The 259,548-nt window shown below is 37.5% G+C and overlaps 1 protein-coding gene and 1 long non-coding RNA gene across 3 annotated transcripts in view; one reads left to right on the forward strand and one right to left on the reverse strand.

Moving 5' to 3' along the window:
- Positions 1 to 15,412, reverse strand: part of SLC2A1 (solute carrier family 2 member 1) — a 34,271-nt gene extending 18,859 nt beyond the window's left edge. Inside the window, exon 1 of the mRNA XM_053690192.1 lies at positions 15,114 to 15,412. Coding sequence (XP_053546167.1) covers positions 15,114 to 15,131 — 18 coding nt within the window. The 5' untranslated portion in view covers positions 15,132 to 15,412. The remainder of the gene's footprint in view (positions 1 to 15,113) is intronic.
- A 59,700-nt stretch (positions 15,413 to 75,112) lies between these two features.
- LOC128637959 (uncharacterized) lies at positions 75,113 to 242,552 on the forward strand. 2 transcript variants are annotated; one of them, XR_008399020.1, is made up of 5 exons: positions 191,598 to 191,643; positions 198,386 to 198,464; positions 210,668 to 210,876; positions 218,467 to 218,554; positions 241,932 to 242,552. It is a non-coding gene; the product is annotated as an uncharacterized LOC128637959 (long non-coding RNA). The 2 variants fall into 2 exon arrangements; XR_008399021.1 differs by lacking the exons at positions 191,598 to 191,643; positions 198,386 to 198,464; positions 218,467 to 218,554 and adding an exon at positions 75,113 to 75,145.
- Positions 242,553 to 259,548: the final 16,996 nt, after the last annotated feature.

Below are 259,548 nucleotides of genomic sequence, written 5' to 3' on the forward strand. Positions count from 1 at the left end.
CTCTACGGATTTAGGTTTCTGACAATATATCAAAGAATTAAAGATTGTTTTCAACAATAGCAGATCATCCCATATTTATCATTAATGTTTATCCGTCCTGTACTTGAACTCATCATTTTTTTGTGCTTACTGTTTAAAATTTTATTTTAATTGTATCTAGATTTCTTTTTGCTAATTTAATCAAAAGCATTTCCTGGATTCTGGTCCTTACCACCCCTAATTTTTTGTTATTAAAATATTTTAGGTAATTTGTGTTTTCTGTACTAATTGCTCCAGGAAGGGTGATGATTTAATGTGTAGATATCCTTAAAGGGACATTATACACTCATTTTTTCTTTGCATAAATGTTTTGTAGATGATCTATTTATAAAGCCCATAAAGTTTGGTTTTTTTAAAATGTATAATTTTGCTTATTTTTAAATAACATTGCTCTGATTTTCAGACTCCTAACCAAGCCCCAAAGTTTTATTTGAATACCGTCAGCTACCTACTCCAGCTTGCTCCTGTTTGTGTAAAGGGTCTTTTCATATGCAAAAGAAGGGGGAGGGGGAGTGTCTTATTTGCCACTTGCAGTGGGCTTTCCAGCTGCCTTTTCAACAGAGCTAAACTGAAAGCTTCTAAGTACGTTTTTAAACAGTTTTATACTGGATTTTTATATCAGTATCTGTGCATCTTATTCTTTATAGTAGTGTCTATTACATGCAGTTATATGAAAATGAGTGTATACTGTCCCTTTAATAATGTAATATTTCCTTTGCATCTGTGACAATTTGCTTGAATCACTGTGTAACAATGCAGTCCAACAACTTACAACTATTTCCTTGTCCTAAATTTTGTTTCAAAAGATAGATATTCCCTTTATTACCCATTCCCCAGTTTTGCGTAACCAACACTGTTATATTAATACACTTATTACTAGTTCTACAAAAACAACATAAAGAAACATTATTTAAATAAAAGGTAGAGGAAGAAAACCACACAATATCAATCATTAGTCGCCACTGAGCTTAATGCGCTCAGTATAATTCCACAAACAATTACATAAAGGAAGATAAACTATGTGCTGTCATACTGAACAGTGACAGGAGTGGCTGATCTCAGTTCATTAAAGCAACATGAAACTCAAAATTAAAACGTACACTATTCAGACAGTGCATGAAATAAAAAAAAAAATACTATAGACTTCTGTTATTAAATGTACTTCATTCTCTTTGTCTCCTTTGTTGAAAACGATACCAAGCTGGAGGCTGAGGAGCATTCACGAGTCTGGAGCACTATACGGCAGCAGTTCTGCATCAACCTTTCTTTGCAATGAGTTTACAGTTTCATCACACCTAATATAGAGCTAGATTCCATTGAGGTGGTAAAGTCTGGAAACTGGAGGTAAAAACATTTATCTCCATTAAAGTCTATGGAGACTTTTTATGTTATTATGAGTTTCCAAAGTTTACCATCTCAATGGAAACTAGGCCATAACTGAAAGCTGTTTGTTTCTGAGGCCCCAGCTCTTACTTAGCATATGCAAGAATTCCCAGCATATATAGGTTTTTGAGTCTGTGATTGGCTACTGACTATCACATGATATGGGGACAGGGAACTGCTAATTTGAAATTCAAAGTAAAGTTTATTGCATTGTCTTTTATTATTCATTTTGTTAATTATTATTCTACTGTATGTAATGCTCATTTAAAAGGAAATTAAACTCAAAGTATTTCTATCATGAATATTAAGTGACTATCTTTTTAGATTTATTAAATCCCTTTATATAATTGAAGGTAAGGTACCATATTTCCTTAGCCCTGAAAATGTCCCAGGGTCCAACCAAAGTTTAAATGTATTCAATTTATTGCAAACCAATCATCCCTGATTGTCTAGTGATGGGGGGGGGGGGGCACATGACCCTTCTATGTGTTGCTGGTTTCTGGTTGTGAGGTACATTTGAGGACGAGGGAGCAGCAGATTTCTAAGTGCCTAGAGAAGCACAGAAACTAATTCACACAATTCCTGGGGTGACAATATCCATGAGACAAATACTTCTAAATTCATCACAACACCAGAAGTCTTAAAGGGACAGTATACAACAATTTTCACTTAACTGCATGTAATAGACATTGCTATAAAGAATAATATGCACAGATACTGATATAAAAATCCAGTTTAAAAACTTACTTAGAAGCTCCCAGTTTAGCGCTGTTGAAAAGGTTAACTGGAACACCCACTGCAAGTGGTTCTATAGCAGACACCCCCCTCCCCCTTCCTCTGCATATGAAAAGACTCTTTACACAAACAGGAGCAAGCTGGAGTAGGTATACATCCGTATTCATCTAAAACTTTGGGGCTTGGTTAGGAGTCTGAAAATCAGCGCAATGTTATTTAAAAATAAGCAAAACTATACATTAAAAAAAAAAAAAAAAAAAAAAGCTGTATGGGCTATATAAATGGATCATCTACAAAACATTTATGCAAAGAAAAATCTAATGTATAATGTCCCTTTAAAGGGACACTCAAGTCAAAATTAAACTTTTATGATTCAGATAGAGCAGCAATTTTAAACAACTTTCTAATTCTTTTTAGATTTACACATTTGGAGTCACCAGTTCCTACTGAGCATGTGCAAGAATTCACAGATTATACGTATATGCATTTCTGATTGGCTGATGGCTGTCACATGATACAAGAGGAGTGGACGTAAACATAACTTTGAAATTTGTCAGAAAAAAAATCTACTACTTATTTGAAGTTCAGACTAAGGGACCAATTTAACAAAGTGCGAGCGGAGATCGATAAATGCCGACAGCATACGCTGTCGGCATTTATCATTGCACAAGCAGCTCTGGTGAACTGCTTGTGCAATGCCACCCCCTGCAGATTTGCAGCCAATAGGCCGCTAGCAGGGGGTGTCAATCCACCCGGACGTATGTGATTGGGCGAATTGATGTCTGCCGCCTCAGTGGAGGCGTACGAGTTAAGGAGCAGTGGTCTTAAGATTAGGGTTGCCACCTCAGCCATGTTTTCCTGGACGCTTATGAGTTACACATGCTGCAGGGTGTGCAGAGGGCAACATGTATTACGCCTCGGGACAGCACACAAATAGTGACCCTGGACAGCACCATTCATGTGCCTCCCTGCACACCCTGCAGAATGTGTAACTCATAGCTGACCAGGAAAACATAGCCGAGGTGGCAACCCTACTTAAGACCGCTGCTTCTTAACTCCTGTTTCCGGTTACATTCAGGGCCATTCGACCCTTGTTAAATCGGTCCCTAAGTTCTATTGCATTGTCTTGTTATCATGCATTTGTTGATTATGGGAATCTACAGTATTTACTGGTCCTTTAAAATGTCAGTTGTCACTGAGCTTACTTTACACAAAGCAACTTTTACCTTCTTAGTATCAGTCAATGTTTTTTAAAAAAAAATGTTGTCTGTAAAAATATTTATAAAGATAGATACATTAAAGGCATTATTAATGTATGTGTATTCTGTATAATTGTGCACTGTTAATTATCTGTATACAAAAACAATTTAGCTGGGTTGCTTTTCAGTTAAGGGACCTTAATCAACCAATCAATTTGGAGAATGTTGTAAGGTCAGATTTCTGATTACAGAAAAAGCAGACAAAATGAATCATGAAAGGTACATTTCATTTTTATTTTTTTACTAAACATAAACATTTTTTAGGGAATTAAAATCTGTGTTGAAACTAAGTCATTTATGCAAACTCACTGGGAGGGAGGATGTTAAAAAAAAAAAAACTGCCCCAGTTCCTTCTGCTTATAATGATGATTGTGCTCAGATCCTGGTTAATGTGTCGTACACTCCCACTGTGTTAACAAAGCCAAACGTGCACTAAACTTTACTGCTAATCCTCAATAGGCAATAGCTATAGCATTACACAATAAGACAACTTCTGAGACTCACACAGTAAGTGGTTGTAAAAGGAAATATTTGTCCAGTACAGGGAAATGATAAAATAGTGATGCAAGACAATATTAACCCTTGCTTTCACTGCTTGACTAGAAACACATTGCTTCATAGTACATTTCAGTTTGTACTGGCAGAGAAATAGTTCAATTCTGTGATTTGTCTTTTAGGAAAGAAGTTGCACTGAATCCAAAAGAATCTACTGATAACAAATCCATTTATCTTGTACCTGAAATGTGTTTACTTCACATAAATAGCATCAGTGCAGTTATACAAAATGAAGTAGAGCATACAGTAGGATTTCCAGAGTAGGAGAGCATGTGTGTGACGATGGGTATGCGTCAGCCCCCCATCCCCCAGCGTATTACTGCTTGCGTGTTTTACAATCATTCTGAGATGAGTCATATCTGGAAGGCTCGCCCTCACAGCCAATAGGAAGCCAGAAAAACTGACACACCCACACACCCCTTAACACACACCATTCACCTCTCACCTACATAGTCCTCATGGCCAACACCCCCCCCCCCCCATCCACCCTCACCCCACCTTTCTAAAATAAATTAAATTCACTCTAGAAATTGTCTCAAGTAGATGGGAGGGAAATGTATACAAAGTGTGCACAAGCAAACACACCATCTTATTGCATTCCTCTGTGCACTCTTAAAGCACCACTCACTGACTGGTCACTCACTCTCCCTGTCTAATTACTGACCCTCACAATCACTGCTGACCACTGATCCTCACACTCACTGACTGACCACTAACTCTCCCTCTCACTGTCCGATCACTGACTGACCACTGACCCTCACTGACTGTTCACTCACTCTCATTGTCTAATTATTGACCCTCACACTCACTGACTGGTAACTCACTCTCACTGACTGACCACTGACCCTCACACTCACTGACTGGTCACTCACTCTCACTGTCTAATTATTGACCCTCACACTCACTGACTGACCCTCACACTCACTGACTGACCACTGACCCTCACACTCATTGACTGACCCTCACACTCACTGACTGATCACTAACTCTCCCTCTCACTGTGTGATCACTGACTGACCACTGACCCTCACACTCACAGACTGGTCACTCACTCTCACTGTCTAATTATTGACCCTCACACTCACTGACTGACCACTGACCCTCACACTCATTGACTGATCACTCACTCTCACTGTCTAATTATTGACCCTCACACTCACTGACTGACCCTCACTGACTGACCACTGACCCTCACACTCACTGACTGATCACTAACTCTCCCTCTCACTGTGTGACCACTGACCCTCACACTCACAGACTGGTCACTCACTCTCACTGTCTAATTATTGACCCTCACACTCACTAACTGAACACTGACCCTCACACTCACTGACTGTTCACTGACCCTCACTGACTGGTCACTCACTCTCACTGTCTAATTATTGACCCTCACACTCACTGACTGACCACTGACCTTCACACTCACTGACTGATCACTCACTCTCACTGTCTAATTATTGACCCTCACACTCACTGACTGACCACTGACCCTCACACTCACTGACTGATCACTAACTCAGGGAGAGTTAGTGATCAGTCAGTGAGTGTGAGGGTCAGTGGTCAGTCACTGTGTGACCACTGACCCTCACACTCACAGACTGGTCACTCACTCTCACTGTCTAATTATTGACCCTCACACTCACTAACTGAACACTGACCCTCACACTCACTGACTGTTCACTGACCCTCACTGACTGGTCACTCACTCTCACTGTCTAATTATTGACCCTCACACTCACTGACTGACCACTGACCTTCACACTCACTGACTGATCACTCACTCTCACTGTCTAATTATTGACCCTCACACTCACTGACTGACCACTGACCCTCACACTCACTGACTGATCACTAACTCTCCCTCTAACTGTCCGATCACTGACTGACCACTGACCCTCACAGACTGGTCACTCACTCTCACAGTCTAATTACTGACCCTCACACTCACTGTCAGATCACCATCAGTATTGTCACTCTGTCTCTAACTATTCTTAGTCTGTTACTGCGTGACCTCTCTCAGTGTGTCTCTCAGTGTGTCTCTTACCCTCCCTGCCTGTGCCAATCTCCCCTCTTCGCTTTCATGGTATGTTAGAATTAATTAGCATCACACAAGATAAAAGAAAAAAATGATCAAAGGAGGTGATAAAAGCATATGTTCCCAGCAGGGTAAGCAGGTGTGTGTGCATGTGGGGGATGCAGCCCCCTCAATCTAGCAAAGGGTTAATGTGCTTAGAAGCTGCAGGGAGCCAGGATGTGACCCTGAAATGTACTGTACATATTCAAGGTCTGACACCTCTTCCCCAGTTTCCTTATAATAATACTCAATTTATGGCTCCTGGAATTTCCTACTGTTTCAGAGTTTGAGTACAAATATCAATTAAAGTGACCACAGATTTTCTTTTGTGATTCAGACAGCTTTAAAAAGTTTCCAATTTACTTCTATTATCAAATGTGCTTCATTCCTATTGTATTCTTTGTTGAAGAGATGCCTAGGTAGAGGTCTAAAGCACTACATGGCTATCTAGTGCTCTTGCAAATGGATAACTTTCTTGCAAAACTACTGCCATATAATGCTCCGAACACTTGCACGCTCCTGAGCTTATATCAACAAATGATACCAAGAGGACAAAAATAATTTAATAATATAATTAAAATTATAAATTTGCATGCTCTATCTGAATACTGAAAGGATTTTTTTGGGTTTCATGTAACGAACTATGATACAAATGTCTTGTAATTGTCAATCACATAAATCACTTATTTATAGAAAATGGTAGTTGATTCCTGGAAAACACTTACAGTAGAGGTGGTAAGGACAAAATACTGTACAGTAATTTGTGGTTTATGCACAATGTAATTCTATGCCTAATGCCTTAAAGGGACATGGTAGTGTAACATTTTCTCCCCTTTCATGTGTTCCCAGTGATCTATTTTACAGGCTTGCATGTACTTAATTGTTTACCTGTTATTTTAAGTATCTGATTTTGCCTGTTGAAACCACCATCTATACTGATAATATCAATAATGCAATATTCCCTATACAAGAGTTATGTAAACACGAAACAGCAGCAGAATTCAGTCTCCATGTGAAGGGTGGAAAAGAGAGATCATGTTTTTGGAATAAAATTCCCATTTTCATATCAGATATTAAAATATTATATTCCCCTCACTATACAGTGATCAGTATCACGTTCATGTTGGTACAAATAGTTCTAGTGTCTCTTTAAATCCAAATAATTCAATAGGAAAGCAATGAAGTCTGATGTACTTTTAACAAGAATTTATGAAGGGAAGGTTTTCTCTACTGCACCAATAAGGGGATGCGTCTACAATACTTCTTACATTTGTCTTGTAATCAGAACTGAATTGCAGCCATTAAAGGGATAGTCTAGTCAAAATTAAACTTTCATGATTCAGATAGAGCATGCAATTTTAAGCAAATTTCTAATTTACTCCTATTATCAATTTGTCTTTGTTCTCTTGGTATCTTTATTTGAATAGAAGGTTAGGAGCCGGACCACTTTTGGTTCAGCGCCTGGGTAGCGCTTGCTGATTGGTGGCTACATTTAGACACCAATCAGAAAGTGCTACCCATGTGCTGAACCAAAAATGGGATGGCTCCTAAGCTTACATTCCTGCTTTCAGAAATAAAGATACCAAGAAAACAAAGAACATTTTATAATAGGAGTAAATTAGAAAGTTGCTTAAAATTGCTGCTGTATCCGAATCATGAAAAGTTTAAATTTTAAGTAGACAACATAAAGAGCGGGAGAATCCCCAATTTCAAACTGTTAAGGCACAAAAAGATAAATAACTAACTATCCAGGCATTAACCCTACCCAACCTATTAACATCTCATTTATATTGGAATATTAAAACAATACTATTTACCAAAACTTGTTTTTTGTTTGGTGTTTTTTTTATCTTCTTCTGTTGATTTCCATTCTAGATTTGACGCTGTGGCCAACTTATCATTTATTCACTCATTCAATTTACTCCCCATTTATCCGGGCTTGGGACCGGCGTGTAGCTATTGCCAACTACACAGCTGTGTTAACTCACATATATCTGTCCATAATTACACACAGCAAAGTAAATACCATATATATATATATATATATATACACACACACAAGAGGGTTTTCAATGGGTATATACCTGTACTGCAAAAAAGCAATGCAAATTATAATGACAAAACTACAGCATGAAATGCTTTTAAGACATTTATTTTTACATTGATATGTTTTTAAATACAGTGTTTAACCTGTTGATATATACTGCATGAATAAAACTGTCTACTGGATTAAATAATAACATAATTCATTTAATTACTCAGAATGTTATATTTCATCTAAGAGTTGCTATACATACTGTCTTATTGTTTCTCTCACTTTTCCTCCCAAAAAATTTAGTTTTATCCTTGGGAAAACTGAGCCCTTTAGGACAGAGTCATACATCACAGACTGTCAGTCAGTCCCTAGAGACTTTAACAAAATCATTCTGGTGTCATCTATTGGTCCCTGGGAATAAACATCTTAGTCCAAACTTGAAACAACAGGGAGAGATGATCAGTTTACCAGGAAAAGATGCCTCCGAACTAACATCAGAGAAACTTAAACCCATAGTGAGTGCCACTCACCCATAAACCTTTGTATAGGTACAGCATTGTTTACATTGCACAAAAGCAGAGACTCCATGACAGCTAATAATTCATACATCAGTAACTAACCTTCTGCTAGACTGGACCACACTATACCCCCCAACTAGAGCCACACAACTAAAACAGATGCCATCAAATCCTAAAAAAGGACCACACAACTGAAACAGTGGTTAACAAACACTAAATCAAAGGTCTCCCAATGTCAGCAAATGCCCACATCTTAATCAGGGGCTACTGAATGCCAGCAATTGGCACATAACTGAATCAGAGGTTACTAACTGCCAACAAGTGGCACATAACTGAATCAGGGCTTACTGACTGCCAGCAAGTGGCACATAACTGAATCAGAGGTTACTGACTGACAGTAAATGGCACATAACTGAATCCGAGGTTACTGACTGACAGTAAATGGCACACATCTGAATCAGGGGTTATCCAAAGCTACATTTTGAACACAATTAAAGCAGGGGACAATGAATGCCAGCAAGGAGCATACAACTGAATCAGGGGGCATATAATTGAATCTAGGGATACCAAGTAATTTCACTGTTGACTGACAGATGACCTTAGCTTGCACATTTTACATCCGGCCATCTGTGTCCCAGCATGCAATAAAATGTGTCACAAAGCCCTCTGGGATGGGGTGATGGGAGCAGGCAATAAGAGAAACTCCCAGGACCAATGTGTTCTCGCCATATCCTGTTTGAAGATTTCAGGAGAGTCTCCAACCTAGGAAATCCAGTGTTATGACTCCCTCCCCCTACACAAACACACACACACACACAGACATAAATACATACACACACAGATATAAATACACACATAGACATAAATACACACACACAAATACATACATACACAGACATAAATACATACACACACATATATATAAAAATACACACACATATATATATATATATATATATATATATATATATATATATATATATATATATATATATATATATAAATATAAATACACACACAGACATAAATACACACACAGACATAAATACATACACACACAGATATAAATACACACATAGTGATGTACACACACACACAGACATAAATACATACACACACAGATATAAATACACACATAGACATAAATACACACACACAAATACATACATACACAGACATAAATACATACACACACATATATATAAAAATACACACATATATATATATATATATATATATATATATATATATATATATATATATATATATATATATATATATATATATATATATACACACACAGACATAAATACACACACAGACATAAATACATACACACACAGATATAAATACACACATAGTGATGTACACACACACACAGACATAAATACATACACACACAGATATAAATACATAAATAGTCATGTACACACACACACACAAATACATACATACACACAAACACACAGACAAATACACACACAGACATGTACACACACAAACACACAGACAAATACAGGCACATACACACAGACATAAATACATACACACACAGATATAAATACACACACAGACATGTACACACACACACAAATACATACATACACACAAACACACAGACAAATACATGCATATACACACAGACATAAATACATACACAGACATACATGTGCACACAGACCGGCTCAACGCAAGCAGCACTTTTACCTGAGTAATAGTAATGTGCAATTCTGTAGGTCCTTGTAACCCAGCACTATATTGCTCACATGAATGACCCAGTAACAGCATCTTGGTCACACACTGTACAAGACATTATTATCTCTGTAAATTGGGTAAATAAGGCCGTTTAGTCTTTATAAAACATGTCTGTTTCATCTTCCTAAACTGACTCTGGGACCACAATTCACTACACTTTATCTTGCACCAATACAATGATTAGAACTACCAGATTTACTAGCACCAAACTACACTGAACCCCAACACCCCAAAACTGTGCCCTATTTAGTGACATCCCAAAATTACCCCAAAATAAAAAACGTGTATTTCTTCACATTAAAAGGAAAGTATAACCACAACACAGCAACAACTAACAACAAACTATATGGCATACAGTAGATTCATCCCCCAGCTGTGTACCCATCCTAGGACATTCCATTCAGGACACAACCAGTGTCGTCACTAAACTGAGCATGAGATCACGGGACAGGAGAGTCAGCAGAATGGGTGCAGGTCACTGGTGTAATGTGAGAAATGGCTTGTGTTTGGCATTTTCATGCCTACTCTGTATACACACAATATATATATGCACACACACACACATTTATATTCTAATATATACAATTATATAAAGGAACATTTTATATACCCCCTATCACATAGAGTGCCTTATGTACAGAATAGATAGGCAGAGATAGATGATAGATAATTAATAGAAATAATTATACAAACGTGGTACATGCAGACATGTGATGTAGACACTGATGCACAAGCTAAATATTTCCCTGTTTATATAAAAAGGCAACAATACAGACATCCTTACAGCTACTATAGCCTTTAGCTGTTCTATATACTGTATATAGTATATCTGTGCATTATAAGCACTACTATAGCCTTTAGCTGTACCATATACTATATATAGTATATCTGTGCATTATAAACACCAATATAGCCTTTAGCTGTTCTATATACTGTATATAGTATATATGTGCATTATAAACACTAATATAGCCTTTAGCTGTACTATATACTATATATAGTATATCTGTGCATTATAAACACCAATATAGCCTTTAGCTGTACTATATACTGTATATAGTATATCTGTGCATTATAAACACTACTATACACTTTAGCTGTTCTATATACTGTATATAGTATATCTGTGCATTATAAACACTACTATACACTTTAGCTGTTCTATATACTGTATATAGTATATATGTGCATTATAAACACTACTATAGCCTTTAGCTTTTATATATACTGTATATAGTATATCTGTGCATTATAAACAATAATATAGCTTTTAACTGTACTATATACTGTATATAGTATATCTGTGCATTATAAACACTACTATAGCCTTTAGACGTTCTGTATATAGTATATATGTGCATTATAAACACTACTATAGCCTTTAGCTGTTCTGTATACTGTATATAGTATATCTGTGCATTATAAACACTACTATAGCCTTTAACTGTACTATATACTGTATATAGTATATATGTGCATTAGAAACACAACTATAGCCTGTATCTGTACTATATACTGTATATAGCATATCTGTGCATTATAAACACTACTATAGCCTTTATCTGTACTGTATACTGTATATAGCATATCTGTGCATTATAAACACTACTATACACTTAAGCTGTACTATATACTGTATATAGCATATCTGTGCTTTATAAACACTACTATAGCCTTTAGCTGTACTGTATACTGTATATAGTATTAATGTGCATTATAAACACTACTATAGCCTTTAGCTGTTCTGTATACTGTATATAGTATATCTGTGCATTATAAACACTACTATAGCCTTTAACTGTACTATATACTGTATATAGTATATATGTGCATTAGAAACACAACTATAGCCTGTATCTGTACTATATACTGCATATAGTATATCTGTGCATTATAAACACTACTATAGCCTTTAGATGTACTATATACTGTATATAGTATTAATGTGCATTATAAACACTACTATAGCCTTTAGCTGTACTATATACTGTATATAGTATATCTGTGCATTATAAACACCACTATACACTTTAGCTGTACTATATACTGTATATAGCATATCTGTGCTTTATAAACACTACTATACACTTTAGCTGTACTATATATAGTATATCTGTGCATTATAAACACTACTATACACTTTAACTGTACTGTATATAGTATATCTGTGCATTATAAACACTACTATAGCCTTTAGCTGTACTATATACTGTATATAGTATATCTGTGCATTATAATCACTACTATACACTTTAGCTGTACTATATACTGTATATAGTATATATGTGCATTATAAACACTACTATACACTTTAGCTGTACTATATACTGTATATAGTATATCTGTGCATTATAAACACTACTATACACTTTAGCTGTACTGTATATAGTATTAATGTGCATTATAAACACTACTATAGCCTTTAGCTGTACTATATACTGTATATAGCATATCTGTGGATTATAATCACTACTATAGCCTTTAGCTGTACTGTATACTGTATATAGTATTAATGTGCATTATAAACACTACTATACCCTTTAGCTGTACTGTATACTGTATATAGTATTAATGTGCATTATAAACACTATTATAGCCTTTAGCTGTTATGTATATAGTATATCTGTGCATTATAAACACTACTATAGCCTTTAGCTGTTATGTATATAGTATATCTGTGCATTATAAACACTACTATAGCCTTTAGCTGTTCTGTATATAGTATATCTGTGCATTATAAACACTACTATAGCCTTTATCTGTACTATATACTGTATAAAGTATATCTGTGCATTATAAACACTACTATACACTTTAGCTGTACTGTATACTGTATTAGCATATCTGTGCATTATAAACACTACTATACACTTTAGCCGTACTGTATACTGTATATAGTATCAATGTGCATTATAAACACTACTATGCACTTTAGCTGTACTATATATAGTATAGCTGTGCATTATAAACACTACTATACCCTTTAGCTGTACTATATATAGTATAGCTGTGCATTATAAACACTACTATACCCTTTAGCTGTACTATATACTGTATATAGCATATCTGTGCATTATAAACACATAGCTGTGAAGTATCTGGTGCCCTGCACTGAGCCAGTCCCTGCATGTTGGGAGGTGTTTGATACCTGGATATTCTGTGTGTATCTCTGGGGCTAAGTGACAGGTAGGGAAGGGTTGGCTCTGATGATCACTGCAGTAATATCGGTCCCTGTAACCGGGGGGTTGGGGGACCATTATATTGGGGGCATCCTATACCTTTTGGGCATTGTAAGTTTGATGTCATCTGTATTTCGGGGACCCAACAGTCTGGGGTGTCCTGGATCTGTCATTTGGGGACTCCCTATATTTTTAAAGGATTCAAGTGTTTTGAAAAAACCTATTTGCTGCTATTTGTTCATCTAATACCCTTATTATTGGGGAGTCTTTTCATCTAGCAATACAAACTGCTATTTGTTCATCTAATACCCTTATTATTGGGGAGTCTTTTCATCTAGCAATACAAACTGCTATTTGTTCATCTAATACCCTTATTATTGGGGAGTCTTTTCATCTAGCAATACAAACTGCTATTTGTTCATCTAATACCCTTATTATTGGGGAGTCTTTTCATCTAGCAATACAAACTGCTATTTGTTCATCTAATACCCTTATTATTGGGGAGTCTTTTCATCTAGCAATACAAACTGCTATTTGTTCATCTAATACCCTTATTATTGGGGAGTCTTTTCATCTAGCAATACAAACTGCTATTTGTTCATCTAATACCCTTATTATTGGGGAGTCTTTTCATCTAGCAATACAAACTGCTATTTGTTCATCTAATACCCTTATTATTGGGGAGTCTTTTCATCTAGCAATACAAACTGCTATTTGTTCATCTAATACCCTTATTATTGGGGAGTCTTTTCATCTAGCAATACAAACTGCTATTTGTTCATCTAATACCCTTATTATTGGGGAGTCTTTTCATCTAGCAATACAAACTGCTATTTGTTCATCTAATACCCTTATTATTGGGGAGTCTTTTCATCTAGCAATACAAACTGCTATTTGTGACCAGCAGGCCCATTTATCAAGCTCCGTATGGAGCTTGAAGGGCCGTGTTTCTGGCGAGTCTTCAGACTCGCCAGAAACACAAGTTATGAAGCAGCGGTCTAAAGACCGCTGCTTCATAACCCTGTCCGCCTGCTCTGAGCAGGCGGACAGGAACCGCCGGAAATCAACCCGATCGAATACGATCGGGTTGATTGACAGCTCCCTGCTGGCGGCCGATTGGCCGCGAGTCAGCAGGGGGCGGCGTTGCACCAGCAGCTCTTGTGAGCTGCTGGTGCAATGTTAAATGTGGAGAGCGTATTGCTCTCCGCATTTAGCGAGGTCTTGCGGACCTGATCCGCAGTGTCGGATCAGGTCCGCAAGCCCTTTGATAAATGGGCCCCCTAGGTCTACACTGGGAATGTTCTGAGTATAAAGAAACCTTTTATTTGATGAATTTCCTATTTTTTGTGGGACCCCTGTACCTTTAGGTTTCAGCATATTTGGGTATCCTTGTTATTTTACAGGACCTTAGATGATTTATTATTAGTAGTATTAATAATAATCTGTATTAGTGAGGACCTTGTGTTTATATAATTATTAGTACCAGTAATATCATTACAGATAAAGTTAGAAAACTAAATGTATTGTGTATACTAAATATATTGGGGGGTTCCTGGTTTTAGGGTGACTTTGGCTCCTCACCTTGCCTCCGGACTCCATGCTGCCCTTGTCCCGGTTTCCCAGTCTCTGCGCAGAATTTCAGGCCCTCTTGTTTCAGCCGCTTGGTGTGTAAATTCCTCGTCCTGGTATCAGTGGAGTTATTGTATAGGTCAGAATGTATCCCTGTGTATCACGATCTGTCCCGGTGTATGGCTAAGTATCACGATTTGCCCCGGTGTATGGGTAAGTATCACGATCTGCCCCGGTGTATGGCTAAGTATCGCGATCTGTCCCAGTGTACAGTAAATATCCAACTCTGATTCTGCAGCTTCCAGGATTCACACAGTTTTTATTAACATCCTAGACGGGGTGGGTGTGTCCATTTTTGCTTTGTGATTGGATGGCTGTGTCTTACATTGGATGGGATGTAAGCAAGAGGGGCGGGGCACAGCTTCCCCCGTATTCACTGGAAACAAAGCGTTCACTGGGGATGTCTAGTAACTATAATTACTGTAAATGAGCATTAATAGTTTTGTACACACTAAAGGCCATTCACAGCATTAACTTCATGCATTACTTATTTCTGTCATGATTACAAAAGAGCACACGTTTTTAAATAACTTTCAATTTACTTCTGTTATCAATTGAGCTTCATTCTCTTGGTATCCTTTATTGAAGGAGCAGCAAGGCATTACTGGGAGCTAGCTGAACACATCAGTAAGCCAATGACAAGAGGCGTATGTGTGCAGCCACCAATCAGCAGCTAGCTCCCAACTCCTGAGTATTATTTTTAACAAATTGTATCAAGAGAACTAAGAAATTTAGATAATAGATGGACATTGGAACATTGTTTAAAATGGTATGTTCTATTTAAATTATGTAAGAAAAAAATGTTTCATGTCCCTTTAATGAATATCACTGGGGTGGTATATGGTCTGTACACCATGTTTTAATCCTGGTACTGCTTGTCTATCCATAGTATATTAATAAGTCCAGTATACTGTGGTCTAAAACCCAGTTTATTATGGTCTACCGTCTAATTGAGTATTCCTTAGCCCACTATAAATAGGTTCTATGGTGATTACATTGTGTTTCTAAGCCCGGTATATACTTGTAAACGTTGTATAGTGTGGTCCTATGCCCAGTATGGGATGAACTTAACCATAACATTAAAGGGAGATGAAACCAAACAATATACTTGTGTGACTCAGACAGAGCATACACATTTCAAAAAGTTTCCAATTTACTTCTATTATCAAATTTGCTTTGTTTTCATGTTATTCTTTGTTGAAGAGATACTTAGGTAGGCATCTGGAACACTAGATGGCAGGAAATGTACTAAAACAGTTATTAGTAGAGGTAATGGTAAATTGAGAGTATATCATCGATCTGAAAAGGGAGGTAGGAGATGAATCTCTACGACCGATAACAGAGAACCCATGAAATAGACCCCCGTTAGGGAAATCATCTTATTCAATAAGTGATACTCCCTTCACGTCCCTCTGACATTCGCTGTACTCTGAGAGGAATCGGGCTTCAACAATGCTGAGAAGCGCATATCAACGTAGAAATCTTAGCACAAACTTACTTCACCACCTCCATAGGAGGCAAAGTTTGTAAAACTGAATTGTGGGTGTGATGGGGGGTGTATTTATAGGCATTTTGAGGTTTGGGAAACTTTACCCCTCCTGGTAGGATTGTATATCCCATATGTCACTAGCTCATGGACTCTTGCCAATTACATGAAAGAAATATATAAAACAAGTAAATTAGAAAGTTATTTAAAATTGCTGCTCTATCTGAATCATGAAAGAAAAATGTTGGGTTTCATATCCCTTTAATCTCATTCTCTTAACACTAAAAATACCAAAATGGAGCAAAAATGTGCAGCTTTTATACATAACCCCAATATTTTATATGTAGTGAAGCAGCCAATTAAACCAAATCTGACATCTGGGAATTATTTTTACTCAGATCCAGTTCAATTCATACATCTGACAAAAGTCACTATACAAACAGATGACCTATTTTATTACATATCTTAACCACATTCTGGCAGCAACAATTTACATTTTATACATTGTCCCCATAGACGTTTTTTGGGGGGAATGAAACTTTTTAATAATGCACCCAAAATATAACCTGGTTGTACAAAATAATTGATGAAAGATGCATAATATAACCTTCATTTGTTTTAAAATACTGTATAACCTTAATATGTGATGAGATTGAGAACATTTCTTTAAAAGATTACTTGAATGTTTTATCATAAATATTCATTTTTAAAACTACAATATATCAATGCAATTTTTATTGGTAGAAAGTTAAGACACCAAAATTGATGCTGCTGTGGAATTATTATGTGATGTAAACACATCAGGTGGAACACTGTACCCATGGATGTGCTTACAGATGGGTCAGCTTTCCACTGTAATAAATATCCACACATAGAATCTGCTGCCTTCACATACAGCTTGCTGGCTATTCATGGAATTGAGCAAGGGTTTTACGCACAAACACTAGACCTAAAAATAAAGCAGTCACATGCAGACACTTAATGATTCTCCCCCATGCAGGGCCGGAATGGGAATAAAAAGCAGCCCTGTAAAAATATGAAGACCAGTACTATTTTACGTTGAGTAGGTAGAATGCACATACCCCATTTTTTCTCAAAGGGGATTACAGGCATACTTCTTCCCCAAAATCTTTTCAGAATGAAATTATATTACTTTGCTTTAAATTAAAGTGCCAGATTATTGTTATATAGGCACCCTACAACCCAATTGCATCCATTAATCACCCATTTAAATGCAGCTTTCCAGCCCTAGCTGCTGCAGCCCACCGGGAAATCTCCTGGTATCCTGGTAGGCCAATCCGGCCCTGCCCCCATGACATCAGCTACACACAGCTTGTTACCTGGAATTTCAGATTTCTAGCAAACAAAATAGTCTGTAAATCAGGGACTGACCAGGCTGGACAACAGACAGCAGAATTTGTAATTAGCTAGCATTATAGGGTAAACCCTTCCTTTGTAAGATACAAATTATTTTCTGTAACAGTTACACACAGCCAGTTATACTCAGGGCATAGAGAATTGGTGGTGCCCAACATCTGGTTTACCAACATACTTCTTGATTTCACTGGCTTCAGTTGAAGTGCTTACTAAGTTATTTTTATAAACCAATGCAATATATATATACTTTTTCAACTCCTACTATACAACCATATTTAAACATATTTAAAAAAAAAAAAAATACCTGTTTTGTTTTTTTAGGTTCCCCCATTATATCCTGTGACACAATTCTATGTATACATTTGGATAAAACCTTTTCTTGACAAAATATAATTTATTTTCTTTAAGTATTTATTCAAAATAAGCCATGGGGGTAATATAAAGTCCTGTAAAGTGCAAACAGATGTTGTGTTTTCCCTAGTTCATTTCATACACACAGAACAGCCTTTCATAAGCTTACACCAGTCCAGGACTGAGGGATAATTGACACAGGAGGTTGAATATTGCAGTGCTCTGGCAGACAAAGGGTTAACAGGCATAACATTCTCCACAAATGAAACAATGAGGTTAGAGCTGTATTGGCTAACAGAGCATGAAGATAACGTTTCACTCACAGAGCTTCTATCCAGGCTTCAGATAGCACCACATCTCTTTGTTTTATTTTTTTCACAAAAGAATATGTGCTGTCATAACATCCACTGGCTAACATGGTATCATTTGTTTGTTTTGTATAGAAAGCATCAGTTAAAGAGGTGTGTTTATGGCTCTGTAGCAGGAGGCTGTGAGCATCTCTAAACCAAGGCCTGTGCTGCTGCTGTGTATGTGACTGCAGGCAGGTAGCAGCATTATGATTAATGCAGGATGCTGGGCTAAGGGATGTGACTCATACTCATAGTGCTATGTCTGAGCTGTCTATCTATCTATCTATTCTATCTATTGGGTACTTGTCATGCATTTTCAGCACCAATACATTTCAATGCACAGAATTTCTGTTTTATTAAGGAAAGAAAGTTGTATCACCTGTGAAATAACATTGAGCAATTCAGTAGTTTATTCATTTCCTAAGAATTTCACTAGCTATTTGCAAATAGATTAATAGTTGTACACTAACTCAGAGACAAGCAGATAGATAGATTAGATAGATGATTAGATAGATAGATAGATAGATAGATAGATAGATAGATAGATAGATAGATAGATAGATAGCTAGATAGATAGATAGATAGATACATGATAGATAGATAGCTAGATAGATAGATACACAATATATAGATAGATAGATAGATAGATAGATAGACAGATGGATAAATAGATAGATATATATATGATATATAGATATATAGATAGATAGATGGATAAATAGATAGATAGAAAGACTGACAGACAGACAAATAGATGATATATAGATAATAGATAGAGATAGATAGATGGATAAATAGATAGATAGAAAGACTGACAGACAGACAGATAGATGATAGATAATAGATATAGATAGATAGATAGATGGATAAATAGATAGATAGAAAGACTGACAGACAGACAGATAGATGATAGATAGATAATAGATATACTGTAGATAGATAGATAGATAGATAGTGTCACGGATACCAGGCTGCTAAAGCTACCTCCTCCCCATATTGTGGATTACTGTGTCCCCCACCAGCTTCTCTTGTATTGTTACCCTAATTGCACTTTGTCACGGAAAGAGCTGATCTCTGCCGCTTGGCCCCTTCCTGCCTTACCGGGCTTATGGAAATACTCGCCGGTTGGGCTTGCTAGCGGTCCCCGTTGAACTTTACCCTAGGTCGCACCAGAGGCCCTTTGCCCCAGAACTCCGCTCTTTTGGGGATTTTCTAGGCCTTTGGTGGACAGGGGTTGGGGTGAGTGCTGAGTGGGAAGCTCACCCGGGAACACCTCCACCTTAGGCTGTTCCTGAGTACCTTTGCTAGGCTGTCATGTCACTTTTTGGACTGTAGCATCTGGGGACCAGGAACTTTCCAACGACACCCTGGAAGGGCCACCACTCCCCAGGGATCACTCTGAAACCACAACCTAGATACTATGGGGGTCTCTATGTGACTATGGCTGCTATGAAAGCGCCAGCCTGTCTGGAGGGGCGGGAAGCATGGGATCAGATAAGGCTCTTATCAAGATGAGAATGAGTATATAAGCTGTGTGGTTTTCCCAATAAAGTCTGTTCGTGTTTTGGTCTTGTCTGGTTATTAGGGTGGGCTCTGCTAAAATCGCTTTCTCTGCTCTACAGCTACAGGTTCCAGGTACAGGAAGGACCCTTCTGGCACAGCTACCCAGTCAGAGAAGCTGGAGTCCGTCACAGATAGATATAGATAGATAGATAGATAGAGATAGATAGATAGATAGATAGAGATAGATATAGATAGATGATAGATAGACAGATATAGATTGATAGAAAGACAAACAGAGAGATGATAGATCGATAGAAAAAGATAATAGATAAATATTTAGATAGAGATAGAAAGACAGATAGAGATAGATAAAAATTATAAATTAGATAGATACTACTAATATAGAAAGACAGATAACTTAATATATACTGTAGATACAGACACATTAACAGACATATACAATACAAAGACATACATATACAGTAGATATACACACACAAATACAAACAGATATACCCAAAACACTCATACAAGGATACATACACACACACATGCATACAATGACACACACACACACATGCATACAATGACACACACATACACACACACACACAGGAAGGCCTACAATGACACACACGCACACACACACACACACACACATATACAATGACATGCACACACACACACATATACAATGACACACACACACACACACATGCATACAATGACACGCACACACACATACAATGACACACACACACACACACACATGCATACAATGACACGCACACACACATACAATGAATGCACACACACACACACATGCATACAATGACACACACGCACACACACATACAATGAATGCACACACACACACATGCATACAATGACACACACGCACACACACACATACAATGAATGCACACACACACACATGCATACAATGACACACACGCACACACACATACAATGAATGCACACACACACACATGCATACAATGACACACACAAATAATGACCAATACATGCATAAAAAATATGCACAGGCGCATATAATATACCCACACAGTGATACTCACAGATGCACAGATATATATACAGTATATATATATATACAGTATATATATAAAATATACACACACACCATATTTTTCTGCTTGCAACTGAACGAGCTAATAACATCTCAAGTGCCTCTGTCAAAAGAGAAGTGCACAGCCATCTGTGCCAAATCATCCTCCGCAGCACAGATAAAATGTATGAAAAAAATCATATGCAAATATGTTTCATTCAAATTATTTTATAGTCTGAAACAGAGAAGAGGAAATAAAACCTCTTTCATTTCTAAATTCCTGTTTAAGATGAAATATTATCCAAAATGTACCAAATAAAGCTGAATATATGTACAGTATATATATATATATATATATATATATATATATACACACTCACACTGCTTTTGTTTTATTCCCTTTTTACTCTATAAATCTCATATTAATTTGGAAAAGCTGAGTAAACTAGTATCTATTTATTAGTAACTATATATAAATATATATATATAAAATTCATTAAAATTATGGGGGGAGATAAAAAACTGAAATTAAAATCCTCCATGTCTCAAAATTAAATCATTGTAAATATTTGTATAGGAAATTAGTACATCTAGGCAAGTATCCCTGCTTGCTTTTCCCCAGAAATTCTCAATATACAATGTTTCCAATGCACAAGAGAATTGTGGGTAAGATATGCAAATTCTCATTTTTTTTGCTTCAAAAATACTGTTTTGACACAGAGATCCTTTTAAACAGGATTATGACAGCAAACCAGAAATCACTCACTAGACAAGCCTGTTTCGTTCTTTTTGGAACTCATCAGTAGGAGATAGATTTCTGGTTGCTGCATTGGAAAAGCTATTTTCATGGTTAAACCAAAATTCATTAAAATTATGGGTGGAGATAAAAAACTGAAATTAAAATCCTCCATGTCTCTTGTGCATTGGAAACATTGTATATTAAGAATTTCTGGGGAAAAGCAAGCGGGGATACTTGCCTAGATGTACTAATTTTCTATGCAAATATTTACATTGATTTAATTTTGAGACATGGAGGATTTTAATTTCAGTTTTTTATCTCCCCCCATAATTTTAATGAATTTTGGTTTAACCATGAAAATAGCTTTTCCAATGCAGCAACCAGAAATCTATCTCCTACTGATGAGTTCCAAAAAGAACGAAACAGGCTTGTCTAGTGAGTGATTTCTGGTTTGCTGTCATAATCCTGTTTAAAAGGATTGCTGTGTCAAAAAAGTATTTTTGAAGCAAAAAAACTGAGAATTTGCATATCTAATTTGCATATCTTACCCACAATTCTCTTGTGCATTGGAAACATTGTATTTTAAGAATTTCTGGGGAAAAGCAAGCGGGGATACTTGCCTAGATGTGCTAATTTCCTATGCAAATATTTACATTGATTTATATATATATATATATATATATATATATATATATATATATATATATAGTCAAAACAAATATTTAAAGCAATAGGTGCCAAATGCGGTTAAAAAATGAATTTTATTTGTGTAGTCACACAATTAAAACATGGGGGTAGTACAAAAAGCAAACAAATTAGGCAACAAAACTGAGCACATAGTTGGTTGCTGACATGTTTCGGCTATTTAGAGCTTACCTGATTAATAGGAGACAACCTGTGAACGCCAGTTATACCTTTTTTTGGGACTGTTCATCCATTTATACATTTGTGTTTGTGGATTTTTTGGAAGTGCTTGGGCGATCGCTACCAGGGGTTTTATATAATAAGACTATTATTTGAACGCTTATATAGTTATTTTTGAGACACAAAATTTCCCCTTTTGCTTATATATATTTATTTATTTGTTTAAAATTCTAACTTTTATTGCAAGAAATCCAGCTTCACTGGCAGACCATACAATTTGACCAAATATTGGTTATGGTCAGCCAATCAGATGGTGCATTAGCTGAAGCTGGCACAGTTTGTTTACATTTGGTAGAATTGTAAGGGGCGGGTTTGTAATTTGCCCCAATAATTGCATTCATGCTCTAAAACAGGGGTTTCCAAACTTTCTGTATGCAGGGGATTGGCTGGGGGACATATAACATTATATTTGATAATTCCATTTACAAAATGTGGAACTGTATTTTGGCAACAAATTGAGGAGCCAAAACATCTCCTTAGGGACCCAAAACCTAAAGCCAGAATCTTGCATGGTCCTCTTTATAGTCAAATGAAGCAAGCATCCTCTTTTCAATAAATTTATATTTTTTCCTGTATCTTCCAGTCAAAAAGGAGTCTAGTTTGATAACTAGTGATCTATAGGGTTCTTTTTTAAGGTAAATAAAACCCAACATTTTTCTTTCATGATTCAGATAGAGCATTCCATTTAAAAAAAAAAAAAACTTTCCAAATTACTTCTATTATCACATTTTCTTCATTCTCTTGTTATCCTTTGTTGAAAAGCAGGAAGTTAAGCTCAGGAGGGTCATGGGTCTGTAGCACTATATGACCATGGTTTTGCATGAATGCCTTACATGAGCACTAGATGACAGCGCTTTTTCCTGCCCTGTAGTGCTCCAGACGTGCACTCTACCTATCTAGATATCTAGCTATCTCTTCAACAAGGAATAACAGGAGAATAAAGCAAATGTAATAGTAAAAGTAAAGTAGAAACTTTAAAATTGTATTCTCTATCTGAATAATGAAAGGAAAATGTGATGTCCCTTTAACTGATCTGAAGTGATAGCTCTGACATCAATTCTTGTGGCTATTATAACCCAACAGCCTATTTTATGTATTGTTTGTCAGTATTTTTATTCATTGAATACACAAATATTTGGCACCTGCATTTGTTAGTCAGATTTTTTGGGATATGGAAGTCAAAATGAAACTCTCCGGATTCAGATAGAGCGTCCAATTAATTTTACATTTACTTCTGCTATAAAATGAACCTCTTTCTCTTGGTATCCATTGTTGACACTTAGCTCCTTTCCATGCAAACATACTAAGGTAGCCATAAGAGTGTGCACCTGTATTGAGCACTCATATGTATAACATTGTTAAAAAATATTGTTGAAAACCATGCTGCCATATAGTGCTCATTACAGGTGCACACTCCTGAGCCTACCTCATTCTCTTGTGGAAAGCAGCTACGTTTAAATCAAGGATACCAACTGAAAGAGGTAAATTTGATTTTTTAAGTAAGTTGGAACTTTTTTTGTACTAGTTGAATCATGATGAGGTCTTCAAACATTTCCAGGACTGGTCTGATTTCCCAGTCCGGTCCTGTTGGATTCAAAACTGTAATTTCCAATGGGAAGAACAAATTTACAACTAATTCTAATTCAAAATCTTACATTCAAACAATTAAAAGAACTTTCAATGGCAGCAGAACATATAGGGAATGATTACAGTCCTTTAGAAGAGTTTAGTTAATGATTTTTCTACATAATTTAATTTCACTATTTAATTCTATTGGCATTTTTGTAGGTAAATAATTTGATAAGCTTTTCTAAAAGATTGTGATTGACTCTATAACTTGCTGATTTGTTGCAGCCTTACTTAATCTCTCTTGATCTCCTGACTTTGTGATTTTGCTTTTGCCCTTTTTATTCAAATCTATTGAACATGGCTAAGTGTCCCCTAGTCTCCTACCTCCCTATGATATGTTAAGACTTGATTGGACAAGCCTGTATGACTAAATTCCTTTCTTGCCCTTTCTTCGCATTTTTTGGCAGTAAACAGCAAAAAACAAACAAACAATTTGATTTGGTCAAACTATTGCTTATTTATCATCTGTTTCGTCCTATAATGAATTAAGTAGCTCATAAATTGGAAGAATCCGCACATTGGCATCATTTTTGACAAATGTATTTTCTCCAAAGCCAAATGCACATCTCATCTAATAAATATTGCCTGAGAATAACCCTGGCAGAAAAAGTCAGACAATGTCTTAAACCCTATATGATAATATAACTCCATATTGATGCAACTGATGCTGTCTGAAATCTGGTGGAATATTCAATGCACAGGCAACCTTACTGGGGTGTTTATTTTTTGTAAGGATGAAGATAAAGCATGGATAAAACGGCATGAAATATTTATGACAAACCACATACACGTACAACATGATGTTACAACAATCTCTAACAGCTATGATAAAGGCTAGATTTCTCATTAGGCACTACAGACAGTTGCCTAGGGAACCTTTCTGTTTGATTAAGTGATAAAACTTTGCAGACACCTATTATTCTGTCTTTAATTGCACAGTGCAGCAAACCAGAAACCATTCTATAAGGAAATGTTTAATGTCCTTATTCAAAGCCTAGCACTGTGCACATGTTAATGGTGAATTCACTGGCCACATGACAACTGAAAGCCCGATAAGCAGTGATGTTTACAGAAACCCTGGAATGGAGGGCAGATACTCCTGTGGAAGTGGGTGATATTGGGCATTCCAAGGGCACGGTTAAGGTGGGTTTAGGTGAAGTTGTAGGTGTTCCTGGGGTTGAGCCAGGCTGTCTGGGGAATGGCAGTCTTGGTGCATGGATTGTCTAAAAGCACAGTGGGAGGGAGAGGTAATTTTACCCTCTCTCAGCTCAATGGGGTGCAAAATGAAAGATTGGGGATACTTTTGCACCCCCCTGCCCTCCAGTAGAACTGCCATTGCAGACAGGGTTTAATGCCTATGGTATCAGTGATGTAAATCCAGCTCTGTATGGTGTTAAAGGGATATTATTGTGCAGAAATTGCATGCTCGTATCTGTTATATAGTTTTTGCATTAATGTCCCATGCTTACTGTGTAATCCCTACAAAGGGGTCAAACATATCTTTAGTCCCCCATTGCAGCTCCTGAGCAGTGATTGGAGGCTACATGGGTATGCTGCTGCTAAGGCTCACGGCATGTCCTACTCTAGTACTACATTGTGTTGTGGCTTGCAAGGCAGTAACACTAATGCAAAAGTAAAATGCTCTTATGAATTAGTGATAACATTTTTTGCATTAGAATATCTATTTAAATTAGAGCTAGTGGTCTTATTTGCTAAATAGCATTACCTTTAAACTTGCCCCAGCAGCTTTCTATAAAGCCTGAGAGGTAATACATAAAATAAGAGTCTTATTATTGGATAAAATATGATGCAGATATCATGATTTAGCTTGAATAAAAACATTCAAACAAGTCACCAGGGGTTAGCGTTTAGCCCTGTAGCTAATATAAAGCCATTTACCTGTTAATCTCTGAGTGTCTGTAATAGAACAATTCAGAGTTACATCCACAACGCAATGCAAGACTGGGCACGCTGGCTCTATTAACTTTTTAACAAAGCTCTAGCAGGTTCAGCATCTTTTCCAATCTATTTCTTTGGCACACTATGTCAATTTCCCTAATAAGATTGCTGTTTTTTTATGCAGATTTCTTGAATTTTATTTTTTCTCACTGTTCCAACTGTGAGGAATTTTTAATCTATATTTTAGGTGCTTTCAAACCTATTTTCATTCAAAGTACATGAAACCCACATTTTTTTCAGCTTCCCAATTTACTTCTATTTTCTAATTTGCTTAATTCTCTTGGTATCCTTTGTTGAAGGAGCAGTAATGTACTACTGAGAGCTAGCTGAAATCCAATGACAAGAGACATATATGTGCAGCCACCAATCATCAGCTTCTGAGCCAACCTAGGTATACTTTTCAACAAAGTATACAAAACAACAGAGAACAAAACAATTTTGATAATAGACATAAATTAGAAAGCTATATAAAATTGTATGCTCTACCTGAAAAAAAACTGGGTTTCATGTTTCTTTAAGGGATTTTTTAAGGTGCTATTGCTATATTAAAGGGAGATTGTACACTAGATGTTTCTTTGCATTAATGTTTTGTAGATGGTCCATTTATATAGCTCATACAGTGTAATTTGTTTTGTAAAAATGTATTGTTTTGCTTATTTTTAAATAACATTGCACAGATTTTAAGACTCCTAACCAAGCCCTAACGTTTTAGAAGTATACTGTTGTCTACCTACTCCAGCTTGCTCCTGTTTGTGTAAAGGGTCTTTTCATATGCAGGGGAGGGGGGAGGGGTGCTTCTCTTTTTGCTTCCCAACCCATTTCAGTGGGTGTCCCAGCCTAACCTTTTCAATAGTGCTAAACTGGGAGCTTCTAAGTAAGTTTTTAAAGGTTTTATACTGGATGTTTAGATCAGTACCTGTGCATATTATTCTTTTTAGTAGTGTCTATTACATGCAGTTAAATGACAATTGGTGTATGCTGTCCCTTTAATTGATCTGCTAGCTCTTAGGAATAAACAGTTGACACCTTTTTTTTAAAAGGACGTAAAAGTCAAGCTTAAACTTTGATGGTTCAGATGCAGCATGCAATTTTAAGATACCTTTCAATTTACTTATATTATGAAAATGACTTCCTTCTCTTGGTAGTCTTTGTTAGAATTTTTTAAAAAGATCATTAAAAAAATTGTACACACGGGCGGAGCCGGCTGCTGCCATGAGTGCAGCGTAAATCCGGAGCTCCGTGTTGTCAGCCCTAAAAAACTCTAAAAATCCCATAGTTATAACCGCACTATCGAAGATATATGCAGCCACAACAACTACCGATGTGACAGAGATGCCGGCTATGTCAAAATAAACAGATGTGAGGCAGAGACATAGCAGAACCCCCATCACGCATACAACACTATGTCCGGTCAGGAGCGGTAAATTTTAAAAGGTTGTACGCTACCTAAGATCTGAGGATAAAGCTTCCCTGCGGACTACAGGATCATACCTGCTGCCGAGAGCCGAGTTTCTATTCCCTCTACAACACGGCCGCCATACAGATCTCACAGACTGCACCGGAAGAGACGCGGCCGCCATTGCTGTCACCCGCACAACCAATGTAAGTGCCGTGAGAGCCGCAAGCCCCGTAACTAAGATATGAGCTGGGGCATTTTCTACCCAACACTTACCTACCTCCCCCGATAATGAACTATACCTATCTACCCGGGGAAATCCAAAGGGGTGGAGGAGAGCCTTAACCCAGACTTACCGCTCTGTAATACGTCTTCCCGGAACCACGCCAGCCACCATATTAGCCCTCAATCCCTAAAGCACTATACTGAATAAGAGATAAGGGTCATAGATGTGAAGCAAGCTTAAAAAACTGTTGATAAGACCAGGGGAGAGAGACTTTTGATTAAGGGGACAACAAACAACAAAACATCCACTTACTGCCCCTGAGCACGCCAAGAAATAACCACATAAAAAATCCTTAGTGAACTGTCACTGTAGGTATATAATTAGCAATTGGAAGGTGCTGCAGAAGTAAAGACACAGCTATCCCTGCTTTATCACATCAATTAGGGAAGAGAACAGCTCACTGAACCACTAAGTTGCTCTTACATCCAGCATCTCTGTAAGGCACTCTGAGAAATAATCTGATACCAGAGTCAGCATTATAACACCTCTCCCTGATTGACCACATAACACCCTACTAGGTGATTTCACTGAGCACCTGTGACAAAAGACAATACTCTGAGATCACCCTTGGAGCAGCTCTGCAGGACCAGTCCTCCCCTGAGACCAACCATAATGACATCCAGAAGACCCAAGCAAGATAAACCCCTAAAACCGTCAGCAATTAAAACGGCCACTATTGCTTCTTACATGCAAAACACTGACATTACAGAGGCAAAAGAAAAGAGACTTTCTACAGAACGTCAACCATCTCATCAAACTATCTCACAAGATGAAGATGCAACCCACGCTTCCAATATCCTCCAAAGCCTACCATCCAAGCAAGATATTGCGGATATTGTCCGCATGTGCATCAGAGAGGAATTGGCAGGTATGAAACAAGACATCCATACCATAGGACTACAAGTAGATTCTCTAGAAACCAACCAAGATGAGATAAAAGAGGACGTCCAGACTCTCACAGACCAAGTAGCCGCACACCAAGAAACTATCTCTTCGCTCCAGGAAAAACTGGAAGACTTGGAGAATAGAAGCCGTCGGAAAAACATAAGAATCAGAGGCGTTCCTGAAAGTGTTCTCCCCCGAGACTTCCCAGTATATCTTCAGTCTTTATTCCAACAAATAAAAGACTCTGCATGTACTACCGAAATCCAATGGGTGCGAGCCCACAGATCCCTCAGACCAAAGCCCCCGGATACTGCGCCCCCAAGGGACATTATTATTCGCTTTGAAAACTTTCTTGAAAAAGAAATGCTCCTGAATCAATCAAGAAAACTACAACCAATCAGATTCAGGGGCAATGTCCTTCAATTCTACCAAGACCTGGCTTCACAAACTCTACAGCGCAGAAAGGAGTTCAGCCCCTTAACAACACTCTTACGTAACAAGAAGATCCCATACAGATGGGGCTTTCCAACTCAGGTCTGGGTGCTTAGAAACAACACCAGATTGACATGCAGATCTCCCGAAGAAACAGACTCCTTCTGCAAATCACTTGGGATAGACCCCCCATCCGACTCCACTGTCCAACACAAGCCTGGACCCTCAACTTCAAGAAATAACAGAGACAGATCTATATCGGAACAGATGGATGCTATTAAACGAAACCAGGGCCATAATCAAGCCCAATTTTCCCACCTGCATCCAGACTCACCACCCATTTCATCACAACATCACGAGGCTTACAAGGACTCAACTCATTGAACTTGAGAGTGATTCCATTTTTTCTAAACCTAAGGTTAAGATAAGTATGCCTCAGCTTCAGTGAGTGTTTACTACATTGATAGACTTTATGTTCTAGTTGGTCTTAGCTGGTCCCATGAGGTGTGTCTGTGATTGGCGGTGGCAGCCATGTAGCGCATGAAATTCGTGAGGGCGCTATTGACCTTCACACTCTATGAAAACCATAGATATGGGCGTGCGCATGGCGGTCGCTGCTAGAAACATATGCATATCATACTTCTGGCAAATAGAAAATGCACCCCCTTGATAGGCATAAAGCTTATGCATAGAGCAGAGTCAGGTTAAATATAATGTCCTGCCCAAATGTTCTAACTGCCACTAAAGGGCACATGTCAGACATTGATAGTAAATTTTATACTGTGTAAGTCAAGCCGGGCAACACCAAGTTTAAGTGTGCTCCGCCAAAGGTAATATTACTTATCTCTCCGAGCTGCTAATGGCTTTGGACACCCCCAATCTAAGGGATAATAGCTTTTTTTCTTTAAACACATCCAAAGGGCTAGTCAACAGTTTTCCCCTTCATAAGCGCTCTCAGAAATGACCTATGTTAGGCAGAGAGCCTTTTTCCTGTTTATTCTGTTTGAAATGTTTTTTCTGTGTGTTTTGTTTGATGTGACATATTGTTACTTGATGTGCACCCAGTTTAATGTAATCCTATCACTTGTTGCAATACTCAAAAACAACAGTCTTATTCTCGAGCCTTGTACCAATACATGCCTTAACACTCAATTAATCCACAGCAATATACAATCCCCCACTACCATTAATGACCTCTAACACACCGCCTCAATTGACCCTACTGACTCAAAACGTCAAAGGCTTTAATTCACCAATAAAAAGATCGAAGGCCATGTCTGACTTATCAAAAAGACATATAGATATCCTCTTCCTCCAAGAAACGCATTTTAAATCACACCACATACCACAATACTTTGGGAAACACTTCACCACACACTTCCATAGCACAGGCCCGCAAAAGAAAAATGGAGTGAGCATCCTGATACATAAATCTGTCCCGTTTACCATGATCCAAAAGACAGCAGACAAAGAAGGTCGTTACCTGGGCCTGACAGGTCTATTGTATGGAAGACCTATAACACTCATAAATATATATGCCCCCAATACCCATCAACTACCCTTCTTCCGCAATTTGTTCACTAGGATAGTTGATCTGGCAAAAGGCCCGATCTTCTTATCAGGGGACTTCAACGTGCCGCTGCAACCCACTATTGATAGCACCAATGTGAACATACAAATTCCCAAAAAACTTTCCAAATTCATTTGGCAGGGAATGAGAGACATAAAACTCTACGACACTTGGAGATTCTTACACAAAGAGAAAAGAGACTACACCTTCTTCTCCCACCCCAACAAATCCTATAGCAGGCTAGATTACATCCTTACTAACCAAAGCGGTCTTTCCCACATAAACAAGTGCGAAATACTACCAACATTCTGGTCAGACCACTCGTCTCTCCAGCTCAAATTCACCTGGCCCAACACCCCCCATACCTCATACCAATGGAAACTAGACGATAGCCTTTTGGACCACCCAGATTTGGCTCCTAAGCTCGCCAAGTCTATAACAGAATATTTTACCATCAACTCTCGGTCGATAAAAAATAACTTTGCAATTTGGGAGGCACATAAATGTGTACTCCGTGGAGAGTTGATCAAGATAAAGGCCCACCACACAAAGACCCATCGCAAACTTTATCAAGACCTAACAACAAGATATGCACAGTTAGAGCACGCACATAAAAGATCTCCAGAAAACACCAATATTCTAACTGAGCTTCAGTCTATTCGAACAGAATTAGACAATTTTCTAGATCTAGAATACCAGCTCCAACGCAAAAAATCTAATAGTTTGTTTTATTTCGAAAACAATAGATCAGGTAAACTTTTAGCCAGAGCGTTAAAGAAAAAGAGACTCAAATCACACATTTATGAAATACAAAATCCCAAAGGAAACCCATTTCAGACAACCCCTGACATCTTACAGGCCTTCCACGCATACTATACATCGTTATACAATCTCCAAAGTGACAGTCATACAACAGATCATTTTACTAAACTTAAAGAATATATCGCACAATTCCCGACACCCACACTGACAGAAGACCAAAAAAATCTACTTGACAACCCAATTACCCCTCAAGAAGTCCAAACAGCTATCAAGTCCCTTAAAAATGGGAAAAGCCCAGGGCCTGATGGTTTCACAGCCAAATACTACAAAACCTTTTCAGATACATTGATACCTCACCTCACTACGATATTCAATGAAGTAACAGACAATAACCCCTTCCCATCTACAATGCTAGAGGCTCAGGTCGTGGTGCTTCCGAAACCAGGTAAACCTCCAAACACACCTATGAATTTCCGTCCCATTTCCCTCCTGAATTTTGATGTAAAATTGTTTGCAAAAATTATAGCTACCAGAATAAATTTTATCCTACCCTCAATCATACATATTAACCAAGCAGGCTTCACGCCCTCTAGAGAGGCCAGGGATAACACCACCAAAATACTAAACCTTATGGAATATGCCACCACCCAAAAGATACCATCAGCATTCTTGGCCATGGATGCAGAAAAGGCCTTTGATAGGCTAGATTGGTCTTTCCTAAAACAAACTTTGCACACATTTGGCTTCCCTCAACAAATTATTGGAAAAATATTTGCACTTTATAATAACCCTCGGGCTAAAATTAAACTTAACGATTCTATTTCTCCCCCTTTTAACATTAAAAATGGAACACGTCAGGGCTGCCCGCTCTCTCCACTTTTATTTATACTGGCGATGGAAGTACTTGCTTCCCACATCAGACACAATACTAACATCCTTGGCATGGAGATCGGACCTAACACATATAAAATAACCCTTTATGCCGATGATATTTTTTTAACGCTGAAGGACCCTGAAACATCACTGCCCCCATTATTACGAACGCTACAAACGTACGGATCGTACTCCAACTTCAAAATAAATATCTCAAAATCCGAACTATTGACCATAAACCTACACCCTAATATAACAGAGAAAATACAACAAACTTACCACTTTCGCATACAACCTAAGGCAATAAAATACTTAGGGGTATTTATCTCACCGTCTATAGAAACCATAGTCTCCCTAAACTATAAAACCCTTATTTCAACAACCCAAACAATCCTCAACTCATGGAAATGTAAACCCCTCTCCTGGCTAGGGAAAATCAATGCGATCAAAATGATTATCCTGCCCAAAATCTTGTATTATTTACAAACTCTCCCAGTTCCCCTCCCTGATCGCCTATTGTTCTCCCTACAGAAACAAATAAACAGTTTTATATGGTCCCACAAAAGGCCTCGCATCGCTACTTCCACTCTATACCGCCCGAAGGAGTTAGGGGGGATTGGAACCCCAAATTTATTGCGCTACAGACAGGCAGTTTTCCTAACGCGAATAGTTGACTGGTGTAAACATAACATGAATAAGGAATGGGTACAGCTAGAGCAATCACTTTCGGACTGTCATTACTTGTGCGGGAACTGCTGGATCCCTAACGCCCAACGTAAACTATTTCATACAACCCCTAGACTAGTACACGAAACCTTTAAACAATGGGACAAAATACTTCGGAAATACCCCACAGTCTCCACCACATATTCCCCTTTGACCCCGACAAGCAAGAACACACCTTTTCCATTCTTGAAAAAAAACCCGGACCTAACCCAAACCACCCCTTTTTTACAAAGCTCTATCCCACATCATCTTCTATATAACAAAGAGGAAATTCAATCGCAACAGACCTTATGCGACATCCTCGGGGCCAACTTCCAAAACTGGTACACTTTCACACAACTGAAACACTACTTAACAACACACGCTTCCAGACTTCAATTTAAGAGGCAACTCTCTCAATTCGAGGCCATATGCTTTCATTCTCACCCACAGAAAGGAATCTTATCTTTAACATACCAAATATTATCACGAGTATCCCACTCGACACCCCCTACATATGTAGCTAAATGGGAAAAGGACTTGGAGGTAGCCCTGGACCCATCAGATTGGAATATAATCTTTCACCAGATGACAAAAGCTTCATCATCCATTTCGATACTAGAAATGAATATCAAACTGCTAAGCAGATGGTACTACACACCAGTCCGTTTACACCACCTATTCCCCAACACGACCTCCATGTGTTGGAGGAACTGCGGAGAGCCAGCCACTTTTGCACATATCTGGTGGACATGCCCGACAGCATCATCCTTCTGGTACTCCCTCAGACCAGAGATTGAAAAAGCTATGGGTGCACCACTTCCGTTAACCCCGTGGGTTTTTCTTTTCAATAAATTTCCCAAAATTTCATGCAAACTAAAAAGATCCCTCCTTACAATTCTGGTCAATTCTGCTAAGAGACTAATCCCTCTTAATTGGAAAAGACCTGACCTGCCATCCCCCGCGGTCTGGAGGTCCAAGGTGACACACTATCTCCAACTGGAGAAATATCATTACACCAGCACTAGACGGGTAGAAGAATTCCATAACATATCATTTCTATGGGAAGAATACATCAACAGCCAACAGCAACCCATCCACTTGCCCAATCCTATTAATTAGTACACTATGAAACTAAAATCTAGCATAAAACATCCCTACGTTTAGAGCCGAAACATACTTACAACACAGAGCTACTTCATGACAGTCAGAACAGGGTCACGTACATTCCCACAAAGGTCACTTCCACCATAAACATATCTATTGTATAATATCACTCTTGAGTGTCGGCCAATTGGTACTGGTTGTCCAACCCATCAAAAATGCCCAACCTCGAGTCCTACTGATTATAAAGTTAATTGCCTAATTGTAACAAACAATCATCCATTGTAACAATTGATGTTAATGTAACAGTTTTTCTATTTGTTTTTTTTTTTCTTTTTTTTTTTTTGTTTTTTCCTTTTCTTGTCTTTTTTCCAAATGCTTTTCTATGTATATTTTGGAATTATCTCAATAAAAATTTAAAAAAAAAAAAAAAAAAAATTGTACACACAGTCACACAAATGTTTCATACCCATGTCCTAAGATCTCCATTAATACTATAACAGATATAAATACATTATTGTTAACTAAGAAATATATATATATACACACACACACACACAAAACACAAATGTAATAGGGTGTGTTCAGCGCTGACAAATTGCTTAAAGGGGCACTCAGGTCAAATTAAATTTTAATGATTCAGATAGTGCAGCAATTATAAACAATTTTGCAATTTACATCCATTAAAAGAATGTGCACATTCTTTTTATATTTACATTTTTTTAAATCACCAGCTGCTACTGAGCATGTGCAAGAATTCACAGAATATACATGTATGAATCTGTGACTGACTGATTGCTGTCACATGGTACAGGGGAGTGGAAATGTACATAACTTTAAAATGTGTTAAAAAGCAGGAGAGATAGCGGGCACCCTTGTCTCGTACCTTTATTTAATTGAAAGTTACCTGTAGTTAGTCCATTAACCAACAAAGCCAAAAAGAGTTTATCGTACAGCAGAGTTATAAATTTCAAAAAATGCCCCTTCAATCCAAATTGTTCTAAAACACTAAAGAGATGCTCCTAATCAATTGCATCAAAGGCTTTTTAGGCATCAATGGCAACAATTGCCTTATCCTTATCTATGCACTTAATGTCGTTCTTCTGTGCACTGTAATAATCTACAGTTAAAAGCAGCTTCTTTAAATTGGAAAATGAAGATCTCCCTTTAATAAATCTCGTTTGATCCGGGTGGATTAACTTTGGTAACAACTTCTGGAGCCTTGCCGCAACTATTGAAATTAGTATTTTGTAGTCTGAGTTAAGCAGTGAGATGGGACGATATGCATCTAAGGCTTTGGGGTGTTTACTTTTTTTAGGGATTAAGGTAATAATGGATTTCGTAAATTCACGAGCGAGGCTTGACCCTTCCACATAGTAATAGTTGAATAAATCAGCAAGGCTTTGTACTATATTATTCTGCAAAATTTTATAATACTCATTCGGTAATGTGTCCGGCCCTGGGGCATTATTACAAGCTAAATGTTTAATGGCCATCACAATTTCGTCCTCCGATATTGGTCTATTTAGATCTAGTAGCTCAGTGGGTGACAAATGTGGTAATTCACAAGTTTCCCAGAATTTCCTTTTGTTGTCCTCATTGGTTTCTGAGGGGGAAAAGATCTGCTTATAATAGTTTAGAAATTCCAAACTGATTTCACTAGTTTGTTTTGATCTTTTCTTACTCCCTTTTATCGCCAGAATAGTTTTAGGACCATTAATTTGTTTTACCAGTCCGGACAAACATTTACCCATTTTGCCCCCATGCCTATAAAATTTAGAGTTTATTTTTAGGATTTCAACAGCATCGTTCTGCTGTAAGAAAATCTCCCTCTCCTTTTTGGCCTGTAGGTATGCACTCCACCTCTCATTCGTCAGTTCTCTTAGGTAAGTGTTATACGCATTGGCCAGTTGGTTGGTAAGTTGGGAACTACGTTCATTTTATTTTTTTTCAGTTTACACAAATACGCTTTCACTTCTCCCCTTAAAACTGCTTTTGAAGCCTCCCAAAATATCTCAGGATTCCGTACTGAGTCCTTATTATAATAGTAATATTCATTCCATTTTTAACTTGAGTATTGAGCCGCTGGCAGTGGTTTTGAGAGATAGTATCTTAGGTATAAAAGTTGGCTCCAGAGAACTAAAAATATCTCTGCATGCCAACGATCTTTTGGTATTCATAAGCAACACCAGAATTTTTTTTCCAAAACTTATGAAGACACTTGAAATTTTTAGTACTTTCTCAGGTTACAAGGTTAACTCTCAAAAATCCGAAATGTTATGGATTCAAAAGAATGAATACTCAAGAGGAGATACTCCATTTAAGGAAGTTAAGAGCCTAAAGTATTTAGGCATTAATGTAAATCTAGCCCCAGAAAAGTGGTATGAAGAAAATTTGTCTGGCTTAATTGACAAGGTGCAGAAGGATCTTCAGAGATGGTCAATTTTCCCACTCTCTTTTGCAGGGAAAATTAATTTGATTAAAATGATCATAATCCCTAAGCTCTTATATATTTTGCAGAACATGCCTCTGCTCCTCAAATCTATCGACTTACAAAAAATGAATAAAGCTTTCAAACACTTTTTATGGGGGGAAAAAAACAATTTGTCCCTACTTAGACTATCCAAAGAGAAAGAATTTGCAGGTTATAATTTTCCCTGTATCCAAAAATATAATTGGGCCTGCTTAATAAAAATTATTCCAGATTGGTTGTTGGAGGTTGGACATTTCCATTTGAAGGATCTTAAGCAGGAACTTTTTGCACCACTGTCTCTTAAAACCGCAATCCACTTAGAGCTTTCCACCTTGCCATAGCTAATGAAGAAAATGGTTACCTTTAAGAATCCTATCCTAGCTTGGCAAAGAGTCTGTAAAGTATTACAGGTTGATTTCCGGTATTCTAAATATTTATTTATTACAGGTAACCCTTTGTTTTCAGAGGGAACCAGTTGTAAAGTGTTCAGAAATTGGAAATCGAAAGGATTAGAATATTTTCATCAATGTATAGACCTAACTACCCATAATGTTTGCTCGTTTGATGATATTAAAGCCCAATTTAAGGTGATTATTAAAGGATTACTTTCTGTTATAATTTTTAAGCTAAACAACTAACATATTAAAGTTAATAAACATTAATTAAAACCTACTGACCTATATTTTCTCCAAAACGAAGTTTCAAAACATTCTAAAAGTTCTATATTTTATTTGCCGATGATGTCACGTTATCCTGCCCACTATTTTCAGCACTGCATGTTCAAAATACTTAAACCAATAACTTTGTGTTTAAAGCGCCATTTTGAAACCTAGGTATTGTAAACGGATTGGTACAGAGCAAAGGATACCCACGGAGTGGGTTTGGAAAACAATTAAATTTGCAGACAAGATTTCTGATATACGGTAGAGATATGTTAATGAAATGCTATTGATAAAAAGCGTATTTGGGGTAGTTAGTTAGTAACAGGCATAGAAAATATTTACTTACAGTGGCCCTTTAAAGATTTTTTTTGGCTATTTGCAGGTTAGACATTTTTTAAATACAAGGACTTATCTTTCGGAAAAACCTGGGATGGCTTAGTGTCAGGGATCTCCCTCTTCCAGGCCGGTGTGCACTCCATTTCTTATTGGTACAGGTTATTGCTGTTAAGTGAGGGGGAATCTATTCTTGACTCCTTGGTGCGTAAATGGGCGATAGATATTCCAGGGATCAATAACAATGCCATAAGGCAGAGTATTGCGAGTGCTTGGCGTGCTACTCCTTTGCTTTCCTGGAGAGAAGCGCAACTACAACTGATTAATCGTACATATATAACACCATATGTGTTAAGCTTGTGGAACAAAAATAAAAGTTTCTCTTGTCATAGATGTAATTTCCCCAGAGCAAATCTCGGTCACTGCATTTGGATTTGCCCTAAGGTGTTCAGTTTTTGGGCCAAAATCTCTTTCTGGCTCTCAAAAATAATTGGATATCAGTTGACCTTAAAAAAAGAGGATATTATTTTGCTCTATAAAAACATACAACCACCATTAAACTCTAAGCTTATTTCTATAAGCTTTACGATACTATGCGCAAGGAATATTATCTTCTCTTCATGGAAATCAAAGAAAGCACCAAATTTCTCGCAATTTGTTAATAATATGCACACAAAACTGGTATTGGAACACTATGATACATCTATCGATTCAGAACATGAGATACAGGATTTTTTAAAAATGGGGAAACTTCATTCAAAGTTTGCCATTTAATGTACAGAAACAGTATATTTATCCATTTCAGAATTTTATTTATGTGCAGGAAGCCTATCTTAGAGGCGAATTCTCTGCTTAGAATACGGAACTTTAGCCTAGGGAGGTGAGCGGGGGGGGGGGGGGAGTGGGGGAGTGAGGACCGCAGGCGTCCCTTTGTTTTGTTTGTAATATTAGTATTATTTTTTCTTCTCCCTCTAATCTTGTTTTGTTTTTGTTTAACCGGTTTCAAGTCTGTTTGTTTTTGATTTTTAAAAAAAGTAGGAAAATAGTTGTAATAGAGGAAAAATACAACACTTAGCGTTACAGAATGTCTTGTTATGTGGTCAGCGGTACTGCTGATCTAGCTGATGACATCTTTATTCAATAAGTGGCTGACACTGTATCATTGATTATTTTTAATCTTGGTTTACTTGTTGGAAACTATTGTGCTATTGTTGTAGGTATTCACCTAAATGCTTTAACTTGGTGTTTTACAGATGTTCCTCTGTTTCAATGATAAATAAAGATTTAAAAAAAAAAAAAACTTTAAAATGTGTTAGCAAAAATCTAACACTTATTTGAAGTTCAGACTAAGGGGCCAATTTATCATCAGTCTGTCTGACATGATCCGCTCAGCAGATCATGTCCGACAGACATCGATGAATGCTGACATCATACACTGTTGGCATTTATCAATGTGTCAATCAGCCGGATTGTATAGGATCGGGCAGATTGATGTCCGCAGCCTCAAAGCAGGCAGACCAGTTATGAAGCAGCGGTCTTAAGACCGCTGCTTCATAACTGCTGTTTTTAAGCACCATTCGGAGCTTGATAATTCGGCCCCAAAGTGCATTTGTTAATTTAGCAAATCTGCTGTATTGTTTCAATAATCAATTCATTGTTGTTATTTTCCTCTTTTCAGTTTCCTATTTAGTATTTCCTTAAAACTAGCATCTTCTTCAGTATTTTTCACTACCACTCGTGAGATAGGAGTAAATGGTTCTTTTTGTGTTGCTGGTTGTATAGCGCTCCATTTTATGGAAGAAAAGGGACAACTGAAGAGACAATATAATGCACATAACTGAACTAACAAATATTAAACAAATCTCCTCACCTTCATACACCTCATCGTTATGAGATATTTAACTAACCCAGAGGGGATCCTAATGCCAATGGGCAAGATTACAAGTTGCGCAGCAAATCTGTTTTTCGCAGTTGCGAAAACACTGCGCGCCTTATGGCTTTTTCACATCTGGGGTTGTGCAGGTATTACAAGTTGCAAAATAACTTATTTAGCATGCGAGTTAAGCCTCGCAATCCAAAAAGCCAAATCGCGTGCACATTCACGTATTCCCCATAGAAGTCAATGGAGAAGACAAATAGAGAAAAAAAAAGCACAAAAACCCTAATCTATTACGCAAATCCTAAGTCATATTCTCCTTGAAAAGTGTACATGAAAATGTGAATATTTCATATCGGACTTCTATTTATTTCTGAATAAATATTTCTCTATATATTTGATGATATTTGGACTGATATATCTTTTTATAGTGAGATATGTATATGAATATATATATGTCTAGATATCTCAAGATCTATATGCGAATATTGCATTTATGTAGCAGCGGTCTTTAGACAGAGCTTGATAAATTGACCCCTTTGTGCTATTGCATTGTCTTTTAAATATGCATTTGTTGTTTATGCAAATCTACTGTATTTACTGGTTCTTTAAAATTTTGGGTTTCATGTCCCTTTAATTTGCAGAGACAGAAGAAAGGCACAATTTCAATATACAGAAAAAGGAAAAGCAACATTGTATGTAAGGAATAAGAAAAGTATATATTTTATTTATATAATACTAAATTGTCTGGTGTTGTTACCAGTAAAAATGTAACATAAAATAAACTTATGTTTCTTTATTCTAATAGAGCCTACTAGGTTTGCTCTTTTATTTTTTTTCTACTGAAATAGCGTGTTTATGTGTTAAAATGTTTAAAAAATCTCAGTTTCTAAATAAAAAGGGCACAACGCCAGTTTTTACACGATTTTGGTATCACATATACAGCACCGCATATAAATGCGGCACGTATATATTTTTCCCCTCGGCCGCAATTTTTACTTCTATAAGCAAACATAGAACCGCGTCGCAAATCGGTATCACATATTCAGTGCAATGACTTCATTTTACTCCATTTTCACCTTGCCACTAATAGGGAGGCGCAGCAAGCCTTGCGCTGAGTATGTGAGCACTGTAACTCCTGTAAATGCCTGAAAATATTAACTAACACCTAATGCATGCGCAATATCTATCTACCTGTCAACCGCAATCACCCACCGCAATAACTAATAAAGTATATGAACCCCAATCCGCCATTAACCCACATCACAATAAACCTAATAAAGTATATTAACCCCTTATCTGCCATTAACCCACATCGCAACAAACCTAATTAAACTATTAACCCCTAATCCGCCAAACCCACACAATGCAAATAACTAATTAAATTACTAAGCCCCCTAACCTAACACCCCCTAAATTAATCCCAATTACCTACATTAAAAAATACTAAGTTACAATTAAAATAAAAAAGCTAACATTGCTTAAAAATAATAAACCAAATTATCAACAAAAAAAAAAAACAAAACCTAATGCCTATGAAAATAAAATAGCCCCCCCAAAATAAAAACACCCCTAATCTAATGCTAAACTACCAATAGCCCTTAAAAGGGCCTTTTGTAGGGCATTGCCCTAAGTTAAACAGCTCTTTTCCTTATAAAAAATACTAAGTCCCCCCTCTAACAGTAAAACCCCCCCACCCACCAAACCCCCCAAAATGAAAAACCTAACACTTAAAAATCCTAAACTACCTATTGCCCCTAAAGTGGCATTTGTATGGGCATTGCCCTTAAAAGGGCATTCAGCTCTTTTAAGAGTGCCCAGAAATCCCTAATGTAAAAAAAAACAAACCCCCAAAAAATAAAAAAAGCCTAAGTCTAACCCCCCAAAAAAAGTGCTCACTGTTCCTGAAGTCCAGCGGAGAAGGTCCTGTTCCAGACGGTGAAGTCTTCTTCCAAGCGGGGACTTCTTCCTTCTTTATCCAGGACCAAGCCGGCGCGGAGCGGAGATGAGCGCGGAGCAGGAACCGGCGACCACGGAGCCATGGAGCATGGAGGAGCCACTTTGTATGATCGCCGCCGTACACTGAATAGTGAATTCAAGGTACGCATTTAAAACTAGCGTCCCTTGCATTCCTATTGGCTGATTTGATTCTTCAAATTTAAATCAGCCAATAGGATGAGAGCTATTGGCTAGATTAGGGGTTAATAGATATATTAGGATTATTGCATTGTGTAGGTTTGGCGGAATAGGTGTTAATAGTTTTATTAGGTTTGTTGCAATGTGGGTTAATGGCGGATTAGGGGTTAATATACTTTATTAGGTTTAATGCGATGTGGGTGAATTGCGTATTAGGGGTTAATAGTTTAATTAGACTTATTGCGTTGTGGGGGGTTGTCGGTTTAGGGGTTTATTACTTTTATTATGTTGGATATAGGGGTTTTATGTGTCGGGTTTATTTTTGGGAGGCGGGTTAGACTTCTACGGGAGATTTGACTTTTTTTTTTATTTTCTTAGGCGCCGGCAGTTTCTAAAGTGCTGTAAGTCACTGGCGACTCTAGAAATTTGTATTTACGCTCATTTCTGGACAACAGTTTATTAGTTTATCCGACTTGCGGTAATTTATGAACTGCCGGCGGGGTTTATGTAATACCTCGATGTGCTAGGTGAAATTACGGGTGGTGCAGGTTTCAGCAGTTGCGCTGAAGCTTGCGCCATATATGTAATCTCGCCCGTAAATATATTTGATGTTAAGTGTTCCTGAAAGGTAGGATGGATATCCCCTATATAGACCAGACAGTAATCCGGTAAATCATTATTATTTGGTAGTGTTGTAGCGTCTTCTGCTTCTAACGTGGTAAGCAGGACTGGAAGCGACATCACTATTTTATTCCTGTGGTCCTGGCGAGTTTTGTGAGACCTGTGCTCACTTCTTCAGACAGTATTGCTCTATGTGGGTCACACACAAAAACATTTAAAGTTTAAACAAAGTTTAAGCTCAAAGGAGGATACCATGAGCAATTATGGATTTTTCTTCCTAAAACCTAATCCTGTATGACACCATCATCTAAAATGAGTAGCTTAGACAGAAAAAGACAGATAAATGGATACAAAGCAGCAAAAAGAGTTCAGATAATTAGAGAGTTAGGGCCTGATTATCAAAATTCAAAGGCAAACAAACTCTTTGGGGGCTTTTTTTTTAGCATTATATCATAATGTAGTGTCTATTCTTCACATCCAGAACTTTCCATAGAGAGATAAACAGATAAACAGTACTGACAAGATTTCTTAGAAAATCTCTCCAGAGCTAGGAGCTTTAGGTCATCTGGGAGCCGAGTAACTAAACTTTGCTGGTTTGGATGTGGTTTTTCACGCCGTCCCTCGCAGGGGCTGCCCTGGTGGAATTATATAATAAACCAAGGGGCGCTACAAAGCATAGTTTTGCAATTAAGTCAAAGAAAACATTTCCAATAGGAATCAACTCACACTTTCTCTTGGCCCCTATAGGCAAAAGGTGCAAATGCGCAGGCTGGCACCAATAGTCGCCAGCTAACTGAAACTCCCAGGGTAGTGCTTCCTCAATGTTGGTCTTTACTTCAGGCTGTGGACATGGCAGTAGTGGAAACTTGCATAATGTATACACTTACACCTCGGGAATCACTCCACACTGACACATTTACATATGAGCACACAAACCGGCAACTCTGGGTAAAAAATGCTTTATTCAACTACGCGTTTCTCAGCCGGCTGACCATTTCCTCAGCCTGATATAAAGAATACAGTGTTTTGCGCATATTTATGCAAATAATGAGCTACATTTGTGTATATTCATTATGTCCTCGGTCTGCTGCTAGGCGCTCAATAATATGTCACTGATATTTGGACCAATAGAATAATATGTGGAAAAAACACCTTGTCTTGGTTGTTATAGCAACAGAACTATATGCAACAGCAAGACCAAAGTTTGTATATAATAAATTCTAGTGGCTTACATAAAATTATTGTCTGTATCAATATACAGTTGATTTATATGAATAAAACTTATTTAGTAAAACTGTAAAAAATATTAGTAGGCATAGTTGCATCAGATCAATTGTCAGAGAAGAGAAAGAGCACAAATTAACTTAGTATATTACTCTGTCTCCATGGCGACCAGTCACATGTACAAGTATGGCCAATTAAAAACAAACTAGAAAATGTAGACAAACCACGTAACTTAATGCCTTTTGAAGTTCGAAAAATTAATCAAAGCATGTATGGTAAGCTGTTCTGTATACAGAAAAAATTCTAGGTCTGCAACAACTAATCGGTAAAATTGATCATAAAATTAGTTGCCAACGAATCTCATTATCAATTAGGTGGTCTGCGATTAGTTGGTCAATTGCACGGCACCAGCTGCTTCACTTCAATGAACTCCTGCACATGGTATTGTGTAAAAAGGTGTTTTAAATATATATCAACTGTATATAGACACAAATAAGCATTTCAGGTAAACCGCTAGTATTTATTGTATTAAAACTTTGGTCTTGTTGTTGCATATAGTACAGTTGCTATAACAACCAGTCTATATATGTCCTATATATGTCCTTGAAAAAGATGTTTTTTTCCACATATTATTCTATTCGTCCGAATATCAGTGACATATTATTGAGCGTCTAGCAGCAGACCGAATATGTAATGAATAAACACATATGTAGCTCTTTATTGGTTTAACGATATGTATACATATGCACAATATTCTTTATATCATCCTGAAACGCGTAGTTAAATAAAGCATTTTTTTATCCAGAGATGCCGGTTTGTGTGGTCATTTGGAGGTGTCGGTGGAGTGATTCCTGATACACTGAGGTGTGAGTGTATACATTCTGCAGTTTTCCACTACTGCCACGTCACCAGCCTGAAGTCAGGACCAGCGTCGAGGAAGCAGTTCCCTGGATGTTTCAGTTATCTGGTGACTGTGGGTGCCAGCCTGCGCATTTGCCTATAGGGGCCAATACAAAGTGGGAGTTGATTCATATTTGAAATTATCTTTTTTTTTTACTTATTTGCAATACTTCATTATGTGGAGCCCCACTGTTTATCTTCTAGAGTTGGATGATCGTTACCTACACGACCTGAAGTGCAGCTGCCCGAGCGGACTATACTCATTCTTATATACATTTTTTATGGACTTGATATTTTATCAGATGTATGTTTTGGTTTTAACTATTTTAATGTTTTTTTAGTTTTTAAGATATTTAATTTTTATGTACTGTAATTATTTTTCCCTGACGTCCCCTACCAGATATCTCTTGTAGATATTATTTCATATGGTTTCCTGGTGGAATTATCTTTAAAAATGGGCAGTTCCTTAAAGTTTTTAAATGTCTCCTATGCAAAGCAAAGGAGCTCACTGAAAAGGGAAACTTATAGTATAGGGTGAAGCTAGCAGTGAGCAGGGGGGCGCACATTAAAAATTAAATTCTGCATCAAAAAATAAACACATTGCACTGCTTTCTGCGTATGAATATGAATCAACCTATATTTTCATATGCATGTTTTTTTCTATTATGGTCTTAAGTATTTTGCGTATTTTGTCATAACCTCTCCATCTATAGTTTGCAAGAAAAAACAGAGGGTTCAGTAGGGGGAAATGTTTAGATAATTACGCTGGGATTTGAGAGGGAATTTCATACACGCCCGTGGAGCGCCCATGTTCAGACCATTTTGCAAAAAAATAACAATTATGCTTTGTATTTTGTAATTATAAGAACAAATTTCTTTGTGTTTTTGCACATGTAGTGTAGTTAAATTACGATTTACGCTGTGCATATTTAATACGATTTATTCCTGTGTAATTTATATACAAATTTTACATTTTTTATAAAATACAATTTTTGGTGAAGAGTTTTGTTACAATGTTTGATGCACTTTAACAATACAATTTTTACCTGTATATTTTTGTGCAAATGGTTCAATTATTAATTTTGTTTTATTTTAAATTTACCATTTTAATTGTGCACTTTTGTAATGTCTGCATCTTCCTATACGAACTGGCAGTATACGCCCCTTAGTGAGACGCCCTGTTTTCAGGGTAAAAAGTGGCTTTAGATAATTCCACCACGGAAATAGAAGTTCTAGCAACTTTAGTTTCTGAGTTTGCTTATAATTATTTAGGTACATTTATGCTAAATAGCATTTTGTTGTTGATTAAAGGTCAGACAACTTAGAGCACATGGGTACTAAGTAGCACATGACTGAGAAGTAAGGTCACTGGAAGTTTGGTTCTACACAAACTTAGCCAGAGTTGCATTTGGGTTTTGGGCTCCATATACAGTTATTTCATTACATGAGCTGGCTAAATAGGCAACATAACAAGACGTACTGTGCAGTATGGAGGATTTGAGTTGTTTTGATTCATCATGTGTTGTTCTTAGAAAGCCATTAACCAAATAATCTCTTTAGATCAAAGTTAAAAGCTCGGCAACTGAACTGGCCAATCACGTTGTCACAACTGACCTCTCAGCCAAAGCAGATGAAAGCCACTGAGGGGACAAAAGATCTATATTTGTAATTAGTGTATTTCTCAGGTAAGCACTGGGATTTTACCCAGGGAGGTGGCTTTATGTGCTTACTGGGTCACACATCCACACAGTCACATATCACATGGGCCTGTCTGATACCTGCAGGCAACACTCCCACAGCAACATGTCAACTGGTTATTTAACGAAAGTATTGATATCAAATAATTATATATGAAAATCATTTTGCAATTTACTTTGTTAATTGTTTTGTCCACCTTTCCTGTAATTTAAAATTACATTGTATTATAGATTTCTCTCACCTTTAACATATTCTCATTGGCCTATGTTGCATACTGGAGTGTATTAAATTTCTTACAAATAGCTCCAACATCTTTATTTCTTTATTTTACAATGTGAGCTGCTTTTGTGTAAGAAAGAGGCATCAGCAGAAAGCAACCACCTAATTGGAGTGGAAAAGAGAGAGCCTATTTGAAATGATTTTCCTTCAGCAACTTTAAATACAATTAGTTCTTTATAGCTGGTTGCCTGAATATATTATCCCTGTAACTTTGGAAACTGCTTCTTCATTTCCCCTAGAATGTCTGTAGTGCCTCTTGAAGAATTCATTACTCTTACCCAGCAACATTTTACACAGTGATTGCTTGATCAGTGCTAGTACTCATTTCATATCTAATTGGCCATAGACATAGTTAAATACCTTCAAATGCAAATTGTGTTAATGTGACAATTTGAAATGTATTTAAAACATTTACCTTGTATACAAATCTTGTGTATTGCAGTAATGATTGATACATACTAGGCATACTGTATGTATTAAAAATTACCTAAATGGTTTCTCTGTTTGCTTTTCATATTGGGGAAGTCTTACGGTTAAAGAGGTTATAACTTATTCAGAAATGTATGGTTAACACGGGGACTTCAAAATTCTAAGAAAAAAAGCAGAAACTGATCATTTCCTTTCACAGAATTGTGTATGCTACAGAATCCACGCACTCTACATATAAATCAACCCACACTTAAGGGATAGTCTAGTCATAATTAAACTTTCATGAATCAGATAGGGCATGTCATTTTAAACAACTTTTCAATTTACTTTTAGCATCAAATTTGCTTTGTTCTCTTGGTATTCTTAGTTGAAAGCTACGTCTAGGTAGACTCCTTTTCTAATTTCTACGCCCTGGAAGGCTGCCTCTCATCTGAATGCATTTGACAGTGTTTCACAGCTAGAGGGTGTTAGTTCATGTGTGCCATATATATAACATTGTGCTCACGCCCGTGGGGTTACTTATGAGAGGGTACTGATTGGCTGAAATGCAAGTCTACTAAAATAACTGAAATAAGGGAGCAATCTGCAGAGGCTTAAATACAAGGTAATCACAGAGGAGAGTATTAAGATAACCATTTTGGTTATGCAAAACTGGGGAATGGGTAATAAAGGGAATATCTATCTTTTTAAATAATACAAATTTGAAGTAGACTGTCCCTTTAACAAAGTGTGTACTTTTTTTCCATCTACTCTAGACTTGTACCCTAGTATTTACCACTGGCTTTCAATCATGTAGAGGCCCCAAAAAACAATTTTGAGACTAGCCCATGGTGAAAACAATTGCAAAGACATTCACAACAAGTAAGATTTGCAGATTTTATATCTTTGGTCTTCAAGCACAGATAATGATCTAACAATTTAAAACATTCCTCAGAACAACTAAGATTTCTAAGCTTACCTTTTGTAAGCAAAGATAAAGCGCTAGATTCAGAGATTATGTTTGAAATTTTTCTAGTGGTTAACCCTTCCATTAACATATATAGATTTGTTAAGCAACCCAATACATGATATCTTGCACATCAAATGGGAACCACTATCAAAGCATAAAAGCAATTATTATTTTATTTGTATTATTATTATTATAAGTATTATCAGCGCCAGAAGATTCCGCAGTGATGTAAACATTTTTATAATATGCAAATTTATAAAAAGCAAATGGGTAGTGGGCCCTGCCAAGAGTTTCACTGTTATATATCACCTTATACTACAGACAATGGGAGAGGGAGGGAGGGGTCCTTATACTACAGAAAAATAAAAACAAAATGTAATCGCTTAGAGGGGAGGTGGGGAGTTGGATGGGGGGGATCCCTACACTACAGAAAAAAATGTAATAAATATATCATAATAAAAAATAATCCTACCCTGCAAACTGGCAGTAACAAGGATGGGGAAGAGGGAGGGTGAGGTTAGAGAGCTGTTGGAAGGATCCCTACAGTACAGAAAATAAAATAAAAAAGCGCTAAAACGCAGACTGGCTGCCAGTAAATGGGGGTGACCAGTGATGGGAGATGGAAGAGAGCTTTTTGGGAAGGATCAGAAAGGGATCAGGGAGGTGTCAGCTGAGAGGGTAATCCCTAAACTACAGCAAATGTTACCCTCAACAGCTAACTGATTAACCTCTTCACTGCTGAGAGTTTCAAAAGTGTGGTGTGCAGCTGCAATTAGTGCCTTATTTTATTTATTTTTAAATGGCAAACCCATGCATGTGTGCTATTTCTAAACAATGGGATCTCAGAGAAGCTTTTACAATCATTTGTCTTATAGCTGCACATATATTGTGCATAAATAATTTCAGTGAGAAACTTAAAGTTTGTGTAAATAAATAATGATATTTTTTTTTATATATGATCATATTTGATGGCCAAATATTGTCAGGGAATATACCAAATGGGCCCAAAACAATACCTTGGTTTGTCTACTTTATAAATATATATAGTTTGGGGGTACATTTTAAAAATGTGTGCAATTCTGCTACACAAAATGAGAATTATTCCATTGCATCATTTTAGACATAGCTGCAGATAAACACCTTAAAATGAACAAAAAGAATACAAAATATATAGATGCTATAAATTAGCTGAATCAGAGGATGACAATGAACATATTTCTTCTACAGTTAGAGAACAACAGTTGTTTTAGGAATTTGATCACATTCCAAAAAAAAACTCTAACTATAGAAAAACATCTCAAAAGGTGTTAAAGGGAAATGAAACCCAATTTTTTTTCTTTCGTGATTTAGAAAGAGCATGCCATTAAACCACTTTCTAATTTACTTCTATTATCTAATTTGCTTCATTTTCTTGATATCACTTGCTGAAAAGCATATCTAGATATGCTCAGTAGCTGCTGATTGGTTGCTGCACATAGAGGCCTTGTGTCATTGGCTCACACATGTGCATTGCTATTTCTTCAACCAAGGATATCTAAAGAATTGAGCAAATTAGATAATAGAAGTAAATTGGAAAGTTGTTTAAAATTGCATGTCCTATCTTAATCATGAAAATTTTATTTTGACTAGACTTTCCCTTTAATTGGCAGCCTCTGATTCATGTATATATTTTTTTGTATTTTTTAAAATGTTAAGTTCTTTATCTGCAGCTATGTCTAAAATGTTGCATATATATATATATATATATATATATATATATATATATATATATATATATATATATATATATATATATATATATATATATATATATATACATATATACAACTGAGGTGGCAACCCTACTCTAGAACCATACCTTGCAGTCTGCTTGTGTAGTGTTTGATCATTGCAGGGTGCAGTTACCTAATTAACTGCTTTACTGCTGGTCTTTTCCATTCCCTTTTTCATTAATTGGTTCATGTGTTTTTAAAGGGATACTAACCCCTCATTTTTTCTTTCATGATTCAGATAGAGCATGCAATTTTAAGCAACTTTCTAATTTACTCCTATTATCAATTTTTCTTTGTTCTCATGTTATCTTGATTTGAAAAAGCAGTAATAAAAGGTTAGGAGCCGGCCCATTTTTTAGTTCAGCACCTTGGTAGAGCTGCTGATTGGTTTGCTACATTTAGCCACAAATCAGCAAGTGCTACCCAGGTGCTGAACAAAAAATGGTCTGGCTCTAAAGCTTACAGTATTGCTTTTTCAAATCAAGATAGCATGAGAACAAAGACAAATTGATAATAGGAGTAAATTAGAAAGGTGCTTAAAATCTCATGCTCTATCTGAATCATGAAATAAAAAAATTGGGTTTAGTATCCCTTTAAGTATCATATGTAACAATTGTATTTTTATTGATGTTTTCCATAATTTAGTTATTGTGGCTATTAATAAATATTATTGTATCAGTTTACATTTTCTTTAACTTTGTTTCTAATTGTAAATTACTCTGAACTTGGTCCTACTTCTAGAGCTCCCAATTTTCTCAATGTTGGTATATACATTAGGAGCGAGATTACATATACGGCGCAGGCTTCAGCGCAACTACTGAAACCTGCGCCGCCCGTAATTTTCACCTCGCACATCAGGGTATCACATATACGGCACCGGCAGTTCAGAAAGTGCCTAAATACAAATTTCTGGAGTCGCCAGTGACTTACGGCACTTTAGAAACTGCCGGCGCCTAGGATAATTAAAAAAATATAAAATCTCCCGTAAAAAAGTCTAACCTGCCTCCCAAAAATAAACCCGAAACGTAAAACCCCTATATCCGCAATCCCCCCACATAGCAACTAATAATAAATGTATTAACCCCTAAACGGACAACCCCTCACAACGCAATATGCCTAACTAAACTATTAAACCCTAATCCGCCATTCACCCACATCACGATGCAAAATAATTAACCCCTAAATCCGCCAACCCCAACATTGCAAATTACCTAATAAATGTATTAACCCCTAATCCGCCATTGACCCACATTGCAAAGTACCTATTAAAACTATTAACCCCTAATCCGCCATAACCCCCATCGCAATAAACCTTTATAAATCTATTAACCCCTAATCCGCCAAACCCACACAACGTAATAATCCTAATAAAACTATTAAAAATATCAGACACGCCCCCTTCCTTTGCATATTTTGGATAATTTTGTTTATTATTTTCTGTAATGTTAGACTTTTTTATTTTTGGTAATTTTAGGTTCATTTATTTTAATTTAATCTTAGGTTTACTTTTCTAAGTACTGTTAGGATTTTTTATTTTAACTATAATTTAGTATTTTATTATTTTATGTAATTTGGGGTTAATTTAGTGGGTGTAAGGTTAGGGGGCTTAGTAATTAAATTAGTTATTTGCGTTGTGGGGGTTTGGTGGATTAGGGGTTAATAGGTTAATTAGGGTACTTGCATTGGGGGGGTTGGTGCTTGGTGGATTAGGGGTTAATAGATTTATAACAATTATTGTGTTGTGTGGGTTTGGTGGATTAGGGGTTAATATTTTTATTAGGTTTATTGTATTGTGGGTTATTGGCGGATTAGGGGTTAATAGCTTTATTAGGTTTATTGTGATGTTGGTTAATGGCGGATTAGGGGTTAATACATTTATTAGTTATTGCGGTGGGGGTTGGTGGTTGACAGGTAGCTAGATATTGCGCACGTGTTAGGTGTTAGTTAATATTTTCATGCAGTTACGGGAGTTACGGTGCTCACATTTTCAGTGTAAGGCTATGCCTATGTGTGGCGGCGTGAAAATGGAGTAAAATTTCTCCATTTTCGCCTCTTAAGTCCATGCGCTGAATATGTGATACCGGTTTGCGACGGGGTTCTATGTTAGCTTATGGTAGTAAAAATTGCGGGGGCGACAGGTCAAATATAAGCACAGCATTTATATGCGGCACTGTATATGTGATACCAAAACCGCGTAAAAACTGGTGTTGATGGCTTTTGCGGGCGACGCCACATATGTAATCTTTCTCTAGGTGCTTTAGGGGAAGCACCTGTTCATCTAGGGAGAGCTAGGACTACTTGGGCTAAGCGCTTGGGTTTTTGCTTACTTGAGTTGTTAACAGCTAGCAGATATTTCTGATTTTTAATGTAGCCGCGCTTACTATGGTCTTAAAAATAATTTAAAATATCAACAACAACGAAATCTTAAAATAATTGTAAATATCTATGAGATAACAACACCAATTGACAAGGCTGAAGTTTAAAAAAAGAAATAAAGTTTTGTTGCAAGGAAATCCCCTATCAGCAAAATCACCACCACTGCTGAATCACTTGTAAAGGATATTAAAGGGACATTAACCCTTCTGAAATTGCCAAGACAAGGACAAAAAAGTTACTAATCTGATAAGAATAAATTACCAGTGCACTCAGGATTAAATATAGTTTAAAGCCTTTTTTTTTTTTTTTAAATAATGTTAAAAGGGACAGTAAAGTCAAAATTAAACTTTCATGATTTAGACAGAGCATACAATTTTAAACAACTTTCCAATTTACTTCTATTATTAAAATTGCTTAATTCTCTTGGTATCCTTTATTGAAGGGTGAATTAAGGTAGGCTCATAAGAGCTCAGGACTGTGCATGTGTCTTTAGTAATCTATGGCAGCAGTGATTTGCAACACTATTTGTAACGTTATAATTTGTTGCGAACACTGTTGCTGTAGAGTAATGAAGACGCGTGCACAGTCCTGAGCCTACCTAAATTTACTCCTCAATAAATAATACCAAGAAAACTAAGCAAATTTGATAAATGAAGTAAATTAGAAAGTTGTTTAAAATTGTATGTTCTACCCAAATCAAGAAAGTTTAATTCTGACTTTACTGTCCTTTTAAAAAAAAAATAGGCTTTTACCTATATTTAATCCTGAGTGCACTGGTAATTTATTCTATCCAGATTAGTAACTTTGTGATAGTTATTCAGCCCTGAAAAAAAGCAAATGTTGAAAGTATTGTATCTCTTGTTCATAGGATATTTGTAGTGCCTGCATGACATCATCAGGATTCCCTTGTGACTGTTATGGTACCATGCTGGGAGCACTTACAAAGAGAGTGCATAAACACTCTACATACATACCAAGGGGATTTGAGCTGGTTGTACTTCATGGGGTTATTTCTATGCTCAGTCACAGTCACTGTGCGACCTCTCACCCTAAATAAACCAGAGGAACATAACTGGGATCACACGACAATGGCACTTGGTTCAGTGCAGTAATGTGAACCTCTTGGGAATCAGTTATATATATAACTCCCCCTCGGGAACTGAGTGCGCACAAACATACATAATATACATACATAGACACCAGATAGCCCGAAGCTAATGGGTCACCAAGTGCAAGACTCATGCCAGAGTCTATTTCTGTTTGTTTTGATCCTCTCTTTGAACAAGTGCACCATGTTAACATATAGCCGTCCTAAGCGCTTGAGAAGTTCAACACACAAATGTTCCTATAAATGTAACAAGGCATTGGATCACTTGACTAATTTTATCGAATCTTTAGATATGTAATGAGGAGCAATGGAACTTGGTAAGACACTTACGTAACAATTAGCGTCTGATATTCAAAAGCAACATGGAGAGAAATTATGCAAAATCTTTGGTATTATTTTTAGACCTTGTATTGTAATGTAGGTGTCTCTGCGTCACACCAAGAAACCTGCATAGTGAGATAAATTGCTTTCAAACTAAAATTTGTTTCTCTAACATTTTTTTGGGACCTCTCCATACTGACGAGATGCCTTAGATCGTCTCACTGAGCAGCAAGCTTTTGAATACCAGGCCACCAGTATGATGGCAACGTTTAAGGCTCAAACTACACTTAGGGAAAGCATTAAAGGGATATAAAGACTTTTCTTTCATGATTCAAACTTAATTATTTATTTATTTATTTTTAAAAAAAATGGTTTCCGATTTAAATCTATTATGAAATTTACTTTGTTCTCTCAATATCCTTTGTAGACAAGCAAATACGAACCTGGAGCAAAATAGTCTTTCGATGATGGATTGGATTCAGTAAGGGGCTGGCTATTCTCAAAACTCTTATTAATAATATTAATAATATTAATCCTTACAAAGGGATGGTTTGAAACACAGCTTATGACTATAATTATATTATACAGACTTGTGGATAAATTAATGGAGGAGCTACTTACATATTCATATTCAAAATGTTTCCTTAATGAAACATAATATAATTACTTTTATTAACCTTTTTTGTGACACACAGTGAAGGCGCTACCTTCCTTTCATTTGAAGCATTTTGATGTTTTGTAGCATTCAGAAGTGAAAAGGTTAGCTGTAAGTAAACCACTGGGCAGGCTTGTTGAGCCTTGACTCATTCTAATCAGTCTGATGAATAGAACAAGAATCCTGGATTAAGAAATCACAGATGCAGATCAAAGCTATATGGGGCAGTTGATCTGATCATTGTTGTGTATTGCAGCAATGGGACAAAATGCTGCAATAATTTATGTTCCGTCTAAGGAAATGTGTGTTGTTGATAAACTGCTTTTGCTAATATCTGCCCTGTTCTGCCTTTTCACTTGGCAGGTGCCAATATCCTGCTAAAGAAAAATAATTAAAGGTGTAAAATGTTACCCTCTCTCAGATGGGTGACTGCCCAGAGAGTGTTGTGTACCATTTGTATCTTCACTGGAAAAAAACACACCTGGTGTTACATATTACTTTAGGCTATAAACATCTTGCCAGTCACCAAAAATGTGGTTGTGCTCTAATGTAGAGAGGCTTCCTTTTGCAATAAATTAATTTTTATCCAGGAAGATAATTCTTTTAGAAACTCATTTTTAATCAATTCAATTTGTTGTGATCAAAATTGTTGTTATTTTTATTTAGCTTTTCCAGTTCCTATGTTAGTCTATGCAGCTGATTCAATAAAGCGCGCTCATTCTTTCTTCCTTGCGACACTGTAGAGCAAGGACAATACAAGAATTATTTGTATCAATTATATAGCCAGTGTTTTTGTTTTTATTAGGGGGATTATTTTATTATTTATTATTATTTTTTTTATAAAGTGACATGAAACCCAAATGTTTCTTTCATGGTTTAGATAGAGAATAGAATTTTAAACAACATTCCAATTTACTTCTATTATTTAATTTGCTTCGTTCTTCAGATATCTTTTGTGGAAGAAATAGCAATGTACTGTATATGGGTGAGCCAATCACACAAAGCATCTACGTGACACCACCAATCAGCAGCTACTTATTATTTTTATATATACTTTTCAACAAAGGATATCAAGAGAATGAAGCAAATTAGCTTAACGTTGCAAATTGGAAAGTTGTTTAAAATTGCATGCTCTTTTTAAATCATGGAAGAAAAATGTTTCATGTCCCTTTAAAAAAATAATGCAACTAATAAAAACAATAGTGTGATATCTTGTACTATAAGATTGCCTGTAATATCTGTAGCCCATTTAAAAAAAAAAAAAAATGGCACAGATGGAAACAGATCAGTGGCTGCAAGATCCGGTAAGTTTTATTTAAATAACATTTATATTTTGAAAGATTCCCTGCACTGATTTTCTTGTGAGAGGAATGTGAAGTGATTCATCATTCCAATATCCCTTTAACCCATTAAAATTCAAATGTTCATCTGTAAAATGTAAAATGTACAGAAAATGTAGCAAAAAGGCTTTGGCTGGTGTTTAGTATATCACCTCAGAACAGCAATCTGTGCAAACCCCATATATCTTAAGTAAATCTGTTGGGTAGTTTTTGAGATATTTATAATTATTTTTACCTTTATGTACACTTTGCATAATGTATTTAATTAATGAAGATGCCTATTTTTGGAAGCTGCCAAACTTGTTGGCATTCCTTTTGCATTCAAGTACTATAAGAACAACTGGGTCAATTAAATACATAAAAATAGAATAATTTGTTCGCTAAATTACAGAGCTGTTAAAGGGATAGTCTAGGCCCAAATAAACTTTCATGATTCAGATAGGGCATGTAATTTTAAACAATTTCCCAATTTACTTTTATCAACAATTTTGCTTTGTTCTCTTGGTATTCTTAGTTGAAAGCTTAACCTAAGAGGTTTATCTGCTAATTTCTTAGACCTTGAAGGCCACCTGTTTTCAGAATTCATTTTAACAGTTTTTCACCACTAGAGGGTGTTAGTTCATGTGTTTCATATAGATAACACTGTGCTTGTGCACGTGAAGTTATCTGGGAGCAGGCACTGATTGGCTAAACTGCAAGTCTGTCAAAAGAACTGAAATAAAGGGGCAGTTTGCAGAGGGTTAGATACAAGGTAATTAAAGAGGTAAAAAGTATATTAATATAACTGTGTTGGTTATGCAAAACTGGGGAATGGGTAATAAATGGATTATCTATCTTTTAAAAAAATAACAATTCTGGTGTAGACTGTCCCTTTAAGTCACACTATGAAACAATATGACACACCATTTGAGGTCTTTTCTTCAAATCACACTATGAATCAGTACACTTACATTATAAAATAAAGTAAAAAATCACATTGTAAGATGTTTTTCAAGTGTGACCATTATTCTTAGAAACCTGTAACGACTTTACATGGCTAATATCTTACACATACTATGGTTCATTAAACCACATTAAAAATGCTAAAATGTTATTAAAACAGTTAAATAATGTTACAAAATACACATTTCATACAAATGTATCCAGTTTCTATACACACACAAAAACAGAACCTGAAAATGCTAAATTATTTGTATCAAATGTCAATGTTAATATTGTCCTTGTGATATCTAATAAAACATCAACTACAATATATTTGCATTTTTATCTTGTTATTGTTTTTAAAGTATTACTAGTAAGAATACATTTATTAGTAAAAACTAAATAAATTATTCTACATAATTTTATTCTCAAAAACTACAGAGCAACAGGGTAATATGTTAAAGGGACAGTCTAGTCCAAAATAAACTTTCATGATTCAGATAGAGAATGTAATATTAAATAATTTTCCAATTTACTTTTATCTCCAATTTTGCTTTGTTCTCTTGGTATTCTTAGTTGAAAGCTAAACCTAGGATGTTCATATGCTAATTTCTAAGCCCTTGAAGGCCGCCTCTTCTCTCAGGGCATTTTGAGAGTTTTTCACCACTAGAGGGTGTTAGTTCATGTTTGTCATATAGATAACACTGTGCTCACGCACGTGGAGTTCCACTGAGCAAGCTCTGATTGGCTAAAATGGATGTCTGTCAAAAGAACTGAAATAAGGGAGCAGTTTGCAGAGGCTTAGATACAAGGTAATCACAGAGGTAAAAAGTGTATTAATATAACTGTGTTGGTTGTGCAAAACTAGGGAATGGGTAATCTATGCCTAGATTACGAGTTTTGCGGTAACAGGGGTGCGTTGCTAACGAGCCTTTTTTTTAACGCTCCCTTAAGACAACACTGGTATTACGGGGTTTTTTTAAACCTGGCGTTAGCCGCAAAAAGGTGAGTGTAGAGCAAAATTTAGCTCCACATCTCACCTCAATACCAGCGTTTCTTACGGCAGCGGTAAGCTGGCTAAACGTGCTTGTGCACAATTTCCCCATGGGATACAATGGGGCAGAGCCGGCTGAAAAAAACTTAACACCTGCAAAAAAGCAGCGTTCAGCTCCTAACGCAGCCCCATTGATTCCTATGGGGAAAGGAATTTTTATGTCTACACCTAACACCCTAACATGAACCCGAGTCTAAACACCCCTAATCTTACACTTATTAACCCCTAATCCGCCGTCCCCGACATCGTCGCCACCTACATTATAATTATTAACCCCTACTCTGCCGCTCCGGACACCGCTGCCACCTACATTATCTCTATGAACCCCTAATCTGCTGCCCCTAACATCGCCGAACCCTACATTATATTTATAACCCCTAATCTGCCCCCAAACGTCGCCGCAACCTAACTACACTTATTAACCCCTAATCTGCCGCCGCCAACGTCTCCGCCACTATAATAAAGTTATTAACCCCTAAACCTAAGTCTAACCCTAACACCCCCCTAATTTAAATATAATTTAAATAAATCTAAATAAAATAACTACAATTAAATAAATTATTCCTATTTAAAACTAAATACTTACCTATAAAATAAACCCTAAGATAACTACAATATAACTAATAATTACATTGTAGCCATTTTAGGATTTATTTTTATTTTACAGGCAACTTTGTATTTATTTTAACTAGGTACAATAGTTATTAAATAGTTATTAACTATTTAATAGCTACCTAGTTAAAATAAGTACACATTTACATGTAAAATAAATCCTAACCTAAATTACAATTACACCTAACACTGCACTATCATTAAATTAATTACATAAACTACCTACAATTAACTACAATTAAATTAAATAAACTAAAGTACAAAAAAAAAACCCACTAAATTACAAAAAATAGAAAAATAATTACACTTTTTTAAAACTAATTACACCTAATCTAATCCCCCTAATAAAAAAAGCCCCCCAAAATAATAAAATTCCCTACCCTATACTAAATTACAAATAGCCCTTAAAAGGGCCTTTTGCGGGGCATTGCCCCAAAGTAATCAGCTCTTTTACCTGTAAAAAAAAATACAATACCCCCTAACATTAAAACCCACCACCCACACACCCAACCCTACTCTAAAACCCCCCCAATCCCCCCTTAAAAAAAACCTAACACTACCCCCTTGAAGATCACCCTTCTTTGAGCCGTCTTCACCCAGCCGGGCACAAGTGGACCTCCAGAGGGGCAGAAGTCTTCATCCGATCCGGGCAGAAGAGGTCCTCCAAGCCGCAGAAATCTTCATCCAGATGGCATCTTCTTCCTTCATCCATCCGGAGCGTTGCGGGTCCATCTTCAATCCAGCCGAAGCGGAGCATCCTCTTCAAACGAAGTCCAAGCGAAGAATAAAAGTTCCTTTAAATGAAGTCATCCAAGATGGCGTCCCTTGAATTCCGATTGGCTGATAGAATTCTATCAGTCAATCGGGAATTAAGGTAGGAAAAATTCTATTGGCTGATCCAATCAGCCAATAGGATTGTAGTTCAATCCTATTGGCTGATCCAATCAGCCAATAGGATTGAGCTCGCATTCTATTGGCTGTTCCAATCGGCCAATAGAATGCGACCTCAATCCTATTGGCTGATTGGATCAGCCAATAGGATTTTTCCTACCTTAATTCCGATTGGCTGATAGAATCCTATCAGCCAATCGGAATTCAAGGGACGCCATCTTGGATGACGTCATTTAAAGGAACCTTCATTCTTCGCTTGGACTTCGTTTGAAGAGGATGCTCCGTGTCGGCTGGATTGAAGATGGACCCGCTCCGGATGGATGAAGATAGAAGATGCCGTCTTTAGTTTATTTAATTTAATTGTATTTAATTGTAGGTAATTTAGTAAATTAATTTAATGATAGTGTAGTGTTAGGTGTAATTGTAACTACAGGTAAATTTGTACTTATTTTAACTAGGTAGTTATTAAATAGTTAATAACTATTTAATAACTATTGTACCTAGTTAAAATAAATACAAAGTTGCCTGTAAAATAAAAATAAACCCTAAGATAAATACAAATGTAACAATTAGTTATATTGTAGCTATCTTAGGCCTAGATTTAGAGTTTGGCGGTAGCCGTGAAAACCAGCGTTAGAGGCTCCTAACGCTGGTTTTAGGCTACCGCCGGTATTTGGAGTCATTCAAAAAAGGGTCTAACGCTCACTTTTCAGCCGCGACTTTTCCATACCGCAGATCCCCTTACGTCAATTGCGTATCCTATCTTTTCAATGGGATCTTTCTAACTCCGGTATTTAGAGTCGTGTCTGAAGTGAGCGTTAGAAATCTAACGACCAAACTCCAGCCGCAGAAAAAAGTCAGTAGTTAAGAGCTTTCTGGGCTAACGCCGGTTCATAAAGCTCTTAACTACTGTACTCTAAAGTACACTAACACCCATAAACTACCTATGTACCCCTAAACCGAGGTCCCCCCACATCGCCGCCACTCGATTAAATTTTTTTAACCCCTAATCTGCCGACCGCCACCTACGTTATACTTATGTACCCCTAATCTGCTGCCCCTAACACCGCCGACCCCTATATTATATTTATTAACCCCTAATCTGCCCCCCACAACGTCGCCGCAAACTACTTACAATAATTAACCCCTAATCTGCCGACCGCAAAGCGCCGCTACTTAAGTTATCCTTATGTACCCCTAATCTGCTGCCCCTAACACCGCCGACCCCTATATTATATTTATTAACCCCTAATCTGCCCCCCTCAACGTCGCCTCCACCTGCCTACACTTATTAACCCCTAATCTGCCGAGCGGACCGCACCGCTACTATAATAAAGTTATTAACCCCTAAACCGCCTCACTAACCCTATAATAAATAGTATTAACCCCTAATCTGCCCTCCCTAACATCGCCGACACCTAACTTCAATTATTAACCCCTAATCTGCCGACCGGAGCTCACCGCTATTCTAATAAATGTATTAACCCCTAAAGCTAAGTCTAACCCTAACACTAACACCCCCCTAGGTTAAATATAATTTTAATCTAACGAAATTAATTAACTCTTATTAAATAAATTATTCCTATTTAAAGCTAAATACTTACCTGTTAAATAAATCCTAATATAGCTACAATATAAATTATAATTACATTGTAGCTATTTTAGGATTAATATTTATTTTACAGGCAACTTTGTAATTATTTTAACCAGGTACATTAGCTATTAAATAGTTAAGAACTATTTAATAGTTACCTAGTTAAAATAATAACAAAATTACCTGTAAAATAAATCCTAACCTAAGTTACAATTAAACCTAACACTACACTAACAATAAATTAATTAAATAAAATATCTACAATTACCTACAATGAAACCTAACACTACACTATCAATACATTAATTAAATACAATATCTAGAAATAACTACAATGAAATAAACTAACTAAAGTACAAAAAATAAAAAAGAACTAAGTTACAAAAAATAAAAAAATATTTACAAACATAAGAAAAATCTTACAACAATTTTAAACTAATTACACCTACTAATACCCTAATAAAATAACAAAGCCCCCCAAAATAAAAAAATGCCCTACCCTATTCTAAATGACTATAGTTCAAAAGCTCTTTTACCTTACCAGGGCCCTTTGCGGGGCATGCCCCAAGAAGTTCAGCTCTTTTGCCTGTAAAAAAAAACATACAATACCCCCCCCCCAACATTACAACCCACCACCCACATACCCCTAATCTAACCCAAACCCCCCTTAAATAAACCTAACACTAAGCCCCTGAAGATCTTCCTACCTTATCTTCACCATACCAGGTTCACCGATCGGTCCAGAAGAGCTCCTCCGATGTCCTGATCCAAGCCCAAGCGGGGGGCTGAAGATGTCCATGATCCGGTAGAAGTCTTCATCCAAGCGGGGCAGAAGAGGTCTTCCATCCGATTGAAGTCTTCATCCTAGCGGCATCTTCTATCGTCATCCATCCGGAGCGGAGCGGCAGCATTCTGAAGACCTCCGACGCGGAACATCCATCGTGGCCGACGACTGAACGACGAATGACGGTTCCTTTAAATGACGTCATCCAAGATGGCGTCCCTTGAATTCCGATTGGCTGATAGGATTCTATCAGCCAATCGGAATTAAGGTAGGAATATTCTGATTGGCTGATGGAATCACCCAATCAGAATCAAGTTCAATCCGATTGGGTAATCCAATCAGCCAATCAGATTGAGCTCGCATTCTATTGGCTGATCGGAACAGGGGTTAAAAATAATATGCAGGGGTCAGCGATAGCGGAGGCGGCAGAATAGGGGTTAATAAGTGTAAGGTTAGGGGTGTTTAGACTCGGGTACATGTTAGGGTGTTAGGTGCAGACGTAGGAAGTGTTTCCCCATAGCAAACAATGGGGCTGCGTTAGGAGCTGAACGCGGCTTTTTTGCAGGTGTTAGGTTTTTTTTCAGCTCAAACAGCCCCATTGTTTCCTATGGGGGAATCGTGCACGAGCGCGTTTTTGAGGCTGGCCGCGTCCGTAAGCAACTCTGGTATCGAGAGTTGCAGTTGCGTTAAAAATGCTCTACGCTCCTTTTTTTGGAGCCTAACGCAGCCTTTCTGTGGACTCTCAATACCAGAGTTATTTTAGAGGTGCGGCCAGAAAAAAGCCAGCGTTAGCTACGCGGGTCGTTACCGACAAAACTCTAAATCTAGCCGTTAGGGTTTATTTTATAGGTATTTAGTTTTAAATAGGATTAATTTATTTAATTGTAGTAATTTTATTTCATTTTATTTAAATTATATTTAAGTTAGGGGGGTTAGACTTAGGGTTTGACTTAGGTTTAGGGGTTAATAAATTTAATACAGTAGCAGCGACGTTGGGGGCGGCAAATTAGGGGTTAATAAATGTAGATAGGTGTTGGCGATGTTAGGGACAGCAGATTAGGGGTTAATAAAATTTAACTAGTGTTTGCGAGGCGGGAGTGCTGTGGTTTAGGTGTTAATATATTTATTACAGTGGCGGCGATGTCCGGTCGCCAGATTAGGGGTTAAAAACTTTATTTAAGTGTTTGCGATGTGGGGGGGGGGCTCGGTTTAGGGGTTAATAGGTAGTTTATGGGTGGTAGTGTACTTTGTAGCACTTTAGTTAAAGGGACACTGAACCCAAATTTTTTTCTTCTGTGATTCAGATAGAGCATGCAATTTTAAGCAACTTTCTAATTAACTCCTATTATCAAATTTTCTTTGTTCTCTTGCTATCTTTATTTGAAAAAGAAGGCATCTAAGTTTTTTTGGGTTCAGAACTCTGGACAGCAATTTTTTTATTGGTGGATGAATTTATCCACCAATCAGCAAGGACAACCCAGGTTGTTCACCAAAAATGGGCCGGCATCTAAACTTACATTCTTGCATTTCAAATAAAGATACCAAGAGAATGAAGAAAATTTGATAATAGGAGTAAATTAGAAAGTTGCTTAAAATGTCATGCTCTATCTGAATCATGAAAGAAAAAATTTGGGTTCAGTATCCCTTTAAGAGCTTTATGTTACGGCATTAGCCCATAAAACTCTTAACTACTGACTTTTAAATGCGGTAGGAGTCTTGATGGGAGAGGCTGTACCGCTCACTTCTTCCAAGACTCGTAATACAGGCGTTAGGCAAATCCCATGGAAAAGATAGGGGATTTGCAGTAAGCTCGAGTCGCGGAAGAAAAGTGAGCGGTACACCTGTACCTGCCAGACTCGTATACCAGCGGGCGCTAAAAAGCAGCGTTGGGACCTCTCAACGCTGCTTTTTAAGGCTAACGCAAGACTCGTAATCTAGCCGAAAGGGATTATCTATCTTTTCAAACAATACAAATTCTGGTGTAGACTATCCCTTTAAAAACAAGCTTCCCTATGAATTCATTAAATATAGATGAAAAGGTGGAGGAAAAGATTTGTATATAATACAAGACTTCCTTCTGTGTTTGGAAATCCTATGACAATACTGAATATGCAAATTGCTACACATTTAGATTTTTTAGACTTACATTGAGATGACTATATCTATAGAGAATATTCCCTCTACGGTTATACCCAATCACACTCAAGTTCTCCCTGATATCGCTGAGTTTTATTGAATCCTTAGTCAAATTTGGTATTGAACCCCCATACAGTGCAGTGAACATAACAGTTTTAAACCAAAAGTATCATGCAGCTACATTTACATAAGGTGTAAGTAGTAAAATACCTTATTAGTATAGTTGTAGTAAGATTACACAAAAATGCCAATAAAAAGGAATATACTTATATAATATGTAATATAAATAGAATAGTGTACGTGCGAAATGTGTCCTAAGCCCTTTGTCTGCAAGGCACAAGCCTATATTTTAAAATGTAATGTTCCCTTGCTATAGATTATCATTAAAGAAGCCTAATAAATGTAATTTGTGATTCAATTAAAAAAATAAAATAAATCAGTTTTCCTTCTATCATATTATTTGGTTCCTTCCCATGATATTCTGTGTTGAAGAGACACCTAGGTAGGCATCTTCATAGCAGGATATAGACCTGCCATCTAATGCTCTTGCAAAAGGATAGCATTCTTGCAAAACTGCTGCCATATAGTGGTCGCTCCTGCGTTTATCTGTCTGCTTTTAACAAAAGATACCAAAAGAACATAGAAACATTGGTAAAAGAAGAACATTAGAAAGTTGTTTAAAATCACATGCTCTGTCTCAATCATGAAAGAAAAACTTTGGGGTTCATGTCTCTACAATTTGTATTGAGTACACCATAATGCAAAGCAACTAGCTGGTATTAACCCATTTCATGCCAACCAGTGTTCTGCTACCTGTAGTGTATTTAGGTCTTTGGAAATTTGTTGGCTTCCAAGTCGCTACTACAACATGAAAAGTCATAGCTCTAATAGGCCTCAGATATGTCTCATGTCCTGAGCAAGAGTCACTTAAGGGGTCAAAACACCCCCACAAAAGAGGAATCACTGATTTATAATAAAATGAAAATATACAAACAATTGGAGAGTTTAGGAGTAGGCAGCATCCTGCTGTAGATTTATTCTTCAAAATGTATTGTGGACCTATAATAAGATACAATAACACTAAATACTAAAAGCCCAAGGTGAATTAGTGAGTACTTTATAAAATAATATTCTGCAGACCCAGCCATTGTCAGTTTTTTCTAACAGACTATAAAGATAGGGTAGTGACTTTCCTCTGTGACCTGTATACTATAGTTTATGTGTTTGTTTTGTAATGATTAACCCCCCCCCCCCCAGTACAATGTCACCTGGTGACACACACAACAGGGGGGTGTGGCACTATACGTCAGACTGATGTCATTCATGGATACACAAGCATGCAGCAGTTTATACTTTCACACCTACAAGTCATATGACAACTGATGAAATCTCTTTGTTGGTTAAAGGAAGCATTAGACACTTCTAGCTCTGCGGAGTGATGAAATGTGTAAGAAATTTATAAGCACAGAAGTGTTGTCACATGATTATCTGTCACACTCTCAGATGGTAACCCCTTGCCTGCCACAGAGGGCTAAACAATTATTCTGTTAAAGGGGTTAAACTGAAATTTATTATGCTGCAGATATAATATTGAGGTATATTCCATTATTCTCAATGGTACAGTGAGCAGTATTGAAATGTAAAGTCATCTCAATCCTTTAGAAAATATGTTTTTAAATGAGTGCTCTGTGTTAACTCATCAAACACTTATCACCTAAACCCCCCACAAACCCAATTCAAGATTAATGTTCTTCAGAAAACGTAATAAATATTTTTCAAGCCATTTAACCTGCTGAAAGACTTTAAAGGAACATACAACCCAAACATTTCATTTCACCATTCAGATAGAACAAACAATTTTAAACAACTTTCCATTTTACTTCAATTATCTAATTAGCTTCATTCTCTTGGTATACTTTGTTGATGGAGCTGCAATTCACTACTGAGAGCTATCTGGACACATCGGGCGAACCAATGACAAGAGGCGTATATGTGCAGCCACCAATAAGCAGCTAGCACCTAGTGCATTGCTTCTCCTGATTATGCTTTTCAACAAAGCATACCAAGAGAAAGAAGCAAATTAGATAAAGGATGCAAATTGGAAAGAAGTTTAAAACTGCATGCTCTAGCTGAATCATAAAAGAAAAAAGGGACAGTCAACATTACATGAAACTTTGCACTAATTGGCTGTAATAAAGCTGGAAAATCTGTTCAGCTCTTGGTTAGATAAAATTTACCTTTGAAATTGATCAGACTGTGCTCCTGGACACTGCTTTTTTTAATCTAAATTAGAAGTGAGCGGTTCAGCCAATCCGAAGGTGAACTCTCACCCCATGTCAATCTCAGTAATTTCCAGTTCACCTATCAGATCGCTTACATTAAACATTGGTTACATATGTTGTGCTTTGCCTTCTCATGCTCCCTAGACAGCCCAAAAAGCAAAATCTGTAACCTAAGTTTTAACAATTTTTTTCTCTCAAATGAGGAGTCCTTTGACCATATAGGTAGCATATGAAATATAAACTGTCTTTTCTTAAATTGATAAGAAACCCCAAATGTTTTTCTCATGATTCAGATTTAAAAAAAAACTTTCTAATTTACATCTATTAGCATTTGTCTTCATTCTTTTTGTATCTTTTGTTGAAAAGTAAAGCTCATGAGCCGGCTGGAGCCATATGGCAGCAGTTTTTCAAAAATATTGTCCATTTGCAAGAGCACTAGATGTGTGAATATATGTGTGTAAGTATGTGTGTAAGTATATGTGAATATATATATATATATATATATATATATATATATATATATATATATATATATATATATATATATATATATACATTTAAAAGAATAGGCACTCACATGAACTTATAGAGCAAAACAAATCTTATGTTGTATTTTTTCTATCCAAATAAAAATAAATGTAAGATATATATATTCACACATAATTTACATGATATTGTATTTTTGCTTTCCAAATTAAAATTGTATTTTTACCATTGAGTGACTGATGATTTTATATAAGGACTGAGTACATAGCACTGGATGGATGGATATGTATGTATGTATGTATGTATGTATGTATGTATGTATGTATATATATATATTCATTAAAATTATGGGGGGAGATAAAAAACTGAAATTAAAATCCTCCATGTCTCAAAATTAAATCAATGTAAATATTTGCATAGGAAATTAGTACATCTAGGCAAGTATCCCCGCTTGCTTTTCCCCAGAAATTCTTAATATACAATGTTACCAATGCACAAGAGAATTGTGGGTAAGATATGCAAATTAGATATGCAAACTGATAATTTGTATATCTTACCCACAATTCTCTTGTGCATTGGTAACATTGTATATTAAAGTGAATGTAAATTTTGATGTTTAAGTGCCCGGTTTTTAAAACTTTGATTAAAAACAGGGGCACTTTAATTCATCAAAATTTACATTTCACTCCTGTTGTGACAAAAAACTTACCTTTTAAACTTCACAGCAGCTGCTGCTTCCTCCGGTCTCACAAGCCATTTCTGATGTCAGAAATGATTGATAGGTCATCCTCCAATCACAGATTCCCCCCCGGGGGATTCAGTGTCTGATTCACTGCTGTGATTGGAGGAAGCCAGATACCTCATTTTAGACCCAGGAAGAGGCTTTGAAACAGGTGGAGGAAGCTGGAGCTGCTGTGAAGATTAAAAAGTAAGTTTATTTTCACAACAGGAGTGAAATGAAAATATTGATGAATTAAAGTGCCCCTGTTTTTAATCAAAGTTTTAAAAACCGGGCACTTTAGCATCAAAATTTACATTCACTTTAAGAATTTCTGGGGAAAAGCAAGCGGGATACTTGCCTAGATGTGCTAATTTCCTATACAAATATTTACATTGTTTTATATATATATATATATATATATATACACACATACAGAACAGGTATGTCCGCACCACCCATACAAAGGGCATCAGGAGTAAAACAAATTACTTGTAGAGTATGCACTTGCTTGGCATGTCCCCATCAGCAGAACTGTACACTTTGCTTTCAATACACCCTGCATATGCATTTAGGTTTAAATCTATCCAGCAGAGTGAATGCATGCCCTGGTGATCATCTACTTAGAAAGACAATTTTTTATTTTTATTTTTTAAATGGTAACCCTGACCAAAAAAATATTATGGCTAAAAAAGGCCTAAAACCTGGGGGGGGTGAGGGGGCAGCAGAATTTTGAGTGCCTAGGGCAGCACAAAACTTAAATACATCACTGACTAGATGGCAGCACTATTTCCTGCCATGTAGTACTTCAGATGCTACCTTGGTATCTCTTCAACACAGAATATCATGGGAACGAAGCAAATTTGATAAAAGAAGGATTTGGAAACTTTTTAAAAAATTATATATTCTGTCTCAATCACACACAAAAAAGTTTTGGGTTTCATATCCCTTTAAACCAGTATATTATTTTGCTGAAAAAAAATAAAATATGTACATGAAAGTGACCCCTATTATGAAAGAGAAGACCCCTCTCTAAAATTAAATTGGGGTATATTTAAGCAATTTCCTGCTTAAAGTTCAGAGAAAAAGATATCGCTGGCATAAAAAGACTACATATATATATATATATATATATATATATATATATATATATATATATATATATACATATAAATCAATGTAAATATTTGCATAGGAAATTTGCACATCCAGGCAAGTATCCCCACTTGCTTTTCCCCAGAAATTCTTAATATACAATGTTACCAATGCACAAGAGAATTGTGGGTAAGATATGCAAATTAGATATGCAAATTCTCCGTTTTTTTACTTCAAAATACTGTTTTGACACAGCGATCCTTTTAACAGGATTATAACAGCAAACCAGAAATCACTCACTAGACAGCCTGTTTCGTTCTTTTTGGAACTCATCAGTAGGAGATAGATTTCTGGCTGAGAATTTGCATATCTAATTTGCATATCTTACCCACAATTCTCTTGTGCATTGGTAACATTGTATATTAAGAATTTCTGGGGAAAAGCAAGCGGGGATACTTGCCTAGATGTGCTAATTTCCTATACAAATATTTACATTGATTTAATTTTGAGACATGGAGTATTTTAATTTCAGTTTTTTATCTCCCCCCATAATTTTAATGAATTATATATATATGTTGTTTTTTCAGTTATTATAAATTTATATAACTTTTTTATGTCCTCTCAAAAAATTCTGCAGACAATCATGATTAGAGACAGGTAAGTAAGTAAATCTGCCACTGATGCTGTATATTGTATGTTATTCCTACGAGATGTGTTACAGACCATTGGGCAGTCAAGGGTTAAGTGGTTCATAAATGATTTTGCCTGTTTGTAGACTTTAGTTATTTATTTAGCGATTTTGAGAGCAAATTGCTTCAAGATTGTAATGTCATATAATCATTAGATTTGCACAATGCAATAACACTAACTGAGTTATATAAATGTAATTAAATTACCGGAGCCTGATGGATCTGATACATAGTAATATGCTCTTGAACATGTAATTGTCATATTTATTAGATTTCCCAACGTGTTTCTTAGAGATGGGATTATTCTTTACAAAATGTTATTGGTTTATGTTTGAGTGCTGGCTAAAAGAAGCTCAGATTGGGATATAGTTACATTTTACAGGAAAACATTAATTTATACATAAATACTGGAGATTTTAGTCTTGAGCTATTTGTTTCACATCAAGGTACCCTGATTTCTTAATGGTTCCTTAAATTTGCTCTTAAACATTTGTTGAACCTAAATCAAAATCATTTAAAGGGCAAATAAAGTAATGCATTAATTAAAGGGACATTAAACACTTTGAGATGGTAATATAAAATGATAAATCGTATATAAATAAAGTCTGCAATATACTTTATTAATTATTAATTTTTTTGTCTCCTTTTTCCTTTAATTCCATTCTGAAATGGTGAGCTTTTCAGTTCCTGTTGAAAGTGCAGAACACTGTTATATTCTACACAGCCATTGGCTGCACACTCTAGTGACCTATTTATAACTGTCTCTAATTGGCCACAGCAGAGAAGGTAACCTAAGTTACAACATGGCAGCTCCCATTGTTTTATAGACACTAAAACTTTACAATTATTTTGTCACTATTTAAACAGGTAATCAAACTTTGAAAAAATACATCTACGTGTTATTCTCAGACTAATATTTTCTTTGAATGCATCATTATATCTAGCATTTATTTAGTGTTAAATGTCCCTTTAACTATAGGACTGTATTACAAGGAACCATTTAAAGGGATCGAAAAGTAAAAATAAAACTTGCATGAATCAGATAGAGCATGTCATTTTTAAAGAATACACACATCCTACACTAGTGGGAGCTAGCAGCTGATTGGTGCCTGCATACATTTGTCTCTTGTGATTTGCTAGCTAGATGGGGGATATTTATCAAAGCCTCAACTATGCTGCATTTGTCGGCACCAATACGCTCGCCTTACATCGCGGCCGCGGACCTGAATACGCTTTCCATATTTATAAAAAAAAAACGGCAAAAAGACGCGCACCAAGTATGGGGTGATAAGCATCGGACTGTTGTTAACTAGCAGTCATCAATCTCGCTGCTATTCGGCTTTTTCCCAACTTTATTTATATCCTGTCACTAAACGCCGCCACTATAATAAAATGTTTAACATCTATCCCACCGCTCCCGGACCCCATTGTAACTTAAATAAAGTTAATAACCCTTATCCCGCCACTCCCGGACCCTGCTGCAACTTTAATAAAGTTATTAACCCCTATCCTGCCGCTCCCGGACCCCGCCGCCACTAAATAAATGTATTAACCCCTATTCTGCCGCTCCCGGACCCCGCCGCCACCTAAATAATTCATATTAACCCCTAAACCTCTGGCCTCTTACATCACTACCATTAACTAAACCTATTAACCCCTAAACCGCCAACCCCCACATCGCCATAAACTAAAATAAGCTATTAACCCCTAAACCTAACAACCCGCTAACTTTTCATTAAAATTACAACATCCCTATCTTATAATAAATTAAAACTTACCTTTAGAATCAAAATAAACTATATTAAACTTTTAATTAACCTACCCTAACTATTATACTAAAATTACATTAAACTAGCAATTAAATTAACTATTTTACATATTAAAAAACCCTAACCCTAATCAAATTATTTAAATCTACTATTAAAAATGACTAAATTACTAAAAAAAAACACTGTTACAAAAACAAACAAGCACTAAGTTACAAAAACAAACAAACCCCAGTATCAAAAATAAAAATGAATTACACCTAATTTAAAAGCCCTATCAAAATAAAAAAGCCCCCCCAAAATAAAAAAACCCCCAGCCTACAATAAACTACAAATGGCCCTTAAAAGGGCCTTTTGTGGGGCATTGCCCCAAAGAAATCAGCTCTTTTACCTGTAAAAAAAAATACAACCCCCCAACAGTAAAACCCACCACCACCCCCCTAAATAAAAAGCCTATCTAAAAAAACCTAAGCTCCCCATTGCCCTGAAAAGGGCATTTGTATGGGCATTGCCCTTAAAAGGGCATTTAGCTCTTTTACATGACCCTATTCTAAAACTAAAACCCACCCAAAAAAACCTTAAATAAACCTAACACTTACCCCCCGACGATCCACTTACAGTTTTTGAAGTTTCGCTTGAAGGATCCATCCAGCCGGCAAGAAGTCTTCATTCGGGTGGCAAGAAGTCTTCATCCGGGCGGCCTCGTCTATATTCATCTATCCGGCGAAGTCTTCATCCATGCGGCCTCTTCTATCTTCATCCATGCGGCGCAAAGCGGGTCCATCCTGAAGACATCCTGCCCGGAGCTCCTCCGTAAACTGGAACTTGAATGCAAGTGACGTCATCCAAGATGACGTCCCTTGCATTCCTATTGGCTGAAAGGTTCCAATCAACCAATAGGATTAGAGCTGCTAAAATCATATTGGCTGTTCCAATTAGCCAATAGGATTTGAGCAACTATCATCCTATTGACTGTTCCAATCAATAGGCGGAATAGGGGTTAATAACTTTATTTAGTGGCGGCGGGATCGGGGAGCAGCTGGATAGGAGTTAATACATTAATTTAGTTGCGGTGGTGTCGAGGAGTGGTGGACTAGGAGTTAATAATTTTATTTAGGTTGCGGCGATGTGAGGCGGCAGATTAGGGGTGTTTAGACTCTGGGCTTATGTTAGGGTGTTAGGTGTAAACATAACTGGTTTTCTACCATAGAAATCAATGGGATATCTGGCAGCATCGAACATAAGCTTTCGCTGCTTTCAGGCTCCCATTGATTCCTATGGCATACGCGGCCTCCAGGGTGGCGGATTGAAAACCAGGTACGTTGGGCCGGAATAGCCGCGAGCGTACCCGTTAAATATTTGATAACTTTGAAAAAGTGTCAAATAGTGCCGAATGTGTATTCGGATTATCTGTAATGACGTAACCATCGATCTGTGTTGGATTGAGACCGGCGGATCGTATGTTACGTCACAAATTTCATATTTTGCCGGTCTGTAGGCTTTGATAACTAGGTCGAATCAAGCTCGCCACAATTACGCTGCGGAATTCCAGCGTATTTGCGGTTGACGGCTTGATAAATATCCCCCGATGTGTTCAGCTAGCTGCCAGTAGTGTAATGCTGTTCCTTCAGCAAATGATAACAAGAGAATGAAGCAAGTTTGATCATATAAGTAAACTGGAAAGTTGTTTAAAATTGTATGTTCTATCCAAATCATGAAATAAATGTTGGGGTTTCCTTTCCCATTAAACTATTTATGTTTGTTGATTCATATTTTATATGAAACTTACTTGCAACCTCCAGTCTGCTCCATTCATGTCCCTTTTATTTCAAAACAAAAGGGCATATTTTCCTATTCCCTGTGCGAGGACCATCATGAGAGAAGACTTAGGCGATTGGCTATTTGTCCTAATGGTAGAGCCGCCTCTGCTCATGGTAGAGAGACACAGTGCACTCTCTTCCTCAAGTTATCTGGAGTGTACCACCTTTGAAAATAATCACTGCACAAGCACTGAAGCCTCTGATTGGATGTAGTTCCCGCAGTCTAATTTGTAGTGTTATTTACTAGTGCCCACCTACATACTGCAGACTCAGTATTTTAGAAACAAATTAAGATAATTATCCTAACAATGAGTAAATAGGGTTAAATGGGAATAGGTAGGCTGTATAGGGCTAATCAGAAGAATATATAGCTTAGCAAGAGTATGTAGGGGTTTATATGACTATAACGGCTTACCATCAGTATACAGGACTCAGCATATATGGTTGTCAAGAGTATATAGGTCTGACCTTGCCTGGTCAGGTTTTACCAGGCGTATATAGGCCTTACTAAAAGTATATTTGTTTTTTCAGAATTATAAACCATTGACCATTAGAACATAGGGTTTAGCAGGAGTATATAGAACTGACGTTGAGTACCTAGGGTTTATCACAAGTATATAAGATTGGCCATGAGTATTTATGGTTTATCAGGAGTATATAAATAAATGCATATGAGTACATAGGGTTTTATTAGGAGTATATAGGAATACAGATGATTATATAGGGTTTATCAGAAGTATAAAGGACTGACGTTGAGTGCATATATATTTTACTATGAGTATAAAGGACTAACCATGAGTACATAGGGTTTATCAGAGTTTATATGATTGTTCATGAGTTCATAGATTTTATCAGGAATATATAAGATTGGCCATGAGTACAATAGGTTTTTGACGAGTATATAGGAATACAAATGAGTGCATAGGGATTATTAGGAGTATATAGGAATACAGATGATTATGGAGGGTTTATCAGGAGTATATAGGACTGACCTTAGGTGCATATAGTTTACTATGAGTATAAAGGACAAGCCATGGGTACATAGGGTTTTTCAGGAGAATATAGGACTGACCGTGAGTGCATATAATTTACCATAACCATAAAGAACTGACCATGAGTATATAGGGTTTATCAGGAGTATATATGATTGGCCATGAATACATAGATTTTATTAGGAATATATAAGATTGGCCATGAGTACAAAGGGTTTATAAAGAGTATATTGGAATGCAGATGAGTACATAGGGACTATTAGGAGTATATAGGAATCCACATAAGTACATTGGGTTTATCTGGGGCATATAGGACTGACCATACGTTCATATGGTTTAGGAGTATATAAAGCTATCTCAGCTTGTTTCCAAATATCATCTACCCATGTAATAAAGTTCTACAAATCTATGTTGCTTTCAAGCTCTCCAAATAAGTCAAGAGCACATGTCCTTTTTCAAGTGGTTTAGAGATTGGTGTGAATTCCAGAGCTATAAATATTATTATCTACATCTCATTGTAGTTGGGACGTCAAAACTCCAGCAGCACATCCATCAAATACATCACCAGTCATACGTGCTGATTCGCCTTGTGTGTGTAAACATTAAAAAGTTATTTTTGTGTGAATATTTATATGCCATGCACTATCTGCACCTTCATATAAGGTATGATTGCCTGGTTGTACCAAGAAGTTTGCATTTCTTTGTTTATAAATGGATGTTCAAGTGTAGATGGACATACATAATATTTTTTCTGGCATTGCAATAGGATATTTAAATATGTTTTATTTAAGAATAGGAAACTAGTTGAATTATATAATGTCCCTGCTAGAAAATAATGTAGATGTCATTTGATCTAGTAGGACAATGAGAGTACATGGTTAAAAAGGAGCCGTAAATACGAAACCCAGGAATAAGCAGTAGAAAAAGCGATAAGTATCACTGTCCTCAACCCTTGATGTATGAAACTGAGGAAGCTACTAAATTATTGTGAACCTTAACCTTATGATATTGAGTAGACTGTTGAAGTAATTAGAAATTGAGTAGGTGAGTACCAGAGATAGGGCTGTTGTCTTTGTCCTATTGCATTTCAAGAGGACTTTCATTAGACATAAAACATTGACAACCCGTAATATAATGACAAATTTAGGAGTCATGTTGCTAGGCAGCTTGTATAGAAAATTATGGGCTTGGGTTAGCTTATGGTGACCTACCTTGTCCATTGAAACTCATGTGACAAATGTAAATTAGTTACAGTTTCATTCACAAAATCATGAGCAACAAGTTATTGAGTGAACTGCTTTTAAGAGTACTCAGTGATAGTAAAGGCATAGAATAATGTAATGTAGAGATGAACAATGGGTTGCTGGGGCCAATTGGGAGATGCAAGTCAAAATGGGCAATAGTAATTAAGCCAGGATAGAACTGCCAACAGTTTGGTGCTAAGGATGGTTGAGTGGATGATGAGTGACAATAGGTTGGATGGTAAGTGAGTGTCAGTGAGAAGGAGGGGAATTAGCTATGCTGGGTAGCAGGGGCGTGATAATGGCCAGGAAGTTACTGAAAGAAGCTAGCAAGCAAGTTAGTGACAACAGGTGAGGAGGCTAAGGCTAAGTCAGGTTGAGTGGTCATTCAGTGACAATTGGCATTGAGTTACATAGGTGCTTTGGGTGACAGATCAATGACAGGTGACAGGGGGAAAGTGAGGCAGGTTAAGTGCGGGGCAAGTAAATGACAACAAGAAGGAGGTTATTTAGGTAGGTTGGGGGCAGGTGAGTGTTGACAAGCAGTGGGTGTTTTAAGTTTAGTGACTACGGCAGGTTGAGTGAAAATTCTCTGAGCTAAAATGAAGCGAGTTAGATGTTGAGTGAGTGACGACCATCAGGGGTTGATTGAGGTAGGTTAGGGGGCAAGTGACAATGAACAGGTGGAAGTGAGACAGTTAGAGCAACGGGTTTGTAAAAATAGGCATGGGTGAGTTTGGTTGGCAAGTGATAGGTTTAAAGGAGGCACCAAAACATTGCCAATTGAGGTGCACTTTTAAGATTCTGATGTTGGAAATGTGTTTTTTGCCTGCGAGAATTAGCATGTTCCAAACATTTTTGTGAGTGAGTTATGTTCCATAACATGGTGTGAAAGAACTGAAGGAGCTTGTAAAGTATTGCACAATAGGAAGATGTTTGTTTTACAGATGCATTGGATTTGTCAAAACTTGTTTAACAAATTATTTAAAAGAGAAGACTTTTAAATATAAAAACTTGGACATCAATTTATTTAGTTTTATTTATGTATGTATGTGTGTTATGTAAATACTTTCTACATGGAGTTTGTCTTCATTTTCTATCATATTGAATTTGAAATTGTTACACTTTATTTAGATTCATTTATGATTGTTTGTATATTATTGTACTGTATTGTAGGACTGCTGTAGGTCATTTTCCTTTTTTATGATTAATAGGTTGACTTACATAAATACTAAATATTTATTTGTTTATTTTATTGTTTTATATCAGCTCTGCAGACTTATTATTATTGAATTACTTATTAATTATGTATTTTAATTAAACATGTTTATATATTTGTTCCACTTATCTTATATTAATATTTTGATCATGCTGAGTTATTTTTTTTATTCTTTATTTGATTTTGGAAAAAATATTATTATTTATTGTGAAGTTCTCTGCTGGCAATTGCATAATAATTAGAAGCTTTAGGCAGATTAATGACAATGAGTAGAAATGGCTTGTTGGGTGACTGTAGGCAGGAGGTTACTGAGGGAGGCTGGTTGGCATGTAAGTGACAAAGGGCAGGGGTAATTAAGGTAGGTTGGGTTGCAAGTGAGTAATAGGGAGTACAGGGGGAATGTGAGGTGTTGAGTAGGTAAGGGACACTGTTCGGGTTGGTGACTGAAAGAGGTGCTTGACAGGTAAGAGGATTGGAATGGATGTCAAGATCTTTTCAGTTCAGGTGCACTTCCAGGATCAGGGTGTTGGGAGTTTGGCTGTTGCCTAGGATACTGTACTTATTATATACTGGGTATTTTTCAATGTTAGTTACCTTCAATAGCATGACATTACATGCTAGGTGACAGGTGAATGATGATGAAAAATAGAGTACTGAGTAAGGTTTAGAGTCAGATGAGTGACAATGGGTGGTTGGGTGACTGAGAGATCTTGTGTGGCAGATGGATGACTGTGGGCAGGGTGGTGACTGAGAAAGGCCTGGTTGCAGGGGAATGGGTGGTATGTGAGAGACAATGTGAAGGGGGTGACAAAGGTAGGTTGGGTGGTATGTGAGAGACAATGGGAAGGGGGTGACAAAGGTAGATTGGGTGATATGTGAGAGACAATGGGAAGGGGGTGACTGGGGTATGCTGTGTGGTATGTGAGAGACAATGGGCAGGGAGTGACTGGGGTAGGTTTTGTGGTATATGAGACAATAGGGAGGGGGTAACTCGGTAGGTTTGGTGGTATCTGAGAGACAATGGGCAGGGAGGGACTGGGGTAGGTTGGGTGGTATCTGAGAGGCAATGTGAAGGGGGTGACAAAGGTAGGTTGGGTGGTATGTCAGAGACAATGGGCAGGGAGTGACTGGGTTAGGTTGGGTGGTATGTGCGAGGCAATGGGCTGGGAATGACTGGGGTTGGTTGGGTGGTATGTGAGAGACAATGGGCAGGGAGTGACTGGGGTAGGTTGGGTGGTTTGTGAGAGACAATGGGAAGGGGGTGAAAAAGGTAGGTTGGGTGGTATGTGAGAGACAATGGGTAGGGAGTGACTGGGGTAGGTTGGGTGGTATGTGAGAGACAATGGGAAGGGGGTGACTGAGGTAGGTTAGGTGGTATGTGAGAGACAATGGGCAGGGAGTGATTGGGGTAGGTTGGGTGGTATGTGAGAGACAATGGGAAGGGGTGACAAAGATAGGTTGGGTGGTATGTGAGAGACAATGGAAAGGGGGTGACTGGGGTAGGTTGGGTGGTATGTGAGAGACAATGGGAAGGGGGTGACAGAGATAGGTTGGGTGGTATGTGAGATACAATGGGAAGGGGGTGACTGGGGTAGGTTGGGTGGTATGTGAGAGACAATGAGCAAGGAGTGACTGGGGTAGTTTGGGTAGTATGTGAGAGACAATGGGAAGGGGGTGACAGAGGTAGGTTGGGTGGTATGTGAGAGACAATGGGCAGGGAGTGACTGGGGTAAGTGAGTGGTATGTCAGAGACAATGGGAAGGGGGTGACTGGGGTAGGTTGGCTGGTATGTGAGAGACAATGGGAAGGCAGTGACTGGGGTAGGTTGAGTGGTATGTGAGAGACAATGGGCAGGGAGTGACTGGAGTAGGTTGGGTGGTATGTGAGAGACAATGGGAAGGGGTGACACAGGTAGGTTGGGTGGTATGTGAGAGACAATGGGCAGGGAGTGCCTGGGGTAGGTTGGGTGGTAAGTGAGAGACAATGGGCAGGGAGTGACTGGGGTAGGTTGGGTGGTATGTGAGAGATAATGGGAAGGTGACAGAGATAGGTTGGGTGGTATGTGAGAGACAATGGGAAGGGGTTTACAGAGTTGGTTGGTTGGTATGTGAGAGACAATGGCAAGGGGGTGACAGAGGTAGGTTGGGTGGTATGTGAGAGACAATAGGAAGGGGGTGATAGAGGTAGGTTGGGTGGTATGTGAGAAACAATGGGAAGGGGGTGACAGAGGTAGGTTGGGTGGAATGTAAGAGACAATGAGCAGGGAGTGACTGGGGTAGGTTCGGTGGTATGTGAGAGACAATAAGCAGGGAGTGACTGGGGTAAGTTGAGTGGTATGTGAGAGACAATGAGCAAGGGGTGACTGAAGTAGGTTGGGAGGCAACTGAGTGGCAATAGGGGGTTAGATGTTGGCTGAGGTAGGTTGGGTGGTAAGTGAGTGGCAATAAGCAAATGGTGAATGTGGGAAGTTTTGCAGGTAAAGGGTAGTGCCTGTTAGTAAGGCCATAAAGAGAGCCGGGCCGGTTATCATTGTATTTTCATTTACGTATTATATCCCGCAATCAGAATTCAACTAAGCCAAATGTTTCTGGACATATTTGTTATAAAGATCCCCCAGTGCTTTCCAAACTGTGTGTCGGGACACACTAGTGTGTGGGCAGCAGTGTGTAGGTGTGTCCCTGCTTCAGCACAATTTTTTTTAAATGTATTTATTTTTTTGGTTTCTGAATTTCGCCTGCCTGCTACGCATATCACATGGTTGACACATGATTGATACCTTGTGGGTCACAGATCATCTTAACCAATTGGCGCAGCTCAGTGGGAACTGAAACTATTCCCATTGGCGGCTTTGGCGGCACATTGGCTCCTGACTGCACGTGTAGTCTGCTTAATTGGCTCGTGACTGCATGTGTAGTCATTGAGTGGGACAGCAGTGTGTTTGCAGCGTGGGCAGTAATCAATCGGACTCACCGAGCTCTGAGGGCGGCAGCTTAAATGCTGAGCAGAAGTCAGTGGGGGGTTTTTGTGCAACTAGCTCCTAGTAGTGCATTGCTACTCCTGTTCTTGATATATGGATAGGAAGTGGAAGCTTAAGAAATGCTTGATGATGAAATGCGAGTGTCTTTATCTAATATTCCACCAAATATTCAGAAACTGTGTTCCTCCCATCAACCTCATACATCCCATTAAAATAGTAAGTAGCTATTGGTGTTATTAAACTTTTTTTTAATTCCTGCACATACATACTGTTACTTGTAAATATCATTATTATATAATTTATGTATGTGTCTCTCTCTTAAAACAAATTAGTTTAACCTCCTGTTTGCTAGTACAACTGAATTAATTACTGTGTCGCGAAATTATATAGGTCTAAATAGTGTGTCACCAACATGAAAAGTTTGGAAAGCTCTGCCCTGTCACAAGTTAGTAGAAAATTGTATTCCATCTGCACGTGCCTTTCGTGCTAATGTTTGCATAAAGGATCCTGTTTACTTAATACGAGTCCCCGGTCAGAATAGAAGATGCTAAATTTATCACCAACTGAGATTCTTCACATTTTTCTGGCTTGTGCAGACAAGAGAACACTCTATGGTGTATTACTAAATACATCACTCTTTTATTTCTGTGATCAACGTTCTACCTATTCTGTAGTAGAACTCATCTGGAGGTTTTAAAAAATCAACACAATGTGTAAAATTCCACTAAACTCAACTAAAGCAGCTTTAAAGTGACATCAAACTCATTCCACGTATCAGCAATAAATCTGTGTATTATAAAATATATCATATAAAATAAGTTAAAGGGACACTAAACCCATTATTTTTCTTTTATGATTCAGATAGAGCAGCAATTTTAAGCGACTTTCTAATTTTATTTTATAATCTCAAACTGTTTATTGTCCCTTTAACAGCTGCCAGGAAGTATTTTCCTATTGACAGGAAATGAAATGTTGCATTGTCCTCATTTAGGAAGCAATATTTGTGATATTTGCGCCCCACTTTGTAATACCAGCGCACGCAAATGTGCGCTGGTATTACAAGTTAGGTGCAATGCAAATGCAACCTTGCATTGCACGGAAGAATTGTGCTCCCATTGTATTGTGCAATGGGAGCCTTTTTCTGATGCCGTCATACATGGCACAGAAACTAAGCACAGCCGCAGCGAAAGGGGTAAGTTGCGCAGCAATGGGCAGCAAAGTGTAAATATATGTATATGCTTATATACATAAATATTTATGTGTTAATATGTGTATATTGACATATTAATTCACAAATATATATGTATATTAGCATATACATATATATTTACAGGGATAAGACAGTTCCCATAGACCACAATGTAAAGACAGTTTTCAGTGCCGTTTTTTTTCTATCACCACACACCCGCCAACTTGAACCCCTTAAAACTGCCTCCTGCTGTTTTTTTTAAAGGGACAGTCTACACCAGAATTTTTATTGTTTAAAAAGATAGATAATCCCTTTATTACTTATTCCTCAGTTTTGCATAACCAACACAGTTATATTAATATACTTTTAACCGCTGTGATTACCTTGTATCTAAGCCTCCATGTGCGTGAGCACAATTGTATCTATGTGACACACATGAACTAATGCCCTCTAGTAGTGAAAAACTGACAAAATGCATTCAGAGAAGAGGTGGCCTTCAAGTGCTAAGAAATTAGCATATGAGCCTACCTAGGTTTAGCTTTTAACTATGAATACCAAGAGAACAAAGCAAAATTGGTAATAAAAGTAAATTGGAACGTTGCTTAAAATGACATGTGCTATCTAAATCATGAAAGTTTATTTTGCACTAGACTGTCCCTTTAATAAAAAAATAAAAAAAGATGCTACATTTTTTTTTATTCTAAAGGGCACACTACACTACATTTTGTGGGAAATTGGAGCAAATTTAAAGCATAAACCAGAGTTCTGACCTTTGGTTAATTTTTTGAGTGCTAATTGCTACTTTGAGATGCAGTACCAATAACCAACCACTTGTAAAAATGGCTGGTGATTTATTGCGCCTCCGTAAATGGGCGAATTTGCCCGTTTGCAGGCGTGCAATAAATTAGTGCTCTGCTTGTAATCTGGCCCCTAACGTATAGGGATAGTTTTGGGCAATGAATGCATTTAACAAGTGATACATAAATGGCTTATTACAGGGTTATTAGGAAACTCCACACAATGCATTGGAATTCTTAAATGGGATGGGGCTTCATGTTATTTTGGGGTATTTTCTTCATTTAAAGGGACATAAAACCCAATTTTTTTCTTTCATGATTCAGATAGAACATATCATTTTAAACAACTTTTCAATTTACTTCTATTATTAATTTTGTTTTATTCGCTTGGTATCCTTTATTGAAGAAGCAGCAATGCGCTACTGGGAATAAACTGAACACATCAGTAAGCCAATGGAGAGGCTTATATGTACAGCCACCAATCGGCAACTAGCTCCCAGTTCTTGAGCCAACCTAAGTATATTTTTCAGCAAAAGATACCAAGAGTACAGAGCAAATTAGATAATAAAAATAATTGGATAGTTGGTTAAAATTGCATGTTCTATCTGAATAATAAAGGTTAATATTGTATGTTTCATATACGTTACAGGAAACACAGACTATTAATGGTCTACAAGTACAGTATGATATAAGCAGAATCACATTATTCATAGCTCCATAAACTGAAACGATGCTATTTAGCCATGGAAACGTCTGTTGTGCTACTTTTATCACTCTCAAGGCTACTGAGAAACATTACAAGAATTTCTGGAAAAGCCACAAAGTGCTAATGTTTGAGCCTCGTATCCTGTTTATTCTCTCCGTTAATGGCTAACGTCGCAGACGTTTGTTCAAAAGATGCTGTTTAGGAAGGAAGGTTGGGGTGGCTGCTGGTTTCAGAACAATTCAAGTAATAAAAATTGTCAGAATTCCAAAGAAAAGGCCCCAAACCACCAATACAACAGGGAAAAGGGGCGGTGCCCAGGTCACATGTGTCAATGACCACAATAATACCATTTTTTTTAATTCGTTTTTTTATTTTGCTCTGTCCAGGACATTGAAAGTGGGAAAAAATGGGGATTTAAACAAAAGAGAGTAAAAAAAAAAAAATTAAACAATATGCATTTAGTTCAATTTAGTTTTGGCAGCAAATTGTGTTAAATGGTGGATATTTATAAATCACGGAGCATATATCTGACACTTATTACCTTTTACATCTATAAATGATGTCAGTGCTAAAGTATGTTGAGTAAATACTATACAGATATTAATTAATAATCATATCCAGGGCTCCTGCAGTCACTCTCAACCTTTTACCCAACTCAAAAGTCTGACCTTGCAGCCCTCAGCCATATTACCCACATCAGATCACAATCCTGGCATTGCATCCACTTAGATTCCCACATTAGATCAGACTCCTGGCCCTGCATCCCCTATGTCAGTTACATTACACACATTAGATCAGATGCCTGGCCCTGCATCCCCTATGTCAGTTACATTACACGCATTAGATCAGACTCCTGGCCCTGCAGTCCTTATGTTAGTCCCATTCCACACATCAGATCAGACATCTGAGCCCTGCAGTCCTTATGTTAGTCCCATTCCGCACATCAGATCAGACACCTGAGCCCTGCAGTCCTTATGTTAGTCCCATTCCGCACATCAGATCAGACACCTGAGCCCTGCAGTCCTTATGTTAGTCCCATTCCACACATCAGATCAGACACCTGAGCCCTGCAGTCCTTATGTTAGTCCCATTGCACTCATCAGATCAGGCACCTGAGGCCTGCAGTCCTTGAAGCCCATTTATCAAGCTCCGAATGGCCACGAGTCTGCAGGGGGCGGCGTTGCACCAGCAGCTCACAAGAGCTGCTGGTGCAATGCTGAATACGGAGAGCGAATTGCTCTCCGCATTCAGTGATGTTTGTCGGACCTGATCCGCACTGTCAGATCAGGTCCGACAGATATTTCATAAATAGGCCTCCTTATGTTAGTCCCATTCCACTAATCATATCAGACGCTTGACCCCTGCAGTCCTTATGTTAGTCCCATTCCACACATCAGATCAGACGCCTGAGCCCTGCAGTCCATATGTTAGTCCCATTCCACTAATCAGATCAGATGCTTGAGCCCTGCAGTCCTTATGTTAGTCCCATTCCCCACATCAGATCAGACGCCAGAGCCCTGCAGTCCATATGTTAGTCCCATTCCACACATCAGATCAGACGCCTGAGCCCTGCAGTCCTTATGTTAGTCCCATTCCACACATCAGATCAGACACCTGAGCCCTGCAGTCCTTATGTTAGTCCCATTCCGCACATCAGATCAGACACCTGAGCCCTGCAGTCCTTATGTTAGTCCCATTCCACACATCAGATCAGACACCTGAGCCCTGCAGTCCTTATGTTAGTCCCATTGCACTCATCAGATCAGGCACCTGAGGCCTGCAGTCCTTGAAGCCCATTTATCAAGCTCCGAATGGCCACGAGTCTGCAGGGGGCGGCGTTGCACCAGCAGCTCACAAGAGCTGCTGGTGCAATGCTGAATACGGAGAGCGAATTGCTCTCCGCATTCAGTGATGTTTGTCGGACCTGATCCGCACTGTCAGATCAGGTCCGACAGATATTTCATAAATAGGCCTCCTTATGTTAGTCCCATTCCACTAATCAGATCAGACGCTTGACCCCTGCAGTCCTTATGTTAGTCCCATTCCACACATCAGATCAGACGCCTGAGCCCTGCAGTCCATATGTTAGTCCCATTCCACTAATCAGATCAGACGCTTGAGCCCTGCAGTCCTTATGTTAGTCCCATTCCCCACATCAGATCAGATGCCAGAGCCCTGCTGTCCATATGTTAGTCCCATTCCACACATCAGATCAGACGCCTGAGCCCTGCAGTCCTTATGTTAGTCCCATTCCACACATCAGATCAGACGCCTGAGCCCTGCAGTCCATATGTTAGTCCCATTCCACACATCAGATCAGACGCCTGAGCCCTGCAGTCCTTATGTTAGTCCCATTCCACACATCAGATCAGACGCCTGAGCCCTGCAGTCCATATCTTAGTCCCATTCCACACATCAGATCAGACGCCTGAGCCCTGCAGTCCATATCTTAGTCCCATTCCACACATCAGATCAGACGCCTGAGCCCTGCAGTCCATATGTTAGTCCCATTCCACACATCAGATCAGACGCCTGAGCCCTGCAGTCCATATCTTAGTCCCATTCCACACATCAGATCAGACGCCTGAGCTCTGCAGTCCCATTGTCAGCCATATTACCTACATCAGGTCACTATCCTGGCCTTGTAGTCTTTTTGACACCACATATCTACATAAAATTGGACCCCTGGCCTTTAATCAAATTACACCCTTAGCCCTGCATTCTATCTATCAGTCTCATTCCATTGCACTAATCACTAATATTTACAGGGAAAGAAACATTGAGGATCATTATTTGACAGTATTTAGTTATCTGGCCAGTAAATACTATAACAGTGCACTCAAATCGGAGATAAATCCTCCTGAAATTCTGTAAGGAAGCTAATTCCAAGGAAAATAGAAACCAAATAATTTAATAAAATTCATAAATTTGTGTAACCCTGTCTGACCCTGCTTTGTACCCTGAGGTTGTAGCAAAAATCCTGAGCCTTAGGGTTGAATCATAAAAGTATCCAGGACTGGAAATGAATCTCCACCAATGTTGCCCCCCCCCCCCCCTTGACATAAAGCCTAGAGCCTTCAACATTCTCAGTGTTCCTTACCTAGCCTGGGGAGGTATATACTGTAGGTGACAAAACTCTGAAGACACAAGTAACATTCTCAGTGTTCCTTACTTAGCCTGGGGAGGTATATACTGTAGGTGACAAAACTCTGAAGACACAAGTAACATTCTCAGTGTTCCTTACCTAGCCTGGGGAGGTACATACTGTAGGTGACAAAACTCTGAAGACACAAGGAACATTCTCAGTGTTCCTTACCTAGCCTGGGGAGGTATATCCTGTAGGTGACAAAACTCTGAAGACACAAGGAACATTCTCAGTGTTCCTTACCTAGCCTGGGGAGGTATATACTGTAGGTGACAAAACTCTGAAGACACAAGTAACATTCTCAGTGTTCCTTACCTAGCCTGGGGAGGTATATACTGTAGGTGACAAAACTCTGAAGACACAAGTAACATTCTCAGTGTTCCTTACCTAGCCTGGGGAGGTATATACTGTAGGTGACAAAACTCTGAAGACACAAGTAACATTCTCAGTGTTCCTTACCTAGCCTGGGGAGGTACATACTGTAGGTGACAAAACTCTGAAGACACAAGTAACATTCTCAGTGTTCCTTACCTAGCCTGGGGAGGTATATACTGTAGGTGACAAAACTCTGAAGACACAAGGAACATTCTCAGTGTTCCTTACCTAGCCTGGGGAGGTATATACTGTAGGTGACAAAACTCTGAAGACACAAGTAACATTCTCAGTGTTCCTTACCTAGCCTGGGGAGGTATATACTGTAGGTGACAAAACTCTGAAGACACAAGTAACATTCTCAGTGTTCCTTACCTAGCCTGGGGAGGTATATACTGTAGGTGACAAAACTCTGAAGACACAAGTAACATTCTCAGTGTTCCTTACCTAGCCTGGGGAGGTACATACTGTAGGTGACAAAACTCTGAAGACACAAGTAACATTCTCAGTGTTCCTTACCTAGCCTGGGGAGGTATATACTGTAGGTGACAAAACTCTGAAGACACAAGTAACATTCTCAGTGTTCCTTACCTAGCCTGGGGAGGTATATACTGTAGATGACAAAACTCTGAAGACACAAGTAACATTCTCAGTGTTCCTTACCTAGCCTGGGGAGGTATATGCTGTAGGTGACAAAACTCTGAAGACACAAGTAACATTCTCAGTGTTCCTTACCTAGCCTGGGGAGGTATATACTGTAGGTGACAAAACTCTGAAGACACAAGTAACATTCTCAGTGTTCCTTACCTAGCCTGGGGAGGTATATACTGTAGGTGACAAAACTCTGAAGACACAAGTAACATTCTCAGTGTTCCTTACCTAGCCTGGGGAGGTATATACTGTAGGTGACAAAACTCTGAAGACACAAGTAACATTCTCAGTGTTCCTTACCTAGCCTGGGGAGGTATATACTATAGGTAACAAAACTCTGAAGACACAAGGAACATTCTGAACAATACAGATCACTGTGATGTGCCCTAGGTCATGTCATTTATTAAAGTAAACACAAACAAGAAACTCTTTCAATAGCCGGAGGATGTCTGCACTATAATGTACTACACAAGTGGTCAGATCCTGTTTGCACACTGCTTGCTCCACATCTGCCTGCCCAAAAATGTTGGCCCCCGGGTTAAATATTCCTTTATGTTGTGTGTTTTAGGGACCTTGTGTTATACTGAATAATTTTATTATACAGTTTTACTCTGTCTGTGGGATGGTGTTACTATCTACAGGTTTTTGGTTTTGTTTGTGGTTAATAAGCATCTGTAGTTCTATATAATTAGGTTACTTGTCTACATTCACTAAGGCATTTCCTCCTAGGTATCTCTACTTTCTGTTATTTGTTACAAGGACATCAAGGTCAAGGGGCTGATTTATCAAAGTGCGAACAGACATGATCCGCTGTAGCGATCATGTCCGCCGCACATCAATAAATTCCAACAGCATACGCTGTCTGCATTTATCATTGCACAAGCATTTCTTGTGAAATGCTTGTGCAATGGCACCCCTGCACATTCGCGGCCAATCGGCAACTAGCAGGGGGTGTCAATCAACCTGATCGTATCCGATTGGGTGGATTGCTGTCCGCCACCTCAGAGGAGGCGGACGAGTTAAGGAACAGCGGTCTGAAGGCTTGCACGGAAATAGAAACATTGGGGTCAATACAGGGCTTAATAAATCAGCCCCCAAGACAGCACAGTCATGTTTTAGAAATAGCTTGCAAATTTACATTTTCCAATATCCTTTTATAATAATACTAGTGTTAAAGGACCAATAAACTTTTAAATTTGCTTATCTTTTTTATTTAATTGTGTTATAAACTTAATTTTTTTAAATGCATGTTATTATTTTATTTGTATACTTATGTTTTAATTTGGCTTTAAAATTTTTTTTTTTTTCCAAACCCCTTTTTTGCTTTGCAAGCAGTCCTATCGGTTCACACTATCCAGATAGGACTGCGGCTACGCGCGACTCGCAGTTGCGCACTTGTACTGTAAGTGAAGAACTGTGATTACACGTCACTTACTTGAAGCGGATTTGCGCACTTGTAGTTCCGTAATTGAAGATTAGATAGAAGCAGTTTTGCCGCTTTGCAGTCATTGCAAGAGATTTTGGTCATTGCAAGAGATTTTGCTTCTATTTATATATTTTTGCTATATTTGTTCCTGTTTTTTGTTTTTTCCCTGATTGTCACGCATCATTAGATTGGTTAGTTTTGGGCACTAAATTTAGCTTTGTCTCAATTTATTATAAAATTCAATGTTTTATTTTTAAAGTGTAATGAATGACTCCTCTACCACATTTATAATGCTGCATTTTATTATCCAAACTATTTTTTGAGGTGATCTCTTTATGCCTTTGTTAGCTTTCCATATTGCCTACAGATTTTCTCTAATTATTCATAAAGTGTAAGTTTGAAGGTGTTTCATAAACGTCTCCCAGCATGTTTGTTTTCTAAATCATTTACATTTTTTATCCCAGTAAGTGCATGTTCTTCACCCTCAAAATCATGCCCTACATTTTGATTTTTGAAGGGGCGGAGTTTACATGGAAAGACCGTGAAACAAAAACGGTAAAATAGGAGATTTTTTTTTAATAAATTATTGAAAAAAACAGTTTAGCTCAATATTCATGCATATTTTTAAAGATAGCAATAAAAAAAAAACAACTACATTTAGAAAAATTTACTGGTCCTTTAAAGCCAGTGTGCATGGGCCAAAAGGTCCCCCTCCAAGATACTCTCCCTAGCCTTTACTCCCCCCTCCGCTCTAGGATCCCCCTGTACCTCCTTCTCCCCCCTCCCCCCAACCTCCCTGCTGCTCTTAGCATACATTTTTTCTGTAGTGTAGCAGTCCCATCTGTTCCCGCCCCTCTCCCCCCCTCCAGCGATGGACCGCCCATTCTCTTGGTATCTTTATTTGAAAAAGCAGGAATATAAGCTGACGAGCTGGCCCATCTTTGGTTCAGAACTTGGGTACAGCTTGCTGATTGGTGGCTAAATGTACCCACCAATCATCAATCGCTATCCAAGATGCAGAACCAAAAATGGGCTTGTAAGCTTACATGCCTGCTTTTTCAAATAAAGATACCAAGAGAATAAAGAAAAATTTCTAATAGAAGTAAATTAGAGAGTAGCTTAAAAAGTACATCATGAAAGAAAAAATTTGGGTTCAGTATCCCTTTAAATTTGATCACAAATGCATAATTGCTGTTAGAAATTGCGTTTAATTAGATAAAATTACGGAATCTTAGAATTACGAAAATGCGAGTATGAAATAAAAACAAACATTTTGAGAGTACACATGTTTTCTTGCGTTTAATGCAAATCTTGTTTGCTGGACGAGATACAAAGTGTATGTATATTAAATACGTACACATATGTGAATGTCTGTCCTGCTCACTACAGATAGACTATACTATATTGATGAATATAGGTTTAATACATTTAGACCATATATATTATCATTATTATTATTATACTTTATTTATGAAGCGCCAACATATTCCGCAGCGCTGTCCATGGATACAATTCATTTAAATAAAACAATACAAGACTTGTAAAAGACAGGACAAAATTTACAAACACATACAGGAGGGATTGAAGGCCCTATTCTCGTGGGAATTTACAATCTAGAAGGGTAGGAGGTTGAGAAACAGGAGGTGAGGACTGCAAGATTTGGAAAGATGTTAATGCAGAGTTAGATTAGGGAAATGTTAGGTAAGTGAAATGAATTTATTACTGATTTGGGTGGTAGGCTTCCCTGAACAGAAAAGTCTTCAGGGGGCATTTAAAGGAAGAAAGATTAGGGCAAAGCCTGACAGCATGAGGGCGAGTCTTCCAGAGGGTAGGTGCTGCACGAGGGCGAGTGTTCCAGAGGGTAGGTGCTGCACGAGGGCGAGTGTTCCAGAGGGTAGGTGCTGCATGACAGAAGTCCTGCAGTCTAGCGTGAGAAGAGGTGATAGTTGCGGATGCAAGGAGCAGGTCATTGTTGGATCTTAGTGGGCGGGCTGGAGTATACTTGTTTATTAGAGAGGATAGGTAGAGGGGAGCGGCGTTGGTGAGAGCTTTGTATGTAAGGGTGAGAATTTTGAATTTAATTCTGCTGTAAATGGGGATCCAATGAAGGGACTCGCAGAGAGGTGCAGCAGATGCAGATCGATGGGAAAGGTGGATCAGCCTGGCGGAGGCATTTAGGATGGATTGAAGGGGGGAGAGGCAGGAAAGAGGAAGGCCAGCGAAAATGGATTGCACGTGCGTAAGAAAATATAAATATTCCAAATCGTCGTAGAATATTGGCAAATATATAGAAAAGGCCAGTTTTGTACTTCGTTGAATTTGATCCGCCCATTTTGTTGTGGAATTATACTAAATAACTTGTAGGGTAGATAATGATCGGAAACGTATGGTGTACAACTTTCCTGATATCTGCTTGGAACCAATCTAAACTTTTCCCAATATTGAAAATATGTTGCATTGTGACCAACTGATAAAAAGCATCAGAAAGATTACAACTGACCCCTCTGCAGATCACCTTCACAAGAGCTGACTACAGCAGTGCCCTCTACCCATTTGATCCCAATCATTGCCACCTTGTATACCGCCTATGTTAAGAGCGCTGCAGAATCTGTTGGCCCTCTATAAATAACTGATAATATTAATGTTTGTAACAATGTTATTCATACAGTGATTCAGGCACACTAGTGAGGCTACTTCAGTATTCTTATGAGGCTGCTTTCAACAAAGGATGCAAAGAAAAAAAGGTCAATTTGTTAATAAAAGCAAATAAGATTTTTTTTTTATTGCACTCTCTTTTTGAGTCGTGACAGCTTAATTTTGACATCCATGTTCTTTAAGAATAGAGAGATGAGTGAGCATTCATAACAAGTTTGAGGAAGAATGGGTCACCGAATGTGCCATGTATTTAAATCTGGTCTTTGTTAAAGGGACAGTCTACTCCAGAATTATTATTGTTTAAAAGATAGATAATCCCTTCGTTACCCATTCCCCAGTTTTGTGTAACCAACACAGTTATATTAATACACTTTTTACCTCTGTGATTATCCTTTATCTAAGCCTCTTTTGACAGCCCCTTTATTTCAGTGCTTTTGACAGACTTGCAATTTAGCCAATCAGTGCTGACTCATAAATAACTCCACATGAGTAAGTACAATGTTATATATATGACACACATGGACTAACACCCTATAGCTGTGAACAAATGTCAAAATGCACCGAGATTAGAGTTGGCCTTCAAGGGCTTAGAAATTAGCATATGAGCCTACCTAGGTTTAGCTTTCAACAAAGAGAGAGCAAAGCAAATTTGATGATAAAAGTAAATTGGAAAGTTGTTTAAACTTTCATGATTCAGATAGGGCATGCTATTTTAATTTTGATTAGAAGGATTGTCCCTTTAATAAAAAAAAAATAAAAAAAACTTAAAGGGACATTGTACTCATTTTTATTGTTTAATGAAAAATATGTTACATATAGTTATTTATGTAATTCATATCAGTCTAAGTGTGTATACTAGATTATTGGACAGGCATAAACATGAATATCCGCTGTATCACTCTGTATCTTATCTTTATGTTATTTTCTGAACACAATAAAGATAATTGAAGAAAAAAGAAAATGGATGTCCAACTAGTAATGTACTCTATTTATGTTTGTAATTGAAATCTTTTGTCTACTATGAACTTTTAAGGACTTCTGAGTAAGGAAGAGATGTCACTAGTGTAACAAAGGTGTGTAATGGAAGCTAAAGGAAATTCCTTTACTGGGTGAGACAGAGAATATTGCATTTCTCTTGTTGTATAAGCACTAGTATCCTCTTAAAGCGTCATTCTAATGTAAGAATTTATCTCTTTATTTCCTTAGACATTTTCGGCTAGATTACGAGTTTTTGTCGGTAAGGCTTGCGTTGCTAACGAGCCTTTTTTTCCCACCGCTCCCTTAAGACAACGCTGGTATTACAGGTTTTTTTAAAACTGGCGTTAGTCGCAAAAAGGTGAGCGTAGAGCAGAATTTAGCTACACATCTCATCTCAATACCAGCGTTGCTTAAGTCAGCGGTGAGCTGGCTAAACGTGCTCGTGCACGATTTCCCCATAGGAAACAATGGGGCTGAGCTGGCAGAAAAATAACCTAACACATGCAAAAAAGCAGCGTTCAGCTCCTAACGCAGCCCCATTGTTTCCTATGGGGAAATGAATTTTATGTCTGCACCTAACACCCTAACATGAACCCCCGAGTCTAAACACCCCTAATCTTACACTTATTAACCCCAAATCTGCCACCCCACTATCGCTGACACCTACATTATATTATTAACCACTAATCTGCCGCTCTGGACACCGTCGCCACCTACATTATACTTATGAACCCCTAATCTACTGCCCCCAACATCGCCGACACCTACATTATATTTATTAACCCCTAATCTGCCCCCACCCAACATCGCCGCAACTAAATTCAATTTATAAACCTCTAATCTGCTGCCGCCAACGTCGCCGCCACTATTATAAATTTATTAACCCCTAAACCTAAGTCTAACCCTAACCCTAACAACCTTCTAACTTAAATATAATTTAAATTAAACAAAATAAATTTACCATCATTAAATAAATTAATCCTATTTAAAACTACATACTTACCGATAAAATAAACCCTAAGCTAGCTACAATATAACTAATAGTTACATTGTAGCTAGCTTAGGGTTTATATTTATTTTACAGGCAACTTTGTATTTATTTTAACTAGGTAGAATAGCTATTAAATAGTTATTAACTATTTAATAACTTCCTAGTTAAAATAAAGAAAAATATACCTGTAAAATAAATCCTAACCTAAGTTACAATTACACCTAACACTACACTATAATTAAACTAATTACCTAAACTACCTACAATTAATTACAATTAAATTAAATAAACTAAATTACGAAAAAAAAAACACTAAATTACAGGGGGAAAAAAGAATTACAAGAATTTTAAACTAATTACACCTACTCTAATCCCCCTAATAAAATAAAAAAGCCCCCCAAAATAATAAAATTCCCTACCCTACACTAAATTACAAATAGCGCTTAAAAGGGCCTTTGCGGGGCATTGCCCCAAAGTAATCAGCTCTTTCACCTGTAAAAAAAATACCCCCCCCAACATTAAAACCCACCACCCACACACCCAACCCTACTCTAAAACCCACCCAATCCCCCCTTAAAAAAAACTAACACTACCCCCTGAAGATCACCCTACCTTGAGCCGTCTTCACCCAGTCAGGCACAAGTGGACCTCCAGAGGGGCAGAAGTCTTCATCCGATCCGGGCAGAAGAGGTCCTCCAAGCGGCAGAAGTCTTCATCCAGGCGGCATCTTCTATCTTCATCTATCCGGAGCGGAGTGGATCCATCTTCAATCCAGCCGTCGCGGAGCCATCCTCTTCCATCGACGTCCTAACGAAGAATGAAGGTTCCTTTAAATGACGTCATCCAAGATGGAGTCCCTTGAATTCCGATTGGCTGATAGGATTCTATCATCCAATCGGAATTAAGGTAGGAAAAATCCTATTGGCTGATCCAATCAGCCAATAGGATTGAAGTTCAATCCTATTGGCTGATTGGATCAGCCAATAGGATTGAGCTCGCATTCTATTGGCTGTTCCAATCAGTTTTTTAAGGGGGGATTGGGTGGGTTTTAGAGTAGGGTTGGGTGTGTGGGTGGTGGGTTTTAATGTTGGGGGGTATTGTATTTTTTTTACAGGTGAAAGAGCTGATTACTTTGGGGCAATGCCCGCAAAGGCCCTTTTAAGGGCTATTTGTAATTTAGTGTAGGGTAGGGAATTTTATTATTTTGGGGGCCTTTTTTATTTTATTAGGGGGATTAGAGTAGGTGTAATTAGTTTAAAATTCTTGTAATTCTTTTTTTTCCCTGTAATTTAGTGTTGTTTTTTTTTCGTAATTTAGTTTTATTTTATTTAATTGTAATTAATTGTAGGTAGTTTAGGTAATTAGTTTAATTACAGTGTAGTGTTAGGTGTAATTGTAACTTAGGTTAGGATTTATTTTACAGGTATATTTTTCTTTATTTTAACTATGAAGTTATTAAATAGTTAATAACTATTTAATAACTATTCTACCTAGTTAAAATAAATACAAAGTTGCCTGTAAAATAAATATAAACCCCAAGCTAGATACAATGTAACTATTAGTTATATTGTAGCTAGTTTAGGGTTTATTTTATATTTAAGTATTTAGTTTTAAATAGGATTAATTTATTTAATTGTAGAAATTTTATTTAGATTATTTTAAATTATATTTAAGTTAGGGGGGTTAGGTTTTGACTTAGGTTTAGGGGTTAATACTTTTAATATAGTAGCGGCGACGTTGGGGGTGGAAGATTAGGGGTTAATAAATGTAGGTAGGTGTCGGCGATGTTAGGGACGGCAGATTAGGGGTTAAGAAAATTTAACTAGTGTTTGCGAGGTGGGAGTGCGGCGGTTTAGGGGTTAATATATTTATTAAAGTGTTTCCGATGTGGGGGGGGCTCGGTTTAGGGGTTAATAGGTAGTTTATGGGTGTTAGTGTACTTTTTAGCACTTTAGTTAAGAGTTTAATGTTCCGGCGTTAGCCCATAAAACTCTTAACTACTGACTTTTAAATGCAGTAGAAGTCTTGCCAGGAGAGGGTCTACCGCTCACTTCTTCCAAGACTCGTAATACCGGCGTTAGGAAAATCCCATTCAAAAGATAGGATACGCAAATTATGTAAGGGGATTTGCGGTAAGCTCGAGTCGCGGAAGAAAAGTGAGCGGTACACCTGTACCTGTCAGACTCGTAATACCAGCGGGCGTTAAAAAGCAGCGTTGGGGCCTCTGCTTTTTAAGGCTAACGCAAGACTCGTAATCTAGGCATTTATTTGTAAACAAATTCCCTTGTAGTTCCATGTAAAACATAACTGATGATTGGTGAATACATGTGTATGCCGCTACTCATTGGCTCACCAGCAGTCTCCATTTTAAGAATAGCAATACATTGCAACTGAATGTGAAGCTTTTAAAGGGCCATGATAATGTTAAAATGATATGCTATAAACTGTTAAAGTACAGTATGTAATTCTAACACTAGTGAAGCTATAATGCTATGGGGCCTATCTATCAAGCTCCGAAAGGAGCTTGACGGCCCGTGTTTCTGGCGAGTCTTCAGACTCACCAGAAACAGCAGTTATGAAGCAGCGGTCTAAAGACCGCTGCTCCATAACCCTGTTCGCATGCTCTGAGCAGGCGGACAAAGATCGCCGCAATTCAACCCGATCGAGTACGATCGGGTTGATTGACACTTCCCTGCTGGTGGCCGATTGGCTGCGAGTCAGCAGGGGGCAGCGTTGAACCAGCAGCTCTTGTGAGCTGCTGGTGCAATGTTAAATGCGGAGAGCGTATTGCTCTCCGCATTTAGCGAGGTCTTGCGGACCTGATCCGCAGTGTCGGATCAGGTCCGCAAGACCTTTCTTAAATATGGGCCTATGTGTTTAACACCCAAAAATGGATTAATTCCATAGTTAAAGTACTGATGGGGACCTACACAGCACTGATTCTGAGTGGAACCTGCCACTGATCCAATCATAGCACTAGTCACACGACCCAACTGTGTAACTAACACTCCTGATTAGATCTGGATATCATTCCTGAATAAAAGTGACTATTGAGTAATTGCTGTGGACATATTGTTTGACAGATCAATGGCAGTATCCACTCAGTACCAGCAGTGCTCTGTGTGGTACTTTTACTGAGTGTTTAACCCCTTTGTGGGGCTTAAAAACATAGAGGCGCGTGCAAGGTCGCTGGCCCAATAACTTACAATCTCTATTGAATTAGAGCATGTCATTTTTTTAACTATTATGGCCCTTTAAGACACATGCAGGCTCCTGAGTCCACCTTAGTATGTGCTAACAACGTTTTTTCATCTTCACTTTAAAAAAAAAAAAGAAGCTAGATGTCATTGAAATGAAGGTTCTAAAAAGAAAATACACATTATCTTCAAGGTAAAGGGTGATTTTTTACTTTCTTATAAGCTTTGCCCTGGTCTCGGTGAACTCTTAACTTGTCATCTTATAGACCAGTTACAAGTTTAATTCAGCAGATGACACAACAGGACAGCCCATATCTTAACCCTTCCACCTCCAAACCATACACATATAATGATTCCGGTCACAGGATTTGCCTATGCAGATTACGGCTATTTTCAGATTTCACATCCCCTGCAGGACCTTATTTGGATGCAAAACTGGATGATAGCAAACAAGCCTTTGTTCTCTCTGAGTACGTTGTCATTTTAGCAAACTGATAATAACATTAATGTATTTTCTCCAAGAGATAAATTCATTCCTTCTATTATCAATTGTCAATTCATTACTTCTATTATCAATTGTGCTTCATTCTTCTGGTATATTTTATTGAAGAACATACATTATTAGTTAATTATTTTAAGATTTTTGAGATTAGGAAAATTGTATGTACTTATAAATCCCATTTTTACCAATGTTGTGTAATATATCACATATTTGTCTATTTGCCAACATGTGGGAGGAGTTAGCTCACTAAAGGTACAGTGTACCCTAATTTTTTTCTCCCCTTTCATTTATTCCCAATTTATTCCTTTTACTTGCTGGAGTGCTATAAATAAGTTACAAATAGCTAATTTATCTTTATGTTGTCATATGAAATGAATGGGTATCCCTGCCTGTACTGGAAGTTTCTATACTTCAGTATTGGCTATAGGAAAGATGTGTAAACATAGCCAGCAGAAGAAATTAGACTCCCGGTGGGGGTTAGGAGAGATACGTAATAAAATGTTAATCTTCAGTTGTTCTCAGTAAGTATAGGGCTTTGGTATACAGACAGAGATAATGTAAAGAAACGTGTATACAGAAAGTGATAAAATAAGGAGATCTGATTTACCTGCAAAATCAACCTGTTTTAATGGGTTGTGGTTTCAAAGAACAAAAATGCTATTTCATACAAACAAGTAAACATAAAATAAGCAATTTTTCATACATTTAATACTTTGCAGTTGGTATAACAAGTCAAACACATTAAGGGAAAAAATTATACAGTACACTATCCCTTTAATGCACAGCATACAGGGAATTTAGAATAGGAGCACAGACAATTCAGAGATAAAATGCATCGTTATTACATTGCACAATACCTGCTAGACACACGGAATTGTAATTCTTGCAGTGTTAGAATTAGTTACAAATCGCTTACAATAAAGCGACCCAAAGGTAGCCAGATCTGTTCAGACAAAACCTTTTTATCTGCTGTCAGATCTGTGTTTATACTGTTATGTTTTATTGAAAAGGATTTCACTTGTGACACTGTACAGAACTTTCACATTCTTGAGCTGCAGCAAATTCTTGCCCTTTTGTTTGTTTATTTGACTGTACTGAGCTTTATGTCTTGGCTGTTCTGCTACCAAAGAACAGCTGCCAGCACCACAAAAACAGTGAACTATCCAAGCACAATGCTGAATAATCACTGTGACTGTATCTGCTGGAGTTTTGTTGTAGTTACTGATCTTCCCATCTAGGCAGGGGGTATAAAGTGCCAGTGCCTAGGTGAGGTGCATGCAGAGGGCACATGGTTCTGTGATAGGGGCAGATGCAATAATTAGCCCCTCGGAGCAGAACCCCTCTTTGTTTGTCATTTTGTATTGTCAAGTCCAATATCCAGACTGGATACCCTCATGATCATGTACTCAGCTCTATGGAAAATGTTGAACTTTACAAATAAATACTGATAAAGGCTGTGACACACTGCATGCGATGCAGCGCGTGGTCCAAATATTTCAACTCTGAGCGCTCAGCTACGTGATCTGATGCGGCTGAGAGCGCACAACCGCATTATAACGCTGTGCGCCGTGCCCAGGGTACCAAGACTGACAATGGTCACAGCTAGTCAGGACCCAAAACCAGTCCGCCTGCTCTGAAGCGGCGGACAGACATCGCCGGAAATCAACCCGATTGAATACGATCGGGTTGATTGACACTCCCTGCTAGCGGCCATTTGGCCGCGAATCTGCAGGGGGCGGCATTGCACCAGCCATTTACAAGAACTGCTGGTGCAATGATAAATGCAGAGAGCGTATGCTGTCGGCATTTATCGATGTGCAGCGGACATGATCCACAATATCGGATCATGTCCGCTCGCACTATGATAATTAGGCCCCTAAATGTAAAACCCACAATTTTACACATAAGCGTAAACCTGGGGACTACAATGTGGCCCTCTGGTGCTTTTTTTCTACCTCCACTTCTGCATTAATTAAGGTTGGAAATCTTTACTTTAAAAGTGCATTAAACTCATCATTTTATTCTTTAAGGAAAGTAAGATGAGAATGCAATACAGATCTATTATTTATATTGCTATAAATGATAGACGTAATCATCTGTTTATAGTAAAGTTTAGCCCCAAAATAATACGTAGATGTATTTTTTTAAAATTGTATTAGTCGTTAAAAAACTGAAGAAATAAGTGAAACCTAGGTTTTTCTTTATTCATCTCTTCTGCTGAGGACAATTTGGGGAAGATTACAGCATGAAAACAATGATTGTGTGCCGTATGTAACTATGTAACAGGGTTTAAAGTCCCGTTAACATTGATATATTCCATACAGATGTTGTTGGCTCACTTTACCTGTCCCTAATCGTCCTCAGAAGAAGAGATTAGTTAAGATATGACGGTGCAATTTACTTTATTTAAAATACAAAAAAATGAACTAAAGTATATTACAATTATTTTTTCTACACATAATTAAACATTTTATATTTCAATCTGAAAGTGTTAAATGTCCCTTTAAATTAATGTAAAACCTTTGCTTATACCCCTGCTTTTCAACAAAGGATAACAATAAAACAAAGAAAATGTCATAATATAAGTACATTGGAAAGTCATTTAAAGTTGTATGTCCCTTAAACCCCGCTTCACCTTGCTGACACTTCCGGGGCTTTGTGATGTCCCCACAATGCTGAACCCTAGACCACCAGGGATTAGGTAAGATATATATATATGTGTGTGTGTATGTATATATATGTATATATATATATATATATATATATGTTTGTGTCTGTGTGTGTGTGTGTGTCTGTGTACTGTATATATAAAATGCCCCTTTAGTACACAGAGACATGTTTGGATTTGTGCTGTAGTCAGCAGACTGGCAGGGTATGGTGTATAAAGGTCACCACTTTTGTCTCTTTGCGTTGTAACTTCACCATTTAGCCCAGAGCGCCAGCAGCCTGGCGTAGTTAGCGCATCAGATGATGTGCGCCAGTTGTCTGATCCCTCCAATTTCAGGTGGATTAATAAAAACTTTTCTGGCTTTTTTTATAATTGAGATATAAAGATGTTTTGTGTGTTCAGGCATTTGCACGCAGGTACTCACTGCTAGCTCAAACAAGCTGAAATCTTTATTGCCCTCGGGATGTGGGTGGTCGGAAGATCTCTTTTCTGATCAGGCTCCCAGTGTGTAACAAAACTAACCTGAAACTGCAGTAACAAGTGAGATTACCAACATTTACAGCTGAAGAATGAATACAAAGCTAAATATCACAGGCCTGGCACCTTAAAGGGACATGAAACCCACATTTGTTTTTCATGATTTAGAAAGAGCATGCGATTTTAAACAGCTTTCTAATTTACTTCTATTATCTAGTTTGCTCCATTCTCTTGATATCCTTTGCTGAAAAGCATATATAGATAGGCTCACTAGCTGTTGATTGGTGGATGCACATAGATGCCTCGTGTGATTGCTATTTCTTCAACAAAGGATATCTAAAGAATGAAGCAAATTAGATAATATAAGTAAATTGGAATGTTGTTTAAAATTGTATTCTGTACCTGAATAATGAAAGAAAATGTTTGGGTTTAGTGTCCCTTTAACTCCTACCTACTGTACAGTATTAAATGAGGGTCACAGGACCCATCCCTATCAGTAAGCTGCACAGAGTGCATGCCCTTCCTACCATACTGTATGAGGGTAAATGGTTGCAAGGCCGGATTAGTCTACCAGTATACCAGGAGATTTCCCGGTGGGCTGCAGCAGCTGGGGCTGGAAGCTACAATTTAAAGGGGTGTTTTAATGGATGCATTTGGGTTGTAGGTGCCTATATAACAACAATCTTGCACTTTTTTAAATACAAACTAATATAATAAAAAAAATATTGGGGAAAGGAGTACCCCAATAATAACCTTTGAGCAAAATGAGGCACTTGCATTCTATTGACTCAACGTAAAATAGGGCTGGTCTCCAACTTTTCCAGGGCTGCTTTTTATTCCCAGTCCAGCCCTGAAGCAGCAGACCCTCCTTTGCTGTACACTGCAGAGTCCAGTGATGCCTCAGTGCTAGTTTTCCCACAGATGTGTGACTCTGAGCTAATTGATTACCAGGGCCATTAGCAACTGTTTGCTCCCTACACCAGCTGGACGTGTAACAGTCCCATGTGTCTAACTGAGGGCCAGATTACAAGTGGAGCGCTATCTTAACGTGCGCCAATAAAAGGGCAAATTTGCACATTTACAGGTGCATGCTAAATAACCAGCCATTACAAGCGGGTGGTTAAAGTGCGGTAGCACTTTGTGCTAGAAATCATTAACCAGATATCAGATTTCTGGTTAATGAAAAAAGGTTGCCCCAATGAAGCAGTTATAAAGGGTTTAAGTGAGGGGATGTGGAGGTCAATGGGGGACTGTGTTTTCACTATAAATGTATTTATATATGCTTGTATACATATATATTTAATTATTGCTGCCCAACGCTACACGATTTGCCCCCTGTGCCGCGCTAGGTGGTTTGCTGTCTGTGTCTATCGGCATCAGAACAAGGCTCCCATTGAAGCCAATGGAAGTGTGTTCTCGTGAGCGCAAGTCTTCTGGGCGCAGGTATTATGGAGTGCAGCACAAATCCACTAGTAATCTAGCCCTGAGTCTTTAGTGAATACTTCTTTAGTGAACCTTTAGGCCTACACACACTACTTTCACCAACAATTAATCTTCTTGCCTCTGTCAGCAATTGATTATTTATTAACACTTTCACAATAGATTGAAAACTGTGTGCAACTGAACCCCTGACCCTTAGTCCTAAAATGGAGGACAATAACCATAAGGCACAGCTAGTCTGCCTGTTGTCCTACACAATGGGGTCAGTTTATCAAAGCCTTCCGCAGCATTCGACCCCCTACGACTGCAGGTTCTCACAAGAGAACCTGCAGTCCGTATTTAACAAGCAGCGGTCATTAGACCGCTGCTTCCCTAACCTTTCGCCACCTCTTAGGTGGGGAATTTCAATCTCCCCAGTCTCGTGATTGGCTGTGAGCGGGCAGGATTACACGCAAGTGCAAAAACAGCTTGTGTGCAAAGCTGAATTCCAGCAGCAAAATTAAGCCCGCCAGAGGCGAGCTGCGGCGGACAGAGGCGTGTATGTGTGCCCCTGTCCGCAGCAGCTTGATAAATCGACCCCAATATGTAGGCCTAATTAAAGGGGCTTGTAAGGAAAATTTCATGACTCAGACAGAGTGTACAATTAACAAACTAAAAAAAGCTAAGTTTCAACAAAGGAGACTAAGAGAACAAAGTAAATTTAATAAAAGATTAAAATGGGAAGGTTTTTTATTTTTATTGCCCACTCTGGATCTTTACTCTTACTGGTATTATCATACAGAAGATGGATAAAGGCACCACGAATGCTGAAAATCTGGGGCAGTGATTTTCAACCGGATACTTCAGTGTTACAGACTCAATTAGATGATGTTACAGACCTATGTGAGGCTGGCACAGGGGACTATGGCTGCAATTAATATGTTCTGGGTAAATTTAAATATAGAAACACAAATATTGAAAACAGAGAAGTTCCGAAAGTCTGCCAATTTATCCTGATGTAGTGTAAGGATAATTAGTTCTTAGGAAGTCTGTTCAATGCATCTCTTAACTTTTCTGTAAAACAGGGTTTTTACAAATTACTCATGAACCAGCTAATTTGGGGGCCTGACAATTTTTATCCAGAGGGGAAGGGGGGCAGTAAAACAAAATGCTTCAAATAAACTAATATCAGTGGCAAATAGGGATGGGCGAATGTTTCTAAACATTCTAAATTTAAAACAAATTTTTATACATTTGTTCATTCGAATCGAATTTCGAATGTTTACATAACATTCTAACATTCGATTTTCGAATGTTCATTTTCGAATTTTTTTATTACGTTCGAAAATATTCGTTCTAATAATAGAATGGTTGGCTTTGTATTATATTGAATATTCAAATTCGATATCTATATTTCATATTCGATTTCGAAATGTAATATTCAAATTCAATTCAATATATCACATTCAATTTCGAAATGTAATATTCTAATTCGATTCCAATATATCAAATTTGATTTTGTTATGTAATATTCAAATTCGATTTTAATTTCAAAATAGTATTTCTAAGCTACAATTTTCTTTTGTAATGTAATATTCAAATTCAAATTATTTTTTATAATTCAGATATCTTATAAATATTAGAATTATTTAACATTCAAATTTAAATATTCAAATCAACTAATTCCCTCCCATATGTAAATGTTATAGTTGTAGTTGTTAAAATTTAATTTGACAGGTTTAGAAGACTCATTTTTTAATCTTCATCTTCAATCAATTTCATATATTTTTCGAGAGGTAATATGCGGTCTATTATTTTTTTATAGGCACAAATTCAGGTGATAGGTGGCTACCTGCTTTTACTTTGTGCATTTATTTAGTTGTTATTTTTCTAAGAATTTAATTTGAAAAATGATTAATCTTTATATTCATTGTAATTTTTTAAGTCTATTCTACATTAGTGTTTCTTAACTTTTCATGATGTCTTAACTAGAGCACTGGTAAAATAATCAGTACCTATGGTGAAAGCCAGGTTAGTTACCATGGTTACTGATTATTTTACCTGTGCTCCAGTTAAAGGAACGCTAAACCCAAAAAATTTCTTTCATGATTCAAGTAGAGAATACAATTTTAAACATCATTCCAATTTACTTATTTTATCTAATTTGCTTCATGTTTTAGATATCTTTTGTTTAAGAAATAGCAATACACATGGGAGAGCCAATCACACAAGGCATCTATGTGCAGCTACCAATCAGCAGCTTCTGAGCCTATCTAGATATGCTTTTCAGCAAAAGATATCAAGAGAATGAAGCAAAATAGATAATTGAAGTAAATTAGAAAGTTGTTTAAAATCACATGCTCTTTCTAAATCATGAGACAGAAAAATTGGGTTTCATGTCCCTTTAAGACATTCTGAAAATATTGCCTACTAGCCTAGGTTTACTAGAGGACTGTGGTTGAGAAGTACTGATGTTCATAATAGAGATGTTGTACTTGTAATGTAGTGCGGGTTGTGTTTTATTGTGCTAGTCCTGCCTTGTATCTGGGTACTATTGAATGGGCATTGGCAGCCAGTGATGCTGACTGACTAGGGTCTAATTTATATTTGTAGACTAGATTTTCTTTTAGATTTGTGAAGTATGATATGTTAAAAAGATACATTTTGATACATTTCGAATATTCGATTTCAATCGAATGTTTTCGAATGTTATATTCGATTTTCAGAATCATATTCGAAATAATGCAAACCATTCTGATTTCGAATGTTCATAAAAAATCAAATATATACATTTGAATTTCGAATGTGTGTATTCAATCTTTTATGTACATTCGAAATCAAAAGTGACATTCGAAATCGAATATACACATTCAAAATAATAAGCGACATTCGAAAACTGTAAATAACATTCGAAAATAGAATTTTTAAGAATATTCGTTCTTATCAACATTTGAATTTGTAATTTGAATTTCGGTAATAACATTCGGTCTTACATTCAAATTAGAAAATGTACACATTCGCCCATCCCTAGTGGCAAAGTGTGTGCTGGAGAGAGTTGCTTGCTGTCTCATGGATATAGAATAGTGAGTGTTCATGTGAGGCGCGATGTGAGACCCTCTTGTTCCTCCCTATGGAAGCCTATAAAAGATGCCTCCAACTTGAAATTATAACCTCTAGTTCTTGTTATAAATGCTTTACGCCCCAGCTTTATTAAATTCATAAATGCGCTTAACGGTAACTTATATATAACCTTTCTCCCGACTCTCCTCTAAAATACTCACATGAAGTTTTTGTTGGTAAGTTTATAGATAACAGCCCACAAGGGAGGCTTTATGTGGTACACCTGGGTTTGCATGAACTGACCTACACAGTTATTACTGAGCAAAACATCTGTCATAGAGACCACATTGTCCGCAGTATATATGTTTTAAACATGCACCCAACCTTGAAAGGTTTTAAGTGATAATTTTTAGAGATTCAGTGATAGTCTACGCATTTCTCCATTGCCCATATTTGGGCTAGATTACAAAGGCAGCGCTATTTTAACTGGCACCGTAATGGGACAAATTTGCCTGTTGACAGGAGCACATTAAATAACCAGATATTACACGTGGCTGATTAATTCACCTGTGAGCTCGCGGAAGCACTTTGTGCTTAGCGCAATTTACCAGAAGTCAGACCTCTGGTTAATTAAAACAATGTCACCACAATTGCGTGCCCGGGTATTACTGAGTGGAGGGCAAATATCGCACTCACGAAAGCGCAATTTTGAGCTCTACTCGTAATCTAGGCCATTATAGGTGTGTTGAGTCATTTTACTTCCATTCCTTGGGGCACAGCAGCCAGACACAAGACAAATCAGGTTCATCATGAATATTAAATGTATACTAGTGGTCAAATTGTATGCAGTGCTGTAGATTAAGTGGGAATTATTTTAGAACAAGAAGGGGTTTAACATTTGGGAGGGGGAATGCTTTATACAAGCTTATTTGATTGAGAAAGGTAGGTTGTTGAACCAATAGAAGTTAAACGGGATCTGATAGAAATCATTAGAGGACAGATTATTATTATTGCCTAATGAATTCTAACTTTATGTCAGGTGGTAAGTTTGGAAATGTACTTTATTTGGATGTTAGATGCCAACTAAGAACACCAATAAGTTAGATAAGACTGAGAAATATGGGCGCAGAAGTAAAGGGAATTTCCTATGATTTATCTATTTTTTGTTCCTTTTAAGGCCAGTTTTGTGATTGGGCCAGCAGTGAAACAGTTAATTAGAGCAATTAGCAAACACTACACAATGCAGACTGCAAGGTGTGGTTCCTTTATTTACTGTTTCACTGCTAGGCCGCTCACAAAACTGGCCTTAGAGGGAACACTGCTCTAGAACTATGTGTTGGAAAAAGCTGGTGATTGGTGGCTACATACATATGCTGTCCCTGATTGGCTTACTTACCATGTTCTGCCCCAGAGCTGAAATACTTGTGGATTCTGAGCAGAAAACATTACCAATGTGTTTAACCCTTGGAGTGTGTAAGTATGTGGATTGGCTCTGCGGGTCCCAGGCAGTAGTTCTACTATGTGTTTAACCCATTTGTTAGAGTTCAACACATAGCATTAAAGGGTCCCAATGAATTAGAGAGCATGTAATATTTTGACTATAATGTACATTTAAAATGGAGATGAGCCCTGACACAGGTTAGCAAGATGAGATACTGATATAGTATAGTATATAATGTAGCAGTCAGGCGCTATTACTTCAGAACTAATATTCCATCAGCCCCACAAACATCGCACTGGTTAAAGCTGTTCAATGCCTACATCCCTGGAGGACACATGTGCATTAGAATTCAAGGTAATGTATCTTTAACAGTATGTTAATGTTTTACATCACAGAAGAATGAGTGCAAAGGGTCACAAAAACATACAGACCTTGAAAATGCAAGAAATGTAATGTGCGGATGTATCATCAGGGGTTAAATAGCCAACACAGAAATATTAGCACAAAGTATTGCTACAAATAATGCACATACAAATAGCTGCTGTTCAATATTACTTACCCCTTTACCCTCATGTAAATTATAATGTTTATATGTGTGTGTGTATGTATATATATATATATATATATATATATATATATGTATATACACATACATACAAATATGCATTTATCTATCTATGTATCTATCTATAATCTATCTATAAATCTATCTATTTTTCATCTATCTATATACCTGTATCTATCAATCTATCTATCATCTATCTATATATTTATCATCTATCTATTTATCATCTATCTATATACATGTATCTATCTATCTATCTATCTATCTATGTATCATCTATCTATATATTTATCATCTATCTATCTATCATCTATATATATATATATATATATCATGTACACAAGAGAGAGACGTACCTGGAATATAATCCTGGTACCAAAAAGACAGGGTTTCAGCACTCTTTTTTAGAAAAACTCACAAATCACTTAAATGTAATTCAATAACTTTAATCGTGGCAGTTAAATCCCACACATCATGGGAATAGATCCATGCAAATATTAAAACACATAAGCATACAAGTTCGGCTCATGAATGACAGCTCAAAAGAACCTGACCGGTCAGGGGTACACGACAAAGCACATTTGTGGCAAAATATAGATAGCAATAATTTTGCTTAAACACAGGGTTGTATAATAGACCACTACACCCAACTGCCACAGAACCCCCCACACAAATTACTTGGAAGGTATATCCTGGGCAGATATAAGGACCGGGATCTAAGTGGTAGACATAGCAAAACCTGTGTTAGGCACCTTGTAAAGAATGGTTACACTGTTTGGAATGTGCACAAGTACTGTAATGAACAAAGTATCGTTTGTTATATCAAGTGAGACCTCCTCTGGCTTAGCTACACCCAGCTGCTTACAGCACCCCTACAAGTAAGGGGCTAATTGCTGTGCAGGTTACAAACGGGATCTAAGCAAGCCAGAAGGTGAACCCCATGAATATGTACATAAATAAACAAGTGGGTACCAGTTGTAGAAGTAATGCAATATATGCAGTGTTGATTAAATTCACATTATGTAAATACACACACAGTTCCACAGAAAAAGTCTGCAAGGCAAGATGCAAAGATGTTAGCATAAAGATGTCGCAAGTAGATTAGTATTTCCACATATAGGCAAGTGAGAGTCAAGTTGTGTATTATAAAACACAGTCTAGGCAAGAAATGTATGACTCCAAGCGAAGACAGATATCAAGATATTAGTCTTGGTATAAGACAAGGCAGCGCCTTTTCCAACTTAACATAGTGCCGTTAGTTTCTTCAACATGGTCACCTATTCCATATCAATATTTTTCAGGTGTCAACATGTTATACTTATACGACCTTGCTTTCAGATGTTTTTGTGCCAGGTATCCACAATGGTGTGTACTATCCCCACTTGTTAGCATTCCATGCCGGTAGCGATCTCCATCGCCAACACCAAACACGCCCTGACGAAGCCCGGTCTGAATTCCAGTTGAGCGGATGAAACGCGCGTCGGCATTGGTGGAGCCGACCAGGTCACGTGATACACGTGGAGCACCGATGTGTTTGGTATTGGCGATGGAGATCGCTACCGGCATGGAATGCTAACAAGTGGGGATAGTACACACCATTGTGGATACCTGGCACAAAAACATCTGAAAGCAAGGTCGTATAAGTATAACATGTTGACATCTGAAAAATATTGATATGGAATAGGTGACCATGTTGAAGAAACTAACGACACTATGTTAAGTTGGAAAACTTGTCTTATACCAAGACTAATATCTTGATATCTGTCTTCGCTTGGAGTCATACATTTCTTGCCTAGACTGTGTTTTATAATACACAACTTGACTCTCACTTGCCTATATGTGGAAATACTAATCTACTTGCGACATCTTTATGCTAACATCTTTGCATCTTGCCTTGCAGACTTTTTCTGTGGAACTGTGTGTGTATATACAGAATGTGAATTTAAACAAATTCTAGAAATATGGAATAAAAAGCGCAGAGTAAAAACACCAAACTCCTGATATACCTAAAAAGTCCCTGATATAGGCATGTACAAAACAGATAAAAATATATTTAAACAGGAGCGCTGTAGCTAAAGGTGAATGTGAAGCAAATTAAAACAGGTGATAGATTCCCAAAAATACGTGTTAAAACATCAATGCTGATAAATTAAAAACAAGTGGTGAATTCCAAACAATACGTTTCAAAACATCAATGTTGGTAAGTATTAAATAGTGACAAATACTTAGTGCAAAAATCATTCGTGCATATTATGAATAATCAAAAAAGGGCTTAGTGCAGCAAAATAAACTAAAATGAATTAAACAGTGACAAGTTGAGTGTGGTTTGCAAGGCTCTGCCTAAAAATATTTAATGTAACATATAAAAATACAGAATAAAACACATATACTAAAAACGGACGTCTCCGTATCAAACAAATTATGCCAATACACCGATTTTTTCAAAATGTGTCTCCTTATGGCCAGAAATGGGATAAAGCAGTCCCGGTAACAGTTATTATGTGGATAGATGATGCAGGCTTACCCCCAAACAGTTGCGGCTTTTTGATGAAGCAAACGATGAAATTACCGCCGTGGCGGAAGTGACGTCACTTAAGGGGGCGCTGGCCCGACTAAGCACTCCGATTGGTTTCTATTACGGTCGCTCTCAGGTTGCAGCTGCTTAGTTCACAGTGGCAAGGTATCCGCTCTTTATGTGCTCAAATGCACGCAGGATACTGACAACGGTAGTTTTGTGCTGAATGCGACTGTATAGAGTAGATGCAAAAGTTCCATTTATAACCTTCAATAAGGCTTAATAATGTTGGTACACAAGCAAGTACCAGGAGGATGCCAAATTCTTTTAAAAGTTCCACAGATGACAAGCTGTATCAATCTGTAACAGCAACTGATAGCTGTGAGATGCTTCTCAAAATCAGAAGTGGGCAACAAACATCAACGCGTTTCTCCCTCTGCAGGGCTTTCTCAAGATGAGGTGTTGCAGCAGGTGCACCTTTTTAAAGGTGTACCTCAGTCTCTTATTGGTTACAATTTTCTTAGTCATAGATGAAGGGGTGTGTATCATTAATTAAAGGTAGTATTGGCAAATCTACATCTGTTCAGAGCAATGATATATCAGCTTCATTATTAAAACAGATACAAAATTTCATATAATCTTCTAAAATGATCAATTAAAAAAAAAAATATATAGTGATAGTGATATTAAAATAAGTATACAGAAATGAATTGGATTATTTTAAAAAACCAATAAGGTAGAATGAGAATATAAATGAAAATATAAATGGGGCCCTATGAACTATATAGTAACATAATGTAAAAAACTATATGGTAAATGAGGTTATATCTATACCTTCATTCTAAAAAACTTTAAAAGTGAATTATCCGCGCTGTTAAAAAGATTAATAAAATACACTGGTATTAAAAAGTACATTTATATTGAAAGTATATCTATATTAAAAGAGGCACAAGTATACGTTAGGGGATAAAATTGATCTATAAAATTTAATTTGATCTAGTGGAAATTAGTCTAATAAGAATGGGGAAATATCTAACTCTGAGTTCAGGCCGGTGGGAAATAGGGTATCGTATTTATATATCAGTTCTGCCTCTTTGAGTTTTAAGATTTTTTCTATGTTCCCACCCCTCCAATTTTGTTTAAAATGTGCTATTCCCCAATACTTTAGATCAGAAGTTCTGCCATTATGCACTAATTTAAAATGTTTATACAGATTAGTGTCTTCCATTCCCTTTTCAATACAAAGGAGATGTTCCCTTATCCTATCTTTTATCATTCTTTTTGTTTCCCCAAAATATATCAAATCACAAGTGCATTTTAAAATATAGATGACCCCTTTAGTGGTACATCTAATACACTCTTTAATACTAAATTCTTCCCCAGATTTCTGAACTTTAACTGTACTTCTTTTGTCGCTGTATTTTACCATTAGAAATAGCGTCCACCAAAAGAGCTACAATTAAACAAGATAATTTTATCCATACCAATTTAAAATCCAAATCCAAATTTAATCCTATCTCTGCAAAAGGCAGTCATTTAGAGACCTTCGAAAAAATGACCCTAAGAGATCTAAAAAAGATGCAGCCATCTAGATTTACAAAAAATAATATGACAAAAAAGGACAGTCTGGTTTTAGAGAACCTAAAAAAGAACAACAAAGTGACCATCAAGCCCGCCGACAAGGGCGGGGGGATTGTAGTAATGGACACTAGCTATTACGAATCTGAAGCAAATAGACTGTTAAGTGATACCAAAACTTATAAAAAATTAGACTTAAACCCTACAAATAAATTTGCAGCATTACTTAAAAAGCTTTTAAAAGAAGGAAGGGACTTGGGAATACTAAATGAAAAGGAGGTGGAATACTTGGACCCGAAACATCCGAGGGTCCCGGTGTTCTATTTCCTCCCAAAGATCCATAAGAATGTAGAACAACCACCGGGTAGACCAATTATCTCCGGAATTGGGGCATTATCCTCAAACTTATCACAATATGTGGACATCTTTCTACAGAAATTTGTAAAAAATTTGAACTCATATCTTAAGGACTCAACTGCGGTCCTAAACATTTTGGAAAATTTAGCTTGGGAGGATAATTATATTATAGCCACCGGAGATATAACATCATTATATACAGTAATAGACCATGAGAAAGGGGTTGCAGCTATTGATCAATTTTTAAGCACTGATCCAGATATGAAGATCGAACAGAAGCAATTCCTATTAAAAAGTATAGCTTTTATTTTAAAAAATAATTATTTCATGCACGATAACAAATTTTTTCTACAGATAGAGGGTACGGCTATGGGCACGAGGTTTGCACCTAGCTATGCCAACCTGTTTGTTGGCAATTGGGAAGAATCTTTCTTCCAGGAGGGCAGCTATGGTGCAAGCCTCGTGCTCTATAGACGCTACATCGATGATGTCCTGTTAATATGGAGGGGGTCTGAAGTAGAGCTACTAAAGATGTTTGATAATATGAATGCTAATGATAGGGGCCTAAAATTTACCTTTTACTATAGTAGGGAAACTGTCATCTTCTTAGATTTGGAAATCATGGTGGTAAATAATGTAGTGGAAACAAAAACCCACTTTAAAGAAGTTGACTCTAACAGTTTCATACATGCCAATAGTTGTCATCTCCAGCAATGGAAAGATAACATCCCGTTCGGCCAAAGTCTGAGGATCAAGAAAAATTGCTCTAAACCCCAAGACTTTGAAAATCAGATTGGGATTTTAATGGAAAAATTCCTAGATAGAGGATACAATAAAGAAACTGTAAACAAGGCCGTATCACGGGCTAGGGAGACTGATAGAAAAACCCTACTTTCATATAAACAAAAGACAAATATAGAAAATACAGAGGCTATCAATGTCCCATTCATTACTGAGTATAGTGCAGATCATGGTCTTATGAGAAAGATCTTAAATAAAAATTGGGGTATACTTAAAGCAGACCCTATTATAGGAGATTCTTTACCACCGAAACCAAAAATGATCTTTAGAAAATCTAAAAACTTCAAATCTATCCTGGCACCGAGTGCATATCACACTAAAACTATGGTACCCATACAAAAAAACCTACAAGGAGGGAAAATAGTAGGTTTTTATCCTTGCTATTCTTGTAAGGCCTGTAAATACAGCGACAAAAGAAGTACAGTTAAAGTTCAGAAATCTGGGGAAGAATTTAGTATTAAAGAGTGTATTAGATGTACCACTAAAGGGGTCATCTATATTTTAAAATGCACTTGTGATTTGATATATTTTGGGGAAACAAAAAGAATGATAAAAGATAGGATAAGGGAACATCTCCTTTGTATTGAAAAGGGAATGGAAGACACTAATCTGTATAAACATTTTAAATTAGTGCATAATGGCAGAACTTCTGATCTAAAGTATTGGGGAATAGCACATTTTAAACAAAATTGGAAAGGTGGGAACATAGAAAAAATCTTAAAACTCAAAGAGGCAGAACTGATATATAAATACGATACCCTATTTCCCACCGGCCTGAACTCAGAGTTAGATATTTCCCCATTCTTATTAGACTAATTTCCACTAGATCAAATTAAATTTTATAGATCAATTTTATCCCCTAACGTATACTTGTGCCTCTTTTAATATAGATATACTTTCAATATAAATGTACTTTTTAATACCAGTGTATTTTATTAATCTTTTTAACAGCGCGGATAATTCACTTTTAAAGTTTTTTAGAATGAAGGTATAGATATAACCTCATTTACCATATAGTTTTTTACATTATGTTACTATATAGTTCATAGGGCCCCATTTATATTTTCATTTATATTCTCATTCTACCTTATTGGTTTTTTAAAATAATCCAATTCATTTCTGTATACTTATTTTAATATCACTATCACTATATATTTTTTTTTTAATTGATCATTTTAGAAGATTATATGAAATGTTGTATCTGTTTTAATAATGAAGCTGATATATCATTGCTCTGAACAGATGTAGATTTGCCAATACTACCTTTAATTAATGATACACACCCCTTCATCTATGACTAAGAAAATTGTAACCAATAAGAGACTGAGGTACACCTTTAAAAAGGTGCACCTGCTGCAACACCTCATCTTGAGAAAGCCCTGCAGAGGGAGAAACGCGTTGATGTTTGTTGCCCACTTCTGATTTTGAGAAGCATCTCACAGCTATCAGTTGCTGTTACAGATTGATACAGCTTGTCATCTGTGGAACTTTTAAAAGAATTTGGCATCCTCCTGGTACTTGCTTGTGTACCAACATTATTAAGCCTTATTGAAGGTTATAAATGGAACTTTTGCATCTACTCTAAACAGTCGCATTCAGCACAAAACTACCGTTGTCAGTATCCTGCGTGCATTTGAGCACATAAAGAGCGGATACCTTGCCACTGTGAACTAAGCAGCTGCAACCTGAGAGCGACCGTAATAGAAACCAATCGGAGTGCTCAGTCGGGCCAGCGCCCCCTTAAGTGACGTCACTTCCGCCACGGCGGTAATTTCATCGTTTGCTTCATCAAAAAGCCGCAACTGTTTGGGGGTAAGCCTGCATCATCTATCCACATAATAACTGTTACCGGGACTGCTTTATCCCATTTCTGGCCATAAGGAGACACATTTTGAAAAAATCGGTGTATTGGCATAATTTGTTTGATACGGAGACGTCCGTTTTTAGTATATGTGTTTTATTCTGTATTTTTATATGTTACATTAAATATTTTTAGGCAGAGCCTTGCAAACCACACTCAACTTGTCACTGTTTAATTCATTTTAGTTTATTTTGCTGCACTAAGCCCTTTTTTGATTATTCATAATATGCACGAATGATTTTTGCACTAAGTATTTGTCACTATTTAATACTTACCAACATTGATGTTTTGAAACGTATTGTTTGGAATTCACCACTTGTTTTTAATTTATCAGCATTGATGTTTTAACACGTATTTTTGGGAATCTATCACCTGTTTTAATTTGCTTCACATTCACCTTTAGCTACAGCGCTCCTGTTTAAATATATTTTTATGTGAATTTAAACAACATTGCATAAATTGCACTACTTCTACAACCGGTACCCACTTGTTTATTTATGTACATATTCATGGGGTTCACCTGCTGGCTTGCTTAGATCCCGTTTGTAACCTGCGCAGCAATTAGCCCCTTACTTGTAGGGGTGCTGTACTTTGTTCATTACAGTACTTGTGTACATTCCAAACAGTGTAACCATTCTTTACAAGGTGCCTAACACAGGTTTTGCTATGTCTACCACTTAGATCCCGGTCCTTATATCTGCCCAGGATATACCTTCCAAGTCATTTGTGTGGGGGGTTCTGTGGCAGTTGGGTGTAGTGGTCTATTATACAACCCTGTGTTTAAGCAAAAGTATTGCTATCTATATTTTGCCACAAATGTGCTTTGTTGTGTACCCCTGACCGGTCAGGTTCTTTTGAGCTGTCATTCATGAGCCGAACTTGTATGCTTATGTGTTTTAATATTTGCATTGATCTATTCCCATGATGTGTGGGATTTGACAGCCACGATTAAAGTTATTGAATTACATTTAAGTGATTTGTGAGTTTTTCTAAAAAAGAGTGCTGAAACCCTGTCTTTTTGGTACCAGGATTATATTCCAGGTACGTCTCTCTCTTGTGTACATGATACATTTAAATTAAGGGTCTGCACCATATTTATTTTGAGTTGCTTGGACATTAAAGCCCAGTTGCAACTAATTAAACTCAACTAGCAACTGCGTCCTTTCCTAGTTGTTCTTGATTATATATATATATATATATATATATATATATATATATATATATCATCTATCTATATATCCATCTATCTCTCTATCAATCATCTATCATCTAATTATCCATCTATCTCTATCAATCTATCTATTGGTCGCTGTTTGTCTCACTGTCTTTAAATAAATTCACAAGATACAAAAATATCAGTACAAAAATGTCTTCCAGTGTTTTTTACATTGTGGTGCAATATCTCTGATTAACCATATAGAAGTGTGTCTTCACATTTGGACAGTAAGCATTATAATATTTTCCTGGCATACAAAGCACAGATATTATATACTGAGAGGTGACAATTGCGTGTAAAATTTGGAGTGAAAAACATGTGCAAAGCTAAATATATGAGTGCAGGGGCCTGGGGGTACTAATAAGAAGCCTCATCTTCTACTAATTATTGCTATCTTTGTAGCTCGTCTCACTTTACGTACAGCACTGTGCATGTAAAACAGGTGCTACCTGCGTATTTAGAGCAGCAGGCGCCTCTGAGGTCAGGGGATGGTACGGAAATCAATAGGATGCATAGAAGCCCCCAGCCCACATTAACTAAGCACATAATGTCTTACGGGGCAAAATAGACAATTCTGCTTTATAATCTTCTCTCTCCTGTGGTTGTTATGTGAATAAGCCCACTCCAGGTCTCCTGAGATCTCTATTGTATTCTTTATCTTGTCCTCCATTGCTCCCAATTTGTCTCTGAATCTGTAGATACGTTACCATGGCGATCAGTAACATGACATAACCCCAGGGTGCAAGTTTATGACCGCTATAGCTTTCTAACAAAACCATCTGTCTTTTTTTGGCTACAAAAGATTTTTAATTATCTTTGTGGTTTATCATATAGAACAAAAGCCATTTGTCAATATGTCCATTCCCACAATTGATTATTCCCAATAATTAAACCTAATTTATCGCTTGGAGGTGATAACGTCAAGGCCTCCAATCATGTCCTGATATATGGAAATCAGGAAATCTCCAACAAAAAACATTAATGAATCTTATGGTCTTAACCAAGTTATGGTCATCATGTTGGAGATCATTTTGTGTGTATATATATATATATATATATATATATATATATATATATATATATATATATATATATATCAACCTTATCAAGCTAACTGGTTGGAAAACCACAGTCTAAAGGTTACCACCTAAACATCCACTGTTAGACCATAACCTACATTTTTATTATATTTATTTATCTTTATTTACATTTTTTTTTTCTTTAATGTCTAGTAAATACAACTTCACAGTCAATTAGAGATCAATATTTGATAAACAACCCCAACATAATACAAATAATACAAATTGTAATATTCCTGTCAGTTACTGAGTCTAAAAAGCACCACATGACCAGAAATCAGTATTATATGGCCTTGGACTTCTACCATGATAAACAGGTTCCTACAACTAAATAAAAAATCAAGATTCAGGAGTGTAATTTGTCATAAGAAATCTATACCCATGCCTAGGGCAGCGTATATTTGAAGGCAGTACAATCCTGTGCTCTGCAAATGTTCTATTTATTAGTTTTGTAACAAGGCAATGATCCCTGGTTGTCTAGTGGGGGCACAATGACTCCTCCCTGGCTTTTGTTTGTGAACATTTTTTTTAAGGCGGATATGAGATGAAATTGTTGTAGGTAGGGGGTTTGTGGGGTCATCAGATTTCCAAATTACTAAAAATGTTGTGAGATAAACCCATATCTCCCAACATTTTCTGTAGACCATCTGGGAAGGGAAGATCTTTGGTTAGAATACAGTGATGTGACATCACATAAAGGGAAGAGTTCAATAGGAAGGGAATAGACAGATAGGGAGCATTATTCTTATCAAACCAGGACTTTTAAAGGTCCTAGAAATGACAGCAGGCGGAGTTCCCAAACAGTGACGGTTCTGCTAAATGCAGGACAATTGGGAGCTGTAAATAAGAGGTTGCATTTAAATTAGACTCAATACTGAAGATTTTTCATGGAAGCCGCATTTTGGAGATGGTTTGTAGCAGATATAATAACACAGCAATAATGGATTCAGCCATTTTCCAGCTGACCAAGGCTGATATTTTTATCTTGTGTTTAATCTCCTATCTAGCGTTCTGTTGTAGAGCGGGTGATCAGAACTCTTTGACAATCCGCACAATGTCAGCTACAGGTACATTGTGTCCAGCATAGGGGTGGCAATTTATTACTAGATGGTGACAGAGCTATGTCTAAGAAATGTACGTCCACAGAACAAAACCAATTAACACATTCATTGCACACACTTCACAGAAAGGATTTTCAAGGCCACCTGTCTGTATGGACACCAAAAGGACAAATTTAAAAAAATCTGATTTTTGCTAATCAATATGTGGAATAAACAAGCAGTGAAACAAGATGATGCCCTTTTAGTTATCTATGAGCTTTTGCAAAGAGGCTTAAGCCAATATCTGTCCCCTTGGGGCAGTCTCTTGCGTCATATTTAATGAAACCCTTTCTCCATTAGTGTTAATTCAAAGACACATATACACACATTATCCATCAAACAAAGCTGCCTCCCTCTTCCTATGTTAGACACAATTCATTCACATGATTTTGGAAAGGTTTTCTAAAGATTTCTTAAAATAAAAAAAGCTCTGCACCCCCCTCCCCCCCCCCCAGCAGTACTGCTCTCCTGAAATAATGTGAGTGCTGTTACCATGGTTACACAATTTAAAGGGTCATCATTTGCTCCTGTTTAAAAATTGTGCCATAATCTCTGGAGAGGCCAAAAAGCAATTTCAGTTACCTGAGTTTTCTTTAAAAATGCTGCAAAATGTTTAAACCACCGATGTGATTGCTTAGAGCACTGGCAACACTACTTTAAAGCCCTCCTTGAATATATAACAAATATTACTTTAATATCCGTTTAAGAGTTAACAGAGCGTACTGCTATTTGCATGGATCTCCCACTATGCATCTCTTAAGTGCATGAAATGCTGTGTTTTTTTAGACGTGCAAACAAGCATGTCAGTGTCGTTCTTTTTACTGTGTTTGTACAACGGCAGACTTAGCTTACTCCTGCTGACTAAACTGGCTGCCGCCACACCGCATGTCACCAAAATGCTGTAAAAACAAAGTCTGTCACCAAACTGTCTGGCACAAAGCTCTGTGTCCATTTCATGCTCTAGTAAAATATCATATGTAGGCGCTAAATGATTAGAAAATGACTGCATACATTGTACTATCCGGCACATCAATATGTTTATTTGTACAACTGGCCTACTGGTTTTTCAAGGGACAGTAAAAATCCAGAGATTTTAAAGGGCTAAAGTAGTTGAAAGATTAAATTCTCTAATTCTTTAGAACATGTAAGACTAGCAACCTTCAATTTATCAAGCCCTTCTCTCCCCTGCGACCCCAGGGACAGACTAGCAAACCTGCAGTCAGCATTTATCAAGCAGAGGTCATCAGACCGTTGCTTCCCTGCCCTATTCTCCTCCTCTTAGGTGGAGGATTTCAATTTCCCTGGTCTCTTCCAACCACATCGTTCCTATGCGCTCGTGTGCAAGCCCTCCCCCTGCCCGTGCACAGCCAATCACTCGTGTGCAATGATAAGTGCAGGCAGCGGATTGCTGCCGGCCAGAGGAGAAGCCGGGCGCCCAGATGTGAATATGTACCCCCCTGTCTACCTGTGGTTGATAAATCTAGCCCTATGTGTTTAACCCCTGGAAAGGGGTTAGACTCACGGTAGAAGAACCACTCAGGACCCACAGAGAACTGATTGTCCCAAGAGGAAACTGCCACTGATACAATCAGCAGCACTAGTCACATGACTCAGCTCTGGAAATTGTGGAATTTTTAACCATCAGATCTGGAAATGCCCCTGCTGACTTATCAAGGCTAACCCTGCTACATATATTTACCTTATTGGGTTTAACAGGTGACAACAGAAAAACAATGCATTTTATACTAAGATAATGATAGTCACTAGCCTTATCAACTGCAGCCACAAGCTTGGATTGGCTAATCCAATTAAGTATGGCTATTGCAACAAACAAGATGTTAAGTTGTTTTACAAATGTTTAGACTTGGCTGTTATGTTAATCTATAGGAAGGCAAAAGAAATATCCTTTAATTACAAAGTGTTTACTGCCCTTTAATTAATGTGTAATCCAGGCACTAGAATTTAATTGGTTATATGTAAAATACATTAAAAAGAAAAAATGAAGTATCTGCATTTGTTTTAATTTGGACACTTCCAGTTCATCAGTGATTATACAGTAGATGATAAGATACTTCATTCTTGGTACGGTCACATATGGTGCAGATGGCTTAGTTTATGTACAATGCTCTACCTTAGAGATTGCACCAGATAAGTGTGTTCTGTGTGTGTCCCGAGGTCAGTGACATCATATTATGTTGTCATAGTTAGGGAGTTTATTTCTCTCTCTATTTTTAAAGGGACAGTCTAGTCAAAATTCATGATTCAGATAGCGCAGCAATTTTAAGCAACTTTCTAATTTAAGCCTATTGTCAATTTTTCTTTGTTCTCTTGGTATCTTTATTTGAATGTAATCTTAGGAGCCGGCCCATTTTTGGTTCAGCACCTGAGTAGCACTACCCATGTGCTTAACCAAAAATGGGTCGACTCCTAAGCTTACATTCCTGCTTTTTCAAATAAAGATACAAATAAAAATAAGAAGTAAATTAGAAAGTTGCTTAATATTGCTGCTCTATCTGAGTCATGAAAGTTTAATGTTGACTAGACTGTCCCTTTAACAAACCATTTATACATGTGTAGTTTTCTTTCTGCCATAAGAAATAAAGAGTCTTCCTAAGCTAAATTTACTCGTGAACCTACGCTGCCCTGTTCTAGGCTTCTACTGATGTGCCGCTCTAGGGTAGAATGACACTAAATAAATAATTACGAGTTGTCATAACAAAAGCTATCACATGATTCAAACAATCACCTAAACACGTTCTAACCAGACAAATCTACCTGTAGCTGCTCCACCCAGCACACTGTCAGATGGTTTGGCATGACAATGAGCAGGATGAAATGAAAGCCTGTTTGCCCGGCATGATGCAACTAAACAGTGAGGTCCCTCCTTTCCCTGACATATGGAGCATGCGTGCGTCTTAAAGAGACATGAACCCAAAAGTTTCACATTAATCACACTATTTTAAACAACTTTCCAATTTACTCCAAATGTACTCTATTCTCTTGGTATTCTTTGTTGAAGGAACAGAAATGCATTAGCGGTAGCTAGCTGAACATATCAGCTGAGCCAATGACAAGAAACAAATATGTTATGTGCAGCCACAATTCAGCTGCTAGCTCCCACTAGTGCATTACTGCTCCTAAACCTACCTAGGCATGCTTTTCAAACAAATAAAGGATACCAAGAGAATAAAGCAAACTTAATAATAGAAGTAAACTGGAAAGTTTTTTTTGCTTTATCTGAATTTTGAAAGTTTACTTTTGACTTTACTGTCCCTTTAAGAACTACATCAGCAGTGCTGCAAGAATGTTTGTAAGAATTTCATATATATAGTGCTTAAAGGGACATTATACACTAGATTTCCCTTTGCATAAAATGTTTTGTAGATGGTCCATTTATTTAGCCCATACAGTTGTTGTTGGTTTTTTTTAAAAAAAAGTAACGTTTTGCTTATTTTTAAATAACATTGCACTGATTTTCAGACTCCTAACCAAGCCCCAAAGTTTTAGGAGAATACTGACGTATACCTTCTGCAGCTTGCTCCTGTTTGTTTAAAGAGTGTTTTCATATGCAGAGGAAGGGGGAGGGTCGGCTCTTTTTGCTATACAGCCACATTCAGTGGGTGTCCCAGCCTAACCCTTTCAACAGAGCTAAACTGAGAGCTTCTAAGTAAGTTTTTAAACAGTTTTATACTGGATTTTTATATCAGTATCTGTGCATCTTATTCTTTATAGTAGTGTCTATTGCATGCAGTTATATGACAATGAGTGTATACTGTCCCTTTAAAGAAAAGATATAAAAAAAACAAAAAAATATTTTGTGATTCAGACAAAGTTTTAAATGTACTTATTTTATCAAACTTTCTTAGTTCCCATGATATTCTGTGTTGAAGAGATACCTAGGTAGGCATCTGACGTGCTACATACAGGAAATAGTGCTGCCATATAGTGCTCTTGCAAATGGATAACAATCTTGCAAAACTTCTGCCATATAGTGCTCCAGAAATGAGCTTGCTCCTAAGCTTACGTCCCTGATTTTCAACAAAAGATACCAAGTGAACGATCGGTGCTCTAGCTACAAAAATAGTGCCGTACGGCTAGAGCACCAATTGGAGAATGGTTCAAACCGTTCACAAAATATATTAGTATTGAAGTGAGCAGCTGGAGCGCGGGGAATTAGAGTGGCTTTGGCTATATTAAAAAGTAAGTTACAGCCTCATCACAAGTGATCAATTAAAGCCCAGCTGAAATATTGCGTGGATTTCAGACCTGATTTTAAATTATGTAAAGTTTACCATCACTATAACTATGTATACCATCACTATAACTATGTATACCATCACTATTACTATGTATACCATCACTATAACTATGTATACCATCACTATAACTATGTATACCATCACTATAACTATGTATACCATCACTATAACTATGTATACCATCACTATAACTATGTATACCATCACTATTACTATGTATACCATCACTATAGCTATGTATACCATCACTATAACTATGTATACCATCACTATAGCTATGTATACCATCACTATAACTAAGTATACCATCACTATAACTATGTATACCATCACTATAACTATGTATACCATCACTATAACTATGTATACCATCACTATAACTATGTATACCATCACTATAACTATGTATACCATCACTATAACTATGTATACCATCACTATAACTATGTATACCATCACTATAACTATGTATACCATCACTATAACTATGTATACCATCACTATAGCTATGTATACCATCACTATAATTATGTATACCATCACTATAACTAAGTATACTATCACTATAACTATGTATACCATCACTATAACTATGTATACCATCACTATAACTATGTATACCATCACTATAACTATGTATACCATCACTATAACTATGTATACCATCACTATAACTATGTATACCATCACTATAACTATGTATACCATCACTATAACTATGTATACCATCACTATTACTATGTATACCATCACTATAACTATGTATACCATCACTATAACTATGTATACCATCACTATTACTATGTATACCATCACTATAGCTATGTATACCATCACTATAATTATGTATACCATCACTATAATTATGTATACCATCACTATTACTATGTATACCATCACTATAACTAAGTATACTATCACTATAACTATGTATACCATCACTATAGCTATGTATACCATCATTATAACTATGTATACCATCACTATAACTATGTATACCATCACTATTACTATGTATACCATCACTATAGCTATGTATACCATCACTATATTTATGTATACCATCACTATAACTAAGTATACTATCACTATAACTATGTATACCATCACTATAACTATGTATACCATCATTATAACTATGTATACCATCACTATAACTATGTATACCATCACTATAACTATGTATACCATCACTATAACTATGTATACCATCACTATTACTATGTATACCATCACTATAGCTATGTATACCATCATTATAACTATGTATACCATCACTATAACTATGTATACCATCACTATTACTATGTATACCATCACTATAACTAAGTATACTATCACTATAACTATGTATACCATCACTATAGCTATGTATACCATCATTATAACTATGTATACCATCACTATAGCTATGTATACCATCACTATAGCTATGTATACCATCACTATAGCTATGTATACCATCACTATAATTATGTATACCATCACTATAACTAAGTATACTATCACTATAACTATGTATACCATCACTATAACTATGTATACCATCATTATAACTATGTATACCATCACTATAACTATGTATACCATCACTATAACTATGTATACCATCACTATAGCTATGTATACCATCACTATAACTATGTATACCATCACTATAACTAAGTATACTATCACTATAACTATGTATACCATCACTATAACTATGTATACCATCACTATAACTATGTATACCATCACTATAGCTATGTATACCATCACTATAATTATGTATACCATCACTATAACTAAGTATACTATCACTATAACTATGTATACCATCACTATAACTATGTATACCATCACTATAACTATGTATACCATCACTATAACTATATATACCATCACTATAATTATGTATACATCACTATAACTATGTATACCATCATTATAACTATGTATACCATCACTATAACTATGTATACCATCACTATAACTATGTATACCATCACTATAACTATGTATACTATCACTATAACTATGTATACCACTCAACTTTACAACATTTTATACAAATACACATTCATTTCCTACTGAGAAGCCTTCTCGGTAACCATTTAGTGAAAAATCCCTTACAGGGCTGGATGTGGCCCATAGGCTGTAGCTAGGGCTGGCCTGGGTCAGAATATGTATCTCGAAACTGAGCAAAGCTTACATTTAAAGGGACATGATAGTCAAAATGACATTTTCATGGTTCAGATAGAGCGTGTCATTTTAAGACTTGTCATTTTCCAATTAACTTTTTTTTCTCTTGGCATTCTTTGTTCAATAGCTGGTGGCTTCGCACATATGCATCTTGTTATTGGTTCACCAAATGTGTTCAGCTAGGACCCAGTGGTACTTTGCTACTGTGGAGCTGACTTTAACAATGTGTTTAATATTTTGCAGAGTTTAAACACATAGTCAAATGCAAGCAATAGTGCAATAATAAAATGTTTTAACACACTGAATCATTTTCTTTTCGCACTTTTACGTCCCTTTAAGAGACTTGCTAATTTGATATATTGAATGTTTAGCCGTAGTGAGAGTAAGGTAACAGTTACCAGCCCTGTACCTTGTTACTACCACTGTGGTAACTGGTCTCAGAACTGGCCTCATATCCTCATATAAAACCACTTGAAAATCTGACCTAATTACTAGACAACCAGCTTGTACAGTATAATGGGTTAAAAGTTACCAGTTATCCACTGATGTCATCACTTCAATAAATTATTGAAATAGTTCTTAAAGTGACAGAAAAGTCAAAATTAAACTCTCATAATTCAGACAGAGCATGTCATTTAAAACAACTTTCCAATTGACTTCTATGATCAAATTTGCGTTGTTCTCCTGATATCCTTTGTTGAAGAGTAAAGGGAGGTAAGCTGATAGGATCTCAGGAGCGAGCACATGTTAGTAGCAATAGCTATGGCAACAGTGTTTCTATCTATGTATAACATTGCTATAAACATTGTTGCAAACCCTGCAAATAAGATTACTCGTTAGCAAACAATACCAAGTGAACTAAGTAAAAATGATAAGATATTAAAATTAGAAAGCTGTTTAAAATTCCATGCTCTATTCAATCCATTGAAGTTTATTTTGACTTTAGTGTCCCTTTAATTTGTTCCCAATATGTTTTAATTGCCTTAAAGGGACATGAAACCCAATTTTTTTTATTTCATGATTTAGTGAGAGCAGACAATTTTAAACAACTTTCCAATTTACTTCTAGTGATTAATTTGCTTCATTCTCTTGATATTCTTTGTTTGAAAAGCATATCTAAATAGACTCAGTAGCTGCTGATTGGTGGCTGCACATAGATGCCTCATATGATTGGCTCACCCATGTGCATTGCTATTTCTTCAACAAAGGATTTCTGAAGAATAAAGCAAATTAAATAATAGAAGTAAATTGGAATGTTGTTTAAAATTGTATTCTCTATCTGAATCATAAAAGGAAAAAATTGGGTTTCATGTCCCTTTAACTTAAATAGTAAAGTTCAGCAACAATATACTCATGCTCTTCTATGAGAATACTTACTGTGTTTATACGCTATAGCTGGAGAAAAAAGCACATTTGACAATTGAAGCGAATTGGAACTTAAAATTGTATTCTCTGTCTGATTCATGAAAGAATCTCCGTTTAAAGAGTTAAAATGAGTTTGGAATTTCATGTTGTGTGTGTTATATTCCACATTGTTCAGCTATTTATCTCTGGGTATCATATCGCTTTGCTAGACGTAATAATTGTGAGATTTGTCTCATGAAAATCTTTTCAAGGATAAAGAAGTAAAAGAAAAAAGAAAAAAAAAGCCCTTTACTGGAAACACTAGAATTGCAGAAATGATGCACCTTAAAGGGACACATAGTCTCTTTTTTTAAGTTAAACATATTAATATATTTTTGATTAAAAAAAAAAGGTTAATAAAAGCTCTTTAAATTTAAGGCTAAACCAAAATGAAGTGCATGTTTGTTTACAATTGGGTCCTGGGACTCTACTGCTCACTGGCTGAAAGGGACAAAACCTACCGGAAAAAAAAAGTTGGTTTATTCAGCACCTGTTTTTTGTTATTGTTGTAAATACAAAGCTCTTTAATACATTATAAGACTTTTTTTAAGACAAAACAGAAAAAAATCTTGTCCATTTAGGTAAAAACATTGTTTTTTTTTCGCCTTACTTGGCCATTAAAAGCTCATGCGGTGGGACTGAATCCTGCGTGACAAATATTCGCAAATCCGTGCACTAACAGCTAATATTGTAGTCATGGCGTCATAACATTTTAATTACCATGACAACTGCGTGCGCATACACAGATAAATAAGCTTGTTAGTGCAGGATACTCCTCCTATTATATCAATTTATGACAATGACAAATTAATTTATTGTCAGTTCTCTGCTAAAGGGTAATTCCTATTTAGTTTTATGGTTGCTTCTGTGATAGATAGATAGATAGATAGATAGATAGATAGATAGATAGATAGATAGATAGATAGATAGATAGATATACATGCAGGTAAGCAGTCAGACAGACAGAAAGACAGATGATATATAGTTAGATAGATAGATAGATAGATAGATAGATAGATAGATAGATCGATAGATAGATGCTGAAAAAATATACTGAGGTATTGAAAGCAAATAAGTAATTTTCATTTTGAAGAAATTCGATGAGGAAGGAAGTAAAAATATAGATAAAGGGGAATCAGTTGATGTGATATACTTGGATTTTGCAAAGGTGTTTAATGATACAGTGCTACATGAGAGATTAATGTACAAAATTAAGGGATTAGGAATGGTTGAAAATGTTAGCTCATGGATAAATAATCTATTATCAGTTTCCTTTGTTCTCTTGGTAACTTTTGTTGAAAAGCAGAGACGTATGCTTAGGAGACGGCTCCTTCCTTGAGCACTTAATGGCAGCAGTTTTGCATGAATGTTATTCATTTGCAAGAACATTAGATGACAGCACTATTTCCCACCATGTACTCTAGATGCCTACTTAGGTATCTTTTTCTCACAGAATATCATGGAAACTAAGCAAATTTGATAATAGAAGTAAATTGGAAACTGCAATTGAGGAAAGCATCATTCTTTCACTAAATAATCCCTGGTAAAACCTCACCCTGAGTATGGAGTGCTGCTCTGGGGACCAATCTCAAAAAAGAGATTGTAGCGTTAGAAAAAATTCAGTGAAGGGCTACAAAAATAAGAGGAATGGAGATTTAATCTCCAGCAACATAAACATTTTTGCATTCTAAGAGGAATCACATTGTTGAACTTGTTGCCTAAGGAGGTAGTGAATGCTGGTATCTTAGATACATTTAAAAATGGCTTAGATACATTTCTGGCTAGAAACAGAATTCAGGGATTTGATTGCTTGAGTTAAATGGGTCATCTTTATAATGGGATTAATTTAAGATCAATTGGAGCTTTTATTGTAAATCAGGGGGAATCTGTATAGGTTGAACTCAATGGACTTCTGTTTTCTTTCAACCTCATCTGCTATGTTACTATGTAATGTTAACACCAAACATGTATTGTAATGATCAATTCATATAATTTATAAATTTAAAAAAAGTCCAGTATTTGCTTTAAATAAAATAGAAAGCTTAGTATCATACATAGGGCGTACTATAAACACATTTGTTCCCACCTATAGTGTGTGTAATTGGAGTGTAAAATTCATACAGAGATGTCAGGATAAAGACCATTCCCAGGTGGCCTGTCACTCTGATGTACCTCCAGTGCTCGGTGATAATGAGACGGATCCCAAGCGCACTCAAAAAAATAAGGATAACGCGGATTATCATCTGACTATGCTGACACCACCAATTACTTTCAGATAATGAATCATAACAAGAGTACAATAACATATTTTTTTAATATAAATTGTTTATATTCACTTTTTGTTAACTGTCAAGAAATATACAAAATGCAGAAACAATCTTGATAATTAATAAATCAAAAGTCACATGAGTAGCAAGACAAATATATACACATAGGAAGCATATGAGTAACCACAGAGAAGCAAAGGTTAGCAACCAAACAATATCATTTAGCCACTTTATTACATATACAGACATTAGTGAACTAGCCTATGTGAGCTTGGGAAGTGTATCAGTGAGATATACTTATTTTGTAAAATCTCACAAGTTTGGGATCCCATTGTCCCTGCTATTTCCAGCCTTTCTTTTTAACAATCCAATTTTCACAAAGTAAACCAGTGATGTCATCATGTCCCCAAGACAGACCTATACACACCATGCCCAACCTCTTCCATCACATGACTGACCATGCCCCAGCACCTCCCTGACTTATCTCCTGAATTAACATAACTCCACCCACTGACCAGCTTGACTCTTCCAGACCCCCAGTCCTATTAGACAAGGTTATATTCAGTGTTATGAGTATGTACAAAGTTTAAGCCAAATATTGCAGCACTCCCTATTGTCTTTCAATTAGAGTGATGTTCTGTCCATGGGTGTCCACAGAAATCTTTCCCGGGGGGAGCAAAAAAATAAAATTCCTAGTACAAAATAATATCAGGAGGCAATATGTCCAACAGGAAAGAGCTGTTTATTGTACACATGTGCTGCACAACAATTGTGGCCCACTGGCATCAAAAGAAGTGGGTGCTTAGATACAAGTAACAAAATTCCAGTGAGGGCATTCCCCACCCCTCCCTATACAATCTGTGGTTATGTCCTTGTGTTCTCTTTTCCTTATTCATGTCCAGTTTCATACAATAGAATCTGACCGACCAAACCTCACCAAGAAATGCTAAACCCCCAACAAGACTGTTCTTCACATCACATGGCCACACCTCCAAACCCCTTAGACTCCACCAAAATCTGTCCCTGTTTTGCTTAGCCTCAACCCACCTTGCCCCTGATTTCAATATATCAGATCTACATTTTAGAAGGTGTTCTGTCTTGATTTTGGTGCAAAAAATATATTTGCTTTCAAGTCTTGAGCCCATTTTATCATATGTGACTGCACAGAAACCAATAAATCCCACAGCATCTGCTGGTCAGCACCTTAGGCAGACCACAATGCACCCTTTCACATAGTTAAAGGGACAGTTTACACCAGAATATTTATTGTTTTAAAAGATAGATAATCCCTTTATTACCCATTTGCTGGTTTTACACAACCAACACAGTTTTATTAATATACTTTTTACCTCTGTGATTATCTTGTATCTAAGCCTCTGCAAACTGCCCCCTTATTTCAGTTCTTTTGATAGACTTGAATTGTAGCCAATAAGTGCTAGCTCATAGGAACTTCACGTGCAAGAGCACAGTGTTATCTATATGAAACACATGAACTAATATCCTCTAGTGGTGAAAAACTGAGCAGGCAGACAGACATCGCCGTAAATCAACCCGATCGAGTACGATCGGGTAGATTGACACCTTCCTGCTGGCGGCCGATTGGCCGCGAGTCTGCAGGGGGCGACGTTGCACCAGCATCTCTTGTGAGCTGCTGGTGCAATGCTGAATACGGCGAGCGTGTTGCTCACCATATTCAGCGAGGTCTGGCAGACCTTGATAAATAGAGGCCTACTACTTTAATTTACTATTTACTACTGTGTTACCTAGTAGCAAAGTTGTTAAATCTGAATGTATTTATTTATACTAAAGTATCTCACACAACATTCTTATGTCAACATTATGCAATAAAATAACATTTGAAAATTAAATTATAATAATGTATTGATTTCTTTACTGTGTTTGACTGCAAAAAAATACATAATCTATTAAAGCATGTAATTCTTCCTTTAGTGACCCTAAATAACTTGCAGCTACATTAAGAGTTTTTGTCGGTAAGGTTTGCGGGGCTAATGCGCAGTATATGCTCACCGCTCACCTACAAACAACGCTGGTATTACGGGTTTTTTTAAAACCGGCGTTAGCCTCAAAAAAGTGTACGGAGAGCAAAATTTAGCTCCACATCTCACTGTAATACCAGCGCTGCTTACGGTAGCAGTAAGCTGGCTAAACGTGCTCGTGCCCAATTTCCCCATAGGAATCAATGAGGCTGATTCGGCTGAAAAAAAGTCTAACACCTGCAAAAAAGCAGCGTTCAGCTCCTAACGCAGCCCCATTGATTCCTATGGAGAAATACATTTATGTCTACACCTAACACCCTAACATGAACCCCCTGAGTCTAAACACCCCTAATCTTACACTTATTAACCCCTAATCTGCAGCCCCCGACATCGCCGACACCTGCATTATATTATTAACCCCTAATCTGCCACTCCGGACACCGCCGCCACCTACATTATACTTATGAACCCCTAATCTGTCGCCCCCAACATCGCCGACACCTACATTATAGTTATTAACCCCTATTCTGCCGCCCCAATGTCGTCGCAACCTACCTACACTTATTAACCCCTAATCTGCCGCCCCAATGTCGCCGCAACTATAATAAAGTTATTAACCCCTAAACCTAAGTCTAACCCTAACCCCCCCTAACTTAAATATAATTTAAATAAATCTAAATAAAAATACTATTATTAAATAAATTATTCCTATTTAAAACTAAATACTTACCTATAAAATAAACCCTAAGATAGCTACAATATAACTAATAGTTACATTGTAGCTATTTTAGGATTTATTTTTATTTTACAGGCAACTTTGTATTTATTTTAACTCGGTACAATAGCTATTAAATAGTTATTAACTATTTAATAACTTCCTAGTTAAAATAAATACAAATATACCTGTAAAATAAATCCTAACCTAAGTTACAATTACACCTAACACTACACTATAATTAAATAAATTACCTAAATTAACTACAATTAATTACAATTAAATTAAATAAACTAAATTACAGGGGGGGGGGAAACACTAAATTACAGAAAATAATAAAATAATTACAATTTTTTAAAACTAATTACACCTAATCTAATCCCCCTAATAAAATAAAAAAGCCCCCCAAAAAATAAAAATCCCTACCCTATACTAAATTACAAATAGCCCTTAAAAGGGCTTTTTGCGGGGCATTGCCCCAAAAGTAATCAGCTCTTTTACCTGTAAAAAAAAAGACAATACCCCCCCAACATTACAATCCACCACCCACACACCCAACCCTACTCTTAAACCCACCCAATCCCCCCTTAATAAAAGCTAACACTACCCCCTTAAAGATCACCCTACCTTGAGACGTCTTCACCCAAGCAGGCAGAAGTGGTCCTCCAGACGGTCTGAAGTCTTTATCCTATCCGGGCAAAAGAGGTCCTCCAGACGGGCAGAAGTCTTCATCCAGGCGGCATCTTCTATCTTCATCCATCCGGAGCGGAGCATGTCCATCTTCAAGACATCCAACGTGGAGCATCCTCTTCGTTCGGCGGCGACTGGAACAATGACGGGTCCTTTAAATGACGTCATGTAAGATAGCGTCCCTTCAATTCCAATTGGCTGATAGAATTCTATCAGCCAATCGTAATTAAGGTAGAAAAAATCCTATTGGCTGATCCAATCAGCCAATAGGATTGAGCTTGCATTCTATTGGCTGTTCCAATCAGCCAATAGTATGCGAGCTCAATCCTATTGGCTGTTCTAATCAGCCAATAGGATTGAACTTCAATCCTATTGGCTGATTGGATCAGCCAATAGGATTTTTTCTACCTTAATTCCGATTGGCTGATAGAATTCTGTCAGCCAATCGGAATTGAAGGGACGGCATCTTAGATGACGTCATTTAAAGGACCCGTCATTGTTCCAGTCGACGTCGAGCGAAGAGGGTGCTCCGCGTCGGATGTCTTGAAGATGGACCTGCTCCGGATGGATGAAGATAGAAGATGCCGCCTGGATGAAGATAGAAGATGCCGCCTGGATGAAGACTTCTGCCCGGATAGGATGAAGACTTTGGACCGTCTGGAGGACCACTTCTGCCTGGTTGGGTGAAGACGTCTAAAGGTAGGGTGATCTTCAAGAGGGTAGTGTTAGGTTTTATTAAGGGGGTATTGGGTGGGTTTTAGAGTAAGGTTGGGTGTGTGGGTGGTGGGTTGTAATGTTGGGGGGGTATTGTCTTTTTTTTACAGGTAAAAGAGCTGATTACTTTGTGGCAATGCCCCGCAAAAAGCCCTTTTAAGGGCTATTTGTAATTTAGTATCGGGTAGGGATTTTTATTATTTTGGGGGGCCTTTTTTACTTTATTAGGGGGATTAGATTAGGTGTAATTAGCTTAATTTTTTTTAAAATATTTTATTATTTTCTGTAATTTAGTGTTTGTTTTTTTTCGTAATTTAGTTTATTTAATTTAATTGTAGTTAATTTAGGTAATTTATTTAATTATAGTGTAGTGTTAGGTGTAATTGTAACTTAGGTTAGGATTTATTTTACAGGTATATTTGTATTTATTTTAACTAGGAAGTTATTAAATAGTTAATAACTATTTAATAACTATTGTACCTAGTTAAAATAAATACAAAGTTGCCTGTAAAATAAAAATAAACCCTAAGCTAGCTACAATGTTATTAGTTATTAGTTATATTGTAGCTATTTTAGGGTTTATTTTATAGGTAAGTATTTAGTTTTAAATATGAATAATTTATTTAATTGTAGTAATTTTATTTCCATTTATTTAAATAATATTTAAGTTAGGGGGTGTTAGGGTTAGACTTAGATTTTGGGGTTAATAAATTTAATATAGTGGCGGCGACGTTGGGGTTGGCAGATTAGGGGTTAATAAATGTAGGTAGGTGTCGGCAATGTTAGGGACGGCAGATTAGGGGTTAATAATATTTAACTAGTGTTTGCGAGGCGGGAGTGCGGCGGTTTAGGGGTTAATAAATTTATTGAAGTGGCGGCGATGTCCGGTTAGGCAGATTAGGGGTTAAAAAATTTAATATAGTGTTTGCGATGCGGGGGGGGGGCCTCGGTTTAGAGGTTAATATGTAGTTTATGGGTGTTAGTGTACTTTTTAGCACTTTAGTTAAGAGTTTTATGTTACGGCGTTAGCCCATAAAACTCTTAACTACTGACTTTTAAATGCGATATCAGTCTTGACAGGAGAGGCTGTACCGCTCACTTTTTCCAAGACTCGTAATACCGGCGTTAGGAAAAGCCCATTTAAAAGATAGGATATGCAATTTACGTAAGTGGATTTGCGGTATGCTCGAGTCGCGGAAAAAAAGTGAGCGGTGAGCCTGTACCTGCCAGACTCGTAATACCAGCGGGCGTTAAAAAGCAGCGTTGGGACCTCTCAACACTGCTTTTTAAGGCTAATGCAAGACTCATAATCTAGGCGTTGGTATTTAACCTACAAAAAAGAGATTATACACACAAGTAATTTCAGTTCCTGAGCAAAAATCTGCTGGTGAGCCAATCAGAAATGGCAGAATGATATTAATGGAAGTGGCTACCCTGAGAATTTCTAAGTGCTTATTTTGCAAGAAAACAAGTAAGTTGTTTGCTGTGTTTTAACAAATCTGTTTCTTTATATGTTTACCTTGATTTAACACACACACACACACATATATATATATATATATATATATATATATATATATATATATATATATATATATATATATTCTACTAAAGCTGTTTCATGTGCCTTTAAATTAATACAGTAGTTATCTAGGCTCACTAATGCAAACCTTGCCTGCTATAACATAGTGCATGAGAATTCCCCTTTAAGTCATTTCTGGAGTTGTATTACAGCCTATGTGAGGATGGATCAGATAACTGATTTTCAGGCATTTAGCAAGTAGGGACTTGATAACCAAAGATATTCTGTAAGTATTATTTATTTTTGTGCCTCTTTTATAGTTATACACTATGGTATGCAGAAACTTAAAGGGACATTGTACTTTAAAAATGATATGCACTAATTCATTCTAAGGGGCCTATTTATCAAGGTCCATAACCTGTCTGCCTGCTATGAGGCGGGCGGACAGACATCACCGAAAATCAACCCGATCCAATATGATTGGGTTGATTGACACCCCCTGCTTAGCCGCGAATCTGCAGGGGGCGGCATTGCACCAGCAGTTCACAATAACTGCTGGTGCAATGATAAATGCCGACAGCGTATGCTGTCGGCATTTATCGATGTGCGGCAGACATAATCCACTATAGCGGATCATGTCCGTCTGCACCATGTTAAATTCACCCCTAAATGTGCCACAGTTTTGCAGTGTAGTTATAAATAAATAAAAAGTAGGTTTTTTAATATATTTAAAATAACTGCAAGAAGCAGTTATGAGGGGTTAAAGTGAGAAGGTGTGGGGTGTTAGGAAACAAATGGCACTGAAAAGGGCCTTTACATTGTGGCTATTACTATAAATATGTATGTATATGCTTTTATACATATGTGTTAATATGTGTTATATACACATATAAACACATATAAACACATACGTATATATGTAAATTTGCTGCCTATCACTGCACGACTTATCCCCTTCGCTGCGCTAGGTTCTCATGCCAGCATGAGAATGACGCCCCCATTAAAGCCTATGGAAGCGCACACTCATGAGTGCAAAGCTTTTGTGCAATGTGACCGCGAGGTCGCGTTTGCGTTTCACCTAACTTGTAATGCCAGCTCACCGAGTACAAGCGATATTTTGTGCTTCACTTGTAATCTAGCTCTTTATGTGCTAGGTTAAAGGGACACTCAAGTCAAAATTAAACTTTCATGATTCATAAAGAACACACAATTTTAAGGAGTTTTCAGATTTACTTCCATTTAGTTGCACAATCTTTTTAAGTGCACATTTTTGAGGCACCTGAGAATGTGCACAAGCTTACAGGGTATACGTATACTAGTCTGTGATTGGCTGAAGTGTGTCACATGGTACAGGGCGCTGGCAAATGGGAGAAAGATAAAGAGTGTTATTGCATTGTCTTTTCTTATGCACATGTTAATTATGCAATTCTGCTGCAGTTAATGGTCCTGTAATGTTACATAATTCCCCACTTAAAACACAATTTTCAGGTTTGTAGGTCAATATATCAGTTTTATGATAAATATGAGCACACCGGTGCTCCTCTCCGAGGGCGAATTCTGGAGAATTTGACGGAGAATTCTCCAAGCCCTTGATAAATCTAGCCCTTTGTGTTGACCAGAGAATAAAGCTGCATAACTGGTCTGAACATTAAGTTACTTTGGTGATATTTATTTCATGTCATAAGAGCCGACTCACTATTGTTACAAAGTAAACACAGCGTAAATTGTTATTGTTACAACTTAACCGCAGAGCAAAACATTATAATAATATGCCAGATACAAGTTACCCCATCTTTATAGAAGTCATGATTCTGCTAAAACACTATAACTACAGTAATGTTTAAAAACAATAAAATAGGATAATGTCTGAGAGTGCTAGCTCTGCAGAACAGAGACACAATTGTTCCAAGGCTTTATTCTATTTTAACAAGTATAGGAGAGTGTGAGTCTAGCAATAAATCAATTTTCCATATACGTCAATAGAACTAATTATTTTGAAAACCCAAGTGACTCAGTGATCAATGAAACCCCCTTTCTGGTGGCACAACATCTGTACGTGATGTCTGGGGGAAGGTGGAACTCTCAAATGGGCAGCCCTTTATGAGACATAGTTAACTGCAGGGAAGTCACATTCTGCACGTAGCAGGGGGTGGGACAGCCTCTTGTGTTGTAGTGACGAGCTGTCTGCAGGAAGAGGCTACCTAAGCAGGGGGAGGGGGGTCACCCTATTTATAGACTCAATAGGACAAAAGCTTTTAGGTGTCTCTAGAGGGCAATACAGGGCATCAGGCAGAGAGTCAGTAAGGGAAGGTACCACAGGGGAAAGGAGTGGTCCAGCTTTTCACCCATCACAGTGTAAAATGTAAACCAGGAAAAACACAGCGTATCACTTACAATGTCATTTATAAATAGCTTAAACAAATTGCTGTTTTACTTTAATACATTCCATGAATTCCTCTATTGTATCTATCACTAATGCATTTCACAACAGGCAGAAAAAATCATCTTACAATAAAAATATCCTTTTCAGCATCACCGCCACAATATGACATTATTTAACTAGCTACTGTACAGTACTGTGTTTGTAGACCACAAGCACTAGTGGACCGACTCAACAGAGGGCCCTGGCGCAAAATGTATTTTTGGGCCCCCTAAAGGTAACTTTGTAGTAAGCAATAATAATAATATATAATGATTTTGAGGATAGATAGAGATAGATAGATAGATAGATAGATAGATAGATAGATAGATAGATAGATAGATAGATAGATAGATAGATTGATAGATAGAGATAGATAGATAGATAGATAGATAGATAGATAGATAGATAGATAGATAGATAGATAGATAGATAGATCAAAACATATTTTATTTCATTTACTTTTAGGTACACATTTGTATTGATATCTATATTGATTTCACAACTGGTAATATATTGTAGCTACATTTTATTCATGTTTTTACATGCACATGTTGATAATGATGACATCTTCAGTATCATTTATTATTTGGTGCGCATCTATTGTCATAAAAAGAACCATCATTTCACGTCTGAGCATACACAGATCCTTGGCCTTTATGTGTTAATCTGTGGGTGTTGTGTTGAGTATTTATCATAAGCCTTTGGCTGTAGAACGTAAAAAAAGGGACAGCTCACCCAAAAATGTTCTCCCCTTTAAATTGTTCCCAATTATCCATTTTACCTGCTGGAGTGTATTCATTTGTTTACAAGTATCTCCTTTTCCCCTATTTCAGCATTTCAATTAGCTGAATTAGCCTGTGGTATCCCTACCTATACTGAAAGTTTCTTTACTGAAGTCTATGCTATTGTTTAGTCCGTGTAAACACAGCCAGCAGAATAAATTACACTCCCAGTGGGGTGCAGGGTAGTTAAGTAATAACATGTAAATTTTCCATTGTTTTCTCAAAGTATTGAGCTTTGGTTTACAGACAAATATAAGATAAGACACAAACAAAATATATACCATACAGATTTTTACTGTCCTTTGGTTTCTGAACCGCTGCCTTCCCACGGACTCTCCCGAAGCCTGTTGAATCGATATGTTTTTGTAGAAGGAAGCGCTGGTTCACCCAGGGATCCCACTTGTTCACTGAAGTATGGTCTGAAATCTTTTCAGAAATTTGTCTGTGGATTTTGATTAAAGAGATTGCGCTGAAGTGTTGCATCCAATTTTAGTATCTTTACTAAGACCCCAATGGGCATATATTTTAAGGATATGTATCCATCTTAGTTCTCTAGACAATATTTAGTTGATAACTTAAGGTTGGTAGGATTATGATCACCAATGTTGTCCGTGCATCGTATGAGTGATTTTTTTTTATATCTGCTGGAATCTGAAAACGCTCTTTTTTCCAGTACGGGAATAGTGTTATCATTTGCATTTTGATGACTTAGACGAATAAGGTGTGTCAGGAACAATAAAACGATTGAGAAAGATGATAAGAAAGATTTAACCATAAAGGGACACTGAACCCAATTTTTTTCTTTCGTGATTCAGATAGAGCATGCAATTTTAAATAACTTTCTAATTTACTCCTAGTATAAATTTTTCTTCATTCTCTTGCTTTCTTTATTTGAAAAAGAAGGCATCTACGCTATTTTTTTTGGTTCAGACCCATGGAAAGCACTTGTTTATTGGTAGCTGAATTTATCCACCAATCAGCAAGAACAACACAGTGTGTTCACCAAAAATGGGCCGGCATCTGAACTTACATTCTTGCATTTCAAATAAAGATACCAAGAGAATGAAAAGAATTTGATAACAGGAGTAAATTAGAAAGTTTCTTAAAATTGCATGCTCTATCTGAATTACGATAGAAAAAATTTGGGCTCAGTGTCCCTTTAATGGGGTAAAATATGCAAAATTATTTCAGTAAATTCTCACAAAAAGCCATTATTTATTTATCATTATATTGCTTTATTTTTTTACACACAGTTCTTGCAAAAGTCCTGCTGTTTGTTTATGCATACACAAGTTATTAAAAGAAAAAAAAAAAAAACATCTATGTATTTCATTCAATATTAATTTATTTACACTGAAAATTCTTACAAAGAATCAATCATACATTTTTCCACAATTTTTTGCAAAAATTTTGATACAAATTATTATTACTATTATTAAAATGGTTTATTTATTTGTAGAGCACTAACAGATTCCGCCACACTATGAATGATGGAATTTTTACATTGAACTTGCAAAAAAGTTTATTTTTTCCTGCATAAACAGTAAGTTCTTTAAAAAAAAAAAAAATAGGATCTCACTCTCCATTTAAAGGACCAGATGCAGTAGAATTGCATTATTAACAAGTGCATAATAAAAATAAAATCATTTAATACTTAACAGTATATTTTTTTATGGCAAATGCATTTTTTTCTCCCATCAGCCAATCACAGACTAGTATTTGTATACCCTGTGAGCTTGTGCACATGCTCAGTAGAATCTTGTTCCCCAGAAAGTGTGTATATAAAAACTGTGCAAAATGTGATAATGGAAATTGGAAAGTGTCTTAAAACTGTATGCTCTTTCTGAATCATAAATGTTTATTTTGACTTGAGCGTCCCTTTAATTTAATATTATTTACACGGAAAATTCAACCACACATTTTTTTTCTGCACATTTTGCATAGTATAAAAATTTACACAATTGCTGCAAAAAAAGGTATTTATGCATTTTTTACACTAAGCTTTGAAAAATAAGTCCTATTGTTTTCCAACATATACAGGTACAGTAAATTATTGAAAGGACAAAAACTAACATCTCACTTTCTATTTATTCCTATATTTATTTATACTAAAAATTCTTGCAAAAACAAAATAATAGTCATACATTTTTTTGATAATTAAAGTAAAGATGAATCATACATTGATTTTTAGACATTTTTAGCAAAAGTGTAATGATATATTTTCTTCAATAAGCTTGAAAAAGTTATATTTTGTTACATACACAGGACATTATAAAAAGATAAAACTACATCTCACTCTGTTTTTAATCCATTATTCATTTATTTATACTGAAAATGCATTGAACATTACACTAAAGTCTATCAACACTAAGGGGTATATTTATTATAGTGCGAGCGGACATGATACGATGTAGCGTATCATGTCCGCTGCACATCGATAAATGGCGACAGCATACGCTGTCACCATTTATCATTGCACCAGCATTTCTTGTGAACTGCTGGTGCATGGCCGCCCCCTGCAGATTTGCGGCCAATCAGCCGTTGTCAATCAAGCTGATCGTATTAGATCGGGTTTATTTCTGTCCGCCGCCTCAGAACAGGCGGACAAGTTATGGAGCAGCGGTCTTTAGACAATGGGAAACAAGGGGCATCAAGCTCCGTAAATCGGCCCCTAAGTCTAACATTTTTAATTAAAGTGTTTTCAGTTTTCATTTAATTTTGCAGGATCATAAAAGGGCAAGAAAATGATCAAATATGTTATATATAAGCAATGGTGCAATACAAATGCTCTAACTGTGCAATATAGGTTTAATACATAGTTTGAATAAGCTCCAGAGCAGCAATGCTCTCTGCCAATCACCAGCTAGCTCCCAGTAGTGCATTGTTGCTCCTGAGCCTACCTACATATGCTTTTCTACAAAGAATACAAAAAGAACAAAGTAATGTTGATATAAGAATTAAATTGAAAAGTATGTTAAAACACATAGATTAAAAATCAGCTCCAAAGTAGCAATGCACTACTGACACATCTGGTGATTGGCGACTACACACATATATCACCCTATTGGCTCAGTAGCTGGACCAGAACTGTCTTTAAAGGGACATGAAACCCAAAGTTTTTCTTTCACGATTTAAATAGAGAATTTACTTATTTAATTAAATTTGCTTTGTTCACTTGTTATTCTTGGTTGAAGAGATTTCTAGATAGGTAGCATGCACATGTCTGGAGAACTAGATGACAAGAAATAGTGCTGTCATCTAGTGCTCTTGCTACTGTATAAAATTGTTGCACAACTGCTGCTATACGTGTACACTCCTGATGTTACCTTTCTGCTTTTCATCAAAGGAAAACAAAAAAACAAACAAAGAAAATGTGATAGAAGTAAACCAGAAAGTTGTTTAAAATTGTATGCTCTATCTCACTGGTTTTCAACCCTGTCCTCAGACCTCCCCAACAGGGCAGATTTTCAGGATTACCTTGGATGACAGCAGGTAAAACTAATCAGCTGATTATTTCACCTGTGCTCCAGTTCCGATATCCTCAAGATCCGGCCTGTTAGGGAGGCCTGGGGACAGGTTGGAAAACGAGTGCTCTATCTGAACCATGAAAGAAAATTTGTAGGTTTTATGTTCCTTTAACTATGTGTTTAAACCCTATGCATGGGTTAAACACAGGAATAGGCAAGTAATAAAGCAATACGGAAATGTACTAATGTATTAGACCATTTTAATTATTGCAGCTGTATTCCCATTTGACTCCTCCCCCTGTCCCCATAGATCCTTACACCTTCACCTTTTATAAAATATCACCCCTCACAGATCACCCGTTCTCTTCCTGAACCCCTTATAAATCATCCCCCTTGCAAATCTCCCTCTCTGACCCTGCACCCCAATATTGTGTCACCCTTTACATATCCTCCATCTTCTTCCTGCACCCCTTATAAGTTATCACCCCTTACAGATCATTAATCCTTTTTCTGCACCCCCCCATAGATTATCATCCTTTACAGATCATCCACACTTTCCCTGCTCCCCCCTTAAATGATCACCCCTTACAGATGACCTACCCTCTCCCTACACCCCATAAGTAATCACCCCTTACAGACGACCTACCCTCTTCCTACACCCCATAAGTAATCACCCCTTACAGATCATCACACCTCTCCTTGCCCCCCTATAGATTATTACCCTTTACATATCACCCATCCTATCCCTGCACCGCTTATAGATCAACACCACTTGCAAATCACTCTCCCTGCACCCCTCATAGATTATCAGCCCTTACAGACTATTACAGATCACTTCTCACTACGCTTGGCGTGTAAAGTGTTAATGGAATTGTAGAATCTTGTGATTTTACTCAAAAACTAGGAATCAGCCAATCTCTTCAAATTCCAAGCTCTACGGATAAAGTGCTTATCAGATTAGAAATAAAGAAATCGCACAGGGATTGATTTGTGTCTGCACAGTGTGACTGGTTTAAGATTATTACCAATTAGTGTTAGTTTTTCTCTCAGTCACGCTCTCTGCTTTACAAGCTGGCTATACTGATATATTGTGCATTTTATAAAAAATAAATAAGCCGTTCAATATATGTAATATTATAGCAACTCCCTTCCTTGCTGAAACCACTCCAGCAACTGATCAGAATTTATTCAATTCATTAGATACAAAAAAGGCCAAAAATAAAATGCTCTATTGTGGGACAGCATTTAATTATAACACTATTGTTTGCAAATAACTATACATTTAAGTCCTGCAAGGGAATTAGACTGACAGTTAAAGTCAGAACAGAAATGCACTAGTTGGAGCTAGCTGTACACATCTTGTGAGCAAATAGATAGATAGATAGATAGATAGATAGATAGATAGATAGATAGATAAATAGATAGATAGATAGATAATTGTACCAAAATTAATGCTCTGTATGTCACACGCACAACGATACAGCATTTACTGAAACTGCTCTGAAAAGTTTACTGCAAAAATGCTGCAAAACACTACTGAAATATCCTTATGTGTCTTCCAGTTTGTCCTGGCAAGAGAGACACAACCTAAAAGCTTTCATTGCATTTTCAAACACTAAAAGGACATGAAACCCAAAACGTTCATATTTCAGACAAAGCAAACAATTTGAAAACATTTCAAATTTACTTCTATTATCAAATTTGATTCATTCTAATGATATTCTTTGTTGAAGAGATACCTAGGTATGTTTGCGTGTATTAGCAAAAGTACTTTAAGTAAGGGTTCTGTTGTATCATTGTTATGCCCCATGCACCTTCATTCAAACACATGCATGCTCATAGAGAATATATATATTGTGTTGGTTATAATGAGTACAGGGCTTATGTAAATATTCTATAAGCATAGTAAAATCTATCACTTAATCCATCATCATTTTTCTTACATATTTGCCAATACAGTCAATGGCCTCTAGTTATCAATGTCTGTCGGACCTGATCTGACAGTGCGGATCAGGTCCGACAGACCTCGCTGACTACGGCGAGCAATACGCTCGCCGTATTCAGCATTGCACCAGAAGCTCACAAGAGCTGCTGGTGCAGCGCCGCCCCCTGCAGACTCGCGGCCAGTAGGCCGCCAGCAGGGGGGTGTCAATCAACCCAATCGTACTCGATCGGGTTGATTTCCGGCAATGTCTGTCCGCTCAGAGCAGGCGGACAGGTTATGGAGCAGCGGTCTTTGTGACCACTGCTTCATAACTCCATACGGAGCTTGATACATATGCCCCAATGCATTCATGTCCATTTCAATTTGTCAGTTTTATGGGGCCGATTTATGAAAGTGCGAGCGGGCATGATATGATGTAGCGTATCCTGTTCAACGCACATCGATAAATGCCATGAACTGCCTGTGCAATGCCGCCTCCTGCTAAATGGGGGCCAATCGGCCGCTAGCAGGGGGTGTCAATCAGTCTGATCGTATAGGACCGGGCGAATTGATATCCGCAGCCTCAGAGCAGGTGGACAAATTATGGATCAGCGGTCTTTAGGTTATTTTTATAGGCCAGAAAGTTGAACAATAATTCATGGGGGGAGGGGGTTGTTGCATTTTGTTTGATATTTTTTGCACAAATAGCTGTTTATTTCCAATGCTAAGTTCAAAATTATATTAAGTCCTTGTTTTGGCATAAATGTGCTGGGAAGATCATTTCCAATTAGACCTTATCTGTGAACATAATAGGCCCCATTTATCAAGCTCCGTACGGAAGCGCCATGTTTCTACATCAGTTATGAAGCAGAAAAGACCGCTGCTGCATAACCTGTCCGCCTGCTCTGAGGAGGCGGACAGAGATCACGTGAAATCAACCTGTTCGAATACGATCAGGTTGATTGACACCCCCTGCTGGCGGCTGATGGGCCGCGAGTCTGCAGGTGGGCGGTGCACCAGCAGTTCACAAGAACTGCTGGTGCAATGCTGAATGCGGAGAGCGTATTGCTCTCCGCATTCAGCGATGTTGGTCGGACATGATCCGCTGATCGGATCATGTCGGACAGACATTTGTTAAATAGGCCCCAATGCCTCAAATCCACAATGCTGCAATAAAGAAAATAAGTAATCTACTTAAAGACATAAAAATATAATAAAAAACTACATATTTCTGCAGAACTATAACTTTAAAAAACAATGGGAGATAGCTGATGATTGGTGGCTGCACATATATTCGTCTTGTCATTGGCTCAACTAATCAATCTGTTCAGCTAGCTCCTAGTAGTGCTGCTCCTTCAGCTGAGGATACTGAGCAAAATTTGCTGGTACAAATTCAATAATAGAAGTAAATTGGAAAGTTGTTTAAATCCGTATGCTCTGTCTGAATTATCAAAAAAAATGTTGATGTCCATTAATTCCTTTAAAGGGACAGGAAACCCAAAATTTTTCTTTCATGATTCAGATAGAGAATACAATTTTAAACAACTTTCCAGTTTACTTCTATTATCAAATTAGCTTCATTCTTTTGGTATCATTTGTTGAAAGAGAAGCAATGCAATACTGGTTGCTAACTGAACACATGGGGGCCGAATTATCAATGTGCGGACGGACATCGATAAATGCCCACAGCATACGCTGTCTGCCTTTATCATTGCACAAATGCTTGTGCAATGCCACCGCCAGGCACATTCATGTCCAATCGGCCGCTAGCAGGGGGTGTCAATCAACCTGATTGTATGCGGTCGTGCGGATTGCTGTCCACTGCCTCAGAGTTGGTGGACAAGTTAAGGAGAATCGGTCTTAAGACCACTCCTTCTTAACTCCTGTTTCCGGCGAGCCTGAAGGCTCACGTGGAAACAGATGCATTGGGGCAAATTGATGACTTGATAAATTGGCCCCATGGGCTGAGCCAATGATAATAGGCATATATATGTAGCCACCAATCAGCAGCTAGCACCCAAATCTAAATAAACCTTTAAACAAAGGATAACAAGCGAAGGAAGCAAATTAGTTAACAGTAGTAAATTAGATAGTTGTTTTTAAATTGTATGCTCTGGCTGAATCATGAATGTTTAATTATGACTTTACTGGTTCTTTAAGTACTGTCATTTAAACGCCAGGAAATGAATAGTATTGACCCTTTATATAAGGTCTATGGCACATGATCCCATTAGCTTTACCTACATTTTTCAGTCCCTCTTGTGCTTACAAGTCTATTTCTCTGTCTGCAGGAGACACTGCCCACCAGTTTGTGCTTGTGCCAAAAGCTGCCCACTACCTAATGAAGCTTACCATTTCTTGAATTATTAATGCTAGTATTTGTAGTGTCCACGGTAAGCACATTATATTAGGAGCCCTACGTGTGAGAACTAGGACACAGCCACAGAAACATTTGTGTAGGAACAAAAGGCTCTCAGAAATAAGACCCAAACAAAAGCAAGGGGTTGTGAGCCGTACAGAGGGGCTTTGTGTATGACACGCAGGCCAATCACAGGCCTGTGGGAATATTAACAGTATAATTTTCTGCTGACCATTACATGGGAACTCATTAGTAGTGGGGCCGACTTAGGCCTCGCTTCCATTGAGTCGTAATTCAGTTTGCGTGCACTCGCAAACCGATAAATATGCTGTCGGAAGCAATATCGTTTATCGACTGTTTCCAATGGCGCGTTATACCTCAATATCGGCAGCCGGACTTCGGCTGCCGAAAAGATCTTCGCGTCCCATAGAAAGTAATAGAAGCCGTTAATCGATAAATTATACCAGGTTTCCAATGAAAGCGCTAACCGTTAATACATTGTCGGAGGCTGTCGATACATTGAGAAATATTACCCCCAGCTCAACTAGGTGTAAAAGAGGAAAATTGTGCTTTCTGAGACCTATTTTCTATTTAAATTATAAAACTTGCAAATAATGCAAGTGTTTTAATGTAGAAATAAATTGTTATAAGTAATATTTATTGTTGTCTCATGTATAGAAATAGTTGAACTTATATTCTAATAGAAATATCAATATATATTTAAATATAATAATATATGCAAGAACATATATACAGAATGCAAACTAGACCTATGCCTAGGGCAGCAATAAATATTACTTATATTTATGAAGTGTTCAATATAATTATATTAGAAAATAGTATTTGATTATTAAAAATATGGATAAGTGTTTTTTATTTTTCTTGAGAGGCGATCACAGGTAAGAAGCACGGACGTTAAACGTAAATTCTATAGCGTAAGGTCGGGTTACCTTAGCAACTAATTGATTTTCAAGAAATCCGACGTTAGATGGAAGCGTTAACACAACGTTAACTTACAGCTACACGAAAAGAGCGACTGCGCGCAACACGCTAATCTTTTCAATGGAAACCTGGTACTAAAATGCAGCCGTAAATTACTTTTAGCTGTCGGCCGCTTCGGTAGCTTACGGCTCCATTTTTAACGACTCAATGGAAGCGAGGCCATAGTGGGTATACGTGAGGCTAGGACATGGTCACTGTGCAACACTGCCTGGTTGTCACTCTTACTAAATTAGAACATTAAGTTTATTAAAAGATTAAATAAAGCTGAAGCACAAGAATACTAGATCAAAACAAGGGACCATGATCTCAAGTTGAAGGCTATCAGGTTCAGGAGTAATTTGTAAAAGCGCTTCTTGATATAAAGGATGGTTGATCTATAGGTTAGATGTCCAGTAGAGGCGGTAAGGACAACTACTGTAGGGGAATAGAAAAATGCCTGGGATATGCATAAGACATAGGGGTAGACTTATTAAAAGTTGAGCAGACATAATTCGCTGTAGCGAAACATGTCTGCTATACCTTGCTAAATACCGACAGCATATGCTGTTGGCATTTAACATTGCACAAGCATTTCTGGTGAAATGCTTGTGCAATGCTGCTCCCTGTTCAGTGTCAGCCAATCAGCCGCTAGCAGGGGCTGTTAATCATTCCGACTGGATTGGATGATTTCACTGTGGCGGACAGATTAAGGAGTAGCGGTCTTATGAACGATGGGGCTCCGAAACAGCATCTGCTGCGTATTAAATGGAGCACATGTTCTTTGTTGAAAATCAACCCTAGGTAGGCTCAGAAGAAGCTATATATTGCTGGAAGCAGGCTGGTTATTGGTGGCCACACACATATGCCTTTTTGTCATTGGAACACTAGATATATTCAGCTAGCTCCCAGTAGTGCATTGCTGTTGAGAAACTGACTTTCACTATGGCGTTGATCACAATACTTTATTAAGGCTGATCAAATGGGTTGTCTACAAATATCCCAATAGACTTTATTGGTGAAGTATGTAGAAACATCATAAGGAAAACTCTAAAGCATTGGGATCAACCTCTGTGTTTTATCACTTTGCTACATATATAGTTAGATGCCCACAGTGTAATATGCAATGCTCTAACACATAAGGGCATTTCCTCTTTGCACTTTTCAGATCACTTTAAAGTGGTGGTCAAGAAGTTGTAAATCCATCTCTCCAAGATTTTATTAGCTTCTTCAATTGCATGTGGCATTTACCTGCCAATTATCTAGATTTTCCTTGATTTGTCCCATTTTTCTTGGACAGTCCCTCTTGTCCCGTGGTATTATTGTAACGGGACTCTCCAAGCTTGGTGCCAGTGTTGGAATTAGACATGAGGTTTTGTGTTGGGCTTATGTATATATTGTGCATATTGTAGCATTAACCCTTCTGCACTTTGCATTAGAACAACAGAATAATAAAATAATATATCTAATAATACAGGGAGTGCAGAATAATTAGGCAAATGAGTATTTTGACCACATCATCCTCTTTATGCATGTTGTCTTACTCCAAGCTGTATAGGCTCGAAAGCCTACTACCAATTAAGCATATTAGGTGATGTGCATCTCTGTAATGAGAAGGGGTGTGGTCTAATGACATCAACACCCTATATCAGGTGTGCATAATTATTAGGCAACTTCCTTTCCTTTGGCAAAATGGGTCAAAAGAAGGACTTGACAGGCTCAGAAAAATCAAAAATAGTGAGATATCTTGCAGAGGGATGCAGCACTCTTAAAATTGCAAAGCTTCTGAAGCGTGATCATCGAACAATCAAGCGTTTCATTCAAAATAGTCAACAGGGTCGCAAGAAGCGTGTGGAAAAACCAAGGCGCAAAATAACTGCCCATGAACTGAGAAAAGTCAAGCGTGCAGCTGCCAAGATGCCACTTGCCACCAGTTTGGCCATATTTCAGAGCTGCAACATCACTGGAGTGCCCAAAAGCACAAGGTGTGCAATACTCAGAGACATGGCCAAGGTAAGAAAGGCTGAAAGACGACCACCACTGAACAAGACACACAAGCTGAAACGTCAAGACTGGGCCAAGAAATATCTCAAGACTGATTTTTCTAAGGTTTTATGGACTGATGAAATGAGAGTGAGTCTTGATGGGCCAGATGGATGGGCCCGTGGCTGGATTGGTAAAGGGCAGAGAGCTCCAGTCGGACTCAGACGCCAGCAAGGTGGAGGTGGAGTACTGGTTTGGGCTGGTATCATCAAAGATGAGCTTGTGGGGCCTTTTCGGGTTGAGGATGGAGTCAAGCTCAACTCCCAGTCCTACTGCCAGTTTCTGGAAGACACCTTCTTCAAGCAGTGGTACAGGAAGAAGTCTGCATCCTTCAAGAAAAACATGATTTTCATGCAGGACAATGCTCCATCACACGCGTCCAAGTACTCCACAGCGTGGCTGGCAAGAAAGGGTATAAAAGAAGAAAATCTAATGACATGGCCTCCTTGTTCACCTGATCTGAACCCCATTGAGAACCTGTGGTCCATCATCAAATGTGAGATTTACAAGGAGGGAAAACAGTACACCTCTCTGAACAGTGTCTGGGAGGCTGTGGTTGCTGCTGCACGCAATGTTGATGGTGAACAGATCAAAACACTGACAGAATCCATGGATGGCAGGCTTTTGAGTGTCCTTGCAAAGAAAGATGGCTATATTGGTCACTGATTTGTTTTTGTTTTGTTTTTGAATGTCAGAAATGTATATTTGTGAATGTTGAGATGTTATATTGGTTTCACTGGTAAAAATAAATAATTGAAATGGGTATATATTTGTTTTTTGTTAAGTTGCCTAATAATTATGCACAGTAATAGTCACCTGCACACACAGATATCCCCCTAAAATAGCTATAACTAAAAACAAACTAAAAACTACTTCCAAAACTATTCAGCTTTGATATTAATGAGTTTTTTGGGTTCATTGAGAACATGGTTGTTGTTCAATAATAAAATTAATCCTCAAAAATACAACTTGCCTAATAATTCTGCACTCCCTGTATGTGTGAAACTCCTGCAGTTCAGAGATTAAATCAAATACTACAATATTTTATATTTTGTGCCTACCGTTTGCAACTTACTCTTTTTTTTTAATAGGTCAGAGTAGGCCGGGCTATGGAGACTGTTTGTGAGCATCAGCAATACCTTGTCACCTTCATACATTATTGCTCTACTGAAAAGAGCACCTGCAATTGTTTTTTTTAAATTCTGGCAACTATTAGTAAAACTTACATAGGATCAGATTACGAGTGGAGCACAAACAGTTATGCACGAGCGTTAAGGGTTTATTATTGTGGGTGTTTGTGCTCGTCGGGTTTAACACTTGTATTACAAATTGAAAATAAAGGCAATCGCTTGAGCGCAATCACGATTAACATTAGAATGATTACCCCATCCTCAGATCTCTGGTTAACTGTTTCGCAAAAACAAAAAAGTTGCACAAAACACATCAAGAATACATTACAAAGTACAGTTACACTCATAATAACACAATCTAATCAAAATTATTCACAACAAATATTGCACACAAAGGTTATGAAGGCTCAAAGATACGAGGTCTCAGGTGTTAGAAAACAAAAGACAGGCAAAAGGCTTTAACATTGAGATACATACATATACAGTATATGTCTAAAATAGACATGTATGTATGTATGTATATATATAAGGCAAGAAAAACGTGTATGAGAAAAAAAGGGGAACTTTCCTCCAAAACACAGAACTGCGCTCTAAATAAACCTCTTATTAGTAATTAATAAAATTGTTTTCCACAACTGAGTGTGTTTGATGTGTCGCTAATATTTAAATATGTGTATATATAAGATGAACACAATATTAAACATTTATGTGGTATAGATTCATGAAAACATGTACCAGTATTTCAAACTTGAAGCTATTACCAATATAGTAAATATTTTTTAAAGGATAAATTTGTCTGATCCCACGCAGTGGTGCGGATAAGCTGTATCCTGATAATCCTCCGGAATCTCACGGAGTAAGGTAGCAATCTATAGGCAAGTAGAAAAGGAAGCGCACAAAGGCACCTACATAGTGCAAATCAATTTAATCATACAATAAAACATATGTGTTAAAAAACAAGTCCCCTGTAGGGTGTCTACTCACAAGAGTCAACCTCAAACTTATGAGGTATGTACGAGCGTGTCAATGGATATGTGGCTCAGAACCGCTGTTCTCTGTAATTGATCCAAGATGTTTGAAAAAGTGTGCCAAAATACCGGGTATCGCTATTGGAGAAAAGTGTTCTAACAAGTGATTCCAATGTACCCTTCAGTTAGTGGCGTCCACTTAGGCAAAAGTTTATTCTCCACAAAGTTTTGCAGACACTGTTCGTTCGGTATAACAAACCTACAGCTGATCGCTGTTCCGTAATGACGGACGCAAGGTGGGCGTGGCCTTACGCGTTTCACAGTTACGTCACCGCTTCGTCAGAGGAATAAATATATATATATGTGTGTGTACATATCTATTTATGTATTTATATGTGTATTTATGTATTTACGAAAATATATATGCATATAAACACATACAAGCGTATGTACACATAAATATATTTACATACATATGAGTTCATTGGAGTCCTTTGCAATTTAGTAAGTGAAAACATGTAAACGCATATTTATGCAATATTCATTTTTAACTATGTATTTATTGTGAATATTTAACATTCCAATGTTCTGCACATAGCAGAATATGTTCTAAGTATTTATAATATATATGTATATATATACATATATAAATATATATATATATATATATATATATATATATATATATATATATATATATAGGTATAGATATATATTGTACCAAAAAACATCAGATATATGTAGAAATATTTATTTATGAATAAATTCCATAGTTAAATGCTGTTGGATTCAGACTGAGTCAGCTGCTGACATGCAGAAAATATTTTTAATTTAAGAATTTTATGTTTAATAAGAAATTCACTGGCAGCCACGTCCCAATTCTGCAGAAAATACCACCTTTTCCTAGTAAAATAACACACACATTACATAAGTGTGTGTCCTTTATTAGGGGAAGGTGACACAATAAAGACAATAAATAAAGTATTTATGGCACTTAGTGTGAGGGGTTACATTTTATACCACTTTCAGTACTCTCAGAGCATTGCCATTTTAGTGATGTGTTTTTGTGCCTTTGGAGTGACTCTGGCTGGCGGGTCAGACTTCCCGCCCCATGGGGAGATAGTCTCAGCTGCCAGTTTGTGTTTTACAGCACTTAGATTAACTTGGTCAGAATATTCACTCCTTTGCTAGAGCAGTCATCTTCTCCTCACTTGCATTTGTTCATTCACGAGACCCTTTAACCACAATAACCTGCTCCTGTCAAATGAAGAGCCACAGAATGTAAAATATTAATATGACATTTAGCTAATGTGGATCCACATGGGCAAACATCTTATGGGCATTGATGCAGAGTGCCCACAACAAAACGTCAAAAAAAGGAACCTTTAGGTGAAATCAATGGTGAAGAACTTGCTTGGCATGTACTGTACTGTATATACTACTGGTATGTGCTGTACTGTATATACTACTGGTATGTGCTGTACTGTATATACTACTGGTATGTGCTGTACTGTAGATACTACTGGTATGTGCTGTACTGTATATACTACTGGTATGTGCTGTACTGTATATACTACTGGTATGTGCTGTACTGTATATACTACTGGTATGTGCTGTACTGTATATACTACTGGTATGTGCTGTACTGTAGATACTACTGGTATGTGCCGTACTGTATATACTAATAGTATGTACTGTACTGTATATACTACTGGTATGTGCTGTACTGTATATACTACTGGTATGTGCTGTACTGTATATACTACTGGTATGTGCCGTACTGTATATACTAATAGTATGTACTGTACTGTATATACTACTGGTATGTGCTGTACTGTATATACTACTGGTATGTGCTGTACTGTATATACTACTGGCATGTACTGTACTGTATATACTACTGGTATGTGCTGTACTGTATATACTACTGGTATGTGCTGTACTGTATATACTACTGGTATGTGCTGTACTGTATATACTACTGGTATGTGCTGTACTGTAGATACTACTGGTATGTGCCGTACTGTATATACTAATAGTATGTACTGTACTGTATATACTACTGGTATGTGCTGTACTGTATATACTACTGGTATGTGCTGTACTGTAGATACTACTGGTATGTGCCGTACTGTATATACTAATAGTATGTACTGTACTGTATATACTACTGGTATGTGCTGTACTGTATATACTACTGGTATGTGCTGTACTGTAGATACTACTGGTATGTGCTGTACTGTATATACTACTGGTATGTGCTGTACTGTATATACTACTGGTATGTGCTGTACTGTAGATACTACTGGTATGTGCCGTACTGTATATACTAATAGTATGTACTGTACTGTATATACTACTGGTATGTGATGTACTGTATATACTACTGGTATGTACTGTACTGTATCTACTACTGGTATGTGCTGTACTGTATATACTACTGGTATGTGCTGTACTGTATATGCTACTGGTATGTGCTGTACTGTAGATACTACTGGTATGTGCCGTACTGTATATACTAATAGTATGTACTGTACTGTATATACTACTGGTATGTGCTGTACTGTATATACTACTGGTATGTGCTGTACTGTATATACTACTGGTATGTGCTGTACTGTATATGCTACTGGTATGTGCTGTACTGTAGATACTACTGGTATGTGCCGTACTGTATATACTAATAGTATGTACTGTACTGTATATACTACTGGTATGTACTGTACTGTATATACTACTGGTATGTGCTGTACTGTATATACTACTGGTATGTGCTGTACTGTATATGCTACTGGTATGTGCTGTACTGTATATACTACTGGTATGTGCTGTACTGTAGATACTACTGGTATGTGCCGTACTGTATATACTAATAGTATGTACTGTACTGTATATACTACTGGTATGTGCTGTACTGTATATACTACTGGTATGTGCTGTAATGTATATACTACTGGTATGTGCTGTACTGCATATACTAATAGTTTGTGCTGTACTGTATATACTACTGGTATGTGCTGTACTGTATATACTACTGGCATGTGCTGTACTGTATATACTACTGGTATGTGCTGTACTGTAGATACTACTGGTATGTGCTGTACTGTATATACTACTGGTATGTGCTGTACTGTATATACTACTGGTATGTGCTGTACTGTATATACTACTGGCATGTGCTGTACTGTATATACTAATAGTATGTGCTGTACTGTATATACTACTGGTATGTGCTGTACTGTATATACTAATAGTATGTACTGTACTGTATATACTACTGGTATGTGCTGTACTGTATATACTAATAGTATGTACTGTACTGTATATACTACTGGTATGTGCTGTACTGTATATACTAATAGTATGTACTGTACTGTATATACTACTGGTATGTGCTGTACTGTATATACTACTGGTATGTGCTGTACTGTATATACTACTGGTATGTGCTGTACTGTAGATACTACTGGTATGTGCCGTACTGTATATACTAATAGTATGTACTGTACTGTATATACTACTGGTATGTGCTGTACTGTATATACTACTGGTATGTGCTGTACTGTATATACTAATAGTATGTACTGTACTGTATATACTACTGGTATGTGCTGTACTGTATATACTACTGGCAGGTGCTGTACTGTATATACTACTGGTATGTGCTGTACTGTATATACTACTGGTATGTGCTGTACTGTATATACTAATAGTATGTACTGTACTGTATATACTACTGGTATGTGCTGTACTGTATATACTAATAGTATGTACTGTACTGTATATACTACTGGTATATGCTGTACTGTATATACTACTGGTATGTGCTGTACTGTATATACTACTGGTATGTGCTGTACTGTATATACTAATAGTATGTACTGTATATACTACTGGTATGTGCTGTACTGTATATACTAATATTATGTACTGTACTGTATATACTACTGGTATGTGCTGTACTGTATATACTACTGGTATGTGCTGTACTGTGTATACTAATAGTATGTACTGTATATACTACTGGTATGTGCTGTACTGTATATACTACTGGTATGTGCTGTACTGTATATACTATTGGTATGTGATGTACTGTATATACTACTGGTATGTACTGTACTGTATATACTACTGGTATGTTCTGTACTGTATATACTAATAGTATGTACTGTACTGTATATACTACTGGTTTAATAACAACTATTACTATTCAGCTGCCGATTTGGTTAATTCCGAGAGCGAGCGATGAAAAAGCGCTTTGAGTTCCACTGGGAGAAAGGTGCTATATATATAAATACTAGTTATTATTATTATTATTATTATATATTATTATTATTATATGTGCTGTACTGTATATACTACTGGCATGTGCTGTACTGTATATACTAATAGTATGTACTGTACTGTATATACTACTGGTATGTGCTGTACTGTATATACTAATAGTATGTACTGTACTGTATATACTACTGGTATGTGCTGTACTGTATATACTACTGGTATGTGCTGTACTGTATATACTACTGGTATGTGTTGTACTGTATATACTAATAGTATGTACTGTATTATATATACTACTGGTATGTGCTTTACTGTATATACTACTGGTATGTGCTGTACTGTATATAGTACTGGCATGTGCTGTACTGTATATACTAATAGTATGTACTGTACTGTATATACTACTGGTATGTGCTGTACTGTATATAAAATACTACTGGCATGTGCTGTACTGTATATAAAATACTACTGGCATGTGCTGTACTGTATATACTACTGGCATGTGCTGTACTGTATATATTGCTGGCATGTGCTGTACTGTATATACTACTGGTATGTGCTTTACTGTATATACTACTGGCATGTGCTGTACTGTATATACTACTGGTATGTGCTGTACTGTATATACTACTGGCATGTGCTGTACTGTATATACTACTGGTATGAGCTGTACTGTATATACTACTGGCATGTGCTGTACTGTATATACTACTGGTATGTACTGTACTGTATATACTACTGGTATGTGCAGCAGGTGTAGTGGCACCAGGGCCCAAGTGCTGGTGGCCCATAGCAGAGAGTGTATACATGGGTGTGAGCCTATGTAGTCATTATATGTGTATAGATACTTATCTGCATTATAAGGCGCAGAATACTATCAGTGTATAGATGCTCACATCATTATACTGTGCAGCATACTATCAGTGTATAGATGCTCACATAATTATACTGTGCAGCATACTATCAGTGTATAGATGCTCAGATAATTATACTGTGCAGCATACTATCAGTGTATAGATGCTCACATCATTATACTGTACAGAATACTATCAGTGTATAGATACTCACATTATTATTCAGTGCAGCATACTCATCAGTGTATAGATACTCACATCATTATACAATGCAGCATATTCATCAGTGTATAGATACTCACATCATTATACAATGCAGCATATTCATCAGTGTATAGATACTCACATCATTATAAGGTGCAGCACACTCATTAGTGTATAGATACTCACATCATTATAGGATGCAGCACACTCATTAGTGTATAGATACTCACATCATTATAAGGTGCAGCATACTCATTAGTGTATAGATACTCACATTATTATAAGGGGCAGCATACTCATTAGTGTATAGATACTCACATCATTATAAGGTGCAGCACACTCATTAGTGTATAGATACTCACATCATTATAAGGTGCAGCATACTCATTAGTGTATAGATACTCACATCATTATAAGGTGCAGCATACTCATTAGTGTATAGATACTCACATCATTATAAGGGGCAGCATACTCATTAGTGTATAGATACTCACATCATTATAAGATGCAGCACACTCATTAGTGTATAGATACTCACATCATTATAAGGTGCAGCATACTCATCAGTGTATAGATACTCACATCATTATACAGTGCAGTCTACTCATCAGTGTATAGATACTCACATCATTATAAGGAGCAGCATACTATCAGTGTATAGATAATCACATCATAATACTGTGCAGCACACTCATTAGTGTATAGATATTCACATCATTATACTGCACAGCATACTCATCAGCGTATAGATACTCACATCATTATAAGGCGCAGCATACTATCAGTGTATAGATACTCGCATCATTATAATGCACAGCATACTCGTCAGTGTATAGATACTCACATCATTATACTGTGCAGCACACTCATTAGTGTATAGATACTCGCATCATTATAAGGCGCAGCATACTATCAGTGTATAGATACTCACATCATTATAATGCACAGCATACTCGTCAGTGTATAGATACTCACATAATTATACTGTGCAGCATACTATCAGCGTATAGATACTCACATCATTATACTGCACAGCATACTCATCTGCGTATAGATACTCACATCATTATAAGGCGCAGCATACTATCAGTGTATAGATACTCACATCATTATACTGTGCAGCATACTATCAGCGTATAGATACTCACATCATTATGCAGCGCAGAATACTATCAGTGTATAGATACTTGCATCATTATACTGCACAGCATACTCATCAGTGTATAGATACTCACATCATTATAGTGTGCAGCACACTATCAGTGTATAGGTACACACATAATTATACTGCACAGTATACTCATCAGTGTATATATACTCACATCATTATAATGCACAGCATGCTCATCAGCGTATAGATACTCACATCATTATACTGCACAGCATACTCATCAGCGTATAGATACTCACATCATTATACTGCACAGCATACTCATCAGTGTAAAGATACTCACATCATTATAATGCACAGCATACTCATCAGTGTATAGATACTCACATCATTATACTGCACAGCATACTCATCTGCGTATAGATACTCACATCATTATAAGGCGCAGCATACTATCAGTGTATAGATACTCACATCATTATACTGTGCAGCATACTATCAGCGTATAGATACTCACATCATTATGCAGCGCAGAATACTATCAGTGTATAGATACTTGCATCATTATACTGCACAGCATACTCATCAGTGTATAGATACTCACATCATTATAGTGTGCAGCACACTATCAGTGTATAGGTACACACATCATTATACTGCACAGTATACTCATCAGTGTATATATACTCACATCATTATAATGCACAGCATGCTCATCAGCGTATAGATACTCACATCATTATACTGCACAGCATACTCATCAGCGTATAGATACTCACATCATTATACTGCACAGCATACTCATCAGTGTAAAGATACTCACATCATTATAATGCACAGCATACTCATCAGTGTATAGATACTCACATCATTATACTGCACAGCATACTCATCTGCGTATAGATACTCACATCATTATAAGGCGCAGCATACTATCAGTGTATAGATACTCACATCATTATACTGTGCAGCATACTATCAGCGTATAGATACTCACATCATTATGCAGCGCAGAATACTATCAGTGTATAGATACTTGCATCATTATACTGCACAGCATACTCATCAGTGTATAGATACTCACATCATTATAGTGTGCAGCACACTATCAGTGTATAGGTACACACATCATTATACTGCACAATATACTCATCAGTGTATATATACTCACATCATTATAATGCACAGCATGCTCATCAGCGTATAGATACTCACATCATTAAACTATACAGCATACTCATTAGTGTATAGATACTCATATCATTACAGGGAGTACAGAATTATTAGGCAAGTTATATTTTTGAGGATTAATTTTTTTATTGAACAACAACCATGTTCTCAATGAACCCAAAAAACTCATTAATATCAAAGCTGAATATTTTTGGAAGTAGTTTTTAGTTTGTTTTTAGTTTTAGCTATTTTAGGGGGATATCTGTGTGTGCAGGTGACTATTACTGTGCATAATTATTAGGCAACTTAACAAAAAACAAATATATACCCATTTCAATTATTTATTTTTACCAGTGAAACCAATATAACATCTCAACATTCACAAATATACATTTCTGACATTCCAAAACAAAACAAAAACAAATCAGTGACCAATATAGCCACCTTTCTTTGCAAGGACACTCAAAAGCCTGCCATCCATGGATTCTGTCAGTGTTTTGATCTGTTCACCATCAACATTGCGTGCAGCAGCAACCACAGCCTCCCAGACACTGTTCAGAGAGGTGTACTGTTTTCCCTCCATGTAAATCTCACATTTGATGATGGACCACAGGTTCTCAATGGGGTTCAGATCAGGTGAACAAGGAGGCCATGTCATTAGATTTTCTTCTTTTATACCCTTTCTTGCCAGCCACGCTGTGGAGTACTTGGACGCGTGTGATGGAGCATTGTCCTGCATGAAAATCATGTTTTTCTTGAAGGATGCAGACTTCTTCCTGTACCACTGCTTGAAGAAGGTGTCTTCCAGAAACTGGCAGTAGGACTGGGAGTTGAGCTTGACTCCATACTCAACCCGAAAAGGCCCCACAAGCTCATCTTTGATGATACCAGCCCAAACCAGTACTCCACCACAACCTTGCTGGCGTCTGAGTCGGACTGGAGCTCTCTGCCCTTTACCAATCCAGCCACGGGCCCATCCATCTGGCCCATCAAGACTCACTCTCATTTCATCAGTCCATAAAACCTTAGAAAAATCAGTCTTGAGATATTTCTTGGCCCAGTCTTGACGTTTCAGCTTGTGTGTCTTGTTCATTGGTGGTCGTCTTTCAGCCTTTCTTACCTTGGCCATGTCTCTGAGTATTGCACACCTTGTGCTTTTGGGCACTCCAGTGATGTTGCAGCTCTGAAATATGGCCAAACTGGTGGCCAGTGGCATCTTGGCAGCTGCACGCTTGACTTTTCTCAGTTCATGGGCAGTTATTTTGCGCCTTGGTTTTTCCACACGCTTCTTGCGACCCTGTTGACTATTTTGAATGAAACGCTTGATTGTTCGATGATCACGCTTCAGAAGCTTTGCAATTTTAAGAGTGCTGCATCCCTCTGCAAGATATCTCACTATTTTTTACTTTTCTGAGCCTGTCAAGTCCTTCTTTTGACCCATTTTGCCAAAGGAAAGGAAGTTGCCTAATAATTATGCACACCTGATATAGGGTGTTGATGTCATTAGACCACACCCCTTCTCATTACAGAGATGCACATCACCTAATATGCTTAATTGGTAGTAGGCTTTCGAGCCTATACAGCTTGGAGTAAGACAACATGCATAAAGAGGATGATGTGGTCAAAATACTCATTTGCCTAATAATTCTGCACTTCCTGTATACTGCACAGCATACTCATCAGTGTAAAGATACTCACATCATTATATACTGTGCAGCATACTATCAGTGTATTGACACTCACATTTTTATAAGGCATTTACCTGCCAACTTTCCATATTTTCCTTGATTTGACCGATTTTTCTTGGACAGTCCTTCTTGTCCCATGGTATTATTGTAACGGGACTCTCCATCTGGCACACAGTAAAAGCTTGGTGCCAGTGTTGGAATTAGACACAAAGTTTTGTGTTGGGCTTATGTATATATTGTGCATATTGTAGCATTAGCCCTTCTGCACTTTACATTAGAACAACAGAAAACTAAAATAATATATCTTATAATATGTGTGAAACTCCTGCAGTTCAGAGATTAAATCAAAATCCTATATAATAAAAGGCCAGGTATGGTTGTCCGATGCAGTCATGCGCAGTGGAGACTGCAGCATGAGACAAACATACCTGGCCGTAAGGAAGGATCAGTCAGTGACTGCGCACGAGACTGCGTGAGACTTCAAAAGGGCCTGAGGATCAAACAGCAGAGAGAGAGGGGGGCGGGAGGGTGTAAGAGCGGGGGGGGCTTTAGCGGGCGGTGGGGGGGGGAGCGGATGGGACCGCTGCACTGCAGAAAAAAAAAATGTTGAGAGCAGCAGGGAAGGAGGGCGGGAGAGGGGATCCAACTGGATGGGGATTTTGGCCCATGTAAACGGGCTTTAGGACTAGTATTTTATATTTTGTGCATACCGTTTGCTATTTACTTTTTTTTTTAATAGGTCAGAGTAGGCCGGGCTATGGTGACTGTTTGTGAGCATCAGCAATACCCTTGTCACCTGCATATGTTATCGCTCTACTGCAGAGTGCAATTGTTTTTTTATATGCTGGCAACTATTAGTAAAACTTACATAGGACTAGATTACGAGTGGAGCACAAACAGTTATGTGCAAGCGATATGGGTTTATTCCGTGTTTGTGCTCGTCGGGTTTAGCGCTTGTATTACAAGTTGAAAGTAATTGCAATCGCTTGAGCGCAATCACGATTTACACAAGAATGATTACCACTTCCTCAGAGCTCTGGTTAACTGTTTTACAAAACAAAAAAGTAGCACAAAACACATCATAAATGCATTCCAAAGTACAGTTATACTCATAATAACATCAGGTAATCAAAATTATTAAATACAAATATTGCATAATTGCACACAAAAGTTATAAAGGCTCAAAGATATCAGGTAAGACAAATGGCTTTAACATTGAGATAGATACATATATATATATTTATATGTGTATATATGTATTTATATGTGTACATATATATTTATATGTGTATATATGTATTTATATGTGTACATATGTATTTATATGTGTACATATGTATTTATATGTGTACATATGTATTTATATGTGTATATATGTATTTATATGTGTATTTATGTATTTACAAACATATATACACATATGAACACATGCATGCATATGTACACATATCTATACATACATATGAGTTCATTGGAGCCCTTTGCAATTAAGTAAATGAAAACATGTAAAATCATATTTATGAAATATTCAATTTTTTATAAAGTTTTTAACTATGTATTTACTGTGAATATTTAACATTCCAATGTTCTGCACATAGCAGAATATGTTATATTTAACTTATAAATAGATATTCCTATATATATCTGTATATAGCTATACCTATATATAATCATGCATATATATATATATATATATATATATATATATATATATATATATATATATATATATATATATATATATATATATATATATATATATATATATATATATATATAAAAATAAATATATATTGTACCAAAAAACATCAGATATATGTAGAAAAGTTGGAAGTGGATTTAGATGGAGTCAGTCAGCTGCTGACATGCAGAAAACATTTTTAAGTTACGTATTTTATGATTAAAAAGAAATTCACTTGCAGCCACGTCCCAATTCTGCAGAAAATAAAATATTTTCCTAGTAAAATGACACACACATTAAATAAGGGTGTGTCCTTTATTAGGGGAAGCATACTATCAATGTATAACTCACATCATTATAACGTGCAGCATACTATCAGTTTATAGATACTCACATCATTATAATGCACAGCATATTTATCAATGTATAGATACTCACATCATTATAAGGCACAGCATGCTATCAGTGTTTAGATACTCATATCATTATAAGGCACAGCATACTATCAGTGTATATATACTCACATCATTATAACGCGCAGCATACTATCAGTGTATAGATACTCACATCATTATAACACGCAGCATACCATCAGTATATAGATACTCACATCATTATAAAGCACAGCATACTATCAATGTATAACTCACATCATTATAACGTGCAGCATACTATCAGTTTATAGATACTCACATTATTATAAGACACAGAATACTATCAGTTTATAGATACCCACATTATTATAAGACACAGAATACTATCAGTTTATAGATACTCACATTATTAAAAGACACAGAATACTATCAGTGTATAGATACTCACATCATTATAACGCACAACATACTATCAGTGTATAAATACTCACATTATTATAAAACACAGCATACTATCAATGTATAACTCACATCATTATAACGCGCAGCATACTATCAGTGTATAGATACTCACATTATTATAAGACACAGAATACTATCAGTGTATAGATACTCACATCATTATAAGACACAGCATACTATCAATGTATAACTCACATCATTATAACGCGCAGCATACTATCAGTGTATAGATACTCACATTATTATAAGACACAGAATACTATCAGTGTATAGATACTCACATCATTATAAGACACAGAATACTATCAGTTTATAGATACTCACATTATTATATGACACAGAATACTATCAGTGTATAAATACTCACATCATTATAATGCACAGCATATTTATCAATGTATAGATACTCACATCATTATAAGGCACAGCATACTATCAGTGTTTAGATACTCATATCATTATAAGGCACAGCATACTATCAGTGTATAGATACTCACATCATTATAACGCGCAGCATACTATCAGTGTATAGATACTAACATCATTATAACACGCAGCATACCATCAGTATATAGATACTCACATCATTATAAGGCACAGCATACTATCAGTGTATAGATACTCACATCATTATAACGTGCAGCATACTCATCAGTGTATAGATACTCACATCATTATACTGTGCAGCATAATATCAGTTTATAGATACTCACATCATTATAATGCACAGCATACTTATCAATGTATAGATACTCACATTATTATAAGGCGTAGAATACTATCAGTGTATAGATACTCACATCATTATAAGGCACAGCATACTATTAGTGTATAGATACTCACATCATTATAAGACGCAGCATACTATCAGTGTTTAGATACTTCCATCATTATACTAAAGAGAATACTCATCAGTGTATAGATACTCACATCATTAAAAGACACAGCATACTATCAGTGTTTAGATACTTACATCATTATAACGTGCAGCACACTATCAGTGTATAGATACTCACATCATTATAAGGCACAGCATACTATCAGTGTATAGATACTCACATCATTATACAGTAGAACATACTATCAGTGTTTAGATACTCACATCATTATAACGTACAGCATACTATCAGTGTATAGATACTCATATCATTATAACATGCAGCATACTATCAGTGTACTGTATAGATACTCACATCATTATAATGCGCAGCATACTATCAGTGTATAGATACGCACATCATTATACTGTGCAGCATACTATCAGTTTATAGATACTCACATCATTATAATGCACAGCATACTTATCAATGTATAGATACTCACATCATTATAATGCACAGCATACTTATCAATGTATAGATACTCACATTATTATAAGGCACAGCATACTCATTAGTGTATAGATAATCACATCATTATACTGTGCAGCATACTATCAGTGTAGAGATACTCACATCATTATACTGTGCAGCATACTCCTCAGTGTAGAGATACTCACATCATTATACTGTGCAGCATGCTATCAGTGTATAGATACTCACATCATTATATAGTGCAGCATACTCATCAGTGTATAGATACTCACATCATTATAATGGACAGAATACTATTAGTGTATAGATACTCACATCATTATAATGCACAGAATACTATCAGTGTATAGATACTCACATCATTATAAGACACAGCATACTTTCAGTATATATATACTCACATCATTATAAGGCACAGTACTATCACTGTATAGACACTCACATCATTATACTGTGCAGCATACTATCAGTGTATAGATACTCACATCATTATAAGGCACAGCATACTATCACTGTATAGATACTCACATCATTATATAGTGCAGCATACTATCACTGTATAGATACTCACATCATTATATAGTGCAGCATACTATCAGTGTATAGATACTCACATCATTATAATGCGCAGCATACTCATTAGTGTATAGATACTCACATCATTATACTGTGCAGCATACTATCAGTGTAGAGATACTCACATCATTATACTGTGCAGCATACTATCAGTGTATAGATACTCACATCATTATACTGTACAGCATACTATCACTGTATAGATACTCACATCATTATAATGCGCAGCATACTCATTAGTGTATAGATAATCACATCATTATACTGTGCAGCATACTATCAGTGTAGAGATACTCACATCATTATACTGTGCAGCATACTCCTCAGTGTAGAGATACCCACATCATTATACTGTGCAGCATGCTATCATTGTATAGATACTCACATCATTATATAGTGCAGCATACTCATCAGTGTATAGATACTCACATCATTATAATGGACAGAATACTATTAGTGTATAGATACTCACATCATTATAATGCACAGAATACTATCAGTGTATAGATACTCACATCATTATAAGACACAGCATACTTTCAGTATATATATACTCACATCATTATAAGGCACAGTACTATCACTGTATAGACACTCACATCATTATACTGTGCAGCATACTATCAGTGTATAGATACTCACATCTTTATAAGGCACAGCATACTATCACTGTATAGATACTCACATCATTATATAGTGCAGCATACTATCACTGTATAGATACTCACATCATTATATAGTGCAGCATACTATCAGTGTATAGATACTCACATCATTATAATGCGCAGCATACTCATTAGTGTATAGATACTCACATCATTATACTGTGCAGCATACTATCAGTGTAGAGATACTCACATCATTATACTGTGCAGCATACTATCAGTGTATAGATACTCACATCATTATACTGTACAGCATACTATCACTGTATAGATACTCACATCATTATAATGCGCAGCATACTCATTAGTGTATAGATAATCACATCATTATACTGTGCAGCATACTATCAGTGTAGAGATACTCACATCATTATACTGTGCAGCATACTCCTCAGTGTAGAGATACTCACATCATTATACTGTGCAGCATGCTATCAGTGTATAGATACTCACATCATTATATAGTGCAGCATACTCATCAGTGTATAGATACTCACATCATTATAATGGACAGAATACTATTAGTGTATAGATACTCACAACATTATAATGCACAGAATACTATCAGTGTATAGATACTCACATCATTATAAGACACAGCATACTTTCAGTATATATATACTCACATCATTATAAGGCACAGTACTATCACTGTATAGACACTCACATCATTATACTGTGCAGCATACTATCAGTGTATAGATACTCACATCATTATAAGGCACAGCATACTATCACTGTATAGATACTCACATCATTATATAGTGCAGCATACTATCACTGTATAGATACTCACATCATTATATAGTGCAGCATACTATCAGTGTATAGATACTCACATCATTAAAAGGCACAGCAGACTATCAGTGTATAGATACTCACATCATTATAAAGTGCAGCATACTAATCAGTGTATAGATACTCACATTGTTATAAGGAGCAGCATACTATCACTGTATAGATACTCACATCATTAAAAGGCACAGCATACTATCAGTGTATAGATACTCACATCATTATACAGTGCAGCATACTATCACTGTATAGATACTCACATCATTATAAGGCGCAGCATACTATCAGGGTATAGATACTCACATCATTATACAATGCAGCATACTATCAGTGTATAGATACTCACAATCATTATACTGCACAGCATACTCATCAGTGTATAGCTACTCACATCATTATACTGTGCAGCATACTATCAGTGTATAGATACTCACATCATTATAATGGACAGTATACTATTAGTGTATAGATACTCACATCATTATAATGCACAGAATACTAATCAGTGTATAGATACTCACATCATTATAAGATACAGTATACTATCAGTGTATAGATACTCACATCATTATAAGGCACAGCATACTATCACTGTATAGATACTCACATCATTATATAGTGCAGGTTACTATCAGTGTATAGATACACACATCATTAAAAGGCACAGCATACTAATCAGTGTATAGATACTCACATCATTATTCTGTGCAGCATTCTAATCACTGTATAGATACTCACATCATTATACTGCACAGCATACTAATAAGTGTATAGATACTGTCATAATTATACAGTGCAGCACGCTCATCAGTGTATATATACTCACATCATTATACAGTGCAGCATGCTCGTCAGTGTTTATATTCTCATATCATTATACTCTTCAGCATACTCATCAGTGTATGGATACTCACATCATTATAGTGTGCAGCATACTCATTAGTGTATAGATACTCACATCATTATACTGTGCAGCATACTCATCAGTGTATAGATACTCACATCATTATACAGTGCAGCATGCTCGTCAGTGTATATATTCTCATATTATTATACTCTTCAGCATACTCATCAGTGTATGGATACTCACATCATTATACTGTGCAGCATACTAATAAGTTTATATATGCTGTCATAATTATACAGTGCAGCATGCTCATCAGTGTATATATACTCACATCATTATGCAGTGCAGCATGCTCGTCAGTGTATATATTCTCATATCATTATACTCTTCAGCATACTCATCAGTGTATTGATACTCACATCATTATACTGTGCAGCATACTCATCAGTGTATAGAAACTCACATCATTGTGCAGCATACTCATCAGTGTATAGATACTCACATCATTATACTGTGCAGCATACTCATCAGTGTATAGATACTCACATCATTATACTGCACAGCATACTCATCAGTGTAGAGATACTCACATAATTATACTGTGCAGAATACTATCAGTGTATAGATACTCACATCATTATAAGACACAGCATACTATCAGTATATATATACTCACATCATTATACGACACAGCATACTATCAGTGTATGTATATATGTGTATTTATGTGTTTATAAAAATACACACATAAACACATATATACAAATATATATATATGAATATACAATATTAATGTATATATCTATATCTGTCTATATTAGTATAGCTATAAATGTCAAAATAACCAGAGTATTGCAGTATGCAATTATACCTTTTTTATTGTACTAACATGAGCTTTCCTCTTTTCCTCAGGTCTGAAGCAATACTAATCAATATGACGGAATTTTACACTTAAGATGTTGTTGGAGAAGGGGGGGTGAGTGAGGTGCTGTAAATAGCCAAATGGGCCTCTTTTGGATGATAGAGTGATCAGTCTGGGTGAAATGATGTCCAGCTGGGGTACAGTATTTGTCTTCCTCTTGGTTTTTGATTGAGCGTCTATCCTGGTTCATCCTCAGATGCAGTTTCTCCAATATACCCACCTTGGTCACACACTGTACACTGTACCATGTACACCACATTTGCAGATGTGCATGAATATTTTCCCTTAATGTTGTATGTTTTGGTCTTGTGTCTGGCTATGTTATTTTCACATATATATTGGCACAGTTTGCAGTGGGATTTGTTGCCACGGTGGGGGGTAATGTCTAAATAATAAATGGTTCTACTATTAACTGAGAAGTTGCTTAAGAGGCCTAAACTCTGGAGATTGGAAATATTAAAGAATTTAAGCTCTGTTTGCAAACAGAAAATATCAGAATATTGTTGCACAAATTAGATCCAAGCAGGTTATACCATTGAAAACAAAGCTTAAAAGAATCAAACAAGATGAAATAAATCTGGAAAACTGGCACCGGTACCAATTCCTCACATGAGAGACCGTCACAAGAGGATTATCAGACCTAACCCACCTGGAGTTTAGGCAATAATGAAAACAACCAGGGCAGTGGGGAGGCACGGTCTCCACAAGAACTCTGGATTATTTTGCAAAACAGTACGAGAGTTTGCAAGATATTTTCTTATAGGAAACGTTTCTCTGTGTATAAGGGCCCTAGTGTGGAATAGCAGAGTTGTGGTTGTAGATGATAGATTTATTGTGGCATGTCAGGGTGGCAGACTGTGTCTCATTTAGCTCCTGGCTAATTCTTTCCTTACTAGAGCCTTGGTCCTTCCCAGCAAGCGCTTCGTGCAATCTCTCACGTAGCTCAGTGCACTGTGTAAGCCCAAACGCTCTGCTGATGCAGGCAAATGTGCTTCTTCATCACTGATCCAACGCTAGGATTATCCTCCGCTGGATTGTAAAAATAATCATGTCTGCTTAGGTCCCTCGGGCTGTATACGACTGAGAGACAAATACCAGCATATTCTTTCCTCTAATTGTAATAGCTCTGTATTTGCAGTGTATACAGATGCAGGAACTGCAAGAAAACCACTGAGAAGTACAGGGGAGCAGATCGCTTCCTGTGACAAGGGTGCGTTTGTAGACCTGAAACTTAGACAAAAACTTTTTTATTTTAAAGGGACAAGAAAGTTATGAAACCCAATTCAGGTAGAGCATACAATGTTAAAGAACTTTCCAATTTACTTCTATTATCAACTTTGCTTCATTTTCTTTGCATCTTTTATTGAAGCACTACTGGGAGCTAGCAGAACACATTTATAAGCCAATGACAAGAGGTATCTATGTCCAGCCACCAATCAGCAGCTAACACCCAGCTCATGAGCCTACCTAGGTATGCTTTTCAATAAATGATGCCAAGAGAACAAAGCAAATTAGATAATAGAAGTAAATTGGAAAGTTGTTTAAAATTTTATGCTCTTTTTGAGTCATGAAATAAAATTTTGGAGTTTTGTGTTCCTTTAAAGGTTTAGATTTGGGGGCCTATTTATCTAAGCGTCAACTGAAAATACGCTTGAATTCCACGTCATAATTGTTGCAAGATTGATCCACCGTAGTTATCAAAGCGTCAAGATCGGCAAATGTTGAAATTGGTGTCGTAAAATACGATCCCACGATCTAAATCCGACACAGATCGATGCGAGTTGAAAACCATGGTATTCGAGTGGACTCGTGTTCATTTGCCCTCCTAATCGACACTATTTGAAGCTCTCACGAAGTTGTCAAAAAATCTAAATTTACACTTGCGTCTTTTCCGACTCAGCGTACCTGGTTTTCAATCCGCCACCCTTGAGGTCGCAGATGCCATAGAAGTCAATGGGAGTCTGAAAACACAGAAAGCTTATGTTCGATGCTGCAAGAGAATGAAGCATATTACATAATAAAAGTAAATTAGAAGCTCTATTAAATTTGTATACCCTTTCTATATCAAACAATATTATTGCTCCACATTTGGTGCACTAGTAGATATAAGGATAAAAATGAAAAATACATTACTACTGATGGATTATGCTACTCGTTTGTCTCTCATTACAAAGCAATTTATACAAATTTGGTGCAAAGTTTTGCACCAAACTTGTTGCACTAATAGATATAGAGATAAAAATGAAATAAATACACAACATAATATAGCTAACTTCCTTTTTATTTGTTGGAAAAATCTATGTGCACCATGTTTAAGTCATGTAATACAAGTCCCCCTCTCAACGCCATATTGGACTCTTGACACTTTTGATTGGAATATGCATAATCACATGATTTATGACATCTGCCAATCAAATTGCTCGATACTTGTGTCATTGATCACTCATCAGAACTTGTAAGTGCCATTTGTTACATTGTGTATTATACTTTGAAAGTATGTAAATGAAAAATTAGTATTAAAGATAAACATTGATGCTGACATTAGGACACACAGGGTAATATTTTAAACAAGGATTTTAAAATTTGAATTGATGTTTGAGTCAATATAATCTTAAGCTGATAGCTCAAATGGATAGCCCACCTAACATTAAACAGTCATGAATCAAATACAGCAGAAATTAAATCACCTCTTTACTGTCATGCTATTTTCAGTGTATTTCTTCCTTCTCTTGAATTTCTTTTTCAGTAAGAAATGTCATCTTATATGCCAGCCCATCTTATAACACCTGTGTAGGGGTGGTTTTTAGAAATAGATTGCAATCAGGAGGGGTTAGACAGGTGCAGAGAGAAAACTGACCCAGCTCTTAAAGGGGCAGGAAGCACAAAATAGACTTTCATGATTTGAATAGAACATACAATTTTAAACAACTTTCCAATTTACTTCTATTATATAATTTGCTTCATTCTCTTGTTATCCTTTGCTGAAGGAACAGCATTGCACTACTGGCAGCTGGCTGAACATCTATTTAGCCAATCACAAGAGACAAATGTGTGCAGGCACCAATTAGCAGCTTGCTCCCACTAGTGTAGGATATGTGCGTATTCTTTTCCAACAAGGGATACCAAGAGAACAAAACACTTTTGAAAATAGAAGTGAATTTTAAAGTGTTTTAAAATTAACTGCTCTATCTGTATCATGCAACTTAAAATTTTACTTTCCTATCCCTTTAAAATATCCATTGATTGCAAATAAATACATATGATACTCTGATTACATGTTATATTTGCAATTATTCCTGCTCATAATAATAATACATTTACAATATATATATATATAGTGGTATAAATAAACACTGAGATATGACAGACAACATTGTAAATATGTTTGCAAAAGATTTCTGACATAACACACACATATATTATATATATATACACACACACATATATATATATAGCTTTATAGAAATGTGCTTGTTCGTGGACAGTAATGAAATGGTATAAATAAAGTTGGGAAAAACCGCAACATCTATGACTGTTAGTTAACACCAGTCCGATGCTCTTCGCACCGTACTTGACGCACATGTTTTTGACAGCTTTTTTTAATAAATAAGGGGATCGTATTCAGATCAGTGGCAGCGATGTTTGGCAAGCGTATTGACGCCGGCGAATGCAACATAGTTGATGCTTTGATAAATAGGCCCCTTGGGGGCCAATTTATCATCGGTCTGTTGGACATGATCCGCTTAGCGGATCATGTCCAACAGACATCGATGAATGCCGACAGCTTATGCTGTCAGCATTTATCATTGCACAAGCAGTTCTTGTGAACTGCTTGTGCAATGCCGCCCCCTGCAGAATCACCGCCAAACCGCCGCTAGCAGGGGGTGTCAATCAGCCTGATCGTATAGGATCGGGTGGATTGATGTCCGCAGCCTCAGAGCAGGCGGACATGTTATGGAGCAGTGGTCTTTAGACCGCCTCTTCATATCTGCTGTTTCCGGCGAGCCTGAAGGCTCGCGTGGAAACAGGGGCATCAAGCTCCATTCGGAACTTAATAATTCGGCCCCTTGGAATGAGACAATTTAGATTAACTGTTGCCTTATTTTGTAAATGTTGCTTTTGGTGAACAAGGAATAAACTTTGCACAAACTGTGTTATACCATTAATCTCCCGACTTGACTACTGTAATAACCTACTAACTGGCCTCCCTCTCTCCCGCCTCTTCAATCCATCCTAAATGCCTCTGCTAGGCTAATCCAACTCTCCCGACGCTCGGTATCTGCTGCACCTCTCTGCGAGTCCCTTCACTGGCTACCCATCCACAGCAGAATTAAATTCAAAATTCTCATCCTGACCTACAAAGCCATTACCAACACAGCCCCCCCCCCCCCCCTACCTGTCCTCACTCATCAACAAATACACTCCAGTCCGCCCCCTAGGATCCAACAATGACCTGCACCTTGCATCTTCTACCATCACCTCCTCCCATGCTAAACTACAGGTCTTCTCTCGTGCGGCACCAACCATCTGGAATGCACTTCCTAGAGCTGTCAGACTCTCCCCTAACCTTTCCTCCTTTAAACGCTCCCTAAAGACCTTTCTGTTCATGGAAACCTATATCCAAATCAGTAACAAATGAATTCACTTGCCTAATTGCTGCCCCCATCAAACTCCACACTAACATCATTCTCACCTTTGCAGTCCCCACCTTCTGTTTCTCACCCTCCTACCCATCTAGATTGTAAGTTCCCATGGGAACAGGGCCCTCAATTCCCCCTGTATTTGTTTGTTAAACTTTTTTATATTGTACTGTACTTTTATTTTTGTACCAATAGACAGCGCTGCGGAATCTGTTGGCGCTTTATAAATAAAGAATAATAATAATAATAATGGAGTTATAATGTTTCCATCCCACCAGCACAAACACCTGGTCCTATTGATCCACAAATTCCGACAGCACTGATAGAGAGTTCTAGCCAGGACTATTTAAAATAATAGCACTCACTTCAGAATCTTTACAGAGGGACCATTAAATGCAGTACAGTAGATTTTTGTTCTGACAAATTTCTACCCTAACCCCGCCTCCTGTACCATGTGACAGCCATCAGCCATTCTCAGTAGGAACTGGTGCATCAGAAGGTGTGAATATAAAAATACTGTGCACAAAAGAATTAAAATTGTATGTTCTAACTGAATCATGAAAATTCAATTTTGTTTTTAGTATCTCGTTAAAGAAAAATAAGCTCTGTACAGCCCCTGCATACTATTTTATAACACAGAGATCATCACCACGTACAAATGTGTGTAGTTCTGATCTCTGTGTTTAAACCGGTATACAGGACCTACCCACCAATTAGAGTGTGTGTGCACACCAGGGAAGAGCACTTGCAGCCAATAAAGGGCCAGGTTACAAGTGGAGCGTTATTTACCGCTCCCGCGCGAGCATTAACTGCAATAGAAGTGAGTTTTTTGTGCACGTTGGGTTGCGCTTGTATTACAAATTGAAACTATTTTTGCTCGCGAGCTAACCCGATCTGTGTAAAAAGCTGAACTTACAGTATCGCGCACACAATAACCTATTCCCCCCATAGAAGTCAATGGAACAAAAAAAGTGGGGAAAACCCTAAACACCCTACTTGCGCGCAAACCCAATCGCATATTCTCAAGTGCTCTAACCCGACATGAAAAAGTGTATATTTTACATTCCAATGTTCTTCACATCAAATAATATGTTATATTTATTCATAAATACATATTTTATTAGGAAAATATTTTATTTTATGCAGAATTTGGGTGTGGCTGCCAGTGAATTTCTTATGAAACATAACATTTTTAACTTAAAAATGTTTTCTGCATGTCAGCAGCTAACTCCATCTGAAACCAACAGTATTTCCAATTATAGGATTTATTCACAAATAAATATTTCTATATATATCTGATGGTATTTTAGTATATGTGTATATATGCCTGTAAATACATATATAGAAATATAAATACATAAATACATCTGTACTCACATATATACATATAACCGGAGCAGAACTGAGTGAGCAGAATTATGGAAACAGTAGGTGTGGTCTGTTTTAAAGTGTGCCTGGATAATTTTTTAAAGTGTGGACAACTATGGAGACGATACTAAGGGTCAAATGTAGCCATAAGATGTTCCGTATCTCACAGCAGTTTAGACCAGGGGTGCACTAGTTTTCGCAACCCCATTAAAAAAGTAGAACTTCAAAAATAGAGTTTGTGGTCGTAGTAAAAAACAATACTAATTATATGTGTTTTGGGGACTTCTGTTTAGTGTCTAAAATAAAATGACACCCCTAAAGGGGAGAGCAACAGAAAGAGGGTACCTGCAACATTACTTCTGGCCCTGTGGCACTAGACATTTTTAGGAAATATATTATTTGTGTGTTTAATATCCATAAATTAATATACAGCCCTTAAGGCTTCTAAAATATTAATCTGTGGCCCCCATGTGTTGGGAAGTTGGCCCTCTTTGGTTTAAACTATGCATCATTTCTTTATTACCTTCTGGCTAGATTACCAGTTTTGCGTTAGAGGCTATGCGGTGCTAACTAGCAGTTTTTACTCACCGCTCACTTACCTACAGCGCTGGTATTATGGCTTTTTAAAAACCCGTCGTTAAAAGACAAGAAGTGAGCGTTGAGCAAAATTTTGCTCCTTACCGCACTTCAATACCAGCGCTGCTTAAGTCAGCGGTGAGCTGGTCGTACGTGCTCGTGCACGATTTCCCCATAGGAATCAACGGGGAGAGCCGGCTGAGAAAAAGTCTAACACCTGCAAAAAAGCAGTGTAAAACTCAGTAACGCAACCCCATTGATTCCTATGGGGAAATAAAATTTATGTTTACACCTAACACCCTAACATGAACCCCGAGTCCAAACACCCCTAATCTTACACTTATTAACCCCTAATATGCCGCCCCCGACATCGCCGCCACCTACATTATTCTTATTAACCCCTAATCTGCCGCTCCGGACACCGCCGCCACCTACATTATATTTATGAACCCCTAATCTCCTGCCCCCAACATCGCCGACACCTACATTATATTTATTAACCCCTAATCTGCCGCCCCCAATGTTGCCGCCACCTACCTACACTTATTAACCCCTAATCTGCCGCACCAACGTCGCCGCCACTATAATAAACATATTAACCCCTAAACCACTGCACTACCGCATCGCAAACATTAGTTAAATATTATTAACCCTAATATGCCGTCCCTAACATCGCCGCCACCTACCTACATTTATTAACCCCTAATCTGCCGCCCTCGATCGGGTTGATTTCCGGCGATGTCTGTCCGCCTGCTCAGAGCAGGCGGACAGGTTATGGAGCAGCGGTCTTTGTGACCGCTGCTTCATAACTGCTGTTTCTGGCGAGCCTGCAGGCTCGCCAGAAACACAGGTGATACATATGCCCCATTGTATCTAGCTTAGGGTTTATTTTTATTTTACAGGCAAGTTTGTATTTATTTTAACTAGGTAGAATAGTTACTAAATAGTTATTAACTATTTAATAACTACCTAGCTAAAATAAATACAAAAGTACCTGTAAAATAAAACCTAACCTAAGTTATAATAACACCTAACACTACACTACAATTAAATAAATTAACTAAATTAAATACAATTACCTAAATTAAATTAGCTAAAGTACAAAAAAATTATAATAAACAAATTACAAGATATTTAGACTAATTACACCTAATCTAATAGCCCTATCAAAATAAAAAAGCCCCCCCAAAATAAAACCTAGCCTAAACTAAACTACCAATAGCCCTTAAAAGGGCCTTTTGCGGGGCATTGCCCCAAAGTAATCAGCTCTTTTACCTGTAAAAAAAAAATACAAACAACCCCCCAACAGTAAAACCCACCACCCACACAACCAACCCCCAAATAAAAGCCTAACTGAAAAAACCTAAGCTCCCCATTGCCCTGAAAAGGGCATTTGGATGGGCATTGCCCTTAAAAGGGCAGTTAGCTCTTTTGCGGCCCAAAGTCCCTAAGCTAAAAATAAAACCAACCCAATACACCCTTAAAAAAACATAACACTAACCCCCTGAAGATCGACTTACTGTTCTGAAGATCCGACATCCATCCTCAAGGAAGCGGCAGAAGTCTTCATCCAACCGGGTCGAAGTCCTCAACGAAGCCGGGAGAAGTCTTCATCCAAGCCGGGCGAAGTGATCCTCCAGACGGGCAGAAGTCTTCATCCAGATGGCATCTTCTATCTACATCCATCCGACGTGGAGCGGCTCCATCTTTAAGACATCCGACACGGAGCATCCTCTTCATCCGATGGACTAACGACGAATGAAGGTACCTTTAAGTGACGTCATCCAAGATGGCGTCCCTTAGATTCCGATTGGCTGATAGAATTCTATCAACCAATCGGAATTAAGGTAGAAAAAATCCTATTGGCTGATGCAATCAGCCAATAGGATTGAAGTTCAATCCTATTGGCTGATGCAATCAGCCAATAGGATTTAGCTCCCATTCTATTGGCTGTTCCAATCAGCCAATAGAATGCAAGCTCAATCCTATTGGCTGATTGGATCAGGGCAATGCCCATCAAAATGCCCTTTTCAGGGAAATGGGGAGCTTAGTTTTTTTTAGTTAGGCTTTTATTTGGGGGGTTGGTTGTGTGGGTGGTGGGTTTTACTGTTGGGTGGTTGTTTGTGGGGGGTTTTTACAGGTAAAAGAGCTGATTACTTTGGGGCAATGCCCCGCAAAAGGCCCTTTTAAGGGCTATTGGTAGTTTAGTTTAGGCTAAGGTTTTTTTTTTATTTTGGGGGGGCTTTTTTTAATTTGATAGGGCTATTAGATTAGGCGTAATTAGTTTAAATATCTTGTAATTTGTTTATTATTCTCTGTAATTTAGTGTGGTTTTTTTTTGTACTTTAGCTAATTTAATTTAATTTAGGTAATTTTATTTAATTTAGTTAATTTATTTAATTGTAGTGTTAGGTGTTACTGTAATTTAGGTTAGGTTTGATTTAACAGGTACTTTTGTATTTATTTTAGCTAGGTAGTTATTAAATAGTTAATAACTATTTAATAACTATTCTACCTAGTTAAAATAAATACAAACTTGCCTGTGAAATAAAAATAAACCCTAAGATAGCTACAATGTAACTAGTTATATTGTAGCTAGCTTAGGGTTTATTTTATAGGTAAGTATTTAGTTTTAAATAGGAATAATTTAGGTAATGATAGGAATTTTTAGTTAGATTTATTTAAATTATATTTAAGTTAGGGGGTGTTAGGGTTAGGGTTAGACTTAGGTTTAGGGGTTAATACATTTAGTATAGTGGCGGCGACGTTGGGGGCAACAGATTAGGGGTTAATAAATGTAGGTAGGTGGCGGCAATGTTAGGGACGGCAGATTAGGGGTTAATAATATTTAACTAATGTTTGCGAGGCAGGAGTTCGGCGATTTAGGGGTTAATGTTTATTATAGTGGTGGTGATGTTGGGGGCAGCAGATTAGGGGTCAATAAGTGTAGGTAGGTTGCAGCGACATTGGGGGCGGCAGATTAGGGGTTAATAAATATAATGTAGGTGTCGGCGATGTTGGGGGCAGCAGATTAGGGGTTCACAAATATATTGTAGGTGGCGGAGGTGTCCGGAGCGGCAGATTAGGGGTTAAAAATTTTCTTTTAGTGTTTGCGATGCGGGAGGGCCACGGTTTAGGGGTTAATAGGTAGTTTATGGGTGTTAGTGTACTTTTTAGCACTTTAGTTAAGAGTTTTATGGTACAACGCTGTAACATAAAACTCAGAACTACTGACTTTTAAATGCGTTAGGACTCTTGACATGGTAGGGTGTACCGCTCACTTTTTTACCTTAACGCACAACTCGTAATCTAGCCTTTCCTTTGATTAGATTTTAGTTTATTTATTTTCACCTAGATTACTAGTTTTGCGTTAGGGTTAAAAAGCAGCGTTGAGAGGTCCCAACGCTGCTTTTTAACGAACGCTGGTATTACGAGTCTTGCAGGTACAGGTGCACCGCAAACTTTTTTGGCCAGACTCGGAAATACCGCAAATCCACTTACGTCAATTGGGACTTGCATAGCGCTGGTATTACGAGTCTGACAAAAAGTGAGCGGCACACCCTCTCCTGTCAAGACTGGTACCGCATTTTGAAGTCAGTAGTTAAGAGTTTTACACTACAACGCTGTAGCATAAAACTCTTAACTAAAGTGCTAAAAAGTACACTAACATCCATAAGCTACCTATTAACCCCTAAACCGAGCTACCCCCCACATCGCAAACACTAAAATAAAATTTTTAACCCCTAATTTATAACAAACATATTAACCCCTAAACCGCCGCACTCCCGCATCGCAAACACTAGTTAAATATTATTAACCTCAAATCTGCCACCCCTAACATCGCCGATACCTACCTACATTTATTAACGCCTAATCTGCCGCACCCAACGTCGCTGCCACTATATTAAATGTATTAACCCCTAAACCTAAGTCTAACCCTAACCCTAACCTCCCCTAACTTAAATATAATTACAATAAATCTAAATAAAATTACTACAATTCACTAAATTATTCCTATTTAAAACTAAATACTTACCTATAAAATAAACCCTAAGATAGCTACAATATAACTAATAGTTACATTGTAGCTAGCTTAGGGTTTATTTTTATTTTACAGGCAACTTCGTATTTATTTTAACTAGGTACAATAGTTATTAAATAGTTATTAACTATTTAATAACTACCTAGTTAAAATAAAGACAAATTTACCTGTAAAATAAAACCTAACCTAAGTTACAATTACACCACTACACTATAATTAAATAAATTCCCTAAACTAAATACAATTAATTACAATTTAAAAAAATTATCTAAAGTACGGAAAACCCCCCCACTAAATTACAGAAAATAATAAAATAATTACAAGATTTTTAAACTAATTACACCTACTCTAATCCCCCTAACAAAATAAAAAAGCCCCCAAAATAAAAAAAAAAGCCCTACCCTAAATTACAAATAGCCCTTAAAAGGGCCTTTTGCGGGGCATTGCCCCAAAGTAATCAGCTCTTTTACCTGTAAAAAAAAGTACAAATACCCCCCCAACATTAAAACCCACCACCCACACAACCAACCCTACTCTAAAACCCACCCAATCCCCCCTGCACTAACCCCTTGAAGATCCCCCTACCGTGAGACGTCTTCACCCAACCGGGCAGAAGTGGTCCTCCAGACGGGCAGAAGTCTTCATCCAAGCCGGGCAGAAGAGGTCCTCCAGATGGGCAGAAGTCTTCATCCAGACGGAATCTTCTATCTTTATCCATCTGGCGCGGAGCGGTCCATCTTCAAGACATCCGACGCGGAGCATCCTTCTCGGCCGACGACTACCTGACGAATGAAGGTTCCTTTAAGTGATGTCATCCAAGATGGCGTCCCTTCAATTCCGATTGGCTGGATTGAGCTTGCATTCTATTGGCTGTTCCAATCAGCCAATAGAATGCAAGCTCAATCCTATTGGCTGATTGCATCAGCCAATAGGATTGAACTTCAATCCTATTGGCTGATTGCATCAGCCAATAGGATTTTTCCTACCTTAATTCCAATTGGCTGATATAATTCTATCAGCCAATCGGAATTGAAGGGACACCATCTTGGATGTTTGTTCTTAAAGTGAAAGTAAATCCTAGCGTTTTACAAACGCTAGGATTGCCTTTTGAAACAAATAAAGGGGACTTTCATTCATGAAGTATAAGATACTTCATGTAGAAAGCTCCTTTATTTGCTTCAATCGGTCTCCGTTCTTAGCTGCTACAGTAGCCCACGGCTTAAACATTTTTTTGCTAAGCGGTGACGTTTTCACCTCTTAGCCAATAGCCGTGCGGTAAATCCAGCTTGGCACCCATGGAAGCCGGAGTTACCGCACGGCTATTGGCTAAGAGGGGAAAACGTCACCTCTTAGCAAAAAAATTTTTTAGCCGTGTGCTGCTGTAGCAGCTAAGAACAGCGACCGATTGAAACAAATAAAGGAGCTTTCTACATGAAGTATCTTATACTTCATGAATGAAAGTCCCCATTATTTGTAATAGTTGTACAACGCTAGGATTGACTTTCACTTTAAGAAAAAAAACAATAACAAAAAACAACTCTTAATTAAATGGTGCTGGGTTTAGTTATGTCTAAAGATTCCACTTCAACATAAAACTGCAAGTCATGCTTATTCAGCCTTACTATTCTATAACAACTTATGCAGAAATGATTGTGCTATAGAAACAATCTTACATTATACTATATATATATACAGTGTATATATATATAATGGTTTGTGACATTAACCACACACATTAGACCAAGCCTCTATCCTATGTCCTTCCTGAAATTCTCTAAACCCAATGAAACCTCAGTATGACTAGCTGAGCAGGTCCTTGGTGGCTGTGCTTTATTTCGTCTTATTCTTATCTATTGGTTCCCAGGCCCTGTGCTTCAGCTTCATGACTTTATTCTGGGGCAACACAGCGATCTAATTAGTGAGTGATAAACAATGTCATTCTGGACCCACACCAAGGAGACCTGTCAGATAGTGTTAGTATCAGAAAGCAAATAGTTCTTTTTCTGACCAGGCCTCATTTTCTGCCTCAGTGCAGTTGGAGTTGTTTTGCTTCCTGTTCCAGCTCATGATACTTCGGCAACCAAGACCCATAAAGCCCAGAAACCCCCAACAAACAACTCTGCTCAGATACATTGGGCCCTTATATACTGGATAGTTGTTTGAGATGGCACTTGTGCAATACCGGAGAAAACAGGCAGGTGCCCTTGTGGGTAACGTTATCCATTGGTATCTGCTTTTTCGCACAATAACAAATATATCAGCACTGCATATGAATTATAAGTTATAAGTGATGTAGCTGCCCCATGCTGCGTGAGCTATGCTGTATCTTCCCCAGAATTCCGGCGTGTTACATATTAAAGGGACACTAAACTCAAATTTTTTCTTTCATGATTCAGATAGAGCATGCAATTTTAAGCAACTTTCTAATTTACTCCTATTATCAAATTTTCTTCATTCTCTTGGTATCTTTATTTGAAAAGCAAGAATGTAAGTTTAGATGCCAGCCCATTTTTAGTGAACAACCTGGGTTGTTCTTGAAGATTGGTGGAGAAATTCACCCACCAATAAACAAGTGCTATCTAGGATGCTAAACAAAAAAATGACTAGCTCCTTAGCTTAGATGCCTTCTTTTTCAAATAAAGATAGCAAGAAAACTAAGGCCTAGATTTAGAGTTCGGCGGTAAAAGGGCTGTTAACGCTCCGCGGGCTTTTTTCTGGCCGCACCATAAATTTAACTCTGGTATCGAGAGTTAAAACAAATGCTGCGTTAGGCTCCAAAAAAGGAGCGTAGGGCATTTTTACCGCAAATGCAACTCTCGATACCAGAGTTGCTTACGGACGCGGCCAGCCTCAAAAACGTGCTCGTGCACGATTCTCCCATAGGAAACAATGGGGCTGTTTGAGCTGTAAAAAAACCTAACACCTGCAAAAAAGCAGCGTTCAGCTCCTAACGCAGCCCCATTGTTTCCTATGGGGAAACACTTCCTACGTCTGCACCTAACACTCTAACATGTACCCCGAGTCTAAACACCCCTAACCTTACACTTATTAACCCCTAATCTTCCGCCCCCGCTATCGCTGACCCCTGCATTACAGTTTTAACCCCTAATCTTCCGCTCCGTAAACCGCCGCAACCTACGTTATCCCTATGTACCCCTAATCTGCTGCCCTAACATCGCCGACCCCTATGTTATATTTATTAACCCCTAATCTGCCCCCCACAACGTCGCCGACACCTACCTACACTTATTAACCCCTAATCTGCCGAGCGGACCGCACCGCTACTATAATAAAGTTATTAACCCCTAACCCGCCTCACTAACCCTATCATAAATAGTATTAACCCCTAATCTGCCCTCCCTAACATCGCCGACACCTACCTTCAATTATTAACCCCTAATCTTCCGATCGGAGCTCACCGCTATTCTAATAAATGTATTAACCCCTAAAGCTAAGTCTAACCCTAACACTAACACCCCCCTAAATTAAATATAATTTTAATCTAACGAAATAAATTAACTCTTATTAAATAAATTAATCCTATTTAAAGCTAAATACTTACCTGTAAAATAAATCCTAATATAGCTACAATATAAATTATAATTATATTATAGCTATTTTAGGATTAATATTTATTTTACAGGCAACTTGGTATTTATTTTAACTAGGTACAATAGCTATTAAATAGTTAAGAACTATTTAATAGTTACCTAGTTAAAATAATAACAAAATTACCTGTAAAATAAATCCTAACCTAAGATATAATTAAACCTAACACTACCCTATCAATAAAATAATTAAATAAACTACCTACAATTACCTACAATTAACCTAACACTACACTATCAATAAATTAAATAAACACAATTGCTACAAATAAATACAATTAAATAAACTAGCTAAAGTACAAAAAATAAAAAAGAACTAAGTTACAGAAAATAAAAAAATATTTACAAACATAAGAAAAATATTACAACAATTTTAAACTAATTACACCTACTCTAAGCCCCCTAATAAAATAACAAAGCCCCCCAAAATAATAAATTCCCTACCCTATTCTAAATTTAAAAAGTTACAAGCTCTTTTACCTTACCAGCCCTGAACAGGGCCCTTTGCGGGGCATGCCCCAAGAATTTCAGCTCTTTTGCCTGTAAAAGAATAAATACAATACCCCCCCCAACATTACAACCCACCACCCACATACCCCTAATCTAACCCAAACCCCCCTTAAATAAACCTAACACTAAGCCCCTGATGATCTTCCTACCTTGTCTTCACCATGCCAGGTTCACCGATCCGTCCTGGCTCCAAGATCTTCATCCAACCCAAGCGGGGGCTAGACATCCACTGAAGAAGTCCAGAAGAGGGTCCAAAGTCTTCCTCCTATCCGGTAAGAAGAGGACATCCGGACCGGCAAACATCTTCTCCAAGCGGCATCTTCGATCTTCTTCCATCCGGTGCGGAGCGGGTCCATCTTGAAGCAGGCGACGCGGATCCATCCTCTTCTTCCGATGTCTCCCGACGAATGACGGTTCCTTTAAGGGACGTCATCCAAGATGGCGTCCCTCGAATTCCGATTGGCTGATAGGATTCTATCAGCCAATCGGAATTAAGGTAGGAATTTTCTGATTGGCTGATGGAATCAGCCAATCAGAATCAAGTTCAATCCGATTGGCTGATCCAATCAGCCAATCAGATTGAGCTCGCATTCTATTGGCTGTTCCGATCAGCCAATAGAATGCGAGCTCAATCTGATTGGCTGATTGGATCGGCCAATCGGATTGAACTAGATTCTGATTGGCTGATTCCATCAGCCAATCAGAAAATTCCTACCTTAATTCCGATTGGCTGATAGAATCCTATCAGCCAATCGGAATTCGAGGGACGCCATCTTGGATGACGTCCCTTAAAGGAACCGTCATTCGTCGGGAGACATCGGAAGAAGAGGATGGATCCGCGTCGCCTGCTTCAAGATGGACCCGCTCCGCACCGGATGGAAGAAGATCGAAGATGCCGCTTGGAGAAGATGTTTGCCGGTCCGGATGTCCTCTTCTTGCCGGATAGGAGGAAGACTTTGGACCCTCTTCTGGACTTCTTCAGTGGATGTCTAGCCCCCGCTTGGGTTGGATGAAGATCTTGGAGCCAGGACGGATCGGTGAACCTGGCATGGTGAAGACAAGGTAGGAAGATCATCAGGGGCTTAGTGTTAGGTTTATTTAAGGGGGGTTTGGGTTAGATTAGGGGTATGTGGGTGGTGGGTTGTAATGTTGGGGGGGGGGGGGTATTGTATGTTTTCTTTTACAGGCAAAAGAGCTGAACTTCTTGGGGCATGCCCCGCAAAGGGCCCTGTTCAGGGCTGGTAAGGTAAAAGAGCTTGTAACTTTTTAAATTTAGAATAGGGTAGGGAATTTATTATTTTGGGGGGCTTTGTTATTTTATTAGGGGGCTTAGAGTAGGTGTAATTAGTTTAAAATTGTTGTAATATTTTTCTTATGTTTGTAAATATTTTTTTATTTTCTGTAACTTAGTTCTTTTTTATTTTTTGTACTTTAGCTAGTTTATTTAATTGTATTTATTTATAGCAATTGTATTTAATTTATTTATTGATAGTGTAGTGTTAGGTTAATTGTAGGTAATTGTAGGTAGTTTATTTAATTATTTTATTGATAGGGTAGTGTTAGGTTTAATTATATCTTAGGTTAGGATTTATTTTACAGGTAATTTTGTTATTATTTTAACTAGGTAACTATTAAATAGTTCTTAACTATTTAATAGCTATTGTACCTGGTTAAAATAAATACCAAGTTGCCTGTAAAATAAATATTAATCCTAAAATAGCTATAATATAATTATAATTTATATTGTAGCTATATTAGGATTTATTTTACAGGTAAGTATTTAGCTTTAAATAGGATTAATTTATTTAATAAGAGTTAATTTATTTCGTTAGATTAAAATTATATTTAAGTTAGGGGGGTGTTAGTGTTAGGGTTAGACTTAGCTTTAGGGGTTAATACATTTATTAGAATAGCGGTGAGCTCCGATCGGAAGATTAGGGGTTAATAATTGAAGGTAGGTGTCGGCGATGTTAGGGAGGGCAGATTAGGGGTTAATACTATTTATGATAGGGTTAGTGAGGCGGGTTAGGGGTTAATAACTTTATTATAGTAGCGGTGCGGTCCGCTCGGCAGATTAGGGGTTAATAAGTGTAGGCAGGTGTCGGCGACGTTGAGGGGGGCAGATTAGGGGATAATAAATATAATATAGGGGTCGGCGGTGTTAGGGGTAGCAGATTAGGGGTACATAGGGATAACGTAGGTGGCGGCGCTTTGCGGTCGGAAGATTAGGGGTTAATTATTTTAAGTAGCTGGCGGCGATGTTGTGGGGGGCAGATTAGGGGTTAATAAATGTAATATAGGGGTCGGCGGGGTTAGGGGCAGCAGATTAGGGGTACATAAGTATAACGGAGGTGGCGGTCGGAAGATTAGGGGTTAAAATTTTTAATCGAGTTGCGGCGATGTGGGGGGACCTCGGTTTAGGGGTACATAGGTAGTTTATGGGTGTTAGTGTACTTTAGGGTACAGTAGTTAAGAGCTTTATGAACCGGCGTTAGCCAGAAAGCTCTTAACTCCTGCTATTTTCAGGCGGCTGGAATCTTGTCGTTAGAGCTCTAACGCTCACTGCAGAAACGACTCTAAATACCAGCGTTAGAAAGATCCCATTGAAAAGATAGGCTACGCAAATGGCGTAGGGGGATCTGCGGTATAGAAAAGTCGCGGCTGTAAAGTGAGCGTTAGACCCTTTAATCACTGACTCCAAATACCAGCGGGCGGCCAAAACCAGCGTTAGGAGCCTCTAACGCTGGTTTTGACGGCTACCGCCGAACTCTAAATCTAGGCCTAAGAAAATTGATAACCAGAGTAAATTAGAAAGTTGCTTAAATTTGAATGCTCTATCTGAATCACGAAAGAAAAAAAATTGGGTTCAGTGTCCCTTTAACTTATGTCATATACTGACTAGTAATATATTTATCCCCCACATACTGAGCTGAGGTTTCCCTTTTTTGTTCTTGTATGTGATGTGTCTAATGCATATTATGGTTTTGAGGTTGCCTGGTTTTAAAAGCGAGATCATATTGAGTAACACTTCCCCTATAGTCTCCGTAGCTTCATTACTTCGTTACTACACGAAATCTCACACATTAAACACAAACTGCTAGCAATGCAAAAAAATAGTAATTACAGCCGCAATGAGTCAGAAGTCATTTATGGAAAAGTTTGTAGTTGTAAAATATTCGTGTATCTGTTTTGCTATGGGAAATAATTATCTCTGGGTAGAACAAAAGGTGTCTGACAGCAACGAGGAGTCGGAAGTTGGTGTTACGGTGCCTTCTAGATGCTCGGGCAGGAGTTTTTGCCTGCACTTAGGTCCAGTACGCAGAATCTGTTGCCTTTGGGAAGTATCTTGTCTCATATGTGGTTTTAAACAACTTTCCAATTTATTTTCTATTATATAATTGTCTTTGTTCTTTTGGTATCATTTGTTGAAGGAGCAGTGATGCACTACTGGTATCCACAATGTTTCAAACGTTGCTGCCATAGAGTGCTAAAGATACGAGCACGCTCCTGAGGTCCTATCTGAGCGTACCTAGTTTTACTCTTCAACAAACGATACTAAGAGAACAAAGCAAATTTGACAATAGATGGAAATTGGATGGTTGATAAAATCTGCATACTTTATCTTAATCATGAATGTTTTATTTTGACTTTGGCTGTTTTGTAAGTTTTCTTTTGTGCACATGCTAAAGTGAACTTTTTTAAAGAGAAGAATTTTTTATTTATTTTTTTCATTTTAATTTGTTCTGTAAGGTTTTAAAAGTTTTTTTTGTGATAATGGTGAATGTTTCTTAGATAGATGCTCCACCACTGATTGTAATCGAGAATTATACGAAACTCATAGACATGACAAGTTGTGGACACAATAAAAAGAACAAATTAGCGGAGCTCGGTAAAAAGTCACACAATCCTTTATTAGAACATAGAAGCAAAAAACAAGAATAAAAATACCATTGGCAAGTGGGAAAATGGTCTGACGTGTTTTGGCTCACGACTTAATCCGAGACCTACAATTAAAATACTACATTACACGTATATACTTACAGGCCCATTTATCAAGCTCCGTATGGAGCTTGAAGGGCCGTGTTTCTGGCGAGTCTTCAGACTCGCCAGAAACACAACTTATGAAGCAGCGGTCTAAAGACCGCTGCTCCATAACCCTGTCCGCCTGCTCTGAACAGGCGGACAGGAATCGCCAGACATCAACCCGATCGAATACGATCGGGTTGATTGACAGCTCCCTGCTGGCGGCCGATTGGCCGCGAGTCAGCAGGGGGCGGCTTTGCACCAGCAGCTCTTGTGAGCTGCTGGTGCAATGTTAAATGCGGAGAGCGTATTGCTCTCCGCATTTAGCGAGGTCTTGCGGACCTGATCCGCAGTGTCGGATCAGGTCCGCAAGCCCTTTGATAAATGGGCCTGTGTATGTCTGCCTCTGATTGGTCTAAATGGACACTAATGACCAAAGGACGAGAGAGAGAGAGAGAGAGAGAGAGAGAGAGAGAGAGAGAGAGAGAGAGAGAGAGAGAGAGAGAGAGAGAGAGAGAGAGAGAGAGAGAGAGAGAGATTTATCATAGTCCGCTCACACTATGATAAATCTACCCCAATATCTTCACCACTGTCAGCTCTCTGAAGACGCACAGTGTTTTTATTTTTCTTGTGCACGGCCCTCACAGCATATGTGCGTATGTTTCTGAAAACCAGGAATGACTTTTACTAGAAGCATTTTTGCTAATCTAAATACATTGCACATTTCAATTTTGACCTTTCTATCCCTTTGTGCCATGTCTGCTCATTTGTAATAGACCTACACACAAGGATTCCCCTATATGCTAATATATATCCCTACCTATATTCGCTATACGCAACTGCAACAGACTAGAGAGTTTATCCCCACACCCTAGGACATGAACCTCTCATTACCACTCATTAGAAAGGCATTTGTCTGGACAGATTTGAAAAAGTTTGGACTTGTCTGGAGCCATAAAACACTCACTTCCCAATTAAGTGATTCGTGCAGTAGAAAAAAGCTGAAAAACAGAATTTGCGCTTCATGGATCAAAGAGAAAAGATTGCACCAGAGCTTGCTGGGGCATAAAAATTTAATAACCAGGAAGGGGCCGAAAAAACAAGGGGAAAGAAACAGATTCTCTCAATATATTCAAACACTTTGTTATTGTGACTATTTACCGTTTATTTACTAAACACTGCAAAATAAACCAAGGTTAAATCACTTAATGGTTAGAGTGAGTAGAATGTATTGGGAAAACTGTCGCCCTTCCTATCCCCTGTGCTGAGTGCTAAGTACCCCCAAAAACGTAGTTCTTGAAGCAGCACAGCTAATACCCCAATACAGTACCACTGAATACAGAGGCTATAACCCTTATTGCTAAATTACTTTTCCAAACTTCCATTAAGAAGCCACAAAAACTTAATTTTTAAGAGCTGATATTTGTATTATGTTAAATTCCATAAACTGTACTATTACATTTGTTCAGCATCAGTGCATATGAATGGAATATTGTAAGTTCTCATACCGTTCACTGAATGGAATGTGATTTTGGCAGAGTCAGAGAAGACAATGCGTATCCCAATATTCACCCTTTGGCTGCCAGAATGGGTTGCATAGGAATGCATTTAAGCCATATGCATCAATTTACATGAGTGGGCTTTACATAATGTTGGGTTATATGGTAACATCACTATTCCTCTTAGTCTAAAAGTCTGTATTAGTCATGAAAGCATATGTTTACTATTTTATTGGTTTTAGCACCTCTATAAAAATGAGCACTGCGGATCCTTATCTGTCTCAGTGTCGGTCAACACCAGCATCAGTAACTTGACAAACTGCCCCAAAAAAGAGTAGTTATTCTGGATGTTTGTAAAAGCATTATTAATACCTAACGTTTACTTACAGCCTTGAGTAGAGTAGCAATAGTGTTATCCCTGGATAACTGAAATACCCACTCCCTTCCTGCACTGATCTCTCACACTTGAACATTTACTCTTTGTAGGTCCTATATCCTACAACATTTTACTGCTCGCCCACCTCCAAACATAGAAGCATAAAATCCACAACCTCTCAATGCTGTAAAACACCTGTCTTGTCACTATCCTTCAGCCCTTGACAAAATGGCTTTTCCCAGCATTGTCTGCCCATGGCACCCTTGTCCCCATTGGATCCATGGCATACTAAGTAGACTAGACCTGCTTCGCATTGAAATATTTCCAGACGACTGAGCAGCAATGGCACGAAACTTGTTCCTTGGCTTACTTTCTACTCTTCAAGCTACTTCTCTGCTATCAACTACTCCAAGCCAAATACTCTTTCTGTCATATCAACTCTTTTTTCCACCCCAAAAGTTTAATTTGAAAGTCCATCTCAGAACAGGCCTGCTAATCGCTTCAAATGCAAAACTGATACATTTACCTACAAACTATTCTTCCACTACCCCCCCCCCCCCCCCAATGCTGGTCATAAACCCCCAAGATCAACTTACCTATAGCCTTAACTCCAAAACTACTTGTTATGGGGGATGAGGTGTCTGACATTTTATCCAGCTTTACTATTCACTCTTGATCCCATTCCCTGACAGCTGATACTTTTCCTCTCAACTTCTCTCACAACAATCCATTTACACATATTCAATCTCATCTTTAAAACAGGCACATTTCCATCAACCTTTATAGTTGCCTTAGTTACACCATCCCTTAAAGGGACCTTCATTTGAAGTTCACCAGCCTCCCTCTCCAAATACCACCTGTAGTGTTACTTCTACTTGTCACTAAGCATCTCAAACATCTTATATGTAGATGGCTGCTTAACACATTTTCTTACATATTTTCTTTTGGGCCCCTTTGCAATGCTACATTTCCTCCCAAAACCCCACAGAGACATTACCAAGATGACAATTGATCTCCTTACAACCAAGTCTAAAGAATGTTTCTCCTTGGTAAACCTTCTTGATCTATTTGTTGTTGTTTTTTAAATTGTCCACCGCCCTGTCCTACTCCAAACCCTCTATTGCTTTGGCATTTGTGAAACAGTTCAGATTATGCCACTACCAGTCTCAACCAATTCTCATCGGCTTTGCTCTGTCAGTTTCTCCACTGGTTTCCCATTACCTTACAAATACAATCACCTTCTTAGATCTCTGCCAATGTCTGCAGATACTCTCCCTCTGATCCCCTTTACTCTGCCACAAATAAGGACGATTCTATGGAGGTTCAAAAACAGCCCAATCTTTTAATTTGAAGACTTTTTTGGATGAAGAAGAGGATAAAACTTGCCCTTCCTTGACGCTGTCCCTTTACATCTAGCCACACTTCCAGACCACCTTATCACAACCTCAACTGCTTCATCGCAATCCCATATCACTCAGCTATGCACATAGAACACCCACAATTCAACCTGCCCTTGCTCCACCTATAGAACAATGATGACTCCATCCACAGGCCTTAATGCACAGAGTTCTGCAAGCTAAGTGTTTGCCACTCTAAGAAAATGTTATTTCTATAACCACCACTACCACAGATTTACTTCTCTTATACTCCAGGACATTCCCATACCCTGCTGCCCAATTGTATAGTATTACTTGCATCGCTCTGTGAGACTTGCATTCCATAAAAAAGTATAGTTGTTCCACCCCAGGAGTTAGGACCCTCACAGATTGTCTCAGTTATCTGCACACACACAGAGAAACACTGATACAAAAAAACACACATTACAAAACACATACAAACATTAAAACGCATTAAAGGGACAGTTTACTCCAGAATTTTTATTATTTAAAAAGTTAGATAATCCCTTTATTGCCCATTCCCCAGTTTTGCATAACCAACACGTATTAATATACTTGAAAGAGGGGGTCTAGTATTCTAGACATTAGCTAAGGCTTAATTTTCGTATATTTGGTTACAGGTATTATTGTGATGCCCTTATATCGGCATTCAGAGAGCACGCAGGTTACAATAATCCTGTTATAATTATCAGCAAAAACCCTATAAGTTGACTTTTGGCATTGCGCTATCAAAGAATTTTTTTTTAACACAATTAAGATATAAAGCTATAAATACCAACAAGAAAGTGCAAATCGGAACTAGCCTCTTGTATTTAGGTTGAATATAGGGGCATTTGCATCAACAGACAAAAAACCTAACTTGGTATCATGCCTTCATAATGTATATACAAGCATTACTGCTGCGGTTGAACTTAAGGATACCAAGGGGGTGTAACTTGTTTTTACAATTGTGCCTCATATTCTTAACTTATAGAATATTTTATAAATCTATTCAAAAGCCTAAATTCAGGTCACAGTATTCAGCAAAGATATTATACTTAGTAAGAATGTATTTTTGATACTGTAATGTGATCGACTAGACTCTAATGAACTAGCATCTCTGAGTTGCTACTATCGATTTAGAATAGTTCAACAGTGTAAGAACGTTGATAATCACATGAGATATACTTATATATGATTTTGGTAAACTATTAACCTGTAGTATATCAGACCACCATTCAGGTAAAGCACTTTTTTAGTTAAGTATTCATATCATACTAGACGGGTAAATTAAGGGAGTTTGTAAGTGATTGTTACTTGTATTGTAGCATTATCAATTTACTGGTACCATTGTTTACTTGTTACAAATAGATCACAGCAATATCCCCAATCAGCTCTCGCCTATGCAAATTAGGAAGCTCACCAACGACAAATATTGTCAGTACTCCATTACAGGAGCACCTATTAAAGATATTCTTAGTGTACCATGCTTACAAAATGCACTAAGTAGATTTGCAAGTGTTACAAACATTTTACCACAATATACCATAACCATCTACATCTTACTAGCCTTACTGTCCAATAACTTTCTGTAATAAGGTATGCTATTGCATGTGTCAGGGCAAACTCTTCCTACTTGGATTAGGCAGTCTATATAATAGGCAAAGCCTATGTTATGAGATTAATAACGAACATTTGCAATTCATAGTACAGAAATTCTGTCCAATCCGGTCATCTCTAAGCTCTGCTTAATTCCTATTAAAGTTGATACAATCCTGGGTTTTTAATTGTATTGTCTTTCCATTATTTTAAAAATAGTCCAATAAAAGTTATGTTTTAATTTATCTCACTGATCCGCTATCTTGTAACTCAGTTAACAATTCCACGTTAGGGAACAAGAGTGCTATTTATGTGTACAATTCCTGGAGATTCTGATCCCCAATCTTTTGCTTAACGTATTAATATACTGTTTTACCTCTGTGATTACTTTGTATCTAAGCCCCTGCAGACTGCCCCCTTATTTCAGTTCTTCTGACAGACATGCATTTTAGCCAATCAGTGCTGACTCCTAGGTAACTCCATGGGCGTGAGCACGTTATCTATATAACACATGTGAACTACTCCCTCTAGCTTTGAAAAACTGTCAAAATACATTCAGATAAGAGGCAGCCTTGAAAGGCTTAGAAATTAGCATATGAGCCTACCCAGGTTTAGCTTTCAACTAAGAATATCAAGTGAACAAAGCAAAATTGATGATAAAAGTAAATTGGAAAGTTGTTTAAAATGACATGCCCTAAGGGTAACTCAGCAGTGCAGGTAAGTTCAGAGACGAGGTATGAGTGTGCGCAATAATTATACACACACACAAACACACACACACACACACAAACACACAAACACACACAAACACACACACACACACACAAACACACACAAACACACACACACACACACAAACACACACACACACACAAACACACACACACACACACAAACACACACACACACACACACACACACACAAACACACACACACACACACACACACACAAACACACATACTGTATACACACCCCTTTACTCTCTATCATGACCTTCTGCACACAGAAATATGATATCCTTTTACTGCTGTGACGCGGTGTCTGCCCTGAATGCAGGAAATTACAATATGACTCAGAATATTGCAATGACATCCTATGAGGGGGTTCACTTCTCACCTAAATACTACACTAAACTTTATTTTCACAATATATTCTTCCTCCCAACCGCTACCTACCTCCTGTGAAATTGTTTATATCACTCATATACAGATCGGAAAATGACAATAAATCAACTGTACGTATATGATATGTATTCCATCAATAAAGCTCTGTCTGTCTACAAAAGATCTGCATACAAAATAAATATTTTGAAATTGTTTTAAACTACCATTTTCTTATGCAATGTTTCTTTTGCAGTTCAGGGATATACCCTTTGAAAGCCTCTTGATTATGTTCATCTTATCTCCTTTTCTATGACCGATATAAATAAGTTTATGGACTGGTTAAGCAATCACTAACCAAGAATCAGTAAACCAGGCCTGCCCTTTGGGCAAGAGGGGCCCCTCACTGTCAGGGGTGAAGGTATGAGAAGGTGCAATGCACATCCTGTATTTTGTTTTTGAATAAGTGTTAATGGTATCCTGAGGTGTAATACATAGTGTTATTCTTTATATAAGTAACACTGAATGTTGGGAAGGGGTGGGCAATACAGGGAGCAGGGCATATGGGGTAGGGGAATAAGAGCGCCGCTGGGCTGTGGGGCCTCACAATTCTTTCTTACCCAGGGCCCTGCAGATGCTAAGGGTATCCCTGCAGTAACCTCATTCATAAAACTAATCTCTTAATAAAAAAAACTCTCATAGCGCATTTCTTCAAGGCCGCTCTGCTCCTGACAAGGGTGTGGTGTTCTGTGGTGGCAGAAAAGTGGCCTATGACTTCTCCTAATAAGGGTGTGGGGGCCTGTTCCTGAGGAAAAATTACCCTAGGCAAGGTAAGGGGGCTGGGGCAAGGGGTGGAGACGGCGCCAGGAGGGGGGTTGGGGCCATCTTCTAACATTTCCACGGCTGGTGTTCTGTCGAAAACTCCAAGAAATCAAAAACTCCAAGATTAGGTCAATACCGGGGACTCTTACATTTTAACTCTATGTTTTTGCCTCTGTCTGGGGGGCGCACCGCCGATCCTCTGGCATCCACCCCAAAATAGATAGTGAAGATAGGTGATTACAGTCCTATCTGATTGGCCTGTGTCACAGTGAGGGACAGGATGCACAACCAATCAGATGTATGGATTCAACGGAAGTGACGTAATCTTGGAGTTTTCGATTTCTTGGAGTTTTCGATAGAACACCGGTCTGGTTTCCCAATCTCATCCCCCTGGAACACGCTGGAACTCCCACGATCAACCATTTTTGCATTTACAAGATTGCCAGTACTAATACCATTCTATCCAGCGAGACGACTTTAACAGACATGCAATATTTAACATTATATGTTAATGGATGCAAAAGGCAATTGACTACAAAACATAGGCAAAATGAGCTGATTGGATTTTGAACAGTGAGACCCCTCATCAGCCTAACGAGCGTCTACAAAACAAGCCCCCCTGTGTAGAATTTTGTTACATCATCATTACTGCAGGATTCCTTTCTGTGGGCAGAGGAAAATAAATCAGTTTTCAGGGTAAATTATAGAAAAAGCTGCCAAAGCAAACAATGATGTACATTACAACATTTTTTTGGGAGGGTTAAAAGCATAATTAAACTTTTTTTAATTTTTTATTTTTTTTATTCTAATGTCCCTTTTAACATTAAAAAACAAACAAGTACTTACAATTTTAAAAAAAAGATTCCAAGTTACTTCTATTATAAAATTTGCTTTGTTCTCATTGAATCCTTTGTTGAAGAGATACTATACCCAGGTAGGTAGAGTGTATGTGTCTGGCACATTACATGGCAGCAAACACTGCTGGCACCTACTGCTCTTGCACATGAATAACAGTATTAACGCCTAAAGCATATGAATATAGGTACTGTCATAGTATACCCTGTGTATGTAGTACCTACGTCTAACCTTCTGCCTCATGCTGTGGTCTCCGCTGTCAGCTTTGAGAGCTAAGACTGCAGCCAGAGAAAGTAAAAGGGGAATGTTATGTTATCTATATAACACATGTGAGCTACTCCCTCTAGCTTTGAAAAACTGTCAAAATGCATTCAGATAAGAGGCGGCCTTCAAGGGCTTAGAAATAAGCAAATGAGCATACCTAGGTTTAGCTTTCAACTAAGAATATCAAGAGAACAAAGCAAAATTGATGATAAAAGTAAATTGGAAAGTTGATTAAAATTGCATGCCCTACCTGATTCATGAAATTTTAATTTTGACTAGACTGTCCCTTAAATGCACAGACGTTGCTAGGGTTTATTTCAGGAATGTGTCTTTAATTTAGAAAAAAAATTGAATGCATAAAAAATGTTCTATTAACAAACTCGCCGGGAAGTATTTAGATTACATGACAGTTGCATTGTAAATAAAAGAAAGCATAAATGGTCTGGTGATCGTTGTGTAAGGGTGACTCAGCAGTGCAGGTAAGTTCAGAGAGACGGGGTGTGAGTGTGCGCAATAATTCTACACACAAACACACACACACACACACACACAAACACAGACACACACACACACACAACCACACACACACACACATATATACAAACACACATATACACACCCCCTTTACTCTCTATCATAACCTTCTGCACACAGAAATATGATATCCTTTTACTGCTGTGACGCGGTGTCTGCCCTGAATGCAGGAAATTACAATATGACTCAGAATATTGCAATGACATCCTATGAGGGGGGTTCACTTCTCACCTAAATACTACACTAAACTTTATTTTCACAATATATTCTTCCTCCCAACCGCTACCTACCTGCTGTGAAATTGTTTATATCACTCATATACAGATCGGAAAATTACAATAAATCAACTGTACGTATATGATAATGTATTCATGCTGTGGTCTCCGCTGTCAGCTTTGAGAGCTAAGACTGCAGCCAGAGACAGTAAAGGGGAATGTTATGTTATCTATATAACACATGTGAGCTACTCCCTCTAGCTTTGAAAAACTGTCAAAATGCATTCAGATAAGAGGCGGCCTTCAAGGATTTAGAATATTGCAATGACATCCTATGTCATTAAAGCTCTGTCTACAAAAGATCTGCATACAAAATAAATATTTTTAAATTGTTTTAAACTACAATTTTCGTATGCAATGTTTTTTTGCAGTTCAGGGATATACCCTTTGAAAGCCTCTTGATTATGTTCATCGTATCTCCTTTTCTATGACCGATATAAATAAGTTTATGGACTGGTTAAGCAATCACTAACCAAGAATCAGTAAACCAGGCCTGTCCTTTGGGCAAGAGGGGCCCCTCACTGTCAGGGGTGAAGGTATGAGAAGGTGCAATGCACAGCCTCTATTTTGTTTATGAAGAAGTGTTTATGGTATCCTGAGGTGTAATACATAGTGTTATTCTTTATATAAGTAACACTGAATGTTGGGAAGGGGTGGGCAATGTGGGGTAGGGGAATTAAAGCTGGGCTGTGGGCCCCACAAATCTTTCTTGCCCAGGGCCCTGCAAATGCTAAGGGTATCCCTGCAGTAACCTCATTCATAAAACTAATCTCTTAATAAAAAAAAGCACTCACTGCTTCATTTCACAGCTGGAAAATTGTGAGATGCCCCTCATCAGAGCAGCGAGTGGCGAGATAGGTACCACTGAAAACAATAAAGCTGCAACCTTTAACTTCACGCCACATAGAACCATTTCCACTGTCACGGAAACTAACATCACAGAAAAGTTTTAAAAACATTACAAAACAAACCTCCGTAAAACATTTCACTCTTAAATATGCACAGAAAATTTAGAAAAAAAAAGAGAAAGTGGGATCTTTGTCAGCTTTGATATAATGAGATACAAAAGAGACAAGATATTTCACACGGGCAATCAACCAGTGCTGGATTTGCCCACCGGGATGCCGTAGGGCCACATGCTTGGTCAGGGAAGTTATCGAGCGAGCCTTGTGCGCATGCATAGCGCATTTCTTCAAGGCCGCTCTGCTCCTGACAAGGGTGTGGTGTTCTGTGGTGGCAGAAAAGTGGCCTATGACTTCTCCGAATAAGGGTGTGGGGGCCTGTTCTTGAGGAAAAATTACCCTAGGCATGGTAAGGGGGCTGGGGCCAGGGGTGGAGGCAGGGCCAGGAGGGGGGTTGGGGCCATCTTCTAACATTTCCACGGCTGGTGTTCTGTCGAAAACTCCAAGAAATCAAAAACTCCAAGATTAGGTTAATACTTTGGACTCTTACATTTTAACTCTATGTTTTTGCCTCTGTCTGGGGTGCGCACCGCCGATCCTCTGGCATCCACCCCAAAATAGATAGTGAAGATAGGCGATTACAGTCCCATCTGATTGGCCCATGTCGCAGTGAGGGACAGGATGCACAACCAATCAGATATATGGATTCAACGGAAGTGACGTAATCTTGGAGTTTTCGATTTCTTGGAGTTTTCGATAGAACACCGGTCTGGTTTCCCAATCCGACCCTGCAATTGCCTCTATCTCAAACCTGCATACTGAGTCACAGTTTACGTGAAAAATCATGACGCCCCTGGAACACGCTGGAACTCCCACGATCAACCATTTTTGCATTTACAAGATTGCCAGTACAAATACCATTCTATCCAGCGAGACGACTTTAACAGACATGCAATATTTAACTTTATATGTTAATCGCTGCAAAAGGCAATTGACTACAAAACATAGGTAAAATGAGCCTGATTGGATTTTGAACAGTGAGACCCCTCATCAGCCTAACGAGCGTCTACAAAACAAGCCCCCCTGTGTAGAATTTTGTTACATCATCATAACTGCAGGATTCCTTTCTGTGGGCAGAGAAAAATAAATCAGTTTTTAGGGTAAATTATAGAAAAAGCTGCCAAAAACAAACAATGATGTACATTAGAATTTTTTTTTGGGGGGGGGGGGTTAAAAGCATAATTAAACTTTTTTTTTAATGATTAATTTTTTTAGTCTAATGTCCCTTTTAACATCCATTGATTAAAAAACAAACAAGTACTTACAATTTAAAAAAAAAGTTTCCATGTGCATGTGTCTGGAACATTACATGACAGCAAACACTGCTGGCACCTACTGCTCGTGCACATGAATAACAGTATTAACGCCTAAAGCATATGAATATAGGTACTGCGTCATAGTATACCCTGTGTATGTAGTACCTACGTCTAACCTTCTGCCTCATGCTGTGGTCTCCGCTGTCAGCTTTGAGACCTAAGACTGCAGCCAGAGACAGTAACAGGGATAGTGCTTCCTTTGCCATATGAAGCCAGATCACCAATACAAACGGATAAACTCTGTGTCACTGTGCTGTCTGTATTTGCTGCAGTGGAGCCGTAGGTAGTGGGGGTGAGAAGGAGGGAGGGGGGTGGGCGGCCAATGGCCGGAGTGGGGGGTGAGAGCAAGGAAGAGGAGGGTTACCTACGCTACAGAAGATATTTTACTAGGAGGGAGTGATCCACTACACTACTGCAGAGGGGATTATAAGAGGTAAAATAGATCATCACTCCAGCAGGTAAAATGAATCATTGAGAGCACACTAAAGAGGAGACAATTTCAGAGTACACTGTCCCTTTAAGAAGCAGTCAACACATTTAGAAATATGTAGTGCTCATAAGTGTTGTGGGTTAAATGGCATTTATGGTAAATAACTCAGTCCTGAACTTTGCATTAAAGGAACTTTGCATCAAATTGTTTATTTATGCATAGTATATGTTAGCACTGCAATACAACAATATATATATATATATATATATATATATATATATATATATATATATATATATATATATATATAATGTTTTAAAGGCATTTAAAACCATACCTTTCTTAGTAAAATGTGTAGGGTTTGCATCTTGCAAGCAGTCCAGGAATATACCCCTTGAACATTCTGTCAGAATTTATGTTCCTGGTTTATTTAGCTGTACCAATCAAAATTTGACATGTAAGACTGTAAAATAGCCCTGTACACAAACAGTATCAGTAGAACTGATATTTGCATGTCATGTCTGCAGTTGTGTTCCTGCACTGAGACATTTATTTTTTTGTTTTTGTGTTTGTGAGGAGGGTCACTGTCAACTGGTTCAGTGGTAAATGGGCAGCTAGTAAGGCCATGTCCTTAAAGGGATATGAAACCCCAAACAACTTTTATAATTTAATTCTCTTATCAAATTTGCCTAGTACCCATGGTATTCTGAGTTGAAGAGATACCTAGGTAGGCATCTGGTGCACTACATGACAGGAAATAGTGCTGCCCTCTAGTGCCCTTACAACTGGATAACATTCTTGTAAAACTGCTGCCATATAGTGCTCTAGACACGTGCACTCTCCTGAGCTTATATCTCTGCTTTTCAATAAAAGATACCAAGAGTTGTTTAAGGTGGTTTAAAATTCCATTCTCTATCTCAACCATGAAACGGAAAAAAAAAAATGGGTTTCATATCCCTTTAAGACCCAGTTGTACACAAATATGCACTTCATGTATCATGTAAGCTTCAAAATGAAAATAAACAGATTTAACTTTTTTTCATGAAAAAAAAGTATTTTAACATAAGGGTTTACTGGCTTTTAATCTTTATAATTTCATAATATTTTCTGCTGTACTCTATAATTTCATACTTTTTACTGTGGTCCAGTATTCCAGTTAAAGACACTCACCCTAATGAACTGTTACAGAAGCGTTTGGTGCCACTTGCTGTGTGTGTAGTACCTGGGGGATACATTTTATTACTGATTTTACAGTTTGTTCCTAGGAAATGTCTTCATCCTTCCCTTTCTGAGCTTTTACTTAAGAAGTATAGTGCAACTGTCATCTTCCTGTAAGCTACGTTCATAATCACATTTTCCTTTTATGGGAAAACTTACTGGGAAATTCTATCCTTGCAGATGCTGCCTGCGTAGATCCCTCGCTGCCCATCACAAAATCAAAACATACAAAGGATAAAACTTTAAAGAAATAGCAACATGAAAGTCACAACACAACATATCATTTTACACACTGACATGATGGATATTTGTAGAATCTTTGCTTCAACCACTGTCTAAGTAAAGTTTAGATAGAGAGGTGCTAATGTCTGGGACTATGAACTAACACACTAGTTATAACAAGAGGTACTGAAAGGTGTTAGCAGGAGATGAATTAAAGGGGCATTCTAATACATAAAAATGTTTGTATTACTAACTCTGGTTTTTATGTGTACCACATACATTGCAGGGACCAAGCAGGAATGATTAACAGAAAGCTAATGATTTGCAGCTACCCGCTAGGGCTTTTATGTCTGCAGCAGTGTTTCCAAGCAGCCGTTAAATACATAGGGGTAGATTTCAATCTATCCGCATGTTAACGGCTGCCTGCAGATAAGTCCTTTTCAGTGTTGACGAGTCTTATATTTTCATTGTTTATCTGCATCAGATTTTTGTAAAATGGCCCTTTATGTAATATGTGCCAGTCCTGTTTTACTGATCACAATCCAAATTCTTGATACTTAAAGGGACATGAAACCCACATTTTTTCTCTCACAATTTAGATATTTTTAACAACTTTCCAATTTACTTGTATTATCTCTTTTTTTGTTCTCTTGGTATCCCATGCTTCTTCAAAAAAGGATATCAAAAGAATGAAGCAAAATAGATAATACAAGTAAATTGGAGAGTTGTCAAAATTGTATTCTCTATCTAAATTATGAAAGAAAAGGTTTGGATTTCATGTCCCTTTAACAACACATTTATATGGACATTTTTCACTTATCGAATTCAACAGCTAAAAGGATTTGATTAAATCCTGACAACACTTTTTGACTTATTACCAAGTACCCCAAAAGTTTTTTAATGTAACTCCAGTAGAAAATGATAATGGTTATACAAGAACTAGCACTGATTGGCTAAAATGCAAGATTGTAAAAAGCACTGAGATAAGGGGCAGCCTGCAGAGGCTTAGATACAAAGCAATCACAGAGGTAAAAAGTGTATTAATATAACTGTGTTGGTTAAGCAAAACTGGGGAATGGGTAATTAAGGGATTATCTATCTTTTTAAACAATAACAATTTCCAAGTAGACTTTCCCTTTAACACACAGCATTATTAACTAATGTATATTAGGATGCTAAATATTTTTTTATAAAAAGAAGAGACAATAAAAAAAAAGATATTTTTTGTCATCATTTTCTAATTTATATACATGCCCATACATTCCAGAAACTCCAACACAATTTAGTTCATAGTGTTTACCTTGTATCATAAAAAGCTAAAATACTTTTAACATTTTTTTGAGCAATTTATCAACCAAAAATATGTTTTTACTGCTAATGCTTTGTGTATAATTTGGGTGTGTTTCTGGCCGCAGGCATCACTGGAGTCAATGCACTACCCTAAAGGGAAGGTACCAAACTCTCTCTATAACACAGCTGCCAATCAACAGGTGAAAACAGCTGTTTGTGACTAATGTAGATTACAAAAGCTGAACAGAAATCACATGAACCTGATGACATTAGCTGACACAGAATTATTTTCTCATCAGTTGGCAGCAGAAGAGTTAATAGAACATTACATTTTTTATGTATGCTTATCATATATTAGCAAAAGATTTGCATAAAAAAGTAAATATATCGAAAGTATTTAAAACTGTAATTTTATTAGTAAAATTTGAATTGGTTTGCAGTCCAGGGACATACACCTTGAAATCCTCTTCTAGAGTATGTTTATCATCTTTTTTGCTGCAGGTAGATATATGTAAGCCCCTGCACTGATCAAGGTATCACTCTGTAGCAGGTTGCAGGGTGCTGAATCTTGAAGGTTGAACTTGTATCTTTCTGAGGAGATATATATATATATATATATATATATATATATATAGATAGATAGATTAGATAGATATAGATATATATATATCCCTTTAAACTGGTATAGGCTGCTATTTTATTTAAAGGGGACGGAACGATAATTAAACTAGTAGAGGAATTATTGCTTTGTTAGTCACTTGTACTTATATATTAACCCTCATGGGTGGCATATGTATGTAGCAGCCAATCACCAGCCACGTTTAGTTGAGGATTGACAGTGCATTTCTGCTCTAGCATATGTTTCAGAAAGCAATTGTACAATATTAAAATGCCCATGGAGTATTAGAGCCATTACTTATTGTCTCTATGCACACTACATCAAGCTAACCCTACTCTCTCTCTTCTACTTTCAGGTATGTGAATAGAGTCCCTGTCAATCTGCAAAGCATTCACTGCACTCTGGTGTTTTTCCTCTCCTGTAGCTCTCTTTCGGTATGTGAATAGAGTCCCTGTCAATCTGCAAAGTATTCACTGCCCTCTGGTGTTTTTCTTCTCCTATAACTCTCTTATGGTATGTGAATAGAGTCCCTGTCAATCTGCAAAGTATTCACTGCACTCTGGTGTTTTTCCTCTCCTATAACTCTCTTCTGGTACATGAATATTTACATAGAGCAAATGGTTTTAGGTTGTTAATTTAGTCCTACATTTGTTGTACTGTTATCCTATGTCTTACTTCTAATGTTTTGTTAATTGCCATGTGATGCTCAATCCTATACTTGCTATTATTCTAAAATGTATAGCTGTCTTATGCCATAGATTTAACCTCCTCTAAATGTTATTGTCTGTTTACTTAACATCTCACCCTGACCAGACCAGAAACTAAATTTCCAATTGGCCTTTCCAATTGTCTTTGATTAGCAATCAACTCAATTTAGTGGACTCAGCTGACTGCCCTGCCTGCATATATTTTACACTAGTTTGGGATGTGCATTGCTATAACAACATATGTTCACATTTTCAAAGTGAACATTTTATAAGTGAGGCACTAGCAATAGAATTATACAAGAATTAAGTGAACATTTTATAAGTGAGGCACTAGAAATAGAATTATACAAGAATTAAGTGAACATTTTATAAGTGAGGCACTAGCAATAGAATTATACAAGAATGAAGTGAACATTTTATAAGTGAGGCATCAATAATAGAATTATACAAGAATTAAAGGGACAGTCTAGACCAAAATAAACTTTCATGATTCAGATAGAGCATGTAATTTTAAACAATTTTCCAATTTACTTTTATCACCAATTTTGCTTTGTTCTCTTGGTATTCTTAGTTGAAAGCTTAACCTAGGAGGTTCATATGCTAATTTCTTAGACCTTGAAGGCCACCTCTTTTCAGATTGCATTTTAAGAGTTTTTCACCACTAGAGGGTGTTAGTTCACTTATTTCATATAGATAACACTGTGCTCGTGCACATGAAGTTATCTGGGAGCAGGCACTGATTGGCTAAACTGCAAGTCTGTCAAAAGAACTTAAAAAAGGGGCAGTTTGCAGAGGCTTAGATACAAGATAATCACATAGGTTAAAAGTATATTATTATAACTGTGTTGGTTATGCAAAACTGGGGAATGGGTAATAAAGGGATTATCTATCTTTTAAAACACTAACAATTCTGGTGTAGACTGTCCCTTTAAGTGATCATTTTATAAGTGAGGCATTAACAATAAAATTATACAAGAATTAAGTGAACATTATATAATTGAGTCATTAACAATAGAATTATACAAGAATTGAACAAGGATGGGCAAGACACAAGGCAAGTACTTTTGTAAAATTATATTTCATATACCTTATTGTTTTCTTATGCAATTGCTACTGTAATACTGTGTCTTATGTGTTTAACTGGTTCCCACTTTTGTAAAAAAAATGTTTGCTGCCTCTTGTCTTGTATAACAAACTACATTATTCAATTACTCCTTCTCCCTCTCCACCTGCACTTTTCATTAGCCCATCTCTCTTAAACTCACCTTACTTTTATACTCATGAACTTTACCTATTCCTAAACACTCTCTCTCCCCCCTGCAGCTCATCTCAAAAGCGGTCTCACTACTGCAAATCTGTATCTCATCTCATGTCACTCTCCCTCTTGCTTTTACTAACTGCTGGTGACATATCCCCTAATCCTGGTCCCCAACCACTGATAAGCCGTGCACATCCATGTGTACCTTCCCATAGACTCAGAAAACAAAACTCTGCAAACCTTACTCACATTCCTCTTGCATCAAAAGCCACTACCCCTTTCACTCTGGAACTCTCGCTCTGTTTGCAACAAGCTCACTTCTATACATGACCTCTTTATCTCCCGCTCCCTCAACCTTCTGGCCCTAACAGAAACCTGGCTCTCTCCCCTAGACACAGCATCCACTGCTGCTCTGTCACATGGGGGTCTCCACTTCAGCCACACTCCTAGGTCTGGTAATAGACAAGGAGGTGGTGTAGGTATTTTACTTTCCTCTCGTTGCACCTTTCAACAAATACATCCCATCTCTTCCTTCACATTTCCCTCATTCAAAACCCACATGATTCGCTTATTCTCTCCTCTCTCTATACGTGTTACAGTCATATACAGACCCCCTGGCTCCTCAACTCAATTTCTAGATCACTTGGCTGCCTCGCTACCTTATTTCCTTTCCTCAGACACCCCTGCCCTCATTCTTGGCGACTTCAACATCCCTCAATCCCACTGCTTCATCTGCAAAACAACTACTGCAACTCACTTCCTCTTTCGGTCTGTCACAATGGACTGATTCTCCCACTCACAAAGACGGTCACTCTCTTGACCTGATCTTTAGCTATCGATGCACTCTCTTAAATTTCACAAACTCCCCCTTTCCTCTTTCTGACCACCATCTCCTTACTTGCAACATATCATCCCTCCCTACAACTCTCCCTCCTTCTACTCCTCACACCAAACGTCACAGAAGCATTATGTCATTAGATCAGCAACAACTTGCTAATTCTCTTGAACCTCTCCTCTCATCCTTCTCCTCCTTTTCCTGCCCTGACCAATCTGCCACTATAATTCCACCCTTACATCCGTCCTTGACAATCTCGCCCCTCTTACCATAGCTCGGAAATCACGCACTCATCCTCAGCCCAGGCATTCTCCTCTGACACGGTACTACGCAGATGTTCCCGTACTGCTGAGAGGCACTGGAGAAAATCTCGGAGTTCAGCTGATTTTCTTCATTACAAATTCATCTTTAACTCCTACTATTCATTTCAGCAAAGCATTTGACACCGTTCCACACAATAAACTTATTCACAAACTATATCTCCTTGGTCTAGATTCAAAAATTGTGAACTGGGTGGAATGCTGGCTTAAGGACAGAAAACAAAGTGTCTTAGTAAATGGAGTTCATTCAGCAGAGGGGGCTGTTACTAGTGGTGTTCCTCAGGGGTCAGTTCTGGGGCCTGTTTTGTTTAACATATTTATCTGCGATATCAGCAAAGGGCTACAGGGGATAGTATGTCTCTTTGCAGATGATACAAAAATTTGCAACAGAGTGGATGTTCCAGGGGGGGTAGACAAAATGAGAAGCGATATACAACAATTGGAGGATTGGACAAACGACTGGGATCTAAAGTTTAACACAGCAAAGTGTAAAATAATGCATTTAGGGAAGAAAAATCCAAATGTTAATTACAGACTCAATGACACTTTACTGACTGTTACAGACGAGGAACAGGACTTGGGAATTATTATTTCAGATGATTTAAAACTTAGTAAACAATGTAGTAATGCAGCGAGTAAGGCAAGCAGAATGCTTGGATGTATTGGTAGAGGTATTTGCAGCAGAAATAGTAAGGTTCTTATGCCACTTTATAGATCATTAGTTAGGCCTCATCTTGAGTATTGTGTGCAGTTCTGGAGACCATATATTCAGAAGGATATTAACAAACTTGAATCTGTGCAAAGGAGGGCTACCAAAATGGTACATGGTCTAAAAAATAAAACTTACCAGGATAGGCTCAATGACCTAAATATGTATAGCTTAGAGGAGAGAAGGGAAAGAGGTGATATGATAGCAACTTTCAAGTACATTAAAGGGTTTAGTAAAACTGAGGCTGTGGGTATTTTACATAAAATGGAAAATTCAAGAACAAGGGGTCATGAGCTCAAGCTAAAGGGTAGTAGATTCAGGAGTAATTTGAGGAAGCACTTCTTTACAGAAAGAGTGATTGATTTATGGAATAAACTTCCTCAAGAGGTAGTAGCAACAAACACTGTGGGGGACTTTAAAAATGCATGGGACAAGCATAGGGCTATCCTACGAACTAGATAAGTTTATACTGTTAGGTAAGGTCGGGCAGACTTGCTGGGCCTATGGCTCTTATCTGCCGTCAATATCTATGTTTCTATCTATGTTTCTATGTTTCTATTCTGCCCTTAATCTCCATAAGCAACACTACTCTTATCTCTAATCTTTCTTCAAACCCAAAACGTCTGTTCTCCACTTTCAATACTCTCCTCTGCCCTCCCCCACCTCCTAATACAACTTCTCTGTCAGCTCAAGACTTTGCCAGCCACTTCAATAACAAAATCGACTCCATCAGAAATGAAATCAGATCTCAACATAATTCCATTCTCTCACCCCCTCAAATGCTCTCAATCAACCACAACCCACATAACCTTAAACTTAGCTCATTCTCCCCTGTTATTGAGGAAGAAGTTTCGGCACTTATACTGCGCTCTCACTTCACTACCTGTCCCCTTGACCCTATCCCCTCACAGCTACTCCCCTCCCTCTCTGCTACCCTTACCCCTATACTAACACACATTTTCAACCTCTCCTTCAGCACCTCATCGCTGAAACAGGCACTGGTCACACCCATCCTCAAAAAACCTTCCCTTGATTCTACCTCCCCATCCAACTACCGCCCTATTTCCCTCCTCTGTCTTGCCTCAAAGCTTCTCGAAAAACTAGTATATGCACGCCTATCCCATTTCCTTACGTTAAACTCCCTTCTTGACCCACTGCAATCTGGATTTCATCCCCATCACTCCACAGAGACAGCAATTGTTAAGGTTACCAACGACCTACTTACAGCAAAATCAAAAGGCCACTTCTCTCTGCTTATCCTACTTGATCTGTCTGCAGCCTTTGACACTGTTGACCACCCTCTTTTGCTCCAAACCCTCCAATCCTTCGGCATCTGTGACACAGCCCTCTCGTGGCTCTCTTCCTACCTGTCAAACCGTACCTTTAGTGTAGCCTTTTCTGGGGCCTCCTCTGCCCCGTCACCACTTTCTGTTGGAGTACCGCAAGGCTCTGTCCTCGTCCCCTTCTCTTCTCAATCTACACGTCATCACTAGGTTCCCTAATAAAGTCCCACGGTTTCCAATATCATTTGTATGCCGACAACACCCAAATCTACTTCTCTGCACCAGACCTATCTCTTTCCTTGCTAACCCGTGTCACTAACTGTCTTTCTCACATCTCTTCCTGGATGTCCTCTCACTACCTCAAGCTAAATCTCTCCAAAACTGAGTTCCTCATTTTCCCCCCTTCTTCCAAAATCTCCACCCCCAATCTCTCTATAACTGTCGACAACTCCATCATTACCCCTACCCCGCATGCCCGATGTCTCGGGGTCACATTTGACTCAGATCTTTCTTTCACTCCTCACATTCAGTCCTTGGCTAAAGCCTGCAGCTTCCACCTTTAAAACATCTCTAAAATTAGACATTTCCTTACACAAGACACAACTAAGATTTTAATCCACTCTCTCATTCTTTCCCGCCTCAATTACTGCAACTCTGTCCTCTCTGGTCTCCTCACCTGCCGCCTAGCTCCTTTACAATCCATAATGAATGCCTCTGCCAGACTCATCTTCCTTACAAGTCGCTCTTCATCTGCTGCACCTCTCTGCCAATCCCTTCACTGGCTTCCTCTTGCCTCTAGGATCAAACACAAAATTCTCACTCTGACATACAAAGCCCTCAACTGCACTGCTCCCCCCTATATCTCAGACCTTGTCTCCAGATACTCTCCCTCCCATCCCCTTTGCTCTGCTCATGACCTCCTACTCTCCTCCTCTCTGGTTACCTCATCCCACTCCCGTTTACAGGACTTCTCCAGACTGGCTCCCATCTTGTGGAACTCTCTGCCTCGCTCCACAAGACTCTCCCCTAGTTTTGAAAGCTTCAAGCGCTCCCTAAAGACTCTACTGTTCAGGGATGCATACAACCTACGCTAACCTTAATTTATACCAGTTCCTCTTCTACATTGCTATCCTCTGAACCCCCTTAGCATGTAAGCCTAAGAGTCCAGCTGTTTGTAGATCACCTTCTTAAGAGCTGACTACAACAGTGCAACTCTTGGCAGGGCCCTCTATCCGTTTTATCCCTATAATTGTTTTGTTGTACTCCCCCTTTGTTTATAGCGCTGCGGAATCTGTTGGCGCTCTACAAATAACCGATAATAATAATAATGCAAGATGAAGTAGCCTGAATCCTATCACTGATGCATATTAACTGGCAGGTAACGTAATCACAGATCAGCTCCTGAAATGTGTGATATTTACTCTCACAACAACAACATTACTATGTAATAGACATTCTGCTTTTCATCTTTGTATCCAATATTTAATTCACTTTTTAGTCCCATTAGTCCCATGAGATTATGATCTCACTGTGAAGAACCTGCTTCTGTGCTAAAGGTGACATCTGCTTTATTGTAATGTCAAGGGTCGACCTTCTCTCATTTTCTTGGAACTAAACACCTCACAGACACTGTACTGACCCTGGGCATTCTGCACAACTTACTCACAGACAGTATGATCTACAAATCCTTGTCTTTTTTTCAGAAAATATAGCTGGGGGAACCCAAAGACTAGAATGCTAACCTACTGCCTCAAGTGCAGTGAAGAAAATACATATCCTGCTGTTCTAAACTTCATTTGTAAAATAATATTAACTAATAAGGCCAGTTTTAATAATGAACAAATTTATCCAGACCAGCTCTTTCAGGGGGTTGAGTAGGAAATTGAACTAAAATTAATTTAAAAAATAAATAAATAAAAAATAAACCTCAATAAACACTAAGGGCTAGATTACGAGTGGATCGCTATTTATCGCGATTGCATTAACACCGCTAGAAGTAAGCTTTTTGCGCGTGTTGGGTAGCCCGTGTATTACAAGTTGAAAGTAAAACGTTTTTGCACAGCTGAAGTTTTCACATAGAATATCTTCTATTTTTTTCTTAAATACATATTTCTATATCTATCTGATCTTTTTTTGGTTTATATATATATATATATATATATATATATATATATATATATATATATATATATATATATATATATATATATATATATATATAAATAAATATTTATAGGAATATCTATTTAAAAATACTTAGAACATAACCCTTATGTGAAGAACATTGGAATGTGAAATATTTACAGTAAATACATAGTAAAACACTTTATTATATTTGAATATTGCATAAATATGATTTTCATGTTTTCAGCTAATTGACTGCAAAGAGCTCCAATACACTTATATATATATATGTCTATTTATGTTTAGATATGTATTTATGTTTTTATATTTGTATATATGTCTGTAAATACATATATACACACAAATACATATATACACACATAAATACATAAATACATATGTACACACATAAATACATATATACACACATAAATACATATGTACACACATATATATAAATGTATTAGACATGTATATGTATGGTTTTCAATGTTACATTTTATCAATAATTTGTATTAGAAAGTGTTATTGTGAGTGTAACTGTACTTTTAAATATATTTATGATGTGTTTTGTGCAACTTTTTTGACTCGCGTAACAGAGCTCTGAAGTTGCGCTATCCCGATGTGCATTAAATTCAATTGCATTCAAGCAAAAGCATTTACTTTCAACCACTAATACATGCGCTACTTTGTTGCATGCAGAGTCACAATAAACCCCTTTTTGCTTGTGCGCAACAGCGTGGCACTCATAATCTAACCCTAAATAGTAAATGTTGTTTACTAATATGGTAATTTACCCAACCCATATATGGTGGCAAATTATTACCTGTTTTGAATTATTATGATCAGGATGCCAGTGTTAACTTAGTTTCAATAGAGGCTATACCCAATATGCTATATGCCGTCGACACTATAATGCTTTCCAAATGCTCTGTGAATGCAGAATCAGTTTTTGAGATTGAAAACAGTTTCCAAACATGGACAAAAATATTATCTTATACATGAACAAAGAGATTACAAAACATTTTTGGAGCCATTGAAGCCCATGGGAGAATAGAATTAGGAGCCACTGATCTCATGGTGATAGGTGCCTTCTCTGACCAACATATTTCTCCTTATAAGTACCAAGCAGAAAGCTTAAATCCTTAAATAAAGACACAGATCTGTCCTGGAGGATCGTTATCATGGGTCACCAAGTATAGCATTTAAACGCTATAAATTAGTTACATTCATGTATGAAACAGGGGTAGCATTTGTGCGTCAAACCTTCTACAACATCCGTATAACTCAACAGGTAATCACGCGCCCAGTGCTAACGTTACCAAAACTAACAGTATTTGTTACAAGCCCAGTTTGTGACTTTAGTGAGATGGATAGTGGCGGTCCAACCCCGACCACAGTTTTACCAAAAGCTATTACTTAAGCACTAGCTTAGTCTATAGATTTAAAGGGAAGCGTTTAATAAGACCTTACCATGCAATTAATTGCAATTATCATGAGTTTAGTTAGACATTAAAGGGAGACAAAATTCAAAATAAATGTTTATGATTCAGAAAGAGCAGCAGTTTTAAGACACTTTCCAATTTACTTCCATTATCAAATTTTATATTCACACCTTCTGGTGAACAAGATCCGACTGAGCATGTGCACAAAGTTATAGGGTATACGTAAACTAGTCTGTGATTGGCTGATGTCTGTCACATGATACAGGGGGGGGCGGAAAATGGGAGAAAAAATTAACTTGTCAGAAAAAAATCTACTGCTTATTCGAAATTCAGAGTAGATGTTAAAGCATTGTCTTTTTATTATGCACTTGTTAATTATGCAATTCTACTGCATTGAGTGGTCCTTTAAGCTTATGGTAACCTTTACATTGTAATGCAAGATTTTTGCTCATGTTAAGTCATAAAGAGAAACAAAAGACTGAATGTAAATTAATGATATTTTAGTGGAAGGGGACCATTTTGAATATGAAAGTACCTCCCTCTAATTATGGGTGCGGCCATTTTGTAACCTAGGTTCCACTGCAGGTATCTGAAGCAGAGTTACTGCACATGTGCAAATACATCAGTAGTGAAAGACAGATTTCAACATGGCTGCACCCATGACTAGAGGGAGGCAGGGAATAACCTCAAAACTATGCTTATAAAATGTATTTAGTATTTAACGTCCCTTTAACTATGTTGCATATTATATATTATATATTGCAAAACAGATACTTATGTTGCCAGCTTTTGCAGCAATTGAATTTGGCAAATTGTCCTTTCCCCATTGCCTCAGAATGGGACACCTGAAATACATAACACCATTATCGTCATATTGCCTGTGCATGGGACGATACTAAAATCAAATGTCACCTTTAACCAGCCGATGATTGGATACAGCAAAGGGCACCGAGCTTTATATGGGGTTATATATATTTCTTATCTCCATATATTTCCCATGAATACATCAACAAGATTGTCCATAGACTTCAAGAGTTTGAACTTTACAAAAACATTTTTTTTTTTAAATGTCATCCAATATTCAATAAAATAACTAAGGACGAAAACACAGAATCAAATGAATAGGCATCGTCATGGTGTTGAATAACAGAGTTCAGATATAAATATAACAGATCCTGTCAGTTTTGAGACTGAAATGAATATTGTCTTAAAGGGACACCACTGTCATTTTTTTTTATCTGCCATGTATTTATAAGATAGCAGTAATGTTTGTCTTTCTGACAGGCCAAATCACATTATATTTGTTCATTTTAGCCCTCCACTCATTAGTGAAAAGTTCTAAAATGAAATACATCATTTATGCAATTACATACAACAGTAAAGTCAAAAATTAAACTTTCATCATTCAGATAGAGCAAGTGATTTTAAACAACGTTCTTAATTGCTTCTTGTTTTCTTGGTATCCTTTGCTAAAGAGCATACTTAGGTAGGCCCAGGAGCAACAATGCACTACAGAGAGCTAGCTGCTGATTGGTGGCTGCATATTTATGCCTCTTGTCATTGGCTCACCCAATATGTTCAGCTAGCTCCTAATAGCACATTGCTGCTCCTTTAACAAAGAATACCAAGATATTTAAGAGCTCAGAGCAGGCGGACAGGTTATGGAGCAGCGGTCTTTAGACCGCTGCTCCATAACTGCTGTTTCTGGCGAGTCTGAAGACTCGCCAGAAACACGGAGCTTGATAAATAGGCCTCTTAGTGTAGTTTATCCAGTGGGCTCAGAAACATTGTGGTACTTTGTTGTGATAAAAATCTCTTTGTGTTTATATCTAAACTCTGGTATTTAATCAAAATGAAGCTTTCTCATCTTGGAACAAAGTGATTGTTTTTTCTCAAATTTTTTTAATATTGGATGACATTTTAGATTTAGTTTCTAATGTGCAAAGTGTGTGCAGAATAAAAGAATATAACAGTATAATCATATATGTATGTTCCCCTATAAAGAATATTACCAGTAAGTTGCCATCTGCAAAACGTTTAAGTGTAAAATACTTGTGGCAGTAGGTTTCTACTACATTTATTACTAGACATGGGTGCAGCGGAAAAATTCGTTTTGGTTCAGATTTTTTCCAATTTAGTTTTGGATCAATTTGAATTCGGATACATTTGAATGTATTCATTTCGGCTTCATTCGGATTCGAATAAATTCGGATGTATTCGTTTTGGATTCAGTTCGTAAATTCGGAAGTTTCGGTATGTGTTATGTTGATTCAGATGGTTCCAAGTTACACAAACGGAATTATTTCACTGTTCTATCTCATTAAATCTAACTACATTTTTTTTTTACTGAATTGTGATTAGTCCATGGCCATTCGAATGTAACGAATAAATCCAAACTAATTCAGATGTATTTGTTACAAATGCATTCGGATTAGTTTAGTTTCGTTACTAGGGTAATTTGGAAATTCAAATTGATTCAAATCTCTGAATTTGGCAAATTCGTCCAAATTTAGATTTGGAACGAAACGAAACACACATGTTTATTTATTACAATTAAGAGTTAGCAGAACTTTTGTTGGGTGTTAAAGTGAAGGTAAACTTTGATGAATCAGTGCCCTGTTTTTAAAAATATTATAAAAAACAGGGGCACTTTCATTCATCAAAGTTTACATTTCACAGTTTTTGTAAAAATACTTGCCCTGGGGGGGAAGCTGAGATTGGAGGAAGCCGGTCCGAATTCGTCATTGTTGACGTATAAAGAGACTTGCGATGGGCGGGGGAAGCGCTGAAGCGGCTTCCAGAATAAAGGGTAAGTATTTTTACAAAAACGGTGAAATGTAAAATTTGATGAGTGAAAGTGTAACTGCTTTTAATAGTGATTTTAAAAACAGGGCATTGTTTCATCAAAGTTTACCTTCACTTTAAACACACTCCTACCCAATTACCGTTTAACATTTGCTAAACTTTTGGATGATAAATCTGCCTCTCAGAAAACAGTGGTATAAAAGACTTATTACGCACATTCAGTCATTATCTGTGATCGACTCAGCAGCATATTTATAAATAGTAAAAACATTTTTACATCTGTCAAAATCTTGTGTTCAGTTGGTATATTGTTCCTCACTATTTTATACAATATCTTATATAATAATGATGAATTCCTTATTACTTTAAAAAATATAATTTCAAGACAATATTTGTTTATATATATATATATATATACACATATACATATATATATATATATATATATATATTCAGAGAGGAATTGCTTGGTATTTCGGCGCTGGACTGACCGTAATAGGCGGGATCAGACTGATATACTACAGGAAATTTCTACTCTGTTGAAGGCATTACTGACTGGGCTAAAAGAATTTGCGCCCAGGTGGTAAATCACCATAGAACAGGCTAACAATGGTATTGAGCCAGTTGTTCGTTCCTGTGAGTGCACTTCTCTCTGTGTGTATTTAGTCTCCCTATGGGAAAAAAGGGGCAACCAGACCTGGACTCCTTGCTCAGTGTGCTTAGAGGAATATGGCTACACTTCACTGACGAGGCCCAATGAAGGCCAAATCGATCGTCTGGTGTTGCTGTGTTCCTTGTTCAGAGAGGAATTGCCTGGTATTTTGGCGCTGGACTGACCGTAATAGGCGGGATCAGACTGATATACTACAGGAAAGTTCTATTCTGTGAAAGCATTACTGGGCTAAAAGAATTTGCGCCCAGGTGGTAAATCGCCATAGAACAGGCTAACAATAGTATTGAGCTGGTTGACCGTTCCTGTGAGTGCACTTCTCTCTGTGTGTATATATATATATTTATATATATATATATATAAATATATATATATAGTTACTGTTTAAGATTACAAGGAATGACATTTCTTATGAATCATAGAATTGTATTGAACATATAGCTGTTTTACATATGTAATGAATGTTTCTATTTTTTCCTAGGTGAAGAAAACATAAATTGGAGCAAACCAAAAGACGATAATAGTTTCCACATGGATTAAGAGAAATTTATTGGAAAAATATCTTCTGCTTCCTAAAGCAGGAGGTGTTAAACGAAAACCTGACACCTTTGTGAACAGCTAAACGCGGTCATTTTTTTTGCCTGCCATTTTAATGGCTACTGGCTGGGTGAAAATATTAACACAGAGAAGGTAAACTCATCCGAGGGGTTAGTTAATGTTTGTTGTTTGTTTTTGTTTTTAGCTATAGAATAAATTGTGACATAGCAATGCAATGTGAATCAAAGTCCATGCCTCCAATATTTGTGAGCCTTTATTTTTACATTCGAGTAAGCAAATGGTACATCCATGTATTATCCATCCTATAGTCTCTAACAAATTCCCACTGTGTGTGAGCCGTTGTTGATAATGAAGGCTTACTTGAAGACGCTGACCTGGGGATTGAACCTACGTATCCCATGGGAACGCTCGGTAGCTGAGCCACTAGAGGGCTTTTGCTGTGTTTTAAAGCAGGTATTAGAGGAAATTATAAAGAACGCAGGCTTGATAAATCTTCCCTATATTCCTGGTTTGGTTATCTCTATCCTACTGCCCTTCCTGTTGTTCTCCCTTCTTTATAAACGTCAGCCAAGGAAGGCTTTGCCACAGCCAAGAACGTCAAGGCACGCCCCCAAGGCACAATGGCTCCTCACTTGATAAGACCCAATCCTGTTAAAGACCCACCCTAACTCTGCACAGGTCACTAAAGCCTGCCACTGACAGGAGCAGCTTCAAACCCAGCCTCCTATAACCAGATACCAGCTGAGAAATGTTAATGCAAAGTCATCTAAAAAAAAAAGTCGTAAATTTGCTCAAAATATGAAACATTTAAATGCGCACATTATGAATCAATATTAACGGAAAAATTACACATTACACAGTCATCATCAGTGCTGAATTTCTATCGGTGGTGTTAATTTTTTTTGGCTGACACTTATCAGTTAAAAGCACATTCTCTAAAAATTGCGCAATCACATTTATGTATTAACAGACATATATACACATATAAACACATAAATACATATGTACACATATATAGACATTTATATAAGTGTATTGGAGCAATTAAGTAGATGAAAACATGTAAAAGCATATTTATGCAATACAGGTGGCCCTCGGTTTACAACGGTTCAATTTAGACCGTTTCAGAATAACAACCTTTTTTTCCAGTCATGTGACTGCTATTGAAAAGCATTGAGAAGCAGTGCATTTATTAAAATAGCCAGTAGGTGGAGCTGTCCGCTTGTGTTGCAGCAAAGCCAAGCAAGCTGAAATTAATCAGTTTAACCAGACCTGAGCTATCGAGCAGATTTCAAAAGGAACAAGATCTTCCTGTCTATAAATCAGTCCAGATTGGAGTGCATAGAAAGAACTGTTTGCAGAAAAATGCAAGTGAAGTCTGTGTTGTGTGATTATTTTATTAGGTTTATAATGCTGTTTAGCAAATGTTTTTGTTCATTTAACTTAGTTTAATTATATATTCTGTGTTGTGCGATTATTTTATTAGATTTATAATGCTGTTTAGCATTTAAAGTCTTCATTTCAAAGCTTTAAAAATAATGTATTAGGTGTTACTTATGACAATTTTAAGAGGGGCCTGGAACCTATCTCCCTCACTTCCTATTGACTTACATTATAAACTGTGTTTCAATTTACAACGGTTTTGATTTACAACCATTCCTTCTGGAACCTAACCCCGGTGTAAACTGAGGGCTACCTGTATTCATTAATAAAGTGTTATACTGTGTATTTACTGTACATATTTCACAATCCAATGTTCTTCCCATAGGGGAATATGTTCTAAGTATTTCTAAATAGATATTCCTGTATATATGTTTATATCTATACCTATGTATAATCATGTATATTTATATATAGGTATAAATATATATATTGTACCAAAACACCATCAGATATATGTAGAAATATGTATTTATGAATAAATAGAAAATATTCTGCTACGCAAAATATTCATGTTTCCATGTTGGGTTAGCACACATGAGAATATGCGATCGGGTTTGCGTGCTAGTCGGGTGCTTTTTTCCACTTTTTTGCTCCATTGACTTCTATGGGGGAGTACGTGTTCACGCACGCAATATTCTAAGTTTGGCTTTTTGTGCTTATCAGGTTAGTGCGTGAGCGAAAAGAGTGTACTTTCAAATCATAATACGAGCACAACAAGATGAACGCATAAAGCTTACTTTTAGTGCAGTTAACGCTCCTTGAAACTGAAGAGAAAAGGTTGTGAAATGTTTGTTTCTATAGTGTTTTATGTTATATTACATATATAATGAAAACAAGACCACCTATCTAATTCAAACATTGTTCAAATGGGTTCGAATAGCTTAGAAAATGAAGCCCAAAATCACCCACACTTTTCACATGACAAACCCTAATGCATGGGTGGTAAATCTTTTTAAGAGGCGTTCCCAATTTGAAGATAATATTCTAAAAAAAAAAAGTTCTCCAGTGTCAAAGGTAACGTTTTAAAATTTACAGGGATATTAAAGAAACAATCAAATAACTTTCTTAACTATAATATATCTCTTAAAGCTTTATTATTTATTTATTTATTATTATTTATTTATAAAATATTTTACCAGGAAGGAAACATTGAGATTTCTCACGTTTTCAAGTATGTCCTGGGGTTGCTAATATTGCTGATATATAGCAGGGATTAATGAGAACATTAATTTATTATGCACTGCAATTGCCACTTATGAAATCAAGCAGTATTTTTTGGCTGGGGGTACCAGGAAATTAAGTGACACCAAATTTGTTATTAGTGCCACATCGTGAAACAAATTTCCCCAAAACTTGGGGATCTACTACTCTAGTACAGGAACTAGAAATTATACATACATTAGAAATTAATTAAAATAAAAATCATCTCTTAAAATTGTTTTGAGTGTGTGTTTTTTTTGTATAAATCCTCTGGTTTGGAGTTTTTTTTTTTCCTAAGGCTTCATGGTGCTATTATCTTGCTTGATCAGAGCCCCTCATACAGGTTAGTTTCCTATCACTGACACTTTCTCTATTTTCCCTTCACAGTTCCCACTAGCTCCCCATTTCTAAAGGGTCACACTCAGTCAAACCTGTCTAACATACACTTCACAGTAAAACTATAATTTTCAATTAAAGTCACTTCATTTAATTTACACAATCCAGAAACCTTCTATTGAGACTTGATTGTGCCTAATCAATGCTTTATATGCCTCTTTATCATTCTTAATCACTTATTTCACACCATTAGTGCTTAGTCCATTTTTCTTAACTATAAGATAAATACTTTTTTTTTTTATTGTGCTTCAATATTTATTCAACCTCTTTATATTCACCTACATTTAACTCACTTTCACCCAATCTGTTAATTACTGAATGCAATTTAAAACCTATTATTATAATTAGTATACAAAATTATTATTATTATTATATGAAATTATTATTAAAATAATCAATAAATTCCTTATTAAACTTAAAGTCCTACAAAAATAAATTCTTCAAGCTACATATTAATTCCCGAATATAATAAGAATCATAACATCATTCAATAACATTAAAAGTTCAGATTTAATTTTATAAAATCACTCTCTTAGTGTCAGATCAATTATGTTTATAATGTGTTTGTTGGGTTACATTATTTTAAATATAAATACATTTTTATTTAACCAACTTCCATTAAAGTCATTTCTTTATATATTTGTGGCTGCATAAAAAAATGAATACACCACAAGCCATTACAATTAAATATCCATATGTAGTTTATCTGTAACTTCATATCTCTCCATCCCTTGGCACTAAAATCATATCTACATAACAGGCTGCACTATAGCATTTGCAAAAAAAAAAAATTGTACATTTCAGAATTGGCATTGGAACCATTTGGGAACTGAGTATTTTACTTGATTTATACTAGGGTTGCACCGATACCATTTTTTTAAGACCGAGTACAAGTACCGATACTTGTTTTCAAATACTCGCCGATACCAATTACCGATACTTTTTTTTTATGTCATGTGACAGTTTACCAAGCACAATACAGACTAATTATTTAAGATTTCTTCTTTATAATTATGAAGGACTGTAGCTCAAAAGATATTATGAAATAATAAAACAGTTGTATTTGTCACAAAGTTCACAGAACATGTTTAGAAATAAAAATATTACAATAAAATATATTAACAACAACAATAAATAACAAATATAAAATTGCAACCAACTAAAAGTGCCATACAGTAAAAAATAGAACAGAATACTGTTTAATCATGGGGAACAACACTATGGGCTAGATTACATTTGACTGGTAAGCTTTAGCAATGCTCTCATTACTTGTCCTACTCCATTAAAGGCTATGAAGTTGGAAATGTGAACAGAGCATTGGTAAAGCTTACCAATCAAATGTAATCTAAATCTAGTCCTATAATTGCAGGATGAGTGTTCATTGGGATTAACTTCATTTTTCCTATGAGTACTCTTCCTGCAATGATATAAACTAAGATGTTCCTCAGAGTACAGTATGTTTTGAACATAATTGTGCAAGATGAGAACTAGCAGTATAAAAGGCAATCTAGCAATTAGAATAATTTTTCAAAAGTTAGTGGCAAGTTCTTTTTAAGGAACAGAACAGAAGCATCTCTGCATGTTCAGCTATAAGTCTGTGTTTGCTATCAGTAAGGAGGTTCAACTTTCCACACTACTGCATGGGGCAGAAAGATATTTTTGGGCCATTTTAGCCAGAGCTGGAAATCTCAGTTTATTAACTGCCCAGTACTTCAGGGTCTGGGCAGTACAGTGATGAACAGTACAGTACAGTACAGTCTGAACGCAGTACAGTACAGTCTGAACGCAGTACAGTGATCTCTCCTACAATAATACAAATAAGAGCAATTTGTATTGGTAGAACAGTAGTAAACAATTTTTAGTTTAGTCTCCACTACAGCTTTAAATGAAATGGGAACATGCAGTTTGAAATAAACACCACAAGATAGCATATGGGTAGTAAGTGGAGGTATCGGTTTAAGTATCGGTGCATTTTCACGAGTACAAGTACTCATGCAAGTACTTGGTATCGGTACCGATACCGATACTAGTATCGGTATCGGTGCAACCCTAATTTATACATTCATTTAATTTCCAGTTGCCTAAATTATTTCTGTGTATCTTCTCCTCAATAATAGGTGTATAGTATTACACCAGTAAATATTAAATCTTTCACATTTTTCCTTTGTGTTGATTATATATATATATATATATATATATATATATATATATATATATATATATATATACACACACTGTATGTACCTAATAAAGTAAATCTGCATTCGCTGGATTTATAGCACTGTGGAATATGTTGGCGCTTTACAAATAACCGATAATAATTATAAAAATAATACAGTAGTTTATTTTAGTGTGACGTTTCGGGATATATCTCCCTTCCTCAGACAAAGAAAACAAACCCCTCCCCCACTGTGCAGAACCACCCAACCAGTTGCTAGGCAACCACAACAAGGGTGTTTACAAGCCCATTGTCAGAAAAAGGGGAAAGCAACAGCCTTATCCCTGGTTACATGACATTCAAATAACTAAGTCATCAAAAGGAAACATGTGGAACATGGAGCAAAGAATATAGTAACAAAAGGCCTGACTGAATACTAAATAAGTTACATAACTGTAGAAAAACTTCATGTTAAATAGATACAAAATGATCTAATAGCAAAGAGTATATCCAAGTAATTAATCAAAGTGTAACTTCACATACTGATGGTGTAAGAGCAAGAAATAGCAGGTGTTATGGGCAGTCTGTAACCCCACCCCCTATGTGAGCCATATTCTGCAGACATGATACATTTATAGTGTATGTTTATATCATAACAACCTTTTCAGTGCTCATACCTATTGATATGATGCATTCTTAACTCAATACTTTTTCATGAACAAATGGCAACCATGGAAGCTAATACAGTACTCAGAAAACAGGACAGGTTCAACACTGGTTGGCAACAACTGTTTGCAGTCTCATATTAAAGGGGGAGGTAAGAAATGTATCTGTTCTCTGATTGATTTCAGGCCCCGCCCACTATAAAGTGTTCAATATTCCTGGTTAACCTGTTACCATTGTACAGACCAACACTCCATGATGCAGGAATGGTTCAACACCGGTTAACCTTCATATTGTGCAAATACATACTCAAGGGGAAGGGCAGTGAGGGCCAATCAGAATTCAGATAAAAAAAAGGAGTGATGATGAAAATAATTTTATATATATATATATATATATATATATATATATATATATATATATATATATATATATAAAGATAGATAGATAGATAGATAGATAGATAGATAGATACACATTTTGTAATATAGCAATAGGGGAGCATTCAGCTTAAACCTAATCAGTTGTAACTTTGAACAGTGATATGCATTAAGTATTGAATACCACAGTATGCACCCTTAGATGGCAATAGATGACTAAGATGACATAAAATAAGGCCAAAGTCAGCAATAGTGATCATAGGCACTTTAAACATAGGATCCTGCCTATGAACAAAACTCATTTTGATGGTTTCTTTGTTTGAATTTCATGTAACCAGGAATAAGGCTGTTGCTTTCCACTTTTTCTGAGACTGGGCTTGTAAATACCCTTGCGGTTGCCTAGCAACTGGTTGGGTGGTTCTGCATAACAGGGGAGAGGACTGTATGGTTTAAATGCTTGTTTTATCACTAATTATACTGTTTATCTGAGGAAGGGACATATGTCTTGAAACGTCGCACTAAAATAAACTACTGTTTGCCTCCAGTGAGTGCATGCGCATTTACTCTCTACTAAGTGAATAAAGTTTTGATCCTGACACCCTGGTAGCAGATAGCAGCATATGAGAAATGTGAGTGCAGACTTCCACAACTAGAATAATATACTGTATATATATATATACACAAAAACATATATGTATGTGCTTATATGTGTGTGTGTGTATATATATATATATATATATATACAAAAACATATATGTATGTGCTTATATGTGTGTATATATATATATATATATATATATATATATATATATATATATATATACACAAAAACATATATGTATGTGCTTATATGTGTGTGTGTATATATATATATATATATATATATATATAAAAACATATATGTATGTGCTTATATGTGTGTGTATATATATATATATATATATATACAAAAACATATATGTATGTGCTTATATGTGTATATATATATATATATATATACAAAAACATATATGTATGTGCTTATATGTGTGTATATATATATATATATATATATATATATATATATATATATATATATATATATATATATATATATATATATATATATACAAAAACATATATGTATGTGCTTATATGTGTGTGTGTATATATATATATATATTTTATAAATATGCTAAAAACTGTGAGGTACAACCTACATATTGTAAATAACGTGTATATAATAAAATGTTGCTTTATCCATACTTATTTCCACACTCTTATATACACTATTTTCATATCTAGACATGAAGGACTGAATAATCCCCCCCCCCCTTAATCTAAAATGTTTAGAAACTTTACAAAAAAACATATTTCTAAAAAATCTTTTAATCCATTGTCTAACCTATAAATTGTTCCCTTTTTCTCTAATAAAACTTTTACTTATTCCTCAAATTTGAAACCTTGCAAAAATAACCTCCTGTTTATCCATTAACTCTGCAGTTGATAGTGCTCAAACCACGTGAACGCTCCTGAGCCTACATCAATAAAAAAGAGTTATGTTTCAACAAAAGGGTACCAAGAGAAAAAGGTAAATTTAAAGGGACATGAAACCCACAGTTTTTCTTTCTCGATTCAGATAAATAATGCAATTTTAGAAAAGTTTACACTTTACTTGCTGTTGCTCTTGCTGTCTCTGTCTCTGTGTATCACTGTAAATGCTAAGGGGATTTGTTTACAGAAAACGGAGCTTAGTGCTATAACCAGACTGGCTAATGTTTAGCAATTCCTCCCGCACACCCACAGCTACAGCAGGGATGAGGGTAGGCTTGTTTGTATTTGTTCTTTTTACATTCTGATCTTTTTCAGTTCTAATATGAATTATGATAAATATACCCCAGACCTTGTGATCAGACACTATGGGGCCGATTTATCATCGGTCTGTCCGACATGATCCGTTCAGCGGATCATGTCCGACAGACATCGATGAATGCCGACAGCATACACTGTCCACATTTATCATTTCACAAGCAGTTCTTGTGAGCTGCTTGTGCAATGCTGCCCTCTGCAGATTCATGGCCAATCAGCCACTAGCAGGGGGTGTCAATCAGCCCGATCATATAGGATCGGGTGGATTGATGTCCGCAGCCTCAGAAGCAGCAGACCAGTTATGGAGCAGTGATCTTAAGACCGCTGCTTCATAACTGCTGTTTCCGCCGAGCCTGAATGCTCGCGTGTAAACAGGGACATCAGGGGCCATTCAGCCCTTGATAAATTGGCCCCTATATATGTTTCTCTCCTGTCTGTACATTCCTCCCTAACATATCGTACATACCACTGACATCATATTTACCTCCTGACATCTCTGCTTCACCCTGACATCTATAGATATGCCCTTAATTCTGTACATGCCACATGCCCACCTCAAATCTGTGCAAACCCCTGACATTTATACATACCATCTGACATCTGTAAAAACCCTGAATATGTCCCTGACATCTGCATATCTGTCCTAACTTCTGTGCATGCTCTTTTCAAATTTGTGCAAGCCCCTGACATTTATACATACTATCTGACATCTGTACAAATCTTGAATCTGTCCCTGACATCTGTATCTATGTCTTAACTTCTGTCCATGCTCTTCTCAAAATTGTGAAAGCCCCTGACATTTATACATACCTTCTGACATCTGTGAAACCCTGAACATTCCCCTGACATCTGTATATATCCCCTGACTTCTGCACATATCCTTCTCACATCTGTGCAAGCCCCTGACAAAATTAATACCCTTTGTCATCTTTACCTTTCTACAAACCCAAACATGCCCTGACATCTGTACATACACCCTGACTTGTGGACATGTCCCCTGTTATGTCTACATGCTACCTGACATCAGCACATGCCCCTTGACATCTCTAAATGCCACCTGACATCAGTGAATATGCCCTGACTTCTGGACATGCCCCCTGATATCGCTGCATGCCACCTGACATCAGCACATGCCCCCTGACATCTCTAAATGCCACCTGAAATCTGTGTATATGCCCCCTGATATCTATTAATGCCATCTGACATCAGAAAATGCCCCCTGACATCTCTAATTGCCACCTGACTTTTGGACATGTCCCCTGATTTCTCTACATGCCGCCTGACATCAATCCATACCCCACAACATCTCTACATGACACCTGACATCTGTACATATACCCTGACTTCTGGACATTCCCTCTAAAAATCTGCCATTTATACATACCTGCTGGCATCTGATATTCTATTCATGGCCAATGACATTTCTACATGGCTTCTGACACCTGTACATGTCCTTTACATCTGTGTACCGTATACCCCCATTTCTGCTTTTTCACCAGCTGTCTAGACCTTTAGACATTTAGAACTGGGCATGTTAACATGGGTTGCCATAGAGATCTGAAGGTGATGGTGGTGGCCGCCATTTTCTTTAGAGTTATTCCTGCTTTTTTATATCTAAATACCTCTTTTCCCACAGTTTACCTTTTTATCTTGCCCTGGGAAGAGCAACATCAAAGACCTGCCTTGTATGGTTAGGACCCCTTTGAGAATTAGGGGTGCCAAAATAATGACTGTGCTAGTAAGCACCCCTTAAAAGCCACCACTATCTCTACCTCTGTATATCCTCCTCTTACAACTCTAAATGTTACCCCACACATTATATATGTACATGCCCCTCCTCCATAGGAACCCCCACATCTGTATATGCTCTCCCCTACATCTGTATATGCTACCCCACATCTGTACATACCCCTCCTCTATAGGAACCCCCACATCTGTATATGCTCTCCCCTACATCTGTATATGCTCTCCCCTACATTTGTATATGATACCCCACATCTGTACATACCCCTCCTCCATAGGAACCCCCACATCTGTATATGCTTTCCCCTACATCTGTATATGCTACCCCACATCTGTACATACCCCTCCTCCATAGGAACCTCCACATCTGTATATGCTATCCCCTACATCTGTATATGCTACCCCACTACATCTGTATATGCTACCCCACTACATCTGTATATGCCCCTCCTCCATAGGAACCCCCACATCTGTATATGCTCTCCCCTACATCTGTATATGCTACCCCACATCTGTACATACCCCTCCTCCATAGGAACCCCCACATGTGTATATGCTCTCCCCTACATCTGTATATGCTACCCCACATCTGTACATGCCCCTTCTCTATAGGAACCCCCACATCTGTATATGCTCTCCCCTACATCTGTATATGCTACCCCACATCTGTACATACCCCTCCTCCATAGGAACCCCCACATGTGTATATGCTCTCCCCTACATCTGTACATGCTACCCCACATCTGTACATGCCCCTTCTCTATAGGAACCCCCACATCTGTATATGCTCTCCCCTACATCTGTATATGCTACCCCACATCTGTACATACCCCTCCTCCATAGGAACCCCCACATGTGTATATGCTCTCCCCTACATCTGTATATGCTACCCCACATCTGTACATGCCCCTTCTCTATAGGAACCCCCACATCTGTATATGCTCTCCCCTACATCTGTATATGCTACCCCACATCTGTACATACCCCTCCTCCATAGGAACCCCCACATGTGTATATGCTCTCCCCTACATCTGTACATGCTACCCCACATCTGTACATGCCCCTTCTCTATAGGAACCCCCACATCTGTATATGCTCTCCCCTACATCTGTATATGCTACCCCACATCTGTACATACCCCTCCTCCATAGCAACCCCCACATGTGTATATGCTCTCCCCTACATCTGTATATGCTACCCCACATCTGTACATGCCCCTCCTCCATAGGAACCATCACATCTCTATATGCTCTCCCCTACATCTGTTCATACCCCTCCTCCATAGGAACCCCCACATCTGTATATGCGCTCCCCTACATCTGTATCTGCTACCTATATCTGTACATTCCCCTCCTCCATAGGAACCCCCACATCTGTATATGCTCTCCCGTACATCTGTATATGCTACCCCACATCTGTACATACCCCTTCTCCATAGGAACCCCCACATCTGTATATGCTCTCCCCTACATCTGTATATGCTACTCCACATCTGTACATGCCCCTCCTCCATAGCAACCCCCACATCAACCCCCACATCTGTATATGCTCTCCCCTACATCTGTATATGCTATCCCACATCTGTACATGCCCCTCCTCCATAGGAACCCCCACATCTGTATATGCTCTCCCCTACATCTGTATATGCTACCTATATCTGTACATACCCCTCCCCCATAGGAACCCCCACATCTATATATGCTCTCCCCTACATCTGTATATGCTTTCCCCTACATGTTACCCTCACATCTGTATATACCCCTTCTCCCTGCATGTTACCCTCACATCTGTACATGTTACCCCCCTCTCCTCTACATGATCTTACCCCAGATTTATGTATAACCTCACATCTGTACACCCCCCCCCCCCATTACAGCAGGAGCACCAAGTTACAAAACTTCAGCCATTGTCTGCTGTGTGAGATGTTCCTGTCTGATGTGTGACATTATACAACTGTCCTAGTGTTATTTAAATATTGTAAAATGGGAAACTAGGAGCCTGACATTGTGATGTTATGTTAGATAACTGAGCACCCTGTGCATGCCACAACATAAAGCCTACATGCACGCTCGCCTGTGCATTGTGCAATATCCCAAACTTGCATAATACTTCTGTGTTTACATAAGGGAAACAGAACAGCGAATATGTCACTAAATGAAAAGTATTAGCACACAAAAAACGTAAAAGGGGCATAAAATATTTTGTATTATGCAGAAATTAAACAGTATAAAATATATTTTGCATAACAATAGTTACGGCTGTTTAAACTGATATTAAAACTAACAATAAATGTCTGCACATTTTACTTAAGTATCATTACTTAAAATCCTGATAAAAAAAATACAAAAAAGATTTTAAAACAACATTTTAGATGCAAAAAAATGGACATTAAACACTAAGGGGCATATTTATCTCCGTATAGAGCTTGATGCCCCTTGTTTCTGGCGAGCCTTCAGGTTCGCCAGAAACAGAAGTTATTAAGAAGTTATGAAGAAGCGGTCTAAAGACCGCTGCTCCATAACTTGTCCACCTGCTCTGAGGAGGCGGATAGAAATCAACCTGATCAAATACGATTGGGTTGATTGACACCCCCTGCTAGCGGCCGATTGGCCGCAAATCTGCAGGGGGCGGCATTGCACCAGCAGTTCACAAGAACTGCTGGTGCAATTATAAATGCCGACAGTGTATGCTGTCTGCATTTATCGATGGGCAGCGATGTGCAGCGGACATGATACGCTACTTCGTCATGTCCGCTTGCACATTGTTAAATATTTCCCTAAGGGCTAGATTACATAAACAGGCAAATGTTCACGTTAAATAACCAGCCATTATTAGCTTGTGGTAGCAATTAGCGCTCCGAAAATTAACCAGAAGTTAGACCTCTGGTTCATTTTAAAAAGGTCATCAACCTGCACAGTGTAAGGTTCCTCTATAAAAAAATAAAAAATGTATCATCTTTATTTTATATTTTATTAATAATTGCACAAAGCAGTTTTAAGGTTTTAAAGTGAGGGATGTGGGGTGTTAGAAAAAAAACGACACTGAGAAGTTCCTTTACATTGTGGTCTATGGGGACTGTGCTAATACTCAAAATATATATGTATATGCTTACATACATATATATTTATGTGTTACTATATGTATATACATATATATTTATGTGTTACTATGTGTATATACATATATATTTATGTGTTACTATGTGTATATACATATATATTTATGTGTTAATATGTGTATATATATATATATATATATATATATATTTATGTGTTAGTATGTGTATATACATATATATTTATGTGTTAATATGTGTATATATATATATATATATGTATGTATGTGTTAATATGTGTATATACATATATATTTATGTGTTAGTATGTGTATATACATATATATTTATGTGTTACTATGTGTATATACATATATATTTATGTGTATATACATATATATTTATGTGTTAATATGTGTATATATATATATATATGTATGTGTTAATATGTGTATATACATATGTATTTATGTGTTAGTATGTGTATATACATATATATTTATGTGTTAATATGTGTATATATATATATATATATATATATGTATGTGTTAATATGTGTATATACATATATATTTATGTGTTAGTATGTGTATATACATATATATTTATGTGTTAGTATGTGTATATATACATATATATTTATGTGTTAGTATGTGTATATACATATATATTTATGTGTTAGTATGTGTATATACATATATATTTACGTGTTAATATGTGTATATATATATATATTTATGTGTTAATATGTGTATATATATATATATATGTGTTAATATGTGTATATACATATATATTTATTTATGTGTTAGTATGTGTATATACATATATATTTATGTGTTAATATGTGTATATATATATATATATATATATATATATATATATATGTATGTGTTAATATGTGTATATACATATATATTTATGTGTTAGTATGTGTATATACATATATATTTATGTGTTAGTATGTGTATATATACATATATATTTATGTGTTAGTATGTGTATATACATATATATTTATGTGTTAGTATGTTTATATACATATATATTTACGTGTTAATATGTGTATATATATATATATTTATGTGTTAATATGTGTATATATATATATATATATATATATATATATATGTGTGTTAATATGTGTATATACATATATATTTATGTGTTAGTATGTGTATATACATATATATTTATGTGTTAGTATGTGTATATATACATATATATTTATGTGTTAGTATGTGTATATACATATATATTTATGTGTTAGTATGTGTATATACATATATATTTATGTGTTAGTATGTGTATATACATATATATTTATGTGTTAGTATGTGTATATACATATATATTTATGTGTTAGTATGTGTATATACATATATATATTTACGTGTTAATATGTGTATATATATATATATATTTATGTTATGTGTATATACATATATATTTATGTGTTAATATGTGTATATATATATATATATATTTATGTGTTAATATGTGTATATACATATATATTTATGTGTTACTATATGTATATACATATATATTTATGTGTTACTATATGTATATACATATATATTTATGTGTTAGTATGTGTATATACATATATATTTATGTGTTACTATGTGTATGTACATATATATTTATGTGTTAATATGTGTACAGGGAGTGCAGAATTATTAGGCAAGTTGTATTTTTGAGGATTAATTTTATTATTGAACAACAACTATGTTCTCAATGAACCCAAAAAACTCATTAATATCAAAGCTGAATATTTTTGGAAGTAGTTTTTAGTTTGTTTTTAGTTTTAGCTATTTTAGGGGGATATCTGTGTGTGCAGGTGACTATTACTGTGCATAATTATTAGGCAACTTAACAAAAAACAAATATATACCCATTTCAATTATTTATTTTTACCAGTGAAACCAATATAACATCTCAACATTCACAAATATACATTTCTGACATTCAAAAACAAAACAAAAACAAATCAGTGACCAATATAGCCACCTTTCTTTGCAAGGACACTCAAAAGCCTGCCATCCATGGATTCTGTCAGTGTTTTGATCTGTTCACCATCAACATTGCGTGCAGCAGCAACCACAGCCTCCCAGACACTGTTCAGAGAGGTGTACTGTTTTCCCTCCTTGTAAATCTCACATTTGATGATGGACCACAGGTTCTCAATGGGGTTCAGATTAGGTGAACAAGGAGGCCATGTCATTAGATTTTCTTCTTTTATACCCTTTCTTGCCAGCCACACTGTGGAGTACTTGGACGCGTGTGATGGAGCATTGTCCTGCATGAAAATCATGTTTTTCTTGAAGGATGCAGACTTCTTCCTGTACCACTGCTTGAAGAAGGTGTCTTCCAGAAACTGGCAGTAGGACTGGGAGTTGAGCTTGACTCCATCCTCAACCCGAAAAGGCCCCACAAGCTCATCTTTGATGATACCAGCCCAAACCAGTACTCCACCTCCACCTTGCTGGCGTCTGAGTCGGACTGGAGCTCTCTGCCCTTTACCAATCCAGCCACGGGCCCATCCATCTGGCCCATCAAGACTCACTCTCATTTCATCAGTCCATAAAACCTTAGAAAAATCAGTCTTGAGATATTTCTTGGCCCAGTCTTGACGTTTCAGCTTGTGTGTCTTGTTCAGTGGTGGTCGTCTTTCAGCCTTTCTTACCTTGGCCATGTCTCTGAGTATTGCACACCTTGTGCTTTTGGGCACTCCAGTGATGTTGCAGCTCTGAAATATGGCCAAACTGGTGGCAAGTGGCATCTTGGCAGCTGCACGCTTGACTTTTCTCAGTTCATGGGCAGTTATTTTGCGCCTTGGTTTTTCCACACGCTTCTTGCGACCCTGTTGACTATTTTGAATGAAACGCTTGATTGTTCGATGATCGCGCTTTAGAAGCTTTGCAATTTTAAGAGTGCTGCATCCCTCTGCAAGATATCTCACTATTTTTTACTTTTCTGAGCCTGTCAAGTCCTTCTTTTGACCCATTTTGCCAAAGGAAAGGAAGTTGCCTAATAATTATGCACACCTGATATAGGGTGTTGATGTCATTAGACCACACCCCTTCTCATTACAGAGATGCACATCACCTAATATGCTTAATTGGTAGTAGGCTTTCGAGCCTATACAGCTTGGAGTAAGACAACATGCATAAAGAGGATGATGTGGTCAAAATACTCATTTGCCTAATAATTCTGCACTCCCTGTATATACATATATATTTATGTGTTACTATGTGTATATACATATATATTTATGTGTTATTATGTGTATATACATATATATTTATGTGTTATTATGTGTATATACATATATATTTATGTGCTAATATGTGTATATACATATATATTTATGTGTTATTATGTGTATATACATATATATTTATGTGTTAATATGCTTATATACATATACATTTATGTGTTACTATATGTATATACATATATATTTATGTGTTAATATGTGTATATACATATATATTTATGTGTTAATATGCTTATATAAATATATATTTATGTGTTACTATGTGTATATACATATATATTTATGTGTTACTATGTGTATATACATATATATATTTATGTGTTATTATGTGTATATACATATATATTTATGTGTAACTATGTGTATATACATATATATTTATGTGTTACTATGTGTATATATATATGTATATTTATGTGTTACTATGTGTATATACATATATATTTATGTGTTAATATGCTTATATAAATATATATTTATGTGTTACTATGTGTATATACATATATATTTATATGTTAATATGTGTATATACACATATAAACACATAAATATGTATATATTCATATACATATATATATATATATATATATATACACACTTTTCTGCAAATTGCAGCGCTACTTAGCCCCTGCGCTGCACTTAGGTTCTGTGCCGTATATGACGGCATCAGAACGAGGCTCCCATTGGAGCCTATGGAAGTGCCCTCTCGTGAGCACAAAGCTTCCATACAATGTGAACGCGAGGTCGCGTTTGCATTGCGCCTTACTTCAAATACTAGCACACAATTGCATGCGCTGGTATTACGAGTTGAGCGCAAGTATCTCACGAAAGCGCCATTTTGAGCTCCACTTGTAATCTGGTCCTAATAGCCCAAGAGTTATATGCAGACATTGCAAAATTAGTTGTTTAAATAATAAAGAAATGTGTTTTATTATACATAATGAAATGGGTGTAGCCAATTTGTTTTCTTTCATGAGTCAAATAGAGCATATGTTTTTAAACTTCTATAATCAAATTTGCTTCATTCCTTCTGTATCCTTTGTTGAAGAGCTAGCTGAACACATAACAAAAGGCACATATGTGTAGCCACCAATCAGCAGCTAGCTCCCGGTAGTGCATTGCTGCTCCTACCTAGGTATGCTTTTCTACATAGGATACCAAGGGAACAATGCAAATTATATAATAGAAGTAAATTGGAAAGTTGTTTAAAGTCGCATGCTCTATTTGAATCATGAAAGTTGAATTTTGAGTTTACTGTCTCTTTAAAAAACCCATATCTTATATCCTCTGCGGAAGCCAATTAGGGACAGGTATAAATGATTCACAGGATATGACTGTGGGGAAAGTGTTAATTCTGGAGTCTACACCTCCACTTTTAAAAGAAATTGGAAAGATCACAATTACAGTAAAGAACAGAAAAAGGGGACAAAATGAATAATAAAAATGTATATTGCAAATGTTTTTACTACATATAATTAAACATATTACAATATGGGTGTTTAATGTCCCTTTAATTATTTCCTTTAACACAGATGCCACAAGCACAGCAGCATGATTACTATATGTTATTTGTATTAAAGGGACATGAAACCCAATTTTTTTCTTTCATGCTTTAGAAATAACACGCAATTTTAAACAACTTTCTAATTTACTTCTATTATCTAATTTGCTTAATTTTCTTGATATCCTTTGCTGAAAAGCATATCTAGATATGCTCAGTCACTGCTGATTGGTGGCTGCACATAGATGCCTCGTGTGATTGGCTCCCCATGTGCATTGCTATTTCTTCAACAAAGAATATCTAAAGAATTAAGCAAATTAGATAATAGAAGTAAATTGGAATGTTGTTTATAATTGTATTCTCTATCTGAATCATGAAAGAAAAATGTGGGGTTTATTGTCCCTTTAATATTTGTAGGTGTATTTTTGCCATCTTTATTTTCTGCTAACAACTGTTGGTCATTACAGCACAATGTTTCATGCAGGCAGAACTCTCACTATATTGCTAAATTGAAGTATAGTTCAGTTAGGTCATTTTGTATTACACATTGCAATATCCGTATTGCTCATCCTTGTTTTATAAATCTGTCATGTTGCAATCTGTATTAACTACAGCGATTAAATGGTCAGCTATTTCGCTCTTTGAATACATTGCAGCAGACTACTGATCTGTCATATCATTTTCTGAATATGTATATGATCATGTTGTCATACTGGAAATTACATTGAATGTCAGACAGGAGTGATGCAGAGTCACAAAGGGGAGCAGGGTGCAAGTCACACCCAGTTATAACACCCAGCATTAGAGAGGGGTCAACCTGGATGTCAGTCTATAAGTCATACTAAGGTCATATTGTGTGTCCTGTGGCGCTACATACTTGACTTTATGCTGCAAATCATAGCGGAGCAGCATTAACGTTGAGTAAGGTTAGGATCTTATGGTCATAGGGCTAGATTACTAGTGTTGCGAGTTAGCGTGAGACGCAATAATAAGCAATATCCCGACCACGCTAACTTGCGTGCGTATTACAAGTTGAAAGTAAACACATTCGCTCAAGCCCAATCTAAATTTGCGCACGTTGATTTAGCACAGTTAGAGACCTAGCGCAAAGAGTAAGAGTTAAAAAAATGTGCTCCAAACACAACTAAATACAAGTTAATTCCAGTTGTGTTTGTGCGCAAGCAAAAGTGCTAAATAGCACGCCACTTGTAATCTGACCCATGTGTGGCTTTACTGGGGGACAAACTCAAGCCCACAATGAGGGATCACATTGAGGGTGCCAATAAGGGTTGCATTAAGATTCATGTTGGGAGTCAGATTGAGAGACAGACTGGAGGTTACTCTAAAAGTCACATAGGGGTTAGATTTAGGGTCACCCTGCTGGTTAATCTAAAACTCAAATTGGGGGTCACATTGAGAGGCGTGCTTGGGATTAGCTTGGAGGAAAGACTGGAAGTTATTCTGAGAATCACGCAGGGACTCAGATACAGAGTTACCCTGCTGGTCATATACAAGGTCAGATTTGGGGTCACACTGAGTCTTGCTGGGTTTTAGTTTGGGGGACAGGCTGCTCAAAATTACTCTATGAGGCATTTTAGTAATAATTGGGAGTCATCCTGAGGGTCATATTGCCGGTCAGCCTGGTGGTTATTGTAAGTCACAGTTATTATTATTATTATTATTATCGGTTATTTGTAGAGCGCCAACAGATTCCGCAGCGCTGTAAACAGAGGGTAGTACAACAAAACAATTAAAGGGATCAGATGGGTAGAGGGCCCTGCCAAGAGTTGCACTGTTGTAGTTAGCTCTTAAGAAGGTGATCTACAAACAGCTGGACTTAAGGGGGTTCAGGGGATAGCAATGGAGGAGTGGAACTGGTATAAAGTAAGGTTAGCGTAGGTTGTATGCATCCCTGAACAGTAGAGTCTTTAGGGAGCGCTTGAAGCTTTCAAAACTAGGGGAGAGTCTTGTGGGGCGAGGAAGAGAGTTCCACAAGATGGGAGCCAGTCTGGAGAAGTCCTGTAAACGGGAGTGCGATGAGGTAACCAGAGAGGAGGAGAGTAGGAGGTCATGAGCAGAGCGAAGGGGACGGGAGGGAGAGTATCTGGAGACAAGGTCTGAGATATAGGGGGGAGCAGTGCAGTTGAGGGCTTTGTATGTCAGAGTGAGAATTTTGTGTTTGATCCTAGAGGCAAGAGGAAGCCAGTGAATGGATTGGCAGAGAGGTGCAGCAGATGAAGAGCGACTTGTAAGGAAGATGAGTCTGGCAGAGGCATTCATTATGGATTGTAAGGGAGCTAGGCGGCAGGAGGGGAGACCAGAGAGGACAGAGTTGCAGTAATCAAGGCGGGAAAGAATGAGAGAGTGGATTAAAATCTTAGTTGTGTCTTGTGTAAGGAAATGTCTAATTTTGGAGATGTTTTTAAGGTGGAAGCGGCAGGCTTTAGCCAAGGACTGAATGTGAGGAGTGAAAGAAAGATCTGAGTCAAATGTGACCCCGAGACATTGGGCATGCGGGGTAGGGGTAATGATGGAGTTGTCGACAGTTATAGAGATATTGGGGGTGGAGATTTTGGAAGAAGGGGGGGAAAATAAGGAGCTCAGTTTTGGAGAGATTTAGCTTGAGGTAGTGAGAGGACATCCAGGAAGAGATGTGAGAAAGACAGATTTGGATATCTGGGGATAGCAGTGTGTGCCAATCTGGGTGTCACATAAACATTAGACTGGGGGTGACTCTGTACTTCATGCTGGGGGTCTTGTTAAAGGGATATGAAACCCACATTTTTTTCTTTCATGATTCAGATAGAGCAGCAATTTTAAGTAACTTTCTAATTTACTTCCATGATCATTTTTTTCTCATTCTCTTGGTATTTTTTTTTTTAAAACAGGAATGTAAGCTTAGGAGCCAGTCCATTTTTTTTCAGCATCCTGGGTAGCGCTTGCAAATGGCCCAGCTCCTAAGCTTACATTCCTGCTTTCCGAAAAAAAATACAAAGAGAATTAAAAAAATTGATCACAGGAGTGAATTAGAAAGTTGCTTAAAATTGCTGATCCATCTGAATCACGAAAGAAAAAAATTGGGTTTCATGTCCCTTTAATGATGTTGTGAGAAATGCAAACTTTTTTTCTCAGTTATTTTGTAACTTTATATTCTATTCACATTGACCTTATTCCAAAACGGTTTGACAGCAGAACCCAAACATCCAGCATGAAATGTCTGAATGTTATAACGTTGCAGACACCAAGCCTGTGTCAGGTCTGGATTCTGTTACCGCATTCTGCATTTTACAATCCCCGTGATCGCAGCCAATGCAATGAGACTCACACGTATCATCTGATCATCCTATCATCTGTCATCTTCTCTCTGTTTAAGAACGAGCCAGCTATATTGATCAGCACCAGAATGTTTGGTCTCTCATTTGAAGCCCGACCATGTCCTTCTATAGATAGATTTTGAGATATTGGGACAATTTATCAATATTATTTCTGTCTATTGACAAAATCTCTAGGTTTTTTTTCAGTGAGTTCATGAACTTAAAGGGACAGTCAAGTCCAAAAAAAACTTTCATGATTCAAATAGAGCATGTAATTTTAAACAACTTTCCATTTTACTTTTTTTAATTTTTCTTTGTTCTCTTGATATTCTTAGTTATTATTATTATTATTATAATTTATTTGTATAGTGCCGCCAATGATAGGGGTATACAATGATAGGGGTATACAATGATAGGGGTATACAATGATAGGGGTATACAATGATAGGGGTATACAATGACAAGAATTTGTGATAAAATACAAAACATAACAAAACTAAACAAATCTAGTACAGGAGGAAGAGGGCCCTGCTCCGGAGAGCTCACAGTCTATAGGTTTAGGGTGCAGAGACATAAGGTTGGGGTAGCTTGTTACATCAGTTGTAGTTGCAGCAGTGAGTCAGGCAGCTCATGTATTAGTTTGGTTAGGATGAGAGATGGAGGAGAGATGGTAAGCCTCTCTGAATAGGTGAGTTTTCAAGGAGCGTCTGAAGCTATATAAGGTTGGAGACAGTCTTATGGAGCGGGGTAGAGACTAGAGAGTTCCATAGGACAGGAGCAGCACGTGCGAAGTCTTGGAGGCAGGAGTGGGACATAGAGATAACAGGAGTAGAGAAACGTAGGTCAGAGGTTGATCGAAGAGGATGGGATGGGGAATATTTCACGATGAGAGAGGAAATATAGTTAGGAGTTAGACTGTTGAGTGATTTGTAAGTTAGGGTTAATACTTTAAATTGTATTCTGGAGTATATGGAGAGCCAGTGTAGAAACTGGCAGAACGGAGCAGATGATGTAGATCGGCGACTTAGGTGGATGAGTCTAGTAGAGGCATTCATAATAGATTGGAGGGAGGAGAGGCAGTGTTTTGGAAGGCCATTTAGTTGAAAGCTAAACTTAGGAGGTTCATATGTTAATTTCTTAGACCTTGAAGGCCGCCTCTAATCTGAATGCATTTCGACAGTTTTCACCACTAGAGGGTGTTAGTTCATGTGTGTCATATAGATAACATTGAATTCACGCACGTGAAGTTACCTAGGAGTGAGCACTGATTGGCTAAAATACACGTCTGTCAAAAGAACTGAAATAAGGGGGCAGTTTGCAGAGGCTTAGATACAAGTTAATTACAGATGTAAAAAGTAGTTTAATATAACTGTGTTGGTTATGTAAAACTGGGGAATGGGTAATAAAGGGATTATCTATCTTTTTAAACAACAAAAATTCTGGTGTTGACTGTCCCTTTAAGAACATTAAAGGGACATGAAACCTGTGATTCAGACAGAGCATACAATTTTGTAAAAAAAAATTCCAATTGACTTATTTTACAGTGTGGCTCCTAGTGGTATATCAAGTGAAAACACATTTAGGGTAAACCTCAAAAAGAGGAAGATCAGATGTAGAGGAAATAACTGTAATAATGACATCTAGAATTCTGGTTAACTGTCTATATTTAGGTTACAGACAGTGCACACTTTATATGTTTTTTTCCATAATTTTATCTTTTAAAGGGGCAGCAAATCCTGTAAGATTATTGTTCTATCAGCTGCTTTTATTACAAAAGTGATCTTCACGTCCCTTTCTTTAAGCATTATTGCTGCAGAAAGCTGTGAGCGTGCATTTTATTGTGGGATCACACTATATTGTTCTGAGTGCACCGCTGTCTCCTAGGAAACAAACAAGCTTCCAGGGGATTGGATAAATATGCCCTAGTGGAAAACATGGATAACATAAATGAATATAGCATTAATAGTATGGTGGGGTCTCTAGTAACACAATTGTCTTACAGGCACCTTAGCAAAAAAGACTACAGCTGTCAAACGTCTTCTATATATCTGTGCTTGAACACTGAGGCAGGAATCATTCCTCACTGAGCAATGACTGCAGGGAGAAAAAATACTTTTTGATGCAGTGATTTGTAGTGTTTACAAATGGGCTATTTTATCTGTAAAAAGGTAATAAAAAAACAAAATAATCTCAACTCAAAAAATGTTATTGCTTAAAAAGATAGATAATCACTTTATTACCCATTCCCCAGTTTTGCACATCAAACATGGCTATATTTATACACGTTTTACTTCTGTGATTACCTTGTATTTAACCTTTTAAAGCCGTTATGCCGTTCCATTCCGTCATAATTAGACTGGGCTTTAAAGCCGTTATGACGGAATGGAACGTCATAACTAACGGCTGTCCTGAAGCCTTCTGTGCTTCAGGGATTTAATCGCGGTCTGGAGGGCGTTCCTAGGATTGTAGGGACGCCCCCCAGATGCGATCCAATAATTGAAATCTCGCGATCGTATGCACGATCGCGTAGTTTCAATTTGTCTACATCGGAACAGTTGTTCCGATGTAGGCACTTTAACCCTGTCATGAAAGGGTTAAGCTTCTTCTGACAGCCCCCTGATCACATGACTTTTTATTTATTATCTATTGACTTGCTGTGTTCTGCACAACTCCACAGGAGAGAGCACAATGTAGTCTATATGGCACACATGAACTAGCAGTCTCCTGTTGTGAAAAGCTAATAAAAAAAACATGTGATAAGAGGCTGTCTGTAGTGGCTTAGAGACAGGCAGAAATGTAGAGGTTTAAATGTTATAAAGTATATAAACATAACAATGTTGGTTGTACAAAGCTGGGGAATGGGCAGTAAAGCATTATCTATCTTTTTAAACAATAACTATTTTAGTGTAGACTGTGCCTTTAAACAGAAAAAAAAGATTGATAATAATTTGTAAAGCATTGTGTGAATTTGTATATTTACACATAAATATTGGCTATTTTTAATAATTTATTATCGTTTATATATAAAGCACCAACATATTATGCAGAGCTGTAACATTTATCATTAAAATGCTACTCCAAAATTATCACTAGGTAACTAAGCTTGTGTTTTTGTGCCAAATGTAAGGTTAATTTGAGCAGTATATACTCTTAAATTAATTTATAGCAACTAATTAGAAACTACCTAAAAAGTGATTATCCCCTTAAGGACCAGCGACGTACCCTGTATGTCACTGGCCTTTTTTTGGGACTTGATTGTTTTATAGCCCTGTCTTGCCACCAGCGTTGAGACTGCTCTATTCCACAAAGCCTGCTGGAGGGAGGGCATTAATAGCGTGTTCTTGCTAGACTTGTGCTATTATGTTCTGAAAAAAACCTTAACGACCAGTGACATACAGGGTGCATTGTGGTCATTAAGGGGTTAAAATTTTATTCTGAGATGTGAGTATAATGTACTGTGGCCCCACAGCCAATTCTAACATTAGTAATCAGACTCCATACAAAACACAATTTGATGCCCCTTAAATATAGTATTCTATAAATGTTTATATTCCTAGAAATTACATGATGATCTGCCACATCTGTTTTATATAAATGATTATGAAATAATTTACATTACCCCCAGGAGCTCCTCACTATTCATACAGGTGAGTTTGATTATAAATAGATCATTTCAATTGTATAATACCTGAGGGAGGGGTCATATAGGTCACACAATCAGAACATTCCCTCCACTCAATTGAATAATCTTTACTGAGTTTATTAAACATGACAGAACATGGAAACACTGAAAAAGATATAAGGGTTAAATGTCCTGAAGGGTCTCATCCTAATGTTACACTGACCTCTGGTGTCTGCTTCCTGTAACTGCTGTCATGAGCTGACATTCTTCTAATCCTATAGCGTCTATCAATGCGACCAAAGTAAAATTGAAGTGGTGGTGGGTGCACTATTATAAAAATATAGCATTATGATGTGTGCCTCTGTATGTATCTTTGTGAGTGTAAACAACAACTGTGTGTGAGTCTCTGCATATATGTGTGAGTGTATAAAAATGTGTGTGAGGCTCTGTATACATGTGTGAGTGTATACAACTGTGTGTGAGTCTCTGCATAAATGTGTGAGTGTATACAACTGTGTGTGAGTCTCTGCATATATGTGTGAGTGTATAAAAATGTGTGTGAGTCTCTGTATATATGTGTGAGTGTATAAAAATGCGTGTGAGTCTCTGCATAAATGTGTGAGTGTATAAAAATGCGTGTGAGTCTCTGCATAAATGTGTGAGTGTATACAACTGTGTGTGAGTCTCTGCATATATGTGTGAGTGTATAAAAATGTGTGTGAGGCTCTGTATACATGTGTGAGTGAATACAACAGTGTGTGAGTGAATACAACAGTGTGTGAGTGAATACAACTGTGTGTGAGCCTCTGCATATATGTGTGAGTGTATACAACTGTGTGTGAGTCTCTGCATATATGTGTGAGTGTATACACCTGTGTGTGAGTCTCTGCATATATGTGTGAGTGTATACAAATGTGTGTGAGTCTCTGCATAAATGTGTGAATGTATACACCTGTGTGTGAGTCTCTGCATATATGTGTGAGTGTATACACCTGTGTGTGAGTCTCTGCATATATGTGTGAGTGTATACACCTGTGTGTGAGTCTCTGCATATATGTGTGAGTGTATACAACTGTGTGTGAGTCTCTGCATATATGTGTGAGTGTATACACCTGTGTGTGAGTCTCTGCATATATGTGTGAGTGTATACAACTGTGTGAGAGTCTCTGCATATATGTGTGAGTCTGTGATGTTTGTGAAGGGCAGCGGAAGGCCTGTACTGTATGTGAGGGGTAGCGGTAGGCCTGTGCTATATGTGAGGGGTAGCGGTAGGCCTGTGCTATATGTGAGGGGTAGCGGTAGGCCTGTGCTATATGTGAGGGGTAGCGGTAGGTCTGTGCTGTATGTGAGGGGCAGCGGTAGGCCTGTGCTGTATGTGAGGGGCAGCGGTAGGCCTGTGCTGTATGTGAGGGGTAGCGGTAGGCCTGTGCTGTATGTGAGGGGTAGCGGTAGGCCTGTGCTGTATGTGAGGGGTAGCGGTAGGCCTGTGCTGTATGTGAGGGGTAGCGGTAGGCCTGTGCTGTATGTGAGGGGTAGCGGTAGGCCTGTGCTGTATGTGAGGGGTAGCGGTAGGCCTGTGCTGTATGTGAGGGGCAGCGGTAGGCCTGTGCTGTATGTGAGGGGCAGCGGTAGGCCTGTGCTGTATGTGAGGGGCAGCAGTAGGCCTGTGCTGTATGTGAGGGGCAGCAGTAGGCCTGTGCTGTATGTGAGGGGCAGCAGTAGGTCTGTGCTGTATGTGAGGGGCAGCAGTAGGCCTGTGCTGTATGTGAGGGGCAGCAGTAGGTCTGTGCTTTATGTGAGGGGCAGCAGTAGGCCTGTGCTGTATGTGAGGGGTAGCATAGGGTTGCCACCTCGGCCATGTTTTCCTGGACACTTATGCGTTACACATGCTGCAGGGTGTGCGGGGAGGAACATTAATTGTGTCTCTGTACAGCACTTTTCCTTTTCCTCCCCGCACACCCTGCAGCATGTATAACTTATAAGTGTTCTGTATTTTAAGGGATGGGTGGCAACCCTAGGGTAGCAGTAGGCCTGTGCTGTATGTGAGGGGTACCAGTAGGCCTGTGCTGTATATGAGGGGTAGCAGTAGGCCTGTGCTGTATATGAGGGGTAGCAGTAGGCCTGTGCTGTATGTGAGGGGCAGCAGTAGGCCTGTGCTGTATGTGAGGGGCAGCAGTAGGCCTGTGCTGTATGTGAGGGGCAGCAGTAGGTCTGTGCTGTATGTGAGGGGCAGCAGTAGGTCTGTGCTGTATGTGAGGGGCAGCAGTAGGTCTGTGCTGTATGTGAGGGGCAGCAGTAGGCCTGTGCTGTATGTGAGGGGCAATAGGCCTGTGCTTTATATGAGGGCAGCAGTAGGTCTGTGCTGTATATAAGGTGCAGCAGTAGGTCTTTGTTGTATATGAGGGGCAGCAGTAGGCCGGTGCTGTATGTGAGGGGTAGTAGTAGGCCTGTGCTGTATGTGAGGGGTAGCAGTAGGCCTGTGCTGTATGTGAGGGGCAGCAGTAGGCCGGTGCTGTATGTGAGGGGTAGCAGTAGGCCTGTGCTGTATGTGAGGGGCAGCAGTAGGCCGGTGCTGTATATGAGGGGCAGCAGTAGGCCTGTGCTGTATGTGAGGGGCAGCAGTAGGCCGGTGCTGTATATGAGGGGCAGCAGTAGGCCGGTGCTGTATATGAGGGGCAGCAGTAGGCCGGTGCTGTATGTGAGGGGCAGCAGTAGGCCTGTACTGTATATGAGGGGCAGCAGTAGGCCTGTGCTGTATGTGAGGGCCAGCAGTAGGTCTGTGCTGTATAGGGGGGGAGGGGCAGTAGGTCTGTGCTGTATAGGGGGGAGGGGCAGTAGGCCTGTGCTGTATGTGAGGGGCAGTAGTAGGCCTGTGCTGTATGTGAGGGGCAGCAGTAGGCCTGTGCTGTATGTGAGGGGCAGCAGTAGGCCTGTGCTGTATGTGAGGGGCAGCAGTAGGCCTGTGCTGTATGTGAGGGGCAGCAGTAGGTCTGTGCTGTATATGAGGGGCAGCAGTAGGTCTGTGCTGTATGTGAGGGGCCGCAGTAGGTCTGTGATGTATGTGAGGGGTAGCAGTAGGTCTGTGCTGTATGTGAGGGGCAGCAGTAGGCCTGTGCTGTATGTGAGGGGTAGCAGTAGGTCTGTGCTGTATGTGAGGGGCAGCAGTAGGCCTGTGCTGTATGTGAGGGGCAGCAGTAGGCCTGTGCTGTATGTGAGGGGCAGCAGTAGGCCTGTGCTGTATAGGGGGGCAGCAGTAGGCCTGTGCTGTATGTGAGGGGCAGCAGTAGGCCTGTGCTGTATGTGAGGGGCAGCAGTAGGTCTGTGCTGTATAGGGGGGGAGGGGCAGTATGCCTGTGCTGTATGTGAGGGCCAGCAGTAGGTCTGTGCTGTATAGGGGGGGCAGTATGCCTGTGCTGTATGTAAGGGCCAGCAGTAGGTCTGTGTTGTATGTGAGGGGTAGCAGTAGGCCTGCGCTGTATGTGAGGGGCAGCAGTAGGCCTGCGCTGTATGTGAGGGGCAGCAGTAGGCCTGTGCTGTATGTGAGGGGCAGCAGTAGGCCTGTGCTATATGTGAGGGGCAGCAGTAGGCCTGTGCTGTATATGAGGGGTAGCAGTAGGTCTGTGCTGTATAGGGGGGCAGCAGTAGGCCTGTGCTGTATGTGAGGGGCAGCAGTAGGCCTGTGCTGTATGTGAGGGGCAGCAGTAGGCCTGTGCTATATGTGAGGGGCAGCAGTAGGTCTGTGCTGTATAGGGGGGGAGGGGCAGTATGCCTGTGCTGTATGTGAGGGCCAGCAGTAGGTCTGTGCTGTATAGGGGGGGGGGCAGTATGCCTGTGCTGTATATAAGGGGCAGCAGTAGACTTGGCCTTGATTTATTTATTCTTAGATTGTGGGTAGCTTTTTAATATACATTATCTCCCTCTTGACCTTGTCATTGTCTCTGCTTCTCTGTATATCAGTAGCTAAATATAGAGTAGGCGCTCTGTGCTTCATTTAGGCTGCGAGGGAGTGAAAGAGTAGTTGTTTGAGCATGTCATGTGATCTCGTTATACAGAGCAAAGAAACAGAACAGGAGAATCTGTATTGACTTTTATATTGAATTAAGAGCTAAGGTGTCCAAGGACACTATTGTGTGTCGGTTCATCAACAGCCAATGGGAGAGTTAGAGTATATTGTGGGCAGGAGGCAGAGCGCAGTGTCAGATACTCTTCCCTCGTCACAGTTTCCATGGATTCAGATACGTGTTTCAAGCATCGAATAGGAAAGATAAAAACTGGTTGGAATTGGTTTAATCCACCAGTTAACCCTTACTAGTTCATATGCATTAATATTAAGCAACACATATTATTGTATTTTAATTAGTATCTCAATGAACATAAACAGCAAAAGAGAGATTATATAGATATGTAAATTGTAACTATTTGTACAATATGTAGTGTATTGCTGTTATATCCCAGGGCGTACTTGAAAATGAGAGAAATCTCAATGTATTTTTCCTGGTAAAACATTTTATAAATAAAATCAAAGTGGATTATAGGATGGCACACGCTTAGGGTCACTTAATGTGACAAATACAAATAGCAACAAGAGATTATATTAAAGGGACAGTCTACTCCAGAATTGTAATTGTTTAAAAAGTTAGATAATCCTTTTATTACCCATTCCCCAGTTTTGCATAACCAACACAGTTATATTAACAGGGGCGGACTGATCAGTCGGGCAAATAGGACCTGGACCGAGGGCACAGTATGTAGTGGGACCCACAAATGGCATCTCCATGGCTCCTTGTGTGCTGCTGAAGCTGGGTCTGACAGCTGCCCTATCAGTAACTAAGCACTTAAGTGTGGGTTTAGTGGGGGCCCTGACTCCAGAGTGGGGGTCTTGTGTCTGGATGTGGGGTTTGTTGATCGGAGGCCCTAGAGAAGGGGGGTCCTGTTGCTGTCAGGGCCATGGAATGTGGGTATGGAGTGTGGGGTCTCAGCCTAAAAATTGGGGGCCCTGTCTCTTGCCCTTGACATTGGGGGTCCTGGCCTGGAGGTTGGGAGGCCTGGTGGGGTTACGATAGGGAGGCTACCATGTTAATTTGAATACATTTGCAAACATTGAGGTCAGTGTGAGACAGTGGGGGCCCTTCCCTAATTTTTCCCAGGGCCCTGATCGGTCTCAGCCCGTCACTGTATATTAATATACTTTTTACCTCTGTGATTACCTTGTATCTAAGCCTCTGCAGATTGCCCCTTTATTTTAGTTCTTTTGACAGACATGCATTTAAAGGGACAGTAAATGTAAAAAATAATGTTACATAATTCTGCACTATGTGCAGAATTATGTAGCATTATTTTAGTAACAGCTTGAAAAATCAAAAGATTTGAGAGATTTTATCCCCCAAAGATACACTTACCTTGTTCCCTCTCCAGGCTCTTCTGATCAAGTCTTCTTTTTAAAGCGGTTCGCAGGTGCGCTGTCTAATCACAGCACGCCCGATCGTTCTATTGAACTAAATGTAGCGCGCTTCCACTCTGTTCTGTTAGCGGAAGTGCGCTTCATTTAGTTAAATAACGTGATTCTTCTTGCAAAACTGCTGATATATAGAGCTCCGAACATGTCCACGCTCCTAAGCTTAAGTCCCGGCTTTTCAACAAAAGATACCAAGAGAATGAGTAAAATTTGATAATACAAGTAAATTAGAAAGTTGTCTAAAGTTGCATGCTCTATGTGAATTGATGAAATAAACATTTTGAGTTTCATATCCCTTTAAGTTCCAGCATGGTAAGAGTTAAACAGATTTAACATGACTTGTTACAGCTGAAGAACGTCATATAATACAGTTGCTAACACAATAGCACTTTTATCTTGATCCAAGAAAACTACACAATGCCTGAGAGGAGGTGTACTTTGCTAAGGTTATGGAGATTAACATATTTTTTTATTATTAAAGTGACAACTTTGAGCAAAATTATGTGTTTGTATATGCAACACAACCCATCCGCTAAAATATGTGTTATTAAAATAATTTCACACACACACATATATATATATATATATATATATATATATATATATATATATATATATATATATATATATATATATATATATAAATAAATAAATATATATATATATATATCCATCCCTCCTACTGTATAATGATTGGTTGATATGTGCAGGAGTTTATTTATATATCTCCCTTGTTGGTCACAGAAAATGAAGAAATATAAACAACATTCAAGAGACTTTTCAAGGGGGGTGTCCCAAAACTCTTAAAACACCTAGGCTTAGGCAAGCAACAGTTTAAAGGGACAGTGCACTCTAATATTTTCTCCCCTTTAATATGTTCCCAACTATCCATTTTACATATTGAATTGTTTTAAATTGTTTACAAATAGGTAATTCACCTTTATTTTCTCTGTTGAAATAGCTTATTTTGCCTATTGTGTCCCCACCCATACTGAACTTTTCTGAACCTCTGGTTAGAAAAAAAACATGTAAACAAGAATGTGTAGATAAATGAATGCTCCCAGTGGGGGGGGGGGGCTGTGACAGAGAGGTACTCAAAATTTATTTTTCCATTGTTCTCTTAAAGGCTCCGATATTCGAAACATCACCAGGCCGATGTGAATATGGCTTGCGGGCCTCGCCAACATCACCACACATCGCCCTGTCAGTATTTTCAAAGAAAAGAGGCTTGGCTGAGCAGTGCCAGCAAGCGGGAATGTTTCTCCCGTAGAAGTCAAAGGGATTGTGACATCACCACCCGCAACACCAACATCGCAGCTCATGGGAATTTTGCTGCTGGTATAAAAAGTAATTTGAATCTCTTTAAGGATGAACAAGTTTTACAGTACACTTTCCCTTTGATATGGAAATGCTTTAACATGTCCCTTTAATGCAATATAATGCTATGAAGCAGTATTCACTCTTTTGCAGTAAAGCACATGCAACAATGAGATCCTTCCTGGTGATCCAGATTAACATAGAGCATTATACACTAGAAATCCCTCAATAACGCATTATGAGTTTAAAAAAAAAACAACAATTCTTTTGCTGATTATTGCTGCACGAATACATTGCCACTAATCCTGGGTCCTGGGTGATTTACTCAAGGTCACGGAGAATGAGCAGTCACTCTGTAACTGTGTTCTCTTATTGTTGTAATCATTTTGCTCCCTGTAATGAATGAATAAATAATATCTGTGTTCTCTGACTTGTAATAGAAGAAGTTTCTTTGTAGATAATATTTCAGATACAGTTTGTACAAGAGACACAGACATGAAACGATGATGAAGTCTTTAAAGGGATAGAAAGGTCAAAATTGAAAGGTGCATAGGAGCATTTCAATATGAAATAGAAGCATTTTTGCAATATACTTAAATTAGCAAAAATGCTTCTGGTAATAGTTATTACTGTTTTCTGCAGCATATGCACATATGCTGTGAGGGCCGTGCACCAGTATTCAAGCTCAGAAAGCTGGAGGTGGTGTGTATTGTGTCTGTAAAAGCTTAATTTGTGTCATACAAGCCACAGCTGAGTCTCTGAGCAGGCGTGCTGTCTAAATACTGGTACATGGCCCTCACAGCATATGTGCGTATGCCACTGAAAAACAGTTATCATTTTTACTATATTGTATATTGCAAAAATGCTTTTATTTTTGATATTCAAATGCATCTATGCATAGTTCAATTTTGACCTTTCTATCCCTTTAATGCTACCACTAATGTCCTATTGATGATATGTTGCTCTATTCACTCAACATGGTCATTCCCAGTGATCCCAAAAATGTCTAAAAACAATATTCTCATTATAATATGTGTGGATGATGTGGATGTTTGTGTGGTATGTGTATGTGTGTGTGTGTGTGTGAATGTGTGTGTGTGTGGTTGGTGTGTGTGTATGTGTGTGTGGATGTATGTGTGTGTGGATGTATGTGTGTGTGGTATGTTTGTGTGGATGTGTGTGTGTATGTGTGTGTGAATGTGTGTGTGTATGTGTGTGTGGATGTGTGTGTGTGAATGTGTGTGTGGTTGGTGTGTGTGTATGTATGTGTGTGTGGATGTTTGTGTGGATGTATGTGTGTGTGGTATGTGTTTGTGGTATGTGTATGTGCATGTGTTTGTGTGGATGTGTGTGTGGTATGTGTGTGTGAATGTTTGTGTGCATGTGTGTGTGTGGTATGTGTGTGTGTGTGGATGTGTGTGTGGTATGTGTGTGTGGATGGTGTGTGTGTGGGTGGTTTGTGTAGGGGTATGTATGTGTGTGGATGGAGTGGATGTGCGTGGTGTGTGTATTTGTGTGGGGGAGACGTGGTATGTATATATGGTGTGTATATGTATGTTGTGCATGTGTGCTTTTATTTGCTGGTTTGGATTTAAAAGCCTTGGAGGCCGATTTATCAAATGTCTGTCGAACCTGATCCGACAGTGCAGATCAGGTCCAACAGACATCGCTGAATGCGGAGAGCAATACGCTCTCCGTATTCAGCATTGCACCAGCAGCTCATAGTGCAGGCGGACAGGGTTATGGAGCAGCGGTTTGAAGACTCGCCAGAAACACGGGCCCGCAAGCTCCATACGGAGCTTGATAAATGGGCCTCTATGCCTCTTTATTTTTCAGACAATTAGTTGCAATAATATTTTAACATAAACAAAGTGCTTACAAAGCAATAGGATGAGCATTCAGTTATTTCCTTAGCGTTGAATGCAGAAGAAGGCAGCTGCTCACTGCATTCAGCTTTTCAGAGATGAATTTCTTGTGAAAGTGAACACACTAAGATCTGGATTTTGTAAGAAACCTGCTGATTGCACATTTCTACTAAACAATACACTGAAAACCTCTCTAGCTCACCATTCACAAGTTTCTCTTTCTAGCACCTTAGCACAACCTATTTAATAAATACTAATTGCTTAGGATCAGCTCCAGGTAAGTGAGATTAAGACTGTGGGGAAATCATGGACTGGATTCCTCACCTGGCATCTTGACCCAAATATACAATTGTACAACTGTAGGTACTGTGCAATTGTAGGTACTGTACAACTGTAGGTACTGTACAACTGTAGGTACTGTGCAATTGTAGGTACTGTACAACTGTAGGTACTGTGCAATTGTAGGTACTGTGCAATTGTAGGTACTGTGCAATTGTAAATTTAGCAATACAACCAAAATCATTCTGGGATTTCCATTTACTCCATTACACACAATCCCTTGAGCTCTGTCACTATATATATGCGGAATCTGTTGGTGCTCTACCTGATAATAATAATAATAATTAATTTATTTGTATTGCAGTGATGTTTCAGGGCTGTGTGATCCCTTCATCAGACTAAAATAAAGGGGTCATATTACCCCCGCAACATCAATGTATTGGGCAGAACATCACTATAGTTTATCAGTTAGGAAAAAATGTACTAGTTTACTATATGTTAAATATGTAATTGTCAGGAGCTAGTAAGTGGACTAGTTGACATGTCCACATGATTTTGTAACAGTCTATCTATCAATCTATTATCTATCTATCTATTTACCTATCAATCATCTATGTATCTATCTATATACTGTATATGTCTGTTTGTTTGTTTGATCTACCTATCATCTATCTATCTATTTATCTGTCTGTCAATCTGTTTATCTGCCTGTCTATCTATCTATATATCTATCTATAATCTATCTATCTATCATCTATCTATCTATCTGTCTGTTTGTCTGTCTATCTGTTTATCTGCCTGTCTATATAACTATCTATCTGGCTAGCTATTGTCTCAGCCTCGCTACTTCTAATGTCACTATCAGGTTGAAATGTTATCTTCTGCTGGATACACTTATTGACCTTCTCAAGGTCAGACATCTTTCCTAGAAACACCCATTTATCTCTATACAGGGGAGTGGTTTTCTGGCCCCGATCAAGGCCAGTGCATGGTGCTGACAGCAGCTGGTTTAGTGACTGCCCAGACCTGGCATTTAAGGAGGGTTTGGAAGCTGTGTAATAGGTGGTGCTAGAGTCAGGGTGAGTCATAGAGAGGAATCATAAGGTCAGATGTTACAGAGTTGTATGGAGTCATTATTGTCCTTTTATAAACATCACTTAAAGCATTTGTACATATTTCAAGGGCAATATATCAATAAAAGCTTCGGCGAGACAGGGGTTAACCCCAGCTCTGACTTGTAGCTCGGATATGAACTGACCCAGTCTGCACACACATCATGTAGCCACCTCCATACACAGAGAGACAGTGAGTGACAGACACACTAAGTGTAGTAACAGGGTGGTCACTTGTGACCTTCCTAACCAGGTTTACAAGCCCTTTATAAGTGCTAATCAGCTGGTCACAATGTATACAGTAGGCACCTAGTCTGGCAACGTACCCAGGTCAGCCAGGCTGTGATAAAACCAACGTTAGATATCATCTCTAAAACTTTGTATTTTGTTTTACAACCTGTTGCTGCACTGAGCTTGGCAACGCCCACCTGGCAAAGCAACTGAGGAACTATACAGCATCTCACAGCTGGCAGAGTCTGGATACTAAAGAGTTGCAGAATACATGGAGGAATCCCATTATGGCATCGGGTACCTTAATACAGTATCAAGAGCCCCCATATAACAAGATCTACCTTTATACATCTTCAAAGCCTACATTATATAATATTATAGTATTAGATAACCCAGCATAAGTATAAAATAACAATCTTCCACTAGAAAATAAGGTTTTCTGATATTACATCATACAATATGACACCCTATCAACACCCTCATTATAATTTTTAGACACATCAGAACCATAAAAGACATATCATAAAAAGACACAATATTCATATCCTCCATAAACAATGATTCAAAATATCCTTCTTATAAGTAGTAACTGACAACCTGATTTAAATTGGGTAAGATAACCATTTCATGGGCGTGGGTGGAAAGAAATGTGGAGTAATACTATAGATGAACCCAAGCAGTGGCTGCTGTTAAATATTATTATAATAAAAAAATATTTATGTTCCCACCCTACAGCTCCCAGATGCTGGTAGTGAAAGAATGTTTGTACTATTGCTCACCCATCTTAAAGGTCATTAACCCAATATACTTCCCCTGTATAATGCCATTTGCTTTAGAAATAATTGCATATTTTTATTCATATAATTAGCAACAGCTGCCCCTTGGTCACAGACTGTGCAGACACAACATACACCAATAGACACCCCAGCTCTACTTACCGTCTTCTCCCCTGGACCATGCACCAGGCTGGTGCTTTCATTCGCTGCTGGTTTGGGAGCAGAGTCTTTCTCATCCTGCTTCTCTTCCGGCTGCATCTCTAGGAGATGCTGTAGGATGTAGAGTAGATGACTTTAGTAAAGATGCCGGGTATCTGTGGTGCTGATACTCTAATACTGAGACTGTGCTGGTTCTGGGATGCTGAGGTTCTGGTGTTGATGTTGAGATGGGGGATGTAAGATGTTGATACTGGAGCTCACCTTGTACTAGGAATTAAGTGAAAGCTCAGGTGCTAGTGGAGGGAGGTGCAGATGCTAGGGGATTGGGTGTTGGTGCTGTGAACGTGGAAGCTTTGGTGATGATGCAGGGGATGCTCTGGTGCTGATGTTGGGGATGCTCTGGTGCTGGTGCAGGGGATGCTCTTGTGCTGATGTTGGGGATTCTCTGGTGCTGATGCAGGGGATGCTCTGGTGCTGATGCAGGGGATGCTCTGGTGCTGATGATGGGGATGCTCTGGTGCTGATGCAGGGGATGCTGTGGTGCTGATGCAGGGGATGTATGTGTGTGCTGGTGCCTTAGGTAAGGAGCATAAAGTGCAGCTGCTGCTGAGGATGGGGGGGAAGTGAGTTAATACCAGGGGCTGCAGCAGTCGGTAGGATGGATATGTGCTGCAGATGAGGGGCTTACACTGTCCTTGGTCTCCGTGTTACACTCCTCTATATTCTATCTCCTGCTCTGCCTTTTTTCTCCTCCTACTTCTCCGCTTTTGCTTTCCCAATGAAATTCCCTCCCCTCCCCTCCTTGTCATCTATATTCCCCTCCTCTCTAACACATCTCCAGTCAGTAACCAAGTCTCTTGTGTACTTCAGCTTACTCCTTTTATTTATCCATCTCTCAGTCTACATACAAGAGCTTTTACAGTGTTCTGTCTGTGCATCCATCATCCGTCTGTACAGCTCTCCATGCTTCACTCTCTAACATCACCTGATTATTTGCTTATCCTACTGTTACTATTTACTGCTTGCCTGTACACCCTGTATTTCCTAAGAAGATCTGGATTTAATTACTGAAGCTACACTATATTCATATAGCAGGCCATTTATGTCACATATTATAGTTCTGTCTACAACACGCGCTTTATTGTTCATTCAAATGTATCCTGCAGTACAGCCTCAGTATCTGTCTGTGTACTTTATACAAACTCACAGTCTGTGCATCTGTCCTTGTGTAAATATACAAAGCCTTCTGCACATATACAGCCTCTAGTTCTGTCTTTATGTGCATATACAGCATCTGTATCTGTTCATATGTACGTATACAGCCCCTAGATTTGTCCTTATGTACAAATGTGTCCTCTGTCACAAAGAGCAAGAACAAACTCTACATATCCCTTTCTGTATCTGCACACAATCTACATCTGTAGCACACAGCCTTTATATCTGTCCTCATAGATATATCGATAGATAGATAGATGATAGATAGATAGATAGATAGATAGATAGATAGATAGATAGATAGATAGATAGATGATAGATAGATGATAGATATATATATATAAATAGATAATAGATAGATGATAGATAAATAGATAGATAGATAGATAGACTGATTGATAGATAGATAGATAGATAGATAGATAGATAGATAGATAGATAGAAATATAGATAATAGATAGATGATATATAGAAAGAAAGAAAGAGAAAGAAAGAAAGACAAATGATGATAGATATATAGATATATAGATAGATGATAGATAGATAGATAGATAGATAGATAGATAGATGATAGATAGATAGATAGATAGATAGATAGATAGATAGATAGATATATTGTAGAGATAGATAGATAGATAGATAGATAGATAGATAGATAGATAGATAGATAGATGATAGATTGATTGATTGTAGAGATAGATAGATAGATAGATAGATAGATGATACATAGATAGATAGATAGATAGATAGATATGGATGGATAGATAGATAAATAGAAAGATAATAGATAGATAGACAGATAATAGATAGATAGATGATAGATAGAAAGAAAGAAAGAAAGAAAGAAAGAAAGAAAGAAAGAAAGAAAGAAAGAAAGAAAGAAAGAAAGAAAGAAAGAAAGAAAGAAAGAAAGAAAGATAATTACTTTATATAAATATATTCAAGGCCCATATACAGAGATGGCAGAAGCTCTGTTTATTCCAAGAAAATTGTTTCTGACAAGAGGTCATAATTTAAGGTTGGAGGAAAGGAGATTTAATCTCCTGCGACGGAAACGTTTTTTCACTGTAAGAGCAATAAAATTGTGGAACTCATTATCAAAGGAGGTAGTGAATGCCAATACCATAGATACATTTAAAAATAGTCTGGATAAATTTCTGTATATAAACAAAATTCATGGATATGATTTCTAGTATTAAATGGGTCACATTTTAATGGGGTTATTTAAGCTTAACTGGAGCTTTTTGTAAGTATTTTAGATTTGTATAGGTTGAACTCGATGGACTTCAGTCTTTTTTCAACCTTATCTACTATGTTACTATGTTACTATGTTATGATAGATAGATAGATAGATAGATAGATAGATAGATAGAAAGATAATAGATAGATAGATAGATAGATAGATAGATAGATAGATAGATAGATAGATAGAAAGAAAGAAAGATGATAGATGAAAGATAGATAGATAGATAGATAGAGAAAATTATTAGAAAAAAACACATGGAAAGAGACCCACAAAGTAATAAACTAATAGCACTCAAGAATCAGAAAAGAGGGCGTGAATTAACACTGACAACAAGATATCCATTTGGTCACTTGGGAAAGGGTATTTGGACACTAAAACTAAAATATAACTATAATTGGGTTGAAACTTAAAAAGCAGGCATCTCAATTAAAATTACAACCTGGGTAGGAAAAGTGTTGATTCTCACTGCTGAGCCTGATTATACAGAAGTATCAAATGATCTGAGTCACCCAGGATAATCTATATAAATAATCAGTTTGAGGAGAACACTCTGTGTGAGGCTAATATACAGATTGCCAGCACAGTAAATTGTATTGTGTAGAATGAGTGATTGGTGTATACAGTAGCAAACAACACTTAACAATTGTAAGTTATGAAAGTGTTCTCACAAATTGTTACATTCAGCAAAAACAGAGCCTGTGATGTCTAACAGATGTGTCTGATTGTGAGAGGACAGAGTAATCTTAGATTGTATTAGTTAAAGGGACATAATACTCATATGCTAAATCACTTGAAACTGATGCAGTATAACTGTAAAAAGCTGACAGGAAAATATCACCTGAGCATCTCTATGTAAAAAAGGAAGATATTTTACCTCACAACTTCCTCAGCTCAGCAGAGTAAGTTTTGTGTAAAAAGTTATACTCAGCTGCTCCCAGCTGCAGGTAAAAATAAAAAAAAAAAATGAAGAAATGAACAGCAGCCAATCAGCATCAGCAGTGCTGAGGTCATGAACTCTTACTGTGATCTCATGAGATTTGACTTAACTCTCATGAGATTTCATAGTAAGCTTCCTTTACCTGATTGGTGAAGTAATATGAGAGTTCACGAGGCTCATCCCCTAAGATGTCCCAGGACAGACACACTAAAATGCTGCTTAGAAATCCTTTACAATGGGAGGTGGCTACTGAGAAACTTTTGAGGTAAAATATCTTTCTTTTTTACATAGAGATGTTCAGGTGATATTTTCTAGTCAGCTTTTTACAGCTATGCTGCATCACTTTCAAGTGTTTAAACATTTGGGTATTATGGTGAGTACCAATATTAGATGATAAAGTCACAGCTTAAATATTAATAATTTGAATACACTGCCAGTGACTGTGCACTTAAAATATATAGATCCTAAGAGATAAGGTAATGTAGACCTATACGCTTCTATATTTATAGCGTCATGTGAGAATAATAACCCACCAAACAGAGTGTTGCATTTACACTGGCAGCTGATTATGGTTACAGCTGTTATCATCTAAACTGGTTGTACCCAAGTTCCATGCGTGAGCCTCATAGTATGTCAGTGACACGCATATACCCAATTAAATTACTGATCAACGTTAAAAGTACAATGCTTGAAATTTGGCCCTTAAAACATATAAACCATAGCAGTAATCCGGTATTAAGAACCTATTGGCTTGTATATTAAAGGTTCAATATATGGACAATAGCCCACAAGACAGAGTGTCTCAAATCTCAGGTTCGCTATATAAAACGATAGTGCATATCCTAAGTTCTGTGGTGTGAGAGATCAATTAAGCAAAATATCAGTTATAGTAAAAACGAGATCAGGCTAATCGTGCCTCCAGGTTGCTGTACCTAAATCACAGGAGTTCCCTAGACTCCTCACCAAAGCCCTAACATGTTTCTCCGTTTGCCAAATTTGTAAACGGGATAAAATTATTAACTTCTTATTTTCTATGGGGAATGTATCCAGAGCAGCAAAGGTGAAGCTGGACATCAACTTAAATGTATAGCAGTAATTAGCGCTACTGCTACAACTACAAGCTAGCAACAGCCAGCAATGAGGTCAGGATTGTTAAGAATAAAAATAAAGATTTCATTCTTATTGGATGATGTTTGTGTCTCATGCATTTGTCCAAGTTTGTTTATTAAATAAGACACTCCTTTTACGTTTTAAAATATTATTATTATTATTATTATTATTATTATTATTATTATTATGCTTTATTTATAAAGCACCAACATATTCTTCAGTGCTGTCAATGGGGAGAATTAATTTAAATTAAACAATGATACAAACTTGTAAGAGACAGGACAAAATTTGACAGACAAATACAGAAAGAATTGAGGGCCCTATTCCCATGGGAACTTACAATCTAGACGGGTAGGAGGGTGAGAAACAGGAGGTGAAGACTGCAAGAGTGAGAACAATGTTAAAACAGAGTTAGATGAGTACAATTATTAGGTAAGTGGTATTAATTTGTTACTGAGTTGAGTGGTAAGCTTCCCTGAACAAAAATGTCTTGAAAGTCTGACAGCGCGAGTAAGTTCCAGAGGGTAGGTACCGCTTGAGAGAAGTCCTGAAGTCTAGCATGGGAAGGGGTAATGGTAGATTATGCCAGGAGCAGGTCATTGCTGGATCTTAGTGGGCGGTCTGGAGTATATTTGTGGATTAGTGAGAATAGGTAGTGGGGTGGGCGTTGGTATAAACACACAAAATACAGCAGAATTAGGGATTTGTTTGATTCGCCCTTATCCTACTGCACATGTCTAACTTGTATATCTGTAGTTAAAGGCGCACAGCCTTGGCAACTGACTCTTCCTAGTGAACCCTATTTAAGTCTCTGTATTTATTTGGTATCGGTATACTGATGCTTGCCTTCTGCTTCTACAAAACTTTTCAGATGCGCTTGCTGCGCAGGGTGTGATCCTATAACAAGGGGTAGGCTGCCATTCCATACAGTAGCTACTCACACAGAGCTTCCCATGTTATATTGAAGTATTATATAAGCTGGCGAGAAATCCCTGGCACAGGGTCACAGAGCTCTGTACAGTCCTTAGGATCCCCAATGTATTTTCTAAACAAAAATAAATAAATGCGGAAAGTTATAAATGGATCTTCTCTTTATAGTTGCTACAATTTTTTTTACTGTAATTCTAAGCAACCAACCACAGTAGACTCATTGCCTTAGTGCTGAGATTTGTGTTAAAATGCAAACAGCAGAAAAAGCACTCACCGCCACTTAAGTCGGTTTTTAGGTGAGCAACTGATAATTCTTCAATCAGGAGCAATAGATACTGAAGAGACTGTGCAGTATATTAAACAGAGCAAAGAGCAGATGTTAATATCGTAAAGAAAGACACATATATACACGCACACGCATACATATGCTTATACACACACATACACACACGCACCTAGACACATATATACACCCGCACACACCTATACATACACCAATATACACAGGCATAGACACAAACATATATACACCCGCACACACCTACACATACACATATATACACATGCACACATACACAAACTCACACCTACAGGAATGTATACACACACCTACACATACAGCTATATACATACGCACACAAGCACAAATATACACACACACACATATACCTACACAGTTGAACACACATATATTCACACGCATACTTCACACACAAACACACATGCATACACACACATACACAAACACACACACCCAAAAAATAATATATATATATATATATACACACACACACATGCACACATATATATATATATATATCCAGACACACACACCTACACATACACCTATCTACATAGACACCTATATTTATATACAAACACATATACACACACACATGCAGTTGCATATATACAGTACACACATACCTACACACCTTTATACACAGACACACACATACACCTACACACATATAAATATACACACAGACACCTACATACACACCTATACTTACACACACCTACACACATATACAAAACACACACATATATACACACAGACACCTATATACACACCAATACACACACCTACACACACATATATACAATCTCACACACATATATACACACAGACACCTACATACACACCAATACACACACATATATACAATCTCACACACATATATACACACAGACACCTACATACACACCAATACACACACATATATACAATCTCACACACATATAAGATGCTGCTAAGCTGAAAGCATTATCCTAATGTGCCTGTGCAGAGTCAGAATCTTGGTTGTTTACTGTAATTGGCACTGGCTTCTCTCAGTTATTGGAAGAGGTATTTATAAGGAGTTGGCTTTTTGCTGTGTAATAAAATGCGGTTTTATGTAATGAAATGCATATTCTGCAGTTAGCAGAGCTATTATAAATCAAACTGTATCAAAACACATTATAATATAAAGCTCCTTGTCTAAACAAGATTATGTAAAATAATGCTCCAGATCCCTAGTGAAATTTTAAAAAAAGCAAATTTTGCTTTACTTCTCCAAGGAGCATTCCCTTAATTTCTGTGTGTGAAGAAGAGACAAGGCCAGTACAATATAGCACTGTATGACATGAGAGTTCTGCTGCATTTACACTTTGTGCTTTGTATTTTAAATTACTTTCAACTTCGTATTAAGTTTTATTACATTTTAATTTTGCACTTTCAATTTTGTATTTTATTTTGTATACAGCAGTGTATTTAGTGATTGTGATTTTACAAATGTTGATTACGCTTTCACAGTTTCTGTTTAACAAATTAGGCTCATATTTTGTATATTTATGTGTATATGTTATAAAAATTACATTGCAATTGTTTTATTTCATCTATTTAAAATAAAACTGAAAAACTGACAGGCTCAGCTTCAGTTTTCTAAAGGGCTTCATTACTTTATATGGGCCTGATAAGCAAAAGATTCTACAGATTGGATATAAATTATAGTGCAGACTTCACAAGGGCTGCACTCATTGAATTATATAAGAAAAAGGGTGGAATCTGAAACTCCCAGAGAGATGAGAGATGCCTTCCATAGAAAGTAGTAAGGCTCTCTAGGGATAGTTTAGTATATATTCATTTTCTGTCAGTCAAATAAGTGTATTGTGAATTTTAAGCAAACTTCAACTGCTTACATCTGGCAAGATAATTCAGCTTGTTTAAAATGCTCACAGTTTTTCACAAGAATTGTGAGAGAGCTTCAGGCATATCCTGGGAACTCTCCAATTTGGCTCAGAAAACTTCCCTGGCCTTACCACTTTCTGAAGCTCTGTTTTATTGTACCAAAGAGAAAATACAAAGTGTAATGTAATTTGTAAAAGATACACAGAAATATACAAAGCGTGATCCTAATTTGTTAAGGTAACACAGAAACTTTTAAAACATAATCAGAATTTGTAAAATCCCTGCTGTATCTAAATCTAAATGTATTAAAACATAAAATAGAAAGTACAGAGCTTAAATGTAGCAATACTGAAAGTAATATAAAATACAAAGCACAAAGTGTAAGCGTAAGAAAACTCTCATATCAAGAAGAACTCTATTGCACTGGGCTTGTCTCTCCTTCATGTGCAGAAAGGCAGGGAATGCTCCTTAGACAAGTATAGCAAAATCTTCCAGTCTAAAATATTGTGAGAGATCTTGCAGTGCTGGAGAGTTGGGGCCCTTATTGGAGAGGGGTGCCTGGAGTGTTTAGTGGTTTATCCATTTGCTTAATTTGAAGCCTAAACTGCAAAAAGTACAGGATAAAACATTTGGTTTACCTTGATCTATTTTGCTAATCAACTATAATTTAAATAAAGGGGCATAAAATACATTGTAAATACAAGACTTCTCTGTAGGTTTGCAATAAATTAACATAGTGACTAAGTGTGGCAAGTTTTTCAATACTCTAACACATTGTTTGCTGCAGTTATTTTTCAATGGTCAATCTCTGCAACTACTTGTCTTATTTGGAGAGGCCCATCAGGACTTGTTACTGAAGCAGATAAGGTTAGTCATTGTCATTTTATTACAAAAAGTTTGTTTTGCTGTATCATATCACTCCTGCTGAGGCCAGTTATATATATATATATATATATATATATATATATATATATATATATATATATATATACTGTATATATATATGTGTAGATGTAGCAGTGTTAGGCTTATGAATTATGAAGCATTGTGCACATCCAATTCTCAGAATTGAAAGACCTACAATTTTCAGACTTACAGGAAATGAAGTAAAATAAATATTGACATTGTATTGCATAGTTTTGTTACTGTGAATAATAAAACTATATTACAATCCCAGGGGCCGGGTAGCTATTCATATTGGAACTGTTTACAGGTCATAGTGGCTTTAAGTTACAAGGTTGACAGAACAATAACTATACTGTTTTATTTAGGGAGTTAGTTTAGAGAAGAAGAAGTGGAAGGTGGATAGGACAGGGATTCAGGTGTCACCAATTGGTCAGTCATTTGTAAAACTAATATCTCTTTTGCTACAACATCACAACAGAATTGATAAAGATTTGTCTTGCCCATAGTCATAGCTACAAGTTGTCACTTTTTATTATAATCAACAAGGCAGTATTTATTTTGTAACCGTTCACATCCTGGTGCAAATAACGAACTCTAAGATTCCAGCTCTGCCAAAAATATAAGCACAATTTTACATGCTGGGCAATAATGCATAAGACTCTCCAAGACAGCCACTCATGAAACGTGGGGAAAAACGGCAGCAGGGGAAGCAATTTGAACAGTAGAAGCAGGACAAGCTTGGGAGGAGCACTCCTTAAAAAAGCAGATGCTAGTCCTGTGGCCTGTGATGAATCTTCCAGCCTGTGTACTGCTAATCCTCCTTTGGATTTCTCTGAGATAAGAGATTTACACACTTTGGAATTTTTGGGACAGGAGAGTGAGAATGTAGAGGCCCTGCATCTCATAAATTCACACATTGGCTTTTTGCCTAAATCTTTTTTTTACCCCGTACAGTCTAGAGGCGATATTTTAACCATTTTTTAAAAGCGAGTCGAGTCAGACCTTATTGATTTGTCTAAAAAACAATTGAAGGGTTACCCCAATTTAAATAAAGATGAAAGGGCAGCTTTAGATTCTCTGAAAAAGAATGAAAACTTAATCATTAAGGCAGCAGACAAAGGGGGAGTGTTGTATTTTGGGACATTCAGTCATACAAGAATGAAATTCTTAGACAAGTGACAAACAATGATGACTATAGGACACTACATGCTAACCCTACACGAAGTTTCCATACAGAACTTTCTTCACTACTTGAAGATGGTCTATTTTTAGGGCATATTGACCGTAATACATTTGAGTTCTTGATGGTTAAAAATCCCATTACCCCTATTTTCCATATATTCCTGAAAGTCCACAAGTCCCTAGTAGCAGTAAAAGGAAGACCCATAGTCTCTGGTATTGGTTCTTTGTGAGAGCCACTCTCTGAGTGGCTCGACAGCATCCTGCAACCACTAGTGTTAAATCTCAACAGCTATCTTAGAGATACCAAGCATTTATTACAAGAAATAGCAAATCTTGACTGGGATGCTGGTTATGGATGGCTCACTGTAAATGTGGTATCCCTCTATTCGTCCATACCTCATGATATGGGCATAGAGGCGATAAAACATTTTATGCACACTATGACTAACTACTCTGCTGAGTTTGTGGAGTATTTATTATCTGTAACACGCTTCCTCCTGACACACAACTATTTTCCCTATGACAACAGTTTTTACCTGCAGACCCTCGGCACTGTCATGGGAGCAAAATTTGCTCCATCATATGCCAATTTGGTCACGGGATGGTGGGAGGCCTCTTACATCTATGGAGACATTAACTGTTGCCACAGGGATATAGTTAGCTATCGACGTTTCATTGACGATCTTTTCTTTGTGTGGTCTGGAGGAAGAAAAAAAGCTGCAGTTTTTGCTGAATATTTGAACAACAACCCTTGGGGTTTGAAGTTTACCTTTGAATTTGACTATGAGAAAATTAACTATCTTGACGTGACTTTTGTAGCAAATAAAACTACTGGCAAAGTAGATACAATTATTTACAGGGAGCCTATCTCAGGCAACACTCATCCTAAGTTGCCATCCTAAGAGGGTGTCTTATGCCATTGCAAAAGGTCAATTCATTCGCATTAAACAAAATTGCACTACCCAGAGTGAATATGAGAAAGAGAGGCAGGATTTGGCAAAAAGACTCACATTGAGGGGTTACCATAAGGACATGATTATGAGAGCAAAATCAGAGGTAGATAGAATAAACAGGGATACATTGTTAAAGGATGCAGATAGAAAGAAGAATTCTGCACCATTAACTAGACCAGTGTGCCATGGCACACTAGTGTGCCGTGAGAGATCATCAGGTGTGCCGCGGCAGACTGACAACAGTGCGGGGGTGTCCCTCTTTCAAATTTTTAAATATTGGTAGGTATGTGACAGGCTCATTAGGCATAATTTACAACCATGACATTGACATTCATTCACAGACAATTATTATGATTGTTTGTGAATGAATGTCAATATGCCATTTAGATTGTAAGTTCCCACGGGAACAGGGCTCCCAATTCCTCCTGTATTTGTTTGTTAAATTTTGTCTGGTGTCTCATATTGTACTGTCCTTTTATCTTTGTTACCTATGAACAGCGCTGCGGAATCTGTTGGCGCTTTATAAATAAAGAATAATAAAAATAATATGTCATGTATAGTTTGTAGGAGGCATGGCTATATATACTGTATATATATATCCTGTATTAGGCTACAATGTGTGATTTTGTAAAATTTTGGGATGGTGGTGTGCCACAGGATTTTTTAATGTAAAAAAGTGTGCCACGGCAAAAAAAAGGTTGCAAATCACTGAACTAGACAGCCTATCACCTTTGTTACACAGTATTCTACTGACTATGACAGTATTTGTAAGATCATACGCAAACATTTACCGATGCTCACAGCAGATGAACAATTACGCAGTGTTGTTCAATCAGGTTGTCGCTTCTCGTATAGAAGAGGGACTACTATTGTTAATATCTTGTCTCCTAGTTAGCTTCGTAGCAAGAACACAGATAGTGCTTGGATAGAGAATAAGGGAATGTACAGGTGTAGCTATGGACCTTGTATCCTGTGTAGTTACATTGATAGAAATGACAGCTTTACCTGTTCAACTACTGGTAAGCATTTTTCTGTTGGGTCATGTGTGAACTGCAGAAGCAGAAATGTTGTGTACCTAATTTGGTGTAGTTGCAATAATAAGCAATATGTGAGTTGTACCACCCGTGAGGTACGCGAGCGGATCAGACAACATTTGTCAGATATAAATAGATCAAAGCGTAGTTCTGATCTAGCCAAACATTTTGTAATGGTTCACCGTAACGAAAGTTGTTTGTTTAAATGGATGGTTATTGAACAGGTAAAGACCCCAAAGCGGAGGAGACTCAACTATGCTGCTATACTAGAGGGAGGCATTCTGGATCTTTACTCTGGAAACTAGGGTACCACAAGGATTTAATAGCATGTATGATGTAATCAATTATTGGGAATAAGAAATCAAGGTCTTTTAGTTACTTACCTTACCACCCAATAAATAAACAAATAAATATACAAATATCCTGTGATGTTTTAGTCACCATCCTTGGCCATTTTAGGGCCTTAGTAGTCAGTTCAAAATATAATAATGTGATAAGAGTATAGTGAGAATGCAATATGACAAATGACACACTGATGATGACGGCAATGAAGTTGATTTTCATATTTATTTTTATTTACATTTTTGTGTTTTGCATCTATATAACTCGCACCTTATTTATATATATATATATATACACATTTTGGAAATAATTATTGTACATATACTTTTTGTAAGCAATTATGTCATCTGTGCTCTGTGTTAAAGTGTTGTGATATATACATTTTATGCAGTATTTTCACATGTCCAATATTTACATTGGTTTATATGATCATTTTTAGCCTATTTACTAAGGTTCATGCATACTGTGTTTTAATTCAAAGCAAAATGGGTTAAAGAGGGCAGTGTTTTTTAGGAAGTATGCTATTGGTTACATATTGTAAATGGTTGATCCAATGACCTTGCAGCATTGCTTTTAAATATTTAGTGTATTTTGTACTCAGGTACGTCTATGATTAAGGCAGGGGTCAAGTCCCACGAAAAAAAAACTGTGGGAACTCACCAAGACTTTCACCCCCCTCACAATTAATATTGTTTATACACACACACACACACTTACATACACACACACTGTATTTATATGTATATAATCTATACACTTTAGTTAATGAAAGAAAATTAAAACCAATGAAGGGTTGAATGGTTGCCTTTGGGCCTGAAACTCCTTCACTGTCACAGAGTTGTACCTACTTAAGGTGCAATAGTCCTATTTCTTCTGAGGGGAGCTAAATACCCGCAGAACAAACCATACAGAAATGTAAGCCCCATGTGTTCCACACAGTGCAGGGTGATCACACAGCAGGACCACTGACGGGCTTGCA

This window comes from Bombina bombina, chromosome 8 (genome assembly GCF_027579735.1).
Source record: "Bombina bombina isolate aBomBom1 chromosome 8, aBomBom1.pri, whole genome shotgun sequence".
Lineage (NCBI taxonomy): Eukaryota > Metazoa > Chordata > Amphibia > Anura > Bombinatoridae > Bombina > Bombina bombina.